The sequence below is a fragment of the Elgaria multicarinata genome, chromosome 4, assembly GCF_023053635.1.
Source record: "Elgaria multicarinata webbii isolate HBS135686 ecotype San Diego chromosome 4, rElgMul1.1.pri, whole genome shotgun sequence".
Lineage (NCBI taxonomy): Eukaryota > Metazoa > Chordata > Lepidosauria > Squamata > Anguidae > Elgaria > Elgaria multicarinata.
The window spans coordinates 134,076,588-134,364,945 of record NC_086174.1 but is presented as its reverse complement, the minus strand read 5'-3'; positions in this window follow the sequence as shown (position 1 = coordinate 134,364,945).

The window sequence follows — 288,358 nt, the reverse complement described above, 5'->3', positions numbered from 1 at the left end:
ATTGGTAGATAATACTTTTGCTGCCTGCATTACATTCTTCTTCATTCACAAAAATAGGACAGCAGTAGTTTATAGGGGTGTGCACTCCCCACCGAAAATTTGGGAGTCCAACAGGCCTCCGACAGACCTCTGAAATCACGGTGCAGTTAGGGAGCGGTTTTAAAACTGTTGGAAACCCGCGGTGCAGTTAGAAGATCGTTCGGAGCCCCGAATGGATCCGTAGGTATCCAAAGGGTTTTTTGGTGTGACGTGAGGGCTCATCGTTTCATGTTGGATGGCTAACTGAATGCACTTCCATACTAGGAAGACACCAAGGTGTGAAGGAGGGGAGTTTTGAGATTGACATCTGTGGCTAACCAATAGCCATAGTCTCCTCCCTGTCCCCCCCACTCCAATCACAGTGCTTAGAGGGAGGGAATGCAAATGATAAAACCCATTTTTCCCCGCCCTGGAACTCATTTGTTTGCTAGGTCATGGAGTGAGAAACAGTCCAAGTTCCACTCGCCATATGCACTTCATCTTCTCTTAAGAGCGCTTGCAGAACTTCCAAAAACGAACCTCCTACAAAAATCAAAGTCCCCCCATGTGTGTCAACTCGGTACCACATGTTTAAATTATGAGAGCTGTGTCTGAACTAGAATGAAACTACGACCAATTTTCTTCACTTCTTGAAAAAATTGATGTTTGCTGAGAGGAAGGATTTAGGGGAAATGGCTCAGATTATGAAAATAATGAAAACCATTCCATGTAAATGAGCTGTCCCAGGAAGTGACGATGACTTTCAGGCAGCGCAGATCCATACAGTCTCACAAGCCAATATTAGGATACGGAAAAGAATCTTGTGCCAAAGGCTGATCTGTGTACTACAAGCATGGATGCAACTCGGCTGGGCTTAATGTCAAGAAAAGAAGAGGCAGTGAGAGAAAAGTTTGCCAGTACTAGTATATCTCTTGTGTTGAAGACAGGACTCAAGTTTATATGCTTTGAGATAGATATATATATATATATATATATATATATATATATATATATATATACACATATATATAATATTTATGTTTGTTCTTGTCTGACCTCTCAAAAGGAGAGCACCCTCCCATTTCACTTCATTAGGGCAAACGGTCAGGGAACAGATCTTTATTTTTATAAACTGAAGATGCACAACTGTGCATCAGGAAAGTAAAGGATAAAAGGTCCTGCACAGTTGTGTGTGTATGTATTTGGGGGGGGGGGGTTGGAGGAGGATTTTAAAAAACAAATTCCTAAAAATCATGGGATGAAGGGATCTACGTTAAACTTGGCATGGCTAAAGCCCTACTTAAGAGCTACCAGGGTGCCAAGTTTCATCGCTTTATCTTTAAAAATGACAGAGATGTATGCATTTTGGTTAATACCCATTGCCAAAACCAGCACGGTTCTCTGAAATGGAGTGGTTTTCTGACAAGTTATCTGGTGATGTGGGGAAACAGAGCCACCCTGAAAATCAGGGTGGGAAATAGCCTCATTGAAGTTCCACCCCGAATTTCGAGGAGGAGCAGATCTGCTTTGCACACCTCGAGTAGTTTATATTGCTTGTTTCATTAAAAAGTAAACTAAATCCCATTGATTCTTGGAAGAAGCCAGCACTTTTTTTGGACAACATTTTAATTTGCTAACACAAAGAGACTTTGGTCTGGTGCCTGTAATTCTCCTACTCACAGTGGTTGCTTTTTTATTTTTTAATGCCAGCTCATGGTGAATAAGTTGTCTGACTTGTTTACCATTTGTAAAAACTGAAATGGCAAATTGTTCAACTGGCGTCAGTGAACCAGGAAGAAGTTCTCAGGGGCATGGTGAATAGCTCAATGCAGGAGCTATACTAGAGTGACCAGATTTAAAAGAGGGCAGGGCTCCTGCAGCTTTAACTGTTGTGATGAAGAGGAAATTTCCCCAGGTTCTCCATATATAAAAATGACACCTGCTGAAATTCCCTTTTCAATACAACTGTTAAAGATACAGGATCCCTGTTCTCCTTTTCATATGGTCACCCTAGATTACATTACCATTTAGATTACTGAAATGTGTGCTACATGGGCCTGCCCTTGGAAGGTGTTTAGACACTGTAACTGGTGCAAAATGCAGCAACTAGGGGCCTTGCTAGACCTAACTTAAAATCCGGGCATGTGGAGGGGCCAGCCCACCCTAGAAGTAGCACAGGCTGTCACTCCTATCCACACGTCGATGCGATGGGGTAAAGTAGGGTGACCCTATGAAAAAGAGACAGGGCTCCTGTATCTTTAACAGTTGTATTGAAAAGGGAATTTCAGCAGGTGTCATTTGTATATTTATTTATTTATTTATTTATTTTATTACATTTATATACCGCCCCACAGCCGAAGCTCTCTGGGCGGTTTACAACAATTAAAAATAGTAAACATTAAAAGTATAAAAAAATTTAAAAAACATAAAAACAGTATAAAAACAACAGTATCCATTTAAAAACAACAATTCTGGGGTCCATTAAAGACAAACTTAATGTTGTTAAATGCCGTTCAATGCCTGGGAGAAGAGAAAAGTCTTGACCTGGCGCCTGTACAGCTTGTACTTGGAGGCAAAGGCCTTGCCGCAGTGCAGTTGCGGGCAGCAGTAAGGCCTCTGCTCCGGGTTTGCTCTCAGCTTATCCACGCTGGAGAAGGAAGCTCCTGATATATGGAGAACCTGGTGAAATTCCCTCTTCATCACAACAGTTAAAGCTGCAGGAGCTATACAAGAGTGACCAGATTTAAAAGGGGCAGGGCACCTGCAGCTTTAACTGTTGTGATGAAGAGGAAATTTCACCAGGTTCCCCATATATACAAATTGTTACGGAAAAACTGGAGCCCACACGGAGAAACCGGAGTCCACACCAAAGTTCTTGTCCAAACAGATAGCTTTATTCGCTAGCGAAACAGCAGCCCGGGATGAGTCCACGGGCAGCTGCCCTGGGGACTGGGAGGAGGGGCCTTTTATACACGCCCCTCATGCAGAGGAAACGCCCACACTTTTACACAAAGGAATTGCGTGCGCATCTTGGCAGCATAGCACAACCGGTTCAAACCGGTTCGGTAGGAATGTCTGCCTCGGACTTCAGGCATGCGCAAAGAACACGGCCTTCATTAAGGTCATAACCGGAAATGACAGCCAGTTCCCTCACATTCCCCCCTTTGATACACTCTTAGCGAAGGCACAGAGTGCTATCATTATCCTAGATTGTCATCATTGACAGGGACTGGCCTGTAATCCTGCAAGGCCATTAGATGCACTGCAGTACGTTTATCTGCAATTTGCTCTATCATGTCCTTCAAACTTTGTATAATCATTGGCATAAGACAGGGTAACAGCAAGCATAACATAATTCTTATAACAACAATACTGATCATCTCTTTTAGCCCACCAAACTAATTGAACCATGAGCCTAAGCCCTGGCCTGAAGTGAGCTTGGCCATGGGCGATTAGGAGGTATGACGGTTTGATTTGGTCAATAGGACAAGATAGTTTGGTTCAGCGTGGTAATGGTCTGACACGGGGTTTCTCCGATCTTGGGAGCCCCGGAAGATATTCTTTGGATGCACCACCTTCCAATTAGGGTGTTTGTCAGCATTTACTGACCATGGGGATTGGGGTCAGTGGTCTCATTATACGGCTGGCTGACATTGTATTCTTGGGCTTCCTAAGGCCATTGGTGTCCTAGGTTGGTTCCTCCACATACATAACAATTAGATACATTCAGAGTCGCAGCGACAGTTTCTGCAAAAGTGACAAAAAGGTTGCGCGCTATCTCTGGCACTTCAAAAGGCTGTTCGACTTCTTTCTAAAGTCTTGGAAGAAGTGCTCTTGTATGGTGTGGCCTGTTTCTACAAACTGGGTGAGCTTCAGATAAATCCGCCCCAGGGGATCTGCTCCCCGTCCATGAATGCGGAGCCCGAATTGGTTCCCAAAAGTGGTCACGAACTGTTGTGGGTTAAAAACGGTAAAATTCACTAAGTTGCACTGTTGTGCTTTGCAGTTACTGAGGACTGGCACTTTGGTTAAAGAGGCGTGGATTTTACTAAAGGGGGGGTGTTGTTGGATAAGTGGCCCACCATACACAGTTCTAATAAGGACAGCTGTTATCACAATTGGCTTGTTTGGGGATGGTAGTCTGCATCGGGTCTGTGGAGGGGCATATATATTTGTCTTTGTGCATGTATGTTTTCTCCCAACTGAGATCCCCACACTGATCTGGCCAGTGGGAGATCTTACAAGGGTCTATGATCACAGAAGCTGGAGAATTTGGGGTTCTAAGGGGTATTTTCTACAATAGTGTACCTTGCTGGTTAGCATCTCTGACCTCTAGGTGCCATTTAACAGGATTTTCTCTGGGATCAAAACATGTGACTTTGTCATTCAGAGAACATGCTGAGAAAGAAACATTACGGAAAGTGCAAGACGTTTTGGTCTCAGTACACTGCAATTTACTCTGATATATAATAGTCTGTTTGATTTGGTTATGCAGTTTCACTGTTTGTATACAAGAGGAGCAGAGATCAAGTTTTGACTTCTGGGATGATATGCTCAGGGTCAGCAGGAAGAGCAAAATAGGCAAAACGTGCTTCGGGCGGTGTCCACCTCTTCTTTCCAGGTTGAGAGGGGATGCAGCGCCCCCAGTTATTTCGCTCCCTCGGTTGCCGGTCCCGAGGAGTCTTCTCCCGTCGCGTCCAGCGGTGAGGGCTGTTTCCTCAGGGTGAGCTTTAGGCCCGCGGCTTTTGTGGCCTGCCATCTCTCGGGTGCGGCTAATTTTGCTCGGCTCCAATGAATCCAACTGGAATTCCCTTGGACCTTTAAAGCAGTAGGCGTAGTTGGTCATCCACTTTGGTCCGTGGGTTTCCAGCAGGGCTTTCATGGAGTGCGAGGCAGTGATTTCTATGTGCTGTCCATAGGTAAGTTTAATGGCTTCAGTTAAGGGCAGGCATGCGGCAGCGATACATCGGAGACATCCTGGCCAACCTCTGCTCACATGATCAGTATTCTTGCTTAGGTATGCTACAGGCCGATTCCACGAACCCACTCTCTGGGTCAGAACGCCCACGGCTGTGCCCTTCTTTTCGTCTACATAGAGGTGGAAGGGCTTGCTGATATCAGGTAGTCCTAGAGCGGGTGGACTGGTAAGGGCTGATTTAAGATTCCGGAGGCTCTCTTTTGCTTTAGATGTCCAGTCTAGGGTCCCGGATTCAGGGACTTTCTGTTTCAAGAGTTCATAGAGGGACTGTGTCAGGGCGGCGTAGTTCAGGATCCAGATCTGGCAGTACCCTGCCATGCCCAGGAAAACTCATAATTCTTTTTGTTCCGGGGCTGGGGTATACAATTGATTGCCTGGGTCCTGCTGGCAGCTAAAAGTCGAGTGTTCTTCTTGATGATAAAGCCCAGATATGTCACTTCTTGTTTGCAGATTTGGGCTTTGGCTTGACTAGCACGGTAACCTGCAGTCTCCAGATGTCTGAGCAGGGCGATGGTGTTCTGGATTCTTAAAAAAAAAAGATAACAAGTCCATGTCTGCAGGGGCTTTTCTTTTGATGCATTTACAAATGAAGCCAGTAAAAACAATTCACTGAGCATTTATATTCCTTGGCTGATCATGGTTCTCAAAAAAGTCTTTCAGTCATTCAAGAGTCTGATCAATGTCCATCTTGTGAGGTCTTTAAACACCTGGTCTTTAAACAGGGAGGTCATGATGATTCTTGGCACATCAGGGGTAACAAATCCCATCTTTCTGGGTTCTTGAAAACTTTGAGTTATTGTGCTAATTCCAAGTCTTCTTTTGCATAAGGTGGATTCAAATACTGAGAAATGGGCTAGCTCCAATTATGGCAGCTGTTTGTAGACAAATTAGCCAATTCTTTTGGCAACATCAGGGCTTCTAACAGATCAACTGTTAATTCTCCATGGGTCACTGCTCTATAGGCAGTCACAAATCTTCTTTCTTTCCAAATCTATCCATGTGATATTTTGAATCAGTAAATACAGTCTTTTGCCTGAAACAAGCATCAGGGCTTCTGTGCATGCTACAAGTTCAGCTGCTTGTTGTACAATTGTAGCTGGATCCATCAGTAAACAACTTGAGGTCATCATATAGGTCTGGGCGAGGTTTGGTGCCAAGTTGCAAGACTTCAAGGCATTCATGCTCTGGAACTTCTTTGTAGTTCAGGTATCAACGTGGCAGGATTCAATGAGGCAGCCTTGGGTCCACAAGGAGGTTGATCTCATATCTGGACTGGCAGGCAGGGTTCAGGTGTAAGCTTCTTCTACTGTACTCCACTGGTCTGTGCCACGTTTTTGGCACAGCACACTTGAGGCTGGTATTGCAAACACAGTAATGCAAGCTGGAGTTTTTAATTGCTTTAATCATTTCACAAGTCCATTTTTAAAAAGCAATAGCTGTGTTCTTCTTCTGGCTTCTAATTTCAAAGGATACTGATGCAAGAACACAGGGGTGCTTTTAGATTTCAATTGTAGTTGCATTTAGGACTCAGGCTCAGGGCTCAAAGCATTTCAAAAGTTCTATTAGGCCAAAGTTAGAATATCTCTGCCCCCCCCCCCCAAAAAAAAGAGCCACTGGGCAATTTTCAGAACACAACGTTCAAAACACACACAAAAATATAGCAATTCAGTATTTCCAATCTTCGTCAGCAGAGGACGCAAGATTGTCCATTCACTAACTTTTTCAAGGCAGGGCTTCTTCACCCCCCTTTTCCTTCTGGTCAAAAACCATGCCACGTACACTAACCTTCAAACACTTTCTTTTTTTTTTTCTTCTCTTTTTCTTCCTCCCCTATGTTTCAACTTCTTATCTTTCTTTACGTCTTGTATTCACATACTTTTACATACTTCTGGCATTTAGCAACATACTTTTTCTTTCTCCCATCTTGGCACAATGGTTGGCAAAACTATTTGTGCTTACAAGGAGCTTTTTAACTCAGGCAGTGAATCTTCAAAGCTATGGAAGACATTTCTTCCGTGAAATGGGGTTCTACATTTCTAATTATCTGAGGTTAGTGAAAGACAAAATACACAAAGTCTTCAAAATCTTTGGACTACTTCCACTGAGAACAAAACTTTTACTGAAACAAAACTGCTTATCTCTAGCTGCTAAGCATAGAGAAGCAAAAAAAAACCACTAGGGAGGAGGCGAAGGGGGATCCGTAGGAGGGAAACAAAAAAAGTTCTCTTTTCACTTGGGCCGGGTGGAAAACATAAACTGACAATTTTTTTTTTTTCACTTTAACACAACACCAACTTTTTTGTAGTAGCGGAACTGAACAGTGGGCATTGTTGGTGGGGGCCTCATCTGGGGCACCGTAGGCGAAACATAAGGCGGCGGCAGTTCTTCCTGAGGACAAGGTATGATTGGTTTGTCCTTTGAAGCAGTGTAAGTGAGCTGCTTCAGGCGGTGGAGTTGGATTCTTTTATCTTTCTTCGCCTGGTTCATCATTATTAGGGCTGCCTTTTCAACCATCTTTTTCGCCTATGGTGGGGGGAGCTTAGCCACTTTCAGCCACCCTTCAATGTATGGGATATCTTCTGGAGTCAGAGGCCCCCCTTCTACTATAGCTAAATTATATATTCTGGTAATATAGGATTCAGAAAAGGTGCCTTGTGGCGGCCAGGCCACAAGGGGGCCTTGGCTCGGCCAAGTCCAATGGCACTTATAAGTCATGGTTTGAACATTACACTGCGAAGTATCAAGAACTTGTGCAAAATGCTCTACCATGAGATCTAATGGAGTGGAAGAACCTCCCCCCATCCTAACTTTCTAAATTCACCAGACAGACAGACAAATCAGGTGGGTAGACGGGGAACCAACTGGCTATCGGTAGTGGGGGAGTCAGTTGGTGAAACAATAGGTTCACAATCACACGCTGCCAGCCCACGTTGCCGGAATTTCCAGGCACCAAATGGCACCAGAGGACTGATGGATCCAACGGCCAACTATGGAAATCAGGCTGCCATTCACACACCAATTACACAGACAACACCCTCTTTCCCAAATCCAGCCCAGCAGAGAAACAGAAAACAGAGAAACCTTCCGGCTTCTGAGGGGTTGATCCAGCCCCTCCTTCAGCTCCTGGGAGCCGGCTGAACAGAACAGAAACAGATTACAGAGAGAAACATTCCGGCTTCTGAGGGGTTGATCCAGCCCCTCCTTCAGCTCCTGGGAGCTGGCTGAACAGAACAGAAACAGATTACAGAGAGAAACATTCCGGCTTCTGAGGGGTTGATCCAGCCCCTCCTTCAGCTCCTGGGAGCTGGCTGAACAGAACAGAAACAGATTACAGAGAGCTCATTGTTACTTGCCTGTTTGAAGTTCCGGCGCCGGTTAGAAAGGTATCTGTAGCAAAACTTCCACAGAGGTTCAGCTGCGTCCACGCCGCCCCCTCAGGTCGGTCCGTCCCCACATCACCAGGCATCAGCGAAGCCGAAGGCAAGCTGACGGCGCGCTCCCAATGAGTGTCGACGTACGCCTGCGGGGGGGTTGCAAGGAGGCAAGCTGGTGGGGGAAATCTCCCTGGCAGGCTGTCCAGTACTCCGTGAGGTTTCCTTGTTGAAGGAAGCGGCCCCACGTTGGGCGCCAGGAATGTTACGGAAAAACTGGAGCCCACACGGAGAAACCGGAGTCCACACCAAAGTTCTTGTCCAAACAGATAGCTTTATTCGCTAGCGAAACAGCAGCCCGGGATGAGTCCATGGGCAGCTGCCCTGGGGACTGGGAGGAGGGGCCTTTTATACACGCCCCTCATGCAGAGGAAACGCCCACACTTTTACACAAAGGAATTGCGTGCGCATCTTGGCAGCATAGCACAACCGGTTCAAACCGGTTCGGTAGGAATGTCTGCCTCGGACTTCAGGCATGCGCAAAGAACACGGCCTTCATTAAGGTCATAACCGGAAATGACAGCCAGTTCCCTCACAAAATGACACCTGCTGAAATCCCTTTTTCTATGCAACTGTTAAAGATACAGGAGCCCTGTCCTCCTTTCCACAGGGCCACCCTAGCATTCCTTACACTGAACCAACTACTGGAAAAGCTCAGATTCTCATGTCTCTCTCCTCAGCCCCTACCAATTTCGGTCCAAGCAAGATGGTGTTGCATGACCACATGGCCACTACATCCCCTAATATGTAAGCCAGGGAAACAAGATAAGATAGGCCCCAAATTTCCCAGCAGGCTTTGTGATCTGGTTTGTTTGTGTTTTTTATTTTATTTTTGTAGCATTCCTCCTTTTGGGGGAGGGGGTTATTTTGCTGTTGTTTTTAAGATCAGCGTTGCTGCTTCACAAACAGCTCCAAGGCGTCGCCATCTGAGGAGTCATTTGTGCTCCTCAATTGCTCACCCCCACCCCCGAGTACATTCACTTAATTTTTAAAATAACATTTCTTTTAAGCCTGGGTCCTGGTTGAAAACCTGCTGCCTCTTCTAAATGCCGTTGAAACAAAGTTGGAACTTTTGGTGACGGCATGAAGTGAACCGCGGCTGTCTGGGGCACACTTGTCCTGGCTTGTTCCGTCTTTGGAAGAAAGCTGTCATTACGGTGTTTTAGCTTTGGTTATGGCTGCTAATCTAGATGGTGCTTTAAGATTCCCCTAACTTTCCTTTGCATTCTGGCATGGCCTTGGTCTCAGAGGCTTAGCTAGTTTTCATAAAAACATCCCAAACCACATGCTCTCAGAATGACTGCCTAGTGCAGGAGCAGGCAACCTTGTTGGCCCTGTGGGCAAATTTAACTTTTTGAAATTGCAGTCTTGAGAGTGGGGATGGTCAATCGCAAAATGGGGGAGCGCTGTGGGGGGTCATAGCCCCCCCCTCTGGATTCTGATCTTTATTGCCACCTCTTCTTAATTGTAACATTTCTTGCCCCCCGACCTGGATTCTCATAGAAGGGGCCTACAAGGCCATCGAGTCCAACCCCCTTCTCAATGCAGGATCCATCTTAAAGCATCCCTGACAGATGCTTGTCCAGCTGCCTCTTGAAGGCCTCTAGTGTGGGAGAGCCCACGACCTCCCTAGATAATTGGTTCCATTGTCATACTGCTCTAACAGTCAGGATTTTTCCACTGATGTCCAGCCGGAATCTGACTTCCTGTAACTTGAGCCCATTATTCCATGTCCTGCACTCTGGGAGGATCGAGAAGAGATCCTGGCCCTCCTCTGTGTGACAACCTTTGAAGTACTTGAAGAGTGCTATCATGCCTCCCCCACAGTCTTCTCTTCTGTTCACACTTTCTCTCCTGCCAAACGTTTTTAATCTTTTGGCAGGGGTCTCAAAATAATGGCAGGAGAGGGGGAACTCACACCCCTCACCCAGGACTCTGTTGCCCCAAACATCCTTGCTGAGAGGTTGGGTTACCTTCTCCCTCAAACCTTTTTCTAGCAGGGGACCTTTTTTGGCTGCTGTTTTTTGGCAGGGAATATTGCTGTGAATGGAGCACAATGCAAGGGGTCTGGCATTTGGGGGTCTTGGCAGCCACTGGGGTCCACAGGCACCACCTTGCTGACCCCTGGTCTAATGGATCTTTGGATTGGTGTGATAATCTTTTGTGTTTACTAATATTTTGGTTTGACGTCCTTGAGTTGGTCCTGCAAAACCACTGCTAATTCCAGGGGCAGGAGGCAATAAGCAACATTTTATTGTGTATCTAATTATTTGTGTAAGAACCTCTAATCCCCAGATCCATTACGGCTCTTGTGTTAGCACGTTGTTTTGCATCTCTTTTGAATGAGATGATTCCCCTCCCCCCCCCGCTTTGTTTTATTTAGTTTTAAACCTCTTGTCTTGCCAAGCCAGACTGCAAGAACATCTGATTTGATTAGGAAGCTGGTATACTTTTGGGGGTGGGTGAGCCAATTACCCAGATCGTTCTGAAATGTGGTATTAAGCAAGAAAAGAACTGTACTGAAAACAAAGCCTTAACCTTGAGTACCTTGATATATTTTCCCTCCTCTGCCATTGTTTCCCACGGGATTTTGTACGTAGCAAAGGTTACTGAATGTGGGCATTGGCAGCTATTGTAACTAAATGACTAAACCAAGTCGGGGTTGTTTAAGAAACAACAACAAACCACTGAGTCAGAATAATACTGACACACATTTTAGAGAGCTTATTTCTCTTCAGTGAAAGTTATGAAGGTAGGTTGGCCATTACTTGGGACAAGGCTACCTAGCAGACAGCTTTCTCTTCTACATACCAAGGCAACCTTTAAGATCAGCAGAGGAGATCTTGCTTGTCATTCCAAAACAGATGGAATGCCGTCATGAAGTACCCAGATGGTAGGGCCTTCTCTGTAGCAGCACCCACCCGCTGAAAAACCCTCCCTCATGTAGTCCAGGAGGCAAAAAAATGTAGCATCGTTCAAACTAGGGGTGTGCACGGACCCCCCGCTCCACTTCACTACCAGATCCGCGATTTTTGGATCGGCCCACTTCACTCCGCCCCCACTCCGCCCACTCCACCCATGTCCGCCCATGTCCGCTCCACTCCGCTGCGGAGCTCCGGATCCGGATTAGAGCTCCGTTTTTCCCCCCCATAGGCTTGCATTAAGCTAAAAAAGTATGTAACTTTTTTTCTGTGAAAGTTAGAAACCTCAAGTTTGGCACCATGACACCTCATGGAGGTATACACACGCACGCCAAGTTTCAAGCCAATCCCATCATCCCCTGATTTTTGGGGAATTTGTGAAAATCGGGCACCCCATTCACACCCCTTTCCATAGCTCCGTCAATTTGCACGTTAAAAATCTCAAACTCGTCACCGTGAGAGCTTATCCAGGGATACAGATGCACGCCAAGACTCAAGGCAGTCCCATCATCCCCTGATTTTTGGGGAATTTATGAAAATCCAACACCCCATTCACACCCCTTTTGATAGCTCCGTCAATTTGCACGTTAGAAACCTCAAACTCGCCACCATGATAGCTTATCCAGGGACACACACACACGCCCAGATTCAAGGCAGTCCCATCATCCCCTGTTTTTTGGCGGGGCTTAAACCTGCAGACATCTCAATGGGGCCATTTCAAAGGAAATCCCAACATGCCATGAATTGGGGAGTAGAGATCATCAACCTAATATGAATCTTCTTCCACACTTGAAAAATGGATTTGGAACTTCCAAAACTCCAAGTGAGCGCAGGAAGGACTTCTCCCCTGAGTCAAAGCCAGACACACACAACATCCCTGCGAGGCGGGCAGGGGAGGAGAGAGGGAAGGCAGGCAGGCAGCAGACATTTCTGGGGGCATAAGGAAGTGAGCCAAGGATAAGCCAGTAATGCATATAAAATGGAATAAATAAATAAATAAACAAAGGAGGGGTGGAATTAAAAGCAGCAGTGTTGCTGAATAAACAACAAGAAGAACTTTTTAAAAAAGGTTATATATGTCTTTTACCAGCAATAGGGGGACGTGCCCAGGGGAGGAAAAAGCAGCTGCCAATTTGACTGGTCCTAGTCTTTTAAGAAGCAAGGCTGTCAGTTCAACTCATGAAAGCCATTGCTCCACCACGAGAGCTCTGAGAAATAGAACTCTCACTTCAACTCATGATAGGCATTGCTCCACCGGGTTACTCTCTTTGGAAGGCTATGATGGCCTTCCAAGTACAGGAGAGAGTGGGGGCACATCCACAATGAGATGCCCTAGGGGAGCTCATCCCCTTGCACCACATCTTTTCAGTTGTTCCCCAAAGTTAGGGTGGGTAGCAGTGCTGTGTTTCTATCTCTTATTATTGGCTTAGTATATGATTTCACAGGTTGTGTTTGTGCATTTGGTGGGGCTACTGTTTTAAAAAACACTGGGAAAAGTCCGTTCAGAGTAGAAAGAGAAGTTCCCAGAATCCCAAGTTACCCGTTTTGCCTATCCCCTCCTCCAACTTTGGGATCATGTGATCATGACCGGGAGCTGACTCTGCCCCTCAGCCCTTCGAAAAAGGTATTTCCCACCGGTTTTTAAAAAAATTCTAGCGCGCGACCCGCACCACGCAGAGAGCTGAGAGTAGTCTCAAAATGACCCCCATCCACGACTCTCCAAGCACAAGAATTTTCAGAAAGATAGCTTCAAAAACAACACAGTTATCCCCCTTTCTTTTCCGCAATGCAATCCTATGGGCGAAATGTTTCAAGATGGCGATAGAAGTGGACCGCGGAAACCGGAGCACTCCGAAAATGGGCGCTTCTCTTCGCCTTGCTTCTAGGGGTCCGCAGTCCGCTTCTACTCCGCCTCTGGGCAAGGCGGAGCAGGCCAATTCGCTCCTGCTTCTGCACTTCTAATCGGAGCGGAGCACATGCCTAGTTCAAACGCCTCCTGAAGACATGCTTGTTCACCCAGGCCGTCACTGGGCCATAAATAAACTATGCCACTCCATTTTACATTCCCATTTTACTGCTCTTTTATTGTTGTTAGAAATGTTTTAATACTGTGATTTTATGGTATGTTTTAATATTGCAGTCTAACGTTGCGAACTGCTGAAAAATTCTATTATAATCAGCAGTATAAAAATATTGCAAATAAATAAATATGCGTTGCCAAAAAAGAAGAAATTATTCAACCCCAAAAGGGGTTAAATAAATGTTTATATGTTTATTTATACATATAGATTTAAAATTGATTACTATCACTGAAACAAAACTACAAGACATCTCACCACAGTAGGGAGGGCTGTGGCCAGGTGACCCCTGTTCATCTGCTCAGTCTGTTGTGCAGGTGCTAATAGTTGATTGAAAACATCAAGGGCTTCCTCACTCTCTCTTCTTATGGCTCTTTAACTTTAAACTGGACTTGGACTAGACAGCCCCATAAACAGAGGACAGCTTCAAATAGAGGGCTGTCTTCTGTCAAATAGTACACATGGGCACCCTAAGGCCTTATTGTGGCCTGGAAGGCCAAGATAGCAACAAGATGGTACTGCAGCAGGAGAGGAATGAAAGAAAGGGACAGGTGGCATCCCCGTCCCTATGGTGCCACCAAATCTGGAAGAGGAACTTTTTAAGTGGGTTGCTCTCATTCCTTCACTCTCTAAATCAGGAAAAAATAATACTGAAAAATAAGAACTCCAAGTAAAAACTTCTTCAGCCCTGGCTCTGAAGGATGAAACCACTACTAGTTAGCCAGGATATGGTCTGCAGGGCTGAGTGTCTAATATGAAGTACTACTAGTTGGTCAGGACTAATGGCCCCTAAACCATTAGGGTGAGTGAGTGAGTCGGCTTGGTCAGTAGTGTGGCCACTAATAAATGTCCAAAAAGAGGAAAATGCAAAATAAAAGAAGACTTGGTACTTGTATTCGGGCCAAGGCCAGCTGAATCCTTGGATTCAGGAGTTCAGCCCAAGGCGGTGCACAGCCCTAATGGACAGGTCTACTCAGTTCTATAAGACCTAGACAGTAAAACATTTTATCTCCACGTGCTTCTCTTGCCTAGGATGGCGAGTCACTTCCAGATGATGGCTGCCACAGACTGATAAATCTTCCCTCCCACCCAAGGCTATTGAAACAGAAGAGTGAATGGAGGAATGACTGACAGCTACGGCTGGAATGGAATGGTGGACAGAGTTAGTGGCAGTTGGAGAAAGTCAGCTAGTGGGGGTTGAGTTAGGACTGAGAGTTAGTGATGCCAGTACTACACCTCCTAGCATGCCTTTGGTGGTCCTCAGGTGCCCATGTCCTTTGAGAGGCGCTTTCCTCCTCTGGTGGCTGATGCTGCTCCTTGATTGAGGAGTAGCATCGCCAAGGAGGGGAAGTAAGCGGCTGTCAGTGGATGCACCCAGCTCTATCCAAGTCCTGCTGGGACTGCCTCAGCCCACACTTCTCACCCACAAAGTGTTCCATCAGGAGCCTGTACTGAAGGGCTGGGACTGGGCCAGGCACTTACCCCCCTTCATCAAGCCTGTTTCTGGTCATGCGCAGAGTGCTTCCCTTCCCTCCTTCCCACCCTCTCTCCCTCCCTCTTAAGGTTGAAGGCTGTGCTTGTGCTTCCCTCAGTTTCTGAGAAAATTGATATCACGACAGGGTGCCTTTGAGCATGTCCAGAGTTCGGCCTCTCAAAGACATGCTGTTGTATCAATGACCAGTAAGTCTGGCCTCCCATCCAAGGCATGCTGGGAGTTCTGCCCAAGGCATGCTGGGAATTGTAGGCATAACCTAGTTTTTTTTTTATTAAATTCTTTAAAAATACTTAAACCCCCAAAATTCAAGTTTTTAGATATTTTCCTGATACATGTACATGAAGACCTGTCTGGGTGAACAGCATTAAGGCAGTACTATATGTGGAAGTTGGTAAACATTTCAGGACATACGTGACACACACATACTTTCTGCTTTATAGGTAGAGATAATCAACCAGCCTCAATGGCAGTGAGGAAAAATGGTTTGGGTTTTCTCCCCTGCAAAGCCATTTCAAGAGAGATCTTTAACAATAATTCTGTCTTATGTGGATGAAATTTCTCACATGTTTTAGGGTTTCTATATTTCAACAACAGAATCTCTTTGTGAGGAGGGAGGGGAAGAAGTATCTTGAAAGGGAAAGGTGAAAGAAAGCAGAAAGCTGGATTTTCATTCATTTCCTTTACTTCATTTCTATGTTGCCCAATAGCCTCTGGGCAGGACACTGGGCGGGACACAAAAAATGAAAACCCAAAATACAACATAATAAAAGGAAAGGAAAGGAACCTCTCAAGCAAGCACTGAGTCATTACTGACTCTTGGAGGGACGCCAGCTTTCGCTGATGTTTTCTTGGCAGGCCTTATAGCGGGGTGGTTTACCGTCGCCTTCCCCGGCCGTGATTACCTTTCCCCCAGCTACCTGGGTACTCATTTTACCGACCTCGGGAGGATGGAAGGCTGAGTCGACCCAAGCCGGCTGCCTGAAACCTGCTTCTGCTGGGATCGAACTCAGGCCGTGGGGAGAGTTTCAGCTGCAGAAACTGCTGCTTTACCGCTCTGCGCCACACGAGGCTCAAAACAATAAAGTCTTAACATACATGAATTTTAAACAATTTTAAACAGCTAAAGTCAATTTACAATAAAATACCAGGCCCCAATGAAACAACTGATATTAAAAGCTCCATTGTATGCCATCAAATGCCCAGGAGGAGAGGAAACTCAACTTGATACCAAAAAGATGATAATGTTTTTGCCAGGTGGGTCTCATAGAGGAGAGCATTCCAGAATGGGGGGTGGGGGGAGCTAACATAAAGAAGCCTGTCTTCCTTGTTGCCATCCCTTGAGCTTCTCTCAGAGGAGACACTTGGAGGAGGGCCTCACATATTGATTGTAGTGTATGCTCAGCTTCATATTGGTAAATTATAGTCTATAGGTAGGCTCACATTGGGAGCTGCTCCTTCCAGATTTTGCCCCTGGGCCTGAGCTTCTGCACTTGGGAGCCAGGATACGTCTTGCTGAGGGGAAAGCCCTGAGATGGATCCACAATGGCGGCAGGTCATTTATATGACGCAGCCGCCATTGTGGAGCCATCCCAAAGCATTTGCCCTAAGCTCTGCTTTTAAAAAGTTGGGCACTGACCCTGACTTTTTCCACCGAGCAAGGTGCAGACCTGCGTTTGCTGTTTGTCGCCTTGCTCTGGTGTTACAGCGGAGGTGTGGCCAGGGTGATGACGCCCCCTAATTGGGTGCCATCTTCTGGAGAGGGGGTGGTCCAGCAAATGGAATGGCCTCTGGACCGCTTCTGCACCTCCAGGGACCTTGGGGAGCTTCCCTTCAATCAATCAATCAATCAATCATACAAAAAAATGAAATACAAATGTACCACGGGCTCACCGGGAAAGTGGGGAGGTGGCAGTTCACTCCATGCTGCTCTAGAATTGCGCAATTAAAAACAAATGGTTTAAAAAAACAACCACAATGATCCCAAAACACTGTTAAAAACAACAATGGGGCAAAGAGCTACCTCCCCCCTCCAAAACTCTGTTGTTCTTGGATGCTGGGAGGAGAAGGGAAACAATGGGAGGGTGCAGGAATGGGGCGGGGGTGGGTGGGCGCTAGGGGTGGCAGTGGCCCTGTGAGCCTCCAAAACCCACATTTGCACTCCTTTCTGTGAGTGTTATCCTGGAGGAGCGCAATTGCGGGATGTCGGATAACGAGGCGCCAATGTGACCACGTATAGACATGGCCCCAGTCTTGATTAGCGCTAGCCGTAGTTAGCTCTGATACAGACATAGCAGCAAACTGGGGTTATAAAAAAAACATAGAAGGCAGGGGATCTTGTGCAAGAGGGGAGGAGGATGGATAGGGCAGGAGCAGGCCCCAAACCTGTTCTGTTCTTCAAACCATGATTTGGCGATCGGTGGCATTTGAACTGCGCCATTGAAATCACTGGATTAGAATAACACGGACATAGTTTTAAACAGTACTCAAGCAGTAAGTGCCATTAGTTTCAAAAGAGAATGTTTAATCAATGTACACTTTCAGTTCTGCCAGGTGGGCTATTTGTAATCAGAAGTCATTTTCCCCGATGAGGAACTATGTTGTAAAATTGCATCCAGGTTTGATCCAGGTAGGGCTGAGAAAGCTCCTGACTGAGACCATGGAGAATACTACCAGCTGGTGTCGACAATACTGGACAAAATGGACCAATGGCAGCTTCCTATCTTCCTACCTTCTTAATTTTTTCCTTCAATAGAATGGAGCATTTCATTGGTCCTACACATTGAAAACACTGTCCCACACTTTTAGCATAAAATGTTGTCTCTTGTGCTGGACGTCCGTATGATTATGCCCTCCTAAGATCATCATGCAATCTGTTTGCCCTGAAAATTACATTATCCAAAAAGTGCCACATAATCCCTGAAGGGAGCTTGGTGCTTGAAAAACACATTAAATTAATCAGAAACAAAAAAGGACCCTAGGAGCATAAAACTTCAGTTCAAGAGCCAGAAGTTTCAATTGTCTTCATCTGCAGTGCTCTTACCTATTAACAAATGTCAATACTATTTAGTCACATAGGAAAACATTGGCAGTGAGAAATGTTGACTGAAAATGAGGCATATCTGAAAATGAAGCTTGCTTGTGCAGCCGTATCACAACTGTAAACCTTGCATGGCTGTCTCCTGTGTGTGTGTGTGTGTGTGTGTGTGTGTGTGTGTGTATGCTCTATTAACCCCAAAGTGACTGTGCAGTATTGCTGCATTGTTTAAATGACGCAGCCACCAACTTGCAGCCACATCGGGATTTCTCCCTGAAATTGTGTATTTTCAACATGCTATTTTACTGCAACTTTTACCTTTGCTTGGGTTATCCAGTGGCTGTAGTGAAAAAGCTCCAATTGGCTACTGAAGATGGCAGAGAGGGAGGTCAGAGAGAGGCTGAGTCTTCTGTTGTTGTTGTTGTGTAAGCACAGAAACACAGGTCAGGGACCGGGCTTGACAACAATGGCTGCCAGTGCTGCTTTTTTTCCTGGCTGGACAGCCTGCACTCCCTCCTGCCCCCTCTAGCTTTACCGATTTAGCCTCGCAGCAGTGATGCTGTGGGCATCTGAGCTGATCCTCCTCCAATGCAGTGCTGTATAGACACCCCCCAATCTCTTTTCAGATCCCTGGCATGTGGGTCCTGACTCTGGTCCTTAAAGGGCAATTCAGAGGGCTCTTGCTTTCATTGTACTTCTCCCTTGATCAAAGGGAACAAGCATTTGTGTGTCGGTGTGATCAGTATCCTCTTGACCCTTCTTCACCCTGGTGCCCTATAGATGTGTTGGACTACAACTCCCATCATCTCCATGGCTGGGAGTGATGGGAGTTGTAATCCAACACATCTGGAGGGCACCAGGACAGGACAGGATTGCTCCTGTGTAGTCCCCAAAGGCCCCCTGTTCAATCTGAGAGAGATTGTTTTATTGTGGTTAGTTTGTCAGACCCGGACTAGAGAGACCTGTGTTCAAATCCCCATTCAGGTATTAAGTCTCTGGCCTTAGCTAGACCTAAGGTTTATCCCGGGATCGTCCCAGGGTCATCCCTGCCAGCTCCCGGGATCCCCTCTGTGTCATTTACATGAACAGGGATGACCCCAGGACGATCTTGGGATAAACCTTAGGTCTAGCTAAGGCCTCTGTCTTAGCCTAAGCTAACAGACAGTGGGGTTATGAGGATAAAATAAATGGGGGAAAGAAGGACCATGTATGCTGTCCTGACTCCTTGGAAGAAGGTCAAGTTATAAGTGCAATAAATAATAGGTAATTGGGGAACATCATGTGCTGCATCAATCTTGCTCCCTTGGTATTGCATCAATATCACACCTTACCCCCTGTTATGAACAATGGGGTGCCATTGCATTCACCGTGTGTGTGTGTGTGTGTGTGTGTGTGTGTGTGTGTGTTATCTCCAACCCTTTCCAGAAGTGTTTGCTTCTGTCTCATCACTCGCCCACCCATCCCTGGGTCAGACAGTGCAGGAATAGTCAGTCGCATAAGGGCGGAGTAGGATTTCCCCCCGTCAACCAAATTTGCAAAGGTGGTGGTGGGTGTGGGATCACACTACAGTGCACTGTGTACCTAAGAGGATTTGCACTTAGTTCTGGTAGAGGGTGGATGGGTAGGTTACTGGTAACTGAAAGAAGAAAACAGGTCACAACAGGCAGATCTGTACTGGGAAGTAATTAACAGGTATAGTAATTGGTTAGCCCCCAGAGGCACCAAGACAATGATGTGGTTCACACGTAACATCAACCCATGGTTTATTTAACCCATAGCTAATTGAATTCTGGGTTGTTGTGATGCGTGACCCCAGCCATATTTACAAACCATATTCTGTTAATCATTATCAACCCAGATAGGTTTTATGTTGGGTTGTGATCTCTCAGTTGTTTAAACCATGGGTTGTTGAAATGTGTGAGCAATAGGTTGTTTCACCAGGCTACAGAGACAGTGAGCAACAGTGGCAAAAAACCCTAACAATCAGCTACTCTACTGTTAACCACTATATTAGCTACTCTAATGCCAGTACTACAGTGCTGCAAAGGCAGTTGGGATACCAGGAGGGAGCAGGCAAAGGAAGAAGGAAAAACAACCCAAGGATTGAGAAAACAAGCCATGGTATATTCCATTGTCTGCCAGACAAATTCTGGGTAGGTCAACAAGCTACAGGTTAAATAAATCATGGGTTATCATTTTGTGCAAAACAGAGTGGGGATTCCCTAGGCCTACCAATTCCCAAGGGGAAAAAATGTCCCCACTGGGGAATTCCTGGCTTCACATATCCAGAATCTTGAGGTTTGGGGGTTCAGGAACCAGGAATATCCTCCTTACCAGATGTGGTGTGGCCCAATGGGGTGAATGCTTCCAATTCAAGCCCAGGTCAGGCTTATCCACATTTTAACAGGGAGGTCACAAGGCAGACAAACCTTTTATTGTGAAATCGCCTTGCCTCATTCACTGGATTTTAAAAGCGATCCAGTCATAATCCATTTGTAACTCTCCTGTGTTTTCTCACCACTTCTTCCATCCTTTTTTCTTTCCAGAGAAAAATCTGCAAAGGAGGGAAAGACAGAATAACAGAATTGGTTTTCATTCGTAGGGCTAGAACAGCCTGAAATGTACAGGGATACACCCTATTTCAAATATGAACAAAGAAGAACAAACAAAACAGTTCATGATTTAAAAATAAGTCACAGGTTTATTTTTTTTGTGGAACTTGAGCTTGATGAACTCCAGATTGCATCTTCCATTTCTTTTAGTTCAATTGCTAAGTATGCTAAGATCACAGAGCAACCTGTCAGGCGCCGTTTCTTGTTTATTTTAAACTGAGTAGAACCTGATACGTTGCAGAGGGTATGATTATAGTAGCCCAGATGAAATATAGAAGGTATTAAAAGCGAAAAGCAGAAGTAGTATGTAGAGCATGACTAACAAAGACATGGATGTGTGTGCTTGGCTGGAATCAGGAAGACGTTTTGTTGAATAACCGTGGAAATAGCCAATGCGACAAAATAGCAGGGTTATTTGGCAATTCTTTATCTATGCATAACACGGAAGGCGGCATATTTCCCCCCCCTAAACTGATGGAGATAGAGCGCAATGACAAAAGTAGGAAGCATAAAATAGATACATCAAAGGTCAACATTTCTTCTCAATATATAGAGAAGGTATTACGTGTGGGCGATACGCACTGGAACCTGTTAAAGGACATGGGGCAGAATCTGGGGACGCTCTGGTGTGCATATCTTCCTGCAAACTATACAGTTCATCAATGGCCCAATAGAATGGAAAGGAAGTAATTAGCACTGAAACACAAATACCCCCCCCCCACTTATCCCAGCCCATATCTAAACAAGTGGAAATGGCAATAAAATGTGTCAGTGTCAAGTGCTCTTGTTCAGGATACTCCATTCCATTCCCCACTTCCTAGTTTTCCTCCACCCACCCCTCCATGTCCAGGAGCTGGCCAGCAGGGATAATGATCACAGTAGCCCAGTCTTCTGCCTGCTGTGATATGAAGTCCTAACGTAGGCGAGCACTCAAAAAAATGAGACCCACCCCCTCTGTACTAGCCTGAATTGGCACTGGCCGTCTCACACCCACCACATCCTGCTGCTCTGTGTATACCCAGCATGTGATCATATCGGTGGTTGATTCCAAGCGGTTGCTAAGCAGCTACAAATGCTTCATCACCTGCTTGCAGTGGAACCTGCTTCAGCCAAAGAGCATGTAAGAGAGAGAGAGAGAGAGAGAGAGAGAGAGAGAGAGAGAGAGAGAGAGAGAGAGAGAGAGAGAGAGAGACTTGCATCTGAATGTTGGTGGCTCATGTGACTAGTTGTGGTCTGTGGATCAGGGGTGGGCAGACTTCAGGGTTGCATCATCTGTTTTGTGTGGATTGGGGCACAGTGGCAAGCCGGGGGGTGAGTCCCAGCAGCAGCAAGTACCAGCCCAGAAATGTTAAGGCAGAAGGGCAGTTATGAAGCACTGGGAAGAGTGTGTGTGATCTTGGAGGAAGTAGAGAGCCACAGCAATCAAATATAATTTAAGTATAGATGATACCTTGAACAATGAAGCATAATAGCTTAGTGGGCAATTTTGCTGGTACAGCAGCTTGCCATAAATGAAAAGAGATAACTGGACACTTGCAGTACATTTGGAGTTATTTGAGCTGCCTTTAATTCATGCCTCATCATTTCCATTTGGTGGAGAATGAGCAAAGCAGCATTTTTCACGCTGCCCTCATGCCGAATTGAACGGGTAGCAGGGAAGATAGCCAACCCCGCCATGTCACTTTGGAGGTTTTCAGATCCTTAGCTGAGCATGTAGTTCTGCCCTACTTTTCTTAATCCAGCAGTACTTAATTTTTGAAATGATCATTGCTGGCAGGTAAATGACAAAATAAGAGGCTCTCAACTCCAAGGTTATTTTGGGCAATTCCAAAATCCGTATTAGAGAATTACTTTTATTAGGCCAACCTAAGACTCACGAAATAGTGTTCAAGCTTTCGAGTTCTCCAAGACTCTTCAACAGGCAGGATGGTAGACAAAGAAAAAAGTGTGTGTGTCTGTAAAAACAGCAGCTGATGTTCGAGTCATGGAATCTACATTTAAGTTTAAGATGCAATGCGTTTGGTAATAGATACCTGTCTGTTTTTACCTACCTGGCAAATTGCAGCCTTGGAGGGTTATTTTCACTGGCAAATTGGCACAAGGAAAAAGGTTTCTCCTACCAAAGCATTAAAGTCTCAATTAGGCTGTTACACACACAAGGAAAACCAGTGGGCAACCCAGCCACAGAACTCCAAATGTCACATCCTGTTGCAACTTGAGAAACAGCAGTTTTTGAACAGCAATGAGTGGGAGAGAGTTGGACATATCTAGCTAGGGTTACTGGAAGTGGTTGGGAAGGAATAAAAGAAACTGCACAACTTGCTCTTTGGAGTTGGGCATCCCAATTTGCCAACCTGTGAAACATTCAAGGGTTTCATTTCATTCGGATGAGGGAGCTCTAGAGATTCTTTGTAACATTGGTTTGGATTGCTATCATGTGTTGTGTGTGGGGGGGGGTTGCCCTCGAAGATGACTCAGAAACTGCAGAAACGGATTCAGAAACAAAATACAGCTGCTAAATTACCTGTGCCTAGGAGCTCCGTCTTTTGCTCATTTTTATACCCTGGGGGTTGTCTATACCTGCGGAAAGCCCTATGGTGGCGGTGCATCTGTGCTGCATCAGTTATATGACACAGACACAGCTTCACAGCCACGATGGGGCTTTCCCCGTGAAGTTACACATTGAAAAAGTCAGGGACTTACCCTGACTTTTTCAATGGGAGCAATGTCAGTATGGGTCTTCCGCCATCTGCCATCGGCTTCGGGGCCAATCTGGGGGAGGTCCCTGGTGGTAGCCGACCGACGATTCATCACTTTCCACCAAGAAGAGGGAGGGCAGGGGGGTGCGTGGGTGGGTTTCGGGTACCTGGATGGCTGCCGGAAACCCCGCGCTCCCTCCTCGGCATCAGGTAATCCCCAGGAGAGAAAAACCATGGGGATTTGGAGGGAGGTGGCATCAACCCAGCACCTTGAAAACAGTCCCCTAGAGTAAGTGGAGGGAGCTCAATCTAGATCTTAAAAGCCCCCCTGCTCACACAAAAGAGTCCAAGTCCAAATAGAGCCTCTGTGCCTACTCTAGAGTAAAAATCTAAAGAGGATGTAGCTGCTAGACATAGACTTAAAGTAACGTCTGTTTTCGCACTAAGTAGTGTCTTTCCAGTTTTAACACAACTATACTGGCTCCTAATCCTTTTATGGGCTCAATTCAAGTCTTAGCTTTTAAAACTAGTTAAAACTTTCAAGTTTTAAACCCCTAAATGGCTTGGAACCGGAATACTTCAATGATCACTTTCTTCCACATGAACCTCCCTGGTTGCTAAGTTTATTCATTTAGTTGCTCACTACATTTTTATACTGCTCAAATAGCCAAAGTTCTTCAGGAAGTTTACAAAATAGAGATTAAAACCATAAGCCCCAGGAACGTAATGACAAAACACAATTCAAAATCTAAAACAAATTAACACAGCCACAGAATAAAACCAAAGTAAAACTAGGAGCAGAGGTCAACAGCAGTGAAAGGAACTCAAAAGAACTAATAATTTAAAAGAGGAAAAAAAAGAAGGACTAAAAAGGAAATGTCTAAATATAAAATTAGGGATGTTTAGGACTACTTGTGAGGCACAATCTTTACTGAACAGATTTTTAATCCTATCTAGAGTATGGCCTCCTTCTTTTAGGTCTGCTTCCATACACTGCTTTTCCTACATAGCAGAAAGCAACCCTGATGGTTCTTGTGACAAACTGTAACAAATGGTTTCCTTCAGCAGTGAAATCCTTTCAGCTGCTTCATGGTAGAAAAAAGGTTGAGTGGCAAACAGCTGCTCAGTCTCATTACTGTTTTTTTTTAATTATCCCATTTACAAAAGCAGAGAGAGAGAGAGAATAATGTTATAAAATCAACCAAGGCCTTTAACTCTTATTTAGGCCATATAGTAAACCAAAAGGCATTAGATGATTTGTCCCGTTGTATTTTGCACAACCTACTATTTCTGAAGTCACGGATGTTCTACTGACAATAATTTTAGGCTGGTCATGTGTCCTACTTTACAGAGGAAAGTCCTTTATTTGAAGGTTGGTCCTACTCCAATTTAAAAGTAGAGAATCCTAGGAAGTGAGGGTTGAAGTTGCCCATCAACAGTTAGCACCTGGACATCAGCCTGAGTGGCAGGCACGTAGCTCACCTGGGCCATGTCTACACCAGCCATTTATTCCAGAATAATGTCACAGTCTTCCCTACCGGTGGGCCACATGATGTTCACCTCAGTGATCTCAGGACGACTGCTCAGTTTTCCCGGGATATTGCTGACTGGATTTGTAGCTGCTTTTCTGGCTCTGGATCCTGAAGTCCGCGGCTGGTGTGCCCCCCTGCTTTGGGAAGCTATTGCTCTTTGGTGTGAGCTCCTGGCACAGCGAGCTGCTAATCTGGTGTCAGGGGAGTGTGCATGGGCATTGGTGTGTTTCATTGCTGAGTGTCTTTGTTTTGTTTTGTTTTTTACACAAACATATCGATGTGCAGGAGTGTGTCTGTGACACCTATCCAGGGCTGGTGCCAGACTATTTTGCGCCATAGGCAAGGCAAGCTACTTGCACACACACACACACACACACACACACACACACACACACACACACAATTTTTTTTTGCCAACTTTGACTCAGCTGTTCAAGAAGAGTTTCTGAAATATTAGATTTTCCTTTTATTCTGTTTTTCTTAAAACGGCTAATAATGTGAGGCAGAAGGGATATACAAGTCCAGAGTAATTTATATAAATACACAGCTATGAACTCCCTTTCTTTAAATGGCATCACTTCCCTAATCCGTGCTGCTTTTGCAGCGAACCTAGCCAGGTTTAGCATGATGGGTTTGGCTGTATTTGAGAGTAAATATTTTATTTTTTTCCATATCGGTGAGATTAGCAGGCGGAGCTAAGCATCTCATTAGGTGTTAAATCTCTTTAATTGTTCAATCCTATCCAGTCATATTTTAGGTTGCCGCCCGTGTCTGCTCAGAAGTAAGCCCCACTGAATACAGTCTGTATCTCCCACATGAAGAAACACACGTAATTTGTTCAGCACCTATTCACTGTCTAAGAACACATACACAATTAATGTACTAGTAGCCTGAATAAGTAGTCCATGTTTCAGAAATGGAAAAAGGATGTGTGAGAGCTCTGAACATTAATTATATCCCGTGGAATGTGCGAGACAGATGCAACAAACTTTTAATTTCATCTTCACTTTTTGGGGAAAGCAGGTGGGAAAGCAAACAATGCTCTTGAATGTAATGAATACACAACTGAGGCCGCAGTAAGAAGCAAGGCAACCTCTCTCTTACAACTGATGTTTACAGTGGCAGCCACTTGTGGCTGAAAACAATTTCCTACCAATTCCCCAGACCTCGAGGCTATGAGAAGTGGAATAACTGTCTGAATGAATCAGGGATATCAGCCTGATGCTGCACTGCAGCATTGAGGTTGCCCAGCTCCAGGGACATGGTACTGTGGTGTATAGTCACTTTAATGTAATGGTGCTTCATGCATGTGTCACACTCAATATGCCTTTAAGAGGGCAGCCTTTCCATTTCAAATTCTACAGCTGCGCTGCCTATTGTTGCTGTATTGCAGCATGAAAGGGAAGTGGTTGGTTATTATCTCTGGAACACGCACGCACAAACATACACACAATTGTTGGCTGGGCATTCATTTAAAGCAGGGATTGCTTGTCCCCTCCATTTTTTTCAGGTGGGTGGGCATTGTAAAATGTATGGCAGCATTGCCAAATGCTGCAGAAAAAATGTTGCTTTGGGTTTTTGTTTTTTTTGCCGGGGCGGGGTTGACCAAATTTGGTGTGTGGTGGGAACACTGGGATCCAGTGCAGGCAATGTGGCCCACTGAGCTTTGGAAATTTCCCAGCCCTGATTTAAGGGCTTACTACAGTATTGTTTTACTCTCTTCCTTTTTCCAGGTTGTGAGAAGTTCTCGGCAGCCTTTACTTAGAGCTGCTTCCTTAGACAGAGAGAACACTGGAGATATTATGGCACAGAGAAGAGAGCACAAATAGACTGCAAATGAAACATACCTCCTGAGACGCACAAAACAAATACTTCTATCTCACTCAGGCCATGTGGAAAGCGGCCAATCATAATCCCGCAAGGAATCTGGAAGCAGAAACCTCAATAAAATTGCGGGAATTTAGGCTGGTGTAGAAATGCTCAGTGACTGTGTAAAACAGGGGCTTTGCTTTTGTGGGTTCATAGACAGGACTGGGGGAAATCACACCCATGAAAATTCCCTTATTGTCAGGAGCCAATGGGCTAGAATTGGAATGGCTCTGCTCTATACGTAACCTTCTCATGTAATGAGCCACCAGAACTGCAAACTAGAGCATCTTTTTTGTCACTGAAGTAGTCTATTATTATTATTATTATTATTATTATTATTATTATTATTATTATTATTATTATTAATTTATTTATATAGCACCATCAGTGTACATGGTGCTGTACAGAGTAAAACAGTAAATAGCAAGACCCTGCCGCATAGGCTTACAATCTAATAAAATCATAGTAAAACAATCTGCCTAGCAAAGAAATACTGTAGCTAACCAACAGTGATGGTTTTGTCCAGTTTCTGTACTTTGGGCTTTTTATAGAGCACACTGAATGGATAACATAGACAATCTCAGTGCTACTTGAAAGTGATCTGATTCCAATTGTAAGTAATGTCTTGTATGAGTGAAAGAAGCATCATAGCTGATACCACAGACAAAGCTTTCATCTCACTTATTAAATGTCTTCTCGCAACGGGCTGGTTCCAGACTTAGGTATGCTTGGAGTACACAGTAGATCTATTGAAATCTGTAGGACTTAAGTGACTAACTTAAATCCCATTGATTTCAATTAGTCTACTCTATGGGTGTTTCTAGTTGTGTTTTTTAACCAGCCACTCTACTGCTGCTGCTGCTTCTGGAGTCCATTGTAGGATTAAGATTGGATATCTACACTCTGCTTTTTTTCAAACAGTTTCTTTCTCTGCCTTTTGTGAACTTTCTGCTACATAACCTCTAGATGGTGCTGTGGTACAGAGGAATTGCATAACTACGTTAGCATTTCATTCCATCATTCCCCAAATACCAGATTTTCCCCAGTCAACACCACCACCACCACCCTGATAATACTTATAAAGCACAGGAGAAGCCCTGGAAGATTGCAACATCATCTAATGAACCTGCAAACTACCAAGAGCGAGGAAAAGCAAGCACACAATAAAATTATCATCTAGAAATGCTCTAAGCTTGGGTAAGTCTAGACCCAACCCATCATGTTTTTTAATGGTTTTTTTGTGTTGGAGTATACTTAAGATATATTAAGTATATACCTATTTCAAATGTGAATACAACCAACACAAGTTGGTTTCAAACCCATGTATCACATGCCAGGAATTTGGATGGGCTGCAACTTCTCATTCTATTTATGTTCACTGCCAGATCTTGGTTTCCTGCTGTGTAATGTATGGAGTGGTCCTTAAATACAAACAAGTGATGTGAATATGTATGAACTATCCCTTCATTGGGGGCGTTCAGATGCTTTGCGCTCTAAAACCAGCTAAATTGCACAGTTGTTTATATTCACTCCACAAGAAGTTAGCCTCCCACACTTGAAAAGTTTGCCTCTGTCTGGTTGTGTTGTGACTTTTAAAAAGCTGCCTTCTGCTTGGCTAGAACGTTCTATTCTGCAGCCTCTATGCAGCAATGTTCCATCCTGCTCTGCCACCCATCTGGGCTGTTGAAAGAAACATTCTGCACTCACAGGTTTAGTGTAACGGCAGATTCTGAATCTGAAATACAAAGTGGCTGCAAAAGAGAATTTCCTTCCTCATCCTTGTACCGGAGTTGCCAGCTTTTTTTTTTTAATTATTATTATTATTATTATTATTATTATTATTATTATTATTATTATTATTATCGTTATCATCATCATTATTATTAATAAGGAAGTGGCAGAGGTAGAATGTTGTGAAGCTTTAGTCCAACCTTCCCCGATCTGGTGCCCTCCAAATGTTTTGGACTTTGACTCACATCAGCCCCAGCCAGCATGGCCAATGGTTAGGGATTCTGTGAGTTGCAGTCCAAAACATCTGGAGGGCATCAGGTTGGAAAAGGCTGCATTAGCCTCTCTTTTAGAGAGATAGTTGGACCTACAACCTTGCTAAAGCTTTTTTTAAACCACAATAATCCTTCCTCAACCTGATGTCCCCCAGATGTATTAGGCTACAATTCCATTAACCCCAGCCAGCATAGCTGGGGATGATGGGTTTTTTAGTCCAACACGTCTGGGAGGGCATGCTGTGTTGTGGAAGACTGTTCTAAACACAATGAGGGTTGTGGTCACCTCTAGAAAAGTTCCTTATTATAACCAGGTATTCTGAAACATTGAGACCAAAGTCCTGTTGGGTCTCATTCTAGAGAGTCCTTGGGCTATCTTCCTTCCTTCTGGCCCACCTTTAAACCAATTCATCATACCTTGCATATCTCAACAAGTAAGTCCAACACCAACATACTGCCTCCTTGGACAAATGCCAGGGCCCAGGGGCAAGTCATTCACTTTCTTGACTGAAACAGATGACCCTATTCGGTTGCAATTCTATACTCATTAAGCCCCACTGAAATTAATAGAGCTTACTTCTGAGTAAGTATGCATGGGGGTCACTTAGGGACCTTCCAACTCTATAATTCATTGTATAATCGTCGCATCCGTGTTAGTTAATTTAACCTGATTATTTAGTAGTGTGATTAGCTCACATGATCCTTAGGTTCCCGGTCGATAGCTGGTTGGCTACTACTGCATGAACAGAATGCTAGACCAGGTGGACGCTTGGTCTGATCCAACATGGCTCTCCTTATGTTCTTAAATTGGGTAAATGGTCAGTTGCTTACACTGTATGCCAATACTCAGTTCCACAAATGGTGTTTGGCACATGTTGGTCCCAATTTGTAGCTGAAATAGAACACCCAAACGACGCTGCTTTCTTTGGTATTATCCAACTGAACAGCTGAGCAATTGCTGCTAACTTCATTCCTTCATTTCCTGCAAGATACACTAATCTCTGGAGTTTTTAATTTATTTTACATGCGAACGAACAAAAAGAGCTGGTAGGTTTAGCACAGCAGTGTCTCTTTTGTCTTGCTGTTCTTCATTTCTATTACATTAATGTAGGTATGTGCATACCCAGGTGCCATCTAATATGTCAACACAGAGACAGCCTTTAGATCATACTGTCTGGAGGTTTTCTTCACCTCATTGCTTCATTTCTTCAGAAATTCACTGGGACAGGCATCCGATCAAAGGTATCATGACGCATCTGGATAAAATGTGCCCTAGGGGTGTGTTGTCTCAAAGTGAAAAGGGGAAAATGCATGAAAAATAAAAGTGGTGCGGACATTTGCTTCAAGTGCTTTGCTGCCAGATAAATCCTGTCTCCAGAGGGCCTGCCGTTGACTTTCCAATTTTGCATGCCTTTCAGCATTCAGAAGGTTATTAATCACTGACTTGCACTACAGGAGACTTTGAACCAATCAAGGTGGCTGTTTTTGCATTGGTAAAAAACTTATGTTTCCTTTGCCTCCAGTCCTTATGGGAAACAAAGGAATGTATCTAATGTTAGCCTTACTTCATAATTAGTCCCATTCATTTCAATGGGTCTACTCTAAGTAGGACTAACTTTGGATACAACCCAAGTCCATTCTAAAGGGAACAACAAGATAAGAAACAAAATAGTCAACTTCATTTTTTAAAAAAGTAGCCTATAGTTCCTGCCAGAGGGTATGCATAGAAAGGAGCTAAACTTCCCAGGACTTTATTAACTGCCAATTCTGTTTCCTTTCCTGCTGCTCTGTCATAGATTGCCCCCCCACCCCGCAAAAAAACCAATCTCCTCGCAAATCTGTAAGTCTTTTGCCTAAGTCATTCTCCAGGGGTTTGAATGGCAAAATCCAGTACCTTGTGCTTATGGAAGGGAATAGATATATTGCAAACCAGCCCAGCAGGAGATTCCATTATAACATTTATCCAGAATGATAATAATGATGATTATATTACTGGTTGATGTTGCTCCTCCCACATACTGTGAATTAGAAAATACTCATGCTTGAGAATTTGTTCCTTAAGCAGAGAATTAATGAATTAAAGCAATTAGCTTTTACGGTCAATTAAAAATGTACTTTTGATAAATATCCCTTGGCTAAGAAATTACCCAGGACTTAAAATGGAATTGGTGTCATCTGTTTGTTGCTAATGAGTCAGGTGTGTGTGTGTGTGTGTGTGTGTGTGTGTGTGTGTATAAAATCAGTATTATTTTTTCTGTGTATAATGAAATCATTTTACCAGTTCCTTTATTAAGTTTTCTATGGTGTCATTTCATAGTGGAATATCTGCTTGGTGTAGACGGTCCCTCTGATTATGTTTTACCAGACTGGATTGTAGTTGTGTGTGGTTGGTTTTCCCCTAGGCTGGTGTTTGTTGTTTTTTAGGATGTTTGCTGCTGTCGCAATTTTTACTGTTTTTATTACCGCATTGGTTTTTGTTATGTGAGTTTTATTGTTCTGCTGTCTTTATTGCCCCCCCCCTTATTGGCTTTTATTATGAGAGTTTTATTGTTGTATGCCACCCTTGGAGGACTCCTGCCTTAAAAGACAGCCAAGAAATATTTTAAATAATAATCTTTGGGAATAGGTCTTACGAACTGGCTGTTGTTGCAAGGGAACATACAAAACTCCACAGTATAAATTCAAAAGCTCAATCTCATTTTCTGTTAAATCAGAAACACAGACTGTGAATTAGGCAAGGTTCCTCTGTTAATGATGCGTATTATTTTTCGGTCTCCCCCAGTGATTTGATTGTGAAACATTATTTGTATTCTACATTATAATGAATTTATTAAGCCATAACAGAATTAATTGTGTTAAAAGCAAAGGCTCCGTACTGTCGGGCAGCCATGGCTGCTTCGTCCTGCTGGCAATGACAGGCACTTGCCCAAAGTTCTACATTTCACAAATCACATCCCTCCCGGTACATGCCACCCCCACTATGCGGTACATACCAATCAGCAAATTGGGGGTTGAACTATAAGCAGACCTCTTAGGGAGAAAGAACTGCCACATTTCAGAAGGGCTGCTGCCCAAAGATTGTGTTTCCAGGCCTCCTGGAATGTAGTCAAATTCATGAAGCCTGGAAGGGCTCATCTACACCAAGCAGGATATTCCACTATGAAAGCAGTATGAAAGCGGTCTATAAAAGACAGGAGCCACACCACTGCTTTATAGCGGTATTGAAATGCACTGCAAGATCTCCACTACTTCTTTATAGTGGTACTGAAGTGCACTGACAACAATTGGGGCCCATGACACACATGACCAAGCAGGATATAACACTATGAAAGTGTTATGAAAGCGGTATGTGGTATGTGTCATGGGCCCCAACAGTTGTCAGTGCACTTCAATACAACTATAAAGCAGTGGTGTGGCTCCTGTCTTTTATATACCGCTTTCATACTGCTTGGTGTAGATGAGCCCGAAGAAGGATTGGAGGATGAAGGGGCAGAATGACAGATATACAGAATAGAAAAGAATATGACAGACATACAGAATAGAGGTGGGTGGAGACTGGTAGCAGGGCCGACCCAAGACTTTTTGCTGCCTGAGTTGAATGACACAATAGTCTCACCACATGCACACATTCCAGACAGACAGTTGAATCCTACTTCAGTGCTCTTTCCCGGGGTAGCTTAGGGGGCAGCGGACACACTGTGAACATTTCTACAACAGGAAAAGTCCCTCAACTTTACAGCAGCTTTCTGGCTTCCGTTTTTGTCCCGCAATCATGACGTGCTCCCTTTACATACATTTCCCTTCTACCTCCCCTTTCCCCCCTTTAACCAGAACTTCTATAGGTTTCATTTATACAGCCACAAGATGGCGCTGTCATCTGTCTCTTTTTATTGAGCGTTTCCTCTTTTCATGGTGAAATGTGACGCTTCTCCTCACCTCCACTTCTGTTGCACAATACTTCCTCTTTCCTCGAAGAAAGAGGAAGTAAACAATAACAATGTAGCTCATTCAATGGGCATTTTTTATCGCACCACTTTTCCTGCACACAGCAGGTGATCGCGGCAAATTTCATTTCTAAAAATAAGTCAGACTTACCGGGGGCTTATTTTGTGATGGAAAGAAGGCCAGAAGGAGTGGGAGACGCATGGGAGGCGGACAGCGTCATCAAAAGAACCTGTGAAAAACTGGGACTGGGCAGTAACAAGCATGCAATAAAACTCTCATTTGATAATGCTCTTTGTTACATTTTTTTTTCATTTGCAATTAAAACACAGAAAGAATGAGAGAGGCACTGGAGATATGCAGCATCGTATAATTGATCAGGCAACTTCTGTGGCTGGTCAGAATGTGCTATAAACAGCTTGTTTAGAGGAGACCTGTGTAGCCCCGATACAGCTCTGTCTTCCAACACCTTGACTTGCCCACCCCTGCAGAATCTGCACACAGGCACACGCTCAAACATTTCTTGGTAAAAGAGATAGAAGTGGAGATCCAATCATTTCCCAACTGCTGCTTCTGTTTATTCCACTGACAGCCAGTATAACCATATCCATGCTTACTTAGAAGTAAGTCCCACTGTGTTCAATAGAGCTTGCTCCCTAGTGCCGGGGTGGCCACAGTGTACATTGGACTACATGATTAATGTGGTCAGGGATAATGAGAGTTGTTGCCTTTATCAAATGTTTGTTTGCTTTGGGTGATGGGGAGCTCTTCTGCTGGTTGGATTAAAAAGTGACCATTTTTATCATTTGGGACAGGGGCATTTGTCTCTGCTTATTTGCTGTTGCTTCTAGATTAGGTCCAGGATCCCAGAGAGCCTCCAGACAGCTTCTAAATGGTAAAGAGCATTGAGGCATTTTGCGAACATAGATCTAAAGCAACGACCTAAAGGTAAAGGAACTTGAATCCCATTTCAAGTCTCCCCTGCTGACAATTATGCCTCCTTTTGGTTTTGTGATCCTGAAGGACTTCATTAGCAGGCAGTATTCCAGAGAAGGGAAGCCAGTAAACAATTTGCTTCATTCTTTGCAGACTAGTGTAAAGCCCATGTTGCCAGGGGCGTTAGTAGCCCTGTTCCTTTCCTGCTTTTTTGCCCTGTGGTCCCCTCATCACAGAGGGGCTCAATATAATGCAAATGTGGCTCATGCATAGTGAATCCGCCCCTCCGAAACTTGCATGCAGCATGGCCCTTCTCCCTTGCTCACGTTCCCTGATTGGCTGCCTCCATCCCCTCCCCCCTCCATGCTGGCGGCAACAGCCTGACTCCATGGCTGTGCCCAGGGTCCGCCTTCGTGCCACACTGATTGGCTGAGCAGGGCTGTCCGTCATCCTGCTGGTGGAGGGGCTGCCATGCCTGTTTGATGCAGAGGAAATTAATTGCTATTAAAGCTCAAGCTTTGAACGTTTCTGAACTTTCAAAACTTTCTGCACATCTACACTGCTTAAGCTTCAGTTTGAAACAAAAATGAGCAACATCGGTCTAGTAAACCTTGAGTAATAAGGCTTACACTACCGTATTGTTATAAACCACTTGGATTTGCCTTGATTTCAACTCCAACATTGGGGCAGGTCACGTGGATGTCCAGCTGGTTTGGATTCTTTCCGTTTTGTGGATCTCAAGAACATGGACAAAGTGGAGAGGTGACAGCTATCACCTGTTTTGCTTGACTGTTGCCCATTCTGGCTGATTAAATCAGCCAGGATGGGGCTAGCCACGTGACTAAGGGAAGTGATGAATGCCTCCCTGAGGAAGGGACATCTCTCTCTCAATAGAAAGAAGCAGGAATAAGATGTTTATTAAAGAAACCCAAAAGATCTAGGATGGTAGAGGCCAGTCTGAAATATTCCATTCTAGACCCATTTCAATTGGCAGTATAGAAATGGAATAAATGAACGTATATATGTATGAATGAATGAATAAACGCCCCCATGGCATTGGCCCCTCATTATTGTTGATGGTTGGTTTGGAGTACTCCTCTAATGACCTCCTTTTGCAAAGTAGTCTTTTCAACCACATTCGCTGTTGCAGCTTTATCACTTTGCTGCAGCATTCTAACTAAGTGATCCAGCTGTAGTATCATCAATGTTAATCAATGGTTCTTGAAATGCCAGCAAGACTTGCGGCCTGTCAAATACATGATCACAGTGTGTAAAACCACATCAGCATTAGCTGTCAACCCGCTGGGAGAGAAAATGGCTTCCTAACATTCCCTCCTCCTTCTCCTTCAAAAAAGGAATAAAAATAAAGCTCCTAGATTTAAAATAATACGGTGTCTTTCTGGTGCTAATGTGCAGCCAATGTGATTCCTGCATCTGCAGTGGATTCATTTTGTGTATAGTCATGCATTGTGCGGGGGATGTGGGGGGGGGGCAGGGGCTGAGGATCAGCCAATGTGAAACAGCAGTAACCTAAGCAGAAGTAGTCTCATGCTATCTCATCATTTACATTATTACTAATGAGAGGAAGCAGTGGAGGCTGGTGGCTTTGATTTTGGTGGGACTGTGAATCCATTCTAGGGGGCTGTCTATACAACACTGCTTTGCCCACTCATTTCCCCCAAACCCTGCAACATCGCTGTTGCAAAGCGGCAGTAATAGGGTTATATGGCAGGAGTGAGCGTGCACTATCCAGCCAGGAAAAATCGCAGCACCGTTATCAGGCAGCAAGTATCAAGGGGCTGAAAACAGCAAAAAGATTTGTTTTGTTTTGTTTTCTGGCAATTTTGCGAAACCTCGAAAGCATTAAATTTATGCATTATTCATCATAACTGCCCTTACTTTCATTCCCCAGACTTTAATATTGCCATGGAGACCTTCACTAGGCTTGTCAAGACCGCCCCCTGCTCTGCATTCCTGTGCCTACCCTGCACTGGGATCCGCCCCTAACTATGCCCACTCTCTTAATCCAAAGTAAAGCCACCACTGACATACAACAAGCAACCGTGGTGATATTGGAACAATGTATAAAAAGTCACGGTAAAAAAACATATTGAAAAAGCACAGTTCTGCAGGGAATAGCGTGTTGTGGCTGCGAATTGGTGGTTGTGTCATATAAACAACGGGGCACAACTGTGCAGTCACAATAGGATATACAGAGTGTATAGACAAGCCCTGGGTTTCAGTCGTACCTAGACAGAATTCTAAAGCAGCTGTCCAAGGTGCTGAACCTATTCTGGGGCGAGAGTTCAGCACCTTGGATATTGTTTGAGTCCTGGCTGGTTCTGACTGAGAATGGATTCACAGCCCCACTGAAGTTGGAGGACTGAAGTTGGAGGACTACTAGCTCAGTGCTGGAGCATATGCCTTACTTACAAAACCTCCCAGGTTCAATCCTTAGCATCCCCCGCTTAAAACCAAAAGGATCAGGTATGGGAAAACCTCTGCCTGAGACCCCGGAAAGCAGCTGCCAGCCAAATACTGAACTAAACAGACAAATAGTTTGACACTGAAGTAGCTCTGGTTCTTCATTCATCCACTCTCTGAATGTGGCTATGAGTTCCCAGGCAACTCTCCAGGACTTTTGGCTAACAACTCTGGGCTGCAGGTGTCAAGTCAGCATGAGCTATTGGACACCCCCATCCTACTGTCTGAAGTAAGATGCAAGTCAGGTGATCCATGCTCTGGGAATGTCCTGGTTGAATTGCTGCAATGCGAAATCACTGGGTAGCCACCTATGAGCGATGGTTGGGGGAAGAGGTCTTCTATCACTTTGGTGCTTCAAGAGCTCCATTGGCTGCCGGTATTATTATTTATTTATTTATTTATTTATTTATTTATATAGCACCATCAGCGTAAAACAATAAAATAGCAAAACCCTGCCGCATAGGCTTCTAGGGTGCGCTACAAGGTCTTGTTGACCATGTATAAAGCCCTGCATTGCTTGGGTCCTGGATACCTGACCACTCGCCTTTCTCCTGTGTCTCACCATTGGCAGACTCGCTCTCAGGAGCAGGGTGCCCTGATGGTCCCCCGCTACAAATTGGAATGTGCGGGGGCTGGGGCTTTTTCAGTGGCTGGCCCCCGGTTATGGAATAATGTGCCCCTGGAGATTAGACAGGCTCCCACTCTCAATTGCTTCAAACGCCTTTGTAAGGCATTTTTATTTTCACGAGTTTGGGGAGGGGGTGGTTTAAATTGGGGTTGAGGGCTTTTAATGGTTTGAGGGTGAGGGTTTTAATGGAATTGTCTTAATGTGGCTTGAGGGTTTTAATGGAACTGTTTTATATGTTATTGTAAAGCACCTCGATGCCAGAAAATGCTTTAAATAAATAAAAATGCTTTAAATAAATATAAAAATGCTTTAAATAAATAAAAATGCTATAAAAATGCTTTAAATAAATAAAAATAAAAAATAAATAAGAGGGTATGTTCTGGGAAAGTAGTATGGTCATCAGGGGAACCTCGCAAAGATGGATTGGGATCCCAGGAAGGCTGAATTTGACACCTGGGCCTACATTTCCCACCTCTGGGTTAGTGTGTTGACTTGTTCTAGAGAGACACAGGTTCAAGTCCCTACCCACCCATGAAGCTCAGTAGGTGTCTTTGGGTGTGTCAGTCTAAACTACCTCATAGGGTTGTTGTGAGGACAAAATTGAGGGGGGGAGAACCCCTTATTGCTCCTCTGAGCTCCTCTGGGGTAGAATATAAATAACCCAAACCCACACACCATTTCAAGTGTTGACAAACTTTGCATGGATGCCATTCAGTGGTGAACTTTGCATGCCCCCCCCTCTCTCTCTCTCAAATCATAGCAGATATGTGAACAATTATGTGGGGGGGAAGCCAATTTGCAAAGGCGATGCAAGAAATGTGCAAAAGGTTCAAAGATCTGCTCTTGCATTTATTCAAAAGTATTCAGTGTGGTTTGGTTTAGATCCCATAATAATTGTAGTAAGGTCATGCACACAGTAGTCACTCATACACAACTTTTTTAAAAAAATCAAAAGGTTTTGTGCCTTTGGTAGGTAAACTTTCTCCATTAGTACATGTGGTGTAGTGGTTAGTGTTGGATTGGTGCTCGGAAGACCTGGGTTTGAATCTCCACCTCGCCATAAAGCTCAGAGGGTAACTGTGGGCCAGTCACTGACTCTCGGCCTAACCTACCTCACAGGGATGTTGTGAAGATAAAATGGAATAGAGGAGGATCATGTATGCAGTGATGGGCTCCTTGGGTGAACAAGTAAACATTGTATAACAACAAATAAGTCAATTTCTATCATTTTGACAGAAGAGTCCCTCAGTGTGGAGAAACAGTTCATCGGCTACAAACAGGGGTGCTTCATGAATAATCATATTTGGTGTGAAACGCAAAGTGGGTTCAACTGCCTCCCCCTCCCCATACATGTCATGCTGGAGCAATAGGGATGGAGGGCACTTTTTCTTATTCCATGATCCGGAAGAGCACTATCAACTTGTGCAAAATTAGCCAATGAACAGCCAAATCTCAAGAGGCCGGCAGAGCTATGCCAACTTACACCAGGGAAGAATCGGATCCACTGGCTTCAGCCAAAGTGCAAGTGTGTACCCTGAAGAAGACTCCAACTTGCTACAGGGACATAACAGTATGTCCAACATCCCCAGGGATTTTAAACGCCTGCCTTTCAGAAGCCACGTGTTAGCTGGGAAATGTGTTGCTGAGAAAGCAGAACAGCAATTGTGCGATTTTGTTTGTGTACTGAAGTGTAAGGAAGCAATTATAGCAGCCGGGCTTCGTGTTCTGCTCAGTTGAGCCTCACAGCTGACAACGTGCATCATGGCTACCGAAATTACCTCACTGCGCTCTTTTTAGTTTGTGTCGCTCCGTTCCAAGCTGCCCAAATCGGTGATGACACATCTGATTTCCTTTCTAAAATGCAGGAAGGAACATCCCACCCCCACATCTAGCGATTACTCATACAGGATAGATAATTTCTGTGTGCTTTATTCCCCTTCCTCAAAATCTAGCCAGCGGAATTTGGTGGGGGTGGAGAGAGGATGTTTAAATAAGCAGATGATCTCATCAGGGCTGTCTGCTGGGGGAACCCCTCATCGACTGTGCAGAGTGTTAGCTTATTCTTTGTTGGGTCAAGGATTCTAAGCTTCAGTTCCATTTGCTGCAGACCTTGAGTTAATTGGAGTCAAAGTTGGAATTGTTAAGAGGTTCTTCATAACAGGCAGCTGAGGAGGGGGCGGTGTGTGAGGGGTTGGGGTTGGGGCTGGGGGGGGGAAGAAAAGATTTCCTACAGCAGCAGGAAGATTCTTTCTACATAGTGTCCTTGCTGCATGAGTTTCAGAACATATGATTTGGCTGTTGAATGTCAGTGTTGGATGCATAATAGGGAATTGCTTGCTTGAAAACACCCCCCTCCTATGTCAAAAATTTCAATATCAGGAAGAAGGATATCTCTTCTTTTGTGAGTTAAAGGGATCACCTGCAAGGGAACTTCAACATGCAAAAAGCAACTTTCCCCTATACATGTTCTGAGACGGTACAGTTGTGTGCAGGACTCTGCCATATGCACAGCTGAACACTGAATCAGGTTTCAGGTTTTTGCAAGGTGAGAGTTGCCTTGGTATTTGATGGCACAGAAAAAAATGTCCTACAACTCCCAGCATTCCCCAACCAGTTGGGGAATGCTGGGAGTTGTAGGATTTGTTTTCGTCTAAACAGGCATAGAGTTGCACCTTTGTTGTTTAAAAGGCTTGCAAGCGTCCTCAAAAGCCACTGCTAGAATTCAAGAGGAATGAAAATCTGCCATGTCAGAAAGTCAACAGCCAAGTAAACAAACTTCAGAATTGGTTGCAGAATTTTATTTATTATATTTACCGCCTACCTTTCTTCTACAAGGGAACTCAAGGTGGTACGCATTGGATTCCCAGGAAGTCACCCATCCAGGCACTCACCAGACCCACAACAGCTTAGCTTCAGCAAGGTTGCTGTATTTATTCCCCAACCTGATGCTCTCCTGATGTATTGCACTACAACTCCCATCTTCTCTGGCCACCATGACCACAAGAGTGAAGATGGCATCATCTCATCATTGTGAATCTACCCACTTCTTCCATTTAGCCAAAACAGACATTATTTTTAATATATGACTAGCAGCCATATCTTTTTTGTTGTTGTTGTTTTCATTTTTACTCAACGAACCGTGATCTAGGTTGAGACCCTAATGTGGAGTTCAGGATGGGGTTTTACAATCTGGATTGGGCTCCTTCTACTGCTCCAGAGTAAAAAAAAAATTAAAAGCCATGGCTGTTAGACACAAATTTTAAATAATGTCTGCTTTGGCCCTGAGCAGCCGGGGTTGGGCTAGGTTTGCTTTGTATGCTCTGAGACCTTGAGCAGAGCAAAGTGGTGGTAACAATACACCATGGTAAATTACCTCTCGGTAAAGGGCTGTCTGTTTGTGGCTGGCTCTACCATTAGGCAGAGTAAGGCAGCTGCCTCAGGTGGTAAATGCTTGAGGAGAGGTGGCAGACCTGTGGGTGACACATGGCTTGCCCTGCACCTTCAAAACCAGACATCTGCCCTTAGGTGTGGTGGAGGAGGCTATGCTGAAGCAAGGTTCAATTACCAGTCTGGTTGGGTGGCCAAGGATTCACCACCCCAAAAAGAGGGCAAAAGGAACACAGGTTTTCATAACATTTGCATATGCAGCTTTATATAGAGGTATGCAAATTTAGAAATAATTACTATGATTTAAATAGAAACACAATACACCTAACCATAGCAAGGAAGACTGTGGCCCTATGAATTCTGTACCTGCTCAGTCTGCTGTCCAGGCACTGTTGACAGGCAGCTTTAAATAAAGAACTGTCCTCTGTAAAACAGGTCACTTGGCCATCCCGGTTGGCTTTTGTACATGAAATATTTGGAAATTGTGGTGGTGGTGGTGGTGGTGGTGAAACAGTGCTATTTTGTCCTTAGCTTCAGGTAGCTTCAGGTTATTTGAAGGAATGCCTCCTTCCATATGTACCTGCCCGGACCTTGATAATCTACGGCCCTTCTCCGTGAGCCCCTTCCAAAGGAAGTGAGGCAGGTGGCTACTAGGAGGAGGGCTTTCTCTGCTGTGGCACCCCTATTGTGGAATGAGCTCCCCAGAGAGGTCCACCTGACGCCTACACTGTACTCCTTTCGTCACCAGCTGAAGACCTTTTTATTCTCTCAATATTTTAACACTTAATTTTAACTTAAATTTAAATTTTACTGTTCCAACTCTGTACTTTAATCTTATATCAATTTTGCTGCGTGGTTTTATCCTGGTTGTGCTTTTTATACTGTATTTTGTATTTGTGTTTTTAACCTGTTGGTTGTTTTATTATGGTTTTAATTTTTGTGAACCGCCCAGAGATCTTCGGCTATTGGGCGGTATAAACATGTAATAAATAAATAAATAAATAAATAAATAGCAAAATGTATGGCCTTGGACTCCATATTTACATGCATAGTTAAGTAATTAAAAAAAGGCTTGTTTTAGCATGTGGTATGTTTTCCCTGCCACCCCTGCCCCAAACAAGGTGTGTGTGTGTGTGTGTGTGTGTGTGTGTGTGTGTATGATTAAAGATTGCTCACCTGCAAAACAAATCAGTTTAAACAATTCTAGCATGCTGACATTTCCGTTGGAATGTTATTGTTTTTACACACAGACGAAGAGGAAAGAACAGTTAATATCCTCATGGCCTCTGGAGTGACTGTTCAGGGGACGGACCCAAAGACAAACACGTCTGGAAGGAGCAGGCAGAATTCCAAAACAGCAGATGGTCCAACTTGATAAATTCACAATGCTGTTCTCCAGGTGCTAACTGCATGCTGATAGGAATGAGTGTGGTTTTGCTAGGTCCAGGAAGGCAGCGTCCAACAAAAGAGGTATTTTCTTGACTAGGGTCCAGGCCAAACCATTTTGCATCTGGAGATCCTGTAAATCATATAGACTTACTTTCTTTGTTTTCTTTTCATAGATCTATTTGACAGAAGACACAGAACCTGCTGTAACAGGCAGGGCAGCAGCAATCAAGAGACATGAAATGATGAAGCCTTGAGGCCTCTGTACATTTTTATGCAGCAGACTTAACTATCGGCTTACGGCGCACCTTCTCTTCTATAAAACCCTGGGATTATAGTTTGTGGAGAGGAAAAAAGAATCTTTTATACAGAGAAGTCTTAGCACCTCCCCAAACACAGTTTGTAGGATCCTTTGGGTAGAAACCATGACAGTGAAAGTGCTAATAAACTAATATACACTTCTAATTTTGTAGATCAGTGAATTGGCCAGAAATACAGGAATAATCACAGGTGATCTGAAAGCTTTTCTACAAGAGGCTGTAAGAAGTATTTACTTTTGGTTTTATGGGAGAACTGAGATCCGAACACTACAGAAGAACAGTTCATTTCCTGCTGTTCCACTACATAACGTCTAGGTGGCACTGTGGCATAGCAGAATATCACAAGTACACAAGTAAAGAAAAAGCATTTTCTTTTGCTTTTACTAATAAATACCACATTTTCTCTGTTCCAAAAAAAGACACCAAAAGTACTTTGTTTAGAAAAGCTCTGAAAGGGGGAAATGGGTACTACCATTCTGCACTCCCTAAATGGTGTGTCTACATTCATTTGATATTCATCTCCACTTTCTGCAGCCTGCTCTACTGACCTAAAATTCTGTACACAACTTGCACCCAGAGGTTGCACAATGGGAGGGGATTCTTTATTTGCACGGGAGCACAGATGTACACACAGAACATCCCTGTTGGTTTCTAATTTGTAATCAAGAGAGGGCATTCAGTGTAGAGTCTACAGAGATTTGAATTGGACCTTTGTGTCTGCATTGATAGTAAAACAAATCTGCAGTCAGCTCCAAAGCACACATACAACTGGCATGCATGGTGTGTCCTTTGTCATGGCTTGGTTGGGTATTTCCACAGCCAATTGACTGACTGATTGAATAGATTTATATACTGCTTATCATAGTTAAAAACTATCTCTAAGTGGTTTACAAGGAAATTTAAATGCATTAAAATACATTCTGATATACATTAAAATACAACACTTTGATAAAAATATTAAAATCAATACAGCACTGTAATTAACAACAAGAACAACAACAACAAGATCAAAGTTAGCTTGTTTGCAAGGTAACATTGACCCTTCTATTGCTCTATTGCAGCTATGAAGGGATAAAAGGGTTAAATCATGTAGCTTGGAATCAAGTTTAATGTGACCCTTGTAGCGCTTAGTAGCACTATGGAGTGGTTTGCTCCAATTTATGACAGCAAGCCACCATTTCCCCTCAATTTGGGAGGAGGTGCCCTAGCAAGGAGCAAAACTGTCCCCTGCGTCTCCCAAAGTTGCCCGCCCCATCCTATCCAGCTTTTTCTCCCAACCTTCCACAGGATGAATGTAACACTGTATGTATGAATGACCCCTATAAAATGTCACCTCTCTCTCTCTCCCTCTCTCTCTCTCTCTCACATGGTTGCTGTTGTTGTTCTGAATATCTAATCCTGGTAAAAGCTAAAAGCCTTTCTTCTAACATTCTAAATACTTTCCCAAATATAGTGATCTTCTCCTTGCTCACTTTCTCAGCCTGTGGGACTAGAACAGCTGTTGTGATTTGTACTGCTTTGAACCTAGTAATGCACTGTGAACCTAGTAATATAACCCACCCACCCCCAATGGTTTCATAAATATGCAAGGGACTAGCATCAACTTTTCCTCCTTAAAGTGGCCACACACACATTCGTGTGTAATGTGTTTTTTGGGCCTGAGTCTCCGCTATCTGCAAATTTGGGTATGGTCACAAAGATTACCAGAGTACATTCCGATTTCACCCACCCTCCTTTCCCCGATACACAATTAACCAAAACACTAACATGGAGTTATTGTTATTCCTTATTATTCCTGTTTTCAAACTGTCGGAGGAGCATGGTAACCATGTGAGGGCAATTGCAAGGCTATAGTTAGGACAAATTAAACTCAGGAACATAGGAAACTGCCTTACACCGAGTCAGACAATTGGTCCATCTATCCCAGTATTGTTGAAAATGGCCCTCCAGGGCTACAGGTAGGAGTTTTTCTACCATACCTGGATGAAACCTGTGCTCTATCCTCTGAGCTTGGCCCCCTCCCTATGTATCTCATATTGAGTCTAGATGTTGCCCAAGAATTTCCTCCCGCTTCAACATTTACTAATAGACTCACACCAATCACAAGCTAGCATGCATCTTAGAATCTTTGTTTATGAGATTTATATATTCGGCCAAATACCCCAAAATTCTCTGGGTAGTGCAGTGTTTTGCATACAAAGCTTAAATCTGTTTTTATTTACATTGGGTTAGAAGCAAACCTAGTCATACCTAGAATATACCCACTGAAATCAATGGGACTTAAGCTAATCATGACTAATTTAACTTATGTCCTATATATTCCTATGGGTCTACTTGAAGTGGACCTAAGTCAGAATCCAACCTATAGGTTTGCAACTCAGAGAAGGCCTGTATTGGACAGAATGTACATTGGATTTCAAAAGACTTCTGCTTTGTCTTCACACATGACACAGATAGACCGAGGGATGCTCAAGGGCCCATTGTGTGAACATGGCCTTGTATTTCAGTGCAGATACGCTGATTTTGCATTCTGGTATAAATGAATTCTTGGGTGTCACATTATGATTTACTTCATATTTCCAACACCTGTAGAAATATTTTTGCAGGCGTATGTCACCAAGGTTGCTGTCAGAAAAAATCTGCCTTCCAGGTAAACAGTAAATGCCACTATGTCTCCATCTGTCAAGTGTAAGTACTTGCCAGAGCCAGACTATCAGAAAGATATTCCACAGAAGAGGAATGCTTCCCTTGTAAAGATGTTTTCTTCAAGGTGTCATTCTACCTGTTTCGGGGTTGGTTGGTTGGTTGGTTTGGTATATTTGTGTAAATAGATTGTCTATTCATTTTCCTCACATTTCTAAAATGGCGCCATGGGCACCCATTCAAACCAATAAAGCCTATAAGGATGAAGACAGTCACAACATCCTTAGCAGCAGTGACAGCAGGCTCTTTATTTGCCCCCCACTCCACACCACACCTTAGAAAGGAAAGGAACCTCCCATGCAAGCACTGAGTCATTACTGACTCTTGGAGGGACGCCAGCTTTCGCTGACGTTTTCTTGGCAGGCCTTATAGCGGGGTGGTTTGCCGTTGCCTTCCCTGGCCGTTATTGCCTTTCCCCCAGCTAACTGGGTACTCATTTTACCGACCTCGGGAGGATGGAAGGCTGAGTTGACCTGAGCCGGCTGCCTGAGAACCAGCTTCCGCTGGGATCGAACTCAGGCCGTGGGGAGAGTTTCAGCTGCAGAAACTGCTGCTTTACCACTCTGCGCCACACGAGGCTCATTACACCACACCTTACACATGTGCATATATGCGCATTGAACACAGTATCAGTCCTGCCCACGCTCATTTCCTCAAGCTTCAGGCACTGTGTTCTCTCTTCGGTGGGGACCTTCTTCCAGAGAGCTTTGGCTATTGGGCAGTATAAAAGTGTAATAAATAAATAAATAAATAAATTGCAGAGTTGAATTCAATTTTAAGTGGGGCCAAAAATACCCCAAAATGCCAGTACATTTTAGCTGAAAGGTCTTATCACCTGTAATTGAGCCATAGGGGAGGCATAACAATGTTTTAGAAAAACTGCACAAAAGCAGGAAACCATCAAACGAGAGGTGGTTGGGAGGAAAGTAGTGGAGCAAGAGGAAGAACCATGTGGGGAATCCTAGAGGGCCAGAATGAAATCCCAAGGAGGCTGGATTTGGGCATATATGTTTTATAGCATATATGCATATTTGTGTTCTTTTGTCACTTTACTAGAGGGATGGGGAAACAGTGGTCCTCCAAATGTTGTTGGACTCCAACTCCCATCATACCCAACCAGCATGCCCCATGGTCAGGGATGATGGGAGTTGTAGTCCAACAACTACTGGAGGGCCATTGGTTTCCCATCCCTGATTCACCATACGCTTTAAAACTTCACACATCTTTTAGAAACGGTTGCAAAACAGCTGCACAGATAAGGGCTGAAAGGAAGATCCTGTTGATGATGTCAAGGGCATTCCCTGACACGAGCCCATCACAAAATTCATGTATTAGGAGAAATGTACATAAAACTGCTTATGAATTTTCATGCAAAGTTTTTTTTTTTTTTTTTTTTTTTAAATACTCTCAATGTCCTGGAAGATCCGAACTTAAAAGTAGAGAAATTTTCAAAGTTTGAGACAAACTGAATTTAAGATTGGAAAAATGAGACATTGAGAGAAACCGACATTGACAGATTTGTCCATCTGTACTTGTGCACAGTGTCCGAAATGACAGAGAAAATGAGAAGTTATAACTAGACTACATTACGTCTGCTTGAAAAGAAGGAGGGTGGTGAAAGGTCCACCCGAAAAGAAGTGGACATCAGGCAGTGCTTATACATCAAATGACAAAATACAGTAGGTGTATCTAAGCAGAAACCAGAGCAGATTCATAGACTAGCTCAAACCTTGACCATGCAACGTAACTCTCATTTTCTTTCAAGATTGCAGGAACTGTCAGCAAATCTGACTGTCCTGTATCCAAGCAGAGTGATTTATTTCATAGGGATTCTGTAGCCTGTGATCTGCATGGAACTGATGTCACCGCTGCGGCTTATAAATATGCAGATCTGCTCTCCAAATGTATCACCAAGACACTTCTCAATGCATCCATTTCCAAGAGGTCTTAAAAAGGATTTTCTCTTGGACCCATCTTTATTGAAAGTCATTTGCATAGATTGATACGATTGCAAGAGCGGGGGAAGAAAGTGATGGAAAGTCGGTCAGATAACACAAATGCTAGCAGGCAGAGTGATGAAAGGGTAGAGGGAGGAGGGGGCACTTCATGGTGCGGGGTGGGCGAGGAGTGGGGTGCGCAGCTATTCAGAAATGAAAAGCTTAGGCTGGCTGGCTGCTGTGAAATGAAGGCTCAAAAGGCCATTTCAAAACAGAACAAGCCATTTGCACCTGACAATATCAACCCTGGTATTTTGTTTTGTTTTTAGGGTGTTGGGAATGAACAAGTGAATTGGTGCACACTGCCTGATTGCTAAACAACCCAGGGACACCCTGGCCCTGGATCTATTTATTTATTTTATAGCCTGCTCAGTGCTGGCTGTAGGTTTTTATTTTATTTATTTATTATTGCATTTGTATCCCATCTTTTTTCCACCAAGGAACCCAAGGCAGCGTACATAATCCTCCACCTCTCCATTTTATCCTCACAACAACCCTGTGAGGCGGGTTGCGCTGAGAGTCTGTGACTGGCCCAAAGTCACCCAGTGGGTTTCCATGGCAAGTGGGGACTAGAACCCGGATCTCCCAACTCCCATTCCAACACTTTAGCCGCTACACCACACTGGCTTTTGAGGGCTCTTTGGGCAAGACACCCGCAATGGCTCCCTCAGTGAGTTTCTTCTCATTGCCATTGTCACCGGCTGCTGTTGCTCCTCCTCCTCCTCTTCCTCCTCCTCCTCCTCGTCCTCCTCGTCCTCCTCCTCCTCCTCCTCGTCCTCCTCCTTCTCCTCCTCCTCCTCCTCCTCCTCGTCCTCCTCCTTCTCCTCCTCCTCCTCGTCCTCCTCCTCGTCCTCCTCATCCTCGTCCTCCTCCTTCTCCTCCTCCTCCTCCTCCTCCTCATCCTCCTCCTCCTCCTCCTCGTCCTCCTCCTTCTCCTCCTCCTCCTCCTCCTCCTTCTCGTCGTCCTCCTCCTCGTCCTCCTCCTCCTCCTCCTCCTCCTCCTCCTCCTCCTCCTCCTCCTCCTTGTCCTCCTCCTTCTCCTCCTCCTCCTCCTCCTCCTTCTCGTCCTCCTCCTCCTCCTCCTCCCTCCCATTGCAGCTGCAGGCCTACCCAGATGAATTTTAAACCGCAGAATTTTAAGATGTTGCGATTATTGTTTTACTATTGTGTCTGTTTTATATGCTCTTTTAACAAGTTTTACATATTGTATTGTTGTATTTAATGTTGTTCCCTGACCCTACCATCTACCACTCCTCCTTCTTGCCACCACTGTTGAGAGGCAGGTGAACAGTGGTGAAGTTGAGGAGCAGCCCAGGGGGTTCATGGGGCCCCTCAGCAGGTGTCCAGCCATGCTTAACCTTGACACTTGTCCTGGTCAAACCTTTCCACTTAAAAAATGGCACTCAAGGCAAATAACATAGCATCACGATTACAAACAGAAACTTAATTTAAACATAACATGAAAACATTTTAAATACAACCCTAAAAGAACTAAATAGCAGCAACCAATTAAAAGCCCCTTCAGCAACAGACTAGGGACTTGTCTATACGGATTGTTTACCCCAACCTAAATGCGCATATTCACGTTTCAGGACACATGACGCAGCCGTCCATTCGCAGTAGCACTGTTTTTTTAACACGATAACACGCATATTCGCATTCGCACTTTATTGCGACTTTTAGATCATGTCCGAGTTTGCACCGCATTATGGTTATGTGTCTTTTGGGGAGTTAAATCACATTTTGACATGTGGGCAGAGCTTTGAAGGTAGGACAACGTGATTGGCTGATTTCCCGATTTCCCACCTATTGGCTGCCTCGTTAGTTGGCGTGCTGTTTTTAGTTTGAATTCTCTGATTCTGCTCGCTCCCCTCGTTTCTCCCCCCCCTCACTCCCGGTTTGTCTGTATATGAATCTGCGGAGCTCTGCATATAAAATGTATAGCTTCCATCGTCTCTCTGCCGTAGCATCTTACCATCGTATATGTGTATGTGCGCATGTGCGCATTTATAACTGCACTATAAAAAAATCTGTTGCTGCTGCACTATGTCACTCTTTAGCTAGATTTGAATCAATGAAAATTTGGCATTATATTTAATGAGGAGCAATTCCATTGTAGTATAGATGTACAATCCCACTGCAGTATATACAATCCCATTGTAGTAGTGTAGGCTAACTTATGTGCTAAAGGCTTGCCAGGTGCATAGTGCACAGTGGTGGCAAATTGTTTTAACAAGTGGAGGCATAGTGCACAGTGGTGACAAATTGTTCTAACAAGTGGAGGCAGCGCAGGTTTTCCGCGGCCATTAGGCTCACCAGTCCTGCCCCACCCACCCCGGGGGCTTCTGGCGACCAAGAGGAAGTCCCTTTTCACCTGGGAACATCCCTGGAGTGGCTCCGAGTGAGGACAGACCTGCGGAAGAGCCAGGCTGCCCTTGCTCTGGCTGAAAAAATCAGTGTAAGTCCCCAACTTTTCAGCCATGCAATTTGCGGCTGCATCATATAATTGATGTCAAGACTGTCCCCAGTTTGTTTGTTGTGAAATGTGAACCAGAAACTCAGGCTTGTTTTTCCCCTGACAAGCCAGAGAGATAACACAAGGCCTGTGTGAACCAGGGCTTTGTTGCCTGAAGGAAAAATAAAAAATAAAAAATAAAACCCATGGCCAAGATCCACTCCTATTCCTCCCCATAGGTCTCTGTGTTGCTGTGATAATGAACACAAATATAAAGAGCAAAGCCCTGAGACCATGATGATTGCACCTACAGTTTTCATTTCTTCCAGCTCATCATGTAACTGGGACTCGTCAAACCTGCAAACAGAGGGCAAGTCAGAAACCCGGATGCTTTTGAATCGATTCCAAAGCCAAACAATACAAATCTGGGAGCATGGCTGGTGTGCTTTAGTGATGGGTACCCGTCTCTCACCTTGATTCAAATGAGCTGGTTCAATAATAGCAAGCTTTCTTGGACATTTGTAGGGAGGAAATACTGATCAGTTTTCTGACCAGTCTCTCCTAGCTCATAATGTTTCGGCTAATTTGGAAGTATAGAAACATAATAAATAAAATAAATGTTGGCAGATACCTGATAATGGTGTTATGCGCAAGCAACTTGTTACCTGGAAATGGTCAGTCCCAGCACTAGCCATGGCCGAGAGCTGCTTGGGAAATTCAGCCCCCATCCCTCTGAAAGCAAGCATACTGGAGTACAAAAGAGAGTTATAGATCTGGAGGAGGATATAGCAGCCACATAAAACGTTTGTAAGAAACGATCAAGATTATTGACTCAAATAGAGCAAAACCAAACAAACATCCGATTAGTTGGGTGGTCACTTAGTTCACAGCAATCAATGAGAACTTCACTGAGAGAAAACGGCAAAACATGAAAGAACTTTGTAGTTTTACAAAGCCATAGACTTTGTAGTTCACATAGTTTCACAGCAATCAAAGAGAGTTTCAGTATGAGTAAGGGGTTTCACGTTAAAGAACTTTTCACATGCAGCTGGCTGGCTGTGTAGTTCACAACAACAAGAGTTTTTAGCTAGAATAAGAGTTTTACATTAAAGGAATTTTGCACATGACCTAAAAAGCAGCTAGCTGTTGCAGCAGCCAGGTCTGATGACCACACATACAGACTTGCAAGATATTACTTCGCTTTCCAAACTGGAGAAGAACATTTATGGAGAAATGGCACTCGATTCGTAATACAGATGAGATATTTTGAGTCAGACCATTTTCCGTTCTAAACCAAGTAAATATGAATTTCAGCTACATCACACACAGAGAGCTGCATAAACACTCAGCCAGGCCAGAGCTACTTTTGAAGTCAGTTAAAACTCAACATATGCTGTTGAATGCCTGGGAGAAAAGGAAAGTCTTAACCTGGCACCAAAACATAACAATGTTGTCACCAGGCAGGCCTCTTCAGGTAGATCGTTCCATAATTGGGGGGGGGGGGGCGCCACAGAAAAAGCCCTCTCCCTTGTTGCCATCCTCCGAGCTTCCCTCGGAGTAGGCACCCGGAGGAGGACCTTAGATGTTGAGCATAGTGTATGGGTAGGTTCATGTCAGAAAAGGCGTTCCGTCAGATATTGTGCTTAATGTTCTTACTGCCAGTAACTAAACACTGGGAACTTTTTAGACTGGGGGGGGGGGGGGCAGGGAAACGTGCAAAAGGTGGAAAACTACCAAATGATCAGTGGTTGGGGGAAAGGGGTGAGTCCGGGGGAAGGCGCATGGTCATTGAGGGAAACCCAGTACTCCAGGTTGGGAGCCTCGCAGGGCCAGATTTGGCCCATGGGTCTGAGGTTTTCCACCCCTGGTCTAAACCAACGGATTCATGGGAGTTATACTCTTTCATCCAAAAGAAACCAAGGTCCTGTCTACAGATGGGGAAAGCACCACGGTGGCTGTGGATCTGCACCCTATTGCCTAGGCGATGCAGGCGATGCTTCACAGCCACCGCTGGGCTTCCCCGTGAGCCTGCGTTTTGAAAAAGTCGGGGATTTACCCCAACTTTTTCAAAGGGAATGGCGTCAACACGGCAATTCCACTGTGTAACATCACTCTGCGGCCAATCTGGGGCCATCCCAGGGGCAGAGCCTGGTGGAAGGTGACCAGCGATTGGTCACCTTCCACCAGGAAGAGGGGTGGTGGCTCTGGGACCCGGATGGCCACCCAGAAACCCCACACTTCCTCCTCAGCATTGGGATTACCTACACCACCTCAGGAGGGGGAAAGTGTGGGGTTGAGGAGGGAGGCAGCACCAACCTGATGCCATGAAGACAACCCCCAAGCCTGGGTAGTGCTGTCTCTGGCACTTCTCACCACTCAAGGAATTGGGGTATTGAGAAACTGAGGTAGCGCTTTTCAGGAGATAAATGGTGACAATCCCCAGCCATTATGACTTTGCCGTATCATTTTTCAGGCTCACTTTATGCAGGGTATTGGAATTTTCCTCTCAGTCATCGGTGACAGATTTATGTTTTCTACCCCAAACTCTCAAAGACAAATGCAAGATGTAAGCACGATAAAGTGCACAATTTATTATCGAAAGGACCAGAGCACCATGATACATGAGATGTTCTTTGAATATCATTTGACCGACTGTTGACATCAGTGTCCAAATTGCCAGCACTTTGTCAACATTTCACAGTCTTAGCATTGGTCACACTTACAAGGTGAGAAGCTGGCAATTTCACCTTAATTTTCTTCCCCTTGCTAAGGTGCAGTCAGTAAATCAGAAATGCTGCCTGTCTTAACTTCATTATGTGAGGGGGTTTTTTTGGGTGGGGGAAGAGCTGTGAGCAGGTGGTCTCTCAAGATTCTCCACTCTATTTTTGGATAGAGAAATTGTGTGTGTGTGTCGGGGGGACAATTCCACTGCATTTCTCCTGGGGGACAAGAAATTCTCCAACAATTCTCACAGGTAGGCATTTCCATTGGCAAGTGTTGTACAACAGCTTCTTTCTATCTATCTTTCTTTCTTTCTTTCTTTCTTTCTTTCTTTCTTTCTTTCTTTCTTTCTTTCTTTCTTTCTTCCCCTAAGGTTTTTTTGCACTGCCAAAAACTGGACATGTTGGTGGGCACACCCCCTTGGGGCAGCCATGTTGTCCTCCTTTTTGGTTTCTAAAATATGGTCACCCTACCTTTACATTGCCCAAGCATTGCTTTGCACTACTGCAGTGTTGTAAATTGCACATCTCAGCAGTTCTGTTACGATTTTTGTCATGTTTCTGTATGATGATTTCTGTTGCTGTTAATCACACTGTCTCTGGGCCTTGCTAGACCTGCCGGCTTACGCCGTCGGGGAGGCGGGGCCGAGGCGCGCTAACGTTAGCACGCCTCCCCCAGGCTACCACACGGCGGACGCGTAGGGACGTCGCGTCCCTGCAGCGTCCGCCACTTTTTTATTATTTTAAAGGGGCCGGGTGCGGCCCGAAGACGGCGGACAAGGTAAGTGTTTATTTTATTTATTTTTTTATGGGGGGGGGTGAAGGCTGGGAGGGTGGGTGGCAGGGTGGGTGGCACAAGGGGAGGGCGGGTGCGATCGCACCCGCCCTCCCCCTGTGCCACCCACCTTGCCACCCACCCTCCCAGCCTTCGCCCCCCCGCCGATGGGCACAGCGCTCCACCCTTAAGAATGTCTCCCTTGTTCCTATAGTAACAACTCAAGAATGTTCTTTGTTTCCTCCAGTTTCAGCATGCGGCCTAGTAGAATAGGCAACCCTGATTGGTCAAACACACATCACATGCTAAGCAAACTTGTAATCCTATATGTATTGCTACCAGCTATGTTCTTACTTACTCTCGGGCCTTGCTTTTCAAGCCTGGGTCTTCTTGCGCACAAGAATAAAATATTTATGTCTTTTATCCCAGCTGAGGTCAATTATTGGACTTTGCATCTCGGTTGACTCACGAACCAGAAGAGGCTTTTCTCTTTCACAACAGCAGTGTCATTAGTGCTAACAACTTGTGCACCATTGGACACCCCCCAAAATGGTTATGTAAGGGAACATGCAGGAAAGCCATAGAGCACAGATGCAAAACCGCAGGCGAAGGGGACAAATCTGGCCCTCTGAGGATCTCAGCCTGACCCTCTGGGCGTCCCCACATGACCATGCCCCCTTCCCCCTACGATTGAATAAAAACTGTTTGATAAAATATAGTGCCCTCCCCCACCCCAAAACTAGAACCTGGGGTCATCCCATGAAGCTGATGGGTGGGAGATCCAGGACAAATAAGAGGAAGTACTTCTTCACACAGCACATAGTTAAATTATGGAACTCACTACCACAAGATGTAGTGATAGCCACCAATTTGGATGGCTTTAAAAGGGGTTGGATAAATTCCTGGAGGTGAAGGCTATCAATGGCTACTAGTCCTGATGGTTGTGTGCTATCTCCAGTATTTGAGGCAGTAAGCCTGTGTGCACCAGTTGCTGGGGAACATGGGGGTGGTGGTGCTGTTGCACCATGTCCTGCTTGTTCATCCCTGGCCGATGGCTGGTTGGCCACTGTGTGAACAGAGTGCTGGACTAGATGGACCCTTGGTCTGATGCAGCATGGCTCTTCTTATGTTCTTATGACTATCTACAACCAAATACTACATATCTGGAATTTGGATGGGACTTGGGAGTGGGTCTTATAAGTCAATGAGTACAGCTTTTAGGCAGGGCTGTGCTTCAGCATCTTTCACTTAATACATTAAGCATCCCCATTATGTGAATAGTTCACAAGAATTAGTAGCACATTCTTTGATGGCTGTTGATAGATGGTGCAAAGAAAATAGCAAGCTTTACTGGAACTATTTCCCAGATCATCTTCAATTGCTGAAATTGTTTCAATAAATTGTCAAGCAGTAAGTGGATTCCAGACTTTAAAGCCTCTCCACCCCACTTTTAACCAAAACATTGTTATCCCGGTATATGTTAAATTATAAATAGCAATGCACAATTTATTTTTCCTTAACAGTTACATGATGAAGCCATTTGTAAGAAAGAAATAGATTAACGAGGTGATGTCAGATTTCTAAAATGTATATTTAACCTCCTGGATAGAGGTTCTGGTGGCTGGGAAATGTATGATTTGTCAATTTATGTCTTCATTTCCTTTGCTGAAAGCCCCCTCATTCCTACTGGACTTCTCAGCTCTTCCTAAAACCTTAAATCTGCCAAGTCGTTTCTTACTGGAGTGTTATAATTCATTCAAGTGGGCAGCAGCAGTTGCTTTAGGTTGACTTTATTTTGTATTTCGTTTGTCATCTGCAATTTTTGCTAAAGGCCTATGTTTTCCAAGGGACAAGGCAATTCATTCTAGCCAAGCGGTTACCAGGGCCGGCCCTTCCATTAGATAGAGTGAAGCAACTGCCTCAGGCAGAAGATGCTGGAGGGCTGGGGTGGGTTGGTGGGCACCAATGGTCATTCCTCATGAGCCACCCAGCCATTTCCTTCTGTTGGAGGGCAAAGCTGTGTGAGCCATACAGCCTGTCTGGTGCCCCCTAAACAAGCCTTCTCCCTCAGGTGAAGTGGAATACATGATCTAGTTGCCAGTGTTGACGTAAAACGCAACAGCTGGTCCAGTTTGCTTGTGTACATGGGGAATGAGGAGTGGGGCAGCCACATCACCTTGTCCTTTGTCTCAGGCAGGAAAATGTTTTGGTACAGCCCTGGTAGCTGCGTTTGTATGTACCATGAGTGAACATTTTGTGGCCATCCAGATAGTAAGGGATAATGAGATTTGGTAAGGGATAATGAGATTTGTAGGCTAAACCATCTGGAGGTCCAATGGACAAGGATGATGGGGTTGTAGTCCAATAACATCTGGAGTGCCACAGGTTTCCCACCCCTGCCTAATAGTCTCAGCTTCAGTGCCCTACATGCAATGATGGGGGTGGAGGAAACTTTCAAACTGTTGAGAGAATTACTCAGTCAATTATATGAAGTACTTTACACACATGGAATATGTTAGATATGGCAGTATCATTCCTACAATGTTTTTTGAGTACAATATAGATAAGTCAGCAAAAAGAATCTGTACTGAGACACCTGACTAAAGGTGCAAACCTGTACCCACTTACCTGGCAGTAAGTGACAGTGACCTCTGAGTAGACATGTATAGGCTTGCACTATAAAGCAAATAGGCCTCTTCAGTTTAGATGCTAATAAAGAATATTATATTGGCATAGAATATTATATAAATGATCTGGAGATAATAGAATAAAGTTTTTTTTTCTTACAAAAGACGAATCCTTCTGCTGCATTGTATGATGCTGCTTCACTTAAATGTGTGAGTTCAAATGCAAAACAGCTTCCCATATTCTTTCCAGTACTAAACATTAATTTAATCTGCAATCCTATGCACACTTACAGGGCAGTATGTCCCACTGAACTCAATGGGAGATACTTCTGGGTTGATAAGAGTAGAATTGTGCTGTAAGTGTTGTTTTAAGATCCATTCGCCTTGCCTGAGAACTCATTGCAAAAACAGTTTCATTTTGCTTTTTAAATTCACTACCCTTGGCTATTCATTTCAGCAGAGCCATTTCAGAGCGGTCTGTGGGACATCTGCAGTGGCTGTGTGAGTGGTATTTATCAACATTAATAAATTACCAATTCGGTTGTGTAGTTTAGTCACGCTCATCCTTGGAATCAGTGCCATGTTCTTTGATTGTTTGCATTTCATAGCATACCACCAACACGTTATTTTTAATACAGGAAAAAGGGGGCGGGGTGCACGTGCAAGTCCGCCTGAGCGTTCAACACTTCATAACTAGCGCCTCTAGAATTCCCCATGCTTAATGGTAATGAGCCAATTATCCCCAAACAGACCCTGCAGCAGAATTGCTATTGAAACACATGTCTGGATCCCAGTGAGATAGGCTTCAAAATTTTGCATGGAGTTGACACACATGGCAAGGAATTGATATTGTTGAGAATTTATCGTAGGTGAAGCTAGAGAAAGAAGTCTCTGGAGAGACTAGAATCCCCTTTCTTCCTGTTCTTTCCTTATTCCACTCAGAACAATAGGGATTTATGCTGTGTGAGCTTATAAAAAACTCTCCAGTTTACCGAGAGCTTAATGTCCCAGCTGTCAGGTTTTCACTTGTTTGCCTTGGAGCCTAGCTTGAGGAATATGATAACAGATATAATTGGAACAAGCAGGCTGCCAGCTAGTAAACACATGCACGCACCACAAAGACAATGTAACAGAAGGAAGTTCTACATTGTAAAGTGTAATTATATGCAAAAATGCTTCTGCCCCGGCCCCCAAATCCCCACTTAGCACTGGGACAGGGTTAAGATTCTTTTCCCAGCCTGCATTGCAGGTAGGCAGATAGATCACAAGCAGTCTTCAGAATCCTTAGAATATGAGAGGGTTTGTTCTCCCCTCCCCAGTTCTTGAATTTTTATTTGTGCTGAAAGGAAAGCTATATTTCATATGACAAGGTATGATCCCAGAGTGAAAACAAATTCAGATCCACCAGGCAATCTCTCTCTCTCTCTCTCTCTCACACACACACACGCACGCACGCACACACACACACACACACAGTTTCAGAACTCTCCAAACTTGTTTTTCCCCCAGTGTGCTAAAGATACTAGGCTAGGGCAATAAATATTGTCTGTGGAAAGACACTAAAAGGAGCAGGCCTGTCCAACTCAGAGGAGAGATGCAAAAATGGAATATGACTGAAGCATTGTGGATGCTTTGGAAACAGCAAATAGGAAGAAGCCACTGTTTCCCACTTCAGAGAAGAAGAACCGGGGCCAGCCCTGCCATTAGGCAGAGTACAGTGGCTCACTTTAGGTGTCAGACAATGGTTTTCAACCAAAAGAAATGGTTCTCAAACCAAATGGTCAGACCTCCTTAATGGCTTTGAATGTCTGGGGCAGAATAGGATTTTGAGGCAGGTGGAGTTCCTTTCTCTCCCACAGCAATCAGGACCTGGAGGGTGAGAGTTGAATGTCCCCTTGCAGAGATCCCTGCACTGATTCACGGTAGATTTGTAGGGGTAATTGTACCCCTTACCGCCCCTCCCATCTCTATCCAATTTGCAAAAAAGGAGGCAGTACAGCAGAAGCATCTGTTTTATTCCAAGGAAAGCTCCGTATTTGTGTGTGTGTGTGTGTGTGTGTGTGTGTGTGTGTGTGCGTGCATCAGTCAGAGATCACCTACTCTATTCGTTTTCTAATGGCAATATTGGAGTAGTGCTAGTGCTGTGCTGAAAATTTCTTCCACATTTCTTTTACCATTCTTATTCAATTAACCATACCATACTTCTTTATTGCGACCCATAGATCCATGAGAAAACAAGAATCAAACATGAAATCATACAGTTAGAGCTGTTATCAACTTTCATCTAATACAATTTGGTAGAATAGAAATTACTTTCAAAAAGGAATTCAAAGGAGAAGAAAATTTCAGAGTGATGCAAAATGAAGGCTCACCTGCCAACACAGTTGATACTGGCCTTTGCTAGACCTACCTGGGAATCCATGCAGGAGGAGGGGTGAGCCCGCGGTACAAATAGTGCTGGCCATCGCTCCAATCCAGATGTCAGATGCGACGGGCTGCAGGAAAGCCCCGTCGCATCCACCATTTTTGTTTGTTTGTTTGTTTAAAGGGGCCGCTGCGCAGGATCACTTGAGCGGCAATGGTAAGTACTTTTTTTTTAAAAAAAAAATGTCTCCGCTCCCCCCTGCCCCGATCTCCCCCCCTGCCCCAATGGGCACAGCTCTCCTGAGGAGCACTGCGCCCCATCTGCCGCTTTCCCTGGCTACTCGCGAGTAATTGCGGTAGCCAGGAAAAGCGGCAGAATGGTCTACACGCTCGCCGTCTCGGGCTCAGGCCAAGGCCATGGAAAATACCGGGCTACAACTGGAGCCCGTTACCTCGGGGCAAGGGAGGATTGACCCCTGCCTGAGCCTGGGATCCCCTGTGCATCATCTGGATGCACAGGGGCGAGCCCGAGGTTCACCCCGGGCTAACCTGTGGTCTAGCAAAGGCCACTGTTGCCACTTGCAGTGGTAGCACAAAAACAAAACAAACAAAAATCATAGGGAAAAAGATAGAAGCTGTGCTACCACCCCTGCCAATGGCAAGCCCTACCCATGAGAAACTCCTGAGAATTTCTCCTCCCTGTGGAGGTCACTATAAAACCACCACAACAGCCCTGCAAGGTGACCCAAGAGCAAATCCTTTGCCCAGGAACCCCTCAAACCCTGGAGCTGAATTTTAACATCAGCTAATATAAAGTCAAATACTTTTCAAGGAACACCACTGCCACATTCATCTGAGAGTCAGATAGGACTAGTTTGCATATGCATGTCTTAGCAATCTCAAATGGCCATTTGTGCATAGCTTGAAATAGTTCTCCATTCCTTTTTTAAATTCCTTTTTTTATTATTTTCACAGAACATAACAAGAAAAAGGAAAAGAAAAGAAGAGACGCTTACGTCATTGCCAACTTAACATAAGGACTCAAACCATCCATGTATTTAGAATTCCAATACATTACAATAAGTCATCTGTTCTGAATCAACTTGTTTACAGAGCATTGTTCTTCATACTTTATTAAAGAAGTCAGTTTTTTTTTCCATATGAATCATGTCCCAGACCTACTGGAACCAATCTTCATTAGTTGGGATCTTGATCTTCTCCCAGAAAGAAGATATCAATATTTTACTAACTGTTACCAGATTAACAATAAGCTCTAAATCACAGGTTAAATTTAAGTCTCGAACATAGCCAAATAAAACATACAATGGATCCATTGGTATCATATATCCTGTCATTTCATAAATATTTTGCAAAACGATTTCCCAATATTTTTACTATTAGGACAAGACAAAATCAGCTTTCATCCATTCTAAGATCATTGCATGCAGGAACAGGAACAGCTGTGCATAAGAATCTCCACACATCCAACAGTGGAACAGATTATTGGTGTTGAACTAGGAGTGGGCAGTTGGAAGGGGAAGACAAGGTGGAGGAAGTCCAAAAGTTAGAGCGAAGTTCAAAGGATTAGAGAAATATTGCATTAATGGTCTCTTCTTTAATTTATTTTTGCCACCATCAGGAGATGACATTCAGATGTTTGCCTACAGTGACAACAGCAGACACAGTTGCTGCCAAAGAAATCATGGAAAACATAGGAGTTGAGCCTGTCTTCAAGGGAAGTTGTATTCAGTGGAAGATGCAATAGTTTGGTCATGAGGGGAGAGATGAGGGAGGTTTTCTGCATGCTCACCTGATCCTAGCCATGAAGGAGGGGGTTGGAAAAATGTCGCACCACAGAAACTAATGACCGTAGGGAACTGCGAGTGGACAGAAAGACATTCTTGAACAACTGTACATAACTTTGCTACAATAATCTAGACCTCTGTTTTTAAATTGGACGACATTTTGTCACATTTTGCCAAGCAACAAGAGTTATCCCCTCCAAATTCTCTACTTCATTAATGACACAGAGCTGAAGGACACTTTTCTTTGTGAGCATCTATCACTAAGAATCCAGGCAATGCTGACAGTCAATGTGCGAGTAGTAAGTACAGGTTTTCAAAGCTTGGCCTCATTTAAATGTACCTCTGATCTATGATGACTGATATTGACTGAAAATCCCATTGGCCAATCTGGATCTCACTGAAGCTGTGCTTCCATTCGCAAGGGCAGAGGTGGGAAAAATGACTTTTTGAACAAATGTACTGTTGGGATCTGTAATGAATATGTGATGGCTCTTTCACACATACAGGTCACCACGATGTTGCTGTCATCAAGTTCTAAGACATGCATATGCAAACAAGTCCTATCCGACTCTCAGTTGAATGTGGCAATGGTGTTCATTGAAAAGTATTTGATTTATATTAGCTGATGTTAAAATTCAGCTCCAGGGTTTGATGGGCTCCTGAGCAAAGCATTTACTCTTGGGTCACCTCGCAGGGCTGTTGTGGTGGTTTTATAGTGACCTCCAAACAGCGCAGGACAGTGTGGGTGGCGCTGGTAACTTCGAGGCTTGACTACTGCAATGCACTGTACGTAGGGCTACCTTTGTACCTAGTTTGGAAACTTCAACTAGTTCAAAATATGGCAGCCATGTTGGTCAACGGCACACCTAGACCATATTACACCAATGTTAAAATCACTCCGCTGGCTGCCAATTAGTTTCCAGGTGAAGTATAATGTGTTGGTTATCACCTTTAAAGCCCTACATGGTTTGGGTTCAGGTTACCTGGGGGATCGCCTTCCCGCCGAACAATCTGTCCCACACACTCAGGTCCTCTGGGAAGAATTTACTCCAGTCAGCCCAAACTAGGCTGACAACTGTTACCCAGAGGACCTTCTCTTCTGCCGCTCCCAGACTGTGGAATGGCCTGCCAGGAGAGATTCATCAACTTAATAGTCTTTCCAAATTTAAGAAAGCCATGAAGACTGATCTCTTCTGGCAGGCCTACCCAGATGAATTTTAAGATGTCCAATTGTTATTTTAATATTGTCAGTTTTATATGTTTTTTAATCAGTTTTATGCAATTTATGGTATTTTTGTATTTAACTTTGTTCCCCACCTCGATCCAGAGAGAGTGGCAGGTAATAAATACATACATTTATTATTATTATTATTATTATTATTATTATTATTATTCAGGATCAGGCAGATAATAATAATATCCCTGGTGTGGATTCCGAATTGGACTCAGAGCCTGAAGAAGAAGTAGACCAGCCAAGACAAGAAGTGGGGGAGGAAATTCCCCAAGACTCGAGTCAAGGAGGAATCTTCCCAGGAGCTTATCAAACAGGAGGGCCAGGTTCAGAGATCATCTTCCCTCTCCCTGGGAGCTCAGTGTTTGTTGGAGGGGGAGGTAGCATCAGAATTGAAGATCCCAGAGTCCACCGCAGGGTCAAGCAGGTGGAGTTGAGAAGAGGTGGGAGGTGGTCTGCTAGGCTAGCCATATGCCAGAAGTTACAGCTTGAAGACCTAACCTGAAGGAGGGGTCCGGTAAAAGCCTGTGGGGCACAGCGGCAAACTGTCCATTCAGTTGATAGGCAACTGCCTTGCTTTGTTAGGCTAATTGAGTTTAGAGGACAGCTCCTAGCATTCACACTCCCTTCAGGTGTGAAGAGATGTCTACTATATAAAGCTTTGAGGATTGCATGGCAGACCTCTTTATCGTCTCACATCTCAGCACTACCTACTCACACTTTAAATTTCCCACACTGCCTCAGAATGATGACAGGCTAAGGCCTAAATCCAGTCACCTGTTACTGCTTACTCCGGTCAAGGAAGCTCGTAGCCTTGGCTTTATCTTCGACTCCTCACTCTCCTTTATTCCTCATATTGAGGCAGTAGCTAAATCTTGTCGATTTTTCCTGTATAATATTGCCAGGATTCGATCATTTTTGTCTGTCTCTTCTGCCAAGACGCTTGTTCATGCACTGGTTATTTCACGGTTGGACTACTGCAACCTTCTTCTCTCTGGCCTTCCTTCTTCTCACATCAGCCCGTTGGTTTCTGTTCACCACTCTGCCGCAAAGATCATCTTCTTAGCACGCCGCTCCGACCATGTTACTCCGCTTCTGAAATCTCTTCATTGGCTTCCAATTCACTTCAGAATCCAATATAAACTTCTCCTGTTAACCTTCAAAGCTTTTCACGGTCTAGCTCCTTCCTATCTCTCCTCTCTCATCTCACACTATTGCCCCGCTCGTGCTCTTCGCTCCTCTGATGCCATGTTTCTCGCCTGCCCAAGGGCCTCTACTTCCCTTGCTCGGCTTCGTCCATTTTCGTCTGCTGCCCCTTATGCCTGGAACGCTCTTCCAGAACATTTGAGAACTACAAGTTCAACCACAGCTTTTAAAGCTCAACTAAAAACTTTTCTTTTTCCTAAAGCTTTTAAAACTTGATGTTGTGCAGACTTCTACTGTTACTTTCTACTGTTAGTTTTTCCCTACCCTGTGCCTGTTTACCCTTCCCTGTACCTGTTGGCATTCTCTTCCCCTCCTTATTGTTTTACTATGATTTTATTAGATTGTAAGCCTATGCGGCAGAGTCTTGCTATTTACTGTTTTACTCTGTACAGCACCATGTACATTGATGGTGCTATATAAATAAATAATAATAATAATAATAATAATGCTTGGAGTCCTGGGCAAAGGGGTGGGGCATAGTGGGGGTGGGAGCTGAGCAAGCATCAGCAGTGGAGCCTGTCAGCTGCCCTAACCATTATGATTGATGGCTCATTCACACAACTGAGTCACTGTTTAGTGCTACAGACAATTAGTGTATGTCTGAACTGGCCCTTAGAAACCTCTTCGTCCAGAATATGCCTTCCCCAAGTCCTATTAATGTAGTACAGCGAGAGATGTTTTAAACAAAACATAGATTTTAACCAGTGCAGGCTTCTCAGGCAAGGAAAAATGCAAAGCAATTAAGTGGCTCTTAGGAAAAACCTTTGACTAAACATTCAGGAGGAAACGAAGTCTTTACAGGAATAGTTGACTGATACCATTTCTGTTTCCTAGCACAGGAAAACAAAAACAATGTTGTTATCAACCAGCAACTATAAACTTACTGTTGTTTTGTGCTTCTGTTATTTGCTAGATAATTTGTAACTTCTTTCTCCCCCTGTGCAGTATTTCTTACGCATGCTCTCCACCAAATTTATGCTGTTTGCTTGCAGTAGACTATAGCTATTTCTATGTACATCTCATATACACAACTTACCCTATTTCTTCTATTCTAAGACACACTTTTCCCCCCATATAAACATCTCTAAAAATGGGGTGCGTCTTAGAATTGCGGGTGTGTCTTAGGGTTTTTTTTTTCTGTTAGTGGTACTGAAATTAGTGTGTGTCTTACAATTGATGGCGTCTTACAATTGAAGAAATACGGTAGTATACATTTGACCACATATATTTAATCAGAATTTGTATAGGAAATGCATTTAAAAAGCCTGCAGACACAACACCTCTGAATAACCATGCAATGAGATTCATAATCCAGAGGTTTTGCTTTCATTATAGGGATTTTCTTTCCCTTTGAAAGAGTCACAGATGAGATTCTCTGTAACCAGAAGAAATCGAAATGGAACAATTTGCTTCATACACTCTTGATTTCAATTTATTACCAGGACATGCACCAACTTAAGCTATCACTCTGTGAATAAACCTTGTCAGACACATTGGGAATACTCACTGTCTGAAAATGGCATCCTATTTGTAAGTCTTGGCAGGATGAAAATGTTCTTTTCTAAAAGCAAATCAATCCTATGGATTTGCCTTGCAAAAACCATTGTCCAAACAGGGCTTAGAATACAACAGTGTGAACCTCTGAGGTACTGATGCCCCCCACCCCCACCCCCGTTCTATTTGGCTTTGATGCATTGTTGCAGGGTTTGGAGCCTGACCACATTTCCAGCACAGACCATTCATGCATCTCAGAGAAAAATCCATTGTCTCATCTTGTGGATTATCTGGTAAGTGTGTCTCACTGAGAAGCTGGTGGATTAGAGTGGGAGGAGTGGAGGTGGTAGTGGTTAGAGAACCCCCTGAAGTTAGCAAAGGGGAGACATTTGAACAGAGGTGGAATACCCGTTGTACAATGGACTAGCCAAGTCAACTGGGGTCATGATGTTAGAAAGATGGATTCCATTCTCAATTGTCAGTGCATTGTAGGGGCAGTCTTCACAGGACCAAGTTGGAGCTGCTCCCCCGCCAAACCCCAGAATTGCTGGTGTGGGGTAGCGGCAAGTTATGTACATAGAGTAGGGTGACCATATAGAAAGGGGGACAGGGCTCCTGTATCTTTAACAGTTATACAAAAAAGGGAAATTCAGCAGGTATTATTTGATGCATGTATCACCTGGTGAAATCCTTTCTTCAACACAACAGTTAAAGCTGCAGGAGCTATACTAGAGTGTCCAGATACAAAAGATGGCAGGGCTCCTGTAGCTATAACTGTGGTGACGAAGAGGGAATTTCACCGGGTGCTGTATGCATACGAATGACCCCTGCTGAAATTCCTTTTTCTGTACAACTGTTAAAGATACAGGAGCCCTGTCCTCCTTTTCATATGGTCACCCTAATAGACAGCCCCATAGGTGCTTGTTTACCCCATGTATTTGGGGAACACATTATTGTTGTAGTGCTTCTAAATTTTATTAAATATAAGACACCCACAAACAATAAGCCAGTATGTAGTGCACGCATCCATTCCAAGAATGTTTAGTGAAAGGTGTCCTGATTAATGAAATCTCTGCCTACTTTTGTTAAGCACTCTTTTCAACTCATTTTCCTTTAAAGGGATAGTAATATTAGTTTTCACTGAGTGGTGTGTGTGTGTTTTGGTTTGGTGTTGGGAATAAGGATTCCTTCCCCACCACCACCACACACACACACACACACACACCATTCCAGCTTGAGTATCACAAATATTTCTCCCCCTCTTCATGGTTTTAATTAAACCCTGTCTCAGCTTAAAAGTTTAAGTACAGGCTACTTAGCACTGAGATCAATTATAAAAATGATATAATTGGAAGTAATAGCAGGAGAGATTTCTCGCTCTCTTTTAAGTCAAATGGAAAGAGAGTGTTAATGATGAAAATCTCCTTTATTGGGGAGAGTCCAAAGATCTGGTTAAATTCATTTGACTGACTATTTTTTTTAAGGTCCCAGAATTCTCATTCTAAGCTGTGTGTGTGTGTGTGTGTGTGTGTGTGTGTGTGATTTCTTTATGTGCTGCATCTTCCTCTAGCAGCAAGAGGACGCTGCCACACCTTGTTCACTGGTCAGGTCTTGTCAAGAAGTGTTGTGGAGCCTAAGTTTCTTTTTTAACGGCTTTTCTATACAAGGCATTTATTGTGCATTTGTTTTTTTCTACTCATGGTTGTTTACGGGTTCTTTAGAGGACAACATGACCCACCACTTTAGCTTCTGTGTTAAGCCAACATTTTTGGCAAGATTTTTCAGAGCAGGGAAAATGCAGCATTTAATTGTGAAAGCGAAAAAAAGCACAATTTCCCTGTGTATTTGTGCAATTCTGCCATACCACAGTGCCACCTAGAGAACGCTCCTCATGTCGTGCTCAAACCTCAATTCTGTGATGGAACGGAAAGCAGAGACAACAGATTAACAGCCTCATGTAGGAAAAGCAGTAAGAATTTCACTGCTACTTTTCTTATACACCATTTAGAATGTTAATTCTTTTTCTGGGCAGAAGTTACTTTGGAGATGACGTTGTGACAGTTCTATTTACCACGGCGCTCCAGGAGGTGGGTTAAACATTCCCCTCACATTTCCTGCCAACCCCCCAACCCCACCCTGGTGGGAGGTTTAAAAGAAGAAGAAAAAGTCTCTATTAGAGTCAGTGGGTGCTTTTCTTTTCTTCTTTTAAGACAATCCTATCCCCTGTTGGAGTGTCATAGTCCCAATCCAAATAAGAATTGCACATGCTTCCACGAAGCATGCACAACATCAATGGCTACTAGTTCTGATGGCTATATGCCCCCTCCAATATCAGAGGCAGCATGCCTTTGTACACCAGTGCTGGGGAACATGGGTGGGAGGTTGCTGCTTGTGGGTTTCTCAGCTGGCTGGCCTCTATGTGAACAGCATGCCTGACTAGGTGGACCCTTGGTCTGACCCAGCAGTGCTCTTCTTGGGTTCTTATTTTACAAAGGTTAATGCAACTATCATGCATAGCACCACTATGGGCTTGTCTATAGGGCTTGTTTGCACTGACCTAAATGTGCATATTCATGTTTTAGGTTACATGACGCAGCCATCCATTCGCTGCTGCACCGGGTTTTTAACCCGATAACGCGCATCTTCGCATTCGCGATTTACAGCGACTTTTAGATCACGTCCGAGTTTGCACCGCATTATGGCTATATGTCTTTGGGGGAGTTAAATCGGATTTCGATATGTGGGTGGAGCTTTGAGGGTAGGACAACGTGATTGGCCGATTTCGCACCAATTGGCTGCCGCGTTCATTCACGCCGATTTTAGTTTGAAGTCTCTCTGTAGAGCGCAGAGAAAGCTTCTTAAAACAAATTCATTTATGTATTTATATATTTATTGCATTTCTGTACCGCCCAATATGCGAAGCTCTCTGAGCGGTTCACAAAAACAAAGAGGGGGAAACGGGCAGCCAGACGAAGGAGACGTGTTCTGCTGCCTCGTTCCTTTCCCTCTGCTGCCTCGTTCCTCCCCCCACCCTGCTTCTGGTTTGTCTGCCCCCATTTATATATGAATCTGCAGAGCTCCGCATATGACATTTATAGCTTTGCTCCTCTCTCCTCCGTAGCTTTGTATATGGGATAATGCGCTTGTGCGCATTTATAACTCACTATAAAAATAAATAAACTCAGGAAATAAATTGGTGTTGCTGCTGCTGCAGTGTGACACTCTTTACCTACATTCAAATCAACAAAAATTCAGGTTTATATTTATTGAGGAGCAATCCCCTTGTCAGAAGTGACTGAACGAATAAACACACATGTATGATTGACCAAACATTTGGTTTGGCTCTAAGTTTCTCACAAAATAATACTTAAAAACTCCAGCAATGTTTAAACAATAGCTGCACGCAGCATTGCCAAAGAAAGGAAGACATGTTTTTCTGCTTCATAAAATGCTGCCACAACAGACTGAAGAGTGGAACAAACAAGCTTCATTTAACTCAGCGCAATTCTTACTAGAGCTGGATTCTTAGTGACTGCTGTTTTGGGTTTCAGTTCCCTGAAGGCAGATCCAGAATCAGCACATGGCATACTGGGGAACTGCTAGTGCCCTGGAGGGCCCACCACAGTTAAAGCTAGCGTCCCCCACTTTTACATTTGATTTTAAAATGTTGTAAAAACACCTCCAATGCCCTTGAGCCCAGATGCCATCATAACATCCTTCTGTGATGCTATGCTAAGGCCTGGAGGCATTCTAGGGAAATGAAGATCATGGCAGCAACCTCCGTGACCTGGCCTGGTGCTGGGCTAAGCAACTCCCGATGACTATAGCTATTGCTCCTTCCAGAATCTGTCACTCAAAATATTAAATACTTTATGATATATGATATAAATAAGAAACGTTATGGAAATGTGTTTGGTTTGCATAATATTTGTTTTCATTTGTTTTCAATAGCTTTTGGTATTTTAACTTGATTTACTGTTCTGAATACTATGATTCCTGCATTGAGCAGGGGGTTGGACTAGATGGCCTTGTAGGCCCCTTCCAACTCTGCTATTCTGTGATTCTATGATTATTCTCTTATTTCTGCTTTGTGAACCCCTTTCTCCCCTTCATATGTTTTAATGTGATTTTAGATTGTAAGCCTCTAGGCAGGGTATCGCTGTTTTATTTGTATATTTTGTACAGCACCAAGTACATTGTTGGTGCTAAATAAATAAATAAATAAATAATATTGTATAGGTTGCAGAATCCGGTTTTTCTGGGCATAGAATTTAGACTGCCGTCGAAGTTTGGCCCTCTTTCGGAATTCACTTCCAATGTGTGAAAGGGCCTCCAAGAATGCATGGGGCCAGCTCTGCCCCCTCAATGATGCTGCCAGTTCCCACAATGCTCAGGAGCAGACTGTGATAGCTGAGCCTGAAGGGGGCGCCTTCATCACGCATATAGTTTCTGACAGGTGGGTGGGAAACCTGATTGGTCAGGATCAGCGAGCAGCTGCATCAAGGGGATGGAACGACCTCACACGTTCATAGAGGAAGTGAACCCTTGAAGATAGCGTCTGTCTATGTCACAACGCTCTCTACTGCTTTGTTATGGCTTTGTGTGCCACCAGTATGGGATGTTTAAGGATGCTGGCTGGTGTTGGCTCATGCTGCAGGACAAACCTGGTATTTATTTATTTTTATCATGATGTCTCCAAAAATATTCCAGGAACAAAGATACATTAGTCATCTCATCCCTTGCCCTTGATTATGTCTCTATTTAAGATTTTGTTCTATAGATAAAGAGCTCCTAACTTTCTCTCAGTTTTCATAAAATGTCTGGATAAATGCCATGAGGAACATTATGCATTCCCCCTTATTGAATGCGTGGAGGAGAACATCTGAAGACCCCTGATGCTCTCAACAATTTGTGCAACAGCCCTGTAAGGTAGACCAATCATGAACATTACACTAATTGTAAATTCATTCTCCAAGTGCTGATAGTTATATAGCCAAAACAACACAATCCACACACAAACCTGCTCAGGAGAACCCAAAGGTTTGGAGAAGTACAAAACATTTTTTTGGGGGGGGGAACTAATAGGGTAACCCCCACCCTACCCAACCCCCCAGCTCAATGAAAACTAAGCATTCTCAGTGGCCATAACACTCATAGGCCTAATCTACACCAAACAGGATATTGCACTATGTAAGTGATATATAAACGTCAAGAGCCACACTGCTGCTTTATAGCGGTGTTGAAGTGCACTGACAACTGTTGGGGCCCATTGACACATACCATATACCGCTTTCATAGAGCTATATCCTGCTTGATGTGGCCCTGCCTTTTATATACCACTTTCATAGTGCAATATCCTGCTTGGTGAAGATTGCGCCTGAGTCTCTGTTGCAGGGTTAAAAATGGAAACCCCAATGGGTGAAGGAAATAGGGAACTGAGAGGCAGTGTTGTGGAAGAGAGCAGAGCTGCTTGGCTGGAACCCTGAGCAGGAGCACCTCCACAGAAGGTGGCCATGTGTCCCATTTTATAGAGGACAGTCCTCTATTTGAAGCACTGTCTGAGGATTGTCCTCTATTTTGAATGCGTCCTCTCTGGGAAGGGTTGTCCAATCCAAGTCTAGTTTAAAGATAAAATACTATCAGAACGTACAGCGGAGAACTTGAACTTGCCCATCACTATTTAGCACCTGGACAGCAGACTGAGCAGGCACCTGGCCACAGTCTTCCCTATTACAATGAGATGTGTTGTATTATTATTTAAATTACAACAATTATTTCTAAATCTGCATCTCTCTATATAAATTAGCACAAGCAAATCTCTGTCCTTTTTTGGCTTCTCTTTTGGTGATGCATTTCCACTTCTTTTGGCAATGTGTAAGAGGCCGCCTGACTTCACAGGGCAACATTTTCTCATTGGTTCCACTGCTCCTTTAATAGTTACTAAATATCCCATGTAACGCCGAACATGGCTCTTAAAGCATGTTGTTGTTGTTGTTTATTCGTTCAGTCGCTTCCGACTCTTCGTGACTTCATGGACCAGCCCACGCCAGAGCTTTCTGTCGGCCGTTGCCACCCCTAGCTCCCCCAAGGTCAAGTCTGTCACCTCCAGAATATCATCCATCCATCTTGCCCTTGGTCGGCCCCTCTTCCTTTTGCCTTCCACTTTCCCTAGCATCAGCCTCTTCTCCAGGGTATCCTGTCTTCTCATTATGTGGCCAAAGTACTTCAGTTTTGCCTTTAATACCATTCCCTCAAGTGAGCAGTCTGGCTTTATTTCCTGGAGTATAGACTGGTTTGATCTTCTTGCAGTCCAAGGCACTCTCAGAATTTTCCTCCAACACCACAGTTCAAAAGCATCTATCTTCCTTCGCTCAGCCTTCCTTATGGTCCAGCTCTCGCAGCCATAGGTTACTACGGGGAATACCATTGCTTTAACTATGCGGACCTTTGTTGTCAGTGTGGTGTCTCTGCTCTTAACTATTTTATCAAGATTTGTCATTGCTCTCCTCCCAAGAAGTAAACGTCTTCTGATTTCCTGGCTGCAGTCAGCGTCTGCAGTAATCTTTGCGCCCAGAAATACAAAGTCTGTCACTGCCTCCACGTTTTCTCCCTCTATTTGCCAGTTATCAATAGTCAGAACAGAATGAAGGCATCCAGCCCGCTTCTGTGGCTGTATTGAATCATACCCCCTCTGCAAGAGGAGGCCAGTGCCAGGAGGGAGATCACACCCTGTGCTGGGCTCGGACCCATTTGATGAAATACCGTCAAGGAGCTGGGCGCTTTTACAACACACCAGTAAACTACTGCAAAACAAAGTTGACTGGTGATTTGCAATCGACTTTCTTTTTGTTTGCCTTCTGGGGTTGGAAATATAAGCATGCTGCAAATTTTTCTGGAATGGCTGGAAGCTGCTGACAGCAAGCAATAGATCTTTGTTGAACCATCATAAAACACCCTCATTGCCACCACCACCACCTTTCTGTGAGTCGCTGTAGAAATCTGGTGTCAGAAATGCAGCAAGATGTAGCAGTGTCTCTTCCAGTTTGACTTCCTGGTACTTCCTGGCTTGTTAGTTAGTTTGTCTGGGCTACCTAGCATATTCAGGTAGCATCCTAACACTTTCAGCTTCCTGGTGAGTAATAGAATCCTATACCACAACCATCAGAGTTCACTGCCTTTCAAGCTAGGATGCTCATTCCATATAATTTCATCCACTTTTAAGGTGTTAGGGATAACTCTCCAGGGTATATGTGCAGATCACTTCAGGGCTGGTGTCACTATCCAGGGACTGCTCTTGGGCAGTGGTGTAGAGGTAATTTTTTAAATCCAGGCACTCATGATCATCGTCCCCACCCCATAGCTAGGCTCCCAAGTGGTGTTCAAAAATTGTTCAGCTGTGTTGATCTATCCATCTATCTTGCTGGGAAAATCCCCACCCCCACCCCCAGTTACTGTGAAGTTTGAACTAAGCTTAGAGGAAGTAGGGAAGTTTGAGGAGGCTGACAGGCAGGGCTGGTAGCAGAGTAGGTATGGTTGAGGCCACACCCCAGCAGGGCCCACTGACAAGAGTTACTGCTCCTGTTCACCACGGCAGCCTGCTTGTTCACCTGCCTCTATCTCTGGCCCAGACAATAACAGTGTTGAGAAGGAGCAGCCATAGACTCCATGGCCTAGTTCCTCACTGTTTCTCTGCCTGTTAAACCAGCAAGGGGTCAAAATGATGACCAAAGTCCTCCTCCGGGTGCCTACTCCGAGGGAAGCTCAGAGGATGGCAACAAGAGAGAGGGCCTTTTCGGTGGTGGCCCCCCAATTGTGGAGCAATCTCCCTGATGAGGCCCGCCTGGCGGCGGACATTGTTATTTTTTCGGCGCAAGGTCAAGACCTTCCTCTTCTCCCAGGCATTTAGCAATAGGTAATTAGCCTGGGTTTGGTTTTGTATGTTTTTGTGATTTTTAAATTTTTCTTTATTGTTTTTAAGTATTTTTATCCTATGTAAACCGACCAGAGAGCCTCGGCTATGGGGCGGTCCACTTAGAGAAGGAGCCCATTGTGGGTGTCTTGCCCAAGGGCCCTTCCAAAACCTGGAGCTGCTACTAGTGGCAGGCGACATCACTGTCCCTGTTAATCAAAAATCACAGCACTTCAACCCTGCGAGCCCTGGTTCTGCTCTTGGGGTCTCAGTTCCCAACTAAGCCCACCACAGACAGTTATCTTAGGCCCCCTGTTCAACTTTTTCTGGTGGTCCAATCAGTGCCAGGCAGCTGAATCTAGCTTCCATTTTAATTCCTTACTATGCTTTAGAGCAACACTATATGGGAGCATTGTGAGAAGTTAAGCAAGGCGAGAAACTCTGTGCAGCCTGGAGCTGCTCCCAGGTAAGCCTGCCTGCACCCATCAATGGATGAGAGGGAATGCCCAGAGGGTGCCTTGCCCAGAGTCCCCTCAAATGTGCAGCCATCTCTTGGGCCTTAGCTAGACCTAAGGTTTATCCCGGGATCGTCCCTGCCTACTCCCGGGATATCCTGTGTGTCATTTACATGAACAGGGATGACCTCGGGACGATCCCGGGATAAACCTTAGGTCTAGCTAAGGCCTTGCTCTCTTACTGGGGCTCGCAAAAACCTCGAGCAAGCCTTATTTCTGGAAGGCCAAGCAGTTATGGACACCTTTCTCCCCCCCCTTTCCATTCTTTCCTAGATCCTCCCTAGTATGAAGTAATTTTCTTTGCATTGATTGAGAGACCTATTTTTGAGAGAAGTGCTTGGCAAATCACAAGGACCATTTATATAAATGATCTCCACTTATCATGGAATGGAGCACCAGCCATTTTCCTGTGCTTTGCTTCCTTTTTTAAAAAAATCCCAGACTACTTTATGTAATCACCGTTGCAAGTTTACAATGTCATAATCCTTTGTGGAATTTACTGGCCTTCAGAACAGAGACAAACGTGGAGGGAGGAAAAAAAGGAATGCAGAGAGACTAAAAAGGAATAGCTATTGCTATCAACATCACAGAAAATGCCATAACATCAGCCATAGGAAACAAATTATCTGTTACCACAAATAGAATCCAGTCCTTTAAAACAGAACATAGTTTGCAATGGCACTTAAATAAAATCATTTGTAGCAGAATTGACAAAGCACACATGAAGGGACATCGGCTATTGTTGCACCTGCCAGTGACATCAGAGACAAGTGCTGCACTTTCATTGGCTAATCCACTCACCAACAGGGACCGCAGCTGCAGTACGTTGAGGGAGACGGAGGTGGAGCCAAAGGATGTGAATGGGCCATTTAAATGGCCCCAGCCAAAGAAAAGAGTGGAGAAGAGTTGGGATTGTGGGCAATACATGGAAGGTTCTAAAAGGCAGGCTGGAGAGTTGGAGAAGGAAGTGATGGAGGCTGCTGAAACATCTGCTGGGTGAGGCTTCAGTCCTGGCTAAGAGTCCAGGATTCTAGAACACTTGAAGTAAGGTGGCCAAAGAAGAGGAAATACTTCACCCCAAAAAGAGGTTGCATAACATTTGCATGTATTAATTAATATGCAGAGATGCACATTATTATTATTATTATTATTATTATTATTATTAAAATTCGAAATAGATATGCAGTACATTTCACCATAGTGTGGAAGGTTGTGACCAGGTGGCCTGTATGCTTGCTCAGTCAACAGGTGCTGCAGGTGGGCAGCTTCCTTCTGATGGATCTTGATTGTTAAACTGGACACGGACTGGACAATTCTTCAAATAGAAGATGCCTTCCCACTAGAGGACAGTTGTCTGATGGCCCTTCAAACAGAGGACTGTTTTCTGTAAAAGAGGACATAACGTAGGGTGACCATATGAAAAGGAGGACAGGGCTCCTGTATCTTTAACAGTGGTATTGAAAAGGGAATTTCAGCAGGGGCAGATCCACACACAGGCTTTGGGACGCCCTGAAGGCGCTTTAGGGTGCCCCGAAATCAATGATGTAGACCCTACTTTAATCGTTCCAAGAAGAGGAGGAGGAGGAGGAGGAGGAGGCCCCGCATCGCCCCTCGCGGGGATGGGATGAAGAGTTGCTGCGCCCGGCGGCTTCGCCGGGGAATCAGCTGCCGCCCACCTACCCGCCGGCCTTCTTTTGCCAGCGAAAGAGCCACCCGGGCCCACCCGGGTCGAAGAGCTCAGCGGAAAAAGCTGCCACCGGCTTCTTCTGCCGAGCTCTCCGACCCGGGTGGGCCTGGGTGGCTCTTTCGCCAGCAAAAGGAGGCCGGCGAGTAGGTGGGCGGGAGCTGATTCCTCGGCGAAGCCGCAGGGCGCAGCAACTCTTCATCCCGTCCCCGCGAGGGGCGATACGGGGTCTCCTCCTCCTCCGCCTCTTCTTGGAACGATTAAGGTAGGGTCTACATCATCGATTTCGGGGCGCCCTAAAGCGCCTTCAGGGTGTCCCAAAGCCTGTGTGTGGATCTGCCCCCGGTGTCATTTGTATATATGGGGAACCTGGTGAAATTTCCTCTTCATCACAACAGTTAAAGCTGCAGGTGCCCTGCCCTCTTTTAAATCTGGTCACTCTAGTATAGCTCCTGCAGCTTTAATTGTTGTGATGAAGAGGGAATTTCAGCAGGTTCTCCATATATAGAAATGACACCTGCTGAAATCCCCTTTTCTATGCAACTGTTAAAGATACAGGAGCCCTGCCCTCCTTTTCATATGGTCGCCCTACATAATGGCCACCTCAGATCAGATACTTCATTTTTGGGGCAGAGTTCTATCTGGAGGTGTGTCTCCTTCTACCTCACCAACTGATCCTTGAGTAAGAAGAACACCCTAGATCTTGAAGTGCCTGGCAAAACATGGGAGGGCACTCTGTTTTACCCTCTGGAGAATAGTTGTCTAGGGAGCTAATTGATTACCTGTTAATCCTAGATACCTTTGGGGGGGGGGAAACTGTGGGAGGTGGGGTATCTGAACCTTAGCTCAAAGAACCTTCATTAGCCTGAGGGATGAATTCTATTTCAGAGAAGCACTCAGGAGCTGCATTCCAATGGTGTGTGGGTCAAAGGCAAATACCAGCATACATTAGCCTAAAGCTCATACTGCCAGTAACTATGCATTAGGAGAGACTTTTCAGCATTTTAGAATTGGGAAACCACCAAACAACTAATGGTAGGAGAAAAGGTGCTTTACACCAGGCACCCTGGTGTGAAGTTCTGCACCCTAGTGTAAAGGATGGCGCAGGGAAGTAACTGGTGTTATAATGATATAATGAATATATTGAACATTTCCCTGAGTTCAACCAGTGTTTTTGTTTTCAAGATGGAGGATTTGACATGCCGCTCATGGTAGAGGGTGCAGCACCTACAGAGAGGAAGAATGCAAGCTGAAATTCTGTAGGTCTTGTTACGAGCTTGGCTGAATTGAAAAGCATGGATGGACCCAATGGAGTCTGGTGGCTCCAATGTTAGTGGGACAGTGAATTCGCTCCAGGTTTCAGTCAGAGCCAGTCAAACCTCTAAAGGAGCTACACAAGGTATTCCTTTAGAGTTCTGGTTGACTTTGACTGAATCCCGGACCAGATTCACTGCTCCACTAACATTGGAGCCAGTAGCCTCCACTGGATGGCCCTATCGAATAAGTCTTATCCTATGGTTTTGACTGACGCCCCCACCCCCCCACCACGGCTGCTTCCAGTCTAGCTAGAAAGTGGCTCAAATGAGACTCCAGGGCATTAATGACTTTAAAGCCTTTTTGTTAGTCAAAGCCATAGGGCAGGGTCTAACCAATAGGTCCATTGATGCTTATCAAGGCAGCCAAACTCATAACAAGACATACTGAACCTCAGCTTGTGTACTTGCTCTCTCCTATGATGACTCAGTTCAAGGTTTGACACGTAGTTTTCTAACTCAAGATGCAGCATTTCCATGTCTAGGCATTCTTGGGTATTCCCTACAAATGTAGTTCCATGAGTGCCAAATAGTATTTAGGAGTTGGAAGAAAGTGTTTTTTTATGTCTTCTTCCTCAAACTGGTGGCCTCCAGATGTTTTGATGATAATTCCCAGCATTCCTGATCATTGACCATGCTGGTTGGGGCTGGTGGGAGTTGAAGTGCAAAATATTTGGAGGGCACCAGGTTAGGGAAGGTGGTTATGAGCCCTATTCAGGTGTTCTACATCTGTTCTACCTGAGTAGAAATGACTCCGTGCTTCATAAGTAACCTTTTTAACTCCTGGAAGGCAACGGGGACAGTGATGGCAGGCACATGCAAATCTAGCCTGCTCGTTCTCCCCACCTAAAATGTTGATTATTCATAGAGTAGAATGCCTGTCTAGGGCTACAGTGAAAAGAAGGGGGAAAGCCATATTCCACCAGTGATTTTAACAGAATAAAATAAAATGGGAATTTAGCACAGGTCCAAAGATCTCACACTGTTTTGATATTTAAACCGTTTGGAGGACAGGTTGGGATTTTTAAGACAGTGCAGGGATTTGCTTTTTTCCCTTCTTTTTTTGGTGCGTGTGTATGTATGTTTCTTTTTTTCTGGGAAAGGAAAGGTCAAGTGGTCTGGGAAGTATCAAAGGTTCCTGTATGACAGACAGCTTTTATGGCTTGGAGAAAAATCCACTCACTCACTCCTCCCCCCTCCCTTTTCGGGGGGATGAGCTCTGCTGCCAAGAATGCTGTTTATTGCTAAAGTAAAACATCGTAAAGGGACTCGCTGCTGAGCAATCTGCCCATGGATCATCCTAATGGACAAGGTTGCAAATTATTCTGATGACCCCGTATACATCCCGTTGTGTGTGTCAAGGCACTGAGGGTTTCTGAAAGTACAGAGTGTAATAGCAAATAACTTGCACTCCTCTCAGATGCGCTCATGATTCCTGGGAGTGCTTCGGGATGAAGGCCAGGCCGTTTCCTAGAATTCCAACGCAGAATAGGGAATCTCTTTCCTGTTCCACAGGATCCCTACAGAGGGGGTGCTCTGGCATTCTGGTATTTCCATGGAGAGTTGAAAGGAATAAGAGCTCAATTTTGCTTTCGGCCTCTCTACCCCCCCCCCAAGTACCCCATTATAGATTATTTTGGATTAGGGGTGGCCTGCACAATTTATGACCCACCCAGCATGCTGAGCAGAACCCACCAGCCTGGTGTTGGGCTTCCCGGGTGTTTGACAATAGTAGGGTGACCAACTGTCAGGATTTCCCCGGATTTGTCCTGGTTTTTGTTCTTTCCATGGTGTCAGGGGGGATTTTCTATAATTTTCAATAATGTCCTGGAATGACACACCTTCCCCTTTAAGGCTGCCATTAGCATGGCAGGAGGGAATGACATGCTTTCTTGAGGCACATCATTCCCCCACCCCGAGCTCCAATTGAGGTCTTAAAGAGGAAAGTGGGTCATTCGTGGACATTATAGAAAAGGCCCCAATTGGCGTGGATGGTGGTGGTGCAGAATGAAATCCTTTCCCCTCCTCCACTCCAATCGGGTTCTTTAAGGTGGCGGGGGAATAACGTACTTTCTGCAGGACTCAGAAAGCTGCTTCCACACACACACACTAGGTGTCCTCTTTTTTGGTTTCCCAAATATGGTCACCCTAGACAATAGCCCTGCTTCAAAGGTTCCAGGGAGGCAACAAAAATATATGGCTGGATTGGTTTTGGTGGATCTTATTGTGTTAAGGCCTGATTTAGGGTTTTTAGTGTGGTGCATGAGTGGAAAGCAGCGTGCATAATGGAACTTTCCTACCTCCCACCTGCCCCCCACCCTGCCAGTCCTCTGTATCCTCAAAGAGCCTCTCCAGAAATTCCCTACTGAATAGATTGCAGGGCTGAGGTGAGAGAGGGGAACTGCCAACATCAGGGACCTTGCACTAGTGGTGCAAGATTCTTCGATCTGATTTTGGGCAATCCTCCCCTTCCATGGCAGCCCTATAAGACACATTTCACAGTATTTGGGAGGTGTCCCTGAGCTTCTGGAGAGGTGGTAAAGGGGGGCAGAAGGTGGAGTAGGGGCAGATCTGTAGCGCAACATACCTTCCGCTTGTGCAACATTGAATATTGCCTAATTTTCCAATATTCTGAATCTTCTTATTGCTGAAATTCTCTTGAAAATTGATCAACAAAGCTTAAGGCTTAGGGTTGTTGTAATGTTTGATTCTTTTTTCAATTATATCTTAGTGCTGAATTTCAAATGTGGAATGGGAGCATTTTGGGAATGTAAATGTTTGAATTTGAAACTTTTATGAAATGGCACATTTGTCTGACATTTCATTTCTAGTCTGTTTCCTGAATAACAGGTTCAGCTGTAGTACTTTGACAGAGTACTCTGCATCTAAACTCTAAATCCAAATCTGTACCTCCAGTCTATCAGTGTAGGAATACACTGATTATCTGTGTGCTTTTGTTGGGATGGTACTTTTCAATTTAAGAAAAGAATACACACCAATCCCCCGTGGTTACAAAGATATGTTTGATAACATGATTGCAAATAGCAACACAACAATAATAACTTTTTACAAATTCTCAAGGAAGAAGCGAAAGCAAAAGTGTTTATTTGTCACCCTTTGGGTGCTACATCATCACATAGGAGGAAATCGCATTTGCTGACCGTCACTTCTCTGCCCGTGCGTTTGTGCCTCATTACTTCCTCTTTTGAAAGAGGAAATAAATAACTTGCAGGGGGCCCATTCATTGGGCCATTTTGATCCCACTGCTCCTCCTGCAGGAGAAAGCAGCAATTTACTGGGGTGTATTTTGTGGTGCGAAGAAGGCTAGAAGAGGTGAAAGGTGTGTGGGAGGCAAACGTGCGTACGTACGATGTCGTGAGAGGGACCCGTGAAAATCCGTGAGTGCCCAGTAATGAGCGTGCAATAAAACTTTCGTTGGATGGAGCTCAGTGATGCAAAATATTAGTCTTACCACAGTAATTTGTCCATAACCAGTTAAGATCAGGAGTCTACACAGAATATTCTGAATAATATCCATCTCTCCAGTAGAAACTTGTTCATGCCAATGAGAAAACAAATGGATACTTCTGGATTTTTGTGTAAATGCTGCGTAAACATACAGTTCTATTTATTTGTTTGTTTCATTTCTATATTCCCCTATAGCTGAAGCTCTCTTAGTGGTTCACAAAACAAGCTCCTTCTTTCCATTTTTTTTTGTTAAAGCAATATCTATTATTATTATTATTATTATTATTATTATTATTATCATTATTATTATTATTATTTATATAGCACCATCAATGTACATGGTGCTGTACAGATTACACAGTAAATAGCAAGACCCTGCCGCATAGGCTTACAATCTAATAAAGTTGTAGTAAACAATAAGGAGGGAAAGAGAATGCAAACAGGCACCGGGTGGGGTGAAGCTGCCAGTATAGGGTCAGAACAAACTCAATATTTAAAAGCTATAGGGAAAAGAAGAAATGGTTAAGTCTTGCTTACAAATATTGGTCCTATAAACTCAAGATGGGCAGTAATCCAAAGAGCCCATTTAAGCACCTAGGAGTGCTTGCATGAGAGCACCCTTTTTCTGTTATTTTCCCAGCAGAATGTACTGCAGCTCTATATATTGGCTTCTTTCACGATACGTTGTTGTTGTTGTTACCACCTTCTGTTCTCTTGAGACTTAAGACAGATTTTTGGAGAGTTGCGGGTGGTATGAAGAGTTTTCATTGCCTCGATGCACAAATGTTCCACCTCTCCTGCATAATTATTTATTACATTTATATCCCATATTTTCCTCCAAGGAACCCAAGGCGGCGTACTTGATCCTCCTCCTCACCATTTTAACCTCCCAACTTCCCTGTGAGTGTCAGCAACTGGCCCGAAGTCACCCAGTGAGCTTCATGGCCACATGGGGACTTGAATCTGGATGTCTCCAGTCCTAGTCCAGCACTCGAACCACTACACCACAATGGGTCCAGTTCACACAATTGCAGTGAGGGAAATAACCACCATTGCCTCAGTTCCGCAGCCACATATGCTGGCCAGATTTCCCTAGTTACCCTTGCTGGCACACCTGAATCCAGGCAGCATGGCTTAGTGGGGAAGGTGGGCAGCAACCCTCAAACAACCCAACAGCCCATGGTGCCTGGATTCAGATGATTTGCCAGCAAGGTTAATTAGAAAAATCCAGCCAGCATGCAATTGGCACTGTGGCTTGTTAAGCACAATGAGATTGTGGTCCCTGGCTCTCATCTAGTGTAACAGATTGCATCACTCCATTAAATTGTATAGGATTGAGGGAAACGGCTGCAATTCTGATCAACAGCCATATCCTCCGGGACTCCTTCCTCCAGTACATCTGTATAATGATCAAGTTCTGGATTGGGACTAGTGCCAGGCCACTATTAAAGGGGAAGTCAGCTCTTCGGTCTTCAGGAATGGTTGCCTTTCCACAGTCTAAATATTCTCAATAGGATCTCATTAAGAGATATTTCTGTGGTTCTAGGGTGACCATATGAAAAGGAGGACAGGGCTCCTGTATCTTTAACAGTAATGTAGGAAAGGGAATTTCAGCAGGTGTCAATTGAAGAGGGTGAAATGCCCTCTTCATCACAACAGTTAAAGCTACACTAGCTATAGTAGAGTGGCCAGATACAAAAGAGGGCAGGGCTGCTGCAGCTTTAACTGTTGTGATGAAGAGGGAATTTCACCCTCTTCAATTGACACCTGCTGAAATTCCCTTTCCTACATGGCTGTTAAAGATACAGGAGCCCTGTCCTCCTTTTCATATGGTCACCCTATGTGGTTCCTTCTGTGGCAAAACACATCCATTTATCTCATTAACCTTGAAATTCTTTAAACATCTGTGCATAACGAGGAACGCAGTGGAAGAATTTTGCCATGTTTTTATTTGTGCTTTTATTGGGGGCGGTACTTGATTAGTTTTTTTTAATGTTTTAATTATAATTTTGTTTTATTTGTAGTTTCAGCTATTGGATGATATAGAAATAAATAAATAAATCTGTTGTTAACCACCTTGAGCACTATTTTTAGTGGAAAGGTGAGATATACATTTAAAGAAACAAATAAAATACATGTCCTTCCTTTCTTCTAAGGAAAGGTGTACATGTTTCTAGCTCACCCTGATCTTATCCTCACAACAACCCTGTGGGGGAGACTAGGCTAAAAGACTGATTAAGCTGAGGAACAGAAGCCTAGAGCCTTGGGTCAAGGCCTTGAACTTTGGGTCTGATAGGGAAATTGGACTCAGGCCTCCCTCAGCCAAACCAAGCATTCTTTCCAAGGCATGCAGCACCACGATGGTCCTGGGCAGCCAGGGATGAAATGTCAGACATTCCTGCAGTGTTTCTGTTGCCTGGCTGCACTCCCTAGACGTGAAAGCCCTCTAACCTAGATGTGCAGAAGGAAGTAAAGAGTCTGAAAAACAGAAAGGGAGCTCTGCCTCCACCTTAGTTCTTCCTCTTGTGGAAAGGGAGAATGCATTACAACATAGCCTTCCATGCTAAACAATTGCCTTGTCACCTGCCTGTGAATGTGCCTTGAATCGGAGTCATCATTTGGCAGTGTGCGCGATGTGGCTTTAAATTCTGGGTTGCTTTGCTTGGCTGCCGTGGTGGCAATGCAGTTTTTGCAAGGCTCGGAAACCTGAGAAAGGATTCAGCACAACCTAGGGTGACCCTATGAAAAGGAGGACAGGGCTCCTGTATCTTTAACAGTTGCATAGAGAAGGGAATTTCAGAAGGTGTCATTTGTATATATGGAGAACCTGGTGAAATTCCCTCTTCATCACAACAGTTAAAGCTGCAGGAGCTATACTAGAGTGACCAGATTTAAAAGAGGGCAGGGCACCTGCAGCTTTAACTGGTGTGATGAAGAGGGAATTTCACCAGGTTCTCCATATATACAAATGGCACCTGCTGAAATTCCCTTTTCTATGCAGCTGTTAAAGATACAGGAACCCTGTCCTCCTTTTCATAGGGTCACCCTAGCACAATCCTATACATGCCTACTCAGAAGTAAATCTCATTGGGTTAAATTAGTCTGTTCCTTATTGACTGTGTTTTGTCTGCTGGCTTTTGCTATTTTATTTTGATTTATTTGTTATATTATTTTGATTGGTTATATTTTATCTTTTGGTTAGCCAGTCTAACAAAAAGTTTGCGTGTTGAAGGTTGTGCGATACACATCTCATAGCAATCTTTTAAAAAGCAAATGAAGTTCAGTTCTTTTCAGGGCCCGCCCTACCATTATATAGGATGGGGCAACTGCCTCAGGTGACACATGTTTGGGGGCAAAGAGTGGTGGCAAGTTGTTGGAGAACAGAGTTGTGGTTGCCATGCGTTGGTCTGTCCTGAACATCCTACGCTAGCGTGCTGCCCTCAGGTGTCATGGCGCTGCTGTCCTGTCAGTCAGTATTGAAGTAAGATTAAGCTGCCAATCCATTCGTCTTCCATACAAGGAATGTGGACAGGTGGCATCTTATGTGTTGCCGCAGGCAGCGAAATATCTCAGTCCAACTCAGAAACTGGTAATAGAACTCCTAGCCGATAAGCATCTATTTATCACATACTCACTAATTTAACTTAAATTTAAACTCTGCTGTTTTAATTTCATATTTTAACCTCTATCAATTTTTGCTGTGTGGTTTTATCCTGGTCGTGCTTTTTATACTGTATTTTGTATTTGTGTTTTTAAATTGTTGGTTGCTTTATTATGCTCTTCATGGTTTTAATTTTTGTGAACCGCCCAGAGAGCTTCGGCTATTGGGCGGTATAGAGATGAAATAAATAAAATAATAAAATAAAATAAATAATAAATACTCGGTAGCCAAGAAGCTGTTGTCCTGCCACAACAAGAAATGTGATGTACTAAAACTTATCTTTTTTGTTTGGTTTGAATGGTCAACCTTCGAAGCAGATGGCAAACATGGTTTATTCTTAACAGCTTTGTTGAGTTTGTCATTTTTATTTAAATTAAAGTTTTGTATTGGGAAAGGTCTCTTTTTAATTTTTTTATGTGTTGTAAAGGCATATGGCCATATACAATAAAGAATGTGATAGTATTTATATACCGCTTTATATAATAAAAACTCCTGCTGTGGTTCTATAGCATGCCTTAATGGTGGTAGGAAATTTAAGCTCATTGAGGACCTATCGTTATCAGTTTCTTTTAATTGTCATCATGGCTTCTAATATTATTCTAGGGGCAATGCTGGCAGATTGTAGTCCTCTGTAGTTTGTGGCATAATATAAGAAGGAAGCCTTTGACAACCCTATCCCCCTTACAGAAGTACAATTCCCAGGCCATAGCTAGACCTAAGGTTTATCCCTGTATCATCCAGGGGTCAGACCTGTTCATCTAGGTGACACACAGGGGATCCAGTGCTTAGGCAGGGGCGAACCCTGGATGATCCCACGATAAACCTTAGGTCTAGCTGTGGCCCCAGTCTTCCCCGAGAAGAGGAAATACACTAAATTAGCTCAAGCCCATTGTGTTGATACACCAGGGCCTCATCTACACCAAGCAGGATATTGCAGTATGAAAGTGATATATAAAAGGCAGGAGCCACACCAAGCAGGATATAGCGGGATGAAAGCGGTACATGGTCTGTGTCAATGGCCCCCAAACAGTTCTCAGTGCACTTCAATACTGCTATAAAGCAGTAGTGTTGCTCCTGCCTTTTATATACCGCTTTCATACTGCAATATCCTGCTTGGTGTAGATGAGGCCTTGGAGTGATTCTCTGGGCATGTCTCCATAGCAGCAGCCTGTGTTGCTAGCTGAGTATTCTAAGACACAGCCCAAAGTGTGGAAAGGCAAACCCTGGGAAAAGTCAAGTCGGTTTCCCCTGAAGGAGGACTGCACATTGACAACAGGAAGCTGGTCATGCAGATCACCTCAGTCTCACTGGCTTCCTGTCAGCCATGTAGCCAGTATAATTGCATGAGAACTGCAACGTTCAGACATGTTGCATGTAGTACTGTCTTCATTCAGGAATCACAACAGTGAACCCACAAAGGATATCCCCTGCCTGCTTTGTTTGTGCATCCTTAATGCTTGTTGATTGGGGGGATCCTCAACCATTCCTTGATTCACTGTGCATGATAGGGAGCTGTACTGGTTCAGGTTTTTGAGGAACCTGAGGTAAGACACCCTCAATGGGCCTCCTCCCTCAGTGAGTCTCACTGCCATTGTCACCAGCTTTTCTTGCTCCTCATCCTCTTTCTTGTCATTGCTACCACTTGCTTACTTGACAGGCAGAGAGCCATTGAGCCCATAGGTAGTGGCATCTGCCCCTCCTCCTTCTCACCACCACTGTTGTCTGGCCAGAATAAGAGGCAGATGAACAAGCAGGTGACAGTGGTGAAGAGAAGCAAGTCCAGGGCGCTCTTATCGTTGGGCCCCTGCTGGGATGTGGGCTCCTGGCAGGTGCCCAACCATGCCTACACTTGACCCTGTCCTCTCAGAACAAGACCACTGGACAACACTTTGCTGATACAATGGTGGCAGAGAAATACAGTGTCTTCATGTGGGCCTTAACATGGCTTTTAATCCAGATCTTCAGAACTTTTGGACTCGCAGCATTTCTGACCATTGGCCATGCTAGCAGGAGCTTCAGGTAGTTGAAATCCAAAACAACTGGAAATCTACCCTCTGCCCACCCCTGCTTTAACCCAGGTTTGACTGGATGCATCCCAAGTCTACCTCCACCACCATGCTTGATGTCTACCCAAGATGATTCATTGTCCTCAGCTTCTCAGAAAGCCCAGGAGCCCAGGCTCTATACAGGAGCAATTGTATCAACCAGCTGGGTTATCTCCCTATTTCTCTGATCAACCAGGGCTTCAACAGGCTTGCTGATCTCGTTCAGTATTCTCTTTCCCACAGTGTTTCCATCCAGATGCCAATGGGAAGCTTGAAAGCAAGACAACAGAAGACTCCTGACATTGCTCTCAGCAACTGGTATTCAGTGGCAAACAACTTCTGAACCTGGAGATTACAAACTTGCATAGAGCCATCATGGCTAGTAGCCATTGATAAACTTGTCCGCCATGAATTTGTCTAATCATCCTTTAAAGACATCTAATCAGCGAGTTAGAAGGGACCTTGGAAATCATCTAGTCCAATCTTAAGGTCATCACTGCAGGTTCTGCAATGCTGGATGCAGCTACAGCATCCCTGACAAATGGTCATCCAGCCTCTGTTTAAATACCTTCAGCAAAGGAGCTCCCACCACCAGCTGTGTATGTGTATACACATACTGTGTATGTGTTTATGTTCTGTATTTTAGAGTTTTAAATTTTGTACACTTGTTTTTACCTCAATTTTAGAATTTCTGTAAACCGCCCAGAGAGTCCTGGCTATGGGAGCGGTATATAAGTTTAATAAATAAATAAATAAATAAAGCAGCCTTTTCCACTCTTGCACAGCTGTTGTTAGGATTTTCTCCTGATGTTGTTTAGAAAAAAGAATTGCTTCCCTCTAATTTCCACCTGTTGGTTCCTAGTCCTGCCCTCTGCAGCAAGAATCTCTCCTTAATTTTTTCTTCTCCAGGCTAAATATACTCAGCTCTTTCACTATAGAGGCAATGATGACCATACTTTGTGGCAATGAACTCCACCAGTTAATTATGCATTGTGTATCTGTCTTGAATCTCCTGCCAATCCAATTCACACTGGGCACTCCCAGGGGGAGTGCACTTTTCCTGCCTAAAATCTCCTAGTGTCACTAAAAAGCAAAAGAGCTCCAATCTAAAGTGGGGGAGGGAATATCTAAGACAGGCAACCCAGCATTCACACACATTATTATGCATGAAACCTGAGAAAGAGCTGTGTTTGTTTTTTTCTTTTTCTGGAGAAATTACTTGTTTCTCTTTGATCACTCATGCAATGAGCAGAAGCAGCATTACAAATGTAAGAGATTCCTGGCCTGGCTTGATAGGAACAAGAGCAGAATCAAGGCTTAGTTCGGCGGCATCTACTAGAATCATCTGGAAACAGCAGTTACACTAGATTTTAAGCAGCAATTCTTTGTGTAATGTCAGGTAAGGTTCAGTCAGTTGTGGAGATGAACAGAAGTTTATTGACCAATTCTAGGACTGCAACGTTGCAGAGGACATCAGTGACGTCTGCTGTGAGTCACTGCAGTCACACAGCAAATAAGGTTGCTTTGACCTGCACCTAAGTAACCAGCTGGACGTTGTCTAAACAAGGCAATTGTATGGGAACCCCACAGAGAGCGACAGCCTGAGCAAAAAATAATAATTAAGAAAGACTGCGGACTTGAAGCAAATTGGCAATCTTTCTATTTTGTCATCTCTGATTCATTCACATTTAACTTTCTCTCCAACTAAATCCACTACCAATGATTTTTAAAAAACCACCTCTGTCAATTTAAGACCAGAGTTAAGGCTATGCCATGTTGACTAGGGTGACCATATTTGGGAAACCAAAAAAGAGGACACCTAGTGTGTGTGTGGGGAAGCAGCTTTCTGAGTCCTGCAGAAAGTACGTTATTCTCCCGCCACCTTAAAGAACCCGATTGGAGTGGAGGAGGGGAAAGGATTTCATTCTGTACCACCACCATCCACTCCAATTGGGGCCTTTTCTATAATGTCCACGAATGACCCACTTTCCTCTTTAAGACCTCAATTGGAGCTCGGGGTGGGGGAATGATGTGCCTCAAGAAAGCATGTCATTCCCTCCTGCCATGCTAATGGCAGCCTTAAAGGGGAAGGTGTGTCATTCCAGGACATTATTGAAAATTATAGAAAATCCCCCCTGACACCATGGAAAGAACAAAAACCAGGACAAATCCGGGGAAATCCTGACAGTTGGTCACCCTAATGTTGACTCAAGCTCTGCAAAGCCAGCAAAGTGGAAGACCTTATCAAATGTGCCCCCATGATCATGGACGATGTTGGACAAGGTCACAAATTGTGCTTGCTTACAACTTACACTCTGTGCACCCACACTTTTCCAGGGTCGTTTAGGCCCAAATGTAGATGGGGAGGATGGAGTGCTTGGGACCAGAAAAGGTGACCCACATAGTCTTGGTCCTCTATTGCCTTAAGAAACACCTGGGCCTTACTGTATTACTGTGAGTTGACCCAGGTCAATTTGTTGCTTACATCAGTAGCTGGCAGGATGGGTTAAACAGTGACAGGGAGCCCTCTTCTAGCAGTAAGCTGCTCCCCCACCCCCGCCTCTCCTTGCTGGGAGACGCATGAATTTGTCTAACTTCACAGTTCACTTTTGGTCTGACAGTCATGCTACAGTGATCAGTTCCAGATCTGCTAGAGCCATGCAGTTGGTGAGGGAGCTTGTTTTGCAACACATTTTGATATTCTTTTAAGTTTCTGGTCTGAATAATGGCATAGCCAATATCCCCGCCCTCGCCCTCCCTCTCTGTGTATGTGTATTTCTAGTGGAGCATTTTCAAATTTGCTAGCTCTCTCAGTAAGGGCCATACTAGAAGACAGGCCAATTGCACTGTAGAAATATGGAGGAGGGAGGCTTGTGATGTCATAAACAGCTTTAGTCCCACTCTGGCATATATGAGCAGTTGTTGATGTCTGGCCTATTCCTTAACATCTTGTGCAGTAAGGGACAGACCTCCCTCAGCCCATGTGTAAGCTGTGGGAGCCCAGGGCAGAACTGGCAACTGCTTTGGGGCTCTGAACTGGGGCAGTGTGTGTGTGTCCCTAGATATGAGAATAAGGAGAGCAGAGACTAATAGCTTCATCACACCAGCGTTATACTGTGCAATCACTGCGAATTGCGTGCAAAGGACCCTGACGTTTTCCAGCTTATAATCTTCTTTGACAGTGAAGTACTCCCATGCACCCTGCTTTAATTGTGCTTCTTAGCCAAAAGAATCGACCTATTTTGCTACCTCTTTAGGAGTGAATCTTTTGTTGTTCTCCGAGTGGCCACTGGGGGTGCAGGAGGAGGATTTGATATCTTTAAAGTACAAGTTAAACAAATGCTTACGTCTGCGTAAGTTTTAAAGATAAAGACATCAAAATTGGCACAGTAATATATATTAAGGAGGGCTTTAAGTATACCAAATTTGAATTGGATTGGGTCATCTGTTGATTTTTTAATGATTTTTTTTACATTTCTTACCCTTAAACCCTTTTCTGGGTATGCAAAGGATCTTAGGAGCGCCACCGCCCAGGGTGTGATTTAGCTAACAACAACAACAACAATAGCTTTACGCTATGGGGATAATTCGAGGGAAATGGGTATGAGGGTTGAAGCTATAAGTCACTGCTTTCTCATTAACCTGGTTCACACATAATGCAACCCCATGGTGTGTGTAACCCATGGTTCATTGCCCTACTCAAGGTTTATCTGACAGATGATCGAATAAACCATGGTTTGTTTTCACAATCCCTGTGATGTATGCTTCCCTTCCCTTTCATGTGCCACCTCTCTTGATCCCAAATGCCTTTGTGGTGTTGTGGTACTGGCCTTTAGAGTGAATGGTTTGTTTACTTGCTTGCTTACTGCTCTTGTACTCTTTAGCCTAGTGAAACAACCCAAAAAGAACACCACACAACAACCCATGGGTTAAACAACCCAAAGTTCACAACCCAATAACAAACCATGGATTCTCTTCTACACTTGTTCATAGTTAACAAACCATAGTTTGTTAGTGTGGCTGGATTTGCACACCATGACTGCCCAAAATACAACAAATAAACCATGGGTTAGTAATAGGTGTTAACCAGTTCTAAAATTGGGGTGAGAAAGTGAAACAAAGATTTAGCTCACCGCAGATCCTTTAACAATTAAAAAGGCTGTGGCCCTTGATTTTATCCACCGACTCAAAACTCGTCTCTTCATTCCTGTGCCAACAAAGAGAAGTTCTTCTAAATGATCTGCTGTAGGAACTTGTAAATAACTCAGCATCCTGATGAAACTGTGTTAATAACTTCAGTGTTTATACAAAATCTATAGCTGAAATGAATGGAGATGAAAAGAGGAGGGGGGCTGTGATTCTTCAAGCAAAGACGCTGCTGCCAACAACTTGTCATTGAAAAGTGAAGACTGAGGTGCTGAAACGTTCTTTCCCTCCTTTATTTATTCCATGTTCAGTTTCCAAAAGGAACATCTACTGTAGACCACCCAGGTTGTGGCGCTTCAAAGAGAAAGGTCTCCAGATGCTTGAGATCTAGGGAAGATGAACTCTTTTTTGCCTATTGATCTGTTCAAATGAGGTAGACAGTATTCAGACATAAATTAAGCAAGGGTTCGGGTGACTGAGCTCTTCAAATCCCATCCAAGCACTATGGACAGCCGCATATTCAAGGCAGAGCAGCACCTGCCCCCTGCTTCAAATACAACTTGGTGAGGGGTGGATCCCAAACGTTATGTCATGCTATCTCTATATTAAAATTATGTAGTGCTTCCACTTCCATTTAGAATATTAAGATGGTACATGAAACACCAGATCACAGCCTCCCGTGGTGGGGGTTTAGTGAGGGCAAGCCACAAGGCTGAGGGGCACTATAAAAGGCTTTGTGCTTGTAGCCTACCACATGGCCAAACAGACATTACTTGGAATGTGTGCCTAGTAGCACTGCCTTCTTTCCATTTTTTGTTCTAGACTAGGTGCAGGTGCCCTGGTCCAGATCTTAACCGCACCCCCCCGCACCCCCGTTTCCCATGTTTGGGTCATGATCCACATTTGGTGGTGGAGGGCTGCGCCTACTCTAGGTAAAAATGGTAAAAAAAGGAAAGGGGAAAAAAGACAGAGCTGCTCAACACACCTTTATGTCTGTTTTGGCCCTAAGCAGAGTACCTCCAGCCAATGACTACTGCTGGCAGGTAGTGAGATAATTGGAGGCATCAGTTTCTGGCAGCTACTGGTGGTTGTAGATGAGATGCCACCGTTGTTTGACTCCCTGTTTGTTTGTTTTGTGGCATTGCAGCAAGCAGTAGGATGAGTCTATCTGAGCCATGAGACCTTGGAATTCCAGCAGCGTTGGCTTTTATGTACTTAACCATTCTTAGGCCCTTTCTACATTATTGTTTTTCCCCGGGGTCATCCCTGTGTGTCCAAATAATGCACGGGGGATCCCGTGGTTAACCAGGGATGACCCCTGGGAAATCCTGGGAAACTGGAAAGCAGGGATTTCCTGGGTTTTCTGCGGTCCTGGGACCATCCCGGGACTGCGGGAGATGTGTGGGCACCTACCCAATTCATTCCACTTCCTTGCATGTAAATGCAAGGAGGCATGAAACAGGGATGGGGCATGGAGCTCTTTGGGTGCTCCGTGCCCATCAGGGGTGGGGTGGGAGTGGGGTCGGGTTTGTTTGTTTTTTGTTTTTGTTTTTAAAAACACATTTTTGGTGTGCAATTGCACTCATCTCCCCTATTTATTTATTTTTTAAAAAGTGGGTGGGCAAGACATCCCTCCTTGCTCCTGAGATGTCACATGTGCGAATGGATCCAGGGGAAGGATCTCATGAGCAGAATATTGCAAGATCCTCCTCCCTTCCTTCTGGAAGTAGAAAGTCCCAGGTCTCCAGAAAGAAAAAGATGCTCTTTACATTGATGGGAGCATTTCCTGCCTTCTCTTCCCTTCCTTTTCCTTGAGGTAAGGTGGTTGTATTTGCCTTGGGAAGGGAGGCCAAGGGTGGGGTGAAACCAGATTCAAACCAGGGTGTCTGCTCCTGGATTCTGCTCAAAGTCATTCAAGCTAGGGTACTTGCACCAGGGCTGCCCCTTCGATGAAGCAGAATGGAGCAGCCACCTCAGGTGGCAGTTACTGGAGTATGTGCAGGGGGCAGTGGTGGTAGGGATGCTGAAGAAATCTGAATTTCTATGAATTCAACCTGCAGAATCCGCTGCGGACCAGCCTCCTTAGGCCATGTGGAGTTCGTGGAGTTCCGGATTTTCTTCTTCTTTTTAACTTTCCTGAAATTTACAAAAAAATATGTATAGGGAAATATGCCCATTTCTGCTGGGACATAGGCCATGCTGAAAAATATACGCAGGGAAAAGTTGAATGGAATGGGGAACAATATGCTAAATGTCTCATACAAACACAAATTATGTAAATTTTTGTAAACCCTTTAACAGATTTTTTTCTGTATTTTTCCGGGGTGGGGTGGGGCTGCGGGAGAAATCAAATCCACCTGCGAACCGATGCTGGAACAAACAACACTGCACAATCCACAAAAACCACCCAGGATGGATTTCACAAAATCCGGACATCCCTAGGCCAGCCCCCTGACTATTCTTCCTGAGCCCCCTGGTTCTCCCCCTTTGTTAGAGGGAAGAGCTTCCTGCCTCTATGGCTGACTAGGTTTCTTTTGTCTTGTGCTACTTAACCCTAAACCAACCTGCTGCACTCAGGTGCATTTGAGAATGCTGCCCCATCACTAGCATTGAAGTAAGATTCAACCACCAATCCTGTTAGCCTCTGTATGTGGAATTGAGTGGTGGTGGTAGGGAAAGCAGGCAGCCAAATGCCTTGAACTGGCCCTGGCTTGCATGTTTGAGCATGCCTGCTTCAAATGCCCGCTCCATCCCTACCTGTGCTGAAGACCTCAAGCATTCCCTTTGAATGTGAACAGAATGCCCAACGTCATGCCCACCTTTGCTCACTAAATCCCGGTGTTTGTTGATTTGTGTGGGCAATGCTTAGGTGAAGGGATGTGAAGAGAGTAGACACACAGGCATAGCTGAATAATAAATTGACCACCATTTTATTGATTCACTGGAATAGGTTTGGCGGTGGCATAGGACACGGATCCTGTAATTGGCCAGCCTGCCTGCTGACTGATTCCTCTACCCGGCCAAGATCTCAAGGCCAGATTCCTAGGTTGCTTTTGGCTTGTTTGTCCTGGTCACCCTTTGCTATGAACGTCTGATATGGTTGCAACGCAGACAGCACTGAATTCCATCTCAAGCTGATGGAAGTCACACAGTGACACACAGATAGATGCGCTGTCTGATGGCTGTGGCCAGGATTGGCAAGAAGAACATTTTGCCGCCTCCGTTGGCTTGTACAAAGCACCATTTAATGGCCTCATTCCGTGTTCACATTATTTATCAAAAGAAAGGGAAACAGGAAGATAGCAAGGGGCAGTCTGTGATCAGAAAATCCGTAGCAGCAGCAGCAGCAGCAGCGCTGAAACTTCAAAGGAGCAGGAGACAGACAGGGCTTCCAAGGGAGTGAGGGGGTGGAGAATAAAATACTCCCAGGGCCTGTGCCTTGACCTGCGGTTTTGCGGCCTCTTTGATCTCGGCAGAGGACTCTCAGAAGCTTTGCAAGCATGGCTTAACGTCATTTGCACAGAACCTCCTGGCTCTTTCAGGGAAGATCCCTGTCTGAGTTGATGTGGAGCGTTATTTGTAATTGACCAGCAGCCCAGACTTAAGCCTTTCTGCATCAGCAGAAAGTTTTCCTATGGCAGACACAGTCTTCCCCAACCTTGTATTCTCCAGATATTTTGGTCTGCAACTCCCAGAATTCCGGACCCTTGGGGATTAGGGGATCTATAGTCCAACACATCTGGTGGGCAACCAGGTTGAGGTAGGCTAACATACACTGATAACTGTGACAGTGTCACATCAGAAATGTATTGTCTCTGCAGCTCTTCCCATTCTGTATAGGATGCCTGTAAGCCTCCATGTTCAGAAGCTTATGGGTATCTCCAAAGGATTGTGCCCTAAAATAAATGTGGCCACTTGAGTCCTCATTGGGCCTAGAGGGTCAGATCATGTTAGACCAGTTCTTTAGCAGCTGCTCTGGTTGCTAGTACATTTCTGGGCCCAATCCAAAGTCTTATTTATTTATTTATACTTTGAAACTCAGTGGCCTTATAGGCCCCTTTCAACTCTATTATTCTATGAAATGGTTTGGGTCCAGGCTATTTGAAGGACCGTTATAGCCATGTTTGAAGATCCGCTTCTGAGGCACTGCTCCCTGGACCACCACCAAGATGAAAGATGAAAGGTTGGCTACCACTAATGATAGGACCTTCTCAGTGGGTGACCCCTACCCTATGGAATTCCCCATTGGGAGACATGCTACTGGCTTATTGTGGCTACTTTTAAAGGGTTTTTAAAAAAATGCATCTGTTCTCCCTGGGTTTTAATTGCAAGTTTTAATTGTATTTCCTGCTGATGGGTATTTTAATATTTTATTGATTTGGTAGCAGCATTTACATTTTTTTCCTTGTAAAAGTATTTATGCAGTGCATTCCACAAGTGGATATAATTGCATAATGCAAAATCCCATAATAGTCAGAAAAAGAGGTATGTCAACTTTATGTTTATATGCAGGGAGGGAATACAGAGAAATTAAGAACTACCTGCCATGTGGGAAACTGGAGATATAAATAGCACACCTTTGCTCAGACTCCAACTTTAATGCTTAAGATATTCAGAATGCTAATGACACTTTTATTTTGCACAAAAGAAGACACCGAATACTTGGGGAAAAATATGCTACTTGTTGGTTTGTTAGGTTTGGCTTTTGTTGTTAGCACTGGTATTTTGGAGGTGGGATTCAGCCCTGGAATGTGTAAAACAATTTTAAAGAAGCATGCTTCTGAGCATGTGCAAAGTGCCTTTGACTCTTCACTCCAACCCAAGAACTATGCATCTGCGCTTGGGGTGTAAGGCTTCCAGGTCAGGAACGTGCAGCTTTAAACTAACACCCCCCTGCAATTAACACCTCTTCTAGAAAATGAATCCATTGAATAACAGGCGTTTTTCCCCTCTGTATTTATTATGCCCAGAAAGAGAGGCAGAGATAAACAGGAAGTGTTGTAACCTTCTAATGACAACCTCACAGTGAACAGTTTGTCCTGTTAGCAAGACCTTACTCCTCAGAATGCTTATTTGCGTCTGGATAATGCACAATACATCCAGACCCCCACGAACTGCTCCAGGAAAGGCAGCAGGTACATTGGCTCCAAGAAACAAGTTCCCTTGCTACTCGTACACTGAGAACAACACTGCAAACAGTTCAGCTGGAAGCTGCTTGCCATTTGACAGGTGTTGAAACAAAGCCACGGAATGGAATCCTGTTTATAGAGAGACCTGGTGGGCTAAACAGGAAAGTCGGAAAGGCATGACGCCGCAGGGCTAAATCGGTCTCAGAAAATCCCAGCACAGGATGGAAGGAGAATAATGCTGGCTGTGTTTGTGTTGTGTTGCAAATTCTTTTATTATCCATCCATGCTTGCATTTCCCCTGCATTCCTGCATCATTTCTGCCCATGAAGTATGTGTGTGTGGGGGGGAAGTACCCTCAATGAGTGACCCCAGCAACTGAGTTCAATGGGGATACTGTTCATGAATGCATAGCCCTGTATTACCTAAACCAGAGGTAGGCAACCTGGTGCTCTCCAGATGTTTTGGACTACAGCCTCCCATCAGCATGGGCAAAGGTCAAGGACTGTGGAGGTTGTAATCCAAATCCTCTGGAGGACACCAGGTTGCCTACACCTGATAAACACCTGCAGAGCTGCCTTTGCATCAGACAATTGATTCTATATTGTTTCCAACCTTTCTGGGCTGGTGGGCACCTTTGGGATTTTGAGAGGGTGTTATGGGTGCTCTCGCAAAATGTCTGCCGCAGAGCAGGCTTGCCCATTCATAAAATGGCTACCATGGTGTGCCTGAATGGTCACAAAACACTCATTTCCCAGAAGGCAAACTGGTGAGACTAGAAGAAGAGTAAACTACCCATGAACCTAAGTGCAAGGCAATGGCGGGGTCTGAGCTCCAAAACCCCAAACCACTCTTTTGAACCCACATAAAGATAATCCTGGAGGGCAATACTTGCCTTTGTAACATGCCAACCTCACTGATTTTTTTTTTAAATGTAAGAAATAAAATAAAAATCAGGCCGGAGCAGGGAGCCTGTGAGGAACCCAGTGCACCACATTGAAGACTCGAGTGCTACATTTACATTAGTGCTTTTTCTCAATATTGGAGTACACTGATAACTGTCGGGGCACATCAGGCCTTCTGTATACCTCTTTTCTAGCATTATTTCCCACTTTTTATTCCATATTATCCCAAATAATATACCTGAGAGAGCGCCTTCTCCCCTACCAATCTGCCCAGTCACTGAGGTCATCCGAGGGTCTGCTCCAGGTGGTTCCACCTAGATCCATCCTCCGACTGGAGTCCACCAGGGGAAGAGCCTTCAGCATGGTGGCTCCCCTCCTATGGAATTCCCTGCCTCTGGAAGTCAGGCAGGTTCCAACCTTGTACTCTGTTCGGCGCCTCCTGAAAACATCTTTATTCCAGGAAGCCTTTCCTTAATATGCAGCCTTGAGTCTCTGTATTTGCTTCTTTTAAAATTTGTTTTAAGTGGTTTATTCTGTTTTTTTATTTTCATTTTATCTTGTACACCGCTCCGAAATTTTTCAATGGGGAGCGGTATATAAATATTCTAAATAATAAATAAATAAATGCCTCAACAGATGTCATTGTGTGTCCTACAAGGTATAAATGGGCAGGTGGGGTATACCACCACCATGATGGGGTCGTATTGCTATGACACGAGGTGTAGATCTGGCTGAGGTCTAGTATGTCTGGTAGGTGGTAGCAGCTCTCTAGGGCCTCAAGAAGGAAACAGCTTTCTCATCATCTGCAACTCTCTGGCACAGGGAAATCCGGCTCTCTTGGGGCGCGTTGGATTTCCCCGGAGCCTGTGGCTTGGCTTGTGTTCATGAGCTGAGCGACGGGCTCCCTCCTGGAACACACAAACGTCCAGCTGCGATGGCTCACTGTGCGCAAGCCTCTCCTTCTCTCACCCAGGAAGGAGGAGAAACATGCGCAGAGCTTCTGGCAATGGTGACAGCGGAAGTGGCAGTCCGCAAGTTGGCCTGACCCACCCTGTGTTGAGTCGGGTCAGCTCACAGACAAGGGAGCCAGAATCCTTGGGGGCCAAGCTGCCAAAATCCTTGATGGACCTGATCCCTACATGTATTCCTCTATCATCCCTATTGCTGCTTCATCCTTTGAACTGGAGGCATCAGGGATTGAGCCCAGGACATTCTGTAACCACATGCAAAGCTTGAGCTATGGGCCTTCCCTGAACATGATCAACAGTCTCACGTGAGCAGGCTGGGATAATCTCACACAGAAAAAAAACAGAATGCATTGCATGTTTGAATTCTCTCTACACTCCCAGGTTTGCCGTTCTTAATGTGTGAGATGAGTAGATGGTGAGATACCCACACACACCTCCCCAGCACACCTGTCAGTCTAGTTTTTGTGTGTGCTTTTGTGGCTTTACCCCACAATTGAGTATCTTGTATATGTCTAGATTAATATGTGTGGTAAGTATGGAATGTTAGAACTAAGTGGGTGTGGTCTATGATGTGATAGGTGGGGGGAAAGGAGTATATAAGGAGAGTGTTGAGAGGTTTTATTGTGTGAGTTTGAGTGCATGTGAGGAGAGTAAGAAAAGTTGGGTTTCTGGGGATTTAGGATTGGTGTGAAGAGAGTGAGGTGGTTGGTGTGTGGAGAGTTTAGATCAGGCAGAATTGACAGTATTATATTTTGATTTAAAGCTTTTAAATAACAATAAACTTATTATTTTGTTAGCTACCAAATCCCACGTGTCAGCTTGGCATTATTTACAAGCCTTACAGGTATTAAACGCCCACAGTATATTTTGAGAGATCCTATATTAAACTTGTTACCCTCATGGCTAGGGGAAAGGTTTTATTTAATCTTCCCTCAGGTTTTCAGGTAGTGGTGCTTGGCCTGAGAAGGGTATATGCGAAGGGCCTAGTGTAAGGGTCTGTTACGTCACATATTTGACCTGAGAACCAGCGATAGCCCTTCCCCTCTGAATTAATGCTGCTTGAGCACTTTTGTGAGAGCCAGGGCTCATCAAAGCTTAACTCCAGAGGCCATCAGTGGCTGAGATAATGCAGTAGAGACTCCATCCCGAAGTAGGGGTGGTGTGGGGGAATTGGTACTATTGTATAGGATCAGCAATCCCACATGGACTGTATGACTTCAAAATGCGAGCTTGGTAATGTATATAAAAGCGCAAAGGTCTAAGTACTGATGTACTCCATTGAAAAGTATTGTTCTGAACTTTTAGAGGACCTTTAGAGAACTTTTTGAGGACCTCTAGAGAACTTTTAGAGGCTTTCACACGCTATGGAAACGAGGGCGGATAATTCAAGGGTAAACCAGGGCAAATGTGCAGGTGTGTGAGAGAGAACTGGTTATGCTTGGGAATTTCTATAGTTTTGATGCTGACGCTGTCCCTGACCTGTACTCAGTTTGTTATGGCCTTAAGCAAGTTATTTGTATGTCAACTTGCTTTCTGAAGGGTGGATGTTATAGCAACAAATATGTGGTCCAAGATTTGATGTTTGAGATCTAGAGCTTCTCTACACACAGGAAAAATCCTGCAGCCTTACTGGTCATCGTAGTATTTCCACAATCGCAACATGCTCCTTTACATGTGACCACGTGATTTTGAATTGAAAACTTCCCTTCTCAGAAAGACCCCACTGTGTTTAATGAGACAGTGCCTTCTAGCGGCAGAGAGAGCCCGTGATATCCTAGATAATACCACACTATCTTTGTTTTTTTAAAAGACAGATTCCCTGGGGATAGCGTGGGAGATGTCATAGATATGGATGATGAAACTTTCCATGAGTGGCCAATCACAAGTGTGCAATAAATCGCTCGATTAGAGAAGCTCTCAGAACCTGGCTCTGCCTTATGCTTTTTGTAGTGTGGGCAATTTTCTTCTCTCTCTCTCTCTAGTTTCCAATAGTGGCTAGCCAATTGCCCCAGGGAAGAATATAAGCATGTCAACAGTATCCCCTCTTTGCAGTCCCTGGTATTCAGAGTTCCATGGCTCTCAGTATACAGGTCCCCCTTAGCTATCATGACTCATGGAAAGGGCTTCCATGGGCAGAGCTGGCTGAGGGTGGTCATGCCTCTGGAGTTCTGGGTGTTTGGAGCATCCAACAGTCTGCTTTCTGATATGACCTCATATTGAATCTGTGTCATTACTGACTTAAGTACCTAGAACTGACTTCCTTGGCAACCATCTAGTTGTTTGTCTCACTTCCCTGTTCTAGTTTATACTGTTCCCCTTACTCTCTTGACTTCTATGTTATCATTTGCTTCCTTCCTCTGTATCTGAGAACTGACTTTAAGAACTGACCTTGTTCCTTTGCGAGTAAAATGGCCCAAGAGGCTTTTAAATATTAAACCGCAATGGGAACAAAACGTCCATTTGGAAAGTCTACATTTATCGTAGCTGAACTTCTGTCTAGTCTCTCTCTCCCTCCATTAGCGGAACAGCAGAAGGGTAAAAACTTTGGCCTTCTTAGCATAATTTGGATGTTGTCGTCAGCTCAAACTCAGATATTGAATGCTCTTCTATTTGACCTTTGGAAAGACACTACACAAACATATAGTGACAAAGGGCATTTATCACAGATGTTTTTCTCTACTACTCTTTCTTTCCGCCTTTTTGGTAGGAAACTCTCTGTGAGGAGGAGGAGGAGGAGCCATGGCAGAAGATATATGATCAGTCTCAGAACTAGTACAAAGGCCGGTGGGAGGGAAGCTTCTTGTCTCGCTTAGGCACTGGAAGAACAGACCATGTCCTGCAATAGTAGTCAGAAGCACTGTGGAAAACGTACAAAAGGTTCATAAGTACAGTTATGTAATGGGGCCAGCAAGGGTGAGAGTTGCATGGTCATATTTAGATGTGGTCAGGAGCTGCAGTAAGGATATGTGCAAATCCCCTGTCCCCACCTAGCCATTTAGAGACCAATAAGTACCTCACAGGGTTGTTGTGAGGAATAAAATGTCTGTGTGGGAGGGGGGCGATAATGTGCACTGGTAGGATATTAAATATAATCATTAAACAAAAAACCTACCATTTACAAAACAATGTTAAGGCTCTACAGTTTTCAACCAAGCACCAAAAAGCAGGGAAATTGGGAGTTAAGGCTCACAAACCTTAACACCACATCCTACTGGCTTGTCGTTTGAGGCGATGGTGCTTCAGAGAGTCAGGGGGTTGCTCAGCCTCCCCTGCAGAGTAAGAGTCCCCCCCCCTGTTAGGGAAGGCCCTGAAGCCATCTCCCCTAAAAGCCCAGGCTCTTCCTGGTATGGTACCAGTACTTGATGTTTCTCCCTGTTTTCTGGGAGCTCTGCTTTCTCCTCTGAGGGGGATTCCTCTAGCAGGGGCGTGACACACAAATGTTAATTATAGGATTATTGTACTGGAAAGGAGAGGAAATTCTCAGTAACATCTCTCACTCTCCACCTTCCAAGGTTCTAGGCAGTCCCTTACACACTTGACCATTATACTCAATTGGAACTTACTTCGGAGAAGACACTGATGATTCCACTAAGGAAACGTCTGTGCTAGGTGGCCATTTTATTTTCAACGTTCTAATCTATTTGAGGCAGGAGAGAGGGGGAGAGCAACACTATGGTTGAAGAAGGCCTCTGTATTACCTCTAATAGGATGAATAAATATTAATTAAAAATCAACCGAAGCGATTTTTTTAAAAAAGAAAAGCTATTCCACCAACTAGAAGGAAGGAGGAAGAAGACACCACCACTGGATTAATGAGTAAGGGGTTCAATACTCCAAATTTCATGTATTAAAAATGCCAATGGAAGATATCAGAACCATTTTGATGCAGAGAGGGTCCCCCCCCTTTGTATTTTAAACTACCCTCGTTCCCCAATCTTTCACCAATCTTCTTGAAATTTTCAGGATATGTAAAACTAACAATTTTTTCTGGCACATTTAAATTTCATGAAGATTGGTGAAACATTTTTGATTTTATGAACATTAGAATGACCACCTCCAATTACCCTTTTATAATGGCAGAGTGCTTTATCTACTCTCCGACCTTAACTACAGGAACACTGCCATCTCCCTGTAAATAAATAAAATATATAACATTAAGCCAGACCTCTGGATCTTGGGTATCGTTGTCATTAGAACAAAATAAACTTGGCCAGGTCTACTGATATAGCAGGAAGGAATGATGGAACCCTGAGGTGATAGAGTGGACTGTAAAACTTCAGATTCCATGATACAGGTGCTATTTTTGAATGAACTAGTATACTAGGGAGAAAGGTAATAAGACTAGCTGACTCCTTGGTGGGATAGTTTTCTACTTGCAAACAGGTTTTTAAAATAAATAAATAAATACTGAGAATAATGAAAAATGAGATCCCGCCATCTGCAGCCTGAAGTGTTAAAGTCCATTCTGCCATCTCACAATCCTATCACTTCGTCCCCTCTTAGGCTAGATCTACACTACTGCTTTATGGAAGTTTTGAAGTGCACTGTTAAACTTTCGAGGCACAATCCACATGGTTTTAATCCTGGTTGTGCTTTTTATATTGTATTTTGTATTCATGTTTTTAAATTGTTGGTTGTTTTTATGCTTTTCATGGTTTTAATTTTTGTGAACCACCCAGAGAGCTTAGGCTATTGGGCGGTATAAATATGTAATAAATAAATAAATAAATAAATAAACAAACAGATAAACAAACAAACAAAACACGTTCATAGTGTTGTATTTCCTGCTTTTTATTCCACATTTGTAATGATTTGACACAAGGTGTAGATCTGGCCTTAGTCTGCTACAAGTGTAGATCAAGTTAGGGATATCTAGGGATTATGATAAAGTGCAGAGCAATTCCAACATTAGAGGGCAGTGGTCCACACATGCATGGTGATGGATCCACCATAGGATAATCCATAAAGGCTCTGCTATGAGTCAAAGGCCTATTGACACACACACAAACACCCCGAGACACAGCTATTTACATGCCATAGTTCATTATCACAACTCAGGGAGATAAAAACTTCTAGCAAGTTAAATTCTGCTAATATCAACTGAGTGTCACAGCTGCAGTTCAATATCTGACTGAACTTCTTCTTTGTCTTGCACTTTGAAATGATAATACACAGGCATCATCAGCAAGCAAGCTTCCCTTCTTCTGATTGCAACATTGATGTGGAATTTTAACACACACATACACACACCTGAAATGGATAGCAAACACTCTAGGGCTTTAAAGGTTAAAACCAGCACTTTAAAATGGGCCCAGAAATGGACCAGGAGCCAATGCTGCTGACAAAGTACAGGCATGATGAAGTCAAACCAGCCAGTTCCAGTTAGCAATCTAGCAGCCCTATTTTGAAACAAGTGCAGTTTCTGAACCATTTTCAAAGACCTCTCTGGGTAAACAGCATTAAGGCAGTACCATATGTGGAAGTGGGTGAACATTTTGGGACATACGTGACCCACACGTACTTTCCGCTTTATAGGTAGAGATAATAAAGTAAGGGCACAATCCTTTGCAAGTTTAGACTGAAGAAAGTTCTAAAACTCCCAGCATCCCTTCTGTCAGCCATGCTGGAAATTGTAGGACTTTCTTTTTCCTGTCTAAACATGCATAAGATTGTGCCCTAAATATGTGATCATTTGTTGTGTTTTAATGATACTGCACAGTCAGCCAGTGTAACTCCCATGAACTGGTTCATTTAGCCCAGTAGGGGAGGGATCATCATTCAGGAGACAGCAAGGAGGAAAACAGCCAGCTTAATGTGCAGGGGATCTATATAAAAATTATGGACTCTTGTCACTTTGTATAAGGTAAATCGAAAGGATATATGTTAATGTATGACGTGCAAGGGGATGGGAAATCAATGTTTGTTATATTTGCATTGTTACTGCACGCCTTCATGCTGCAATTTGTGATATCATTTCCTGTTGTGCTGTTGCTTTGGGATTAAAACTATCTGCACAAGAGAATTCGAAGTGTCCAGCACCTTGGTGAATCTAGTCAAACTGGCGAAATCCACTCTTTCTACATTATGAAGTACCACTTGCATTTATGTAATGCAGGAAGATGGCAACATGCAGCCCCCAACACTCCCAAAATTCATGGCAATCTCCCTTTGAATTTCAGTGGGAAATCAGTACAGAGGCTTCCAAAATACTAGATTTAGCTTAAAATCTACTGAATTTGGCCTTTTAAAGCCTCCATAGCAATTTGCCACCAAAACATGGCAGCAAAGCACTGATTGTTTGCCATCACCACACCACCAAATTTGGCAGCAACTTGCGGTAGTGGGTTGTTGGCCCCCAGAGCCCCTGAAATTGTCCACCCCATGTCTAATGCACGTATTTGCTTGAAAGACCCCTAAATATCACAGTAAGCAGATAAATTAGTTTAAGGTACATATGCCTGGCAAAACCGTATTCTAGCTGGGAATGAAACCAGGACATTTTTTGCTAGCAGACAGCTGTCAAGTTAAGGTGTTTTCCTCCCAGCTCATTGTTTCTCTTGGCCACAGAAGGCTCTAACTTTAGAAGTGTCTGAAAGCCTCCTCTAAATCATTGGTTCAAAATAGACTTTTTTGTGTGAGCCTGACAAATTAATATTCCCAAATGGATGTTCCAGAGCTGTTTTTCCGAGTATTGTCCAACTCAATCGCCTGCCTGTATAACAGCAAATTCTTATTTGAAGTTGCTGTAAAATAAATAAAGAAAAAGAGTTTCTGCTCTGCTCTTGATTCAAAGGTTAAGGACAATCTTTGAATGACCTCTCTGAGCACCGTGAACCAGAGATGAGCTTCATTTGTAGCATGAATGGGAAACTTTGCACACCTATCTGGAAGAAAGAGGCAAAACATGGGTGTTGGAGTAAATTAGGGCCACATTTTTATTTAACTGTTTACAAGGAAAATGGTCTGCAGCAAAGTCTACAAACTATGCAGAAATAGTGGAAGGGAGGTGTCCCTTAAGGACCTCCTCCTGCATCCTGATAATGGGTGAGCCACCTGAGCCCTGTATGCAAGCCATAATTTACATCCTGTGTCCAGCTGGCTACCTCCTATTAAGAAAAGCCCTTCTATTCCACAGTTCCCCAAGCTGAGTGTGTTACTGCCAGGCCTCAAAGGTTGTTCCCCTCCCATCCCCAAGCCCTACAACCCAAAGGACAAACCTGGGAAACAACCACTCACCATAAAGGTGCCTCTGGGTGCTCACAAGAGATTTCCGATTGAACTTTTCCTGCACAACCCTATAACGTGACTGGTCTATTTAAACTGGCCTAAGGCCCAAGCCAATTGCTCAATATCCCAACATGACAGTACAAGGTAGGCGGGAAAAACCTGCCTCCAGAGCCAATCAGCGGGCAGGAGAAAGAATCCTATTTGACTCATACACAACCAGCATTAAGCCAGTACTGACAGGTGGGCACTGAGCAGGATGGAAAGAGGCTGATTGAGGGGGGAGGGAAGAAGAGCCTGCCTATAGAAGGCAAAACTCTGCCCCCCATAGGTCAATGCATAGCATAACAACACCATGCATGCACACTTGGTCCCAATTCCCTTCCAGAGGATGTGCAAAACACTCTCCTAGCTGGCAATCTGCCTGTCACACACAGCTGGGGGTAAGCAGCGTTGTCAGCAATGAAGGTTCATGGTGGATAATGCATGTTCATCTAAATCTGCAAGCCCACATATACACACTTCGGATCATCCCTCTGATTTATTCTTAAGTAAACAAGGACAGCATAAGGTTGCACATACTACTACATTTATAGCAGAGCCCTATGCATGTCTACCCACACAAGTCCCCATTGCCTAGCAGGTGTGTTCTGAACTAACTGTACTTTCCAAACAGTCTCCAATGGCAGCCCCACATATAACACATTAAAGTAGTCTAATCTGGAAATTACATGAATAACTGTGGCTATCCCTGTCCAGAAGGGGTCAGAGTTGGTATCCCAGTCTCAACTCACCCTCTGTTGTGCCATGGAGACCACATGGGCCTCCAGTGACAATAGTGGATCCTAGGAGCACCCTATTCCTTTAAGGGGAGTGGACATCCCTGTCCAAACCACCTCACCTTCCCCAGCAGAAGAACCAGCCACCCACTTTGCCATCACGTTGTCTGGATTCATGGCTATTGCTGGATTGTAAGTTGTGCAGCACTTTGGAATGGGCTTTTGGCTTGTGTTTCTCTAACAGCAGCAACTGCCTTCTCCCTTTTGCAACCAAAGAGTTTCCAAAGCAATTTGTAATGCAGGCGGGCGGTCTCTTCTAGAAAGAAATGTTCAAAACACAACACAACACCGACAGCCTACAATCCCTCAAGCACACCAACGCAAGCTCTTTGGATCTCAGGGATTACGTTGATGTCCCTCCGACACTGGTTCCAATGACCTTTTGCTTGACAAACTAAATGCAGCAAAGCAGCAAGCTGAAGTTGAACCAGCGTAGCATTTAACATTTTGGAAATGGCAACGTGACCCATCTCTCCTGCTGAGGCATCTTAATAAGACGAGGCGATCACGAATCCTGATCTGAATAAATCCAAATATTTAAATTGCAATCGTCATTTTTAAATATGGAGTTTGAGAAACAAGACTTTAAAGACACTCAGTTATTCCCCAAAGTGGGCCAAATAAATGTCTGGTGAATAGGCCAGACTTGGCTTGTAGGGTCGCCATAAGCTATGCAGGGCCTTCCATAGCCCTTTACCTGAACAGAAGACTGGCCCCAGGAGTTTTTAAAAAAGAGAGATTAATTATGACTAATAAGGGCCAAACTAACTAGATAATAGGTGAAATGTGTGGTTGCATTTTCTGCATCTCTCTCTCTCTCCCCACCCCCTCCCCATTAAGTAGCAACAGGAGGGATTAGGACTGCAGCATGTGGGGAGGTGGCCGAGGTAACCCTTTCCCACATGCCATAGTCCCAACCAAAATCCTCCCCAGCAGCTATCTGTCTCAAGCGTGAAACTGCTATCGGTCCCAGTAGCTGCATTCTTCCTAGGGTGGCCACTTCTGAATCGCCAAAAGAACTAAGAAGAGACACACATGTGCATAGAATTTGCATATATATATATATATATATATATATATATATATATATGCAAATTCAAAAATAATTATTATAATTTAAATAAAGATACAGTATTTCTCACTGGAAGTCTGTGACCAGTGTACTTTGCTCAGTCTGCCATCCAAGTGTTAACCATTGATGGGCAATTTGAAGGCCCAGCTCTTCCTCCAGACGGTTCCTTACACCGGACTGGGACTGAGCAGCCCTCCCAACAGACGATACCTTCAGAACAGAGGCTGTCCTTTGGCAGCCTTCAAACAGAGGACAGTCCTCGGTCACCCTCACTCCTTCCAGGCCAAATACCAGTTTGGGGCTGGGCTGGCGGGAGATTTTGATAGGACTGCAGCACAAAGGAAAATGTTACCCCACCCTAGGGTGACCATATTTGGGAAACCAAAAAAGAGGACACCTAGTGTGTGTGTGGGGAAGCAGCTTTCTGAGTCCTGCAGAAAGTACGTTATTCCCTTAAAGAACCCGATTGGAGTGTAGGAGGGGAAAGGATTTCATTCTGCACCACCACCATCCACTCCAACTGGGGCCTTTTCTATAATGTCCACGAATGACCCACTTTCCCCTTTAAGACCTCAATTGGAGCTCGGGGTGGGGGAATGACGTGCCTCAAGAAAGCATGTCACTCTCTCCTGCCATGCTAATGGCAGCCTTAAAGAGGAAGGTGTGTTATTCCAGGACATTATTGAACATTATAGAAAATCCCCCCTGACACCATGGAAAGAACAAAATCCAGGACAAATCCGGGGAAATCCTGACAGTTGGTCACCCTACCCCACCCCCTTTCCTGGGTACCATATTCTAATTCCTGATAGCTTTTTATCTCACTCTGCAGCTCCTCTTTAAGAAGGGAAGAAACACATATGTAAAATGCAACCATGCATTTCACCTGTCACCTAGTTTGACCTTTGAGTAATCCATTTGAATTTGTTTAGGGCAGAACAATTCACAATTCCACAGCTGAGCATTTTTAATAACACAACCCTTTGCATGCTTACTTAGAAGTAAATCCCATCAAGTTCAGTGCAGCTTACTCCTAGGTAAACGTGCATACAATTGGAGCAGATGCTATAACGATTGCAATGAGAGAGTGAATATGTTCCCTTGAAGTTAACTTAACAATGGTTAATAGCACAGTCCTATACATGTCTACTCAAAAGTAAGTCTCATTGAATTCATTGGAATGTTCTGTCTGGTAAAGAGGAAATCATGCTTCCTTTCACTTTCACAATTAAGTGTTGCATTTTCCCTGCTTTAAAAAAGCTCGCTGAAAATGCTGGTTAGACACAGAAGCGAAAGTGGAGGGTAACAACATCATCTAAACAACTGTGAGTAGGGAATAATGAGCACACAACAAATGTTTCAGGTTGAAATGCCCTTAGGCAACATTTACAACCCAAACACACTTACCCAGGAGTACGCTCCTTTGAAGTAGACATATATACATTGGAGTATAGTGTTAAGCATTCTTTATGGGATTGAGAAGATTATGGGGCTCATGGTGTTCTATTAAATTTAGCCCTGTTTACAAGTTAACCCTTCATGTGCTAAAGAATGTGTGTGGTGCAGGTGGGTGGGTGGATGGGATCAGGGCCACATGAGCATTGAGCAGCAGGTCCGAAGGGGGGAAGTACATATATTTGACTGAACACCCACAGGCCACATTGCAAGGTCCTGATCACCACTCCCTCCACACATGTGTGGAGGAATAATTTCTGAATTTTCCTTTGTGCTGCAGTATTGTGTCCATTTTAAGGAAGTCACTTTTTGGAGCTTAAAAATATATTGCAACCTTTGTGATTTCAATGTGCATTTTATGACCATCCTCTGTTTTCCAGTGCTGCAGGGCATAGAATTATTTGCAATACGAAAAATGATTAAAAGCTCATGTGGCAGCAGGGCTGTTATTTAATCTGAAGACAACAGAATTGTGGCGCTTAACATTCCAGTTCCCTTATGGGAGTTGTTTGTTATATAATCATTCCTCCCAAGTGAGTCCCTCAGCACCAGGCTCAGTGCCAAATACGGCAATGCTTGGTTTTGAAACTTTATCTTCATCCTGTGTAAAGAAGTTTGCTTTAACTAGCAGCCATTAAAATAGAACCAGCCTTTTTCCCCAAGATGACATTCATAACTTTTATTTCTAAAACATTAAAGATTAAACCCTCTTCCACTCAGGTGGAGATATAAAGGTATCTCAAGCAGACTTTACATTGCAGAATTTACACAGAAGTAGACCTACAACATAGTTCTCCCATAACATTCTATCACATGCACGATGTTTCCAAATTTCAGCCTCTTATTGTTTTTTTTCTGGGAGCGTCATCACATGGGGGAAAATTGTGTTTCCTTACCGTTGCTTCTCCACATGTGCTTTTGTCCCTTCCTCTTTTGAAAGAGGAAGTAAACACTGTGCACGTGGCCCATTCACTGGGCTGTTTTGATCGTGCTGCTTCTCCTGCACACAGCAGGAGATAGCTGCAAGTTCCATCTCAAAAATAATTCAGATTTACCAGGGTCTTTTTTTGTCGTGTGGTGAAGGCCAGAAGGGGTGGGAGGCACGTGGGATGCAGACGACACCATGAATAGGACCTGCAAAAATCTGTGAGTGCCCAGTAATGAGCATGTAATAAAATGCTCATCTGATGATACCCTGGGAGGAAAAAAAACATGTGGGACATAATATCTCCAGACTCTATTCATCTTGCTTTTTGGATGTCTGTGTAAGTGCGGAAATCTAGACTAGTGTCGCACCATTAGGAGCAAAGGGGAAATTCAAAGAACGATTGGGGGTTCAGCTCATAATGGCTTGGGTGATTTCTGGACTGGAGGAGTTTGTTTCTGAACACACACAGCCATTTCTGAAATTCTTCTCCGTTCCTGCTCAGAACTGCTAGTGATTTGCTCGTTTGTACACACAGGTTATCACTTTTCCAATTAGAGAAGTGGAAAAGGAGATCAGTTAGAAAGTATAGCCAAAGGAGATTAATTAGAAAATGCAGGCTCTGATGTGCACTCACCATTTTGCTGAATGGAAAGCTAGCTAGCAGAGTGCAGTCCAGAAGTATCTCAGTGGCGGAACCTCAGTGACAGCTGACTTCCATGCAGTTGCTCTCAAAGATGGTATGAGGGGAAGAGTGATGCAAGACAGACCGGGTGGCTACTGCAGCTTTGCCCGGCCTTTTGTGCTACTGAACCTTCGTCTGTGGCCTTTGACACACCAGCAGTTGCTGCAGCTGAGACATGTCAAGCAGGGATCCAGATTGTTTGCTGCCATTCAACTCTGACCAAAGCAGGGTGGTAACAAATCAAACTGACAAAGACACTTCATGGACAGCAGTAGGCCAGAGAAGGTCATGTGCTAAGACCAAGTACCTAAAGATCATCCAGGGCAAGCTTGCCTTCTGGTCCGAGCATTCAGGGTGTGCCTACCTTGCGTTACTGCACTTGGGATTCTCTTCTTTGCACGGCTGATGTCAACTGACCTGCGATCTGCAAAGAAGGGTCCCGATGAACCTCTGATGGAAGTTTATTCCAGAGTTGTGAAGCTGCCGCTCAGAAGGCCTTCTCCTTTGCACTAACCAGCCTAACTGCTCTTGGTGGCGGGCAAATGTTGATAACCTCTGAGTGCAGGCAGGCTGGTATGGGAGGAGTGATCATGAAGTTGCTTCAACGCTTAAAATACAGCAAATTATGAATGGTACACAAGAAGCAAACAGTGCTCCTCACACTGGCTAAATTCCACTGGGAATCTTAAACCTGTATTTGATGAATCTTAAAAACTGAAAAGGCAAAAATCCCTGTTGAAGATTCTCAAACGGAATAGTACTGAACCGTTTCAGAAGACCAAAACTACTGAACTGTTTCATCTCACTGAATATCAGGCTTTGTAAAATCCTAATTATTCATACTCTGCAAATAACGTAAGCTGAAATAACCTAAATGCTTGTGTTAACTAATTAGCTTTTGAATATTAGGGAAGGTTGTCAAGACAATATTAAGTGGAATTCTCAAAAGTTCTTTAAAGCAGCAATAGAGAGGAGTTGTCTTTTGAAGCCCCTTTGCATGGCCATAAGACAAAAACATCCCTGTTTAAAGGATTAGAGAAAGTTTTGTGTTTTTTAAATGTCTTTGTGATTGGAAAGAGGTGATGGGGATGAGACTTTTCTTAATGCTACATGAATGAATTAAGGCTATTGTTTGAAAAGGGGGAGTGAAGGAATTCTTAGATCTTTCTTCAACAGTGCATTGATTTTGCATGCGGGGTCTTTCACTATTCCTCCTTAGCCCACACATCATCAAAGAGCATCTTTCATGTCATTTTGATGTTTCCAGCTGGCTTTGGATTTTTTTTTTAATGGCTGCAGTGTGTGTGTGTGTGCATGTGTGTTCAGCCATTAGATATTTCTGAGTCAAGTACTCCAAGGCAATGTGATGGATGCGAAAGACCATTTTTCTGAGATTAGGACTTGCTCAAAATGGATGTCCGTATCTCCATTTGGAAGATATAAATGGAGATTTTTAATCTACCCAAAATACCCTGATAAAGGTTAAAACATGTTGGATTTCATGGAATATGTTTTCAACTGAAGAACTGTTTCCTGTACTTATATGAACAGCCTTCTGCTATATTTGTAGTAAATAATAGTGTCAATAAGTTAAACATTTCCATCAGGGTACATTTTTTAAAAAAAATTCCAGTGAGTTGAGAAGAGATTTCAGAACAAATTCGCAAGATGTTGGTACACCCCATTGTGACCACTGATACGTAACAAAAGTGTTAGGGTCAAATTTTTAGAAATATCATGCACATCTGAAGGGAGCAGTTAGAAATATCATGCATATCTGAAGGGAGTGTGTATGTCCTACGGATTTCAAGTGAGTTCAGCACTAGCTTCAAGATGAAAGCTACTTATATTATGTTGTAAAGGTCCTTGACCTTTTGTCTCTGCCAGGAAAAATTCTTTCAGAGCATGAAATAAATTAATGCCACCAGAATGACCCAGTTTGCATGACTATGTTGGCTCACTATGGCTTGTTTAAGCCACAGTAGGCTGTGGCGCATGCCAGGGCATGCTGGTGGCCATTATGAATATTTAATCTGGGTCCATGGCATGTCCTGTCATCTGAACCTGGGCGGCAGGGCTTGTTTGAGGGTTAAACAAGTCTCACATAACCCATGGCCTGTTCTAGGGTTATGTGAGGGTTGTTTAACCCTTGCACAACGCCTGCCACTTGGGTTCAGATACATGACAAACTATGGCTTGAATATTCAGCCATAGCACAGACCATGGTGGGTTATTTGATCATGCAAACTGGCCCAGTCTGTGGACCCAGCAGTTCCATAGTAATTGGTTTTCTCTCTCACACTCTCTTTTTTAACCCTCCCCATTCCTCCCCACACTTTGGGGGGGGTCTACACTACTGCTTTAAAGCGCTTTATAACAGTTTTGACAACTTTTGAGGCCCAGGACACACTGAATAAACAGTTTTCAAAATGTTTTCAAAATGTTTTCAAAGTGCTTTAAAGTGCTTTAAAGCGCTTTAAAAGCAGTAGTGTAGATCCCCCCTTGGTCAATTACATCAAATCACAGCACTAAATATGCAAAATAGAAGTATCTCATTAATTATGACAAGTCCGATAAAGTATTTCAAGAAGATTGTTGATTAACTGGTCTTTTATGAGTCCCACAGACTTCTATAGGCTTCTGCCAAAGTTGTTCTGCTTGATTCCTTTTTCATGTAGTCTATATATTTCTGCCAATCCGTCCTGAAAGTATCTCTTTTCTTTAACCCTCTATGTGTTCGTAAGTTCTGTTACAACTTTTCATTTATTGCTATGTCCCAGATTTCCTTTCTCCACAGTGATATTGTCAGCATCCAAGCTGTCTTCCAATTGCCTGCTATTAATTGGTTCATGGCAGTTAACATAAATCCAATTAATATTTTTTCTTTTATCTCTCTATTTTCTTTAACATACATATTCAATAAAGCTAGTTCTGGTGTTTTACAATCCACTTGTTCAGAAATCTCTATTTCCCGAAATTGTTTTATGATTTATTTGAATTCTAAGCGGATCTCTCCTCCATACCACTGCAGTTCCACATTATTATTATTTTGATGATGATGATGATGATGATGAGTAAACACGTATAAAGCCCCTAAAATTGTAAGTACTGTACAGATATTGAAAGATAAGACAGTCCCATAGCTCTCAACCTAACAGACACAATACAAAAGGAAAAATGAATGGGGAGGGAAGAAAAAAGCAGGCACTGGGGTGTCAGCAACCTCTCTGGCCATGGATGGGGCCAGGTTGGTCTCCCACTTGCTGTGATCTTTTCCTTGGGAGGCGGGAGTGTAGGGTGACCATACGAAAAGGAGGACAGGGCTCCTGTATCTTTAACAGTTGTATTGAAAAGGAAATTTCAGCAGGTGTCATTGATATATATAGGGAACATGGTGAAATTTCCTCTTCATCACAACAGTTAAAGTTGCAGGTGTCCTGCCCTCTTTTGAATCTGGTCACTCTAGTATAGCTCCTGCAGCTTTAACTGTTGTGATGAAGAGGAAATTTCACCATGTTCCCTATATATATCAATGACACCTGCTGAAATTTCCTTTTCTATGCAACTGTTAAAGATACAGGAGCCCTGTCCTCCTTTTCATATGGTCACCCTACGGGAGTGCAGCGTCCCAAGGAAAGGGGAGGCCACACTCCCGCCTCCCAAGGAAAACATCATTGCCCCTCCTCCCTCCCCAAAGTCTCCTTGCCAAAGGATGAGGCCAAAGAATGCTTTAAAATAGTACACTTGATAAAATAATCTCCTAGCTAGGGGGATGGGGAAGGTGTGGCCCTCCAGATGTTGAACAGATTGAAATGTTCTATAAATGTACTAATATATAATTAATAACCATATGTATCAAAATATTGCAATACATAAATGTTTTCATAATCGATTTTAAATATTTTAATCCTGAATCTTGATTCTGTTTTGATTCTGATTTACTTACTATAAATCTTGTAAGTAAATAAATAAATTAACAATGACATTTTTTCTCTGTTCAAGTAATTTGTGGCAAAGCTCTTATAATGATATATTTAAAGGGTTGTTGTCATTGTTGTTTATCACATTGTCCTGTAGATTTATATATTTTTCTAAATTGACTTACCATCAAAAGCAGGATATTAAATATCCAGGCTATTTTTAACAGAATATTTTAAGGATTTCTTTAATGCCAGAAGGGCTAGCATTTCCAAAGTAAAGCAGGGCCATTTAGCATGTCAGAACAAGACATTGCAAAAATGACCTTTTAAATTGACTTTTTCCCCCCATGGTGACTTTCTTAAGCAGAGACTAGAAAATGTCAGGAACATTAAAATTTTAAATTATGTTTTTCACTGGGGAGAGAAAGATACACAACATCTGAGATTGTGCTAATAAATATCCAATACATGTGTAGTCTGATCCTAAGCATGTTTATTCAGAAGCAACTACCACTGTATTCAATTCAGCTACTCCTCAGTAAATATACATAGGCATCTTCACAATTTTTATTGAATTTTTATACTCACAGCTCTCTTTATTGTTATATTTATAATAGTTGTATTTTCATCTGGTGCAGTTTGACTGTCAAGTGAATCAGTCGCTGATTTGCCTGACAGTTTGGGGCTGTGTGTTTTTTAATGCTGTGGCAAATTATACGTACTTTGAAAGCTATAAATATTTGTAGGGAACATCAAGAATGCACCGAAGATAATTCCCATATGCATGATATACACATTACTGTTTAACCGATTTTTGTACATACTAGTAGTACATAAAGTGGCCTGCCTATTTTGCAGGTCACTAACATAGCTAACTGCGATATACCCAGGGGAAACTATTCTCGGCAAGATGAATTGCGCTCTATATCTAGGGTGACCATATTTGGGAAACCAAAAAAGAGGACACCTAGTGTATGTGTGGGGAAGCAGCTTTCTGAGTCCTGCAGAAAGTACGTTATTCTCCCGCCACCTTAAAGAACCCGATTGGAGTGGAGGAGGGGAAAAGATTTCATTCTGTACCACCACCATCCACTCCAATTGGGGCCTTTTCTATAATGTCCACGAATGACCCACTTTCCTCTTTAAGACCTCAATTGGAGCTCGGGGTGGGGGAATGATGTGCCTCAAGAAAGCATGTCATTCCCTCCTGCCATGCTAATGGCAGCCTTAAAGGGGAAGGTGTGTCATTCCAGGACATTATTGAAAATTATAGAAAATCCCCCCTGACACCATGGAAAGAACAAAAACCAGGACAAATCCGGGGAAATCCTGACAGTTGGTCACCCTACTATATCATTGTGACAGACAGATCCTATTAACATGTCTGTGGAACCCAGGGATCTTTTTATAGGAAGTAGACCGAAATAAATAAATAAATAAATAAATAACCTCATTAAATCTTATATACTAGACTTGTAGAAAAGAAACCCTTGAATATGCAAACATCTGCTTCTCATACCATGGTTGCCAGCAGCAGCAGCAGCTATAAAATGCTCACTGCAATTGGGCTTTGAATGCTAAATATAAGATCAATGTTTCTTTTTCCCAGACAGATTGCATGTCTCAGAATGGGGGCTGTAGTGGGATCCATTGATCAACTACAGTGTAGAGAGAATAGTTTGTATGCTCCTTCTTTCTATGTGGCATCTGTGTCTGGGACAGTGCATGCATCCTACGTTAGATCCCCTGGCCATATTCTTAAGCAGCCTTGGTTACCTCCATCATTCCACATTGGTTGGGAATTGTGGGAGTTGCAATTCAACACATCTGAAGGACAGCAATTTGGAATAGGCTGTTCTCAACCAAAGAGAAGGGGCTCTCTGCTCCTTCTGAAGATGAGATTGCCTGACATTATTGTTCCCATTGGACGTATGAGTAAGATCCAGTGGAGGCTGGTGGCTTTGACTTCAGTGGAGCTGTTAATCTGTTCTGGGTTTCAGTCAGAACCATACAGAACTCTAAAGGAGCACTCCAATGTGCTGAACCCTATCCCCAAAATAGGTTCAGAACCTTGATAGTGTCTTTAGAGTTCTAGCTGGTTCTGACTGGATTCACAGCCCCACCAAAACCAAAGCCACCAGCTTCCACTGGTAAGGCCATAAAGTAAAATCACATTAGAAGGAATCTGTTTTTTTCAACACTCTTACCAATGCTAGACATTTTTTAGGCCGGGTGTCACCATGTCCAACCAAGTTTTATCATGTAACATAGGCTGTTTTGGTTTGTTGGTTTGTTTGCTGGGAGGCTGACTGCCCATTATTTTAATTTACCACAATGCCACCAATGTCACTCTGGGCATTGTGGGAAATTTAAATGGTGGCTGCCTGGTGCCAATCAGCGGGGCAATGCTGCTGGGGGTGGGGTGGGGGTGGGGGCTCTGGCACAGAGGGATCCATGAGTAGGGTGACCATATGAAAAGGAGGACAGGGCTCCTGTATCTTTAACTGTAATGTAGAAAAGGGAATTTCAGCAGGTGTCAATTGAAGAGGGTGAAATTATCTCTTCATCAACACAGTTAAAGCTGCAGAAGCCCTGCCCTCTTTTGTATCTCGCCACTCTACTATAGCTAGTGTAGCTTTAACTGTTGTGATGAAGAGGCAATTTCACCCACTTCAATTGACACCTGCTGCAATCCCCTTTTCTACATTACTGTTAAAGATACAGGAGCCCTGTCCTCCTTTTCATATGGTCACCCTAATGGTCCATGAGAGAAGGGGGGATAAACAGGCCTTGCCCAAGTCCCACAAGGTGTAGCAGAAGCCTCGTGAGACTTTAACACAGAGCGAATACTTACACATCATCCAAAAGAGGACCAAAGAGGACATATATTTACCTTCAGTTTGCATGTGCTCATTTATATAGGCACATTTAGAAACCACTTCATCTCATTATAGTGGGGAACAGTGTGACCTGATGGTGTACCTCCTCAGTCAGCTGTCGTGGTTCTAAGTGCTGGTGGGCAACATCAAGGCCCCTCCCTGCTTTCCCCTCTCACGGTTCTTTATCTTTACTTGGACCTGGACCGGAACAGCCCTTCAGGTTGAATACAGCTTCAAAACAGAGGACTGTGCTCTGTAAAGCAGGACACCTAGCCACCCTACAGGCTTAGCAAAACCTCACAGAACTTGGGTTAGCTTTTCTGTGGTGCTGGCAGTCATGGCACAGAGCAAAGGGGGGAGCAACAGCTCCCCATGGCTTTGCCTCAGGTAACAAAATGGCTTGGGTCAACTCTGAAAACTTCTCTCCCCCCTCACTCACTGTCACCCAACTACACCTGCCCTTCTGCACTTCACTTGTGGAGGAGTGGGGTGTCATCCTCTTCACACTCTGGTTGGGTATCTCATTCATTCATTCAGACAGACAGACAGACAGAGAGAGAGAGAGAGAGAGAGAGAGACTCTCAACTATTTCCTACATATTAGCTTCCTTTAGCTGACCATTGTGTCTTATTAGCCAACAAAAGACAATCTAACAACAGGAATTGTTGGCTAGTAGCCAAACCAAATAACAACATGTTTGGAATCCCCAGAACCCTACCACTATTATTTTTTACATTTGTGGACAGTTAACTTGCAAACAGACTCACTGTTTTAAAAATACTTTGGGTAATAAGGCCACATTTTAGAACATTTTTTTTTTTTTTGGTATGGCATACTAGAGGAATTCGGGTTTAAGTCCCATTGATTTCTGCTGAAGAAAGAGTTCCAGCGTTATAGTTAATGTCAGTTGGATTGAGCCCAAAGTTTCTTTTTTGTACAGTAAGATTTGTTTTAAGCTGTTTACGGAAACAACTTTTTAATATCTCAAGGCCTGCTGACCCTTGATAAGGATAATTTAGTTGTGATTTTCCAGGAAGTTCTCAGTGCTTATACAGCAACAGAATTGTTCAAAGTACTGTGCTCCCAGGGGGCAATGTGTCAACTAAAGCCTATGGGTGATTTAGTTCAGATAAATTACGAATATCTCGAGATAAATTATATTCTTATTGCTACCGAAGGCAATTGCTACTTAAGGCAAATGTTAGACACATGCATAGAATTATACAAAGCTTTTAACATGCACTTTATAAAGCTATTTGTGCACTTAGAAGAGGAAAAGAACAACTCGTCATTCTTTTTTTAAAGCAGTTTTTGAACAATGTTCAAAAGAAAAACACCCCCAATCTAGCAAGGAAGATGTATCCGTGGACAGCAGCCACTTCTGTGCAAAGAAATCCTTGCTGGATTAGAAACCAGGCAGGCAGATGAGACTAAAATGAAAGTTATGTTGCACATTTGCATCAGTATGTTCATTCTGTTGCAGGTTATGCAATACGGCCACCTATCAGGCTGTTTTGAAGGGTCCCCCAAATCCTATGGAGCAGATAGGAGGGGACACTGGATCTGTAAAGTGAAAGAGGAATCACCAAAATTGTCTTCCTTCTCATTCGGCTGATGGAAGCCTCTACTGGATCAAAGAGCCTGCTGTGAGCAGAGGCTCAATCCAACCAAAATTAACTATAACACTGTTGCACTATGTCCTGCTTTGTTGGTCCCTGGCCGATGGCTGGTTGGCCACTGTGTGAACAGAGTGCTGGACTAGATGGACCCTTGGTCTGATCCAGCATCTGGGCACTTCTTAAGTTCTTATGGTTTTATGACACCAATTAGATACAACCCTATATCTGTATTGAGGCCAACGTCATCTCGTTTTGTTTTCCATTGGGCTTCCTAAACTTTTTAAAAATTCTATTAACCTCTCCTCCCGATCCTCCTACATATGTACACTCATCATTGCATTGGATTGCATTTCAGTATTTATGGTTTACTTTTACTTTTTATAAAATACCTAAAGAGGCTAACAACAACCAAACACAAAACAATAGTATCAAAAAAGCAATACTCACAGGGTTGAATCCAGACGTAGGCCTAATCTACACCTACAGCCCTTTCGCAAGGGAGGAGGAGGTGATAGCGACTTTTCCCGCTTCTGCGATTGGTACTCATGGGGCACGCGCCAGAGAAGTTTCGCACAATGACAGGCGTGTCATTGTGGGAGCATGTGTGCCCCGTTACAGCAGTTCTGCATGTTTATCGGCAGAAGTGTGTGGGGCTAGGCAGATGGCTACGGGGCACAGGATTTTTTTTTAAAAAAAAATACTCGTAAATGATGAGCACCAGTGCAGATACACAGCAACACATGGGGGGGACAGGAATTCTGACAAATATGCACTCCTGTGCAGAGATATGTTTAAAAGAACAAAAAAAAAAACCCTTGGTAGTGAAACTTGTCGATACCCATGCACACACCCCTCACAGCTAACTGGCTGTTCGCTGTTCCCAGAATTCATAGCAAACAGCAACAACCTCGCAAAGGGGGGAGGGACCCCGCACACATTCCTCGCAAGGGACGCGAGAGAGCTGACAAAACCATGACAAAAGCAGTCAGGGATATTCCAGGAAAACTGAGAGGTGGAACTGAGATTACCGTGAGAGCAGGTGAATGTCATATGGCCCGTCAGTGATGACTATGATACAATCCCATAATAAACGGCTGGTGAAGACTCCTTGTTAGTCATTTTTAGAGCAGTTGCTCTGAGGTCTCAATTATTTAAATGCATCTGCTTTAAGTAAGACTTAATTCTGGATCCAACCAACAGTTCATAAACCTACCAAATTCATATTCAATCACTCTAAAAAATAATAAAAGCCCACCTTAAGAGTATTAACTTACCAAAACCATTAAATAAAGTCACAACCAAAACCATTAAATAAAGTCACAGTATTTCAACACCATAACGATTGACTAACAAAGTAACAACATAATACTACCAAATCCAAAAATATTTCATTATAAAGCCTCCCGTGTTTCAATAGAGCTTTAAGTGTCCTTTTGGTTTTCAAAAATAGAAATATTTTAATTTCGTGTAGAAGCAAAGAGATACTACCATGGTAATCTTGGTTCCACTTCTCAGTTTTCCTGGAATATCCCTGACTCCTGAAACAAAACCAAAACAAAAACAAAAAAACCCAGACTAAAATTCCAGACTTTCAGGTGCCTTTAAAAAAAATATTAATATTTTAAATAAAGCCAAATTTTTGGCGAAAAGCACTGTTATTTGAAAATAAAATGTGCTAAATGTTGGCAAAATATAAAAGCATGCTTCTTCTGCACACCCTCACATTTATTTGTATTTATTTACTGCTATAGCTATAACTAGACCGATCCCTGATGCACTGCTAACGTGCAATATCTGCTCCTCTGTGCAATGCATTGCCTTCTGCAGTGGGCAGAATTAGGGTTGGGGGAATTATTTTGTTGAAACTTCATCAGCCTACTCATCGCCCTACAACTAGGATTTAATCAACTACTGTTGCTGTTGCTTCGAGGGCTGGATGGATCAGTTTATTTCTAGTCCATATCCCTTTCGCATGTGCCGACCTTTAGACCCCTTCTGTCTTGTTTCCATGTTAATCTGCACATTTGTTGTCAACGTGAAAATTCACATTTAAATACAAACTTAAATATGTATTATTACATGTAGTTTCTCTCAAAATGCACATTTCTACGGGTATAATCTATGCATGTGTGGCCAGAAAGGGTTTGTAGGACTTTTTTTCCTGTCTAACCATGCATAGCATTGTACCCTAGACCTATCTTCTCCCTAAAATATCCATTTCTAAATGTATTTTCTCTCAAATACCTACTTCTAGATTATCTATTTTTTTATAATCTACCTATTTCTGGATTATCTGTTTTCATTTTTGTTTTGAGCCAAGAACTGGGCTGAAATATCCGGGAAATGTGGAAGTCACGGGATAGCTCGCCTTAGCCCTGATGCTCTAGTAATTGCACAATGCATAGTCTGAGTGAGGATGCACTGGGGAAATGGACATCATTCCAGGTCCAGGAGGTGGAGATCAAGTCAATTTGTATCAGGATTCACAGAGACGAAGTATTCACCTGCCCTTTAAGGAAAAACAAAAACAGTAAACATCAAACTTCGCCTGCAGCCACACCGCACAGGTGACTCAACACAACAGCCTCAGCTCCATGGAAGTGTGTGGGATGGGGCTGAGTTTGATGTTGCTTTTAAATATATATATATTTAAAGGCAGGTGCATATTTCAGTTATAGTGAGAAGCAATGCAGATTATTCTCTCTCTCCCTTTCTGGCCCCGTTCAGAAGATACCTTAAACAATGGCTTTAACCATGGTGAATAAAGCAAAAAGATTATTCTCTCTCTCATACACATACACACACACAAACACAAACACACATACACAGGGCCAGTGCACACAACCACGACAGAAATAAACCACTGGGGCTTATTTCTCCCACTATGTATGCCGGGGGGGGGGGATTTGCATAGTTTCACCAACGCATCTGGCTACGTCATGAGAACCTGGCAAGGGTGGCTTGTTGCCATGGTTACCAAGCTACCTCAGAACCCTGCAACAGCCCATGGGTTCTGAGTGGCTTGTTAACCACAGCAACAAGCCACCCTGGCCAGGTTTGCATGACAGGGCAAGCCGCACCAGCAAGAATAATTATGCAAGTCCCCTTGGCATGTGAATAGCACATGCAGTGGCAGAAATAAGGCACTGTGGATTATTCCTCCCTGCTGGGATTGTATGAACTGAGCCGTTCTCTTCAAATACACACACACACACACACACACACACAGAGAGAGAGAGAGAGAGAGAGAGAACAGAATAACCAGGTGGCACTTAAGACTCAGAGAGCTTCAGCTATGGGGCGGTATATGAATTTATTCATATAAATGCAAATGCAAAGCCAGTGTGGTATAGTGGCTAAAGTGTTGGACTGGGAGTCAGGAGATCCGGGTTCTAGTCCCCACTTGGCCATGGAAACCCACTGGGTGACTCTGGGCCAGTCACAGACTCTCAGCCCAACCTACCTCACAGGGTTGTTGTTGTGAGGATAAAATGGAGAGGAGGAGGATTATGTATGCCACCTTGGGTTCCTTGGAGGAAAAAAGGTGGGATGTAGACAATATGTAGACATACTTAAGGTAATGGAACCAGAAATACGACACATCTTCTCATAGTGGGGAAGGCTGCAGCCAGGTGAGCTGTTTAGTGGCTCAGTCTGCTGTCCAGGTGACAACTGTTGATGGGCAATGTCAAGGCCCAGTTGTCCCTTCTTGTGTGTTTTTAAAGGGGACATGGGCTGGACAGCCCTTCAAAGAGAGCGTGCCGTCCAGCAGAGGACTGTCCTCTGAGAGTCCTTCCAAAAGATGGGAGTCAAACACTATCTGGTGACCCATGTTAGGGAAACGCTGGAGGAGACAATGCTGGACAAGCTGTCCTACCTGGTACAGCGCAGCTTCCTCTCTACCAAGAACTATCCCCTGTTGTTCGTCTTCAGCATCTGACATTTAGAAGTATTTATTATTTATTGCATTTGTTATATCTGTATGCTGCCCTGTAACATCAACTCCTCTGGGTGACTTACAAAAAGCAAACATAAAAAAAACAAAAACAAATACAACCCCCCCCCCCATAAAGTCATAAAATCAAAAGCATAAAAGCCACAACCAAACAGGATTTGCCCCACCCCAAAATCAAACACATGAACTAAGAGCACAGGGATGGTGCCAGTCCAGGGGAATCTCTCTGGGAAGGTTATTCCATGAATGGGATGCCTCTGCTGAAAAGACCCTCTGCCTGCTTCATTTCATGCAGTGCGTGCACTCAGAGCAGAGCCTCTGAAGAAGATCTTAAGGTTCAGGTAATTACACACTGGCGTATACTGTAGATGTGTACTGCTTCTCTAAATGTGGTGGGTGATTCAATTTAGCATTCATGAGCAACATACTTGAACCAACTTTGACTGTGACTCTGTTCAGACGATATGCTAAGTCACAGTGGTTAAGCATTTTGAGCTAAATGTTAGTGGTATGCACTCCATCCTGGAATTACCTGGGGCTTGTCTAGATTATGGGTTTGGCCCAAGGTGGATTCACAGTTGCAGCAGGTCATCTACATGACACAGACACAATTGCGAAGCCATCCAGGGGCAAACTCCAGAAACTCTGCTGAAAAAAAGTTGGGAACTTATGTTGACTTTTTTTTTTGTCTGCTTAGGCGTGTCACAGACAATGGCACCCCCTGATTGGTTGCCATTGCCTGGACAGGGAAAGAGGAGGACCTCCAGGAACTCAGGAGAGCCCCCTGGTAAAAAATAAATAAAAAATAAAAAGGGGGAGGAGAGGGACAGGCCCTGTTCCTCTCCTCCCCCCATTTATTTATTTTATCTGCATCTGCGCTCTGTCCAATAGATCTGGAGGGCAACAGAAGGTTGGAGAAGGCTGGAATGAGGATTTTTTTAAAAAAAAAATCCTAAAAAATCAAGGCATGAATGCATCTGATTCAAACTTGGCATGGCTAAAGCCCTCCTTAAGAGCTATCGCCATGCCATGTTTTATCTCATTATCTATAAAAAAATAAATAAATACGCAGATGTAAGCATTTCTGTTAATTCCCATTTTAAAAATTCCTAAAAATCAAAGTATGAACTGATCTGATTCAAACTTGGCAGAGCTAAAGCCCTCCTTAAGAGCTATCACTGTGCCAAGTTTTATCTTTTTATCTTTAAAAATAAGGGAGCTGTAAGCATTTGATTAATTTCCATTGATTAGAGCAGTTATCCGAAAAGACAGGGTGGAGTAAGGTGAGCTGCTCCAAAATTGGGCCAGAGAATCATCTCAACAGAGCTCTGGCTTGAATTTCGAGGTGGAGAAGTCCCACTTTGCACACCCCTACTAAAAATTATGGCTTAGCGTGTCGTGTGAACCATGACTTACCACGTTGTGTGAATCGTTCCTAACCATGGTGGCTACATAATCACAGTATAGACATGTTCACTAACCATCTCCTGCAAAAGGGTTAGTGGCCTAACCATGGCTTAGCATGTTGTTTGAACTGGCCTTGTGTGACACACACACACATACACACACACAATCTTAGGCCATAGCTAGACGGGGCTTTATCCTGGGGTGATCCCCAGGATCATCCCTGTGCATTCACATGATGCAGAGGGGATCCTGGGATCAGGGAGGGATGATCCCTCCCTTGCCCTGGGATATGGCCTTACAATTTAGGCCTGCTTTTTCTACAGTCTCGGGATCATCCCGAGACTGCGGAAAGCGTGGCCCAACATCACGGTTTGTACCAGCTCCTCGTAGTTACTTGCGAGGAGCTGGGACCCCCGCACAGGGCGCAGAGTTCCTCAGAAGCTCTGCACCCATGTGGGGCGGGGGGACTGCGAACATTTTTTTAAAAAAACACCTTTTGCACACGAGCTCTCGTGTGCTGCTTCCTCTTTTTTAAAAAAACCAGTGGGCATGATGTCCTCTCCCTCTGAGGTCATCGCTCGCCACGTGTAAACACAGGAGGAGATCTTGCGATAAAAATATCGCAAGATCTTCACCCCACCAACGTGCTAGACCGGTAGGTCTAGCTGAGGCCTTAGATTCCTGTAACTGGGCAAAAAGACCCAACAGTAAGGAATCCAGAACATCACCATCAACAAGGCCAGGCTAGTGTGTTCCTTCTGTCTTTAGGGACCAGGTCGAAAGCAAGCTGCCAAAGAAAAATATCATTTTTCTGCAGTCAATTCTACATTGGTAGAAGAAGTGGTTCTGACTGCCCAGGATTCATTTGTTTCCCTGAGTAACAACCAGCTGTAGGACCTTTATCAATTCTTTCTCAGGAGGATTACACTGGGGAAAATGCTATTCCTGTTCCCAGAGAAATGGCGTTGGTGTGAGGCGCCATTTATTCCAGTCACAAAGAGGTGATTATTTTGTGCCAGCTTTTCCAGCCAGCTCAGAATGCGTGGAACAGAATTGAAAGGATGGGAGGTGGTTTCCACAGTTGCCATGTATTGCTCGAGATAAGAAATAATGAATTATGCTTCTCCTCTGAAGCATTGTGGTTACGCAGAAAATACACCTATCTCAAACTGCTGAAATATGTTCTTTGGAAAAAGCCCAAGTGCACCAAACATCTTTTTAAAAAATACCCCAAATGAGTCATGCGGAAAAAATGCAGCATTTCATTGTTATTGCTCAAAGAAAAGCATATACTGGGAGATAATCATAATATTATGATTTCGTTTCTTATTTTAAAACTCTGAAGACCTTTCGATACTGTGGTTTTATTACATAGCATGTGCACAGTTGTTACTTATTTGCTCCGTAGAATCCAGGAAATGACCTCCCTCAAGGTAGTACTTCTGCTGCAGGGTATACATAGTATTTTTGGTCCAGCATTTAAATAGCAGTCTTTCCCCCCCCCCCCCTGGTAAAATCAGATCTTTCTCTCAGCTAGTATGTAAGAAGGTTGCCTATTGGACAGTGCCCATCACTACTGAGGAGTAGTATGGTTCTTCCTAACGTGCCTGTGCTTGCTTGTGACTTTAATAAAAAGAAACTATTTAATTTTTTCTACTCCTTAAGAGGCTGAACAGTCTGATGGTCTACCTTCAAAGTCCAGAGTTGCTCACCTATTTTTAAAAGTGGAAAACCTCTGCAAAGCTGTTGGTGCCCTCACCATTTTGTGGGTATATTTTGCTCGTTGCTCTTGTCACCACATTTCACCCTAACTTCCCTTGCTATTGTGAAGGCAAAATGAGGAACAGCTACCATGAGCTCCTCAGAAGAAGGTGAAATACAAATATGGCCAATTAAAACTTGCAGTTTTAACTTGCAGAGCAATCTGAAGATAGACAGAAAGAGGGAAAGATGGGGTTCACACAGCCCATCTTCAGTCATTGAGTGTGGGTTGTGGTTGAATCATGGATTATTTGTTCACTTGTGGGTTAGCCTGTTGCCCTCCAGATATGTTAGAAGCCAGGACATTTTCCACAGGGTATCTTATTAACCAGGCAGTATGGCTTATTTTTCTTGAACAAGCCACCTTGAGAACCCATGATTTGTTATTAGGTTGTTCAGGGTGATTAACAAACCACATTGCATGGTTAACAAGCCATCCTGTGGAAAATGTCCTGGGTTCAGACAACATGAAAATGTCCTGGGTTCGGTCAACAAACAATCCACGGTTCAACAACAACTCACACTCAACTACTGAGTGTGGGTTAGCGTGCTCTAATAACCCAGCCAAAGATGGGGTTCACATGATCACTGAAACCCACCATGGCTTATTTAAGCTATAGTGGGTTGTGGTAGTGGCCAGGTGACTTTTGCATATTCAAGCTGGGACTGCAGCTTGTTGTGTCATGCAAAACCAGCAAGGGTGTCTTGTTTTTGTGGGTAACAACCCATTCACAACCCTAAAACTGCCCATAGGTTGTGGATAGTTTGTTAACCATGCTAAAAAAAAACACCCTCGCTGGGTTTGGATGGCCGGTAGCGAGAGTTCTTCCTCCTGAAGCAAGGCCGAAGCCTGTAGCCTGTGCATTGGATCTTATAGGCTCCTGTGCTCAGGAGCTGACAGGCTGCATCCCTCCCCACTCTCAGAAGAAACTGGGGGGCTCCCTCTCACACAGGATCCCAAAGCATTCAAGCTGGGAAACCTAATTGCCTTCCTTGGTACCTTATTAGGCATGAAAACCTCCCAGCTCATTTTGAGATAAGACTCTATGAGAAAAGGGTGACATAACTATGAGTGGCCCGTCCAGGGAATGAGACCTGCTCTTGTCAGCTAAACCCATTTCCCCATTTCACAGTCCCGATGAAAAATATTCCACCTGAAGTTGCGCTTTGCCCTGGGAGGGAAGCACCCAGTGGCACCAATGCACATCTGCCTTGGTTTTTAAAAATGGTAATGACAGTATCCTCATTCTACTACATGATGGGATACCATGTTGTTTTTTTTGAATCAATCTAAGGGCCTTGCTAGACCTGCTGGATAAGCCGGCAGGGGGGGGGGGGGAGACGGCGCGCTAGAGCTAGCGTGCGCCGTCGCTGGCTTCTAGACGCATGACGCGACGGGGCAACGGGAAACCCTGTAGCGTCGGCCATTTTTTTAAAATGGAGAAGGTAAGTGATTTTTAAAAAAACCAATAAAGACCCCCCCACTCCCCCTGCCCCTGATTCCCCCCAATGCCCGATGACCCCCTCCCCCTCGCTCGCCCGTCCTCCTCCCATTCCCGATGGCCGATGCCCGGCCTTCTCCCCCCCACCATCCCCGATGCCCGGCCTTCTCCCCCCGCGCCATCCCCAATGCCTGGCCTTCTCCCCCCCCAACGTCCCTGATGCCCGGCCTTCTCCTCACGCGCCATCCCCGATGCCCGGCCTTCTCCCCCCCAACTTCCCCGATGCCCAGCCTTCTCCCCCCCCCATCCCCGATGCCTGGCCTTCTCCCCCCGCGCCATCCCCGATGCCTGGCCTTCTCCCCCCGCGCCATCCCCGATGCCCGGCCTTCTCCCCCCCAACATCCCCGATGCCCGGCCTTCTCCCCCTGCGCCATCCCCGATGCCCTGTCCCCGTCTCTCCTTCCCTCGCCCCGACAGTTTAGCGCTGTAGGGATAATTTGAGGGAAACAGGTACGTGGGATGAAGCTCAAAGTGTCTCTTAAAAGTATAGGAGCCTTTTCAAGATCTGTACCTCAGAATCCTACCTATTTTATTTATTTTATTTATTTATTACATGTACCGCCCCATAGCTGAAACTCTCTGGGCGGTTTACAGAGATTAAAACAGTGAACATTAAAAACAAATATACAAAATCTAAACCATAAAAAGCATAAAAACAGACAATATCCATTTAAAACAACTATTCAGGGGTCAGTTAAAAACAGTAGCCATGGCCAAAACTGAACAGTAGCCATGGCCCAAACCAAAGCAGCACTTCTTGCTTCTGAATCATATGCCCGAAATGTCTTTGGTGCACGTTATGAATGGAAATCACACATAAAACACCAAGGAATGCTGCTGCACACTCAGCAATTCTGATCTGCAGGAATATTGATTTACTATTTTTTAAACAGCTTTGCCCTGTCTTTACTTTGCTCTGGGGGCAGAGTCCTAAATACGATTTAAAATGCTAAGGGTGCAATCCTAGGCATGTTTAGACAGTAAAAAAAATGCTATAACTCTCAGCATTCCCCAGCCAGCAGGTCTGGATAAAGAACGCTGCGAGTTTTAAGACCCCTTTCTGTCTAAACATGCATAGGATTGTGTCCCAAATGTATTTTATCCCTTCTTTCAAACTTGGCAGAAATGTGAACATCTCAATAATAACTGTCTTTGTTGAACTGGGAATTCCACATGACAAATGCCCATATTGTGGGCACTCCAAAGACTACTTACTGAGGCTGTGTGCATTGTACCGTGTGTATTGTACTATAAGACTGCTTATAGTGCACTGTGTGTACTTCACTCACAATGCTGTGCTATCCAGAGTTCATCAGTTGTTTGCAGTGATCCATATTTAACATGTTCATGCTTAAAGAACGCCTCTTCAAAACCAGGTTAAGGATAGTTGCTTGTTGTTAGCCAGACCACAATATAAAACCTAGGGCGGATCCACACGTCATTCCGAAATCGCTTGCTTGTGTCTGGAGTGCGCCCCGAAGCTCATCGGTGCACACAGGCGTACTTTCAAAGCGCCTTTTCCCGGCTTTTGGGCGCTGTTATTTAGTCCGTCTTAGGTCAGTTTAAGGCGTCCCTTCTTCCAAGGTGTGAAACAATTAGTTGCTCTTTCCTCCCCGCCCCGCCCCGCCCACCAGACTTACTTTGTTGCCTTTTGACTTCCTCTCCTCTTCCGATAACATTTCCTGTCCAAACAACACCATCCATCTTTAATCTGTAATCATCCACTTTTCCGCGTGCGAGGACAGGTGAGGTCGGTTCCATTTACCTCAGTCGTTTCTGCTTTTGGCTTTCTCATTTCTAATTTTTTTTTATTTGTCCTGATCTATGCGCATCAATGCATATTCGTTTAAAAGGCTCTTTACAGAGCGCCGGCTAGTATAGGCAAAGCCCCAAATCCGGCACAAAAAGCCTCCATTTTTCCTATTCACCTTTCGAGGGAGGGGGAGGCGGCAGGTATCCATTACCCTCAGTCGCCATTCCCAGTTGTAATGCCTTTTTTCAAGGGTTCTGACCTATGCGCATAAGTGCATATACGTTTAATATTCTCCATACAGAGCGCAGCGGAGTCTGTGTATCGTGTATATACACTTCCTGTACTATACCTCGTGTGTACTTTGTGTATAGTACAATATGGCCCCCAGGAGAGTTGCTTTTTGGCAATTCCACGAAGTAGAGTTGCTGCTTGAGGACCTGCAAAAATCAGGCCATGCAGAGCGCCTAATGCGGAGCTCTAATTTAAAAACCATACCTATTTTTAAAAAAGCAGCCCAAACTCTGACCGGCGAGGGATACCCGCAGAGCGCCATCCAAGCCCACACAAAATTCAAAACTATTAAAGCAAAATTCTTTGAGGCCATGGAGAAACACCAAGGGCAACCCCCAAGGCGCCATAGACCCCCTCATTTTGAAGCTCTTTTTAGGCTGTGGAAGGAGGCAGGGGAGCCAAGCTGGTTTGAAAGGAGACCTGCTAGTAAGTTTATATTCTTATGTAATATAATGCAATTTTTATTTTTAAAGATTACATAGTTTTTTCATATGCTGCTTCATTACAATTTCAGTCCTGTCTAATAACCTGGCTGTATCTGCGGCAGTTTGAGCACTACAAATCATGTTACTGTAACGTTAAGGCAATTACTATTGCTATACTTATGAAGTTGTGTCATTACATAACATATATAGAATGTAAACAACTTAATGAAACAGCAATGTAAATTTGTTAAGTAAAGACAAGAAATGTCAATACATATTGTAATAACAATTTTTCCTTTTCCAGTTAAGAGAGCACATTTTAATTTTTAATTCAATACATCATTATCTTTAACTTTATTTACAAAAATATTTTAATACAATAAAATAGCTATGACTTTATATTGCCAAACGTTAACATTAACAATTGTTCAATACTCTAATGTACTACTTCTTTGTTTACTTTTCAGACATGCAGCCAGCTCACAGCCAGCAGCAATAGCAATCTGAGCCCAAGGAAGGTGAAGAACCACTGCTGTCACCAGCAGTTGCTGAGGACCCAGGTCTATCCCTGATTCCAATAAACTGTAGAATAATTTTACACAGGAAGGTAATGAGTGATGATCCCTTTTTTTCATAACTAAAAGTCCATGCTTCCCCTTTCAGGGACATCAACCCTCCATCCTCCTGCAGCTGAGCGGTCAGGGGAACAAGCAGTGACCCAGTGTTAAAAGCTGTCCTTCGGCTGGAGGGTTCGTTTAAAAGAACAAGTAAATATGATTTTTTTAAAAAGATCTTAAACTGTGAATTGTGAATAACCTCTTTCCTGCATGGAATATTAACGGTCATACTTACTCTATTCATAGTGCGTCGCTTGGAAAGGAGAGTCTCCTTATTAGAGAAGGATAATCGGGAGCTAAAACGCACCATCGGGCTCCAGGTGCTCCAAGAGGGTCCACCAGCACAAGCCCCTCCAAAATGATCAGTGATTAAAAACTCTTTTGTAATTTTTTTTTATTTTTTTTAAAAAACTTTATAATGTTGTATTAAAGAAATGAAAGACATGTTCAGTATAAAAAAGTATATTACCATGCACTTAAAAATAGTTGTTGCAAAGAAAACATAAACGTGTTCTCTCCTTTATTGTAGTTATAATACTTACAATGCAGTAAAGCAGAAGTTTTACAGAGTAACAGTAACACTTTTGACTTCTAGGCCTTAAAACCCTAACTTAATTTTTTTTAAAACAAAATTAGAACTATTACAGTAGAACCACAGTTTAAACAAAGCATTTACCAACTCCATAAACATTTAACACGTTTAAAGTGGTTAGATGACTAATATTAAAGTGATGGTGAAAACACAATAGGAGGTGTAATAAGCCTTCTTGGACTTACAGCATCTCCTAAAGCTCCATTAAATTACTAAAGGTAAACGTGCTAAATACTAAAAAAAAACATTACAAGTACAGCAACCCTTTAACAACATCATAAACCAGATAACTGTAGTTCAATGAACTTCCAGATGAGCTGCTGCTGCCTGATGAATGCATGGTCCTTCTAATTTCTAAACTTGATACTACACGCTTAGGTCTCATTGTAGCATCACCCCTGAGAATGCTGTGTAGCTGTGAGAAGTAGGGACATGTGGTTGCATTGTTACCAGACTTTGCATTGTGCATGATTACTGTTTTACTCTGTACAGCACCATGTACATTGATGGTGCTATATAAATAAATAATAATAATAATAATAATCACTCTACGATAGTCTAGTCTCAAAGCTTTGGTTTTCCTCCTGCACTCTACAGCTGTTCGGTTGTGCCCCCTCTTCAAATGAATCAATGTTCCGATGGGTTGCCCTCAGTTGCTCCTGAAGTTTTTCTTTCCCCCATACGTCAAGCAAATCGAGAATTTCTGGGTGACGCCATGAGGTGCCTCGGCCCTTACTGCCACTTGCCATTCTCAGATCTAAGGATTATGAAGAATAAAAATATTTATAATATTAATTAAGAAAGATATCGCTTGCTTAAATTCGTTAACTCCTTGATTTGGTTTAATGTTAGGTCAATGATCACTTAGCAGAATTGCTAACAGAATGTAGTTTTTTAATATGTCACAAAACATAAAGCAACTTTTAAAAGTATTGCACTTGGAATAACTCTCCTCATAAAACCGTTACCTGAAATATGAAGAACTATACAAAAGTAGGTAAAGTTCCTGAACTGAAATATCAGTTCTAAGAGATACATGTAAACTTCAGCAGCAAAAAAGGAACACTGTGATTTTCCGAAAAAGGCATGCAAAAGCTTTATAAGCAAACATTTCATTCCACATTAGAGAGCAATAATCTACGTAGGGGTGGGGTGGGTTTGTGTGTGGAGGGGAGAAACTTAACATTAATTACATTTCAACATCTAGACATTAAAACAGCATCATTTTCTTCTAAAGAAACAAGTAACATTACAAATGAGAAAGCCAAAAGAGTGAACGACTGAGGATAATGTTTACCTGGCCCCTCCCCCCTCCCTCGCTGGAAAGCTGAAGAGGAAAAATGGAGGCTGCTTCTTGTGCCGGATTTAGGGCTTGCCTATACTAGCCGGCGCTCTGTAAAGAAGGAAAAGGTGGGATATAAATAAATGAAAATAGAATTACAACTGGGAATAGCGACTGAGGATAATGGATACCTGCCGCCTCCCCCTCCCTCGCTCGAAAGGTGAATAGGAAAAATGGAGGCTTTTCGCGCCAGAATTGAGCCTTGCCCATAGAGTTCAAAGCACCCTTGTGTGTGCTCTGCACCTATACACGATACACAGACTCCGCTGCGCTCTGTATGGAGAATATTAAACGTATATGCACTTATGCGCATAGGTCAGAACCCTTGAAAAAAAACATTACAACTGGGAATGGCGACTGAGGGTAATGGATACCTGCCGCCTCCCCCTCCCTCGCTCGAAAGGTGAATAGGAAAAATGGAGGCTTTTCGCGCCAGAATTGAGCCTTGCCCATAGAGTTCAAAGCACCCTTGTGTGTGCTCTGCACCTATACACGATACACAGACTCCGCTGCGCTCTGTATGGAGAATATTAAACGTATATGCACTTATGCGCATAGGTCAGAACCCTTGAAAAAAAACATTACAACTGGGAATGGCGACTGAGGGTAATGGATACCTGCCGCCTCCCCCTCCCTCGCTCGAAAGGTGAATAGGAAAAATGGAGGCTTTTCGCGCCAGATTTGGGGCTTTGCCTATACTAGCCGGCGCTCTGTAAAGAGCCTTTTAAACGAATATGCATTGATGCGCATAGATCAGAACAAATAAAAAAAAATTAGAAATGAGAAAGCCAAAAGCGGAAACGACTGAGGTAAATGGAACCGACCTCACCTGTCCTCGCACGCGGAAAAGTTGATGATTAAAGATTAAAGATGGATGGTGTTGTTGCAGACGTGACATCACCCACAGGGCTTTGAAACCAGTCTCAGGGCTTGTGCTGAGATTCCTTTGAAATTGCAATGGTGCGGGGAAGGGAAGGGAGCTGGAACTGCATTTGCAAGAGCATCGTCCAGAAAGAAGATAGTTTGGCTCAATTCAAAGTGGGACATGAAGTCCCCTCCCTAGTCAAGTCTGAACTGAATCAATCCACATCCCATCCCATGGAGGCCCAAACTCACAGGTGAGCGGAGGCGGGCAGCAGCAGCTCAGCCAGGACCAGACAAAAACGGTCGGCAGTGAGTCTGTCTACCCCTACACACAAGTCACCTGGTCACAGTCTTCCACACGATGTTGAGATGTACTGTATTTAGGGTGACCGTATGAAAAGGAGGACAGGGCTCCTGTATCTTTAACAGTTGTGTAGAAAAGGGAATTTCAGTAGGTGTCATTTGTAGGCATGCAGCCCCTGGTGAAATTCCCTGTTAATCACTACAGTGAAAGCTGCAGGAGCCCTGCCCTCTTTTGTATCTGGTCACTTTAGCAATACTCCTGCAGCTTTAACAGTTGTGATGAAGATGGTATTTCACCAGGAGCAGTATGCACAGAACTGACACTGCTGAAGTTCCTTTTTCTATACAGCTGTTAAAGATACAGGATCCCTGTCCTCCTTTTCAGATGGTCACCCTACTGTATTTCTATTTAAATGATATATGTCTTATGTGTCTTCTTCTTTTTCTTTGTAATTCAAATGGCAGTCCCCCCCCCTTCTCCCCCTTTACTGTTGTGAGCCGCTTTGGGAGACAATCTGTGACCCAGTTCACACAACAAACCATGATGGCGTGTTTCAACCACAGCGCGTGCCATTTGCCTAATTACCCACCTAGTGATGGCTTGTCATCCGAACCATAGAATCATAGAATAGCAGAGTTGGAAGGGGCCTACAAGGCCATCGAGTCCAACCCCCTGCTCAGTGCAGGAATCCACCATAAAGCATCCCTGACAGATGCTTGTCCAGCTGCCTCTTGAAGGCCTCTAGTGTGGGAGAGCCCACAACCTCCCTAGGTAACTGATTCCATTGTCATACTGCTCTGACAGTCAGGAAGTTTTCCTGATGTCCAGCTGGAATCTGGCTTCCTTTAACTTGAGCCCATTATTCTGTGTCCTGCACTCTGGGAGGATCAAGACAAGATCCTGGCCCTCCTCTGTGTGACAACCTTTTAAGTATTTGAAGAGTGCTAGCATGTCTCCCCACAATCTTCTCTTCTCCAGGCTAAACATTAGGGGTGTGCACAGACCCCCCGCTCCGCTTCATTTCCAGATCCGCGATTTGCGGATCGGGCTGCTCCGCCCCGCCCCCGCTCCGCCTATGTCCACTCCGCTCCGCTTGGAGCTCCGTTTCCCCCCCCCATAGGCTTGCATTAAGCTAAAAAAGTATACAACTTTTTTTCTGTTAAAGCTAGAAACCTCAAGTTTAGCACCATGACACCTCATGGAGGTATACACATGCACACCAAGACTCAAGGCAATCCCATCATCCCCTGATTTTTGGGGAATTTATGAAAACCGGGCACCCCATTCATACCCTTTTCCATAGCTCCGTCAATTTGCACGTTAAAAATCTCAAACTCGCCACCATGAAAGCTTATCCAGGGGTGCACACGCACGCCAAGACTCAAGGCAGTCCCATCATCCCCTGATATTTGGGGAATTTATGAAAATCCAACACCCTATTCACACCCCTTTCCATAGCTCCGTCAATTTGCACGTTAAAAATCTCAAACTCGCCACCATGATAGCTTGTCCAGGGATACATATGCACGCCAAGACTCAAGGCAGTCCCATCATCCCCTGATTTTTGGGGAATTTATGAAAACCGGGCACCCCATTCACACCCCTTTCCATAGCTCCGTCAATTTGCACTTTAGAAACTTCAAACTCACCACCATGATAGCTTATCCAGGGATACATACGCACGCCAAGACTCAAGGCAGTCCCAGCGGCAGAGCCCGGTAAAGGACCAAGAGAGAGGGGGACCTTACCTGCCTCCGTCCGTGGTCCGTCGCCGTCTTCAATTGAGCCCAGGCTTCCTGGTGGAACCGCGGGCTCAATTGAAGACGCCGACGGATCACGGACGGAGGCAGGTAAGGCCCCCCTCTCCCTTGGTCCCTTACCGGGCTCTGCCGCCGTCGCCACATGGGCGACAGAGACAGCGGCAGGGCCCGGTAAACCCCACTTACCTTTCCGGCGGAGCTCCGGATCGAGGCGAAGGATCCGCCTTCACCTCGATCCTCTTCGCCACGTTCCGCCGGCCCCCCAATCCTCTTCGCCTCCGCCTTAGGGCAGGCGAAGCCCCCCGCTCCGCTCCTGCTTCTCCGGTCTGATTAGAAGCGGAGCACATCCCTACTAAACATGCCCAGTTTTTTCAGTCTCTCTTCATAGGGCTTTGTTTCCAGACCCCTGATCATCCTGGTTGCTCTCCTCTGAACACGCTCCAGCTTGTCTGCGTCCTTCTTGTATTGTGGAGCCCAGAACTGGACGCAATACTCTAGATGAGGCCTAACCAGGGCCAAATAGAGAGGAACCAGTACCTCACGTGATTTGGAAGCTATACCAATTTGGTATGGCTTGTTTGAGGGGGGAAGAATTAGATTGTAAGCCTATGCGGCAGGGTCTTGTTATTTACTGTGTTATCTGTACAGCACCATGTACATTGATGGTGCTATATAAATAAATAATAATAATAATAATAATAATAATAACGCTGCCACAACTGAACAACAGGCCATACAGACCAGGCCACTGTCTGAAAAGCGGGATGAAGAAGTGGGATAATGAATAAACAAGACTCCCGCCTGAGAACCTTAAAAGAAAGGTGGGATCAAAATTTAAAGAAATAAACGTTGCCTTCACCCAATGCAATGGAGCCATGTTTGCTCACATTCCTCCCTCCCTTTTGGCAGCACATTAACCACAGGAAGTTTTGAGAAGCCATGACGGCAAGCCAGTTCAAACACGCACTTGTGAAATAAGGCTAGCTGGCAATGTGATGTTGAAATTCTGCTGGAGACAGTGACAGATGAAAAGCAACGTGAGGCTCAGAGCACCCTGTCTGCAGTGCGGCCTAATTTATACGAAGAGAGTCGGGCTTGCGTTGCGCTTGCGCGGCCCACACTGGGTAACCTGGCTCCAATTATAATCTTGGCTGAAGGAACAATAGAGGTGCAAGATGCCAAGCACAGCGAAAAAGACATGGGTGATAATTGAAAGTCAGCTTTGATATTCACTATTTAAAAAGAAAGAAAAAGAAAGCCCATCCCGTAATAAGAAGAAACAGTTCTCTCAAACGCTCAGCATGACGTCCCTCAGAAACATAGGAATATAATGAACATGTGAGTCATGCTCAGACGCTCTGTGCCGGGTGGAAACGAACTGTAATTTGGCTGGTTACTTGCTTTTGTTTGGCGGTTGTTTGGAAAGGTGGGGAGAGGTTGGAGAGATTGCTCTTTTTCCTGTCTGACAGGGCCTGTGGCAGCGGACTTGAACAGGCAGTCTAGGTTTAGAAAATCTGGCAAGATGAAATATATCCTTTCAACAACAAGCGTCGAGCTCTGATCAAAGCCAAAACAGCAGCCTACCCTGCAGTAGCAGCGTATATCTGCCACATCCCCGCTCCTTCAGGTTCTCAAAGAGATGAGAGGATTCTGTCTCTCAGTTCACAGAAGGGGGAAGGAAAAAGGCATTGTGATAGATTTTTCCTCTTCAGTTCTGTTGTAGCCTTGGGACTCATAGGAAACTTGAATGTCGCTAGCAATTAGCCAGGTAGGTATCCACCACAGTAACAGTGCTGGATTTTCCCTTTGATTTGATTTGTTTTCCCCCACAAGTGTCTTTTCAGACATTCCATGTGGCATATTTTTTTATTCCTTTTTAATATTTCTAAGCCAAATTCAGGGCAAAAAGCCCCCTCTAACTAAAAATATAAAACTATAATATGCAATGTTGATAAAATACCAGTGTTTAAAGAAGGAGTTGGAAAGATCAGGTCCAACTAAGCAATCCACAAAAATAATTAAGCAATTAAAACTCTAATTAAAACCAGCCATAAAATAGCCACTCAAGAGTCCAAAAACCAGCCCAAGTTCTTAAAGAAAGGACATCCCAACTAAAAGCAATTTGAAGCAAATGGTATTTACAGTGAGAACTAAAAAGGCCAAGTGCATCCCTATGCACTAGAGTGGCCATGTGTCCTATTTTAAAGAGGACAGTCCTCTCTTTGAAGGGCTGTCTGAGGACTATCCTCTGGTTTGAGGCATCTTCTCTTTGAAGGGCTGTCTGAGGACTATCCTCTGGTTTGAGGCATCTTCTCTTTGAAGGGCTGTCTGAGGACTATCCTCTGGTTTGAGGCATCTTCTCTTTGAAGGGCTGTCTGAGGACTATCCTCTGGTTTGAGGCATCTTCTCTTTGAAGGGCTGTCTGAGGACTATCCTCTGGTTTGAGGCATCTTCTCTTTGAAGGGCTGTCCTGTCCAAGCTCAGTTTAATGATGAAGGACAATCAGAAGTAATGCTATCAATACACCTGGACAGCAGACTGAGCAAGGCAGACAGGCCGCCTTGGTCACAGTTTTCCACACTATGGTGAGATGTACTGTATTTCTATTTGAATTATTTGAATTATTTATAAGTTTGCATCTCAACATATGAATTAGCATGTATAAATTTTATGCAAATCAATGACCTCTTTTTCTCCTCTTTTTTAGGAGATTCATAAGTCATCACTCTTCCTGGGTCTGGATCAACTTAACTCTCTCTCTGAGTTTAAGACAGCTATAAAGACTAGCCTCTTCCGCCAGGCCTACCCTGATGAATTTTAAACCAAGAATTTTAAGACGTCTTGATTGTTTTTTGATATTCTATTGGTTTTATATGCTCTTTTAATTAATGTTATGTCTTTAATTTATATTGTATCGTACTAATGTTGTTCCCTGCCTCAATCTGAAGGGAGAGGCAGGTATGTATGTATGTATGTATTATTATTCCCAACATCTCTCACCTTTGGCTATGCTGGCTATGGCTGATGGAAATTAAAGGCCAAAACATCTGGAGGGCCACCAGTTGCTCACCCCTGCAAGGCAAAGGAGAGGCATGATTCCCATTCACTTTGCAAGGCGGATGGGAAAATCCGTCCCTAGCTGCATTCTGCCTTACATCTGGATGTGCACCCATATCTGTTCTGAGTTTGTTTTTGGCTACTGATCCAACAAGAAAACCAAATGCTGAAGACTGCATCTGCATGGGCATCTTTCTCGTGGGATTAGGGCATACCAATTTATTCACAGCCCAAAAAAAGCATGATTTTTAAACTCATGTCATTGTGTGCATTTTGAATATACAACCCCTGATCGGGAATTGCAGCATGACATGGTAAGCTGGCCATCATCAGTTATTTGAGGATTAAACAACCCTTGCATAACCCTACTACTAATCTAGAGTTGAACTCACATTGTTTTGACTCACATTGAGCCAAAAGCAAACCAGGCACCAATCTTCACCAGCAGTTTAGTGCACTTCAGTGTTGCTTGTGATGCAGGATGTTGTGGCCAATCCCACGCAGTTCCTCCACAGTGTGCCCCATTTCTCGCTTTAAATGCTGGGTGTGCCTATTTCTGTGATGGGACTGTGACCTGGAAGTGGCCTGGTCAAGAGGTGGGAACACCCTCTCCCCCCATTCCCTATTTTTGGACACATTTTTTTCACTTAGAAATACTTTACATTCTGAAGCATCTACCCATTGAGAATCTGTAGTGTTTTTCCCACTGAGAAAATCGGAACTGTGCGTTTTCAAGCCTTAAGAATAGTGTATTTCCAGCTTTTTCACATTGAGAAAACCAGAGCTGAGCTGTTTCGTCCCAGTAGGGCTGCTTTCCCACTCACGGAATGCAGCCCCATCTAATCGGGAAGGAGGGAGGGGCTTAACTCATTCACAGAATGCAGCCTATTTTCTCCTTTCTTAAAGGTGCAATTTCGCTACCCCGATTGGTCAGGATAGCAGCTTGATTCATCCATAGAATGTAGCTTGTTTTCTCCATTAATAAAAGTGCAGTTTTAATCTTTAAACTTTCACAATATCCCAATGGTGGGTGAGAGGGGGGAGGTGTGGAGTCAAACTAGGTGTGGGGGCTTAATTAAGCACTTCCCTGAGCAGGGGAGTGTCGACAGGGGCAGGGAACAAGCCTCTCTGTATCACTGAGCAGCACGTCTGGGTTGATGACTTTCAGTTCTACTCCACCCATCCTACCCCAAAGCATGGGGGTTTCAAATGCTGTATGGCCCATGAAAATCATTTTATAGTAGGTATGGTCCACTCTGCTTTTCGTGCTCCATGTGTCCCTGCCCGCTGCCGGACCAAAGCTGGTTTCATGAAAATCTGAATAATATCAGCATTCACTTCTCATTCCGTTGTCATGTAGATGACCCCCAGGTCTCTGCCTTCAGAGGCAGATTGCAGCTTCTGCAGCTGCATTTTATATTTTTTTAAAAATGATCTTAAAATCTCTGGGAAAAACTGCACACGACTCAAGACTCATGTGTAATTTGGCTCAAGACACGAAAACTTGTCAGACTGGACAATCTATTCATAGTGGTGGGAAACTTCTCAGTGTTCAGCCTCTTAAACCTTCAGAGATTCACCTCCCGAGGCATTTTGTGAAAACAGTAGCTTTCATCTTCAGTCAGGAAAGTGACCGCCAGAACAGTGTGGCATCAGATTGAAGAGGGAAGTGAGGCAGACGTGGGTGGTTAGGATTCCCAGGTCAGAATTTCAGTGATAAACTCAGGGAGGCAAATCACTGTCGTCTGGAGCTTACAGAACAGACAAACTAGTTTAGTAGTCATAAACTTTCCTCAAAAGTTTGGGGAGGCCAAGGGCTTATCACCTAGGCCTTTCCAACACTATTCTCAGCAATCTCTCTAAACCACAGTTCTCAAGATTTTTTAGAAGACAAGAGAAGTTCAAGTAGCAAAGGACAATATAATGTCATAAGGTAGGTATGTATATTGCCTCACCATCACCACCACCACACGTTTATAGAATTATAGATTGGCCGAGTTGGAAGGGGCCTACAAGGCCATCGAGTCCAACCCCCTGCTCAGTGCAGGAATTCACCCTAAAGCATCCCTGACAGATGCTTGTCCAGCTGCCTCTTGAACGCCTATAGTGTGGGAGAGCCCACAACCTCCCTAGGTAACTGGTTCCATTGTCGTACTGCTCTAACAGTCAGTAAGTTTTTCCTGATGTCCAGCTGGAATCTGGCTTCCTTTAACTTGAGCCTGTTATTCCATGTCCTGCACTCTGGGAGGATCGGGAAGAGATCCTGGCCCTCCTCTGTGTGACAACCTTTTAAGTATTTGAAGAGTGCTATCATGTCTCTCCTCAATCTTCTCTTCTCCAGGCTAAACATGCCCAGTTCTTTCAGTCTTTCTTCATCCTGGTTGCCCTCCTCTGAACACGCTCCAGCTTGTTTGCGTCCTTCTTGAATTGTGGAGCCCAGAACTGGACGCAATACTCTAGATGAGGCCTAACCAGGGCCGAATAGAGAGGAACCAGAACCTCACATAATTTGGAAGCTATACTTCTATTAATGCAGCCCAAAATAGCATTTGCCTTTCTTGCAGCCATATCGCACTGTTGGCTCATATTCAGCTTGTGATTAGAGTGAGCGCAGACAGAATACTTGCCAGTGCCAAAGTTGTACCCACTTCAGCACTCTTAAATATTTCATTTCAGCATTTTTCCTCATTGCCTTGTAGTGTGTGTGTGTTTTCCTGACAAATTCTCTCTACTCAGCATGTTGCCTTACCAAATGAAGAATCTGAGAGCTTCCAGTCATGCATCCTCCTTCATGGATTTTATTCTGTTTGCTAAAAAACGTAAACAAATAAATAGGGGGAATCTTGAGATAGAAGAATGTTGTAGCTGGCCTTTTGGTAGGTGGATTTTGTTTTGTTTGTTTTTAAAGGAACAAACGAAAATAAATAATGGATGCATTTGGACAACACTGGTAAACCATGGTTATCATGGCAGGAATGAGCCTAATATCTTGCTGGGCTCACATGCTCTCCCCCTTTTCTTTCATTCTCTGGCACAGCCATGAGGAGTTTGTAAGCCTTTGCTTCTATTTTAGATTACCTTCATTCAGCTTGTCATGTTGTCTGAATCTGACAAACTGGTTTGTTTGAAACATGGCTTGTTTCATGGTAACTATGCTTTGCTTGAAACAAGCCAACTTCTACCCATGGGTTATGAATCTGGCTTGCTTGAAACAAACCATAGTAAAGATTAACTACCATTTAAGTTTTTCATGAGATGCTAAACTGCTATTAATCTAAAATGGAAACAGAAGCTTATGTGTTTAGGCGAAAGGGTATAAAGATGAAAATAATCTGTTTATTAAAAGGAAGAGGGAGAAATACGATAATGCAGCAGAAGTAGTGTGGCCATGCCCAAGAAATTCAAGAGTGTGAGCACCCAGCTAGACATTAGTTCATGAAAGCTTTTCTCAGCATAAATTTGTACGCCTTTAAGGTACCGCAAGATATTCTGAGTCATGGATTGCCCAATGAAAAGATTGATGTCCCTCCAAATAAAAGATGCCATGAGTAGCCACTGTGGGTCTTTGTCAATCTCTGGTGACGTCACAGTGAATTGCTTGCTTTTACCCTGTGGTTTACGGTGCTTCACAGCCTCCAATGAAGACAGAAAGAGAGAGGTGGCAAATACACAGCTGGCCTGAGTGGGGAATGAGCTGCAGGCCAAGACACAGCAGAGGTGTGTTAATGACCCATGAATACGTTGCAATACACTGGACAGGGAGGGAAATGGCTTTCAAATCCATCTGCTCCTTTGCCGGCCAATGCAAATGTTTCTAATATGCATGAGGCCTTCCACTGCTGAGGCTTTGGCCCTCCATTCATCTTCCTCCCTGTCCACAGAGACGATAACTTCATGCAGCTGCCCTAACAGGACTGTCTGAACAAATCACAGAATCTTGGTGTTGAATGAGCGGAGGGCTGACAACCCTTGGCGATACGATTAACGGGGTTGAGATGCCAGAGTTTAGAGATGGCCTGTTTAACGCAAGGACAGGAAAAGCCCTGCTGGAAGGAGCCCAGTCAAAAAGTGGGGGAGGGGAGATGAGGCTTGGCAGCCTCCATTTGCAAGATTCATCACTTGCCCGTCTACAAGCCCATTAAGATAATGAGCAGGGAATGACTAGGGAGGGGAGGGGGGATGACTAAAGGAAGACAAATGGCAGCTGGCAGGCAATGCTATCCCTGCACTGATAACGGCACTTTCCTCATTGTGTCTAATTCAGGCAGCCTGCATTTTGATGAGATTGCTTGACAGTGGAGGTTGGTGGCTCCAATGTCTGTGGGGCTGTGAATCCACTCTAGGGTTCAATCACAATGAGCTAGGACTCTAAAGGTGTTATCCAAGGATCTGGGGTTAAGCAACTTGGGCCATTTCTACAACAGCCTTTTTTCCCGGGGTTGTCCCTGGGTGTCCAAATGATGCACAGGGACTCCCGCAGGCATGGGTTTTCCCAGGGATAAAGAAACCCTGGGAAAAACCGATTCTTCCAGTGGTCCCTGGACCATCCATCCCAAGACTGTGGGAGGTGTGGGGGCCCATCCCGCCTGGTGCCATGCTTACTTGTGAGTAAGTGAGGCACCAGAAATGGGCCTGGAGCAGCATGGAGCAGCTCTGTGCCCATCAGGGGAGGGGTGGCAGCAATTTCACCACCCATGGGATGGCAGGGAGGGCGTTTGGGGGGGGGCGGTTTCCAATGAACTTCTTTTTTTTTACTAAAAAAAAATACAATTGTACAGAAGTTAAAACATACACGTCACATAAAGAACAAATTCAGATTGTTAAAACCTATATAGAAAGGAATATTTTACCTTTCGTAGATGGGTTTCAGATTTGAGGAAATTGTTCTTATGTGAAGTGTATGTTTTAAGTTCTGTACAATTGTATTTTTTTTAGTAAAAAAAAAGAAGTCTAAGACATTTTTAAAAATTAAACTACGAGCTCCATCAGACGGTGAGAAATCACGCTTCCTGACTGTCGCTTCTCTGCCCTCGCTTTTATTGCTCAATACTTCTTCTTCCTCAGGCAGAGGAAAGAGGAAGTAAACAATGTGCACGTGGGCCATTCAGTGGGCTGTTTTGATCGCACTTCTTCCCCTGCACACAGCAGGAGATAGCAGCAAGTTCCGTCTCTAAAAATACGTTGGACTTATTGGAGTTTTATTATTATTATTATTGCAGGAAGAAGGCTAGAAGAGGTGGGAGACGCACAGGAGGCAAATGTTGTGAATAGGAGTGAAAATCCATGAGTACCCAGTAAAGAGTGTGCAAAAAAATGCTCGTCTGATGACGCTCTACTTCTCTAAATGAGTTAAATCATCTTGACATCAGCCCACTAATGTTAGGTAAGTGCCTTTGGTGGCGCCATTCAACAATATAAAAAGCTACATACAAGCTACGCTACAGCAGCCTTCTGGGTGGAGTCCATCACAGATATAGGGCCAGGTTGGGAAAGGCTGTTTGCTGGAACAGAGACAGGGAAAAGGTTTCAATATTGGGGCATGGAAGCTAGTTGCATTTTTGTCCTTGCCCCAAGAGAAATTTGCAGTGGTGTCAAATGAGCTCAGATTTCTATGAATCTGACTGTCAGATTCTGCAGCAGTCTGCCTTTTTCTGAATTGCACAGATTCCAAAGACCTACAGACCAGTTTTTTGTATTTTGTTTACTTTTGGGGAGGGATTTACACAATTTCACTCTTGCAGTCTGGACCATTAGCCCAACTGATCATATATTTGGAAGAGACATGTGCACCTTGCGGTTCTAAAATAACCCCGGTAGTGAGCAGAAATGTTTATTTACGATCAGGACGGCTCAGTGGAGTTCCCTTCTGCAACACGCTTGATACAACATGCATCAAGCAGACAAGTCTCTCCATAGGTTGGTAAAGGATATGAAGCAGATGCCTCGGACACTCCTGTCCCCACTGAAATCTCACTCCAGCTCTCTGCCTGTGGCATCCTTTCAATCCGTAACTGGAAAAAAGAAGAGCAACTGGTGAGCAGACAACCAGCTGGTGTCTTAGACAAGGGGAGAACATCAGCAATGAAGATGTCCACGGCTCCTTACTCAACCCCATTCTAGCTCAAAGCTCTGCAGATCTAGGGCCTACAATATCTTACCTGGGGCAAGAAGGAGTGGCACTTCACCAGACGTCAGGCTACTGTCAATCTGGTGAGACAGCAACAGGAAAACTGGCCTCGGCAGCTCCTGTCCCCGCTGAAATCTCACTCCAACTCCCTGCATGTGGCATGCTTGCTCTCCAAGACTATAAAAAAGCAGAGCAACTGGTCAGCAGATGACCAGCTAGTTTCTTAGTCTAAGGGAGAACATCAGCAATGAAGATGTCCACGGCTCCTTACTCAACCCCATTCTAGCTCAAAGCTCTGCTGATCTAGGGCCCACAATATCTTACCTGGGGCAAGAAGGAGTGGCACTTCACCAGACGTCCGGCTACTGTCAATCTGGTGAGACAGCCACAGGAAAACTGGCCTCGACAGCTCCTGTCCCCGCTGAAATCTCACTCCAACTCCCTGCCTGTGGCATCCTTGCCCTCCATAACTATAAAAAAAAGAGCAACTGGTCAGCAGATGACCAGCTGGTGTCTTAGACTAGGGGAGAACATCAGCAATGAAGATGTCCACGGCTCCTTACTCAACCCCATTCTAGCTCAAAGCTCTGCAGATCTAGGGCCCACAATATCTTACCTGGGGCAAGAAGGAGTGGCACTTCACCAGACGTCAGGCTACTGTCAATCTGGTGAGACAGCAACAGGAAAACTGGCCTCGGCAGCTCCTGTCCCCGCTGAAATCTCACTCCAACTCCCTGCCTGTGGCATCCTTGCCCTCCAAGACTATAAAAAAGCAGAGCAACTGGTCAGCAGATGTCCAGCTCGTGTGTTAGACCAGGGGAGAACATCAGCAATGAAGATGTCCACGGCTCCATACTCAACCCCATTCTAGCTCGAACCTCTGCAGATCTAGGGCCCACAATATCTTACCTGGGGCAAGAAGGAGTGGCACTTCACCAGACGTCAGGCTACTGTCAATCTGGTGAGACAGCCACAGGAAAACTGGCCTCGGCAGCTCCTGTCCCCGCTGAAATCTCACTCCAACTCCCTGCCTGTGGCATCCTTGCCCTCCAAGACTATAAAAAAGCAGTGCAACTGGTCAGCAGATGACTGCTAGTTTCTTAGTCTAAGGGAGAACATCAGCAATGAAGATGTCCACGGCTCCATACTCAACCCCATTCTAGCTCGAAGCTATGCAGATCTAGGGCCTACAATATCTTACCTGGGGCAAGAAGGAGTGGCACTTCACCAGACGTCCGGCTACCGTCAATCTGGTGAGACAGCCACAGGAAAACTGGCCTCGGCAGCTCCTGTACCCGCTGAAATCTCACTCCAACTCCCTGCCTGTGGCATCCTTGCCCTCCAAGACTAAAAAAAGCAGAGCAACTGGTAAGCAGATGACCAGCTAGTTTCTTAGTCTAAGGGAGAACATCAGCAATGAAGATGTCCACGGCTCCATACTCAAACCCATTCTAGCTCGAAGCTATGCAGATCTAGGGCACACAATATCTTACCTGGGGCAAGAAGGAGTGGCACTTCACCAGACGTCCGGCTACTGTCAATCTGGTGAGACAGCCACAGGAAAAATGCAGGTTGCTTACCTGTAACTGTAGTTCTTCGAGTGGTCATCTATGCATTCACACATATGGGCTTTGCGCCTGCGCAGAGACCAGACCGGAACCTACTATAGCTGAGTGGAACGTTTTTGGCGGGAACCCCTCCCCCCACGCTACCGCGCATGTCCATGGGGTTCCCGCCCTTACCTCAGTTTACAGGAGTCCGACGTTGTGCCCCCATAAACATGAGTGTAAATAAGTAAAGTACATTCCACAATAAAACAGTGTCATTTATAAGTCTCACACCACCAAGTGGGGATGGTGGGTGGGTTGTGTGAATGCATAGATGACCACTCGAAGAACTACAGTTACAGGTAAGCAACCTGCATTTCTTCTTCGTGGTCTCTATGCATCACACATATGGGCGAGTAGCAAGCTGACATACCTTTGGAGGTGGGTTGGTGCATCATCTGAAGATCTCTGAAAGCACTGTCCTCCCAAATGAGCAGTCCTGCCTCGCACGGGTGTCCAAACTGTAGTGCTTGACAAACGTGGATGGAGTGGACCACGTTGCGGCTCTACAGACGTCTGCCAAGGGAACACCTCTGGTGAAGGCCACCGATGTTGAAACAGCTCTGGTGGAATGAGCCGTCACAGGTTTCACTAACTCTAATTTAGAAATAGAGTAGGCCAATTCTATTGTCTCCACTATCCAGCGTGATAGTCGTTGGCAGGAGACAGGGAGTCCCTTAGAAGGCTCACCATAACAAATAAACAGTTGCTTTGTTTTTCTAAATGTCTCTGTCCTGTCTTTATAAAAAGCAAGAGCCCTTCTCACATCGAGAGTATGCAAGGAAGACTCAAGAGGTGAAGTTGGATTAGGAAAGAAAGCAGGCAAAGTAATATGCTGAGACAGATGAAAAGTTGACACTACCTTAGGTAGGAAGGCTGGGTCTGTGCGTAGCACAACCTTGTCCTTATGAAAGATAGTGTATGGAACATCTATCCTAAGAGCTTTAAGCTCACTTGCCCGTCTTGCCGATGTAATGGCTACTAGAAAGACAGTCTTTAAAGTAAGTAGCCTAAGGTCTGTCGACGCCATGGGCTCAAAGGGCTTGCGTGTCAGTGCTTGCAGCACAACTGACAGGCTCCATGGCGGCACGATACTTTTCACAGTCGGTATCGTGTTCTTCAGACCTCTTAGAAATTTCTTCGTTGTTGGATGGGTAAAAGGTGTAAAACCATCCACACCCCGGTGAAAAGATGTAATCGCAGCAAGGTGAACCCTGATGGATGCGAGCTTAAGTCCCTGCTGGAAAAGTGTCAATAAATAATTAAGGATGAAGGGTAAGTGGCAAGATTCTGGTGTTTGATCTTGTACTGAAGCAAAGTTCCGAAATCTTTGCCACTTTGCTGCATAAGTTTTCCTAGTGGAAGGCTTTAGTGCTGCCAATATAATGTGATCCACAGTCAAAGTTCTAGTTGCAGAGGAGGAGTTGTTGTTATCCTCCATGCAGTCATCTTGAGGGTCGACAGATCTGCGTGTCGAACCCTGCCCTGGTGTCGAGACAGTAGCTTCGGTGTCGACGGGAGCCTGATGTAATCCCCTCTCGATAACCGAAGAGCGTGTGAGAACCACGTCTGTCGAGGCCACCACGGCGTGATCAGGATGCAATCGGAGTTGTCCATCTGGATCTTGGCTATCACTCTTGTCAACAGTGGAAAGGGAGGAAACATGTACAGGAGATTTCCTCTCCAAGTTCTGGTGAAAGCGTCTCCTAGAGAGCGCTTTCCTCTTCCTGCCCTGCTGCAAAACTTGGCGCAGACTGCGTTGTCCTCGGTAGCGAAGACATCGACAACAGGGCGGCCCCAGTACCGAAAAAGGCTTTCCCGCACTTCGACGTCGAGCTCCCACTCGTGGTCGACATGGAAGGATCTGCTGAGAGAGTCCGCAAAGACGTTCTCCTTGCCGGCTACATGGATCGCCGTCAGGTAAGTCCTTCTCTTTATGCACCAGTTCCATATCCTGAGTGCAGACCGGTTCAGAGGGTGTGATCTTGTTCCACCCTGCCTGTTGATGTATGCCACCACGGTAGTATTGTCCGTCGCGATCAAGACATTCTTGCCCTCGATCAACTGTGCAAATGCTCTTATTGCATTTTCTACAGCCATGAGTTCGAGATGATTGATGTGCTGTTCTCTCTGGGCTCGAGGCCAACGACCTTGAGCAGTAAGGGAGTTGCAATGAGCTCCCCATCCTTCTAAAGATGCATCCGTCGTGATCGTTACCGAAGGCGCCTGTTGTTGGAATGGAACGCCTTCGAGAAGAGTCGACATCGAGAACCACCATTTCAGCGATGCCCTGACTTGCTTCGGTAACGAAAGGTAAGTTCGTCGAGCATTGAGCCTGAGATCGAAAGTCCTTAAGAACCAGGCCTGCAATACCCTCATTCTGAGTCTTGCAAACCTGATGACTGCCGTAGTGGCTGCCATCAGGCCTAATAGTCTCTGGACTGTCCAAGCCGATACCTTCCGGCGGCTCTCGGTGTCGATGGCTAACTGCTGCAAAGTGTTCGCCCTGGTTGAAGGTAAGTATGCTCTTCCGTCTCGAGAGGATAGGGTTACTCCTATGAAGTCCAACCTCTGCTGTGGGGTCAAAATGGACTTTTCGTGATTCACCCAAAGCCCCAACGAGTCCAATAGGTTGAGGGTGGTTAGTATGTCCGTTTGAAGCGTCTCGCTGTTGTCTGCTACTAGGAGCCAATCGTCCAGGTATGGATAAACGTAAATGCCTTTCTGCCTTAGGTGGGCGCACACCACCGCCATGACTTTGGTGAAGACCCTCGGCGCCGTGGCCAACCCGAACGGAAGAACGGTGAATTGGTACTGGGATGTACCGATCGAAAACCGAAGGTAAGCTTGATGCGACTTCCTGATGGAGATATGGAAGTACGCATCCTTCAGATCCACCACTGCGAACCAAACTCCTTTTTGTAGAAGCTGTAGAATTGAAGCAACCGTTGTCATACGGAACTTCCTCGGGGTGATGAACTTGTTCAGTTGTCTTAAGTCCATGATCGGTCGAAGACCTCCATCTTTCTTCGGGACCGTGAAGTAACGAGAGAAAAATCCCTGATTGAGTTCCTCTGCGGGTACGGGAGAGATGGCTCCCTTCGATAGCAAGGTCTGTACCTCGAGCAGCAGAGGAGGGGATGGAGTCGTTACTTTCACGCCGGAAAAAGGAGGAAGGGCATCGAGCTCGATGGCATAGCCCGAGTTGATGATAGTGAGCACCCAGGAGTCTGTTGTAATTGACTCCCATAGATGGTAATGGGGTGCTAGGCGGTTCGCAAAAGGGGGTGGATCTGGGGCCGAAGAGTCAAACACGCTGCTTTTTAGAAAAGTCAGGTTGCCTCTTATCTTGTTGATATCGGCCCTGGTATGGCCTCTTCCTTTGCAACTGCTGCTGTTGCTGCCGAAGTTGAGGCTGGTACTGAGGCCGGTATTGCTGGTGCTGTTGCATTGGCGGTCTCATCCATCTCTTTGGCCTGTACTGCGGTGGAGGAGCAGTGAATCCCATCTTTTTAGCCGTTGTTCTGGCTTTGTAGATGGAATCCAGTGTTTCATCGGTGTTAGAGTGAAAAAGTCCCTCGCCATCGAATGGCATACTTTCTATCCTCCACTTGGTCTCATGGCTCAAATTAGCCGATCTGAGCCACGCGTGTCTCCTTAAAGATATTGCGCCCATCATGGACTTCGAGTGGCAGTCCACTTGGTGTCGAGCCGTGGATAACTGCTGCCTGGCGATGGCTGAAGCCTCATTTTGAAATACCCTCGCCAGTTCCTTCTTGTCCTCCGGGAGGTGTTCGCATAATGAACCCATCTTTTCCCATAGGAAAAGCTGGTACCTCGCCATCGTCGCTTCGTATGATGACGCTCTAATGCCTAAGGAAGAAGAGGAGTAAATCCTTCTGCCAGTCTGGTCTAATTTCCTCCCTTCCCTATCCACCGGTGCCGAATGTGCCTTTTGAGATTGTCCTTGGGCTGACTCAACCACTATGGAGTTAGGCTTTGGATGTTGAACCAAAAATTTTGCGCCTTCCTCCTGGACTCGATAAAGAGTCTCTAATCTTTTAGATGTAGCCTGAGTCACAGCAGGTGTCTTCCAAGACTCTTGAGCAGTTTGCTTCAATGCATGTGGAATGGGGATAGCCAGTCTTTGATTGGTAGTAGTTTGGAACACATCATAAATGGGATCCACAACCGATTCATCCGTTTGTTGGATATCTAGTCCCAATGCCTGTGACATCCTAAGCATATGGTCAGAGAACCTGACCATATCGTCCGACGGAGAGGAAGGGTCGTTATCGTGGACCTCATCCTCCGGCGAGGGCATCGTTGGAGTTGCAGACACCCTCGATTCCGAGTCTGACGGGTAGTCTTGCTCAGGAGAAGACATCGTAACCACTTGCAACTGAAGTTGGTCTGTTGGTACCGTGGGAACTGCCTCGGTCGATGCCGAAGGTTGCATACGGTGTCGAGGAGTAGACACCCTCGATGCCTGATGGTCAGGCGATGCAGGTGGTAATCGGCACATCCTTGTTACAGGTGGCGGTTGGGCGTAGTAGCCTTCCCGGGGACTCTCTCGATCCGGAAGGTAGTGTTGGGGACGGTATCGCTCCCATTCGTAGTCTTCGTATCCCAAGTGAGGATCGGAGTATCTGGAAGCTCCATCCCATTCACGGCGAGATGTAAGTCTTGGCGACGGTTGTATTGGGATTAATCCCTGCAACGTCTGAGGTCTTGTAGGCTGTTGGAAAGAGGCCGCTGACGCAGAATCTCTTATTTCGCCCTCCGAAAGGCTGAGCGAGCGCGTCGGTACCGTGGCCATCGGCACCGACTGAGATCTCGATGCCGAGGGAGGCCTCGACATCGAAGCGATCGGAGCAATGGGAGGAGTAGAATGACTCCTAACCGCCTCAGGCGCTCGAGGAGACGCTAGGGTGGATCTCTCAGCGTCCCTCTTTTTCTTCTTCTTCTTCTTCTTCTCCAGCTCAGAAGAAGGCTTAGGAGTTCTGGCTTTCTTTGAAATCTTCTTTGCCATAGAACTCGTCAAAGACCGGCCAGGTGTGAGGGGTATCTGTGCCCTATGAACTCTGGCTTGCACCTCAGTGCTGCGGTCTGCTGGTTTGTCGGTAACGGACTTACGAATTGCCGTTTTTTCAGTAACGGACTTACCAACTGCCGTTTTTTCCATACTGGGAGCCTCAGTAGCCTTGAGAGCTTTTTCCCACAATATAGAGCGAAGTCTGTCGGCTCTATGCTTCCTAGTTTGTTTTGTAAACGACATACAGTGGTGGCAGGCTTCCACCACGTGTCCTTCTCCCAAACAAACGAGACAAAGGGAGTGCCCGTCCGTCGGAGGAAGTTTCGCTCCACACCGTACACACTTCCTAAACGGGGCTTTCGCTGCCATACGGGCCTCAGGCGACCGAAGTCGCTGAGAGAAAACTATCTACAATTAAATTTTTTTTTTTTTTTTTTTTTTTTTTTTATAGATAAGAAAGAAGTAAGAAGAATTAGGAAAGATTGAAGAATGAACAGGTTTAAAGAAAGATTAAGTAAGTTAACTAGAAGAACGCTAGAGGTTCGGTTAGCTGGTCTATGCACAACGGCGGACGACGAAGAACTGAGGTAAGGGCGGGAACCCCATGGACATGCGCGGTAGCGTGGGGGGAGGGGTTCCCGCCAAAAACGTTCCACTCAGCTATAGTAGGTTCCGGTCTGGTCTCTGCGCAGGCGCAAAGCCCATATGTGTGATGCATAGAGACCACGAAGAAGAACTGGCCTCGGCAGCTCCTGTCCCCGCTGAAATCTCACTCCAACTCCCTGCCTGTGGCATGCTTGCCCTCCATAACTATAAAAAAAAGAGCAACTGGTCAGCAGATGACTGCTAGTTTCTTAGTCTAAGGGAGAACATCAGCAATGAAGATGTCCACGGCTCCTTACTCAACCCCATTCTAACTCCAAACTATGCAGATCTAGGGCCCACAATATCTTACCTGGGGCAAGAAGGAGTGGCACTTCACCAGACGTCCGGCCACTGTCAATCTGTTGAGACAGCCACAGGAAAACTGGCCTCGGCAGCTCCTGTCCCCGCTGAAATCTCACTCCAACTCCCTGCCTGTGGCATCCTTGCCCTCCATAACTATAAAAAAAAGAGCAACTGGTCAGCAGATGACCAGTTGGTGTCTTAGACTAGGGGAGAACATCAGCAATGAAGATGTCCACGGCTCCTTACTCAACCCCATTTTAGCTCAAAACTCTGCAGATCTAGGGCCTAAAATATCTTACCTGGGGCAAGAAGGAGTGGCACTTCACCAGACGTCCGGCTACTGTCAATCTGGTGAGACAGCCACAGAAAAACTGGCCTCGGGAGCTCCTGTCCCCGCTGAAATCTCACTCCAACTCCCTGCCTGAGGCATCCTTGCCCTCCAAGACTATAAAAAAGCAGAGCAACTGGTCAGCAGATGACCAGCTAGTTCCTTAGTCTAAGGGAGAACATCAGCAATGAAGATGTCCACGGCTCCTTACTCAACCCCATTCTAGCTCAAAGCTCTGCAGATCTAGGGCCCACAATATTACCTGGGGCAAGAAGGAGTGGCACTTCACCAGACGTCCGGCTACTGTTAATCTGCTGAGACAGCCACAGGAAAACTGGCCTCGGCAGCTCCTGTCCCCGCTGAAATCTCACTCCAACTCCCTGCCTGTGGCATCCTTGCCCTCAAAGACTATAAAAAAGCAGAGCAACTGGTCAGCAGATGTCCAGCTGGTGTGTTAGACTAGGGGAGAACATCAGCAATGAAGATGTCCACGGCTCCTTACTCAACCCCATTGTAGCCCAAAGCTCTGCAGATCTAGGGCCTACAATATCTTACCTGCGGCAAGAAGGAGTGGCACTTCACCAGACGTCAGGCTACTGTCAAACTGGTGAGACAGACACAGGAAAACTGGCCTTGGCAGCTCCTGTCCCCGCTGAAATGTCACTCCAACTCCATGCCTGTGGCATCCTTGCCCTCCAAGACTATAAAAAAGCAGAGCAACTGGTCAGCAGATGACCAGCTAGTTTCTTAGTCTAAGGGAGAACATAAGCAATGAAGATGTACACGGCTCCATACTCAACCCCATTCTAGCTCGAAGCAATGCAGATCTAGGGCACACAATATCTTACCTGGGGCAAGAAGGAGTGGCACTTCACCAGACGTCCGGCTACTGTCAATCTGGTGAGACAGCCACAGGAAAACTGGCCTCGACAGCTCCTGTCCCCGCTGAAATCTCACTCCAACTCCCTGCCTGTGGCATCCTTGCCCTCCATAACTATAAAAAAAAGAGCAACTGGTCAGCAGATGACCAGCTGGTGTCTTAGACTAGGGGAGAACATCAGCAATGAAGATGTCCACGGCTCCTTACTCAACCCCATTCTAGCTCAAAGCTCTGCAGATCTAGGGCCCACAATATCTTACCTGGGGCAAGAAGGAGTGGCACTTCACCAGACGTCAGGCTACTGTCAATCTGGTGAGACAGCAACAGGAAAACTGGCCTCGGGAGCTCCTGTCCCCGCTGAAATCTCACTCCAACTCCCTGCCTGAGGCATCCTTGCCCTCCAAGACTATAAAAAAGCAGAGCAACTGGTCAGCAGATGACCAGCTAGTTCCTTAGTCTAAGGGAGAACATCAGCAATGAAGATGTCCACGGCTCCTTACTCAACCCCATTCTAGCTCAAAGCTCTGCAGATCTAGGGCCCACAATATTACCTGGGGCAAGAAGGAGTGGCACTTCACCAGACGTCCGGCTACTGTTAATCTGGTGAGACAGCCACAGGAAAACTGGCCTCGGCAGCTCCTGTCCCCGCTGAAATCTCACTCCAACTCCCTGCCTGTGGCATCCTTGCCCTCCAAGACTATAAAAAAGCAGAGCAACTGGTCAGCAGATGTCCAGCTGGTGTGTTAGACTAGGGGAGAACATCAGCAATGAAGATGTCCACGGCTCCTTACTCAACCCCATTGTAGCCCAAAGCTCTGCAGATCTAGGGCCTACAATATCTTACCTGGGGCAAGAAGGAGTGGCACTTCACCAGACGTCAGGCTACTGTCAAACTGGTGAGACAGACACAGGAAAACTGGCCTTGGCAGCTCCTGTCCCCGCTGAAATGTCACTCCAATTCCATGCCTGTGGCATCCTTGCCCTCCAAGACTATAAAAAAGCAGAGCAACTGGTCAGCAGATGACCAGCTAGTTTGTTAGTCTAAGGGAGAACATAAGCAATGAAGATGTCCACGGCTCCATACTCAACCCCATTCTAGCTCGAAGCAATGCAGATCTAGGGCACACAATATCTTACCTGGGGCAAGAAGGAGTGGCACTTCACCAGACGTCCGGCTACTGTCAATCTGGTGAGACAGCCACAGGAAAACTGGCCTCGACAGCTCCTGTCCCCGCTGAAATCTCACTCCAACTCCCTGCCTGTGGCATCCTTGCCCTCCATAACTATAAAAAAAAGAGCAACTGGTCAGCAGATGACCAGCTGGTGTCTTAGACTAGGGGAGAACATCAGCAATGAAGATGTCCACGGCTCCTTACTCAACCCCATTCTAGCTCAAAGCTCTGCAGATCTAGGGCCCACAATATCTTACCTGGGGCAAGAAGGAGTGGCACTTCACCAGACGTCAGGCTACTGTCAATCTGGTGAGACAGCAACAGGAAAACTGGCCTCGGGAGCTCCTGTCCCCGCTGAAATCTCACTCCAACTCCCTGCCTGAGGCATCCTTGCCCTCCAAGACTATAAAAAAGCAGAGCAACTGGTCAGCAGATGACCAGCTAGTTCCTTAGTCTAAGGGAGAACATCAGCAATGAAGATGTCCACGGCTCCTTACTCAACCCCATTCTAGCTCAAAGCTCTGCAGATCTAGGGCCCACAATATTACCTGGGGCAAGAAGGAGTGGCACTTCACCAGACGTCCGGCTACTGTTAATCTGGTGAGACAGCCACAGGAAAACTGGCCTCGGCAGCTCCTGTCCCCGCTGAAATCTCACTCCAACTCCCTGCCTGTGGCATCCTTGCCCTCCAAGACTATAAAAAAGCAGAGCAAATGGTCAGCAGATGTCCAGCTGGTGTGTTAGACTAGGGGAGAACATCAGCAATGAAGATGTCCACGGCTCCTTACTCAACCCCATTGTAGCCCAAAGCTCTGCAGATCTAGGGCCTACAATATCTTACCTGGGGCAAGAAGGAGTGGCACTTCACCAGACGTCAGGCTACTGTCAAACTGGTGAGACAGACACAGGAAAACTGGCCTTGGCAGCTCCTGTCCCCGCTGAAATGTCACTCCAATTCCATGCCTGTGGCATCCTTGCCCTCCAAGACTATAAAAAAGCAGAGCAACTGGTCAGCAGATGACCAGCTAGTTTGTTAGTCTAAGGGAGAACATAAGCAATGAAGATGTCCACGGCTCCATACTCAACCCCATTCTAGCTCGAAGCAATGCAGATCTAGGGCACACAATATCTTACCTGGGGCAAGAAGGAGTGGCACTTCACCAGACGTCCGGCTACTGTCAATCTGGTGAGACAGCCACAGGAAAACTGGCCTCGGCAGCTCCTGTCCCTGCTGAAATCTCACTCCAACTCCCTGCCTGTGGCATCCTTGCCCTCCATAACTATAAAAAAAAGAGCAACTGGTCAGCAGATGACCAGCTGGTGTCTTAGACTAGGGGAGAACATCAGCAATGAAGATGTCCATTGCTCCTTATTCAACCCCATGCTAGCTCAAAGCTCTGCAGATCTAGAGCCCACAATATCTTACCTGTGACAAGAAGGAGTGTCACTTCACCAGACGTCCGGCAACTGTCAGTCTGGTGAGACAGCCACAGGAAAAGTGGCCTCGGCAGCTCCTGTCCCCGCTGAAATCTCACTCCAACTCCCTGCCTGTGGCATGCTTGTCCTCCAAAAATATAAAAAAGCAAAGCAACTGGTCAGCAGATGACCAGCTAGTTTCTTAGTCTAAGGGAGAACATCAGCAATGAAGATGTCTACGGCTCCTACTCAACCCCATTCTAGCTCGAAGCTCTGCAAATCTAGGGCCCACAATATCTTACCTGGGGCAAGAAGGAGTGGCACTTCACCAGACGTCAGGATACTGTCAATCTGGTGAGACAGCCACAGGAAAACTGGCCTCGGCAGCTCCTGTCCCCGCTGAAATCTCACTCCAACTCCCTGCCTGTGGCATCCTTGCCCTCCATAACTATAAAAAAAAGAGCAACTGGTCAGCAGAACCAGCTGGTGTCTTAGACTAGGGGAGAACATCAGCAATGAAGATGTCCACGGCTCCTTACTCAACTCCATTCTAGCTCAAACCTCTGCAGATCTAGGGCCTAAAATATCTTACCTGGGGCAAGAAGGAGTGTCACTTCACCAGACGTCCGGCTACTGTCAATCTGGTGAGACAGCCACAGGAAAACTGGCCTCGGCAGCTCCTGTCCCCGCTGAAATCTCACTCCAACTCCCTGCCTGTGGCATCCTTGCCCTCCATAACTATAAAAAAAAGAGCAACTGGTCAGCAGATGACCAGCTGGTGTCTTAGACTAGGGGAGAATATCAGCAGTGAAGATGTCCACGGCTCCTTATTCAACCCCATTTTAGCTCAAAGCTCTGCAGATCTAGAGTCCACAATATCTTACCTGTGGCAAGAAGGAGTGTCACTTCACCAGACGTCCGGCAACTGTCAGTCTGGTGAGACAGCCACAGGAAAACTGGCCTCGGCAGCTCCTGTCCCCGCTGAAATCTCACTCCAACTCCCTGCCTGCGGCATCCTTGCCCTCCATAACTATAAAAAAAAGAGCAACAGGTCAGCAGAACCAGCTGGTGTCTTAGACTAGGGGAGAACATCAGCAATGAAGATGTCCACGGCTCCTTACTCAACTCCATTCTAGCTCAAACCTCTGCAGATCTAGGGCCTAAAATATCTTACCTGGGGCAAGAAGGAGTGGCACTTCACCAGACGTCCGGCTACTGTCAATCTGGTGAGACAGCCACAGGAAAACTGGCCTCGGCAGCTCCTGTCCCCGCTGAAATCTCACTCCAACTCCCTGCCTGAGGCATCCTTGCCCTCCAAGACTATAAAAAAGCAGAGCAACAGGTCAGCAGATGACCAGCTGGTGTCTTAGACTAGGGGAGGACATCAGCAATGAAGATGTCCACGGCTCCTTACTCAACCCCATTCTAGCTCAAACCTCGGCAGATCTAGGGCCTACAATATCTTACCTGGGGCAAGAAGGAGTGGCACTTCACCAGACGTCCGGCTACTGTCAATCTGGTGAGACAGCCACAGGAAAACTGGCCTCGGCAGCTCCTGTCCCCGCTGAAATCTCACTCCAACTCCATGCCTGTGGCATCCTTGCCCTTCAAGACAATAAAAAAGCAGAGCAACTGGTCAGCAGATGACCAGGTAGTTTCTTAGTCTAAGGGAGAACATAAGCAATGAAGATGTCCACGGCTCCATACTCAACCCCATTCTAGCCCAAAGCTCTGCAGATCTAGGGCCTACAATATCTTACCTGGGGCAAGAAGGAGTGGAACTTCACCAGACGTCCGGCTACTATCAATCTGGTGAGACAGCCACAGGAAAACTGGCCTTGGCAGCTCCTGTCCCCGCTGAAATCTCACTCCAACTCCATGCCTGTGTCATCCTTGCCCTTCAAGACAATAAAAAAGCAGAGCAACTGGTCAGCAGATGACCAGGTAGTTTCTTAGTCTAAGGGAGAACATAAGCAATGAAGATGTCCACGGCTCCATACTCAACCCCATTCTAGCCCAAAGCTCTGCAGATCTAGGGCCTACAATATCTTACCTGGGGCAAGAAGGAGTGGCACTTCACCAGACGTCCGGCTACTATCAATCTGGTGAGACAGCCACAGGAAAACTGGCCTTGGCAGCTCCTGTCCCCGCTGAAATCTCACTCCAACTCCCTGCCTGTGGCATGCTTGCCCTCCATAACTATAAAAAAAAGAGCAACTGGTCAGCAGATGACCAGCTGGTGTCTTAGACTAGGGGAGAACATCAGCAATGAAGATGGTTTCAGTGGTTGCCCCCTGACTGTGGAATGATCTCCCCGATGAGGCTCGCCTGGCGCCAACATTGTTATCTTTTCGGCGCCAGGTCAAGATTTTCTCTTCTCCCAGGCATTTTTAACAGCATTTTAACAGCATTTTAACAGCATTTAACAACGTTAAGTTTGTTTTTAATGGACCCCACAATTGTTTTTAAATGGATACTGTTGTTTTTATACTGTTTTTTATGTGTGTGTTTTAAATTGTATACTTTTTAATTGTTTACTATTTTTAAATGTTGTAAACCGCCCAGAGAGCTTCGGCTGTGGGGCGGTATATAAATGTAATTAATTAAATTAAATTAAATTAACCCCATTCTAGCTCAAAGCTCTACAGATCTAGGGCCCACAATATCTTACCTGGGGCAAGAAGGAGTGGCACTTCACCAGACGTCCGGCTACTATCAATCTGGTGAGACAGCCACAGGAAAACTGGCCTCGGCAGCTCCTGTCCCCGCTGAAATCTCACTCCAACTCCCTGCCTGCGGCATCCTTGCCCTCCATAACTGTAAAAAAAGAGCAACTGGTCAGCAGAACCAGCTGGTGTCTTAGACTAGGGGAGAACATCAGCAATGAAGATGTCCACGGCTCCTTACTCAACTCCATTCTAGCTCAAACCTCTGCAGATCTAGGGCCTAAAATATCTTACCTGGGGCAAGAAGGAGTGGCACTTCACCAGACGTCCGGCTACTGTCAATCTGGTGAGACAGCCACAGGAAAACTGGCCTCGGCAGCTCCTGTCCCCGCTGAAATCTCACTCCAACTCCCTGCCTGAGGCATCCTTGCCCTCCAAGACTATAAAAAAGCAGAGCAACAGGTCAGCTGATGACCAGCTAGTTTCTTAGTCTAAGGGAGAACGTCAGCAATAAAGATGTCCACGGCTCCTTACTCAACCCCATTCTAGCTCGAAGCTTTGCAGATCTAGGGCCCACAATATCTTACCTGGGGCAAGAAGGAGTTGCACTTCACCAGACGTCCGGCTACTGTCAATCTGGTGAGACAGCCACAGGAAAACTGGCCTCGGCAGCTCCTGTCCCCGCTGAAATCTCACTCCAACTCCCTGCCTGTGGCATCCTTGCCCTCCATAACTATAAAAAAAGAGCAACTGGTCAGCAGAACCAGCTGGTGTCTTAGACTAGGGGAGAACATCAGCAATGAAGATGTCCACGGCTCCTTACTCAACTCCATTCTAGCTCAAACCTCTGCAGATCTAGGGCCTAAAATATCTTACCTGGGGCAAGAAGGAGTGGCACTTCACCAGACGTCCGGCTACTGTCAATCTGGTGAGACAGCCACAGGAAAACTGGCCTCGGCAGCTCCTGTCCCCGCTGAAATCTCACTCCAACTCCCTGCCTGTGGCATCCCTGCCCTCCATAACTGTTAAAAAAGAGCAACTGGTCAGCAGAACAAGCTGGTGTCTTAGACTAGGGGAGAACATCAGCAATGAAGATGTCCACGGCTCCTTACTCCATTCTAGCTAAAACCTCTGCAGATCTAGGGCCTAAAATATCTTACCTGGGGCAAGAAGGAGTGGCACTTCACCAGACGTCCGGCTACTGTCAATCTGGTGAGACAGCCACAGGAAAACTGGCCTCGGCAGCTCCTGTACCCGCTGAAATCTCACTCCAACTCCCTGCCTGTGGCATCCTTGCCCTCCATAACTATAAAAAAAGAGCAACTGGTCAGCAGAACCAGCTGGTGTCTTAGACTAGGGGAGAACATCAGCAATGAAGATGTCCACGGCTCCTTACTCAACTCCATTCTAGCTCAAACCTCTGCAGATCTAGGGCCTAAAATATCTTACCTGGGGCAAGAAGGAGTGGCACTTCACCAGACGTCCGGCTACTGTCAATCTGGTGAGACAGCCACAGGAAAACTGGCCTCGGCAGCTCCTGTCCCCGCTGAAATCTCACTCCAACTCCCTGCCTGCGGCATCCTTGCCCTCCATAACTGTAAAAAAAGAGCAACTGGTCAGCAGAACCAGCTGGTGTCTTAGACTAGGGGAGAACATCAGCAATGAAGATGTCCACGGCTCCTTACTCAACTCCATTCTAGCTCAAACCTCTGCAGATCTAGGGCCTAAAATATCTTACCTGGGGCAAGAAGGAGTGGCACTTCACCAGACGTCCGGCTACTGTCAATCTGGTGAGACAGCCACAGGAAAACTGGCCTCGGCAGCTCCTGTCCCCGCTGAAATCTCACTCCAACTCCCTGCCTGTGGCATCCTTGCCCTCCATAACTATAAAAAAAGAGCAACTGGTCAGCAGAACCAGCTGGTGTCTTAGACTAGGGGAGAACATCAGCAATGAAGATGTCCACGGCTCCTTACTCAACTCCATTCTAGCTCAAACCTCTGCAGATCTAGGGCGTAAAATATCTTACCTGGGGCAAGAAGGAGTGGCACTTCACCAGACGTCCGGCTACTGTCAATCTGGTGAGACAGCCACAGGAAAACTGGCCTCGGCAGCTCCTGTCCCCGCTGAAATCTCACTCCAACTCCCTGCCTGCGGCATCCTTGCCCTCCATAACTGTAAAAAAAGAGCAACTGGTCAGCAGAACCAGCTGGTGTCTTAGACTAGGGGAGAACATCAGCAATGAAGATGTCCACGGCTCCTTACTCAACTCCATTCTAGCTCAAACCTCTGCAGATCTAGGGCCTAAAATATCTTACCTGGGGCAAGAAGGAGTGGCACTTCACCAGACGTCCGGCTACTGTCAATCTGGTGAGACAGCCACAGGAAAACTGGCCTCGGCAGCTCCTGTCCCCGCTGAAATCTCACTCCAACTCCCTGCCTGAGGCATCCTTGCCCTCCAAGACTATAAAAAAGCAGAGCAACAGGTCAGCTGATGACCAGCTAGTTTCTTAGTCTAAGGGAGAACGTCAGCAATAAAGATGTCCACGGCTCCTTACTCAACCCCATTCTAGCTCGAAGCTTTGCAGATCTAGGGCCCACAATATCTTACCTGGGGCAAGAAGGAGTTGCACTTCACCAGACGTCCGGCTACTGTCAATCTGGTGAGACAGCCACAGGAAAACTGGCCTCGGCAGCTCCTGTCCCCGCTGAAATCTCACTCCAACTCCCTGCCTGTGGCATCCTTGCCCTCCATAACTATAAAAAAAAGAGCAACTGGTCAGCAGATGACCAGCTGGTGTCTTAGACTAGGGGAGGACATCAGCAATGAAGATGTCCACGGCTCCTTACTCAACCCCATTCTAGCTCAAACCTTGGCAGATCTAGGGCCTACAATATCTTACCTGGGGCAAGAAGGAGTGGCACTTCACCAAACGTCCGGCTACTGTCAATCTGGTGAGACAGCCACAGGAAAACTGGCCTCGGCAGCTCCTGTCCCCGCTGAAATCTCACTCCAACTCCCTGCCTGTGGCATCCTTGCCCTCCATAACTATATAAAAAAAGAGCAACTAGTCAGCAGATGACCAGCTGGTGTCTTAGACTAGGGGAGGACATCAGCAATGAAGATGTCCACGGCTCCTTACTTAACCCCATTCTAGCTCAAACCTCGGCAGATCTAGGGCCTACAATATCTTACCTGGGGCAAGAAGGAGTGGCACTTCACCAGACGTCCGGCTACTGTCAATCTGGTGAGACAGCCACAGGAAAACTGGCCTCGGCAGCTCCTGTCCCCGCTGAAATCTCACTCCAACTCCCTGCCTGTGGAATCCTTGCCCTCCAAGACTATAAAAAAGCAGAGCAACTGGTCAGCAGATGACCAGCTAGTTTCTTAGTCTAAGGGAGAACATCAGCAATGAAGATGTCCACGGCTCCTTACTCAACCCCATTCTAGCCCAAAGCTCTGCAGATCTAGGGCCTACAATATCTTACCTGGGGCAAGAAGGAGTGGCACTTCACCAGACGTCCAGCTACTATCAATCTGGTGAGACAGCCACAGGAAAACTGGCCTCGGCAGCTCCTGTCCCCGCTGAAATCTCACTCCAACTCCATGCCTGTGGCAACCTTGCCCTCCAAGACAATAAAAAAGCAGAGCAACTGGTCAGCAGATGACCAGGTAGTTTCCTAGTCTAAGGGAGAACATAAGCAATGAAGATGTCCACGGCTCCATACTCAACCCCATTCTAGCCCAAAGCTCTGCAGATCTAGGGCCTACAATATCTTACCTGGGGCAAGAAGGAGTGGCACTTCACCAGACGTCCGGCTACTATCAATCTGGTGAGACAGCCACAGGAAAACTGGCCTTGGCAGCTCCTGTCCCCGCTGAAATCTCACTCCAACTCCATGCCTGTGGCATCCTTGCCCTTCAAGACAATAAAAAAGCAGAGCAACTGGTCAGCAGATGACCAGGTAGTTTCTTAGTCTAAGGGAGAACATAAGCAATGAAGATGTCCACGGCTCCATACTCAACCACATTCTAGCTAAAAGCTCTGCAGATCTAGGGCCTACAATATCTTACCTGGGGCAAGAAGGAGTGGCACTTCACCAGACGTCCGGCTACTATCAATCTGGTGAGACAGCCACAGGAAAACTGGCCTTGGCAGCTCCTGTCCCCGCTGAAATCTCACTCCAACTCCCTGCCTGTGGCATGCTTGCCCTCCATAACTATAAAAAAAAGAGCAACTGGTCAGCAGATGACCAGCTGGTGTCTTAGACTAGGGGAGAACATCAGCAATGAAGATGGTTTCAGTGGTTGCCCCCCGACTGTGAAATGATCTCCCCGATGAGGCTCGCCTGGCGCCAACATTGTTATCTTTTCGGCGCCAGGTCAAGATTTTCTCTTCTCCCAGGCATTTTTAACAGCATTTTAACAGCATTTTAACAGCATTTAACAACGTTAAGTTTGTTTTTAATGGACCCCACAATTGTTTTTAAATGGATACTGTTGTTTTTATACTGTTTTTTATGTGTGTGTTTTAAATTGTATACTTTTTAATTGTTTACTATTTTTAAATGTTGTAAACCGCCCAGAGAGCTTCGGCTGTGGGGCGGTATATAAATGTAATTAATTAAATTAAATTAAATTAAATTAACCCCATTCTAGCTCAAAGCTCTACAGATCTAGGGCCCACAATATCTTACCTGGGGCAAGAAGGAGTGGCACTTCACCAGACGTCCGGCTACTGTCAATCTGGTGAGACAGCCACAGGAAAACTGGCCTCGGCAGCTCCTGTCCCCGCTGAAATCTCACTCCAACTCCCTGCCTGTGGCATCCTTGCCCTCTGTAACTATAAAAAAAACAGAGCAACAGGTCAGCAGATGACCAGCTGGTGTCTTAGACTAGGGGAGAACATCAGCAATGAAGATGTCCACAGCTCTTCACTCAACCCCATTCTAGCTCAAAGCTCTGCAGATCTAGGGCCCACAATTTCTTAACTGGGGTAAGAAGGAGTGGCATTTCACCAGACGTCCGGCTACTGTCAATCTGGTGAGACAGCCAGAGGAAAACTGGCCTCGGCAGCTCCTGTCCTCGCTGAAATCTCACTCCAACTCCCTGCCTGTGGCATCCTTGCCCTCTGTAACTATAAAAAAAAAACAGAGCAACAGGTCAGCAGATGACCAGCTGGTGTCTTAGACTAGGGGAGAATATCAGCAATGAAGATGTCCACGGCTCCTTACTCAACCCCATTCTAGCTCGAAGCTCTGCAGATTTAGGGCCCACAATATCTTACCTGGGGCAAGAAGGAGTGGCACTTCACCAGACGTCCAGCTACTGTCAATCTGGTGAGACAGCCACAGGAAAACTGGCCTCGGCAGCTCCTGTCCCCGCTGAAATCTCACACCAACTCCCTGCCTGTGGCATCCTTGCCCTCTGTAACTATAAAAAAAACAGAGCAACAGGTCAGCAGATGACCAGCTGGTGTCTTAGACTAGGGGAGAACATCAGCAATGAAGATGTCCACAGCTCTTCACTCAACCCCATTCTAGCTCAAAGCTCTGCAGATCTTGGGCCCACAATATCTTACCTGGGGCAAGAAGGAGTGGCACTTCACCAGACGTCCGGCTACTGTCAATCTGGTGAGACAGCCACAGGAAAACTGGCATCGGCAGCTCCTGTCCCCGCTGAAATCTCACTCCAACTCCCTGCCTGTGGCATCCTTGCCCTCCATAACTATAAAAAAGCAGAGCAAATGGTCAGCAGATGACCAGCTGGTGTCATAGACTAGGGGAGAACATCAGCAATGAAGATGTCTACGGCTCCTTACTCAACCCCATTCTAGCTTGAAGCTCTGCAGATTTAGGGCCACAATATCTTACCTGGGGCAAGAAGTAGTGGCACTTCACCAGACGTCCGGCTACTGTCAATCTGGTGAGACAGCCACAGGAAAACTGGCCTCGGCAGCTCCTGTCCGCGCTGAAATCTCACTCCAAGTCCGTGCCTGTGGCATCCTTGCCCTCTGTAACTATAAAAAAACAGAGCAAAAGGTCAGCAGATGACCAGCTGGTGTCTTAGACTAGGGGAGAACATCAGCAATGAAGATGTCCACAGCTCTTCACTCAACCCCATTCTAGCTAAAAGCTCTGCAGATCTAGGGCCCACAATATCTTACCTGGGGCAAGAAGGAGTGGAACTTCACCAAACGTCTGGCTACTGTCAATCTGGTGAGACAGCCACAGTAAAACTGGCCTCGGCAGCACCTGTCCCCGCTGAAATCTCACTCCAACTCCCTGCCTGTGGCATCCTTGCCCTCCATAACTATAAAAAAGCCGAGCAAATGGTCAGCAGATGACCAGCTGGTGTCTTAGACTAGTGGAGAACATCAGCAATGAATATGTCCACAGCTCTTCACTCAACCCCATTCTAGCTAAAACTCTGCAGATCTAGGGCCCACAATATATTACCTGGGGCAAGAAGGAGTGGCACTTCACCAGACGTCCGGCTACTGTCAATCTGGTGAGACAGCCACAGGAAAACTGGCCTCGGCAGCTCCTGTCCCCGCTGAAATCTCACTCCAACTCCCTGCCTGTGGCATCCTTGCCCTCTGTAACTATAAAAAAAACAGAGCAAATGGTCAGCAGATGACCAGCTGGTGTCTTAGACTAGGGGAGAACATCAGCAATGAAGATGTCCACGGCTGCTTACTAAACCCCATTCTAGCTTGAAGCTCTGCAGATTTAGGGCCACAATATTTTACCTGGGGCAAGAAGGAGTGGCACTTCACCAGACGTCCGGCTACTGTCAATCTGGTGAGACAGCCACAGGAAAACTGGCCTCGGCAGCTCCTGTCCGCGCTGGAATCTCACTCCAACTCCCTGCCTGTGGCATCCTTGCCCTCTGTAACTATAAAAAAAACAGAGCAACAGGTCAACAGATGACCGGCTGGTGTCTTAGACTAGGGGAGAACATCAGCAATGAATATGTCCACAGCTCTTCACTCAACCCCATTCTAGCTAAAAGCTCTGCAGATCTAGGGCCCACAATATCTTACCTGGGGCAAGAAGGAGTGGCACTTCACCAGACGTCCGGCTACTGTCAATCTTGTGAGACAGCCACAGGAAAACTGGCCTCGACAGCTCCTGTCCCCGCTGAAATCTCACTCCAACTCCCTGCCTGTGGCATCCTTGCCCTCCATAACTATAAAAAAGCAGAGCAAATGGTCAGCAGATGACCAGCTGGTGTCTTAGACTAGGGGAGAACATCAGCAATGAAGATGTCCACGGCTCCTTACTCAACCCCATTCTAGCTCGAAGCTCTGCAGATCTAGGGCCCACAATATCTTACCTAGGGCAAGAAGGAGTGGCACTTCACCAGACGTCCGGCTACTGTCAATCTGGTGAGACAGCCAGAGGAAAACTGGCCTCGGCAGCTCCTGTCCCCGCTGAAATCTCACTCCAACTCCCTGCCTGTGGCATCCTTGCCCTCTGTAACTATAAAAAAAACAGAGCAAATGGTCAGCAGATGACCAGCTGGTGTCTTAGACTAGGGGAGAACATCAGCAATGAAGATGTCCACGGCTCCTTACTAAACCCCATTCTAGCTTGAAGCTCTGCAGATTTAGGGCCACAATATCTTACCTGGGGCAAGAAGGAGTGGCACTTCACCAGACGTCCGGCTACTGTCAATCTGGTGAGACAGCCACAGGAAAACTGGCCTCGGCAGCTCCTGTCCGCGCTGAAATCTCACTCCAACTCCCTGCCTGTGGCATCCTTGCCCTCTGTAACTATAAAAAAAACAGAGCAACAGGTCAGCAGAAGACCGGCTGGTGTCTTAGACTAGGGGAGAACATCAGCAATGAAGATGTCCACAGCTCTTCACTCAACCCCATTCTAGCTCAAAGCTCTGCAGATCTAGGGCCCACAATATCTTACCATTCCCTCAAGTGAGCAGTCTGGCTTTATTTCCTGGAGTATGGACTGGTTTGATCTTCTTGCAGTCCACGGCACTCTCAGAATTTTCCTCCAACACCACAGTTCAAAAGCATCTATCTTCCTTCGCTCAGCTTTCCTTATGGTCCAGCTCTCGCAGCCATAGGTTACTAAGGGGAATACCATTGCTTTAACTATGCGGACCTTTGTTGTCAGTGTGGTGTCTCTGCTCTTAACTATTTTCTCAAGATTTGTCATTGCTCTCCTCCCAAGAAGTAAACGTCTTCTGATTTCCTGGCTGCAGTCAGCGTCTGCAGTAATCTTTGCGCCCAGAAATACAAAGTCTGTCACTGCCTCCACGTTTTCTCCCTCTATTTGCCAGTTATCAATCAAGCTGGTTGCCATAATCTTGGTTTTTTTGAGGTTTAACTGCAACCCAGCTTTTGCACTTTCTTCTTTCACCTTCGGCATAAGGCTCCTCAGCTCCTCCTCGCTTTCAGCCATCAAAGTGGTGTCATCTGCAAATCTGAGATTGTTAATGTTTCTTCCTGCGATTTTAACTCCAGCCTTGGATTTGTCAAGCCCAGCACTTTGCATGATGTGTTCTGCATACAAGTTGAATAGGTAAGGTGAGAGTATGCAACCCTGCCGTACTCCTTTCCCAATCTTAAACCAGTCCCTTGTTCCGTGGTCTGTTCTTACCATTGCTACTTGTTTGTTATACAGATTCCTCAGGAGGCAGACAAGATGACTTGGTATCCCCATACCACCAAGAACTTGCCACAATTTGTTATGATCCACACAGTCAAAGGCTTTAGAATAGTCAATAAAACAGAAATAGATGTTTTTCTGGAACTCCCTGGCTTTCTCCATTATCCAGCGGATATTGGCAATTTGGTCTCTAGTTCCTCTACCTTTTCTAAACCCAGCTTGTACATCTGGCAATTCTCGCTCCATGAATTGCTGGAGTCTACCTTGCAGGATCTTGAGCATTACCTTACTGGCATGTGAAATAAGTGCCACTGTCCGATAGTTGGAACATTCTTTAGGGATATAAGTTGATTTTTTCCAGTCTGATGGCCATTCTTGTGTTTTCCAAATTTGCTGGCATATGGCATGCATCACCTTGACAGCATCATCTTGCAATATTTTAAACAGTTCAGCTGGGATACCGTCGTCTCCTGCTGTCTTGTTATTAGCAATGCTTCTTAAGGCCCATTCAACCTCACTCTTCAGGATGTCTGGCTCTAACTCACTGACCACAGCGTCTGACCTATCCCCAATATTATTATCCCTCCTATACAGATCTTCCGTATATTCTTGCCACCTTTTCTTGATCTCTTCTGTTTCTGTTAGGTTCTTGCCATCTTTGTTTTTGATCATACCCATTTTTGCCTGGAATTTACCTCTGATGTTTCTAATTTTCTGGAAGAGGTCTCTTGTCCTTCCTATTCTATTGTCTTCTTCCACTTCCGCGCATTGCTTGTTTAAAAATAATTCCTTATCTCTTCTGGCTAACCTCTGGAATTTTGCATTTAATTGGGCATATCTCCCCCTATCACTGTTGCCTTTTGCTTTCCTTCTTTCTTGGGCTACTTCCAGCTTCTCAGCAGACAGCCATCTTGCTTTCTTGGTTTTCTTTTTCTTTGGGACTTTTTTTGTTGCCACCTCTTGGACAATGTCCATAGTTCTTCCAGGACCCTATCTACTAAATCTAGTCCCTTAAATCTATTCTTCACTTCCACTGCATATTCATTAGGAATATTAGTGAGCTCATCTCTAACTGATCTGTGGGTTTTCCCTATTCTCTTTAGTTTGATTCTAAATTGTACAATAAGAAGTTTGTGATCTGAACTACAGTCAACTCCAGGTCTTGTTTTTACCGTCTGTATAGATGTCTGCCACCTTTGGCTGCAAAGGATGTAGTCAATCTGATTTCGGTGTCGGCCATCTGGTGAAGTCCATGTATAAAGCCATCTTTTAGGTTGTTGGAAGAGTGTTTGTTATGAACAGTGAGTTGTCCTGGCAAAATTCTATCAGCCTATGTCCCGCTTCATTTTGTTCTCCTAGACCATGCTTACCTGTAATTCCAGATGTCATTTGACTACCCACCTTAGCATTCCAGTCTCCTGCAACGAAAATAACATCTCTTTTTGGTGTATTATCCAGTAGGTGCTGCAGATCCTCATAGAACTGATCTACTTCTGCTTCTTCCGCATCTTCCACATATATTTGGATCACTGTGATGTTAAATGGCTTACCTTGAATTCGAATTGAGATCATTCTATCATTTTTTGGATTGTATCCAAGCACTGCTTTAGCCACTTTATTATTAATTATGAAGGCTACTCCATTTCTTCTGTGATCCTCTTGTCCACAGTAGTAGATCTGGTGGTGATCTGATGTTAAGTGACCCATTCCAGTCCATTTCAGTTCACTGACACCCAATATATCTATATATACATTCAGATAAGACAGAATCCAGTCCAGGAAGGGAAAAGGCTACAACATTAATTTAACTAATTCAAAATTGAAGCATTCTCTCTCTCTCTCTCTCTCTCTCTCTCTCACACACACACACACACACTCTCATCATCCTTGAGGCTGTTAGTACTTTTAAAAATTTATTACTGTGATTTAGAGTGGTTGTAAAGATTTAATTTTGCACAGTACAGAGACCACGGTAAATCAGTATATTCATGCCTTTTTAAAATCCAGTTTTCCAACTTGCTATTCTGTACATTTGCAAGCCATCTTTTAGGAGATGGTACAGATTTCTTATAAAACAAGCACTCTTTCAAAACACCACTAATATTCTGAAACGTGGATCCCTTATTTTGTCTTCTTAGTGGTAAATAAGGATATGTTTTGTCACCTTTGAGTTAGGTTTTCATTTTCAGCTATTGGTGATTGAAATTCGTTTTTCCCATGAATAGGGGCATCTGAAACAAATTACCAGACAGGCCTCCTATTGGGACTTACTTCTTGGAGCACTTTTTGTGTCTACAGGAGACTTAGAATGTTTCAATCTTGAATTAGTTAATGAAGGCTGCAGCCTTCTTTTCTTCTTGGATTGGATTTAGCCATATCTGAATGCTTAGTTGCACAAGAAAACACAAGGACTTCTTGAATGTTTCTCAAGTTTTATGTTTCTTTACAAATCTATAGGATTTTTGTGTTTAATTTATTGATCGCTGCAGGGAATTTGCTCCCAACTCTACAACCTTGTATGGAGAATTTAATCCTCATGCTACCACCATCTGTGGGAGGAAGCTCACCCTTCACTTCACATGGGTATCCCAGTGGGGAAACGATCCCACCTATGGGGCTGCTTCTTCTTCTTCTTCTTTTAGCAATGTTTATATTTCAGGGCCTAAGGAACTCCCTGCCACTGTAACTTAAGAGGTCCACAAGCTGACCCTTTTCTGCTGCCACCAATTTGCTCAGAATCCTTTAAAACCTCCTGGCAACTTGGTAAAAGAGGCCTTGCCGTGAGATGAGAACCAACACATTTAAACTTGAATAGAGTGTTATTCCAATTATAGGATGGGAATGCTTAAACCGACTTAAACTAAATAGCATTGGCTACAATACTAAATAAGAGAGTCTTCCCTGCTCATAAGCTCTCAGTATCTCCCCCCTCAACAACCCAGTTTCCCCTAAATTCCATCCCAGCCAATGTCTCATAACTAGGAATGGATACAGTACTGCAGCCTTCCTCTGCCTTCAGTCCTTCCTGTTCTCTCTGGCTTTTGGTATGATGATACAGTATCAGCGATCACTTGCTGAAACTCCCTCTGGTCAAGCCTTTGACTTCTGATGCTGGGCTCTGCTGCAGTCCTGAAAGATCAGCCCTTCACAACCCAACATCCTACTCTTCACAGCCACCAGCTCCTGATCCCACGTCTCCCTCCAGAGGAGTCCTCTCAGTCTGGCTTTCCCTTTCCCCCAGCTCCAAGCACTGGTCCCTCCACCTGCAACCCCAACCCACTCTGTGATCCACACAGAACTGTTTCTTAACTGGCTCTCCCTGACCTTGTGTTTTTTTTAAGCTCCTGGCCAATCATATGCCTCACAGAACTCCCAACTGACAGTGATCTTTGTTGACTCACCTGACCAATCAAATCAAAGGTAACTTCTCACCCGCAACATTTTAAACAGCCTAAAGCTTCCATTCATAAACCACCATAACCAAGGCAACCACAACTGTTTAAGGTTCCATACACAGTAACTAAAGTATAATAGGGTGAGCCTATGGAAAGGAGGGCAGGGCTCCTGTATCTTTAACAGTGGTATTGAAAAGGGAATTTCAGCAGGTGTCGTTTGTAGATATGGAGAACCTGGTGAAATTCCCTCTTCATCACAACAGTTAAAGCTGCAGGTGCCTTGCCCTCTTTTAAATCTGGTCACTCTAGCATAGCTCCTGCACCTTTAACTGTTGTGATGAAGAGGGAATTTCACCAGGTGCTTCATGCATACAAATGACACCTGTTGAAATTCCCTTTTCTATGCAACTGTTAAAGATAAAGGAGCCCTGTCCTCCTTTTCATATGGTCACCCTAACTATAATGAATATTAATAGGCCTCTGGCCTATTAATACGTAGTATAGAAGCAAAAACATTTGGAAGGGTGTTCCTCGATTTCAGTATTTCTTTCTCTGAATTGTATTATAACCTCAGTTTACATACTTCAGTTTACCAAGTACAAAAGCTAGTACAGCTTGCCTCCATGGGAGCACGCCCCCAGTGCTTAACTCCTCCCACACCCACCATTTCTCCCCTGCAAAGGCCTGTCTATTTAGCTTTCCAGTATTGGAGCACAGCTGGAGCAAAAAGAAAACTCCCTGCCTGAGGCATCCTTGCCCTCCATAACTATAAAAAAGCAGAGCAACTGGTCAGCAGATGACCAGCTGGTGTCTTATACTAGGGGAGAACATCAGCAATGAAGATATCCACGGCTCCTTACTCAACCCCATTCTACCTCAAAGCTCTGCAGATTTAGGGCCCACAATATCTAACCTGGGGCAAGAAGGAGTGGCACTTCACCAGACGTCCGGCTACTGTCAATCTGGTGAGACAGCCACAGGAAAACTGGCCTCGGCAGCTCCTGTCCCCGCTGTAATCTCACTCCAACTCCGTGCCTGCGGCATCCTTGCCCTCCGTAAGTATAAAAAAGCAGAGCAACTGGTCAGCAGATGACCAGCTGTTGTCTTAGACTGGGGGAGAACATCAGCAATGAAGATGTCCACGGCTCCTTACTCAACCCCATTCTAGCTCAATGCTCTGCAGATCTAGGGCCCACAATTTCTTACCTGGGGCAAGAAGGAGTGGCACTTCACAAGACGTCCGGCTACTGTCAATCTTGTGAGACAGCCGCAGGAAAACTGGCCTCGGCAGCTTCTGTCCCCGCTGAAATCTCACTCAAACTCCGTGCCTGTGGCATCCTTGCCCTCCGTAACTATAAAAAAGCAGAGCAACTGGTCAGCAGATGTCCAGCTGGTGTCTTACACTAGGGGAGAACATCAGCAATGAAGATGTCCACGGCTCCTTACTCAACTCCATTCTAGCTCAAAGCTCTGCAGATCTAGGGCCCACAATATCTTACCTGGGGCAAGAAGGAGTGGCACTTCACCAGACGTCTGGCTACTGTCAATCTGGTGAGACAGCCACAGGAAAACTGGTCTCGGCAGCTCCTGTCCCCGCTGAAATCTCACACCAACTCCCTGCCTGTGGCATCCTTGCCCTCCGTAACTATAAAAAAGCACAGCAACTAGTCAGCAGATGACCAGCTGGTTTCTTAGACTAGGGGAGAACATCAGCAATGAATATGTCCACAGCTCTTCACTCAACCCCATTCTAGCTAAAAGCTCTGCAGATCTAGGGCCCACAATATCTTACCTGGGGCAAGAAGGAGTGGCACTTCACCAGACGTCCGGCTACTGTCAATCTGGGGAGACAGCCACAGGAAAACTGGCCTCGGCAGCAACTGTCCCCACTGAAATCTCACTCCAACTCCGTGCCTGCAGCATCCTTGCCCTCCATAACTATAAAAAAGCAGAGGAACTGGTCAGCAGATGACCAGCTGCTGTCTTAGACTAGGGGAGAACATCAGCAATGAAGATGTCCATGGATCCTTACTCAACCCCATTATAGCTCAATACTATGCAGGTCTAGGGCCCAAAATTTCTTACCTGAGGCAAGAAGGAGTGGCACTTCACCAGACGTCCGGCTACTGTCAATCAGGTGAGACAGCCACAGGAAAACTGGCCTCGGCAGCTCCTGTCCCCGCTGAAATCTCACACCAACTCCCTGCCTGTGGCATGCTTGCCCTCCATAACTATAAAAAAGCAGAGCAACTGGTCAGCAGATGACCAGCTGGTGTCTTAAACTAGGGGGAACATCAGCAAAAAAGATGTCCAAGGTTCCATACTCAACCCCATTCTAGCTCAAAGCTCTGCAGATCTAGTTTCCACAATTCCTTACCTGGGGCAAGAAGGAGTCAAACTTCACCAGACGTCCGGCTACTGTCAATCAGGTGAGACAGCCACAGGAAAACTGGCCTCGGCAGCTCCTGTCCCCGCTGAAATCTCACACCAACACCTTGCCTGTGGCATCCTTGCCCTCCATAACTATAAAAAAGCAGAGCAACTGGTCAGTATATGACCAGCTTCTGTCTTAGACTAGGGGAGAACATCAGCAATGAATATGTCCACAGTTCTTCACTCAACCCCATTCTAGCTAAAAGCTCTGCAGATCTAGGGCCCACAATATCTTACCTGGGGCAAGAAGGAGTGGCACTTCACCAGACGTCCGGCTACTGTCAATCTGGTGAGACAGCCACAGGAAAACTGGCCTCGGCAGCTCCTGTCCCCGCTGAAATCTCACTCCAACTCCCTGCCTGTGGCATCCTTGCCCTCCAAGACTATAAAAAAGCAGAGCAACTGGTCAGCAGATGTCCAGCTGGTGTGTTAGACTAGGGGAGAACATCAGCAATGAAGATGTCCACGGCTCCTTACTCAACCCCATTGTAGCCCAAAGCTCTGCAGATCTAGGGCCTACAATATCTTACCTGGGGCAAGAAGGAGTGGCACTTCACCAGACGTCAGGCTACTGTCAAACTGGTGAGACAGACACAGGAAAACTGGCCTTGGCAGCTCCTGTCCCCGCTGAAATGTCACTCCAATTCCATGCCTGTGGCATCCTTGCCCTCCATAACTATAAAAAAGCAGAGGAACTGGTCAGCAGATGACCAGCTGCTGTCTTAGACTAGGGGAGAACATCAGCAATGAAGATGTCCATGGATCCTTACTCAACCCCATTATAGCTCAATACTATGCAGGTCTAGGGCCCAAAATTTCTTACCTGAGGCAAGAAGGAGTGGCACTTCACCAGACGTCCGGCTACTGTCAATCAGGTGAGACAGCCACAGGAAAACTGGCCTCGGCAGCTCCTGTCCCCGCTGAAATCTCACACCAACTCCCTGCCTGTGGCATGCTTGCCCTCCATAACTATAAAAAAGCAGAGCAACTGGTCAGCAGATGACCAGCTGGTGTCTTAAACTAGGGGAGAACATCAGCAAAAAAGATGTCCAAGGTTCCATACTCAACCCCATTCTAGCTCAAAGCTCTGCAGATCTAGTTTCCACAATTCCTTACCTGGGGCAAGAAGGAGTCAAACTTCACCAGACGTCCGGCTACTGTCAATCAGGTGAGACAGCCACAGGAAAACTGGCCTCGGCAGCTCCTGTCCCCGCTGAAATCTCACACCAACACCTTGCCTGTGGCATCCTTGCCCTCCATAACTATAAAAAAGCAGAGCAACTGGTCAGTATATGACCAGCTTCTGTCTTAGACTAGGGGAGAACATCAGCAATGAATATGTCCACAGTTCTTCACTCAACCCCATTCTAGCTAAAAGCTCTGCAGATCTAGGGCCCACAATATCTTACCTGGGGCAAGAAGGAGTGGCACTTCACCAGACGTCCGGCTACTGTCAATCTGGTGAGACAGCCACAGGAAAACTGGCCTCGGCAGCTCCTGTCCCTGCTGAAATCTCACTCCAACTCCGTGCCTGCGGCATCCTTGCCCTCCAAAAATATAAAAAAGCAGAGCAACTGGTCAGCAGATGACCAGCTGCTGTCTTAGACTAGAGGAGAACATCAGCAATGAAGATGTCCACGGCTCCTTACTCAACCCCATTCTACCTCAAAGCTCTGCAGATCTAGGGCCCACAATTTCTTACCTGGGACAAGAAGGAGTGGCACTTCACAAGACGTCCGGCTACTGTCAATCTGGTGAGACAGCCACAGGAAAACTGGCCTCGGCAGCTCCTCTCCCCGCTGAAATCTCACTCCAACTCCCTGTCAGAAGCATCCTTGCACTCCATAACTATAAAAAAGCAGAGCAACAGGTCAGCAGATGACCAGCTGCTCTCTTAGACTAGGGGAGAACATCAGCAATGAAGATGTCCATGGATCCTTACTCAACCCCATTATAGCTCAATACTATGCAGGTCTAGGGCCCAAAATTTCTTACCTGAGGCAAGAAGGAGTGGCAATTCACCAGACGTCCGGCTACTGTCAATCAGGTGAGACAGCCACAGGAAAACTGGCCTCGGCAGCTCCTGTCCCCGCTGAAATCTGACACCAACTCCCTGCCTGTGGCATCCTTGCCCTCCATAACTATAAAAAAGCAGAGCAACTGGTCAGCAGATGACCAGCTGGTGTCTTAAACTAGGGGAAAAAATCAGCAAAAAAGATGTCCAAGGTTCCATACTCAACCCCATTCTAGCTCAAAGCTCTGCAGATCTAGTTTCCACAATTTCTTACCTGGGGCAAGAAGGAGTCAAACTTCACCAGACGTCCGGCTACTGTCAATCAGGTGAGACAGCCACAGGAAAACTGGCCTCGGCAGCTCCTGTACCCGCTGAAATCTCACACCAACACCTTGCCTGTGGCATCTTTGCCCTCCATAAATATAAAAAAGCAGAGCAACTGGTCAGCATATGACCAGCTTCTGTCTTAGACTAGGGGAGAACATGAGCAATGAATATGTCCACAGTTCTTCACTCAACCCCATTCTAGCTAAAAGCTCTGCAGATCTAGGGCCCACAATATCTTACCTGGGGCAAGAAGGAGTGGCACTTCACCAGACGTCCGGCTACTGTCAATCTGGTGAGACAGCCACAGGAAAACTGGTCTCGGCAGCTCCTGTCCCCGCTGAAATCTCACTCCAACTCCGTGCCTGTGGCATCCTTGCCCTCCATAACTCTAAAAAAGCAGAGCAACTAGTCAGCAGATGACCAGCTGGTGTCTTAGACTAGGGGAGAACATCAGCAATAAATATGTCCACAGCTCTTCACTCAACCCCATTCTAGCTAAAAGCTCTGCAGATCTAGGGCCCACAATATCTTACCTGGTGCAAGAAGGAGTGGCACTTCACCAGACGTCCGGCTACTGTCAATCTGGTGAGACAGCCACAGGAAAACTGGCCTCGGCAGCTCCTGTCCCCGCTGAAATCTCACACCAACACCTTGCCTGTGGCATCCTTGCCCTCCATAACTATAAAAAAGCAGAGCAACTGGTCAGCATATGACCAGCTTCTGTCTTAGACTAGGGGAGAACATCAGCAATGAAGATGTCCAAGGCTCCTTACTCAACTCCATTCTAGCTCAAAGCTCTGCAGATCTAGGGCCCACAATATCTTACCTGGGGCAAGAAGGAGTGGCACTTCACCAGACGTCCGGCTACTGTCAATCTGGTGAGACAGCCACAGGAAAACTGGTCTCGGCAGCTCCTGTCCCGGCTGAAATCTCACTCCAACTCCGTGCCTGTGGCATCCTTGCCCTCCATAACTATAAAAAAGCAGAGCAACTAGTCAGCAGATGACCAGCTGGTGTCTTAGACTAGGGGAGAACATCAGCAATGAATATGTCCACAGCTCTTCACTCAACCCCATTCTAGCTAAAAGCTCTGCAGATCTAGGGCCCACAATTTCTTACCTGGGACAAGAAGGAGTGGCACTTCACAAGACGTCCGGCTACTGTCAATCTGGTGAGACAGCCACAGGAAAACTGGCCTCGGCAGCTCCTCTCCCCGCTGAAATCTCACTCCAACTCCCTGTCAGAAGCATCCTTGCACTCCATAACTATAAAAAAGCAGAGCAACAGGTCAGCAGATAACCAGCTTCTCTCTTAGACTAGGGGAGAACATCAGCAATGAAGATATCCACGACTCCTTACTTAACCCCATTCTAGCTCAAAGCTCTGCAGACGTAGGGGCCACAATTCCTTACCTGGGGCAAGAAGGAGTGGCACTTCACCAGACGTCCGGCTACTGTCAATCAGGTGAGACAGCCACAGCAAAACTGGCCTCGGAAGCTCCTGTCCCCGCTGAAATCTCACACCAACTCCCTGCCTGTGGCATCCTTGCCCTCCATAACTATAAAAAAGCAGAGCAACTGGTCAGCAGATGACCAGCTGGTGTCTTAAACTAGGGGAGAACATCAGCAAAAAAGATGTCCAAGGCTCCATACTCAACCCCATTCTAGCTCAAAGCTCTGCAGATCTAGGGCCCACAATATCTTACCTGGGGCAAGAAGGAGTCACACTTCACCAGACGTCCGGCTACTGTCAATCAGGTGAGACAGCCACAGGAAAACTGGCCTCGGCAGCTCCTGTCCCCGCTGAAATCTCACACCAACTCCCTGCCTGTGGCATCCTTGCCCTCCATAACTATAAAAAAGCAGAGCAACAAGTCAGCAGATGTCTAGCTGTTGTCTTAGACTAGGGTAGAACATCGGCAAAGAAGATGTCCACGGCTCATTACTCAACCCCATTCTAGCTCGAAGCTCTGCAGATCTTGGGCACACAATTTCTTACCTGGGGCAAGAAGGAGTGGCACTTCACCAGACGTCCGGCTACTGTCAATCAGGTGAGACAGCCACAGTAAAACTGGCCTCGGCAGCTCCTGTCCCTGCTGAAATCTCACTCCAACTCCATGCCTGTGGCATCCTTGCCCTCCATAACTATAAAAAAACAGAGCAACTGGTCAGCAGATGACCAACTGGTGTCTTAGACTAGGGGAGAACATCAGCAATGAAGATGTCCACGGCTCATTACTCAACCCCATTCTAGCTCGAAGCTCTGCAGATCTTGGGCACACAATTTCTTACCTGGGGCAAGAAGGAGTGGCACTTCACCAGATGTCCAGCTACTGTCAATCAGGTGAGACAGCCACAGGAAAACTGGCCTCGGCAGCTCCTGTCCCCGCTGAAATCTCACTCCAACTCTGTGCCTGTGGCATCCTTGCCCTCCATAACTATAAAAAAGCCGAGCAACTGGTTAGCAGATGACCAGCTTGTGTCTTACACTAGGGGAGAACATCAGCAATGAATATGTCCACAGCTCTTCACTCAACCCCATTCTAGCTCAAAGCTCTGCAGATCTAGGGCCCACAATATCTTACCTGGGGCAAGGAGGAGTGGCACTTCACCAGACGTCCGGCTACTGTCAATCTCGTGAGACAGCCACAGGAAAACTGGCCTCGGCAGCTCCTGTCCCCGCTGAAATCTCACTCAAACTCCCTGCCTGTGGCATCCTTGCCCTCCGTAACTATAAAAAAGCAGAGCAACTGGTCAGCATATGACCAGCTGTTGTCTTAGACTACGGTAGAACATCGGCAAAGAAGATGTCCACAGCTCTTTATTCAACACCATTCTAGCTCGAAGCTCTGCAGATCTTGGGCACACAATTTCTTACCTGGGGCAAGAAGGAGTGGCACTTCACCAGACGTCCGGCTACTGTCAATCAGGTGAGACAGCCACAGTAAAACTGGCCTCGGCAGCTCCTGTCCCTGCTGAAATCTCACTCCAACTCCATGCCTGTGGCATCCTTGCCCTCCATAACTATAAAAAAACAGAGCAACTGGTCAGCAGATGACCAGCTGTTTTCTTAGACTAGGGGAGAACATCAGCAATGCGGATGTCCACGGCTCATTACTCAACCCCATTCTAGCTCGAAGCTCTGCAGATCTAGGGCCCACAATTTCTTACTTGGGGCAAGGAGGAGTGGCACTTCACCAGACGTCCAGCTACTGTCAATCTGGTGAGACAGCCACAGGAAAACTGGCCTCGGCAGCTCCTGTCCCCGCTGAAATCTCACTCCAACTCCGTGCCTGTGGCGTCCTTGCCCTCCTTAACTATAAAAAAGCAGAGCAACTGGTCAGCAGATGACCAGCTGGTTTCTTAGACTAGGGGAGAACATCAGCAATGAATATGTCGACAGCTCTTCACTCAACCCCATTCTAGCTAAAAGCTCTGCAGATCTAGGGCCCACAATATCTTACCTGGGGCAAGAAGGAGTGGCACTTCACCAGACGTCCGGCTACTGTCAATCTGGTGAGACAGCCCCAGGAAAACTGGCCTCGGCAGCTCCTGTCCCCGCTGAAATCTCACTCCAACTCCCTGCTTGTGGCATCCTTGCCCTCCGTAACTATAAAAAAGCAGAGCAACTGGTCAGCAGATGACCAGCTGGTGTCTTAAACTAGGGGAGAACATCAGCAAAAAAGATGTAAAAGGCTCCATACTCAACCCTATTCTAGCTCAAAGCTCTGCAGATCTAGTTTCCACAATTTCTTACCTGGGGCAAGAAGGAGTCACACTTCACCAGACGTCCGGCTACTGTCAATCAGGTGAGACAGCCACAGGAAAACTGGCCTCGGCAGCTCCTGTCCCCGCTGAAATCTCACACCAACTCCCTGCCTGTGGCATCCTTGCCCTCCATAACTATAAAAAAGCAGAGCAACTGGTCAGCATATGACCAGCTTGTGTCTTAGACAAGGGGATAACAACAGCAATGAATATGTCCACAGCTCTTCACTCAACCCCATTTTAGCTAAAAGCTCTGCATATCTAGGGCCCACAATATCTTACCTGGGGCAAGAAGGAGTGGCACTTCACCAGACGTCCGGCTACTGTCAATCTGGTGAGATAGCCACAGGAAAACTGGCCTCGGCAGCTCGAGTCCCCGCTGAAATCTCACTCCAACTCCGTGCCTGCGGCATCATTGCCCTCCATAACTATAAAAAAGCAGAGCAACTGGTCAGCAGATGTCCAGCTGGTGTCTTAGACTAGGGGAGAACATCAGCAATGAAGATGTCCAAGGCTCCTTACTCAACTCCATTCTAGCTCAAAGCTCTGCAGATCTAGGGCCCACAATATCTTACCTGGGGCAAGAAGGAGTGGCACTTCACCAGACGTCCGGCTACTGTCAATCTGGTGAGACAGCCACAGGAAAACTGGTCTCGGCAGCTCCTGTCCCCGCTGAAATCTCACTTCAACTCCGTGCCTGTGGCATTCTTGCCCTCCATAACTATAAAAAAGCAGAGCAACTAGTCAGCAGATGACCAGCTGCTGTCTAACACTAGGGGAGAACATCAGCAATGAAGATGTCCACAGCTCCTTACTCAACCCCATTCTAGCTCAAAGCTATGCAGATCTAGGGCCCACAATATCTTACCTGGGGCAAGAAGGAGTGGCACTTAACAAGACGTCCGGCTACTGTCAATCTGGTGAGACAGCCACAGGAAAACTGGCATCGGCAGCTCCTGTCCCCGCTGAAATCTCACTCCAACTCCGTGCCTGTGGCATCCTTGCCCTCCATAACTATAAAAAAGCCGAGCAACTGGTCAGCAGATGACCAGCTTGTGTCTTACACTAGGGGAGAACATCAGCAATGAATATGTCCACAGCTCTTCACTCAACCCCATTCTAGCTAAAAGCTCTGCAGATCTAGGGCCCACAATATCTTACATGTGGCAAGAAGGAGTGGCACTTTACCAGACGTCCGGCTACTGTCAATCTGGTGAGACAGCCACAGGAAAACTGGCCTCGGCAGCTCCTGTCCCCGCTGAAATCTCACTCAAACTCCCTGCCTGTGGCATCCTTGCCCTCCGTAACTATAAAAAAGCAGAGCAACTGGTCAACAGATGACCAGCTGTTGTCTTAGACTATGGTAGAACATCGGCAAAGAAGATTTCCACAGCTCTTCATTCAACACCATTCTAGCTCGAAGCTCTGCAGATCTTGGGCTCACAATTTCTTACCTGGGGCAAGAAGGAGTGGCACTTCACCAGACGCCCGGCTACTGTCAATCTGGTGAGACAGCCACAAGAAAACTGGCATTGGCAGCTCCTGTCAACGCTGAAATCTCACTCCAACTCCGTGCCTGTGGCATCCTTGCCCTCCGTGACTATAACAAAGCAGAGCAACTGGTCAGCAGATGACCAGCTGTTGTCTTAGACTAGGGGAGAACATCAACAATGAAGTTGTCCACGGCTCCTTACTCAACCCCATTCTATCTCGACGCTCTGCAGATCTAGGGCCCACAATTTGTTACCTGGGGCAAGAAGGAGTGGCACTTCACCAGACGTCCGGCTACTGTCAATCTGGTGAGACAGCCACAGGAAAACTGGCCTCGGCAGCTCCTGTCCCCGCTGAAATCTCACTCCAACTCTGTGCCTGTGGCATCCTTGCCCTCCATAACTATAAAAAAGCAGAGCAACTGGTCAGCAGATGACCAGCTGTTGTCTTAGACTAGGGGAGAACATCAGCAATGAAGATGTCCACGGCTCATTACTCAACCCCATTCTAGCTAAAAGCTCTGCAGATCTAGGGCCCACAATTTCTTACCTGGGGCAAGAAGGAGTGGCACTTCACCAGACGTCTGGCTACTGTCAATCTGGTGAGACAGCCACAGGAAAACTGGCCTCGGCAGTTCCTGTCCCCGCTGAAATCTCACTCCAACTCCGTGCCTGTGGCATCCTTGCCCTCCATAACTATAAAAAAGAAGAGCAACTGGTCAGCAGATGACCAGCTGGTGTCTTAGACTAGGGGAGAACATCAGCAATGAATATGTCCACAGCTCTTCACTCAACCCCATTCTAGCTAAAAGCTCTGCAGATCTAGGGCCCACAATATCTTACCTGGGGCAAGAAGGAGTGGCACTTCACCAGACGTCCGGCTACTGTCAATCTGGTGAGACAGCCACAGGAAAACTGGTCTCGGCAGCTCCTGTCCCTGCTGAAATCTCACTCCAACTCCCTGTCAGAAGCATCCTTGCACTCCAAAAATATAAAAAAGCAGAGCAACTGGTCCGCAGATGACCAGCTGCTGTCTTAGACTAGGGGAGAACATCAGCAATGAAGATGTCCACGGCTCCTTACTCAACCCCATTCTAGCTCAAAGCTCTGCAGATCTAGGGCCCACAATTTCTTACCTGCGGCAAGAAGGAGAGGTACTTCACCAGACGTCCGGCTACTGTCAATGTGGTTAGACAGCCACAGGAAAACTGGCCTCGGCAGTTCCTGTCCCCGCTGAAATCTCACACCAACTCCCTGCCTGTGGCATCCTTGCCCTCCATAACTATAAAAAAGCAGAGCAACTGGTCAGCAGATGACCAGCTGGTGTCTTAAACTAGGGGAGAACATCTGCAAAAAAGATGTCCAAGGCTCCATACTCAACCCCATTCTAGCTCAAAGCTCTGCAGATCTAGTTTCCACAATTTCTTACCTGGGGCAAGAAGGAGTCACACTTCACCAGACGTCCGGCTACTGTCAATCAGGTGAGACAGCCACAGGAAAACTGGCCTCGGCAGCTCCTGTCCCCGCTGAAATCTCACACCAACTCCCTGCCTGTGGCATCCTTGCCCTCCATAACTATAAAAAAGCAGAGCAACTGGTCAGCAGATGACCAGCTGGTGTCTTAGACTAGGGGAGAACATCAGCAATGACTATGTCCACAGCTCTTCACGTCACCCCATTCTAGCTAAATGCTCTGCAGATCTAGGGCCCACGACATCTTACCTGGGGCAAGAAGGAGTGGCACTTCACCAGACGTCCGGCTACTGTCAATCTGGTGAGACAGCCACAGAAAAACTGGCCTCGGCAGCTCCTGTCCCCGCTGTAATCTCACTCCAACTCCGTGACTGCGGCATCCTTGCCCTCCAAAAATATAAAAAAGCAGAGCAACTGGTCAGCAGATGACCAGCTGTTGTCTTAGACTGGGGGAGAACATCAGCAATGAAGATGTCCACGGCTCCTTACTCAACCCCATTCTAGCTCAATGCTCTGCAGATCTAGGGCCCACAATTTCTTACCTGGGGCAAGAAGGAGTGGCACTACACAAGACGTCCGGCTACTGTCAATCTGGTGAGACAGCCACAGGAAAACTGGCCTCGGCAGCTCCTCTCCCCGCTGAAATCTAACTCCAACTCCCTGCCTGTGGAATCCTTGCACTCCATAACTATAAAAAAGCAGAGCAACAGGTCAGCAGATGACCAGCTGCTCTCTTAGACTAGGGGAGAACATCAGCAATGAAGATATCCACGACTCCTTACTTAACCCCATTCTAGCTCAAAGCTCTGAAGATCTAGGACCAACAATATCTTACCTGGGGCAAGAAGGAGTGGCACTTCACCAGACGTCCGGCTACTGTCAATCTGGTGAGACAGCCACAGGAAAACTGGCATCGGCAGCTCCTGTCCCCGCTGAAATCTCACTCCAACTCTGTGCCTGTGGCATCCTTGCCCTCCGTAACTATAAAAAAGCACAGCAACTGGTCAGCAGATGTCCAGCTGGTGTCTTAGACTAGGGGAGAACATCAGCAATGAAGATGTCCACGGCTCCTTACTCAACTCCATTCTAGCTCAAAGCTCTGCAGATCTAGGGCCCACAATTTCTTACCTGGGGCAAGAAGGAGTGGCACTTCACCAGACGTCCGGCTACTGTCAATCTGGTGAGACAGCCACAGGAAAACTTGTCTCGGCAGCTCCTGTCCCCGCTGAAATCTCACTCCAACTCACTGCCTGTGGCATCCTTGCCCTCGGTAACTATAAAAAAGCAGAGCAACTGGTCAGCAGATGACCAGCTGGTTTCTTAGACTAGGGGAGAACATCAGCAATGAATATGTCGACAGCTCTTCACTCAACCCCATTCTAGCTAAAAGCTCTGCAGATCTAGGGCCCACAATATCTTACCTGGGGCAAGAAGGAGTGGCACTTCACCAGACGTCCGGCTACTGTCAATCTGGTGAGACAGCCACAGGAAAACTGGCCTCGGCAGCTCCTGTCCCCGCTGAAATCTCACTCCAACTCCCTGCTTGTGGCATCCTTGCCCTCCGTAACTATAAAAAAGCAGAGCAACTGGTCAGCAGATGACCAGCTGGTGTCTTAAACTAGGGGAGAACATCAGCAAAAAAGATGTAAAAGGCTCCATACTCAACCCTATTCTAGCTCAAAGCTCTGCAGATCTAGTTTCCACAATTTCTTACCTGGGGCAAGAAGGAGTCACACTTCACCAGACGTCCGGCTACTGTCAATCAGGTGAGACAGCCACAGGAAAACTGGCCTCGGCAGCTCCTGTCCCCGCTGAAATCTCACACCAACTCCCTGCCTGTGGCATCCTTGCCCTCCATAACTATAAAAAAGCAGAGCAACTGGTCAGCATATGACCAGCTTGTGTCTTAGACAAGGGGATAACAACAGCAATGAATATGTCCACAGCTCTTCACTCAACCCCATTTTAGCTAAAAGCTCTGCATATCTAGGGCCCACAATATCTTACCTGGGGCAAGAAGGAGTGGCACTTCACCAGACGTCCGGCTACTGTCAATCTGGTGAGATAGCCACAGGAAAACTGGCCTCGGCAGCTCGAGTCCCCGCTGAAATCTCACTCCAACTCCGTGCCTGCGGCATCATTGCCCTCCATAACTATAAAAAAGCAGAGCAACTGGTCAGCAGATGTCCAGCTGGTGTCTTAGACTAGGGGAGAACATCAGCAATGAAGATGTCCAAGGCTCCTTACTCAACTCCATTCTAGCTCAAAGCTCTGCAGATCTAGGGCCCACAATATCTTACCTGGGGCAAGAAGGAGTGGCACTTCACCAGACGTCCGGCTACTGTCAATCTGGTGAGACAGCCACAGGAAAACTGGTCTCGGCAGCTCCTGTCCCCGCTGAAATCTCACTTCAACTCCGTGCCTGTGGCATTCTTGCCCTCCATAACTATAAAAAAGCAGAGCAACTAGTCAGCAGATGACCAGCTGCTGTCTAACACTAGGGGAGAACATCAGCAATGAAGATGTCCACAGCTCCTTACTCAACCCCATTCTAGCTCAAAGCTATGCAGATCTAGGGCCCACAATATCTTACCTGGGGCAAGAAGGAGTGGCACTTAACAAGACGTCCGGCTACTGTCAATCTGGTGAGACAGCCACAGGAAAACTGGCATCGGCAGCTCCTGTCCCCGCTGAAATCTCACTCCAACTCCGTGCCTGTGGCATCCTTGCCCTCCATAACTATAAAAAAGCCGAGCAACTGGTCAGCAGATGACCAGCTTGTGTCTTACACTAGGGGAGAACATCAGCAATGAATATGTCCACAGCTCTTCACTCAACCCCATTCTAGCTAAAAGCTCTGCAGATCTAGGGCCCACAATATCTTACATGTGGCAAGAAGGAGTGGCACTTTACCAGACGTCCGGCTACTGTCAATCTGGTGAGACAGCCACAGGAAAACTGGCCTCGGCAGCTCCTGTCCCCGCTGAAATCTCACTCAAACTCCCTGCCTGTGGCATCCTTGCCCTCCGTAACTATAAAAAAGCAGAGCAACTGGTCAACAGATGACCAGCTGTTGTCTTAGACTATGGTAGAACATCGGCAAAGAAGATTTCCACAGCTCTTTATTCAACACCATTCTAGCTCGAAGCTCTGCAGATCTTGGGCTCACAATTTCTTACCTGGGGCAAGAAGGAGTGGCACTTCACCAGACGCCCGGCTACTGTCAATCTGGTGAGACAGCCACAAGAAAACTGGCCTTGGCAGCTCCTGTCAACGCTGAAATCTCACTCCAACTCCGTGCCTGTGGCATCCTTGCCCTCCGTGACTATAACAAAGCAGAGCAACTGGTCAGCAGATGACCAGCTGTTGTCTTAGACTAGGGGAGAACATCAACAATGAAGTTGTCCACGGCTCCTTACTCAACCCCATTCTATCTCGACGCTCTGCAGATCTAGGGCCCACAATTTGTTACCTGGGGCAAGAAGGAGTGGCACTTCACTAGACGTCCGGCTACTGTCAATCTGGTGAGACAGCCACAGGAAAACTGGCCTCGGCAGCTCCTGTCCCCGCTGAAATCTCATTCCAACTCTGTGCCTGTGGCATCCTTGCCCTCCATAACTATAAAAAAGCAGAGCAACTGGTCAGCAGATGACCAGCTGTTGTCTTAGACTAGGGGAGAACATCAGCAATGAAGATGTCCACGGCTCATTACTCAACCCCATTCTAGCTAAAAGCTCTGCAGATCTAGGGCCCACAATTTCTTACCTGGGGCAAGAAGGAGTGGCACTTCACCAGACGTCTGGCTACTGTCAATCTGGTGAGACAGCCACAGGAAAACTGGCCTCGGCAGTTCCTGTCCCCGCTGAAATCTCACTCCAACTCCGTGCCTGTGGCATCCTTGCCCTCCATAACTATAAAAAAGAAGAGCAACTGGTCAGCAGATGACCAGCTATTGTCTTAGACTAGGGGAGAACATTAGCAATGAAGATGTCCACGGCTCATTACTCAAACCCATTCTAGCTCGACGCTCTGCAGATCTAGGGCCCACAATTTCTTACCTGGGGCAAGAAGGAGTGGCACTTCACCAGACGTCCGGCTACTGTCAATCTGGTGAGACAGCCACAGGAAAACTGGCCTCGGCAGCTCCTGTCCCCGCTGAAATCTCACTCCAACTCCCTGCCTGTGGCATCCTTGCCCTCCGTAACTATAAAAAAGCAGAGCAACTGGTCAGCAGATGACCAGCTGGTGTCTTAGACTAGGGGAGAACATTAGCAATGAATATGTCCACAGCTCTTCACTCAACCCAATTCTAACTAAAAGCTCTGCAGATCTAGGGCCCACAATATCTTACCTGGGGCAAGAAGGAGTGACACTTCACCAGACGTCCGGCTACTGTCAATCAGGTGAGACAGCCACAAGAAAACTGGCCTCGGCAGCTCCTGTTCCCGCTGAAATCTCACACCAACTCCCTGCCTGTGGCATCCTTGCCCTCCGTAACTATAAAAAAGCAGAGCAACTGGTCAGCAGATGACCAGCTGTTGTCTTAGACTATGGTAGAACATCGGCAAAGAAGATGTCCACGGCTCATTACTCAACCCCATTCTAGCTCGACGCTCTGCAGATCTAGGGCCCACAATTTCTTACCTGGGGCAAGAAGGAGTGGCACTTCACCAGACGTCCGGCTACTGTCAATCTCGTGAGACAGCCACAGGAAAACTGGCCTCGGCAGCTCCTGTCCCCGCTGAAATCTCACTCAAACTCCCTGCCTGTGGCATCCTTGCCCTCCGTAACTATAAAAAAGCAGAGCAACTGGTCAGCAGATGACCAGCTGGTGTCTTAAACTAGGGGAGAACATCAGCAATGAAGATGTCCATGGCACCTTACTCAACCCCATTCTAGCTCGACGCTCTGCAGATCTAGGGCCCACAATTTCTTACCTGGGGCAAGAAGGAGTGGCACTTCACCAGACTTCCGGCTTCTGTCAATCTGGTGAGACAGCCACAGGAAAACTGGCCTCGGCAGCTCCTGTCCCCGCTGAAATCTCACTCAAACTCCCTGCCTGTGGCATCCTTGCCCTCCGTAACTATTAAAAAGCAGAGCAACTGGTCAGCAGATGACCAGCTGTTGTCTTAGACTAGGGGAGAACATCAGCAATGAAGATGTCCACGGCTCATTACTCAACCCCATTCTAGCTCGAAGCTCTGCAGATCTAGGGCCCACAATTTCTTACCTGGGGCAAGAAGGAGTGGCACTTCACCAGACGTCCGGCTACTGTCAATCTCGTGAGACAGCCACAGGAAAACTGGCCTCGGCAGCTCCTGTCCCCGCTGAAATCTCACTCCAACTCCGTGCCTGTGGCATCCTTGCCCTCCATAACTATAAAAAAGCCGAGCAACTGGTCAGCAGATGACCAGCTTGTGTCTTACACTAGGGGAGAACATCAGCAATGAATATGTCCACAGCTCTTCACTCAACCCCATTCTAGCTAAAAGCTCTGCAGATCTAGGGCCCACAATATCTTACCTGGGGCAAGAAGGAGTGGCACTTCACCAGACGTCCGGCTACTGTCAATCTGGTGAGACAGCCACAGGAAAACTTTTCTCTGCAGCTCCTGTCCCCGCTGAAATCTCACTCAAACTCCCTGCCTGTGGCATCCTTGCCCTCCGTAACTATAAAAAAGCAGAGCAACTGGTCAGCAGATGACCAGCTGTTGTCTTAGACTATGGTAGAACATCGGCAAAGAAGATTTCCACAGCTCTTTATTCAACACCATTCTAGCTCGAAGCTCTGCAGATCTTGGGCACACAATCTCTTACCTGGGGCAAGAAGGAGTGGTACTTCACCAGACGCCCGGCTACTGTCAATCTGGTGAGACAGCCACAAGAAAACTGGCCTCGGCAGCTCCTGTCCCCGCTGAAATCTCACTCCAACTCCGTGCCTGTGGCATCCTTGCCCTCCGTGACTATAAAAAAGCAGAGCAACTTGTCAGCAGATGACCAGTTGTTGTCTTAGACTAGGGGAGAACATCAACAATGAAGTTGTCCACGGCTCCTTACTCAACCCCATTCTATCTCGACGCTCTGCAGATCTAGGGCCCACAATTTCTTACCTGGGGCAAGAAGGAGTGGCACTTCACCAGACGTCCGGCTACTGTCAATCTGGTGAGACAGCCACAGGAAAACTGGCCTCGGCAGATCGTGTCCCCGCTGAAATCTCACTCCAACTCTGTGCCTGTGGCATCCTTGCCCTCCATAACTATAAAAAAGCAGAGCAACTGGTCAGCAGATGACCAGCTGTTGTCTTAGACTAGGGGAGAACATCAGCAATGAAGATGTCCACGGCTCATTACTCAACCCCATTCTAGCTCGACGCTCTGCAGATCTAGGGCCCACAATTTCTTACCTGGGGCAAGAAGGAGTGGCACTTCACCAGACGTCCGGCTACTGTCAATCTGGTGAGACAGCCACAGGAAAACTGGCCTCGGCAGCTCCTGTCCCCGCTGAAATCTCACTCAAACTCCCTGCCTGTGGCATCCTTGCCCTCCGTGACTATAAAAAAACAGAGCAACTGGTCAGCAGATGACCAACTGGTGTCTTAGACTAGGGGAGAACATCAGCAATGAAGATGTCCACGGCTCCTTACTCAACCCCATTCTAGCTCAAAGCTCTGCAGATCTAGGGCCCACAATTTCATACCTGCGGCAAGAAGGAGAGGTACTTCACCAGACGTCCGGCTACTGTCAATGTGGTGAGACAGCCACAGGAAAACTGGCCTCGGCAGCTCCTGTCCCCGCTGAAATCTCACTCCAACTCCGTGCCTGTGGCATCCTTGCCCTCCATAACTATAAAAAAGAAGAGCAACTGGTCAGCAGATGACCAGCTATTGTCTTAGACTAGGGGAGAACATCAGCAATGAAGATGTCCACGGCTCATTACTCAACCCCATTCTAGCTCGACGCTCTGCAGATCTAGGGCCCACAATTTCTTACCTGGGGCAAGAAGGAGTGGCACTTCACCAGACTTCCGGCTTCTGTCAATCTGGTGAGACAGCCACAGGAAAACTGGCCTCGGCAGCTCCTGTCCCCGCTGAAATCTCACTCAAACTCCCTGCCTGTGGCATCCTTGCCCTCCGTAACTATTAAAAAGCAGAGCAACTGGTCAGCAGATGACCAGCTGTTGTCTTAGACTAGGGGAGAACATCAGCAATGAAGATGTCCACGGCTCATTACTCAACCCCATTCTAGCTCGAAGCTCTGCAGATCTAGGGCCCACAATTTCTTACCTGGGGCAAGAAGGAGTGGCACTTCACCAGACGTCCGGCTACTGTCAATCTCGTGAGACAGCCACAGGAAAACTGGCCTCGGCAGCTCCTGTTCCCGCTGAAATCTCACTCCAACTCCGTGCCTGTGGCATCCTTGCCCTCCATAACTATTAAAAAGCCGAGCAACTGGTCAGCAGATGACCAGCTTGTGTCTTACACTAGGGGAGAACATCAGCAATGAATATGTCCACAGCTCTTCACTCAACCCCATTCTAGTTAAAAGCTCTGCAGATCTAGGGCCCACAATATCTTACCTGGGGCAAGAAGGAGTGGCACTTCACCAGACGTCCGGCCACTGTCAATCTGGTGAGACAGCCACAGGAAAACTTTTCTCGGCAGCTCCTGTCCCCGCTGAAATCTCACTCAAACTCCCTGCCTGTGGCATCCTTGCCCTCCGTAACTATAAAAAAGCAGAGCAACTGGTCAGCAGATGACCAGCTGTTGTCTTAGACTATGGTAGAACATCGGCCAAGAAGATTTCCACAGCTCTTTATTCAACACCATTCTAGCTCGAAGCTCTGCAGATCTTGGGCACACAATTTCTTACCTGGGGCAAGAAGGAGTGGCACTTCACCAGACGCCCGGCTACTGTCAATCTGGTGAGACAGCCACAAGAAAACTGGCCTTGGCAGCTCCTGTCCCCGCTGAAATCTCACTCCAACTCCGTGCCTGTGGCATCCTTGCCCTCCGTGACTATAAAAAAGCAGAGCAACTGGTCAGCAGATGACCAGCTGTTGTCTTAGACTAGGGGAGAACATCAGCAATGAAGATGTCCACGGCTCATTACTCAACCCCATTCTAGCTCGACGCTCTGCAGATCTAGGGCCCACAATTTCTTACCTGGGGCATGAAGGAGTGGCACTTCACCAGACGTCCGGCTACTGTCAATCTGGTGAGACAGCCACAGGAAAACTGGCCTCGGCAGCTCCTGTCCCCGCTGAAATCTCACTCAAACTCCCTGCCTGTGGCATCCTTGCCCTCCGTAACTATTAAAAAGCAGAGCAACTGGTCAGCAGATGACCAGCTGTTGTCTTAGACTAGGGGAGAACATCAGCAATGAAGATGTCCACGGCTCATTACTCAACCCCATTCTAGCTCGAAGCTCTGCAGATCTAGGGCCCACAATTTCTTACCTGGGGCAAGAAGGAGTGGCACTTCACCAGACGTCCGGCTACTGTCAATCTCGTGAGACAGCCACAGGAAAACTGGCCTCGGCAGCTCCTGTTCCCGCTGAAATCTCACTCCAACTCCGTGCCTGTGGCATCCTTGCCCTCCATAACTATAAAAAAGCCGAGCAACTGGTCAGCAGATGACCAGCTTGTGTCTTACACTAGGGGAGAACATCAGCAATGAATATGTCCACAGCTCTTCACTCAACCCCATTCTAGTTAAAAGCTCTGCAGATCTAGGGCCCACAATATCTTACCTGGGGCAAGAAGGAGTGGCACTTCACCAGACGTCCGGCCACTGTCAATCTGGTGAGACAGCCACAGGAAAACTTTTCTCGGCAGCTCCTGTCCCCGCTGAAATCTCACTCAAACTCCCTGCCTGTGGCATCCTTGCCCTCCGTAACTATAAAAAAGCAGAGCAACTGGTCAGCAGATGACCAGCTGTTGTCTTAGACTATGGTAGAACATCGGCCAAGAAGATTTCCACAGCTCTTTATTCAACACCATTCTAGCTCGAAGCTCTGCAGATCTTGGGCACACAATTTCTTACCTGGGGCAAGAAGGAGTGGCACTTCACCAGACGCCCGGCTACTGTCAATCTGGTGAGACAGCCACAAGAAAACTGGCCTTGGCAGCTCCTGTCCCCGCTGAAATCTCACTCCAACTCCGTGCCTGTGGCATCCTTGCCCTCCGTGACTATAAAAAAGCAGAGCAACTGGTCAGCAGATGACCAGCTGTTGTCTTAGACTAGGGGAGAACATCAGCTATGAAGATGTCCACGGCTCATTACTCAACCCCATTCTAGCTCGACGCTCTGCAGATCTAGGGCCCACAATTTCTTACCTGGGGCAAGAAGGAGTGGCACTTCACCAGACGTCCGGCTACTGTCAATCTGGTGAGACAGCCACAGGAAAACTGGCCTCGGCAGCTCCTGTCCCCGCTGAAATCTCACTCAAACTCCCTGCCTGTGGCATCCTTGCCCTCCGTGACTATAAAAAAACAGAGCAACTGGACAGCAGATGACCAGCTGGTGTCTTAGACTAGGGGAGAACATTAGCAATGAATATGTCCACAGCTCTTCACTCAACCCAATTCTATCTAAAAGCTCTGCAGATCTAGGGCCCACAATATCTTACCTGGGGCAAGAAGGAGTGACACTTCACCAGACGTCCGGCTACTGTCAATCAGGTGAGACAGCCACAGGAAAACTGGCCTCGGCAGCTCCTGTTCCCGCTGAAATCTCACACCAACTCCCTGCCTGTGGCATCCTTGCCCTCCGTAACTATAAAAAAGCAGAGCAACTGGTCAGCAGATGACCAGCTTGTGTCTTACACTAGGGGAGAACATCAGCAATGAATATGTCCACAGCTCTTCACTCAACCCCATTCTAGCTAAAAGCTCTGCAGATCTAGGGCCCACAATATCTTACCTGGGGCAAGAAGGAGTGGCACTTCACCAGACGTCCGGCCACTGTCAATCTGGTGAGACAGCCACAGGAAAACTTTTCTCGGCAGCTCCTGTCCCCGCTGAAATCTCACTCAAACTCCCTGCCTGTGGCATCCTTGCCCTCCGTAACTATAAAAAAGCAGAGCAACTGGTCAGCAGATGACCAGCTGTTGTCTTAGACTATGGTAGAACATCGGCCAAGAAGATTTCCACAGCTCTTTATTCAACACCATTCTAGCTCGAAGCTCTGCAGATCTTGGGCACACAATTTCTTACCTGGGGCAAGAAGGAGTGGCACTTCACCAGACGCCCGGCTACTGTCAATCTGGTGAGACAGCCACAAGAAAACTGGCCTTGGCAGCTCCTGTCCCCGCTGAAATCTCACTCCAACTCCGTGCCTGTGGCATCCTTGCCCTCCGTGACTATAAAAAAGCAGAGCAACTGGTCAGCAGATGACCAGCTGTTGTCTTAGACTAGGGGAGAACATCAGCAATGAAGATGTCCACGGCTCATTACTCAACCCCATTCTAGCTCGACGCTCTGCAGATCTAGGGCCCACAATTTCTTACCTGGGGCAAGAAGGAGTGGCACTTCACCAGACGTCCGGCTACTGTCAATCTGGTGAGACAGCCACAGGAAAACTGGCCTCGGCAGCTCCTGTCCCCGCTGAAATCTCACTCAAACTCCCTGCCTGTGGCATCCTTGCCCTCCGTGACTATAAAAAAACAGAGCAACTGGACAGCAGATGACCAGCTGGTGTCTTAGACTAGGGGAGAACATTAGCAATGAATATGTCCACAGCTCTTCACTCAACCCAATTCTATCTAAAAGCTCTGCAGATCTAGGGCCCACAATATCTTACCTGGGGCAAGAAGGAGTGACACTTCACCAGACGTCCGGCTACTGTCAATCAGGTGAGACAGCCACAGGAAAACTGGCCTCGGCAGCTCCTGTTCCCGCTGAAATCTCACACCAACTCCCTGCCTGTGGCATCCTTGCCCTCCGTAACTATAAAAAAGCAGAGCAACTGGTCAGCAGATGACCAGCTGGTGTCTTAAACTAGGGGAGAACATCAGCAATGAAGATGTCCACGGCTCATTACTCAACCCCATTCTAGCTCGACGCTCTGCAGATCTAGGGCCCACAATTTCTTACCTGGGGCAAGAAGGAGTGGCACTTCACCAGACTTCCGGCTACTGTCAATCTGGTGAGACAGCCACAGGAAAACTGGCCTCGGCAGCTCCTGTCCCCGCTGAAATCTCACTCAAACTCCCTGCCTGTGGCATCCTTGCCCTCCGTGACTATAAAAAAACAGAGCAACTGGTCAGCAGATGACCAACTGGTGTCTTAGACTAGGGGAGAACATCAGCAATGAAGATGTCCACGGCTCCTTACTCAACCCCATTCTAGCTCAAAGCTCTGCAGATCTAGGGCCCACAATTTCTTACCTGCGGCAAGAAGGAGAGGTACTTCACCAGACGTCCGGCTACTGTCAATGTGGTGAGACAGCCACAGGAAAACTGGCCTCGGCAGCTCCTGTCCCCGCTGAAATCTCACTCCAACTCCGTGCCTGTGGCATCCTTGCCCTCCATAACTATAAAAAAGAAGAGCAACTGGTCAGCAGATGACCAGCTATTGTCTTAGACTAGGGGAGAACATTAGCAATGAAGATGTTCACGGCTCATTACTCAACCCCATTCTAGCTCGACGCTCTGCAGATCTAGGGCCCACAATTTCTTACCTGGGGCAAGAAGGAGTGGCACTTCACCAGACGTCCGGCTACTGTCAATCTGGTGAGACAGCCACAGGAAAACTGCCTCGGCAGCTCCTGTCCCCGCTGAAATCTCACTCCAACTCCGTGCCTGTGGCATCCTTGCCCTCCGTAACTATAAAAAAGCAGAGCAACTGGTCAGCAGATGACCAGCTGGTGTCTTAGACTAGGGGAGAACATTAGCAATGAATATGTCCACAGCTCTTCACTCAACCCAATTCTATCTAAAAGCTCTGCAGATCTAGGGCCCACAATATCTTACCTGGGGCAAGAAGGAGTGACACTTCACCAGACGTCCGGCTACTGTCAATCAGGTGAGACAGCCACAGGAAAACTGGCCTCGGCAGCTCCTGTTCCCGCTGAAATCTCACACCAACTCCCTGCCTGTGGCATCCTTGCCCTCCGTAACTATAAAAAAGCAGAGCAACTGGTCAGCAGATGACCAGCTGTTGTCTTAGACGAGGGGAGAACATCAGCAATGAAGATGTCCACGGCTCATTACTCAACCCCATTCTAGCTCGACGCTCTGCAGATCTAGGGCCCACAATTTCTTACCTGGGGCAAGAAGGAGTGGCACTTCACCAGACGTCCGGCTACTGTCAATCTGGTGAGACAGCCACAGGAAAACTGGCCTCGGCAGCTCCTGTCCCCGCTGAAATCTCACTCAAACTCCCTGCCTGTGGCATCCTTGCCCTCCGTGACTATAAAAAAACAGAGCAACTGGTCAGCAGATGACCAACTGGTGTCTTAGACTAGGGGAGAACATCAGCAATGAAGATGTCCACGGCTCCTTACTCAACCCCATTCTAACTCAAACCTCTGCAGATCTAGGGCCCACAATTTCTTACCTGCGGCAAGAAGGAGAGGTACTTCACCAGACGTCCGGCTACTGTCAATGTGGTGAGACAGCCACAGGAAAACTGGCCTCGGCAGCTCCTGTCCCCGCTGAAATCTCACTCCAACTCCGTGCCTGTGGCATCCTTGCCCTCCATAACTATAAAAAAGAAGAGCAACTGGTCAGCAGATGACCAGCTATTGTCTTAGACTAGGGGAGAACATTAGCAATGAAGATGTTCACGGCTCATTACTCAACCCCATTCTAGCTCGACGCTCTGCAGATCTAGGGCCCACAATTTCTTACCTGGGGCAAGAAGGAGTGGCACTTCACCAGACGTCCGGCTACTGTCAATCTGGTGAGACAGCCACAGGAAAACTGCCTCGGCAGCTCCTGTCCCCGCTGAAATCTCACTCCAACTCCGTGCCTGTGGCATCCTTGCCCTCCGTAACTATAAAAAAGCAAAGCAACTGGTCAGCAGATGACCAGCTGGTGTCTTAGACTAGGGGAGAACATTAGCAATGAATATGTCCACAGCTCTTCACTCAACCCAATTCTATCTAAAAGCTCTGCAGATCTAGGGCCCACAATATCTTACCTGGGGCAAGAAGGAGTGACACTTCACCAGACGTCCGGCTACTGTCAATCAGGTGAGACAGCCACAGGAAAACTGGCCTCGGCAGCTCCTGTTCCCGCTGAAATCTCACACCAACTCCCTGCCTGTGGCATCCTTGCCCTCCGTAACTATAAAAAAGCAGAGCAACTGGTCAGCAGATGACCAGCTGGTGTCTTAAACTAGGGGAGAACATCAGCAATGAAGATGTCCACGGCTCATTACTCAACCCCATTCTAGCTCGACGCTCTGCAGATCTAGGGCCCACAATTTCTTACCTGTGGCAAGAAGGAGTGGCACTTCACCAGACTTCCGGCTACTGTCAATCTCGTGAGACAGCCACAGGAAAACTGGCCTCGCCAGCTCCTGTCCCCGCTGAAATCTCACTCAAACTCCCTGCCTGTGGCATCCTTGCCCTCCATAACTATAAAAAAGCAGAGCAACTGGTCAGCAGATGACCAGCTGGTGTCTTAGACTAGGGGAGAACATCAGCAATGAAGATGTCCACGGCTCATTACTCAACCCCATTCTAGCTCGACGCTCTGCAGATCTAGGGCCCACAATTTCTTACCTGGGGCAAGAAGGAGTGGCACTTCACCAGACGTCCGGCTACTGTCAATCTGGTGAGACAGCCACAGGAAAACTGGCCTCAGCAGCTCCTGTCCCCGCTGAAATCTCACTCCATCTCCGTGCCTGTGGCATCCTTGCCCTCCATAACGATAAAAAAACAGAGCAACTGGTCAGCAGATGACCAGCTGGTGTCTTAGACTAGGGGAGAACATCAGAAATGAAGATGTCCACGGCTCCTTACTCAACCCCATTCTAGCTCAAAGCTCTGCAGATCTAGGGCCCACAATTTCTTACCTGCGGCAAGAAGGAGAGGTACTTCACCAGACGTCCGGCTACTGTCAATCTCGTGAGACAGCCACAGGAAAAATGGCCTCGGCAGCTCCTGTCCCCGCTGAAATCTCACTCAAACTCCCTGCCTGTGGCATCCTTGCCATCCATAACTATAAAAAAGCAGAGCAACTGGTCAGCAGATGACCAGCTGGTGTCTTAGACTAGGGGAGAACATCAGCAATGAAGATGTCCACGGCTCATTACTCAACCCCATTCTAGCTCGACGCTCTGCAGATCTAGGGCCCACAATTTCTTACCTGGGGCAAGAAGGAGTGGCACTTCACCAGACGTCCGGCTACTGTCAATGTGGTGAGACAGCCACAGGAAAACTGGCCTCGGCAGCTCCTGTCCCCGCTGAAATCTCACTCCAACTCCGTGCCTGTGGCATCCTTGCCCTCCGTGACTATAAAAAAGCAGAGCAACTGGTCAGCAGATGACCAGCTGTTGTCTTAGACTAGGGGAGAACATCAACAATGAAGTTGTCCACGGCTCCTTACTCAACCCCATACTATTTCGACGCTCTGCAGATCTAGGGCCCACAATTTCTTACCTGGGGCAAGAAGGAGTGGCACTTCACCAGACATCCGGCTACTGTCAATCTGGTGAGACAGCCACAGGAAAACTGGCCTCGGCAGCTCCTGTCCCCGCTGAAATCTCACTCCAACTCTGTGCCTGTGGCATCCTTGCCCTCCATAACTATAAAAAAGCAGAGCAACTGGTCAGCAGATGACCAGCTGTTGTCTTAGACTAGGGGAGAACATCAGCAATGAAGATGTCCACGGCTCATTACTCAACCCCATTCTAGCTCGACGCTCTGCAGATCTAGGGCCCACAATTTCTTACCTGGGGCAAGAAGGAGTGGCACTTCACCAGACGTCCGGCTACTGTCAATCTGGTGAGACAGCCACAGGAAAACTGGCCTCGGCAGCTCCTGTCCCCGCTGAAATCTCACTCAAACTCCCTGCCTGTGGCATCCTTGCCCTCCGTGACTATAAAAAAACAGAGCAACTGGTCAGCAGATGACCAACTGGTGTCTTAGACTAGGGGAGAACATCAGCAATGAAGATGTCCACGGCTCCTTACTCAACCCCATTCTAGCTCAAAGCTCTGCAGATCTAGGGCCCACAATTTCTTACCTGCGGCAAGAAGGAGAGGTACTTCACCAGACGTCCGGCTACTGTCAATCTGGTGAGACAGCCACAGGAAAACTGGCCTCGGCAGTTCCTGTCCCCGCTGAAATCTCACTCCAACTCCGTGCCTGTGGCATCCTTGCCCTCCGTAACTATAAAAAAGCAGAGCAACTGGTAAGCAGATGACCAGGTGGTGTCTTAAACTAGGGGAGAACATCAGCAATGAAGATGTCCACGGCTCATTACTCAACCCCATTCTAGCTCGACGCTCTGCAGATCTAGGGCCCACAATTTCTTACCTGGGGCAAGAAGGAGTGGCACTTCACCAGACGTCCGGCTACTGTCAATCTGGTGAGACAGCCACAGGAAAACTGCCTCGGCAGCTCCTGTCCCCGCTAAAATCTCACTCCAACTCCCTGCATGTGGCATCCTTGCCCTCCGTAACTATAAAAAAGCAGAGCAACTGGTCAGCAGATGACCAGCTGGTGTCTTAGACTAGGGGAGAACATTAGCAATGAATATGTCCACAGCTCTTCACTCAACCCAATTCTAACTAAAATCTCTGCAGATCTAGGGCCCACAATATCTTACCTGGGGCAAGAAGGAGTGACACTTCACCAGACGTCCGGCTACTGTCAATCTCGTGAGACAGCCACAGGAAAAATGGCCTCGGCAGCTCCTCTCCCCGCTGAAATCTCACTCAAACTCCCTGCCTGTGGCATCCTTGCCCTCCATAACTATAAAAAAGCAGAGCAACTGGTCAGCAGATGACCAGCTGGTGTCTTAGACTAGGGGAGAACATCAGCAATGAAGATGTCCACGGCTCATTACTCAACCCCATTCTAGCTCGACGCTCTGCAGATCTAGGGCCCACAATTTCTTACCTGGGGCAAGAAGGAGTGGCACTTCACCAGACGTCCGGCTACTGTCAATCTGGTGAGACAGCCACAGGAAAACTGGCCTCGCCAGCTCCTGTCCCCGCTGAAATCTCACTCCAACTCCCTGCCTGTGGCATCCTTGCCCTCCGTGACTATAAAAAAACAGAGCAACTGGTCAGCAGATGACCAACTGGTGTCTTAGACTAGGGGAGAACATCAGCAATGAAGATGTCCACGGCTCCTTACTCAACCCCATTCTAGCTCAAAGCTCTGCAGATCTAGGGCCCACAATTTCTTACCTGCGGCAAGAAGGAGAGGTACTTCACCAGACGTCCGGCTACTGTCAATGTGGTGAGACAGCCACAGGAAAACTGGCCTCGGCAGCTCCTGTCCCCGCTGAAATCTCACTCCATCTCCGTGCCTGTGGCATCCTTGCCCTCCATAACGATAAAAAAACAGAGCAACTGGTCAGCAGATGACCAACTGGTGTCTTAGACTAGGGGAGAACATCAGCAATGAAGATGTCCACGGCTCCTTACTCAACCCCATTCTAGCTCAAAGCTCTGCAGATCTAGGGCCCACAATTTCTTACCTGCGGCAAGAAGGAGAGGTACTTCACCAGACGTCCGGCTACTGTCAATGTGGTGAGACAGCCACAGGAAAACTGGCCTCGGCAGCTCCTGTCCCCGCTGAAATCTCACTCCAACTCCGTGCCTGTGGCATCCTTGCCCTCCATAACTATAAAAAAGAAGAGCAACTGGTCAGCAGATGACCAGCTATTGTCTTAGACTATGGTAGAACATCGGCAAAGAAGATGTCCACAGCTCTTTATTCAACACCATTCTAGCTCGAAGCTCTGCAGATCTTGGGCACACAATTTCTTACCTGGGGCAAGAAGGAGTGGCACTTCACCAGACGCCCGGCTACTGTCAATCAGGTGAGACAGCCACAAGAAAACTGGCCTCGGCAGCTCCTGTCCCCGCTGAAATCTCACTCCAACTCCGTGCCTGTGGCATCCTTGCCCTCCGTGACTATAAAAAAGCAGAGCAACTGGTCAGCAGATGACCAGCTGTTGTCTTAGACTAGGGGAGAACATCAACAATGAAGTTGTCCACGGCTCCTTACTCAACCCCATTCTATTTCGACGCTCTGCAGATCTAGGGCCCACAATTTCTTACCTGGGGCAAGAAGGAGTGGCACTTCACCAGACATCCGGCTACTGTCAATCTGGTGAGACAGCCACAGGAAAACTGGCCTCGGCAGCTCCTGTCCCCGCTGAAATCTCACTCCAACTCTGTGCCTGTGGCATACTTGCCCTCCATAACTATAAAAAAGCAGAGCAACTGGTCAGCAGATGACCAGCTGTTGTCTTAGACTAGGGGAGAACATCAGCAATGAAGATGTCCACGGCTCATTACTCAACCCCATTCTAGCTCGACGCTCTGCAGATCTAGGGCCCACAATTTCTTACCTGGGGCAAGAAGGAGTGGCACTTCACCAGACGGCCGGCTACTGTCAATCTGGTGAGACAGCCACAGGAAAACTGGCCTCGGCAGTTCCTGTCCCCGCTGAAATCTCACTCAAACTCCCTGCCTGTGGCATCCTTGCCCTCCGTGACTATAAAAAAACAGAGCAACTGGTCAGCAGATGACCAGCTGGTGTCTTAGACTAGGGGAGAACATCAACAATGAAGTTGTCCACGGCTCCTTACTCAACCCCATTCTATTTCGACGCTCTGCAGATCTTGGGCACACAATTTCTTACCAGGGGCAAGAAGGAGTGGCACTTCACCAGACGCCCGGCTACTGTCAATCTGGTGAGACAGCCACAGGAAAACTGGCCTCGGCAGCTCCTGTCCCCGCTGAAATCTCACTCCAACTCTGTGCCTGTGGCATACTTGCCCTCCATAACTATAAAAAAGCAGAGCAACTGGTCAGCAGATGACCAGCTGTTGTCTTAGACTAGGGGAGAACATCAGCAATGAAGATGTCCACGGCTCATTACTCAACCCCATTCTAGCTCGACGCTCTGCAGATCTAGGGCCCACAATTTCTTACCTGGGGCAAGAAGGAGTGGCACTTCACCAGACGGCCGGCTACTGTCAATCTGGTGAGACAGCCACAGGAAAACTGGCCTCGGCAGTTCCTGTCCCCGCTGAAATCTCACTCAAACTCCCTGCCTGTGGCATCCTTGCCCTCCGTGACTATAAAAAAACAGAGCAACTGGTCAGCAGATGACCAACTGGTGTCTTAGACTAGTGGAGAACATCAGCAATGAAGATGTCCACGGCTCCTTACTCAACCCCATTCTAGCTCAAAGCTCTGCAGATCTAGGGCCCACAATTTCTTACCTGCGGCAAGAAGGAGAGGTACTTCACCAGACGTCCGGCTACTGTCAATCTGGTGAGACAGCCACAGGAAAACTGGCCTCGGCAGTTCCTGTCCCCGCTGAAATCTCACTCCAACTCCGTGCCTGTGGCATCCTTGCCCTCCGTAACTATAAAAAAGCAGAGCAACTGGTAAGCAGATGACCAGCTGGTGTCTTAGACTAGTGGAGAACATTAGCAATTAATATGTCCACAGCTCTTCACTCAACCCAATTCTAACTAAAATCTCTGCAGATCTAGGGCCCACAATATCTTACCTGGGGCAAGAAGGAGTGGCACTTCACCAGACGTCCGGCTACTGTCAATCAGGTGAGACAGCCACAAGAAAACTGGCCTCGGCAGCTCCTGTTCCCGCTGAAATCTCACACCAACTCCCTGCCTGTGGCATCCTTGCCCTCCGTAACTATAAAAAAGCAGAGCAACTGGTCAGCAGATGACCAGCTGGTGTCTTAAACTAGGGGAGAACATCAGCAAAAAAGATGTCCAAGGCTCCATACTCAACCCCATTCTAGCTCAATGCTCTGCAGATCAAGGGCCCACAGTATCTTACCTGGGGCAAGAAGGAGTGGAACTTCACCAGACGTCCGGCTACTGTCAATCTGGTGAGACAGCCACAGGAAAACTGGCCTCGGCAGCTTCTGTCCCCGTTGAAATCTCACTCAAACTCCGTGCCTGTGGCATCCTTGCCCTCCGTAACTATAAAAAAGCACAGCAACTGGTCAGCATATGACCAGCTGGTTTCTTAGTCTAGGGGAGAACATCAGCAATGAAGATGTCCACGGCTCCTTACTCAACCCCATTCTAGCTCAAAGCTCTGCAGATCTAGGGCCCACAATTTCTTACCTGTGGCAAGAAGGAGTGGCACTTCACAAGACGTCCGGCTACTGTCAATCTGGTGAGACAGCCACAGGAAAACCGGCCTCGGCAGCTCCTATCCCCGCTGAAATCTCACTCCAACTCCCTGTCAGAGGCATCCTTGCACTAAATAACAATAAAAAAGCAGAGCAACAGGTCAGCATATGACCAGCTGCTCTCTTAGACTAGGGGAGAACATCAGCAATGAAGATATCCACGACTCCTTACTTAACCCCATTCTACCTCAAAGCTCTGCAGACGTAGGGGCCACAATTCCTTACCTGGGGCAAGAAGGAGTGGCACTTCACCAGACGTCCGGCTACTGTCAATCTGGTGAGACAGCCACAGGAAAACTGGCCTCGGCAGCTCCTGTCCCCGCTGAAATCTCACTCCAACTCCCTGCCTGTGGCATCCTTGCCCTCCGTAACTATAAAAAAGCAGAGCAACTGGTCAGCAGATGACCAGCTGTTGTCTTAGACTAGGGGAGAACATCAGCAATGAAGATGTCCACGGCTCCTTACTCAACCCCATTCTAGCTCGACGCTCTGCAGATCTAGGGCCCACAATTTCTTACCTGGGGCAAGAAGGAGTGGCACTTCACCAGACGTCCGGCTACTGTCAATCAGGTGAGACAGCCACAGGAAAACTGGCCACGGCAGCTCCTGTCCCCGCTGAAATCTCACTCCAACTCCGTGCCTGTGGCATCCTTGCCCTCCATAACTATAAAAAAGCAGAGCAAATGGTCAGCAGATGAACAGCTGTTGTCTTATACTAGGGGAGAACATCAACAATGAAGATGTCCACGGCTCCTTACTCAACCCCACTCTATCTCGACGCTCTGCAGATCTAGGGCCCACAATTTCTTACCTGGGGCAAGAAGGAGTGGCACTTCACCAGACGTCCGGCTACTGTCAATCTGGTGAGACAGCCACAGGAAAACTGGCCTCGGCAGCTCCTGTCCCCGCTGAAATCTCACTCAAACTCCCTGCTTGTGGCATCCTTGCCCTCCATAACTATAAAAAAGCAGAGCAACTGGTCAGCAGATGACCAGCTGGTGACTTAGACTAGGGGAGAAAATCAGTAATAAAGATGTCCACGGCTCCTTACTCAACCCCATTCTAGCTCAAAGCTCTGAAGATCTAGGACCAACAATATCTTACCTGGGGCAAGAAGGAGTGGCACTTCACCAGACGTCCGGCTACTGTCAATCTGGTGAGACAGCCACAGGAAACTGGCCTCGGCAGCTTCTGTCCCCGCTGAAATCTCACTCAAACTCCCTGCCTGTGGCATCCTTGCCCTCCGTGACTATAAAAAAGCAGAGCAACTGGTCAGCAGATGACCAGCTGTTGTCTTAGACTAGGGTAGAACATCGGCAAAGAAGATGTCCACAGCTCTTTATTCAACACAATTCTAGCTCGACGCTCTGCAGATCTAGGGCCCACAATTTCTTACCTGGGGCAAGAAGGAGTGGCACTTCACCAGACGTCCAGCTACTGTCAATCTGGTGAGACAGCCACAGGAAAACTGGCCTCGGCAGCTCCTGTCCCCGCTGAAATCTCACTCAAACTCCCTGCCTGTGGCATCCTTGCCCTCCGTGACTATAAAAAAACAGAGCAACTGGTCAGCAGATGACCAGCTGTTGTCTTAGACTAGGGGAGAACATCAGCAATGAAGATGTCCACGGCTCCTTACTCAACCCCATTCTAGCTCGACGCTCTGCAGATCTAGGGCCCACAATTTCTTACCTGGGGCAAGAAAGAGTGGCACTTCACCAGACGTCCGGCTACTGTCAATCTGGTGAGACAGCCACAGGAAAACTGGCCTCGGCAGCTCCTGTCCCCGCTGAAATCTCACTCCAACTCCCTGCCTGTGGCATCCTTGCCCTCCGTAACTATAAAAAAGCAGAGCAACTAGACAGCAGATGACCAGCTGGTGTCTTAGACTAGGCGAGAACATTAGCAATGAATATGTCCACAGCTCTTCACTCAACCCAATTCTAACTAAAAGCTCTGCAGATCTAGGGCCCACAATATCTTACCTGGGGCAAGAAGGAGTGGCACTTCACCAGACGTCCGGCTACTGTCAATCTGGTGAGACAGCCACAGGAAAACTGGCCTCGGCAGCTCCTGTCCCCGATGAAATCTCACTCAAACTCCCTGCCTGTGGCATCCTTGCCGTCCGTAACTATAAAAAAACAGAGCAACTGGTCAGCAGATGACCAACTGGTGTCTTAGACTAGGGGAGAACATCAGCAATGAAGATGTCCACGGCTCCTTACTCAACCCCATTCTAGCTCAAAGTTCTGCAGATCTAGGGCCCACAATTTCTTACCTGCGGCAAGAAGGAGAGGTACTTCACCAGACGTCCGGCTACTGTCAATGTGGTGAGACAGCCACAGGAAAACTGGCCTCGGCAGCTCCTGTCCCCGCTGAAATCTCACTCCAACTCCGTGCCTGTGGCATCCTTGCCCTCCATAACTTTAAAAAAACAGAGCAACTGGTCAGCAGATGACCAACTGGTGTCTTAGACTAGGGGAGAACATCAGTAATGAAGATGTCCACGGCTCCTTACTCAACCCCATTCTAGCTCAAAGCTCTGCAGATCTAGGGCCAACAAATTTCTTACCTGCGGCAAGAAGGAGAGGTACTTCACCAGACGTCCGGCTACTGTCAATGTGGTGAGACAGCCACAGGAAAACTGGCCTCGGCAGCTCCTGTCCCCGCTGAAATCTCACTCCAACTCCGTGCCTGTGGCATCCTTGCCCTCCATAACTATAAAAAAGAAGAGCAACTGGTCAGCAGATGACCAGCTTTTGTCTTAGACTAGGGGAGAACATTAGCAATGAAGATGTCCACGGCTCATTACTCAACCCCATTCTAGCTCGACGCTCTGCAGATCTAGGGCCCACAATTTCTTACCTGGGGCAAGAAGGAGTGGCACTTCACCAGACGTCCGGCTACTGTCAATGTGGTGAGACAGCCACAGGAAAACTGGCCTCGGCAGCTCCTGTCCCCGCTGAAATCTCACTCCAACTCCGTGCCTGTGGCATCCTTGCCCTCCATAACTATAAAAAAGCAGAGCAACTGGTCAGCAGATGACCAGCTGGTGTCTTAGACTAGGGGAGAACATTAGCAATGAATATGTCCACAGCTCTTCACTCAACCCAATTCTAACTAAAAGCTCTGCAGATCTAGGGCCCACAATATCTTACCTGGGGCAAGAAGGAGTGACACTTCACCAGACGTCCGGCTACTGTCAATCAGGTGAGACAGCCACAGGAAAACTGGCCTCGGCAGCTCCTGCTCCCGTTGAAATCTCACACCAACTCCCTGCCTGTGGCATCCTTGCCCTCCGTAACTATAAAAAAGCAGAGCAACTGGTCAGCAGATGACCAGCTATTGTCTTAGACTAGGGGAGAACATTAGCAATGAAGATGTCCACGGCTCATTACACAACCCCATTCTAGCTCGACGCTCTGCAGATCTAAGGCCCACAATTTCTTACCTGGGGCAAGAAGGAGTGGCACTTCACCAGACGTCCGGCTACTGTCAATCTGGTGAGACAGCCACAGGAAAACTGGCCTCGGCTGCTCCTGTCCCCGCTGAAATCTCACTCCAACTCCCTGCCTGTGGCATCCTTGCCCTCCATAACTATAAAAAAGCAGAGCAACTGGTCAGCAGATGACCAGCTGGTGTCTTAGACTAGGGGAGAATATAAGCAATGAATATGTCCACAGCTCTTCACTCAACCCAATTCTAACTAAAAGCTCTGCAGATCTAGGGCCCACAATATCTTACCTGGGGCAAGAAGGAGTGACACTTCACCAGACGTCCGGCTACTGTCAATCAGGTGAGACAGCCACAGGAAAACTGGCCTCGGCAGCTCCTGTTCCCGCTGAAATCTCACACCAACTCCCTGCCTGTGGCATCCTTGCCCTCCATAACTATAAAAAAGCAGAGCAACTGGTCAGCAGATGACCAGCTGGTGTCTTAAACTAGGGGAGAACATTAGCAATGAAGATGTCCACGGCTCATTACTCAACCCCATTCTAGCTCGACGCTCTGCAGATCTAGGGCCCACAATTTCTTACCTGGGGCAAGAAGGAGTGGCACTTCACCAGACGTCCGGCTACTGTCAATGTGGTGAGACAGCCACAGGAAAACTGGCCTCGGCAGCTTCTGTCCCCGCTGAAATCTCACTCCAACTCCGTGCCTGTGGCATCCTTGCCCTCCATAACTATAAAAAAGCAGAGCAACTGGTCAGCAGATGACCAGCTGGTGTCTTAGACTAGGGGAGAACATTAGCAATGAATATGTCCACAGCTCTTCACTCAACCCAATTCTAACTAAAAGCTCTGCAGATCTAGGGCCCACAATATCTTACCTGGGGCAAGAAGGAGTGACACTTCACCAGACGTCCGGCTACTGTCAATCAGGTGAGACAGCCACAGGAAAACTGGCCTCGGCAGCTCCTGCTCCCGTTGAAATCTCACACCAACTCCCTGCCTGTGGCATCCTTGCCCTCCGTAACTATAAAAAAGCAGAGCAACTGGTCAGCAGATGACCAGCTATTGTCTTAGACTAGGGGAGAACATTAGCAATGAAGATGTCCACGGCTCATTACACAACCCCATTCTAGCTCGACGCTGTGCAGATCTAAGGCCCACAATTTCTTACCTGGGGCAAGAAGGAGTGGCACTTCACCAGACGTCCGGCTACTGTCAATCTGGTGAGACAGCCACAGGAAAACTGGCCTCGGCTGCTCCAGTCCCCGCTGATATCTCACTCCAACTCCCTGCCTGTGGCATCCTTGCCCTCCATAACTATAAAAAAGCAGAGCAACTGGTCAGCAGATGACCAGCTGGTGTCTTAGACTAGGGGAGAATATAAGCAATGAATATGTCCACAGCTCTTCACTCAACCCAATTCTAACTAAAAGCTCTGCAGATCTAGGGCCCACAATATCTTACCTGGGGCAAGAAGGAGTGACACTTCACCAGACGTCCGGCTACTGTCAATCAGGTGAGACAGCCACAGGAAAACTGGCCTCGGCAGCTCCTGTTCCCGCTGAAATCTCACACCAACTCCCTGCCTGTGGCATCCTTGCCCTCCATAACTATAAAAAAGCAGAGCAACTGGTCAGCAGATGACCAGCTGGTGTCTTAAACTAGGGGAGAACATCAGCAAAAAAGATGTCCAAGGCTCCATACTCAACCCCATTCTAGCTCAATGCTCTGCAGATCAAGGGCCCACAGTATCTTACCTGGGGCAAGAAGGAGTGGCACTTCACCAGACGTCCGGCTACTGTCAATCTGGTGAGACAGCCGCAGGAAAACTGGCCTCGGCAGCTTCTGTCCCCGTTGAAATCTCACTCAAACTCCGTGCCTGTGGCATCCTTGCCCTCCGTAACTATAAAAAAGCACAGCAACTGGTCAGCATATGACCAGCTGGTTTCTTAGACTAGGGGAGAACATCAGCAATGAAGATGTCCACGGCTCCTTACTCAACCCCATTCTAGCTCAAAGCTCTGCAGATATAGGGCCCACAATTTCTTACCTGTGGCAAGAAGGAGTGGCACTTCACAAGACGTCCGGCTACTGTCAATCTGGTGAGACAGCCACAGGAAAACCGGCCTCGGCAGCTCCTATCCCCGCTGAAATCTCACTCCAACTCCCTGTCAGAGGCATCCTTGCACTAAATAACTATAAAAAAGCAGAGCAACAGGTCAGCAGATGACCAGCTGGTGACTTAGACTAGGGGAGAACATCAGTAATAAAGATGTCCACGGCTCCTTACTCAACCCTATTCTAGCTCAAAGCTCTGAAGAACAAGGACCAACAATATCTTACCTGGGGCAAGAAGGAGTGGCACTTCACCAGACGTCCGGCTACTGTCAATCTGGTGAGACAGCCACAGGAAACTGGCCTCGGCAGCTCCTATCCCCGCTGAAATCTCACTCAAACTCCCTGCCTGTGGCATCCTTGCCCTCCGTAACTATAAAAAAGCAGAGCAACTGGTCAGCATATGACCAGCTGTTGTCTTAGACTAGGGTAGAACATCGGCAAAGAAGATGTCCACAGCTCTTTATTCAACACCATTCTAGCTCGAAGCTCTGCAGATCTTGGGCACACAATTTCATACCTGGGTCAAGAAGGAGTGGCACTTCACCAGACGCCCGGCTACTGTCAATCAGGTGAGACAGCCACAGGAAAACTGGCCACGGCAGCTCCTGTCCCCGCTGAAATCTCACTCCAACTCCGTGCCTGTGGCATCCTTGCCCTCCTTAACTATAAAAAAGCAGAGCAACTGGTCAGCAGATGAACAGCTGTTGTCTTATACTAGGGGAGAACATCAACAATGAAGATGTCCACGGCTCCTTACTCAACCCCACTCTATCTCGACGCTCTGCAGATCTAGGGCCCACAATTTCTTACCTGGGGCAAGAAGGAGTGGCACTTCACCAGACGTCCGGCTACTGTCAATCAGGTGAGACAGCCACAGGAAAACTGGCCACGGCAGCTCCTGTCCCCGCTGAAATCTCACTCCAACTCCGTTCCTGTGGCGTCCTTGCCCTCCTTAACTATAAAAAAGCAGAGCAACTGGTCAGCAGATGAACAGCTGTTGTCTTATACTAGGGGAGAACATCAACAATGAAGATGTCCACGGCTCCTTACTCAACCCCATTCTATCTCGACGCTCTGCAGATCTAGGGCCCACAATTTCTTACCTGGGGCAAGAAGGAGTGGCACTTCACCAGACGTCCGGCTACTGTCAATCTGGTGAGACAGCCACAGGAAAACTGGCCTCGGCAGCTCCCGTCCCCGCTGAAATCTCACACCAACTCCCTGCCTGTGGCATCCTTGCCCTCCGTAGCTATAAAAAAGCAGAGCAACTGGTCAGCAGATGACCAGCTGTTGTCTTAGACTAGGGGAGAACATCAGCAATGAAGATGTCCACGGCTCATTACTCAACCCCATTGTAGCTCGAAGCTCTGCAGATCTAGGGCCCACAATGTCTTACCCGGGGCAAGAAGGAGTGGCACTTCACCAGACGTCCGGCTACTGTCAATCAGGTGAGACAGCCACAGGAAAACTGGCCTCGGCAGCTCCTGTTCCCGCTGAAATCTCACACCAACTCCCTGCCTGTGGCATCCTTGCCCTCCGTAGCTATAAAAAAGCAGAGCAACTGGTCAGCAGATGACCAGCTGGTGTCTTAAACTAGGGGAGAACATCAGCAATGAAGATGTCCACGGCTCATTACTCAACCCCATTCTAGCTCGACGCTCTGCAGATCTAGGGCCCACAATTTCTTACCTGGGGCAAGAAGGAGTGGCACTTCACCAGACGTCCGGCTACTGTCAATCTGGTGAGACAGCCACAGGAAAACTGGCCTCGGCAGCTCCTGTCCCCGCTGAAAATTCACTCCAACTCCCTGCCTGTGGCATCCTTGCCCTCCATAACTATAAAAAAGCAGAGCAACTGGTCAGCAGATGACCAGCTGATGTCTTAGACTAGGGGAGAATATAAGCAATGAATATGTCCACAGCTCTTCACTCAACCCAATTCTAACTAAAAGCTCTGCAGATCTAGGGCCCACAATATCTTACCTGGGGCAAGAAGGAGTGACACTTCACCAGACGTCCGGCTACTGTCAATCAGGTGAGACAGCCACAGGAAAACTGGTCTCGGCAGCTCCTGTCCCCGCTGAAATCTCACTCCAACTCCCTGCCTGTGGCATCCTTGCCCTCCTTAACTTTAAAAAAGCACAGCAACTGGTCAGCATATGACCAGCTGGTTTCTTAGACTAGGGGAGAACATCAGCAATGAAGATGTCCACGGCTCCTTACTCAACCCCATTCTAGCTCAAAGCTCTGCAGATCTAGGGCCCACAATTTCTTACCTGGGGCAAGAAGGAGTGGCACTTCACAAGACGTCCGGCTACTGTCAATCTGGTGAGACAGCCACAGGAAAACCGGCCTCGGCAGCTCCTCTCCCCGCTGAAATCTCACTCCAACTCCCTGTCAGAGGCATCCTTGCACTAAATAACTATAAAAAAGCAGAGCAACAGGTCAGCAGATGAACAGCTGGTGTCTTAGACTAGGGGAGAACATCAGCAAAAAAGATGTCCAAGGCTCCATACTTAACCCCATTCTAGCTCAAAGCTCTGCAGATCTAGGGCCCACAATACCTTACCTGGGGCAAGAAGGAGTGAAACTTCACCAGACGTCCGGCTACTGTCAATCAGGTGAGACAGCCACAGGAAAACTGGCCTCGGCAGCTCCTGTTCCCGCTGAAATCTCACACCAACTCCCTGCCTGTGGCATCCTTGCCCTCCGTAACTATAAAAAAGCAGAGCAACTGGTCAGCAGATGACCAGCTGGTGTCTTAAACCAGGAGAGAACATCAGCAAAAAAGATGTTCAAGGCTCCATACTCAACCCCATTCTAGCTCAAAGCTCTGCAGATCTAGGGCCCACAGTATCTTACCTGGGGCAAGAAGGAGTGGCACTTCACCAGACGTCCGGCTACTGTCAATCTGGTGAGACAGCCGCAGGAAAACTGGCCTCGGCAGCTTCTGTCCCCGTTGAAATCTCACTCAAACTCCGTGCCTGTGGCATCCTTGCCCTCCGTAACTAAAAAAAAGCAGAGCAACTGGTCAGCAGATGTCCAGCTGGTGTCTTAGACTAGGGGAGAACATCAGCAATGAAGATGTCCAAGGCTCCTTACTTAACTCCATTCTAGCTCAAAGCTCTGCAGATCTAGGGCCCACAATTTCTTACCTGGGGCAAGAAGGAGTGGCACTTCACAAGACGTCCGGCTACTGTCAATCTGGTGAGACAGCCACAGGAAAACCGGCCTCGGCAGCTCCTCTCCCCGCTGAAATCTCACTCCAACTCCCTGTCAGAGGCATCCTTGCACTCCATAACTATAAAAAAGCAGAGCAACAGGTCAGCAGATGACCAGCTGCTCTCTTAGACTAGGGGAGAACATCAGCAATGAAGATATCCACGACTCCTTACTTAACCCCATTCTACCTCAAAGCTCTGCAGACGTAGGGGCCACAATTCCTTACCTGGGGAAAGAAGGAGTGGAACTTCACCAGACGTCCGGCTACTGTCAATCAGGTGAGACAGCCACAGGAAAACTGGCCTTGGCAGCTCCTGTCCCCGCTGAAATCTCACTCCAACTCCCTGCTTGTGGCATCCTTGCCCTCCAAAACTATAAAAAAGCAGAGCAACTGGTCAGCAGATGACCAGCTGGTGACTTAGACTAGGGGAGAACATCAGTAATAAAGATGTCCACGGCTCCTTACTCAACCCCATTCTAGCTCAAAGCTCTGAAGATCTAGGACCAACAATATCTTACCTGGGGCAAGAAGGAGTGGCACTTCACCAGACGTCCGGCTACTGTCAATCTGGTGAGACAGCCACAGGAAACTGGCCTCGGCAGCTCCTATCCCCGCTGAAATCTCACTCAAACTCCCTGCCTGTGGCATCATTGCCCTCCATAACTATAAAAAAGCAGAGCAACTGGTCAGCAGATGACCAGCTGGTGACTTAGACTAGGGGAGAACATCAGTAATAAAGATGTCCACGGCTCCTTTCTCAACCCCATTCTAGCTCAAAGCTCTGCAGATCTAGGGCCCACAATGTCTTACCTGGGGCAAGAAGGAGTGGCACTTCACCAGACGTCCGGCTACTGTCAATCAGGTGAGACAGCCACAGGAAAACTGGCCTTGGCAGCTCCTGTTCCCGCTGAAATCTCACACCAACTCCCTGCCTGTGGCATCCTTGCCCTCCGTAACTATAAAAAAGCAGAGCAACTGGTCAGCAGATGACCAGCTGGTGTCTTAAACTAGGGGAGAACATCAGCAATGAAGATGTCCACGGCTCATTACTCAACCCCATTCTATCTCGACGCTCTGCAGATCTAGGGCCCACAATTTCTTACCTGGGGCAAGAAGGAGTGGCACTTCACCAGACGTCCGGCTACTGTCAATCTGGTGAGACAGCCACAGGAAAACTGGCCTCGGCAGCTCCCGTCCCCGCTGAAATCTCACTCCAACTCCCTGCCTGTGGCATCCTTGCCCTCCGTAACTATAAAAAAGCAGAGCAACTGGTCAGCAGATGACCAGCTGTTGTCTTAAACTAGGGGAGAACATCAGCAATGAAGATGTCCACGGCTCATTACTCAACCCCATTCTAGCTCGAAGCTTTGCAGATCTAGGGCCCACAATGTCTTACCTGGGGCAAGAAGGAGTGGCACTTCACCAGACGTCCGGCTACTGTCAATCAGGTGAGAAAGCCACAGGAAAACTGGCCTCGGCAGCTCCTGTTCCCGCTGAAATCTCACACCAACTCACTGCCTGTGGCATCCTTGCCCTCCGTAACTATAAAAAAGCAGAGCAACTGGTCAGCAGATGACCAGCTGGTGTCTTAAACTAGGGGAGAACATCAGCAATGAAGATGTCCACGGCTCCTTACTCAACCCCATTCTAGCTCAAAGCTCTGCAGATCTAGGGCCCACAATTTCTTACCTGCGGCAAGAAGGAGAGGTACTTCACCAGACGTCCGGCTACTGTCAATGTGGTGAGACAGCCACAGGAAAACTGGCCTCGGCAGCTCCTGTCCCCGCTGAAATCTCACTCCAACTCCGTGCCTGTGGCATTCTTGCCCTCCATAACTATAAAAAAACAGAGCAACTGGTCAGCAGATGACCAACTGGTGTCTTAGACTAGGGGAGAACATCAGCAATGAAGATGTCCACGGCTCCTTACTCAACCCCATTCTAGCTCAAAGCTCTGCAGATCTAGGGCCCACAATTTCTTACCTGCGGCAAGAAGGAGAGGTACTTCACCAGACGTCCGGCTACTGTCAATGTGGTGAGACAGCCACAGGAAAACTGGCCTCGGCAGCTCCTGTCCCCGCTGAAATCTCACTCCAACTCCGTGCCTGTGGCATCCTTGCCCTCCATAACTATAAAAAAGCCGAGCAACTGGTCAGCAGATGACCAGCTGTTGTCTTAGACTAGGGGAGAACATCAGCAATGAAGATGTCCACGGCTCATTACTCAACCCCATTCTAGCTCGAAGCTCTGCAGATCTAGGGCCCACAATTTCTTACCTGGGGCAAGAAGGTGTGGCACTTCACCAGACGTCCGGCTACTGTCAATCTCGTGAGACAGCCACAGGAAAACTGGCATCGGCAGCTCCTGTCCCCGCTGAAATCTTACTCAAACACCCTGCCTGTGGCATCCTTGCCCTCCATAACTATAAAAAAGCAGAGCAACTGGTCAGCAGATGAACAGCTGGTGTCTTAGACTAGGGGAGAACATCAGCAATGAAGATGTCCACGGCTCCTTAGTCAACCCCATTCTAGCTCGACGCTCTGAAGATCGAGGGCCCACAATTTCTTACCTGGGTCAAGAAGGAGTGGCACTTCACCAGACGTCCGGCTACTGTCAATCAGGTGAGACAGCCACAGGAAAACTGGCCACGGCAGCTCCTGTCCCCGCTGAAATCTCACTCCAACTCCGTGCCTGTGGCGTCCTTGCCCTCCTTAACTATAAAAAAGCAGAGCAACTGGTCAGCAGATGAACAGCTGTTGTCTTATACTAGGGGAGAACATCAACAATGATGATGTCCACGGCTCCTTACTCAACCCTACTCTATCTCGACGCTCTGCAGATCTAGGGCCCACAATTTCTTACCTGGGGCAAGAAGGAGTGGCACTTCACCAGACGTCCGGCTACTGTCAATCAGGTGAGACAGCCACAGGAAAACTGGCCACGGCAGCTCCTGTCCCCGCTGAAATCTCACTCCAACTCCGTGCCTGTGGCGTCCTTGCCCTCCTTAACTATAAAAAAGCAGAGCAACTGGTCAGCAGATGAACAGCTGTTGTCTTATACTAGGGGAGAACATCAGCAATGAAGATGTCCACGGCTCATTACTCAACCCCATTCTAGCTCGAAGCTCTGCAGATCTAGGGCCCACAATGTCTTACCTGGGGCAAGAAGGAGTGGCACTTCACCAGACGTCCGGCTACTGTCAATCAGGTGAGAAAGCCACAGGAAAACTGGCCTCGGCAGCTCCTGTTCCCGCTGAAATCTCACACCAACTCACTGCCTGTGGCATCCTTGCCCTCCGTAACTATAAAAAAGCAGAGCAACTGGTCAGCAGATGACCAGCTGGTGTCTTAAACTAGGGGAGAACATCAGCAATGAAGATGTCCACGGCTCCTTACTCAACCCCATTCTAGCTCAAAGCTCTGCAGATCTAGGGCCCACAATTTCTTACCTGCGGCAAGAAGGAGAGGTACTTCACCAGACGTCCGGCTACTGTCAATGTGGTGAGACAGCCACAGGAAAACTGGCCTCGGCAGCTCCTGTCCCCGCTGAAATCTCACTCCAACTCCGTTCCTGTGGCATCCTTGCCCTCCATAACTATAAAAAAGCCGAGCAACTGGTCAGCAGATGACCAGCTTGTGTCTTACACTAGGGGAGAACATCAGCAATGAATATGTCCACAGCTCTTCACTCAACCCCATTCTAGCTAAAAGCTCTGCAGATCTAGGGCCCACAATATCTTACCTGGGGCAAGAAGGAGTGGCACTTCACCAGACGTCCGGCTACTGTCAATCTGGTGAGACAGCCACAGGAAAACTGGCCTCGGCAGCTCCTGTCCCCGCTGAAATCTCACTCAAACTCCCTGCCTGTGGCATCCTTGCCCTCCGTAACTATAAAAAAGCAGAGCAACTGGTCAGCAGATGACCAGCTGTTGTCTTAGACTATGGTAGAACATCGGCAAAGAAGATGTCCACAGCGCTTTATTCAACACCATTCTAGCTCGAAGCTCTGCAGATCATGGGCACACAATTTCTTACCTGGGGCAAGAAGGAGTGGCACTTCACCAGACGCCCGGCTACTGTCAATCTGGTGAGACAGCCACAAGAAAACTGGCCTCGGCAGCTCCTGTCCCCGCTGAAATCTCACTCCAACTCCGTGCCTGTGGCATCCTTGCCCTCCGTGACTATAAAAAAGCAGAGCAACAGGTCAGCAGATGACCAGCTGTTGTCTTAGACTAGGGGAGAACATCAACAATGAAGTTCTCCACGGCTCCTTACTCAACCACATTCTAGCTCGACGCTCTGCAGATCTAGGGCCCACAATTTCTTACCTGGGACAAGAAGGAGTGGCACTTCACCAGACGTCGGGCTACTGTCAATCTGGTGAGACAGCCACAGGAAAACTGGCCTCGGCAGCTCCTGTTCCCGCTGAAATCTCACTCAAACTCCCTGCCTGTGGCATCCTTGCCCTCCGTAACTATAAAAAAGCAGAGCAACTGGTCAGCAGATGACCAGCTGGTGTCTTAAACTAGGGGAGAACATCAGCAATGAAGATGTCCATGGCACCTTACTCAACCCCATTCTAGCTCGACGCTCTGCAGATCTAGGGCCCACAATTTCTTACCTGGGGCAAGAAGGAGTGGCACTTCACCAGACTTCCGGCTACTGTCAATCTGGTGAGACAGCCACAGGAAAACTGGCCTTGGCAGCTCCTGTCCCCGCTGAAATCTCACTCAAACTCCCTGCCTGTGGCATCCTTGCCCTCCGTAACTATAAAAAAGCAGAGCAACTGGTCAGCAGATGACCAGCTGTTGTCTTAGACTAGGGAAGAACATCAGCAATGAAGATGTCCACGGCTCATTACTCAACCCCATTCTAGCTCGAAGCTCTGCAGATCTAGGGCCCACAATTTCTTACCTGGGGCAAGAAGGTGTGGCACTTCACCAGACGTCCGGCTACTGTCAATCTCGTGAGACAGCCACAGGAAAACTGGCATCGGCAGCTCCTGTCCCCGCTGAAATCTCACTCAAACTCCCTGCCTGTGGCATCCTTGCCCTCCATAACTATAAAAAAGCAGAGCAACTGGTCAGCAGATGAACAGCTGGTGTCTTAGACTAGGGGAGAACATCAGAAATGAAGATGTCCACGGCTCCTTAGTCAACCCCATTCTAGCTCGACGCTCTGAAGATCGAGGGCCCACAATTTCTTACCTGGGTCAAGAAGGAGTGGCACTTCACCAGACGTCCGGCTACTGTCAATCAGGTGAGACAGCCACAGGAAAACTGGCCACGGCAGCTCCTGTCCCCGCTGAAATCTCACTCCAACTCCGTGCCTGTGGCATCCTTGCCCTCCTTAACTATAAAAAAGCAGAGCAACTGGTCAGCAGATGAACAGCTGTTGTCTTATACTAGGGGAGAACATCAACAATGAAGATGTCCACGGCTCCTTACTCAACCCCACTCTATCTCGACGCTCTGCAGATCTAGGGCCCACAATTTCTTACCTGGGGCAAGAAGGAGTGGCACTTCACCAGACGTCCGGCTACTGTCAATCAGGTGAGACAGCCACAGGAAAACTGGCCACGGCAGCTCCTGTCCCCGCTGAAATCTCACTCCAACTCCGTGCCTGTGGCGTCCTTGCCCTCCTTAACTATAAAAAAGCAGAGCAACTGGTCAGCAGATGAACAGCTGTTGTCTTATACTAGGGGAGAACATCAGCAATGAAGATGTCCACGGCTCATTACTCAACCCCATTCTAGCTCGAAGCTCTGCAGATCTAGGGCCCACAATGTCTTACCTGGGGCAAGAAGGAGTGGCACTTCACCAGACGTCCGGCTACTGTCAATCAGGTGAGATAGCCACAGGAAAACTGGCCTCGGCAGCTCCTGTTCCCGCTGAAATCTCACACCAACTCCCTGCCTGTGGCATCCTTGCCCTCCGTAACTATAAAAAAGCAGAGCAACTGGTCAGCAGATGACCAGCTGGTGTCTTAAACTAGGGGAGAACATCAGCAATGAAAATGTCCACGGCTCATTACTCAACCCCATTCTAGCTCGACGCTCTGCAGAACTAGGGCCCACAATTTCTTACCTGGGGCAAGAAGGAGTGGCACTTCACCAGACTTCCGGCTACTGTCAATCTGGTGAGACAGCCACAGGAAAACTGGCCTCGGCAGCTCCTGTCCCCGCTGAAATCTCACTCCAACTCCCTGCCTGTGGCATCCTTGCCCTCCGTAACTATAAAAAAGCAGAGCAACTGGTCAGCAGATGACCAGCTGTTGTCTTAGACTAGGGGAGAACATCAGCAATGAAGATGTCCACGGCTCATTACTCAACCCCATTCTAGCTCGAAGCTCTGCAGATCTAGGGCCCACAATTTCTTACCTGGGGCAAGAAGGAGTGGCACTTCACCAGACGTCCGGCTACTGTCAATCTCGTGAGACAGCCACAGGAAAACTGGCATCGGCAGCTCCTGTCCCCGCTGAAATCTCACTCAAACTTCCTGCCTGTGGCATCCTTGCCGTCCATAACTATAAAAAAGCGGAGCAACTGGTCAGCAGATGACCAGCTGGTGTCTTAGACTAGGGGAGAACATCAGCAATGAAGATGTCCACGGCTCCTTAGTCAACCCCATTCTAGCTCGACGCTCTGAAGATCGAGGGCCCACAATATCTTACCTGGGGCAAGAAGGAGTGGCACTTCACCAGACGTCCGGCTACTGTCAATCTGGTGAGACAGCCACAGGAAAACTGGCCTCGGCAGCTCCTGTCCCCCCTGAAATCTCAAACAAACTCCCTGCCTGTGGCATCCTTGCCCTCCATAACTATAAAAAAGAAGAGCAACTGGTCAGCAGATGACCAGCTATTGTCTTAGACTATGGGAGAACATTAGCAATGAAGATGTCCACGGCTCATTACTCAACCCCATTCTAGCTCGACGCTCTGCAGATCTAAGGCCCACAATTTCTTACCTGGGGCAAGAAGGAGTGGCACTTCACCAGACGTCCGGCTACTGTCAATCTGGTGAGACAGCCACAGGAAAACTGGCCTCGGCAGCTCCTGTCCCCGCTGAAATCTCACTCCAACTCCCTGCCTGTGGCATCCTTGCCCTCCATAACTATAAAAAAGCAGAGCAACTGGTCAGCAGATGACCAGCTGGTGTCTTAGACTAGGGGAGAATATAAGCAAAAAAGATGTCCACAGCTCTTCACTCAACCCAATTCTAACTAAAAGCTCTGCAGATCTAGGGCCCACAATATCTTACCTGGGGCAAGAAGGAGTGACACTTCACCAGACGTCCAGCTACTGTCAATCAGGTGAGACAGCCACAGGAAAACTGGCCTCGGCAGCTCCTGTTCCCGCTGAAATCTCACACCAACTCCCTGCCTGTGGCATCCCTGCCCTCCGTAACTATAAAAAAGCAGAGCAACTGGTCAGCAGATGACCAGCTGGTGTCTTAAACTAGGGGAGAACATCAGCAAAAAAGATGTCCAAGGCTCCTTAAAGGGCCTACCTTTAAGTTTTCTGCTGAGTCTTCAGATTCCTCCAGCTCCTCAGCAATTAGTAAATCCATGGAAACATAACTAGAATACTAATCCAGGATTCCAACACTGTCCCCGCTGAAATCTCACTCCAACTCCATACCTGTGACATCCTTTCCCTCCGTAACTATAAAAAAACAGAGGAACTGGTCAGCAGATGTTCAGCTGGTGTCTTAGACTAGGGGAGAACATCAGCAATGAAGATGTCCACGGCTCCTTACTCAACCCCATTCTAGCTCAAAGCTCTGCAGATCGAGGGCCCACAATTTCTTACCTGGGGCAAGAAGGAGTGGCACTTCACCAGATGTCCGGCTACTGTCAATCTGTTGAGACAGCCACAGGAAAACTGGCCTCGGCAGCTCCTGTCCTCGCTGAAATCTCACTCCAACTCCCTGCCTGTGGCATCCTTGCCCCCCGAAACTATAAAAAAGCAGAGCACCTGGTCAGCAGATGACCAGCTGTTGTCTTAGACTAGGGGAGAACATCAGCAATAAAGATGTCCATGGCTCCTTACTCAACCCCATTCTAGTTCAAAACTCTGCAGATCTAGGACACACAATTTCTTACCTGCGGCAAGAAGGAGTGGCACTTCACCAGACGTCCGGCTACTGTCAATCTAGTGAGACAGCCACAGGATAACTGGCCTCGGCAGCTCCTGTCCCCGCTGAAATCTCACTGCAACACCCTGCCTGTGGCATCCTTGCCCTCCATAACTATAAAATAGCAGTGCAACTGGTCAGCAGATGACCAACTGGTGTCTTAGACTAGGAGAGAACATCAGCAATAAAGATGTCCATGGCTCCTTACTAAACCCCATTCTAGCTGAAAGCTCTGCAGATCTAGTACCCACAATTTCCAACCTGGCGCAAGTAGGAGTGGCACCTCACCAGACGTCCGGCTACTGTCTAGCTCCCTGCCTGTGGCATCTTTGTCCTCCATAACTATAAAATAGCAGAGCAACTGGTCAGCAGATGTCCAGCTGGTTTCTTAGACTAGGGGAGAACATCAGCAATGAAGATGTCCACGGCTCCTTACTCAACCCCATTCTAGCTCAATGCTCTGCAGATCTAGGGCCCACAATTTCTTACCTGGGGCAAGAAGGAGTGGCACTTCACCAGACGTCCGGCTACTGTCAATCTTGTGATATAGCCGCAGGAAAACTGGCCTCGGCAGCTTCTGTCCCCGCTGAAATCTCACTCAAACTCCGTGCCTGTGGCATCCTTGCCCTCCGTAACTATAAAAAAGCAGAGCAACTGGTCAGCAGATGTCCAGCTGGTGTCTTAGACTAGGGGAGAACATCAGCAATGAAGATGTCCACGGCTCCTAACTCAACTCCATTCTAGCTCAAAGCTCTGCAGATCTAGGGCCCACAATATCTTACCTGGGGCAAGAAGGAGTGGCACTTCACCAGACGTCCGGCTACTGTCAATCTGGTGAGACAGCCACAGGAAAACTGGTCTCGGCAGCTCCTGTCCCCGCTGAAATCTCACACCAACTCCCTGCCTGTGGCATCCTTGCCCTCCATAACTATAAAAAAGCAGAGCAACTGGTCAGCATATGACCAGCTTGTGTCTTAGACTAGCGGATAACATCAGCAATGAATATGACCACAGCTCTTCACTCAACCCCATTCTAGCTAAAAGCTCTGCAGATCTAGGGCCCACAATATCTTACCTGGGGCAAGAAGGAGTGGCACTTCACCAGACGTCCGGCTACTGTCAATCTGGTGAGACAGCCACAGGAAAACTGGCCTCGGCAGCTCCTGTCCCCCCTGAAATCTCAAACAAACTCCCTGCCTGTGGCATCCTTGCCCTCCATAACTATAAAAAAGAAGAGCAACTGGTCAGCAGATGACCAGCTATTGTCTTAGACTATGGGAGAACATTAGCAATGAAGATGTCCACGGCTCATTACTCAACCCCATTCTAGCTCGACGCTCTGCAGATCTAAGGCCCACAATTTCTTACCTGGGGCAAGAAGGAGTGGCACTTCACCAGACGTCCGGCTACTGTCAATCTGGTGAGACAGCCACAGGAAAACTGGCCTCGGCAGCTCCTGTCCCCGCTGAAATCTCACTCCAACTCCCTGCCTGTGGCATCCTTGCCCTCCATAACTATAAAAAAGCAGAGCAACTGGTCAGCAGATGACCAGCTGGTGTCTTAGACTAGGGGAGAATATAAGCAATGAATATGTCCACAGCTCTTCACTCAACCCAATTCTAACTAAAAGCTCTGCAGATCTAGGGCCCACAATATCTTACCTGGGGCAAGAAGGAGTGACACTTCACCAGACGTCCGGCTACTGTCAATCAGGTGAGACAGCCACAGGAAAACTGGCCTCGGCAGCTCCTGTTCCCGCTGAAATCTCACACCAACTCCCTGCCTGTGGCATCCCTGCCCTCCGTAACTATAAAAAAGCAGAGCAACTGGTCAGCAGATGACCAGCTGGTGTCTTAGACTAGGGGAGAATATAAGCAATGAATATGTCCACAGCTCTTCACTCAACCCCATTCTAGCTAAAAGCTCTGCAGATCTAGGGCCCACAGTATCTTACCTGGGGCAAGAAGGAGAGGCACTTCACAAGACGTCCGGCTACTGTCAATCTGGTGAGACAGCCACAGGAAAACCGGCCTCGGCAGCTCCTCTCCCCGCTGAAATCTCACTCCAACTCCCTGTCAGAGGCATCCTTGCACTCCATAACTATAAAAAAGCAGAGCAACAGGTCAGCAGATGACCAGCTGCTCTCTTAGACTAGGGGAGAACATCAGCAATGAAGATGTCCAAGGCTCCTTACTTAACTCCATTCTAGCTCAAAGCTCTGCAGATCTAGGGCCCACAATATCTTACCTGGGGCAAGAAGGAGTGGCACTTCACCAGACGTCCGGCTACTGTCAATCAGGTGAGAGAGCCACAGGAAAACTGGCCACGGCAGCTCCTGTCCCCGCTGAAATCTCACTCCAACTCCGTGCCTGTGGCGTCCTTGCCCTCCTTAACTATAAAAAAGCAGAGCAACTGGTCAGCAGATGAACAGCTGTTGTCTTATACAAGGGGAGAACATCAACAATGAAGATGTCCACGGCTCCTTACTCAACCCCATTCTATCTCGACGCTCTGCAGATCTAGGGCCCACAATTTCTTACCTGGGGCAAGAAGGAGTGGCACTTCACCAGACGTTCGGCTACTGTCAATCAGGTGAGACAGCCAAAGGAAAACTTGTCTCGGCAGCTCGTGTCCGCGCTGAAATCTCACACCATCTCCCTGCCTGTGGCATCCTTGCCCTCCAAAAATATAAAAAAGCAGAGCAACTGGTCAACAGATGCCCAGCTGGTGTCTTAGACTAGGGGAGAACATCAGCAATGAAGATGTCCAAGGCTCCTTACTCAACTCCATTCTAGCTCAAAGCTCTGCAGATCTAGGGCCCACAATATCTTACCTGGGGCAAGAAGGAGTGGCACTTCACCAGACGTCCGGCTACTGTCAATCTGGTGAGACAGCCACAGGAAAACTTGTCTCGGCAGCTCCTGTCCCCGCTGAAATCTCACTCCAACTGCCTGCCTGTGGCATCCTTTCTCTCCATAAATATAAAAAAGCAGAGCAACTGGTCAGCAGATGACCAGCTGGTGTCTTAGACTAGGGGAGAACATTAGCAATGAATATGTCCACAGCTCTTCACTCAACCCCATTCTATCTAAAAGCTCTGCAGATCTAGGGCCCACAATATCTTACCTGGGGCAAGAAGGAGTGACACTTCACCAGACGTCCGGCTACTGTCAATCAGGTGAGACAGCCACAGGAAAACTGGCCTCGGCAGCTCCTGTTCCCGCTGAAATCTCACACCAACTCCCTGCCTGTGGCATCCCTGCCCTCCGTAACTATAAAAAAGCAGAGCAACTGGTCAGCAGATGACCAGCTGGTGTCTTAAACTAGGGGAGAACATCAGCAAAAAAGATGTCCAAGGCTCCATACTCAACCCCATTCTAGCTAAAAGCTCTGCAGATCTAGGGCCCACAGTATCTTACCTGGGGCAAGAAGGAGAGGCACTTCACAAGACGTCCGGCTACTGTCAATCTGGTGAGACATCCGCAGGAAAACTGGCATCGGCAGCTTCTGTCCCCGTTGAAATCTCACTCAAACTCCGTGCCTGTGGCATCCTTGCCCTCCGTTACTAAAAAAAAGCAGAGCAACTGGTCAGCAGATGTCCAGCTGGTGTCTTAGACTAGGGGAGAACATCAGCAATGAAGATGTCCAAGGCTCCTTACTTAACTCCATTCTAGCTCAAAGCTCTGCAGATCTAGGGCCCACAATATCTTACCTGGGGCAAGAAGGAGTGGCACTTCACCAGACGTCCGGCTACTGTCAATCTGGTGAGACAGCCACAGGAAAACCGGCCTCGGCAGCTCCTCTCCCCGCTGAAATCTCACTCCAACTCCCTGTCAGAGGCATCCTTGCACTCCATAACTATAAAAAAGCAGAGCAACAGGTCAGCAGATGACCAGCTGCTCTCTTAGACTAGGGGAGAACATCAGCAATGAAGATGTCCAAGGCTCCTTACTTAACTCCATTCTAGCTCAAAGCTCTGCAGATCTAGGGCCCACAATATCTTACCTGGGGCAAGAAGGAGTGGCACTTCACCAGACGTCCGGCTACTGTCAATCAGGTGAGAGAGCCACAGGAAAACTGGCCACGGCAGCTCCTGTCCCCGCTGAAATCTCACTCCAACTCCGTGCCTGTGGCGTCCTTGCCCTCCTTAACTATAAAAAAGCAGAGCAACTGGTCAGCAGATGAACAGCTGTTGTCTTATACAAGGGGAGAACATCAACAATGAAGATGTCCACGGCTCCTTACTCAACCCCATTCTATCTCGACGCTCTGCAGATCTAGGGCCCACAATTTCTTACCTGGGGCAAGAAGGAGTGGCACTTCACCAGACGTTCGGCTACTGTCAATCAGGTGAGACAGCCAAAGGAAAACTTGTCTCGGCAGCTCGTGTCCGCGCTGAAATCTCACACCATCTCCCTGCCTGTGGCATCCTTGCCCTCCAAAAATATAAAAAAGCAGAGCAACTGGTCAACAGATGCCCAGCTGGTGTCTTAGACTAGGGGAGAACATCAGCAATGAAGATGTCCAAGGCTCCTTACTCAACTCCATTCTAGCTCAAAGCTCTGCAGATCTAGGGCCCACAATATCTTACCTGGGGCAAGAAGGAGTGGCACTTCACCAGACGTCCGGCTACTGTCAATCTGGTGAGACAGCCACAGGAAAACTTGTCTCGGCAGCTCCTGTCCCCGCTGAAATCTCACTCCAACTGCCTGCCTGTGGCATCCTTTCTCTCCATAAATATAAAAAAGCAGAGCAACTGGTCAGCAGATGACCAGCTGGTGTCTTAGACTAGGGGAGAACATTAGCAATGAATATGTCCACAGCTCTTCACTCAACCCCATTCTATCTAAAAGCTCTGCAGATCTAGGGCCCACAATATATTACCTGGGGCAAGATGGAGTGGCACTTCACCAGACATCCGGCTACTGTCAATCTGGTGAGACAGCCACAGGAAAACTGGCCTCGGCAGCTCTTGTCCCCGCTGAAATCTCACTCCAACTCCGTGCCTGCGGCATCCTTGCCCTCCAAAAATATAAAAAAGTAGAGCAACTGGTCAGCAGATGACCAGCTGCTGTCTTAGACTAGGGGAGAACATCAGCAATGAAGATGTCCACGGCTGCTTACTCAACCCCATTCTATCTCGACGCTCTGCAGATCTAGGGCCCACAATTTCTTACCTGGGGCAAGAAGGAGTGGCACTTCACCAGACGTTCGGCTACTGTCAATCAGGTGAGACAGCCAAAGGAAAACTTGTCTCGGCAGCTCGTGTCCGCGCTGAAATCTCACACCATCTCCCTGCCTGTGGCATCCTTGCCCTCCAAAAATATAAAAAAGCAGAGCAACTGGTCAACAGATGCCCAGCTGGTGTCTTAGACTAGGGGAGAACATCAGCAATGAAGATGTCCAAGGCTCCTTACTCAACTCCATTCTAGCTCAAAGCTCTGCAGATCTAGGGCCCACAATATCTTACCTGGGGCAAGAAGGAGTGGCACTTCACCAGACGTCCGGCTACTGTCAATCTGGTGAGACAGCCACAGGAAAACTTGTCTCGGCAGCTCCTGTCCCCGCTGAAATCTTACTCCAACTGCCTGCCTGTGGCATCCTTTCTCTCCATAAATATAAAAAAGCAGAGCAACTGGTCAGCAGATGACCAGCTGGTGTCTTAGACTAGGGGAGAACATTAGCAATGAATATGTCCACAGCTCTTCACTCAACCCCATTCTATCTAAAAGCTCTGCAGATCTAGGGCCCACAATATATTACCTGGGGCAAGATGGAGTGGCACTTCACCAGACATCCGGCTACTGTCAATCTGGTGAGACAGCCACAGGAAAACTGGCCTCGGCAGCTCTTGTCCCCGCTGAAATCTCACTCCAACTCCGTGCCTGCGGCATCCTTGCCCTCCAAAAATATAAAAAAGTAGAGCAACTGGTCAGCAGATGACCAGCTGCTGTCTTAGACTAGGGGAGAACATCAGCAATGAAGATGTCCACGGCTGCTTACTCAACCCCATTCTAGCTCAAAGCTCTGAAGATCTAGGGCCCACAATTTCTTACCTGGGGCAAGAAGGAGTGGCACTTCACAAGACGTCCGGCTACTGTCAATCTGGTGAGACAGCCACAGGAAAACTGGCCTCGGCAGCTCCTGTCCCCGCTGAAATCTCACTCCAACTCCGTGCCTGCGGCATCCTTGCCCTCAAAAAATATAAAAAAGCAGAGCAACTGGTCAGCAGATGTCCAGCTGGTTTCTTAGACTAGGGGAGAACATCAGCAATGAAGATGTCCACGGCTCCTTACTCAACCCCATTCTAGCTCGACGCTCTGAAGATCGAGGGCCCACAATTTCTTACCTGGGGCAAGAAGGAGTGGCACTTCACCAGACGTCCGGCTACTGTCAATCAGGTGAAAGAGCCACAGGAAATCTGGCCTCGGCAGCTCCTGTCTATTGAGTTATGGTGGTTATATACAACCTTATTTAGTTTTTTAAAGACTGGGCTTCTGGCCAATAACCGTATAGCAGAGTATTTGCAACGGTTTCCAGCAAAGTCAGCAAAGACACAGATGAAGACTTAGATTCTGAATTGGTTAAAACAAACCTTTACTGGCATTTAAAAATATAATTTAGTTATGGCAATCAAAAATACGAATACTTACATACAGTCAGTCAATACAACTCTCATACATCTCTGAGTGGTTCATTTTGAGTGATACATGTACATGGGAATACATTTGCTTTTATAGACTAACTGTACAGTGATGCAACTGCTTGCCACCCTTAATTGAAACAATCAATTTACCAATTATTCAATTATGACATCAATGTCCAGGTGCAAAGTTGACCTTTAAGTTTTCTGCTGAGTCTTCAGATTCCTCCAGCTCCTCAGCAATTAGTAAATCCATGGAAACATAACTAGAATACTAATCCAGGATTCCAACACTGTCCCCGCTGAAATCTCACTCCAACTCCATACCTGTGACATCCTTTCCCTCCGTAACTATAAAAAAACAGAGGAACTGGTCAGCAGATGTTCAGCTGGTGTCTTAGACTAGGGGAGAACATCAGCAATGAAGATGTCCACGGCTCCTTACTCAACCCCATTCTAGCTCAAAGCTCTGCAGATCGAGGGCCCACAATTTCTTACCTGGGGCAAGAAGGAGTGGCACTTCACCAGATGTCCGGCTACTGTCAATCTGTTGAGACAGCCACAGGAAAACTGGCCTCGGCAGCTCCTGTCCTCGCTGAAATCTCACTCCAACTCCCTGCCTGTGGCATCCTTGCCCCCCGAAACTATAAAAAAGCAGAGCACCTGGTCAGCAGATGACCAGCTGTTGTCTTAGACTAGGGGAGAACATCAGCAATAAAGATGTCCATGGCTCCTTACTCAACCCCATTCTAGTTCAAAACTCTGCAGATCTAGGACACACAATTTCTTACCTGCGGCAAGAAGGAGTGGCACTTCACCAGACGTCCGGCTACTGTCAATCTAGTGAGACAGCCACAGGATAACTGGCCTCGGCAGCTCCTGTCCCCGCTGAAATCTCACTGCAACACCCTGCCTGTGGCATCCTTGCCCTCCATAACTATAAAATAGCAGTGCAACTGGTCAGCAGATGACCAACTGGTGTCTTAGACTAGGAGAGAACATCAGCAATAAAGATGTCCATGGCTCCTTACTAAACCCCATTCTAGCTGAAAGCTCTGCAGATCTAGTACCCACAATTTCCAACCTGGCGCAAGTAGGAGTGGCACCTCACCAGACGTCCGGCTACTGTCTAGCTCCCTGCCTGTGGCATCTTTGTCCTCCATAACTATAAAATAGCAGAGCAACTGGTCAGCAGATGTCCAGCTGGTTTCTTAGACTAGGGGAGAACATCAGCAATGAAGATGTCCACGGCTCCTTACTCAACCCCATTCTAGCTCAAAGCTCTGCAGATCTAGGGCCCACAATATCTTACCTGGGGCAAGAAGGAGTGGCACTTCACCAGACGTCCGGCTACTGTCAATCTTGTGATATAGCCGCAGGAAAACTGGCCTCGGCAGCTTCTGTCCCCGCTGAAATCTCACTCAAACTCCGTGCCTGTGGCATCCTTGCCCTCCGTAACTATAAAAAAGCAGAGCAACTGGTCAGCAGATGTCCAGCTGGTGTCTTAGACTAGGGGAGAACATCAGCAATGAAGATGTCCACGGCTCCTAACTCAACTCCATTCTAGCTCAAAGCTCTGCAGATCTAGGGCCCACAATATCTTACCTGGGGCAAGAAGGAGTGGCACTTCACCAGACGTCCGGCTACTGTCAATCTGGTGAGACAGCCACAGGAAAACTGGTCTCGGCAGCTCCTGTCCCCGCTGAAATCTCACACCAACTCCCTGCCTGTGGCATCCTTGCCCTCCATAACTATAAAAAAGCAGAGCAACTGGTCAGCATATGACCAGCTTGTGTCTTAGACTAGCGGATAACATCAGCAATGAATATGACCACAGCTCTTCACTCAACCCCATTCTAGCTAAAAGCTCTGCAGATCTAGGGCCCACAATATCTTACCTGGGGCAAGAAGGAGTGGCACTTCACCAGACGTCCGGCTACTGTCAATCTGGTGAGACAGCCACAGGAAAACTGGCCTCGGCAGCTCCTGTCCCCCCTGAAATCTCAAACAAACTCCCTGCCTGTGGCATCCTTGCCCTCCGTAACTATAAAAAAGCAGAGCAACTGGTCAGCAGATGACCAACTGGTGTCTTAGACTAGGGGAGAACATCAACAATGAAGATGTCCATGGATCCTTACTCAACCCCATTCTAGCTCAAAGCTCTGCAGATCTAGGGCCCAATATTTCTTACCTAAGGCAAGAAGGAGTGGCACTTCACAAGACGTCCGGCTACTGTCAATCTGGTGAGACAGCCACAGGAAAACTGGCCTCGGCAGCTCCTCTCCCCGCTGAAATCTCACTCCAACTCCCTGTCAGAGGCATCTTTGCACTCCATAACTATAAAAAAGCAGAGCAACAGGTCAGCAGATGACCAGCTGCTCTCTTAGACTAGGGGAGAACATCAGCAATGAAGATATCCACGGCTCATTACTCAACCCCATTCTAGCTCAAAGCTCTGCAGACGTAGGGGCCACAATTCCTTACCTGGGGCAAGAAGGAGTGGCACTTCACCAGACGTCCGGCTACTGTAAATCACGTGAGACAGCCACAGGAAAACTGGCCTCGGCTGCTCCTGTCCCCGCTGAAATCACACTCAAACTCCCTGCTTGTGGCATCCTTGCCCTCCATAACTATAAAAAAGAAGAGAAACTGGTCAGCAGATGACCAGCTGGTGACTTAGACTAGGGGAGAACATCAGTAATAAAGATGTCCACGGCTCCTTACTCAACCCCATTCTAGCTCAAAGCTCTGAAGATGTAGGACCAACAATATCTTACCTGGGGCAAGAAGGAGTGGCACTTCACCAGACGTCCGGCTACTGTCAATCTGGTGAGACAGCCACAGGAAAACTGGCCTCGGCAGCTCCTGTCCCCGCTGAAATCACACTCCAACTCCGTGCCTGTGGCATCCTTGCCCTCCATAACTATAAAAAAGCCGAGCAACTGGTCAGCAGATGACCAGCTTCTGTCTTACACTAGGTGAGAACATCAGCAATGAATATGTCCACAGCTCTTCACTCAACCCCATTCTAGCTAAAAGCGCTGAAGATCTAGGGCCCACAATATCTTACCTGGGGCAAGAAGGAGTGGCACTTCACCAGACGTCCGGCTACTGTCAATCTGGTGAGACAGCCACAGGAAAATTGGCCTCGGCAGCTATTGTCCCCGCTGAAATCTCACTCAAACTCCCTGCCTGTGGCATCCTTGCCCTCCGTAACTATAAAAAAGCAGAGCAACTGGTCAGCATATGACCAGCTGCTCTCTTAGACTAGGGTAGAACATCGGCAAAAAAGATGTCCACAGCTCTTTATTCAACACCATTCTAGCTCGAAGCTCTGCAGATCTTGGGCACACAATTTCTTACCTGGGGCAAGAAGGAGTGGCACTTCACCAGACGCCCGGCTACTGTCAATCTGGTGAGACAGCCACAAGAAAACTGGCCTCGGCAGCTCCTGTCCCCGCTGAAATCTCACTCCAACTCCGTGCCTGTGGCATCCTTGCCCTCCGTGACTATAAAAAAGCAGAGCAACTGGTCAGCAGAAGACCAGCTGGTGTCTTAGACTAGGGGAGAACATCAGCAATGAAGATGTCCACGGCTCCTTACTCAACCCCATTCTAGCTCAAAGCTCTGCTGATCTAGGGCCCACAATTTCTTACCTGGGGCAAGAAGGAGTGGCACTTCACCAGACGTCCGGCTACTGTCAATCTGTTGAGACAGCCACAGGAAAACTGGCCTCGGCAGCTCCTGTCCCCGCTGAAATCTCACTCCAACTCCGTGCCTGTTGCATCCTTGCCCTCCAAAACTATAAAAAAGCCGAGCAACTGGTCAGCAGATGACCAGCTTCTGTCTTACAGTAGGGGAGAACATCAGCAATGGATATGTCCACAGCTCTTTATTCAACACCATTCTAGCTCGAAGCTCTGCAGATCTAGGGCACACAATTTCTTACCTGGGGAAAGAAGGAGTGGCACTTCACCAGACTTCCGGCTACTGTCAATCTGGTGAGACAGCCACAGGAAAACTGGCCTCGGCAGCTCCTGTCCCCGCTGAAATCTCACTCAAACTCCCTGCCTGTGGCATCCTTGCCCTCCGTGACTATAAAAAAGCAGAGCAACTGGTCAGCAGATGACCAGCTGTTGTCTTACACTAGGGGAGAACATCAACAATGAAGATGTCCACGGCTCATTACTCAACCCCATTCTCGCTCGACACTCTGCAGATCTAGGGCCCACAATTTCTTACCTGGGGCAAGAAGGAGTGGCACTTCACCAGACGTCCGGCTACTGTCAATCTCGTGAGACAGCCACAGGAAAACTGGCCTCGGCAGCTCCTGTCCCCGCTGAAATCTCACTCAAACTCCCTGCCTGTGGCATCCTTGCCCTCCGTGACTATAAAAAAGCAGAGCAACTGGTCAGCAGATGACCAGCTGTTGTCTTAGACTAGGGGAGAACATCAACAATGAATATGTCGACAGCTCATTACTCAACCCCATTCTAGCTCGACGCTCTGCAGATCTTGGGCCCACAATTTCTTACCTGGGGCAAGAAGGAGTGGCACTTCACCAGACGTCCGGCTACTGTCAATCTGGTGAGACAGCCACAGGAAAACTGGCCTCGGCAGCTCCTGTCCCCGCTGAAATCTCACTCAAACTCCCTGCCTGTGGCATCCTTGCCCTCCGTAACTATAAAAAAGTAGAGCAACTGGTCAGCAGATGACCAGCTTGTGTCTTACACTAGGGGAGAACATCAGCAATGAATATGTCGACAGCTCTTCACTCAACCCCATTCTAGCTAAAAGCGCTGCAGATCTAGGGCCCACAATATCTTACCTGGGGCAAGAAGGAGTGGCACTTCACCAGACGCCCGGCTACTGTCAATCTGGTGAGACAGCCACAAGAAAACTGGCCTCGGCAGCTCCTGTCCCCGCTGAAATCTCACTCCAACTCCGTGCCTGTGGCATCCTTGCCCTCCGTGACTATAAAAAAGCAGAGCAACTGGTCAGCAGAAGACCAGCTGGTGTCTTAGACTAGGGGAGAACATCAGCAATGAAGATGTCCACGGCTCCTTACTCAACCCCATTCTAGCTCAAAGCTCTGCTGATCTAGGGCCCACAATTTCTTACCTGGGGCAAGATGGAGAGGCACTTCACCAGACGTCCGGCTACTGTCAATCTCGTGAGACAGCCACAGGAAAACTGGCCTCGGCAGCTCCTGTCCCTGCTAAAATTTCACTCCAACTCCGTACCTGCGGCATCCTTGCCCTCCAAAAATATATAAAAGCAGAGCAACTGGTCAGCAGATGACCAGCTGGTGTCTTAGACTAGGGGAGAACATCAGCAATGAAGATGTCCACGGCTCCTTACTCAACCCCATTTAAGCTCAAAGCTCTGCAGATCTAGGGCCCACAATTTCTTACCTGGGGCAAGAAGGAGTGGCACTTCAGAAGACGTCCGGCTACTGTCAATCTGGTGAGACAGCCACAGGAAAACTGGCCTCGGCAGCTCCTCTCCCCGCTGAAATCTCACTCCAACTCCGTGCCTGCGGCATCCTTGCCCTCCAAAAATATAAAAAAGCAGAGCAACTGGTCAGCAGATGACCAGCTGTTGTCTTAGACTGGGGGAGAACATCAGCAATGAAGATGTCCACGGCTCCTTACTCAACCCCATTCTAGCTCAATGCTCTGCAGATCTAGGGCCCACAATTTCTTACCTGGGGCAAGAAGGAGTGGCACTTCAGCAGACGTCCGGCTACTGTCAATCTTGTGATACAGCCGCAGGAAAACTGGCCTCGGCAGCTTCTGTCCCCGCTGAAATCTCACTCAAACTCCGTGCCTGTGGCATCCTTGCCCTCCGTAACTATAAAAAAGCAGAGCAACTGGTTAGCAGATGTCCAGCTGGTGTCTTAGACTAGGGGAGAACATCAGCAATGAAGATGTCCACGGCTCCTTAATCAACTCCATTCTAGCTACAAGCTCTGCAGATCTTGGGCCCACAATATCTTACCTGGGGCAAGAAGGAGTGGCACTTCACCAGACGTCCGGCTACTGTCAATCTGGTGAGACAGCCACAGGAAAACTGGTCTCAGCAGCTCCTGTCCCCGCTGAAATCTCACACCAACTCCCTGCCTGTGGCATCCTTGCCCTCCATACCTATAAAAAAGCAGAGCAACTGGTCAGCATATGACCAGCTTGTGTCTTAGACTAGGGGATAACATCAGCAATGAATATGACCACAGCTCTTCACTCAACCCCATTCTAGCTAAAAGCTCTGCAGATCTAGGGCCCACAATATCTTACCTGGGGCAAGAAGGAGTGGCACTTCACCAGACGTCCGGCTACTGTCAATTTGGTGAGACAGCCACAGGAAAACTGGCCTCGGCAGCTCCTGTCCCCGCTGAAATCTCACTCCAACTCCGTGCCTGTGGCATCCTTGCCCTCCGTGACTATAAAAAAGCAGAGCAACTGGTCAGCAGATGACCAGCTGTTATCTTAGACTAGGGGAGAACATCAACAATGAAGATGTCCACGGCTCATTACTCAACCCCATTCTAGCTCGACGCTCTGCAGATCTAGGGCCCACAATTTCTTACCTGGGGCAAGAAGGAGTGGCACTTCACCAGACGTCCGGCTACTGTCAATCTGGTGAGACAGCAACAGGAAAACTGGCCTTGGCAGCTCCTGTCCCCGCTGAAATCTCACTCAAACTCCCTGCCTGTGGCATCCTTGCCCTCCGTGACTATAAAAAAACAGAGCAACTGGTCAGCAGATGACCAGCTGTTGTCTTAGACTAGGGGAGAACATCAACAATGAAGATGTCCACGGCTCATTACTCAACCCCATTCTAGCTCGACGCTCTGCAGATCTAGGGCCCACAATTTCTTACCTGGGGCAAGAAGGAGTGGCACTTCACCAGACGTCCGGCTACTGTCAATCTCGTGAGACAGCCACAGGAAAACTGTCCTCGGCAGCTCCTGTCCCCGCTGAAATCTCACTCAAACTCCCTGCCTGTGGCATCCTTGCCCTCCGTAACTATAAAAAAGTAGAGCAACTGGTCAGCAGATGACCAGCTGGTGTCTTAGACTAGGGGAGAACATCAGCAATGAAGATGTCCACGGCTCCTTACTCAACCCCATTCTAGCTCAATGCTCTGCAGATCTAGGGCCCACAATTTCTTACCTGGGACAAGAAGGAGTGGCACTTCACCAGACGTCCGGCTACTGTCAATCTCGTGAGACAGCCACAGGAAAACTGGCCTCGGCAGCTCCTGTCCCTGCTGAAATCTCACTCCAACTCCGTGCCTGCGGCATCCTTGCCCTCCAAAAATATAAAAAAGCAGAGCAACTGGTCAGCAGATGACCAGCTGCTGTCTTAGACTAGGGGAGAACATCAGCAATGAAGATGTCCACGGCTCCTTACTCTACCCCATTCTAGCTCGACGCTCTGCAGATCTAAGGCACACAATTTCTTACCTGGGGCAAGAAGGAGTGGCACTTCACAAGACGTCCGGCTACTGTCAATCTTGAGAGACAGCCACAGGAAAACTGGCCTCGGCAGCACCTGTCCCCGCTGAAATCTCACTCCAACTCCGTGCCTGTGGCATCCTTGCCCTCCGTGACTATAAAAAAGCAGAGCAACTGGTCAGCAGATGACCAGCTGTTGTCTTAGACTAGGGGAGAACATCAGCAATGAAGATGTCCACGGCTCATTACTCAACCCCATTCTAGCTCGACGCTCTGCAGATCTAGGGCCCACAATTTCTTACCTGGGGCAAGAAGGAGTGGCACTTCACCAGACGTCCGGCTACTGTCAATCTGGTGAGACAGCCACAGGAAAACTGGCCTCGGCAGCTCCTGTCCCCGCTGAAATCTCACTCCAACTCCGTGCCTGTGGCATCCTTGCCCTCCATAACTATAAAAAAGCCGAGCAACTGGTCAGCAGATGACCAGCTTCTGTCTTACACTAGGGGAGAACATCAGCAATGGATATGTCCACAGCTCTTTATTCAACACCATTCTAGCTCGAAGCTCTGCAGATCATGGGCACACAATTTCTTACCTGGGGCAAGAAGGAGTGGCACTTCACCAGACGTCCGGCTACTGTCAATCTCGTGAGACAGCCACAGGAAAACTGGCCTCGGCAGCTCCTGTCCCTGCTGAAATCTCACTCCAACTCCGTGCCTGCCGCATCCTTGCCCTCCAAAAATATAAAAAAGCAGAGCAACTGGTCAGCAGATGACCAGCTGCTGCCTTAGACTAGGGGAGAACATCAGCAATGAAGATGTCCACGGCTCCTTACTCAACCCCATTCTAGCTCAAAGCTCTGCAGATCTAGGGCCCACAATATCTTACCTGGGGCAAGAAGGAGTGGCACTTCACCAGACGTCCGGCTACTGTCAATCTGGTGAGACAGCCACAGGAAAACTGGTCTCGGCAGCTCCTGTCCCCGCTGAAATCTCACACCAACTCCCTGCCTGTTGCATCCTTGCCCTCCATAACTATAAAAAAGCAGAGCAACTGGTCAGCATATGACCAGCTTTTGTCTTAGACTAGGGGATAACATCAGCAATGAATATGACCACAGCACTTCACTCAACCCCATTCTAGCTAAAAGCTCTGCAGATCTAGGGCCCACAATATCTTACCTGGGACAAGAAGGAGTGGCACTTCACCAGACGTCCGGCTACTGTCAATCTGGTGAGACAGCCACAGGAAAACTGGCCTCGGCAGCTCCTGTCCCCGCTGAAATCTCACTCCAACTCCGTGCCTGTGGCATCCTTGCCCTCCATAACTATAAAAAAGCCGAGCAACTGGTCAGCAGATGACCAGCTTCTGTCTTACACTAGGGGAGAACATCAGCAATGGATATGTCCACAGCTCTTTATTCAACACCATTCTAGCTCGAAGCTCTGCAGATCTTGGGCACACAATTTCTTACCTGGGGCAAGAAGGAGTGGCACTTCACCAGACGCCCGGCTACTGTCAATCTGGTGAGACAGCCACAGGAAAACTGGCCTCGGCAGCACCTGTCCCCGCTGAAATCTCACTCCAACTCCGTGCCTGTGGCATCCTTGACCTCCGTGACTATAAAAAAGCAGAGCAACTGGTCAGCAGTTGACCAGCTGTTGTCTTAGACTAGGGGAGAACATCAGCAATAAAGATGTCCATGGCTCCTTACTCAACCCCATTCTAGCTCGACGCTCTGCAGATCTAGGGCCCACAATTTCTTACCTGGGGCAAGAAGGAGTGGCACTTCACCAGACGTCCGGCTACTGTCATTCTCGTGAGACAGCCGCAGGAAAACTGGCCTCGGCAGCTCCTGTCCCCGCTGAAATCTCACTCAAACTCCCTGCCTGTGGCATCCTTGCCCTCCGTAACTATAAAAAAGTAGAGCAACTGGTCAGCAGATGACCAGCTGGTGTCTTAGACTAGGGGAGAACATCAGCAATGAAGATGTCCACGGCTCCTTACTCAACCCCATTCTAGCTCGACGCTCTGCAGATCTAGGGCCCACAATTTCTTACCTGGGGCAAGAAGGAGTGGCACTTCACCAGACGTCCGGCTACTGTCAATCTGGTGAGACAGCCACAGGAAAACTGGCCTCAGCAGCTCCTGTCCCCGCTGAAATCTCACTCCAACTCCGTGCCTGTGGCATCCTTGCCCTCCATAACTATAAAAAAGCCGAGCAACTGGTCAGCAGATGACCAGCTTCTGTCTTACACTAGGGGAGAACATCAGCAATGGATATGTCCACAGCTCTTTATTCAACACCATTCTAGCTCGAAGCTCTGCAGATCATGGGCACACAATTTCTTACCTGGGGCAAGAAGGAGTGGCACTTCACCAGACGCCCGGCTACTGTCAATCTGGTGAGACAGACACAAGAAAACTGGCCTCGGCAGCTCCTGTCCCCGCTGAAATCTCACTCCAACTCCGTGCCTGTGGCATCCTTGACCACCGTGACTATAAAAAAGCAGAGCAACTGGTCAGCAGATGACCAGCTGGTGTCTTAGACTAGGGGAGAACATCAGCAATGAAGATGTCAACGGCTCCTTACTCAACCCCATTCTAGCTCAAAGCTCTGCAGATCTAGGGCCCACAATATCTTACCTGGGGCAAGAAGGAGTGGCACTTCACCAGACGTCCGGCTACTGTCAATCTGGTGAGACAGCCACAGGAAAACTGGTCTCGGCAGCTCCTGTCCCCGCTGAAATCTCACACCAACTCCCTGCCTGTTGCATCCTTGCCCTCCATAACTATAAAAAAGCAGAGCAACTGGTCAGCATATGACCAGCTTGTGTCTTAGACTAGGGGATAACATCAGCAATGAATATGACCACAGCTCTTCACTCAACCCCATTCTAGCTAAAAGCTCTGCAGATCTAGGGCCCACAATATCTTACCTGGGACAAGAAGGAGTGGCACTTCACCAGACGTCCGGCTACTGTCAATTTGGTGAGACAGCCACAGGAAAACTGGCCTCGGCAGCTCCTGTCCCCGCTGAAATCTCACTCCAACTCCGTGCCTGTGGCATCCTTGCCCTCCATAACTATAAAAAAGCCGAGCAACTGGTCAGCAGATGACCAGCTTCTGTCTTACACTAGGGGAGAACATCAGCAATGGATATGTCCACAGCTCTTTATTCAACACCATTCTAGCTCGAAGCTCTGCAGATCTTGGGCACACAATTTCTTACCTAGGGCAAGAAGGAGTGGCACTTCACCAGACGCCCGGCTACTGTCAATCTGGTGAGACAGCCACAGGAAAACTGGCCTCGGCAGCACCTGTCCCCGCTGAAATCTCACTCCAACTCCGTGCCTGTGGCATCCTTGCCCTCCGTGACTATAAAAAAGCAGAGCAACTGGTCAGCAGATGACCAGCTGCTGTCTTAGACTAGGGGAGAACATCAGCAATGAAGATTTCCACGGCTCCTTACTCTACCCCATTCTAGCTCGACGCTCTGCAGATCTAGGGCCCACAATTTCTTACCTGGGACAAGAAGGAGTGGCACTTCACCAGACGTCCGGCTACTGTCAATCTGGTGAGACAGCCACAGGAAAACTGGCCTCGGCAGCTCCTCTCCCCGCTGAAATCTCACTCCAACTCCGTGCCTGCGGCATCCTTGCCCTCCAAAAATATAAAAAAGCAGAGCAACTGGTCAGCAGATGTCCAGCTGGTGTCTTAGACTAGGGGAGAACATCAGCAATGAAGATGTCCACGGCTCCTTACTCAACTCCATTCTAGCTCAAAGCTCTGCAGATCTAGGGCCCACAATATCTTACCTGGGGCAAGAAGGAGTGGCACTTCACCAGACGCCCGGCTACTGTCAATCTGGTGAGACAGCCACTAGAAAACTGGCCTCGGCAGCACCTGTCCCCGCTGAAATCTAACTCCAACTCCGTGCCTGTGGCATCCTTGCCCTCCGTGACTATAAAAAAGCAGAGCAACTGGTCAGCAGATGACCAGCTGTTGTCTTAGACTAGGGGAGAACATCAACAATGAAGATGTCCACAGCTCATTACTCAACCCCATTCTAGCTCGACGCTCTGCAGATCTAGGGCCCACAATTTCTTACCTGGGGCAAGAAGGAGTGGCACTTCACCAGACGTCCGGCTACTGTCAATCTGGTGAGACAGCCACAGGAAAACTGGTCTCGGCAGCTCCTGTCCCCGCTGAAATCTCACACCAACTCCCTGCCTGTTGCATCCTTGCCCTCCATAACTATAAAAAAGCAGAGCAACTGGTCAGCATATGACCAGCTTGTGTCTTAGACTAGGGGATAACATCAGCAATGAATATGACCACAGCTCTTCACTCAACCCCATTCTAGCTAAAAGCTCTGCAGATCTAGGGCCCACAATATCTTACCTGGGACAAGAAGGAGTGGCACTTCACCAGACGTCCGGCTACTGTCAATCTGGTGAGACAGCCACAGGAAAACTGGCCTCGGCAGCTCCTGTCCCCGCTGAAATCTCACTCCAACTCCGTGCCTGTGGCATCCTTGCCCTCCATAACTATAAAAAAGCCGAGCAACTGGTCAGCAGATGACCAGCTTCTGTCTTACACTAGGGGAGAACATCAGCAATGGATATGTCCACAGCTCTTTATTCAACACCATTATAGCTCGAAGCTCTGCAGATCTTGGGCACACAATTTCTTACCTGGGGCAAGAAGGAGTGGCACTTCACCAGACGCCCGGCTACTGTCAATCTGGTGAGACAGCCACAGGAAAACTGGCCTCGGCAGCACCTGTCCCCGCTGAAATCTCACTCCAACTCCGTGCCTGTGGCATCCTTGCCCTCCGTGACTATAAAAAAGCAGAGCAACTGGTCAGCAGATGACCAGCTGTTGTCTTAGACTAGGGGAGAACATCAACAATGAAGATGTCCACGGCTCATTACTCAACCCCATTCTAGCTCGACGCTCTGCAGATCTAGGGCCCACAATTTCTTACCTGGGGCAAGAAGGAGTGGCACTTCACCAGACGTCCGGCTACTGTCAATCTGGTGAGACAGCCACAGGAAAACTGGCCTCGGCAGCTCCTGTCCCCGCTGAAATCTCACTCCAACTCCGTGCCTGTGGCATCCTTGCCCTCCATAACTATAAAAAAGCAGAGCAACTGGTCAGCAGATGACCAGCTTCTGTCTTACACTAGGGGAGAACATCAGCAATGGATATGTCCACAGCTCTTTATTCAACACCATTCTAGCTCGAAGCTCTGCAGATCATGGGCACACAATTTCTTACCTGGGGCAAGAAGGAGTGGCACTTCACCAGACGTCCGGCTACTGTCAATCTGGTGAGACAGCCACAGGAAAACTGGTCTCGGCAGCTCCTGTCCCCGCTGAAATCTCACACCAACTCCCTGCCTGTGGCATCCTTGCCCTCCATAACTATAAAAAAGCAGAGCAACTGGTCAGCATATGACCAGCTTGTGTCTTAGACTAGGGGGTAACATCAGCAATGAATATGACCACAGCTCTTCACTCAACCCCATTCTAGATAAAAGCTCTGCAGATCTAGGGCCCACAATATCTTACCTGTGGCAAGAAGGAGTGGCACTTCACCAGACGTCCGGCTACTGTCAATCTGGTGAGACAGCCACAGGAAAACTGGCCTCGGCAGCTCCTGTCCCCGCTGAAATCTCACTCCAACTCCGTGCCTGTGGCATCCTTGCCCTCCATAACTATAAAAAAGCCGAGCAACTGGTAAGCAGATGACCAGCTTCTGTCTTACACTAGGGGAGAACATCAGCAATGGATATGTCCACAGCTCTTTATTCAACACCATTCTAGCTCGAAGCTCTGCAGATCTTGGGCACACAATTTCTTACCTGGGGCAAGAAGGAGTGGCACTTCACCAGACGCCCGGCTACTGTCAATCTGGTGAGACAGCCACAAGAAAACTGGCCTCGGCAGCACCTGTCCCCGCTGAAATCTCACTCCAACTCCGTGCCTGTGGCATCCTTGCCCTCCGTGACTATAAAAAAGCAGAGCAACTGGTCAGCAGATGACCAGCTGTTGTCTTAGACAAGGGGAGAACATCAACAATGAAGATGTCCACGGCTCATTACTCAACCCCATTCTAGCTCGACGCTCTGCAAATCTAGGGCCCACAATTTCTTACCTGGGGCAAGAAGGAGTGGCACTTCACCAGACGTCCGGCTACTGTCAATCTCGTGAGACAGCCACAGGAAAACTGGCCTCGGCAGCTCCTGTCCCCGCTGAAATCTCACTCAAACTCCCTGCCTGTGGCATCCTTGCCCTCCGTAACTATAAAAAAGTAGAGCAACTGGTCAGCAGATGACCAGCTGGTGTCTTAGACTAGGGGAGAACATCAGCAATGAAGATGTCCATGGCTCCTTAATCAACCCCATTCTAGCTCAAAGCTCTGCAGATCTAGGGCCCACAATTTCTTACCTGGGGCAAGAAGGAGTGGCACTTCACCAGACGCCCGGCTACTGTCAATCTCGTGAGACAGCCACAGGAAAACTGGCCTCGGCAGCTCCTGTCCCTGCTGAAATCTCACTCCAACTCCGTGCCTGTGGCATCCTTGCCCTCCAAAAATATAAAAAAGCAGAGCAACTGGTCAGCAGATGAGCAGCTTTTGTCTTAGACTAGGGGATAACATCAGCAATGAATATGACCACAGCTCTTCACTCAACCCCATTCTAGCTAAAAGCTCTGCAGATCTAGGGCCCACAATATCTTACCTGGGGCAAGAAGGAGTGGCACTTCACCAGACGTCCGGCTACTGTCAATCTGGTGAGACAGCCACAGGAAAACTGGCCTCGGCAGCTCCTGTCCCCGCTGAAATCTCACTCCAACTCCGTGCCTGTGGCATCCTTGCCCTCCATAACTATAAAAAAGCCGAGCAACTGGTCAGCAGATGACCAGCTTCTGTCTTACACTAGGGGAGAACATCAACAATGAAGATGTCCACGGCTCATTACTCAACCCCATTCTAGCTCGACGCTCTGCAGATCTAGGTCCCACAATTTCTTACCTGGGGCAAGAAGGAGTGGCACTTCACCAGACGTCCGGCTACTGTCAATCTCGTGAGACAGCCACAGGAAAACTGGCCTCGGCAGCTCCTGTCCCCGCTGAAATCTCACTCAAACTCTCTGCCTGTGGCATCCTTGCCCTCCGTGACTATAAAAAAGCAGAGCAACTGGTCAGCAGATGACCAGCTGTTGTCTTAGACTAGGGGAGAACATCAACAATGAAGATGTCCACGGCTCATTACTCAACCCCATTCTAGCTCGACGCTCTGCAGATCTAGGGCCCACAATTTCTTACCTGGGGCAAGAAGGAGTGGCACTTCACCAGACGTCCGGCTACTGTCAATCTCGTGAGACAGCCACAGGAAAACTGGCCTCGGCAGCTCCTGTCCCCGATGAAATCTCACTCAAACTCCCTGCCTGTGGCATCCTTGCCCTCCGTAACTATAAAAAAGTAGAGCAACTGGTCAGCAGATGACCAGCTGGTGTCTTAGACTAGGGGAGAACATCAGCAATGAAGATGTCCACGGCTCCTTACTCAACCCCATTCTAGCTCAAAGCTCTGCTGATCTAGGGCCCACAATTTCTTACCTGGGGCAAGAAGGAGTGGCACTTCACCAGACGTCCGGCTACTGTCAACCTGGTGAGACAGCCACAGGAAAACTGGTCTCGGCAGCTCCTGTCCCCGCTGAAATCTCACTCCAACTCCCTGCCTGTGGCATCCTTGACCTCCATAACTATAAAATAGCAGAGCAACTAGTCAGCAGATGACCAGCTGGTGTCTTAGACTGGGGGAGAACATCAGCAATGAATATGTCCACAGCTCTTCACTCAACCCCATTCTAGCAAAAAGCTCTGCAGATCTAGGGCCCACAATATCTTACTTGGGGCAAGAAGGAGTTGCATTTCACCAGACGTCCGGCTACTGTCAATCTGGTGAGACAGCCACAGGAAAACTGGCCTCGGCAGCTCCTGTCCCCGCTGAAATCTCACTCCAACTCCGTGCCTGCGGCATCCTTGCCCTCCAAAAATATAAAAAAGCAGAGCAACTGGTGAGCAGATGACCAGCTGCTGTCTTAGACTAGGGGAGAATATCAGCAATGAAGATGTCCACGGCTCCTTACTCAACCCCATTCTAGCTAAAAGCTCTGCAGCTCTAGGGCCCACAATATCTTACCTGGGGCAAGAAGGAGTGGCACTTCACCAGACGTCCGGCTACTGTCAATCTGGTGAGACAGCCACAGGAAAACTGGCCTCGGCAGCTCCTGTCCCCGCTGAAATCTCACTCAAACTCCCTGCCTGTGGCATCCTTGCCCTCCGTAACTATAAAAAAGCAGAGCAACTGGTCAGCATATGACCAGCTGTTGTCTTAGACTAGGGGAGAACATCGGCAAAGAAGATGTCCACAGCTCTTTATTCAACACCATTCTAGCTCGAAGCTCTGCAGATCTTGGGCACACAATTTCTTACCTGGGGCAAGAAGGAGTGGCACTTCACCAGACTCCCGGCTACTGTCAATCTAGTGAGACAGCCACAAGAAAACTGGCCTCGGCAGCTCCTGTCCCCGCTGAAATCTCACTCCAACTCCGTGCCTGTGGCATCCTTGCCCTCCGTGACTATAAAAAAGCAGAGCAACTGGTCAGCAGATGACCAGCTGTTGTCTTAGACTAGGGGAGAACATCAACAATGAAGATGTCCACGGCTCCTTACTCAACCCCATTCTATCTCGACGCTCTGCAGATCTTGGGCCCACAATATCTTACCTGGGGCAAGAAGGAGTGGCACTTCACCAGACGTCCGGCAAATGTCAATCTGGTGAGACAGCCACAGGAAAACTGGCCTCGGCAGCTCCTGTCCCCGCTGAAATCTCACTCCAACTCTGTGCCTGTGGCATCCTTGCCCTCCATAATTATAAAAAAGCAGAGCAACTGGTCAGCAGATGACCAGCTGGTGTCTAAAACTAGAGGAGAACATCAGCAAAAAAGATGTCCAAGGCTCCATACTCAACCCCATTCTAGCTCAAAGCTCTGCAGATCTAGTTTCCACAATTTCTTACCTGGGGCAAGAAGGAGTGGCACGTCACCAGACGTCCGGCTACAGTCAATCTGGTGAGACAGCCACAGGAAAACTCTCCTCGGCAACTCCTGTCCCCGCTGAAATCTCACACCAACTCTGTGCTTGCGGCATCGTTGCCCTCCAAAAATGTAAAAAAGCAGAGCAACTGGTCAGCAAATGACCAGCTGGTGACTTAGACTAGGGGAGAACATCAGTAATAAAGATGTCCACGGCTCCTTACTCAACCCCATTCTAGCTCAAAGCTCTGAAGATCTAGGACCAAAAATATCTTACCTGGGGCAAGAAGGAGTGGCACTTCACCAGACGTCCGGCTACTGTCAATCTGGTGAGACAGCCACAGGAAAACTGGCCTCGGCAGCTCCTGTCCCCGCTGAAATCTCACTCCAACTCCGTCCCTGTGGCATCCTTGCCCTCCATAACTATAAAAAAGCCGAGCAACTGGTCAGCAGATGACCAGCTTGTGTCTTACACTAGGGGAGAACATCAGCAATGAATATGTCCACAGCTCTTCACTCAACCCCATTCTAGCTCGACGCTCTGCAGATCTAGGGCACACAATTTCTTACCTGGGGCAAGAAGGAGTGGCACTTCACCAGACGTCCAGCTACTGTCAATCTCGTGAGACAGCCACAGTAAAACTGGCCTTGGCAGCTCCTGTCCCCGCTGAAATCTCACTCCAACTCCCTGCCTGTGGCATCCTTGCCCTCCGTAACTATAAAAAAGCAGAGCAAATGGTCAGCAGATGACCAGCTGTTGTCTTAGACTAGGGGAGAACATCAGCAATGAAGATGTCCATGGATCCTTACTCAACCCCATTCTAGCTCAATACTCTGCAGGTCTAGGGCCCAATATTTCTTACCTGAGGCAAGAAGGAGTGGTACTTCACCAGACGTCCGGCTACTGTCAATCAGGTGAGACAGCCACAGGAAAACTGGCCTCGGCAGCTCCTGTCCCCGCTGAAATCTCACTCCAACTCCGTGCCTGCGGCATCCTTGCCATCCACAACTATAAAAAAGCAGAGCAACTGGTCAGCATATGACCAGCTTGTGTCTTAGACTAGGGGAGAACATTAGCAATGAATATGTCCACAGCTCTTCACTCAACCCCATTCTAGCTAAAAGCTCTGCAGATCTAGGGCCCACAATGTCTTACCTGGGGCAAGAAGGAGTGGCACTTCACCAGACGTCCGGCTACTGTCAATCTGGTGAGACAGCCACAGGAAAACTGGCCTCGGCAGCTCCTGTCCCCGCTGAAATCTCACTCCAACTCCGTGCCTGCGGCATCCTTGCCCTCCGTAACTATAAATAAGCAGAGCAACTGGTCAGCAGATGTCCAGCTGGTGTCTTAGACTAGGGGAGAACATCAGCAATGAAGATGTCCAAGGCTCCTTACTCAACTCCATTCTAGCTCAAAGCTCTGCAGATCTAGCGCCACAATATCTTACCTGGGGCAAGAAGGAGTGGCACTTCACCAGACGTACGGCTACTGTCAATCTGGTGAGACAGCCGCAGGAAAACTGGCCTCGGCAGCTTCTGTCCCCGCTGAAATCTCACTCAAACTCCGTGCCTGTGGCATCCTTGCCCTCCGTAACTATAAATAAGCAGAGCAACTGGTCAGCAGATGTCCAGCTGGTGTCTTAGACTAGGGGAGAACATCAGCAATGAATATGTCCACAGCTCCTCACTCAACCCCATTCTAGCTAAAAGCTCTGCAGATCTAGGGCCCCCAATTTCTTACCTGGGGCAAGAAGGAGTGGCACTTCACCAGACGTCCGGCTACTGTCAATCTGGTGAGACAGCCACAGGAAAACTGGACTCGGCAGCTCCTGTCCCCGCTGAAATCTCACTCCAACTCCGTGCCTGCGGCATCCTTGCCCTCCGTAACTATAAAAAAGCAGAGCAACTGGTCAGCAGATGACCAGCTGTTGTCTTAGACTAGGGGAGAACATCAGCAATGAAGATGTCCACGGCTCATTACTCAACCCCATTCTAGCTCGACGCTCTGCAGATCTAGGGCCCACAATTTCTTACCTGGGGCAAGAAGGAGTGGCACTTCACCAGACGTCCGGCTACTGTCAATCTCGTGAGACAGCCACAGGAAAACTGGCCTCGGCAGCTCCTGTCCCCGCTGAAATCTCACTCAAACTCCCTGCCTGTGGCATCCTTGCCCTCCGTAACTATAAAAAAGTAGAGCAACTGGTCAGCAGATGACCAGCTGGTGTCTTAGACTAGGGGAGAACATCAGCAATGAAGATGTCCACGGCTCCTTAGTCAACCCCATTCTAGCTCGAAGCTCTGCAGATCTTGGGCCCACAATTTCTTACCTGGGGCAACAAGGAGTGGCACTTCACCAGACGTCCGGCTACTGTCAATCTGGTGAGACAGCCACAGGAAAACTGGCCTCGGCAGCTCCAGTCCCCGCTGCAATCTCACTCAAACTCCCTGCCTGTGGCATCCTTGCCCTGCGTAACTATAAAAAAACAGAGCAACTGGTCAGCAGATGACCAACTGTTGTCTTAGACTAGGGGAGAACATCAGCAATGAGATGTCCACGGCTCATTACTCAACTCCATTCTAGCTTGACGCTCTGAAGATCGAGGGCCCACAATTTCTTACCTGGGGCAAGAAGGAGTGGCACTTCACCAGACGTCCGGCTACTGTCAATCTGGGGAGACAGCCACAGGAAAACTGGCCTCGGCAGCTCCTGTCCCCGCTGAAATCTCACTCAAACTCCCTGCCTGTGGCATCCTTGCCCTCCGTGACTATAAAAAAACAGAGCAACTGGTCAGCAGATGACCAGCTATTGTCTTAGACTAGGGGAGAACATTAGCAATGAAGATGTCCACGGCTCATTACTCAACCCCATTCTAGCTCAAAGCTCTGCAGATCTAGGGCCCACAATTTCTTACCTGCGGCAAGAAGGAGAGGTACTTCACCAGACGTCCGGCTACTGTCAATGTGGTGAGACAGCCACAGGAAAACTGGCCTCGGCAGCTCCTGTCCCCGCTGAAATCTCACTCCAACTCCATGCCTGTGGCATCCTTGCCCTCCATAACTATAAAAAAGCAGAGCAACTGGTCAGCAGATGACCAGCTATTGTCTTAGACTAGGGGAGAACATTAGCAATGAAGATGTCCACGGCTCCTTAGTCAACCCCATTCTAGCTCGAAGCTCTGCAGATCTTGGGCCCACAATTTCTTACCTGGGGCAAGAAGGAGTGGCACTTCACCAGACGTCCGGCTACTGTCAATCTGGTGAGACAGCCACAGGAAAACTGGACTCGGCAGCTCCTGTCCCCGCTGAAATCTCACTCCAACTCCCTGCCTGTGGCATCCTTGCCCTCCGTAACTATAAAAAAGCACAGCAACTGGTCAGCAGATGACCAGCTGGTTTCTTAGACTAGGGGAGAACATCAGCAATGAAGATGTCCATGGATCCTTACTCAACCCCATTCTAGCTCAATACTCTGCAGGTCTAGGGCCCAATATTTCTTACCTGAGGCAAGAAGGAGTGGTACTTCACCAGACGTCCGGCTATTGTCAATCTGGTGAGACAGCCACAGGAAAACTGGACTCGGCAGCTCCTGTCCCCGCTGAAATCTCACTCCAACTCCGTGCCTGCGGCATCCTTGCCCTCCGTAACTATAAAAAAGCAGAGCAACTGGTCAGCAGATGACCAGCTGTTGTCTTAGACTAGGGGAGAACATCAGCAATGAAGATGTCCACGGCTCATTACTCAACCCCATTCTAGCTCGACGCTCTGCAGATCTAGGGCCCACAATTTCTTACCTGGGGCAAGAAGGAGTGGTACTTCACCAGACGTCCGGCTACTGTCAATCTCGTGAGACAGCCACAGGAAAACTGGCCTCGGCAGCTCCTGTCCCCGCTGAAATCTCACTCAAACTCCCTGCCTGTGGCATCCTTGCCCTCCGTAACTATAAAAAAGTAGAGCAACTGGTCAGCAGATGACAAGCTGGTGTCTTAGACTAGGGGAGAACATCAGCAATGAAGATGTCCACGGCTCCTTATTCAACCCCATTCTAGCTCAAAGCTCTGCAGATCTTGGGCCCACAATTTCTTACCTGGGGCAAGAAGGAGTGGCACTTCACCAGACGTCCGGCTACTGTCAATCTGGTGAGACAGCCACAGGAAAACTGGCCTCGGCAGCTCCTGTCCCCGCTGCAATCTCACTCAAACTCCCTGCCTGTGGCATCCTTGCCCTGCGTAACTATAAAAAAACAGAGCAACTGGTAAGCAGATGACCAACTGTTGTCTTAGACTAGGGGAGAACATCAGCAATGAGATGTCCACGGCTCATTACTCAACTCCATTCTAGCTCGACGCTCTGAAGATCGAGGGCCCACAATTTCTTACCTGGGGCAAGAAGGAGTGGCACTTCACCAGACGTCCGGCTACTGTCAATCTGGTGAGACAGCCACAGGAAAACTGGCCTCGGCAGCTCCTGTCCCCGCTGAAATCTCACTCAAGCTCCCTGCCTGTGGCATCCTTGCCCTCCGTGACTATAAAAAAACAGAGCAACTGGTCAGCAGATGACCAACTGGTGTCTTAGACTAGGGGAGAACATCAGCAATGAAGATGTCCACAGCTCCTTACTCAACTCCATTCTAGCTCAAAGCTCTGCAGATCTAGGGCCCACAATTTCTTACCTGCGGCAAGAAGGAGAGGTACTTCACCAGACGTCCGGCTACTGTCAATGTGGTGATACAGCCACAGGAAAACTGGCCTCGGCAGCTCCTGTCCCCGCTGAAATCTCACTCCAACTCCCTGCCTGCGGCATCCATAACTATAAAAAAGCAGAGCAACTGGTCAGCAGATGACCAGCTTGTGTCTTAGACTAGGGGAGAACATCAGCAATGAAGATGTCCACGGCTCCTTACTCAACCCCATTCTAGCTCAAAGCTCTGCAGATCTAGGGCCCACAATTTCTTACCTGGGGCAAGAAGGAGTGGCACTTCACCAGACGTCCGGCTACTGTCAATCTGGTGAGACAGCCACAGTTAAACTGGCCTCGGCAGCTCTTGTCCCCGCTGAAATCTCACTCCAACTCCGTGCCTGCGGCATCTTTGCCCTCCGAAACTATAAAAAAGCATTGCAACTGGTCAGCAGATGACCAGCTGGTGTCTTAGACTAGGGGAGAACATCAGCAATGAAGATGTCTACGGCTCCTTACTCATCCCGTTCTAGCTCAAAGCTCTGCAGATCTAGGGCCCACAATATCTTACTGGGGCAAGAAGGAGTGGCACTTCACCAGACATCCGGCTACTGTCAATCTGGTGAGACAGCCACAGGAAAACTGGCCTCGGCAGCTCCTGTCCCCGCTGAAATCTCACTCCAACTCCGTGCCTGTGGCATCCATAACTATAAAAAAGCAGAGCAACTGGTCAGCAGATGACCATCTGGTGTCTTAATCTAGGGGAGAATATCAGCAATGCAGGTGTCCACAGCCCTTTGCCCAACCCCATGCTAGCTTTAAGCTCTGCACAATTCAGGTATTGAGACTCTCCTCTCGAATGCAGATGACGAAGCTACAGCTCTTGTTGAGTGTGCCTTGATAGATTCAGCGGTTTCTAGGCCCGATATCTCATACGCCAATATTATTGTTTGAACTATCCATGACAATAGTCTCTGCTTTGATACGGGAAAACCATTTCTAGTCCTGCCATTACAGATAAATAGGTGTTGAGACTGCTGAATAGATTCTGTGCGGGACTTGTAGAATTTGAGGGCTCGGCGTACGTCCAGTATGTGTAAAGGGCGTTCGACATCAGATGTAGGAGATTGAAAAAAGCCTGGGAGGACAATGTCCTGATTGACAAGAAATTCAGATACAACTTTGGGGAGGAACTGGATGTCTGGCGGAAGAACTGCCTTATCATGATGAAATGCTAGGTAAGGTTCATCTCTCCTGAGTGCGGAGAGCTAGCTCACTGGCTCTTCTGGCTGTGGTGATCGCAATCAGAAAAACAACTTTGAATGTTAATAGCCATAAATCAGTTGCAGCTAGGGGTTCAAATGGTTTAGATAATAGTGCCTGGAGTACAACAGACAAACTCCAAGAGGGAACGGGAGACCTTGCAGGAGGATCCAGGTTAAGGTAAACCTTTAAATTTTTTCGGATGATAGGATGAGAGAAGGTTGAAGTTCCATCTATTTTATTGTGGTACGCAGATATTGCAGCTAAATAAACCTTGAGGGATGAATATTTCCAACCCTTGTCTATTAAACTCAACAAGAACAATAAAGTTGTGTTAACCAAACAAGTAACTGGGTCTGAGTCCTTTTTTATAGCAAATTGTGTAAAAAGATCCCATTTCTTTTTGTACGATGTCTTGCTTGACGGTTTTAGAGCTGCATCCAGAAATGTCTGAATCTCAGGTAAGTAAGAGTTCTGATTCAGACCGGTAACAGCCTCCACACCATCAGATGTAGTGAGTTGAGGTCTAGGTAGTGAATCCATCCTTGCCTTGGTACAGAAGGTCCGACCTCCCCACAAGGCAATGAAATTTCCCTTGAGATCTGTCCAGAAGGGGGGTGGACCAGGTTTGCTTGGGCCACCATGGAGTCAGAAGAATGCAGTTGGTGTTGTCTCTTATGACCTTTGTCAGGATTCTCATGAGAAGAGGAAACGGTGGGACTAGGTAGACAAAATCCACACTCCAGTTGCATAGGAAGGCATCTTCCAGTGAGGTTCCTTTTATCCCCGCTCTGCTGCAGAAATGTCTGCAAACCGTTTTGTGCATCATGGCAAACAAATCGATGGATGGGGTTCCTCGTTCCACCAAGATATTGTCAATCACCTGTGGATGTATTTGCCACTCATGAGCAGTAGTCATAGTCCTGCTCAATTGGTCTGCCAGCTGGTTGTGTTCCCCTGCTATGTGGACTGCAGCTATGGTGGTTCATCTGGGGATGCTCCATTCTAAGTTCTGGATAGTCAAGTGTACCAGGGGTAAAGACTTGATTCCCCCTTGATTGTTCAGATGGCACACAGATGACATAGTATTGTCTGATGTAATTTGGATGTGGTGACCACACAGATGGGTCTGGAATGCCCTGAGCACCTTTTGAACAGCAATCAGCTTTAGGACATTGATGTGTTTGCACCTATCCTTCTGCGACCAGAGGCCCTATACTCTTAATTTTTTGTAGTGGTTCCCCATCCCATTGTGGATGCATCAGTAGTGATGATCCCTGTAGGTGCAGTTGGGAGGAAAGAAATTCCTACCCATAAATTTCGAGGCATAGTCCACCAGCAAAGTGATTGCACCACTTCTATTGGTTTGTTGTTGTTTATTCGTTCAGTCGCTTCCGACTCTTTGTGACTTCATGGACCAGCCCACGCCAGAGCTTTCTGTCGGCTGTCGCCACCCCTAGCTCCCCCAAGGTCAAGTCTGTCACCTCCAGAATATCATCCATCCATCTTGCCCTTGGTCGGCTCCTCTTCCTTTTGCCTTCCTCTTTCCCTAGCATCAGCCTCTTCTCCAGGGTATCCTGTCTACTCATTATGTGGCCAAACTACTTCAGTTTTGCCTTTAATACCATTCCCTCAAGTGAGCAGTCTGGCTTTATTTCCAGGAGTATGGACTGGTTTGATCTTCTTGCAGTCCAAGGCACTCTCAGAATTTTCCTCCAACACCACATTTCAAAAGCATCTATCTTCCTTCGCTCTGCTTTCCTTGTGGTCCAGCTCTCACAGCCATAGGTTACTACGGGGAATACCATTGCTTTAACTATGCGGACCTTTGTTGTCAGTGTGGTGTCTCTGCTCTTAACTATTTTCTCAAGATTTGTCATTGCTCTCCTCCCAAGAAGTAAACGTCTTCTGATTTCCTGGCTGCAGTCAGCGTCTGCAGTAATCTTTGCGCCCAGAAATACAAAGTCTGTCACTGCCTCCATGTTTTCTCCCTCTATTTGCCAGTTATCAATCAAGCTGGTTGCCATAATCTTGTTTTTTTTGAGGTTTAACTGCAACCCAGCTTTTGCACTTTCTTCTTTCACCTTCGTCATAAGGCTCCTCAGCTCCTCCTCGCTTTCAGCCATCAAAGTGGTGTCATCTGCATATCTGAGATTGTTAATGTTTCTTCCTGCGATTTTAACTCCAGCCTTGGATTTGTCAAGCCCAGCACTTTGCATGATGTGTTCTGCATACAAGTTGAATAGGTAAGGTGAGAGTATGCAACCCTGCCGTACTCCTTTCCCAATCTTAAACCAGTCCCTTGTTCCGTGGTCTGTTCTTACCATTGCTACTTGTTTGTTATACAGATTCCTCAGGAGGCAGACAAGATGACTTGGTATCCCCATACCACCAAGAACTTGCCACAGTTTGTTATGATCCACACAGTCAAAGGCTTTAGAATAGTCAATAAAACAGAAATAGATGTTTTTCTGAAACTCCCTGGCTTTCTCCATTATCCAGCGGATATTGGCAATTTGGTCTCTAGTTCCTCTGCCTTTTCTAAACCCAGCTTGTACATCTGGCAATTCTCGCTCCATGAATTGCTGGAGTCTACCTTGCAGGATCTTGAGCATTACCTTACTGGCATGTGAAATAAGTGCCACTGTCCGATAGTTGGAACATTCTTTAGGGATATAAGTTGATTTTTTCCAGTCTGATGGCCATTCTCGTGTTTTCCAAATTTGCTGGCATATGGCATGCATCACCTTGACAGCATCATCTTGCAAGATTTTAAACAGTTCAGCTGGGATACCGTCGTCTCCTGCTGTCTTGTTATTAGCAATGCTTCTTAAGGCCCATTCAACCTCACTCTTCAGGATGTCTGGCTCTAACTCACTGACCACAGCGTCTGACCTATCCCCAATATTATTATCCCTCCTATACAGATCTTCCGTATATTCTTGCCACCTTTTCTTGATCTCTTCTGTTTCTGTTAGGTTCTTGCCATCTTTGTTTTTGATCATACCCATTTTTGCCTGGAATTTACCTCCGATGTTTCTAATTTTCTGGAAGAGGTCTCTTGTCCTTCCTATTCTATTGTCTTCTTCCACTTCCGCGCATTGCTTGTTTAAAAATAATTCCTTATCTCTTCTGGCTAACCTCTGGAATTTTGCATTTAATTGGGCATATCTCCCCCTATCACTGTTGCCTTTTGCTTTCCTTCTTTCTTGGGCTACTTCCAGCTTCTCAGCAGACAGCCATCTTGCTTTCTTGGTTTTCTTTTTCTTTGGGACTTTTTTTGTTGCCACCTCTTGGACAATGTCCATAGTTCTTCCAGGACCCTATCTACTAAATCTAGTCCCTTAAATCTATTCTTCACTTCCACTGCATATTCATTAGGAATATTAGTGAGCTCATCTCTAACTGATCTGTGGGTTTTCCCTATTCTCTTTAGTTTGATTCTAAATTGTACAATAAGAAGTTTGTGATCTGAACTACAGTCAACTCCAGGTCTTGTTTTTACCGTCTGTATAGATGTCTGCCACCTTTGGCTGCAAAGGATGTAGTCAATCTGATTTCGGTGTCGGCCATCTGGTGAAGTCCATGTATAAAGCCATCTTTTAGGTTGTTGGAAGAGTGTTTGTTATGAACAGTGAGTTGTCCTGGCAAAATTCTATCAGCCTATGTCCCGCTTCATTTTGTTCTCCTAGACCATGCTTACCTGTAATTCCAGATGTCATTTGACTACCCACCTTAGCATTCCAGTCTCCTGCAACGAAAATAACATCTCTTTTTGGTGTATTATCCAGTAGGTGCTGCAGATCCTCATAGAACTGATCTACTTCTGCTTCTTCCGCATCTTCCACATATATTTGGATCACTGTGATGTTAAATGGCTTACCTTGAATTCGAATTGAGATCATTCTATCATTTTTTGGATTGTATCCAAGCACTGCTTTAGCCACTTTATTATTAATTATGAAGGCTACTCCATTTCTTCTGTGATCCTCTTGTCCACAGTAGTAGATCTGGTGGTGATCTGATGTTAAGTGACCCATTCCAGTCCATTTCAGTTCACTGACACCCAATATATCTATATTTAATCTTGACATCTCACCAATAACCACATCCAATTTGCCCTGGCTCATAGATCTTACATTCCAGGTTCCTATGGTGTGTTGATCCTTAGAACATAGGATTCGTCGTTCACCAGGTAAACCCATCTGGCGTTGCTTATTGGATTGAAAACTCTTGTGAACCATTGTTGAAGTCTCTGCATTTTCAACCGGGCAAATGGCACAACCCTTGTCGTAGCTGCCATGAGGCCTAGCATTTTCTGTATGGTGATTGTTTTCATCTTGTTGCAGAGCATGATTCTGCGCGCTAAGGTTATGATAGTATTTACCCTCTCCGTGGGTAAGAAAGTCTTGGCTTGATTCATATCAAGGATGGCTCCTATAAATTTTATGGATTTTTCTGGTGCTAGGCAAGATTTTTCGCTGTTTATATATAGGTCTAGATCCTGTAAGAGGTTCTGAATGGTATCTAGGTTCCTGAATAGTGATTGGCGGGAGTTTCCTACTATGAGAATATATTTGAGTTCAGGATATATTTGAATTTTCTGCTGTCTTAGGAAGGCGCAAATGATGGCCATGCACTTGGTGAACATGCGTGGGGCTGTTGATAGCCCAAAAGGAAGGACTCTGGACTGGAATGCATGGTTGCCCGTGGAGAATTGGAGATATTGTTGACTTTGATCGTGTATGTCGATGTGAAAATAGGCATCTTTCAAATCGATCGATGCAAACCATGCTTGTTCTGTTAGCAATGGTAGAATTGTGGAGGGATATATCATTCGAAATTTTGGGGGGATTATGAAGGTGTTTACCTTGCTGAGGTCTAAAACGGGTTGGAGACCGCTGCCCTTCTTTGGTATAGTGAAATACCGGGAGTAAAACCCTTGATGTCATTTGGATATTAGTCTTCGACTGATAGCACCCTTCACTAGGAGGGCAAGGACTTCTGCCCTCAAGGGTATCAACATTGGTGTTGATCGATCAATGCCTGAAGGTGGAAGTGTGTCAAATTCTATTTGGTACCCTTGAGAAATAATGGTAAGGACCAATGTATCCGATGTTATGTGGTTCCATGTTGAGAAGAATTTTTACAGGCGGTGACCTAACAGTTTGGTGGAGTTGATGTGATCGAGTCTTCAGTCAAAGGCGCCACTTTTCCTTGAAGTTGTTCTTCCATCTCTGGTATCGAGGCTGAGAAGATGGGAATTGGCCCTTGCTTTGATGCTGCTGTTGATGGGACGCTCGGTTCTGCTAGAATCTTGGGCGGTCATTTTGGTATTGTGGGTACTGAGTTTGTGGTTGACGGTACCAACGCCTTGCTTTGAAATGTTGGGGTGGGAGTCCAAGACGCATCTTTTTGCTGTGGTTTTGGGTTTTGAACGTTATCCATTGCCTCATTGGTTTTGGAGTTGAATAAACCCGCTCCATCAAAGGGCAAATCCTCGATGCGAGTCCTCGCTTCCTGTGACAAGCCCGCTGATCTTAACCAAGCGTGGCATTGTAGCGCTACTGCTCCGGCCATCACCTTGGCTTCACAACCTGCCTGATGCTTATCTGTGCTTATCTGTTACTTAGCAAGCTTTATCTCCTCATCAGAAAAAATTCCGGAGAGTTCTCTTTGGTCATCAGTACAGTCATCACAGAGCGACACAATCTTCTCTAATGGAAACATTTGGTTTCTGGCCATAGTGGCTTGGTAATTGGATAACTTTAAACTCAAGGATGCTGAAGAGTAAAATCTTCTGCCCACAAGATCCAGCCACCTGCCCTCCTTATCAACTGGTGCTGAAAAGACACGCTGTGATCTGCCTTGGGCAGATTTGACAATTACCGAGATAGGTTGCATCCTATACTCCGCATCCTTTTCAAGGACCCTATACATGTTGTCTAATTGTTTAGAAGTTGGGGGCATGGATGCTGGTAGTTTCCATGACTGTTGCACCGTTTGCAACAGTGTAGGTAAGAATGGTAGAGCAGCTTCGGTATGTAAAATATCAAAGATGGGATCTGACACCATTTGTACAGGCTGAGAGTTTTGTATCCCCAGTGATGGAGCAATCCTCTGTATCTGTTCAGAGAAATGGGCAAGATCCTCAAATGGTTAAATGGGTTCCTGTGATCCTGTGGCTGCTTCTGGAGAGGGAGTCGATGGGGCAATCGAAGATAGCGAAGCAATGTCAGATTGATAATCATCAGTTGCTGAGGCTGGAGACAAATGGTGAATTGCAGTTTCCGGTTCTGCTGTTAAACCTGAATCTGGCTGAAGAGGTCTGTCGTGAGTTATTACAGGAGGAGCCAAAGGTCTAGTTTGTGTCTGCGGTGTCGAGGCGGTGGCTTGCCTCTGTCTCAATGCCGAATGCTGTGGTGTTGGTGGCTGTGGGGAAATGAAGGCATGTTCCTGTGCGTGATGTGGTGCTGATGTAGGCTCCAATGGGAGTCGCGGAGGCAGTGGGCATTGGTAATCATGGTTGTATGATTCTCGATAGCGATACCAATCTCCCCAATAGTGTGAGAGTCCGGGCGGTACCAACCAATCAGATTGCCTGTCCTAATCAGACATTGGGGATCATGAACGGTGTCGAGAGCAATGGGTTTGGGCATAGCCTCAATCCCTTGGGTCTGCCCTAGAGTATTTAGACTCTGGGGAACCTCTTTGGTAACGTCTCTCCTCTCAATCTTGTGGTATTGGTGTGGTTGACCCAGGTGATCTCGGTACCGTGGTCACTCTGGGGCTTATGCATGCACTCTCTTGATTTGGGGAGGAATCCCTCATTTCCCCTTCCAATGCCGAAGACAGTGGTATGGCATTGATCCTTGGTAGCAAGAATTCCCTTTGCTCAATGCAGGTGGTACGGTATCGATCTTTGGTAGCAAGGATTCCCGTCTGTTCGTTAACGACTGTGTCATGTCTCTCGCCATCGAAGGCGGTGAGTTACATGTGGAGCACCCTTCTTGAGGGGACTGTTCTCAATGAACCTTCTCCTCCTCCTCCTCCTCCTCCTCCTCCTCCTCCTCCTCCTCCTCCTCCTCCTTCTTCTTCTTCTTCACCTCCTGAGCTTTCGTTGCACAGGCTTTTTTCGCTAAGTTCTTTGCTAGCGATGAGACCAGTCCCTTCCCAGATGCGAGGGGTGTCTCTCTCAACACCGAAGATGATTGAGGCAGAGTACGACACGTGACCATGGCTGCCACCTCTTGTGTCTCTGAGGTAGCCATTGAGGCCGTCGCTGTTCTAGGAGAGTGAACAGCTTCTAGTGCTCGTGTCCACAGCTCTGCTTTTAGTCTATTGGCTCATTTTTTCCTCTTTTGCCTTGAACACTTGGCAATTTCGGCAGGAGTCAATCTTCTGTCCCTCTCCAAGGCACAATAAGCAGAGAGTATGCCCATATGAAGGTGGCAACTTGCTACCACATCAGGTACATTTTTGAAAAGGAGCCCTCAGGGCCATACAATCCAGTCAGGTAGTGCAATCACTGATCGCGGACAGAAAATGGAACACCTATTCTAGATATATAGATATAGATATAGATATAGATAACTTTTGTAAACTGCCCAGAGAACTTTGGCTTTGATGCAGTATATAAATGTAATAAATAAAATAAATATATAAGAAAAAGGAAAGCTAAGAATAAACACGAACAAGGTAAGTATAAAAGATAGGAAAAAGACTCAGCTCAAGTAGAAAAACCTCTATTGACTCGAGGAAATTTCCGATGATGTAGCCGTGAGGCGGTCGAAGGAGAACTGAGGAGTTGGGCGGGAACCCTCCCAGACAGGCACACTGGGGAGTGGGGGAGGGTTCCTGCCAATTGAATCTCAGCTATAGAAGTTTCCCGACGGTAGCTCTGCACAGGTGCAGAGCCCATATGTGTGATGCACAGAGACCACGAAGAAGAACAATAAAGTATAAAATTTGGTCATCAAGACATCCCCTAGCAACGACTAACATGTTAACATGACAGCTGAAGAACTAACCAATAAGGAAGAAGTGGACAATTCCACCTGTCCCATAGGAACACTTTCTCCCAGCCCCCACATATACAGCAGAAGTAGAAGCCCTAAAATCATCTGCCCCCTCAACCCAACACTGGAGTAAAAGCATGGTCACATGTCCTCCAAGAGTCCTGGAAACAGATATTCATGGTAAGAATTTCGTTTTTCCCCAGGACCCACAGAGGGTATTTTCATATTCTCATCTTTTGGGATGTACAAGAGCAAATTCCATTACTGGGCAGGAGCCCACTTGTCTGACCTCATAACTGAACCACCTGTTGCAAAACTCTCTCCCAAATGCTCCATCAAGAGATGCATATTTGTCAATTTTTTAATGCCCAGATGTAGTATGTAGAGAAGCCCAAGTGGTGGCCCTACAGATATCCTCAATAGAGGACCTACTCCACAAGGCTGCAGAGGTGTCCCCTCCCATAACTTAAATGAGCAGTCACCCCCTGAGGAACCTGCTTTTCAAGACTAGCACATGCCACCTGAATACAATCCTTGAGCCATTGGGAACTAGTAGATCCAAACACCATTTTACCCAAAGTTGATTCTATGGAGGACACAAACAAAGATTCAGATTTCCCATGTGCCACTGTTCTATCAAGATAAAAACGGAGAGCCCTCTGCACGTCTGGTTTATGCCAATCCTTTTCCTGTTGGTGTTTAGAATTAAGGCAGAAAGATGGAAGAACCACCTCCTGGGATCTGTGGAAAATAGAATTCACTTTGGTAATGAACGATGGATCAGGGCAAAGCACCAATTTGTCAGAATAAAAAACACAATCTATTTTCGGTTGTATTTTGCCAATATTCACAATTAGGAATAAGAAGAGTAAAAAAAAAACCCACATGGTGGAAAACAAAACTCCCAACTCTGGCCCCCTGTGAGTAGATGTAATAGCCACTAAATATGCTGTTTTTAATGTTAGAACTCTGAGGCTACTTTTCCTATTTAAATGACAGATGAATTTAATGTATCACATTATTTCATCAAAATACATTGAGTCTTTGGGGAAGTTGTTTTGTTAAATGTAAAGACATATGGTTTGCAGGACAAGAAACTTAAGTTAATGGGTGGGATATGTATCTTCTCATACTACAGGGCTGCAAAGATTTTTACCTTAATTTTTATTGATGTACACATACATTCAGATAAGACAGAATCCAGTCCAGGAAGGGAAAAGGCTACAACATTAATTTAACTAATTCAAAATTGAAGCATTCTCTCTCTCTCTCTCTCTCTCTCTCTCACACACACACACACACACACACTCATCATCCTTGAGGCTGTTAGTACTTTTAAAAATTTATTACTGTGATTTAGAGTGGTTGTAAAGATTTAATTTTGCACAGTACAGAGACCACGGTAAATCAGTATATTCATGCCTTTTTAAAATCCAGTTTTCCAACTTGCTATTCTGTACATTTGCAAGCCATCTTTTAGGAGATGGTACAGATTTCTTATAAAACAAGCACTCTTTCAAAACACCACTAATATTCTGAAACGTGGATCCCTTATTTTGTCTTCTTAGTGGTAAATAAGGCTATGTTTTGTCACCTTTGAGTTAGGTTTTCATTTTCAGCTATTGGTGATTGAAATTCGTTTTTCCCATAAATAGGGGCATCTGAAACAAATTACCAGACAGGCCTCCTATTGGGACTTACTTCTTGGAGCACTTTTTGTGTCTACAGGAGACTTAGAATGTTTCAATCTTGAATTAGTTAATGAAGGCTGCAGCCTTCTTTTCTTCTTGGATTTAGCCATATCTGAATGCTTAGTTGCACAAGAAAACACAAGGACTTCTTGAATGTTTCTCAAGTTTTATGTTTCTTTACAAATCTATAGGATTTTTGTGTTTAATTTATTGATCGCTGCAGGCAATTTGCTCCCAACTCTACAACCTTGTATGGAGAATTTAATCCTCATGCTACCACCATCTGTGGGAGGAAGCTCACCCTTCACTTCACATGGGTATCCCAGTGGGGAAACGATCCCACCTATGGGGCTTCTTCTTCTTCTTCTTTTAGCAATGTTTATATTTCAGGGCCTAAGGAACTCCCTGCCACTGTAACTTAAGAGGTCCACAAGCTGACCCTTTTCTGCTGCCACCAATTTGCTCAGAATCCTTTAAAACCTCCTGGCAACTTGGTAAAAGAGGCCTTGCCATGAGATGAGAACCAACACATTTAAACTTGAATAGAGTGTTATTCCAATTATAGGATGGGAATGCTTAAACCGACTTAAACTAAATAGCATTGGCTACAATACTAAATAAGAGAGTCTTCCCTGCTCAGAAGCTCTCAGTATCTCCCCCCTCAACAACCCAGTTTCCCCTAAATTCCATCCCAGCCAATGTCTCATAACTAGGAATGGATACAGTACTGCAGCCTTCCTCTGCCTTCAGTCCTTCCTGTTCTCTCTGGCTTTTGGTATGATGATACAGTATCAGCGATCACTTGCTGAAACTCCCTCTGGTCAAGCCTTTGACTTCTGATGCTGGGCTCTGCTGCAGTCCTGAAAGATCAGCCCTTCACAACCCAACATCCTACTCTTCACAGCCACCAGCTCCTGATCCCACGTCTCCCTCCAGAGGAGTCCTCTCAGTCTGGCTTTCCCTTTCCCCCAGCTCCAAGCACTGGTCCCTCCACCTGCAACCCCAACCCACTCTGTGATCCACACAGAACTGTTTCTTAACTGGCTCTCCCTGACCTTGTGTTTTTTTTAAGCTCCTGGCCAATCATATGCCTCACAGAACTCCCAACTGACAGTGATCTTTGTTGACTCACCTGACCAATCAAATCAAAGGTAACTTCTCACCCGCAACATTTTAAACAGCCTAAAGCTTCCATTCATAAACCACCATAACCAAGGCAACCACAACTGTTTAAGGTTCCATACACAGTAACTAAAGTATAATAGGGTGAGCCTATGGAAAGGAGGGCAGGGCTCCTGTATCTTTAACAGTGGTATTGAAAAGGGAATTTCAGCAGGTGTCGTTTGTAGATATGGAGAACCTGGTGAAATTCCCTCTTCATCACAACAGTTAAAGCTGCAGGTGCCTTGCCCTCTTTTAAATCTGGTCACTCTAGCATAGCTCCTGCACCTTTAACTGTTGTGATGAAGAGGGAATTTCACCAGGTGCTTCATGCATACAAATGACACCTGTTGAAATTCCCTTTTCTATGCAACTGTTAAAGATAAAGGAGCCCTGTCCTCCTTTTCATATGGTCACCCTAACTATAATGAATATTAATAGGCCTCTGGCCTATTAATACGTAGTATAGAAGCAAAAACATTTGGAAGGGTGTTCCTCGATTTCAGTATTTCTTTCTCTGAATTGTATTATAACCTCAGTTTACATACTTCAGTTTACCAAGTACAAAAGCTAGTACAGCTTGCCTCCATGGGAGCACGCCCCCAGTGCTTAACTCCTCCCACACCCACCATTTCTCCCCTGCAAAGGCCTGTCTATTTAGCTTTCCAGTATTGGAGCACAGCTGGAGCAAAAAGAAAACTCCCTGCCTGAGGCATCCTTGCCCTCCATAACTATAAAAAAGCAGAGCAACTGGTCAGCATATGACCAGCTTGTTTCTTAGACTAGGGGAGAACATCAGCAATGAAGATGTCCACGGCTCATTACTCAACCCCATTCTAGCTAAAAGCTCTGCAGATCTAGGGCCCACAATATCTAACCTGGGGCAAGAAGGAGTGGCACTTCACCAGACGTCCGGCTACTGTCAATCTGGTGAGACAGCCACAGGAAAACTGGCCTCGGCAGCTCCTGTCCCCGCTGTAATCTCACTCCAACTCCGTGCCTGCGGCATCCTTGCCCTCCGTAAGTATAAAAAAGCAGAGCAACTGGTCAGCAGATGACCAGCTGTTGTCTTAGACTGGGGGAGAACATCAGCAATGAAGATGTCCACGGCTCCTTACTCAACCCCATTCTAGCTCAATGCTCTGCAGATCTAGGGCCCACAATTTCTTACCTGGGGCAAGAAGGAGTGGCACTTCACAAGACGTCCGGCTACTGTCAATCTTGTGAGACAGCCGCAGGAAAACTGGCCTCGGCAGCTTCTGTCCCCGCTGAAATCTCACTCAAACTACGTGCCTGTGGCATCCTTGCCCTCCGTAACTATAAAAAAGCAGAGCAACTGGTCAGCAGATGTCCAGCTGGTGTCTTACACTAGGGGAGAACATCAGCAATGAAGATGTCCACGGCTCCTTACTCAACTCCATTCTAGCTCAAAGCTCTGCAGATCTAGGGCCCACAATATCTTACCTGGGGCAAGAAGGAGTGGCACTTCACCAGACGTCTGGCTACTGTCAATCTGGTGAGACAGCCACAGGAAAACTGGTCTCGGCAGCTCCTGTCCCCGCTGAAATCTCACACCAACTCCCTGCCTGTGGCATCCTTGCCCTCCGTAACTATAAAAAAGCACAGCAACTGGTCAGCAGATGACCAGCTGGTTTCTTAGACTAGGGGAGAACATCAGCAATGAATATGTCCACAGCTCTTCACTCAACCCCATTCTAGCTAAAAGCTCTGCAGGTCTAGGGCCCAAAATTTCTTACCTGAGGCAAGAAGGAGTGGCACTTCACCAGACGTCCGGCTACTGTCAATCAGGTGAGACAGCCACAGGAAAACTGGCCTCGGCAGCTCCTGTCCCCGCTGAAATCTCACACCAACTCCCTGCCTGTGGCATGCTTGCCCTCCATAACTATAAAAAAGCAGAGCAACTGGTCAGCAGATGACCAGCTGGTGTCTTAAACTAGGGGAGAACATCAGCAAAAAAGATGTCCAAGGTTCCATACTCAACCCCATTCTAGCTCAAAGCTCTGCAGATCTAGTTTCCACAATTCCTTACCTGGGGCAAGAAGGAGTCAAACTTCACCAGACGTCCGGCTACTGTCAATCAGGTGAGACAGCCACAGGAAAACTGGCCTCGGCAGCTCCTGTCCCCGCTGAAATCTCACACCAACACCTTGCCTGTGGCATCCTTGCCCTCCAAAAATATAAAAAAGCAGAGCAACTGGTCAGCAGATGACCAGCTGCTGTCTTAGACTAGAGGAGAACATCAGCAATGAAGATGTCCACGGCTCCTTACTCAACCCCATTCTAGCTCAAAGCTCTGCAGATCTAGGGCCCACAATTTCTTACCTGGGACAAGAAGGAGTGGCACTTCACAAGACGTCCGGCTACTGTCAATCTGGTGAGACAGCCACAGGAAAACTGGCCTCGGCAGCTCCTGTCCCCGCTGAAATCTCACTCCAACTCCCTGTCAGAAGCATCCTTGCACTCCATAACTATAAAAAAGCAGAGCAACAGGTCAGCAGATGACCAGCTGCTCTCTTAGACTAGGGGAGAACATCAGCAATGAAGATGTCCATGGATCCTTACTCAACCCCATTATAGCTCAATACTATGCAGGTCTAGGGCCCAAAATTTCTTACCTGAGGCAAGAAGGAGTGGCACTTCACCAGACGTCCGGCTACTGTCAATCAGGTGAGACAGCCACAGGAAAACTGGCCTCGGCAGCTCCTGTCCCCGCTGAAATCTCACACCAACACCTTGCCTGTGGCATCCTTGCCCTCCATAAATATAAAAAAGCAGAGCAACTGGTCAGCATATGACCAGCTTCTGTCTTAGACTAGGGGAGAACATCAGCAATGAATATGTCCACAGTTCTTCACTCAACCCCATTCTAGCTCAAAGCTCTGCAGATCTAGGGCCCACAATATCTTACCTGGGGCAAGAAGGAGTCAAACTTCACCAGACGTCCGGCTACTGTCAATCAGGTGAGACAGCCACAGGAAAACTGGCCTCGGCAGCTCCTGTCCCCGCTGAAATCTCACACCAACACATTGCCTGTGGCATCCTTGCCCTCCATAACTATAAAAAAGCAGAGCAACTGGTCAGCATATGACCAGCTTCTGTCTTAGACTAGGGGAGAACATCAGCAATGAAGATGTCCAAGGCTCCTTACTCAACTCTATTCTAGCTCAAAGCTCTGCAGATCTAGGGCCCACAATATCTTACCTGGGGCAAGAAGGAGTGGCACTTCACAAGACGTCCGGCTACTGTCAATCTGGTGAGACAGCCACAGGAAAACTGGTCTCGGCAGCTCCTGTCCCCGCTGAAATCTCACTCCAACTCCGTGCCTGTGGCATCCTTGCCCTCCATAACTATAAAAAAGCAGAGCAACTAGTCAGCAGATGACCAGCTGGTGTCTTAGACTAGGGGAGAACATCAGCAATGAATATGTCCACAGCTCTTCACTCAACCCCATTCTAGCTAAAAGCTCTGCAGATCTAGGGCCCACAATATCTTACCTGGTGCAAGAAGGAGTGGCACTTCACCAGACGTCCGGCTACTGTCAATCTGGTGAGACAGCCACAGGAAAACTGGCCTCGGCAGCTCCTGTCCCCGCTGAAATCTCACTCCAACTCCGTGCCTGCGGCATCCTTGCCCTCCAAAAATATAAAAAAGCAGAGCAACTGGTCAGCAGATGACCAGCTGCTGTCTTAGACTAGAGGAGAACATCAGCAATGAAGATGTCCACGGCTCCTTACTCAACCCCATTCTAGCTCAAAGCTCTGCAGATCTAGGGCCCACAATTTCTTACCTGGGACAAGAAGGAGTGGCACTTCACCAGACGTCCGGCTACTGTCAATCAGGTGAGACAGCCACAGGAAAACTGGCCTCGGCAGCTCGTGTCCCCGCTGAAATCTCACACCAACTCCCTGCCTGTGGCATCCTTGCCCTCCATAACTATAAAAAAGCAGAGCAACTGGTCAGCAGATGACCAGCTGGTGTCTTAAACTAGGGGAAAAAATCAGCAAAAAAGATGTCCAAGGTTCCATACTCAACCCCATTCTAGCTCAAAGCTCTGCAGATCTAGTTTCCACAATTTCTTACCTGGGGCAAGAAGGAGTCAAACTTCACCAGACGTCCGGCTACTGTCAATCAGGTGAGACAGCCACAGGAAAACTGGCCTCGGCAGCTCCTGTCCCGGCTGAAATCTCACACCAACACCTTGCCTGTGGCATCCTTGCCCTCCATAACTATAAAAAAGCAGAGCAACTGGTCAGCATATGACCAGCTTCTGTCTTAGACTAGGGGAGAACATCAGCAATGAAGATGTCCAAGGCTCCTTACTCAACTCCATTCTAGCTCAAAGCTCTGCAGATCTAGGGCCCACAATATCTTACCTGGGGCAAGAAGGAGTGGCACTTCACCAGACGTCCGGCTACTGTCAATCTGGTGAGACAGCCACAGGAAAACTGGTCTCGGCAGCTCCTGTCCCGGCTGAAATCTCACTCCAACTCCGTGCCTGTGGCATCCTTGCCCTCCATAACTATAAAAAAGCAGAGCAACTAGTCAGCAGATGACCAGCTGGTGTCTTAGACTAGGGGAGAACATCAGCAATGAATATGTCCACAGCTCTTCACTCAACCCCATTCTAGCTCAAAGCTCTGCAGATCTAGGGCCCACAATATCTTACCTGGTGCAAGAAGGAGTGGCACTTCACCAGACGTCCGGCTACTGTCAATCTGGTGAGACAGCCACAGGAAAACTGGCCTCGCCAGCTCCTGTCCCCGCTGAAATCTCACTCCAACTCCGTGCCTGCGGCATCCTTGCCCTCCAAAAATATAAAAAAGCAGAGCAACTGGTCAGCAGATGACCAGCTGCTGTCTTAGACTAGAGGAGAACATCAGCAATGAAGATGTCCACGGCTCCTTACTCAACCCCATTCTAGCTCAAAGCTCTGCAGATCTAGGGCCCACAATTTCTTACCTGGGACAAGAAGGAGTGGCACTTCACAAGACGTCCGGCTACTGTCAATCTGGTGAGACAGCCACAGGAAAACTGGCCTCGGCAGCTCCTCTCCCCGCTGAAATCTCACTCCAACTCCCTGTCAGAAGCATCCTTGCACTCCATAACTATAAAAAAGCAGAGCAACAGGTCAGCAGATGACCAGCTTCTCTCTTAGACTAGGGGAGAACATCAGCAATGAAGATATCCACGACTCCTTACTTAACCCCATTCTAGCTCAAAGCTCTGCAGACGTAGGGGCCACAATTCCTTACCTGGGGCAAGAAGGAGTGGCACTTCACCAGACGTCCGGCTACTGTCAATCAGGTGAGACAGCCACAGCAAAACTGGCCTCGGAAGCTCCTGTCCCCGCTGAAATCTCACACCAACTCCCTGCCTGTGGCATCCTTGCCCTCCATAACTATAAAAAAGCAGAGCAACTGGTCAGCAGATGACCAGCTGGTGTCTTAAACTAGGGGAGAACATCAGCAAAAAAGATGTCCAAGGCTCCATACTCAACCCCATTCTAGCTCAAAGCTCTGCAGATCTAGGGCCCACAATATCTTACCTGGGGCAAGAAGGAGTCACACTTCACCAGACGTCCGGCTACTGTCAATCAGGTGAGACAGCCACAGGAAAACTGGCCTCGGCAGCTCCTGTCCCCGCTGAAATCTCACACCAACTCCCTGCCTGTGGCATCCTTGCCCTCCATAACTATAAAAAAGCAGAGCAACAAGTCAGCAGATGACCAGCTGCTGTCTAAGACTAGGGGAGAACATCAGCAATCAATATGTCCAAGGCTCCTTACTCAACTCCTTTCTAGCTCAAAGCTCTGCAGATCTAGGGCCCACAATATCTTACCTGGAGCAAGAAGGAGTGGCACTTCACCAGACGTCCGGCTACTGTCAATCTGGTGAGACAGCCACAGGAAAACTGGCCTCGGCAGCTCCTCTCCCCGCTGAAATCTCACTCAAACTCCCTGTCAGAAGCATCCTTGCCCTCCAAAAATATAAAAAAGCAGAGCAACTGGTCAGCAGATGACCAGCTGCTGTCTAAGACTAGGGGAGAACATCAGCAATGAAGATGTCCACGGCTCCTTACTTAACCCCATTCTAGCTCAAAGCTCTGCAGATCTAGGGCCCACAATTTCTTACCTGGGGCAAGAAGGAGTGGCACTTCACAAGAAGTCCGGCTACTGTCAATCTGGTGAGACAGCCACAGGAAAACTGGCCTCGGCAGCTCCTCTCCCCGCTGAAATCTCACTCCAACACCCTGTCAGAGGCATCCTTGCACTCCATAACTATAAAAAAGCAGAGCAACTGGTCAGCATATGACCAGCTTCTGTCTTAGACTAGGGGAGAACATCAGCAATGAAGATGTCCAAGGCTCCTTACTCAACTCCATTCTAGCTCAAAGCTCTGCAGATCTAGGGCCCACAATATCTTACCTGGGGCAAGAAGGAGTGGCACTTCACCAGACGTCCGGCTACTGTCAATCTGGTGAGACAGCCACAGGAAAACTGGTCTCGGCAGCTCCTGTCCCGGCTGAAATCTCACTCCAACTCCGTGCCTGTGGCATCCTTGCCCTCCATAACTATAAAAAAGCAGAGCAACTAGTCAGCAGATGACCAGCTGGTGTCTTAGACTAGGGGAGAACATCAGCAATGAATATGTCCACAGCTCTTCACTCAACCCCATTCTAGCTCAAAGCTCTGCAGATCTAGGGCCCACAATATCTTACCTGGTGCAAGAAGGAGTGGCACTTCACCAGACGTCCGGCTACTGTCAATCTGGTGAGACAGCCACAGGAAAACTGGCCTCGCCAGCTCCTGTCCCCGCTGAAATCTCACTCCAACTCCGTGCCTGCGGCATCCTTGCCCTCCAAAAATATAAAAAAGCAGAGCAACTGGTCAGCAGATGACCAGCTGCTGTCTTAGACTAGAGGAGAACATCAGCAATGAAGATGTCCACGGCTCCTTACTCAACCCCATTCTAGCTCAAAGCTCTGCAGATCTAGGGCCCACAATTTCTTACCTGGGACAAGAAGGAGTGGCACTTCACAAGACGTCCGGCTACTGTCAATCTGGTGAGACAGCCACAGGAAAACTGGCCTCGGCAGCTCCTCTCCCCGCTGAAATCTCACTCCAACTCCCTGTCAGAAGCATCCTTGCACTCCATAACTATAAAAAAGCAGAGCAACAGGTCAGCAGATGACCAGCTTCTCTCTTAGACTAGGGGAGAACATCAGCAATGAAGATATCCACGACTCCTTACTTAACCCCATTCTAGCTCAAAGCTCTGAAGACGTAGGGGCCACAATTCCTTACCTGGGGCAAGAAGGAGTGGCACTTCACCAGACGTCCGGCTACTGTCAATCAGGTGAGACAGCCACAGCAAAACTGGCCTCGGAAGCTCCTGTCCCCGCTGAAATCTCACACCAACTCCCTGCCTGTGGCATCCTTGCCCTCCATAACTATAAAAAAGCAGAGCAACTGGTCAGCAGATGACCAGCTGGTGTCTTAAACTAGGGGAGAACATCAGCAAAAAAGATGTCCAAGGCTCCATACTCAACCCCATTCTAGCTCAAAGCTCTGCAGATCTAGGGCCCACAATATCTTACCTGGGGCAAGAAGGAGTCACACTTCACCAGACGTCCGGCTACTGTCAATCAGGTGAGACAGCCACAGGAAAACTGGCCTCGGCAGCTCCTGTCCCCGCTGAAATCTCACACCAACTCCCTGCCTGTGGCATCCTTGCCCTCCATAACTATAAAAAAGCAGAGCAACAAGTCAGCAGATGACCAGCTGCTGTCTAAGACTAGGGGAGAACATCAGCAATCAATATGTCCAAGGCTCCTTACTCAACTCCTTTCTAGCTCAAAGCTCTGCAGATCTAGGGCCCACAATATCTTACCTGGAGCAAGAAGGAGTGGCACTTCACCAGACGTCCGGCTACTGTCAATCTGGTGAGACAGCCACAGGAAAACTGGCCTCGGCAGCTCCTCTCCCCGCTGAAATCTCACTCAAACTCCCTGTCAGAAGCATCCTTGCCCTCCAAAAATATAAAAAAGCAGAGCAACTGGTCAGCAGATGACCAGCTGCTGTCTAAGACTAGGGGAGAACATCAGCAATGAAGATGTCCACGGCTCCTTACTTAACCCCATTCTAGCTCAAAGCTCTGCAGATCTAGGGCCCACAATTTCTTACCTGGGGCAAGAAGGAGTGGCACTTCACAAGAAGTCCGGCTACTGTCAATCTGGTGAGACAGCCACAGGAAAACTGGCCTCGGCAGCTCCTCTCCCCGCTGAAATCTCACTCCAACACCCTGTCAGAGGCATCCTTGCACTCCATAACTATAAAAAAGAAGAGCAATAGGTCAGCAGATGACCACCTGGTGACTTTGACTAGGGGAGAACATCAGCAATGAAGATATCCATGACTCCTTACTTAACCCCATTCTAGCTCAAAGCTCTGCAGACGTAGGGGCCACAATTCCTTACCTGGGGCAAGAAGGAGTTGTACTTCACCAGACGTCCGGCTACTGTCAATCAGGTGAGACAGCCACAGGAAAACTGGCCTCGGCAGCTCCTGTCCCCGCTTAAATCTCACTCCAACTCCCTGCTTGTGGCATCCTTGCCCTCCATAACTATAAAAAAGCAGAGCAACTGGTCAGCAGATGACCACCTGGTGACTTAGACTAGGGGAGAACATCAGTAATAAAGATGTCCACGGCTCCTTACTCAACCCCACTCTAGCTCAAAGCTCTGAAGATCTAGGACCAACAATATCTTACCTGGGGCAAGAAGGAGTGGCACTTCAGAAGACGTCCGGCTACTGTCAATCTGGTGAGACAGCCACAGGAAAACTGGCCTCGGCAGCTCCTCTCCCCGCTGAAATCTCACTCCAACTCCGTGCCTGTGGCATCCTTGCCCTCCATAACTATAAAAAAGCCGAGCAACTGGTTAGCAGATGACCAGCTTGTGTCTTACACTAGGGGAGAACATCAGCAATGAATATGTCCACAGCTCTTCACTCAACCCCATTCTAGCTCAAAGCTCTGCAGATCTAGGGCCCACAATATCTTACCTGGGGCAAGGAGGAGTGGCACTTCACCAGACGTCCGGCTACTGTCAATCTCGTGAGACAGCCACAGGAAAACTGGCCTCGGCAGCTCCTGTCCCCGCTGAAATCTCACTCAAACTCCCTGCCTGTGGCATCCTTGCCCTCCATAACTATAAAAAAGCAGAGCAACTGGTCAGCATATGACCAGCTGTTGTCTTAGACTAGGGTAGAACATCGGCAAAGAAGATGTCCACAGCTCTTTATTCAACACCATTCTAGCTCGAAGCTCTGCAGATCTTGGGCACACAATTTCTTACCTGGGGCAAGAAGGAGTGGCACTTCACCAGACGCCCGGCTACTGTCAATCAGGAGAGACAGCCACAATAAAACTGGCCTCGGCAGCTCCTGTCCCTGCTGAAATCTCACTCAAACTCCCTGCCTGTGGCATCCTTGCCCTCCATAACTATAAAAAAACAGAGCAACTGGTCAGCAGATGACCAGCTGTTTTCTTAGACTAGGGGAGAACATCAGCAATGCGGATGTCCACGGCTCATTACTCAACCCCATTCTAGCTCGAAGCTCTGCAGATCTAGGGCCCACAATTTCTTACTTGGGGCAAGGAGGAGTGGCACTTCACCAGACGTCCAGCTACTGTCAATCTGGTGAGACAGCCACAGGAAAACTGGCCTCGGCAGCTCCTGTCCCCGCTGAAATCTCACTCCAACTCCGTGCCTGTGGCGTCCTTGCCCTCCTTAACTATAAAAAAGCAGAGCAACTGTCAGCAGATGACCAGCTGTTGTCTTAGACTAGGGGAGAACTTCAGCAAAGAAGAGGTCCACAACTCTTTACTCAACCCCATTCTAGCTCGAAGCTCTGCAGATCTTGGGCACACAATTTCTTACCTGGGGCAAGAAGGAGTGGCACTTCACCAGACGCCCGGCTACACTCAATCTGGTGAGAATACCACAAGAAAACTGGCCTCGGCAGCTCCTGTCCCCGCTGAAATCTCACTCCAACTCCGTGCCTGTGGCATCCTTGCCCTCCGCAACAATAAAAAAAAAGAGCAACTGGTCAGCAGATGACCAACTGGTGTCTTAGACTAGGGGAGAACATCAGCAATGAAGATGTCCACGGCTCATTACTCAACCCCATTCTAGCTCGAAGCTCTGCAGATCTTGGGCACACAATTTCTTACCTGGGGCAAGAAGGAGTGGCACTTCACCAGATGTCCAGCTACTGTCAATCAGGTGAGACAGCCACAGGAAAACTGGCCTCGGCAGCTCCTGTCCCCGCTGAAATCTCACTCCAACTCTGTGCCTGTGGCATCCTTGCCCTCCATAACTATAAAAAAGCCGAGCAACTGGTTAGCAGATGACCAGCTTGTGTCTTACACTAGGGGAGAACATCAGCAATGAATATGTCCACAGCTCTTCACTCAACCCCATTCTAGCTCAAAGCTCTGCAGATCTAGGGCCCACAATATCTTACCTGGGGCAAGGAGGAGTGGCACTTCACCAGACGTCCGGCTACTGTCAATCTCGTGAGACAGCCACAGGAAAACTGGCCTCGGCAGCTCCTGTCCCCGCTGAAATCTCACTCCAACTCCGTGCCTGTGGCGTCCTTGCCCTCCTTAACTATAAAAAAGCAGAGCAACTGTCAGCAGATGACCAGCTGTTGTCTTAGACTAGGGGAGAACTTCAGCAAAGAAGAGGTCCACAACTCTTTACTCAACCCCATTCTAGCTCGAAGCTCTGCAGATCTTGGGCACACAATTTCTTACCTGGGGCAAGAAGGAGTGGCACTTCACCAGACGCCCGGCTACACTCAATCTGGTGAGAATGCCACAAGAAAACTGGCCTCGGCAGCTCCTGTCCCCGCTGAAATCTCACTCCAACTCCGTGCCTGTGGCATCCTTGCCCTCCGCAACTATAAAAAAAAAGAGCAACTGGTCAGCAGATGACCAACTGGTGTCTTAGACTAGGGGAGAACATCAGCAATGAAGATGTCCACGGCTCATTACTCAACCCCATTCTAGCTCGAAGCTCTGCAGATCTTGGGCACACAATTTCTTACCTGGGGCAAGAAGGAGTGGCACTTCACCAGACGTCCGGCTACTGTCAATCAGGTGAGACAGCCACAGGAAATCTGGCCTCGGCAGCTCCTGTCTATTGAGTTATGGTGGTTATATACAACCTTATTTAGTTTTTTAAAGACTGGGCTTCTGGCCAATAACCTTATAGCATAGTATTTGCAACGGTTTCCAGCAAAGTCAGCAAAGACACAGATGAAGACTGAGATTTTGAATTGGTTAAAACAAACTTTTACTGGCATTTAAAAATATAATTTAGTTATGGCAATCAAAAATACAAATACTTACATACAGTCTGTCAATACAACTCTCATACATCTCTGAGTGGTTCATTTTGAGTGATACATGTACATGGGAATACATTTGCTTTTATAGACTAACTGTACAGTGATGCAACTGCTTGCCACCCTTAATTGAAACAATCAATTTACCAATTATTCAATTATGACATCAATGTCCAGGTGCAAAGTTGACCTTTAAGTTTTCTGCTGAGTCTTCAGATTCCTCCAGCTCCTCAGCAATTAGTAAATCCATGGAAACATAACAAGAATACTAATCCAGGATTCCAACACTGTCCCCGCTGAAATCTCACTCCAACTCCATACCCGTGACATCCTTTCCCTCCGTAACTATAAAAAAACAGAGGAACTGGTCAGCAGATGACCAGTTGGTGTCTTAGACTAGGGGAGAACATCAGCAATGAAGATGTCCACGGCTCCTTACTCAACCCAATTCTAGCTCAAAGCTCTGCAGATCTAGGGCCCACAATATCTTACCTGGGGCAAGAAGGAGTGGCACTTCACCAGACGTCCGGCTACTGTCAATCTGGTGAGACAGCCACAGGAAAACTGGCCTCGGCAGCTCCTGTCCCCGCTGAAATCTCACTCCAACTCCCTGCCTGTGGCATCCTTGCCCCCCGAAACTATAAAAAAGCAGAGCACCTGGTCAGCAGACGACCAGCTGTTGTCTTAGACTAGGGGAGAACATCAGCAATAAAGATGTCCATGGCTCCTTACTCAACCCCATTCTAGTTCAAAACTCTGCAGATCTAGGACCCACAATTTCTTACCTGGGGCAAGAAGGAGTGGCACCTCACCAGACGTCCGGCTACTGTCTAGCTCCTTGCCTGTGGCATTCTTGCCCTCCGAAACTAAAAAAAAGCAGAGCAACTGGTCAGCAGATGACCAGCTGGTGTCTTAAACTAGGGGAGAACATCAGCAAAAAAGATGTCCAAGGCTCCATACTCAACCCCATTCTAGCTCAAAGCTCTGCAGATCTAGTTTCCACAATTTCTTACCTGGGGCAAGAAGGAGTCACACTTCACCAGACGTCCGGCTACTGTCAATCAGGTGAGACAGCCACAGGAAAACTGGCCTCGGCAGCTCCTGTCCCCGCTGAAATCTCACACCAACTCCCTACCTGTGGCATCCTTGCCCTCCATAACTATAAAAAAGCAGAGCAACTGGTCAGCATATGACCAGCTTCTGTCTTAGACTAGGGGAGAACATCAGCAATGAATATGTCCACAGCTCTTCACTCAACCCCATTCTAGCTAAAAGCTCTGCAGATCTAGGGCCCACAATATCTTACCTGGGGCAAGAAGGAGTGGCACTTCACCAGACGTCCGGCTACTGTCAATCTGGTGAGACAGCCACAGGAAAACTGGCCTCGGCAGCTCCTGTCCCCGCTGAAATCTCACTCCAACTCCGTGCCTGCGGCATCCTTGCCCTCCATAACTATAAAAAAGCAGAGCAACTGGTCAGCAGATGTCCAGCTGGTGTCTTAGACTAGGGGAGAACATCAGCAATGAAGATGTCCACGGCTCCTTACTCAACCCCATTCTAGCTCAAAGCTCTGCAGATCTAGGGCCCACAATTTCTTACCTGCGGCAAGAAGGAGAGGTACTTCACCAGACGTCCGGCTACTGTCAATCTGGTGAGACAGCCACAGGAAAACTGGCCTCGGCAGCTCCTGTCCCCGCTGTAATCTCACTCCAACTCCGTGACTGCGGCATCCTTGCCCTCCAAAAATATAAAAAAGCAGAGCAACTGGTCAGCAGATGACCAGCTGGTGTCTTAGAATAGGGGAGAACATCAGCAATGAATATGTCCACAGCTCTTCACTCAAAACCATTCTAGCTCAAAGCTCTGCAGATCTAGGGCCCACAATATCTTACCTGGGGCAAGAAGGAGTGGCACTTCACCAGACGTCCGGCAACTGTCAATCTGGTGAGACAGCCACAGGAAAACTGGCCTCAGCAGCTCCTCTCCCCGCTGAAATCTAACTCCAACTCCCTGTCAGAGGCATCATTGCACTCCATAACTATAAAAAAGCAGAGCAACAGGTCAGCAGATGACCAGCTGCTCTCTTAGACTAGGGGAGAACATCAGCAATGAAGATATCCACGACTCCTTACTTAACCCCATTCTAGCTCAAAGCTCTGAAGACGTAGGGGCCACAATTCCTTACCTGGGGCAAGAAGGAGTGGCACTTCACAAGACGTCCGGCTACTGTCAATCAGGTGAGACAGCCACAGGAAAACTGGCCTCGGCAGCTCCTGTCCCCGCTGAAATCTCACACCAACTCCCTGCCTGTGGCATCCTTGCCCTCCATAACTATAAAAAAGCAGAGCAACTGGTCAGCAGATGACCAGCTGGTGTCTTAAACTAGGGGAGAACATCTGCAAAAAAGATGTCCAAGGCTCCATACTCAACCCCATTCTAGCTCAAAGCTCTGCAGATCTAGTTTCCACAATTTCTTACCTGGGGCAAGAAGGAGTCACACTTCACCAGACGTCCGGCTACTGTCAATCAGGTGAGACAGCCACAAGAAAACTGGCCTCGGCAACTCCTGTCCCCGCTGAAATCTCACACCAACTCCCTGCCTGTGGCATCCTTGCCCTCCATAACTATAAAAAAGCAGAGCAACTGGTCAGCAGATGACCAGCTGTTGTCTTAGACTGGGGGAGAACATCAGCAATGAAGATGTCCACGACTCCTTACTCAACCCCATTCTAGCTCAATGCTCTGCAGATCTAGGGCCCACAATTTCTTACCTGGGGCAAGAAGGAGTGGCACTTCACAGGACGACGGTTACTGTCAATCTTGTGAGACAGCCGCAGGAAAACTGGTCTCGGCAGCTTCTGTCCCCGCTGAAATCTCACTCAAACACCGTGCCTGTGGCATCCTTGCCCTCCGTAACTATAAAAAAGCAGAGCAACTGGTCAGCAGATGTCCAGCTGGTGTCTTAGACTAGGGGAGAACATCAGCAATGAAGATGTCCACGGCTCCTTACTCAACTCCATTCTAGCTCAAAGCTCTGCAGATCTAAGGCCTACAATATCTTACCTGGGGCAAGAAGGAGTGGCACTTCACCAGACGTCCGGCTACTGTCAATCTGGTGAGACAGCCAAAGGAAAACTGGCCTCGCCAGCTCCTGTCCCCGCTGAAATCTCACACCAACTCCCTGCCTGTGGCATCCTTGCCCTCCATAACTATAAAAAAGCAGAGCAACTGGTCAGCATATGACCAGCTGGTGTCTTAGACTAGGGGAGAACATCAGCAATGAAGATGTCCACGGCTCCTTACTCAACCCCATTCTAGCTCAAAGCTCTGCAGATCGAGGGCCCACAATTTCTTACCTGGGGCAAGAAGGAGTGGCACTTCACCAGACGTCCGGCTACTGTCAATCTGGTGAGACAGCCACAGGAAAAATGGCCTCGGCAGCTCCAGTCCCCGCTGAAATCTCACTGCAACACCCTGCCTGTGGCATCCTTGCCCTCCATAACTAGAAAATAGCAGAGCAACTGGTCAGCAGATGACCAACTGGTGTCTTAGACTAGGAGAGAACATCAGCAATAAAGATGTCCATGGCTCCTTACTAAACCCCATCCTAGCTGAAAGCTCTGCAGATCTAGGACCCACAATTTCCTACCTGGGGCAAGAAGGAGTGGCACTTCACCAGACGTCCGGCTACTGTCAATCTGGTGAGACAGCCACAGGAAAACTGGCCTCGGCTGCTCCTGCCCAGCTGTAATCTCAGTCCAACTCCGTGCCTGCGGCATCCTTGCCCTCCAAAAATATAAAAAAGCAGAGGAACTGGTGAGCAGATGACCAGCTGTTGTCTTAGACTGGGGGAGAACATCAGCAATGAAGATGTCCACGGCTCCTTACTCAACCCCATTCTAGCTCAATGCTCTGCAGATCTAGGGCCCACAATTTCTTACCTGGGGCAAGAAGGAGTGGCACTTCACCAGACGGACGGCTACTGTCAATCTTGTGATACAGCCGCAGGAAAACTGGCCTCGGCAGCTTCTGTCCCAGCTGAAATCTCACTCAAACTCCGTACCTGTGGCATCCTTGCCCTCCGTAACTACAAAAAAGCAGAGCAACTGGTCAGCAGATGTCCAGCTGGTGTCTTAGACTAGGGGAGAACATCAGCAATGAAGATGTCCACGGCTCCTAACTCAACTCCATTCTAGCTAAAAGCTCTGCAGATCTAGGCCCACAATATCTTACCTGGGGCAAGAAGGAGTGGCACTACACAAGACGTCCGGCTACTGTCAATCTGGTGAGACAGCCACAGGAAAAATGGCCTCGGCAGCTCCAGTCCCCGCTGAAATCTCACTGCAACACCCTGCCTGTGGCATCCTTGCCCTCCATAACTAGAAAATAGCAGAGCAACTGGTCAGCAGATGACCAACTGGTGTCTTAGACTAGGAGAGAACATCAGCAATAAAGATGTCCATGGCTCCTTACTAAACCCCATCCTAGCTGAAAGCTCTGCAGATCTAGGACCCACAATTTCCTACCTGGGGCAAGAAGGAGTGGCACTTCACCAGACGTCCGGCTACTGTCAATCTGGTGAGACAGCCACAGGAAAACTGGCCTCGGCTGCTCCTGCCCAGCTGTAATCTCAGTCCAACTCCGTGCCTGCGGCATCCTTGCCCTCCAAAAATATAAAAAAGCAGAGGAACTGGTGAGCAGATGACCAGCTGTTGTCTTAGACTGGGGGAGAACATCAGCAATGAAGATGTCCACGGCTCCTTACTCAACCCCATTCTAGCTCAATGCTCTGCAGATCTAGGGCCCACAATTTCTTACCTGGGGCAAGAAGGAGTGGCACTTCACCAGACGGACGGCTACTGTCAATCTTGTGATACAGCCGCAGGAAAACTGGCCTCGGCAGCTTCTGTCCCAGCTGAAATCTCACTCAAACTCCGTACCTGTGGCATCCTTGCCCTCCGTAACTACAAAAAAGCAGAGCAACTGGTCAGCAGATGTCCAGCTGGTGTCTTAGACTAGGGGAGAACATCAGCAATGAAGATGTCCACGGCTCCTAACTCAACTCCATTCTAGCTAAAAGCTCTGCAGATCTAGGCCCACAATATCTTACCTGGGGCAAGAAGGAGTGGCACTACACAAGACGTCCGGCTACTGTCAATCTGGTGAGACAGCCACAGGAAAACTGGCCTCGGCAGCTCCTCTCCCCGCTGAAATCTAACTCCAACTCCCTGTCAGAGGCATCCTTGCACTCCATAACTATAAAAAAGCAGAGCAACAGGTCAGCAGATGACCAGCTGCTCTCTTAGACTAGGGGAGAACATCAGCAATGAAGATATCCACGACTCCTTACTTAACCCCATTCTAGCTCAAAGCTCTGAAGATCTAGGACCAACAATATCTTACCTGGGGCAAGAAGGAGTGGCACTTCACCAGACGTCCGGCTACTGTCAATCTGGTGAGACAGCCAAAGGAAAACTGGCCTCGGCAGCTCCTGTCCCCGCTGAAATCTCACTCCAACTCCGTGCCTGTGGCATCCTTGCCCTCCATAACTATAAAAAAGCCGAGCAACTGGTCAGCAGATGACCAGCTTGTGTCTTACACTAGGGGAGAACATCAGCAATGAATATGTCCACAGCTCTTCACTCAACCCCATTCTAGCTAAAAGCTCTGCAGATCTAGGGCCCACAATATCTTACCTGGGGCAAGAAGGAGTGGCACTTCACCAGACGTCCGGCTACTGTCAATCTGGTGAGACAGCCACAGGAAAACTGGCCTCGACAGCTACTGTCCCCGCTGAAATCTCACTCCAACTCTGTGCCTGTGGCATCCTTGCCCTCCATAACTATAAAAAAGCAGAGCAACTGGTCAGCAGATGACCAGCTGTTGTCTTAGACAAGGGGAGAACATCAGCAATGAAGATGTACACGGCTCATTACTCAACCCCATTCTAGCTCGACGCTCTGCAGATCTAGGGCCCACAATTTCTTACCTGGGGCAAGAAGGAGTGGCACTTCTCCGGACGTCCGGCTACTGTCAATCTCGTGAGACAGCCACAGGAAAACTGGCCTCGGCAGCTCCTGTCCCCGCTGAAATCTCACTCCAACTCCCTGCCTGTGGCATGCTTGCCCTCCGTAACTATAAAAAAGCACAGCAACTGGTCAGCAGATGTCCAGCTGGTGTCTTAGACTAGGGGAGAACATCAGCAATGAAGATGTCCACGGCTCCTTACTCAACTCCATTCTAGCTCAAAGCTCTGCAGATCTAGGGCCCACAATTTCTTACCTGGGGCAAGAAGGAGTGGCACTTCACCAGACGTCCGGCTACTGTCAATCTGGTGAGACAGCCACAGGAAAACTTGTCTCGGCAGCTCCTGTCCCCGCTGAAATCTCACTCCAACTCCCTGCCTGTGGCATGCTTGCCCTCGGTAACTATAAAAAAGCACAGCAACTGGTCAGCAGATGACCAGCTGTTGTCTTAGACAAGGGGAGAACATCAGCAATGAAGATGTACACGGCTCATTACTCAACCCCATTCTAGCTCGACGCTCTGCAGATCTAGGGCCCACAATTTCTTACCTGGGGCAAGAAGGAGTGGCACTTCTCCGGACGTCCGGCTACTGTCAATCTCGTGAGACAGCCACAGGAAAACTGGCCTCGGCAGCTCCTGTCCCCGCTGAAATCTCACTCCAACTCCCTGCCTGTGGCATGCTTGCCCTCCGTAACTATAAAAAAGCACAGCAACTGGTCAGCAGATGTCCAGCTGGTGTCTTAGACTAGGGGAGAACATCAGCAATGAAGATGTCCACGGCTCCTTACTCAACTCCATTCTAGCTCAAAGCTCTGCAGATCTAGGGCCCACAATTTCTTACCTGGGGCAAGAAGGAGTGGCACTTCACCAGACGTCCGGCTACTGTCAATCTGGTGAGACAGCCACAGGAAAACTTGTCTCGGCAGCTCCTGTCCCCGCTGAAATCTCACTCCAACTCCCTGCCTGTGGCATGCTTGCCCTCGGTAACTATAAAAAAGCACAGCAACTGGTCAGCAGATGACCAGCTGGGTTCTTAGACTAGGGGAGAACATCAGCAATGAATATGTCGACAGCTCTTCACTCAACCCCATTCTAGCTAAAAGCTCTGCAGATCTAGGGCCCACAATATCTTACCTGGGGCAAGAAGGAGTGGCACTTCACCAGACGTCCGGCTACTGTCAATCTGGTGAGACAGCCACAGGAAAACTGGCCTCGGCAGCTCCTGTACCCGCTGAAATCTCACTCCAACTCCCTGCTTGTGGCAAACTTGCCCTCCATAACTATAAAAAAGCAGAGCAACTGGTCAGCAGATGACCAGCTGGTGTCTTAAACTAGGGGAGAACATCAGCAAAAAAGATGTAAAAGGCTCCATACTCAACCCTATTCTAGCTCAAAGCTCTGCAGATCTAGTTTCCACAATTTCTTACCTGGGGCAAGAAGGAGTCACACTTCACCAGACGTCCGGCTACTGTCAATCAGGTGAGACAGCCACAGGAAAACTGGCCTCGGCAGCTCCTGTCCCCGCTGAAATCTCACACCAACTCCCTGCCTGTGGCATCCTTGCCCTCCATAACTATAAAAAAGCAGAGCAACTGGTCAGCATATGACCAGCTTGTGTCTTAGACTAGGGGATAACAACAGCAATGAATATGTCCACAGCTCTTCACTCAACCCCATTTTAGCTAAAAGCTCTGCATATCTAGGGCCCACAATATCTTACCTGGGGCAAGAAGGAGTGGCACTTCACCAGACGTCCGGCTACTGTCAATCTGGTGAGATAGCCACAGGAAAACTGGCCTCGGCATCTCGAGTCCCCGCTGAAATCTCACTCCAACTCCGTGCCTGCGGCATCCTTGCCCTCCATAACTATAAAAAAGCAGAGCAACTGGTCAGCAGATGTCCAGCTGGTGTCTTAGACTAGGGGAGAACATCAGCAATGAAGATGTCCAAGGCTCCTTACTCAACTCCATTCTAGCTCAAAGCTATGCAGATGTAGGGCCCACAATATCTTACCTGGGGCAAGAAGGAGTGGCACTTAACAAGACGTCCGGCTACTGTCAATCTGGTGAGACAGCCACAGGAAAACTGGCATCGGCAGCTCCTGTCCCCGCTGAAATCTCACTCCAACTCCGTGCCTGTGGCATCCTTGCCCTCCATAACTATAAAAAAGCCGAGCAACTGGTCAGCAGATGACCAGCTTGTGTCTTACACTAGGGGAGAACATCAGCAATGAATATGTCCACAGCTCTTCACTCAACCCCATTCTAGCTAAAAGCTCTGCAGATCTAGGGCCCACAATATCTTACATGTGGCAAGAAGGAGTGGCACTTCACCAGACGTCCGGCTACTGTCAATCTGGTGAGACAGCCACAGGAAAACTGGCCTCGGCAGCTCCTGTCCCCGCTGAAATCTCACTCAAACTCCCTGCCTGTGGCATCCTTGCCCTCCGTAACTATAAAAAAGCAGAGCAACTGGTCAGCAGATGACCAGCTGGTGTCTTAGACTAGGGGAGAACATCAGCAATGAAGATGTCCAAGGCTCCTTACTCAACTCCATTCTAGCTCAAAGCTATGCAGATGTAGGGCCCACAATATCTTACCTGGGGCAAGAAGGAGTGGCACTTAACAAGACGTCCGGCTACTGTCAATCTGGTGAGACAGCCACAGGAAAACTGGCCTCGGCAGTTCCTGTCCCCGCTGAAATCTCACTCCAACTCCGTGCCTGTGGCATCCTTGCCCTCCATAACTATAAAAAAGAAGAGCAACTGGTCAGCAGATGACCAGCTATTGTCTTAGACTAGGGGAGAACATTAGCAATGAAGATGTCCACGGCTCATTACTCAACCCCATTCTAGCTTGACGCTCTGCAGATCTAGGGCCCACAATTTCTTACCTGGGTCAAGAAGGAGTGGCACTTCACCAGACGTCCGGCTACTGTCAATCTGGTGAGACAGCCACAGGAAAACTGCCTCGGCAGCTCCTGTCCCCGCTGAAATCTCACTCCAACTCCCTGCCTGTGGCATCCTTGCCCTCCGTAACTATAAAAAAGCAGAGCAACTGGTCAGCAGATGACCAGCTGGTGTCTTAGACTAGGGGAGAACATTAGCAATGAATATGTCCACAGCTCTTCACTCAACCCAATTCTAACTAAAAGCTCTGCAGATCTAGGGCCCACAATATCTTACCTGGGGCAAGAAGGAGTGACACTTCACCAGACGTCCGGCTACTGTCAATCAGGTGAGACAGCCACAAGAAAACTGGCCTCGGCAGCTCCTGTTCCCGCTGAAATCTCACACCAACTCCCTGCCTGTGGCATCCTTGCCCTCCGTAACTATAAAAAAGCAGAGCAACTGGTCAGCAGATGACCAACTGGTGTCTTAAACTAGGGGAGAACATCAGCAATGTAGATGTCCACGGCTCATTACTCAACCCCATTCTAGCTCGACGCTCTGCAGATCTAGGGCCCACAATTTCTTACCTGGGGCAAGAAGGAGTGGCACTTCACCAGACTTCCGGCTTCTGTCAATCTGGTGAGACAGCCACAGGAAAACTTGCCTCGGCAGCTCCTGTCCCCGCTGAAATCTCACTCAAACTCCCTGCCTGTGGCATCCTTGCCCTCCGTAACTATTAAAAAGCAGAGCAACTGGTCAGCAGATGACCAGCTGTTGTCTTAGACTAGGGGAGAACATCAGCAATGAAGATGTCCACGGCTCATTACTCAACCCCATTCTAGCTCGAAGCTCTGCAGATCTAGGGCCCACAATTTCTTACCTGGGGCAAGAAGGAGTGGCACTTCACCAGACGTCCGGCTACTGTCAATCTCGTGAGACAGCCACAGGAAAACTGGCCTCGGCAGCTCCTGTCCCCGCTGAAATCTCACTCCAACTCCGTGCCTGTGGCATCCTTGCCCTCCATAACTATAAAAAAGCCGAGCAACTGGTCAGCAGATGACCAGCTTGTGTCTTACACTAGGGGAGAACATCAGCAATGAATATGTCCACAGCTCTTCACTCAACCCCATTCTAGCTAAAAGCTCTGCAGATCTAGGGCCCACAATATCTTACCTGGGGGAAGAAGGAGTGGCACTTCACCAGACGTCCGGCTACTGTCAATCTGGTGAGACAGCCACAGGAAAACTTGTCTCGGCAGCTCCTGTCCCCGCTGAAATCTCACTCAAACTCCCTGCCTGTGGCATCCTTGCCCTCCGTAACTATAAAAAAGCAGAGCAACTGGTCAGCAGATGACCAGCTGTTGTCTTAGACTATGGTAGAACATCGGCAAAGAAGATTTCCACAGCTCTTTATTCAACACCATTCTAGCTCGAAGCTCTGCAGATCTTGGGCACACAATTTCTTACCTGGGGCAAGAAGGAGTGGCACTTCACCAGACGCCCGGCTACTGTCAATCTGGTGAGACAGCCACAAGAAAACTGGCCTCGGCAGCTCCTGTCCCCGCTGAAATCTCACTCCAACTCCGTGCCTGTGGCATCCTTGCCCTCCGTGACTATAACAAAGCAGAGCAACTGGTCAGCAGATGACCAGCTGTTGTCTTAGACTAGGGGAGAACATCAACAATGAAGTTGTCCACGGCTCCTTACTCTACCCCATTCTATCTCGACGCTCTGCAGATCTAGGGCCCACAATTTGTTACCTGGGGCAAGAAGGAGTGGCACTTCACTAGACGTCCGGCTACTGTCAATCTGGTGAGACAGCCACAGGAAAACTGGCCTCGGCAGCTCCTGTCCCCGCTGAAATCTCACTCCAACTCTGTGCCTGTGGCATTCTTGCCCTCCATAACTATAAAAAAGCAGAGCAACTGGTCAGCAGATGACCAGCTGTTGTCTTAGACTAGGGGAGAACATCAGCAATGAAGATGTCCACGGCTCATTACTCAACCCCATTCTAGCTTGACGCTCTGCAGATCTAGGGCCCACAATTTCTTACCTGGGGCAAGAAGGAGTGGCACTTCACCAGACGTCTGGCTACTGTCAATCTGGTGAGACAGCCACAGGAAAACTGGCCTCGGCAGTTCCTGTCCCCGCTGAAATCTCACTCCAACTCCGTGCCTGTGGCATCCTTGCCCTCCATAACTATAAAAAAGAAGAGCAACTGGTCAGCAGATGACCAGCTATGGTCTTAGACTAGGGGAGAACATTAGCAATGAAGATGTCCACGGCTCATTACTCAACCCCATTCTAGCTCGACGCTCTGCAGATCTAGGGCCCACAATTTCTTACCTGCGGCAAGAAGGAGTGGCACTTCACCAGACGTCCGGCTACTGTCAATCTGGTGAGACAGCCACAGGAAAACTGCCTCGGCAGCTCCTGTCCCCGCTGAAATCTCACTCCAACTCCCTGCCTGTGGCATCCTTGCCCTCCGTAACTATAAAAAAGCAGAGCAACTGGTCAGCAGATGACCAGCTGGTGTCTTAGACTAGGGGAGAACATTAGCAATGAATATGTCCACAGCTCTTCACTCAACCCAATTCTAACTAAAAGCTCTGCAGATCTAGGGCCCACAATATCTTACCTGGGGCAAGAAGGAGTGACACTTCACCAGACGTCCGGCTACTGTCAATCTGGTGAGACAGCCACAAGAAAACTGGCCTCGGCAGCTCCTGTTCCCGCTGAAATCTCACACCAACTCCCTGCCTGTGGCATCCTTGCCCTCCGTAACTATAAAAAAGCAGAGCAACTGGTCAGCAGATGACCAGCTGGTGTCTTAAACTAGGGGAGAACATCAGCAATGAAGATGTCCACGGCTCATTACTCAACCCCATTCTAGCTCGACGCTCTGCAGATCTAGGGCCCACAATTTCTTACCTGGGGCAAGAAGGAGTGGCACTTCACCAGACTTCCGGCTTCTGTCAATCTGGTGAGACAGCCACAGGAAAACTGGCCTCGGCATCTCCTGTCCCCGCTGAAATCTCACTCAAACTCCCTGCCTGTGGCATCCTTGCCCTCCGTAACTATTAAAAAGCAGAGCAACTGGTCAGCAGATGACCAGCTGTTGTCTTAGACTAGGGGAGAACATCAGCAATGAAGATGTCCACGGCTCATTACTCAACCCCATTCTAGCTCGAAGCTCTGCAGATCTAGGGCCCACAATTTCTTACCTGGGGCAAGAAGGAGTGGATCTTCACCAGACGTCCGGCTACTGTCAATCTCGTGAGACAGCCACAGGAAAACTGGCCTCGGCAGCTCCTGTCCCCGCTGAAATCTCACTCCAACTCCGTGCCTGTGGCATCCTTGCCCTCCATAACTATAAAAAAGCCGAGCAACTGGTCAGCAGATGACCAGCTTGTGTCTTACACTAGGGGAGAACATCAGCAATGAATATGTCCACAGCTCTTCACTCAACCCCATTCTAGCTAAAAGCTCTGCAGATCTAGGGCCCACAATATCTTACCTGGGGCAAGAAGGAGTGGCACTTCACCAGACGTCCGGCTACTGTCAATCTGGTGAGACAGCCAAAGGAAAACTTGTCTCGGCAGCTCCTGTCCCCGCTGAAATCTCACTCAAACTCCCTGCCTGTGGCATCCTTGCCCTCCGTAACTATAAAAAAGCAGAGCAACTGGTCAGCAGATGACCAGCTGTTCTTAGACTATGGTAGAACATCGGCAAAGAAGATTTCCACAGCTCTTTATTCAACACCATTCTAGCTCGAAGCTCTGCAGATCTTGGGCACACAATTTCTTACCTGGGGCAAGAAGGAGAGGCACTTCACCAGACGCCCAGCTACTGTCAATCTGGTGAGACAGCCACAAGAAAACTGGCCTCGGCAGCTCCTGTCCCCGCTGAAATCTCACTCCAACTCCGTGCCTGTGGCATCCTTGCCCTCCGTGACTATAAAAAAGCAGAGCAACTTGTCAGCAGATGACCAGCTGTTGTCTTAGACTAGGGGAGAACATCAACAATGAAGTTGTCCACGGCTCCTTACTCAACCCCATTCTATCTCGACGCTCTGCAGATCTAGGGCCCGCAATTTCTTACCTGGGGCAAGAAGGAGTGGCACTTCACCAGACGTCCGGCTACTGTCAATCTGGTGAGACAGCCACAGGAAAACTGGCCTCGGCAGATCGTGTCCCCGCTGAAATCTCACTCCAACTCTGTGCCTGTGGCATCCTTGCCCTCCATAACTATAAAAAAGCAGAGCAACTGGTCAGCAGATGACCAGCTGTTGTCTTAGACTAGGGGAGAACATCAGCAATGAAGATGTCCACGGCTCATTACTCAACCCCATTCTAGCTCGACGCTCTGCAGATCTAGGGCCCACAATTTCTTACCTGGGGCAAGAAGGAGTGGCACTTCACCAGACGTCCGGCTACTGTCAATCTGGTGAGACAGCCACAGGAAAACTGGCCTCGGCAGCTCCTGTCCCCGCTGAAATCTCACTCAAACTCCCTGCCTGTGGCATCCTTGCCCTCCGTGACTATAAAAAAGCAGAGCAACTGGTCAGCAGATGACCAACTGGTGTCTTAGACTAGGGGAGAACATCAGCAATGAAGATGTCCACGGCTCCTTACTCAACCCCATTCTAGCTCAAAGCTCTGCAGATCTAGGGCCCACAATTTCTTACCTGCGGCAAGAAGGAGAGGTACTTCACCAGACGTCCGGCTACTGTCAATGTGGTGAGACAGCCACAGGAAAACTGGCCTCGGCAGCTCCTGTCCCCGCTGAAATCTCACTCCAACTCCGTGCCTGTGGCATCCTTGCCCTCCATAACTATAAAAAAGAAGAGCAACTGGTCAGCAGATGACCAGCTATTGTCTTAGACTAGGGGAGAACATTAGCAATGAAGATGTTCACGGCTCATTACTCAACCCCATTCTAGCTCGACGCTCTGCAGATCTAGGGCCCACAATTTCTTACCTGGGGCAAGAAGGAGTGGCACTTCACCAGACGTCCGGCTACTGTCAATCTGGTGAGACAGCCACAGGAAAACTGCCTCGGCAGCTCCTGTCCCCGCTGAAATCTCACTCCAACTCCCTGCCTGTGGCATCCTTGCCCTCCGTAACTATAAAAAAGCAGAGCAACTGGTCAGCAGATGACCAGCTGGTGTCTTAGACTAGGAGAGAACATTAGCAATGAATATGTCCACAGCTCTTCACTCCACCCAATTCTAACTAAAAGCTCTGCAGATCTAGGGCCCACAATATCTTACATGGGGCAAGAAGGAGTGACACTTCACCAGACGTTCGGCTACTGTCAATCAGGTGAGACAGCCACAAGAAAACTGGCCTCGGCAGCTCCTGTTCCCGCTGAAATCTCACACCAACTCCCTGCCTGTGGCATCCTTGCCCTCCGTAACTATAAAAAAGCAGAGCAACTGGTCAGCAGATGACCAACTGGTGTCTTAAACTAGGGGAGAACATCAGCAATGTAGATGTCCACGGCTCATTACTCAACCCCATTCTAGCTCGACGCTCTGCAGATCTAGGGCCCACAATTTCTTACCTGGGGCAAGAAGGAGTGGCACTTCACCAGACTTCCGGCTTCTGTCAATCTGGTGAGACAGCCACAGGAAAACTTGCCTCGGCAGCTCCTGTCCCCGCTGAAATCTCACTCAAACTCCCTGCCTGTGGCATTCTTGCCCTCCGTAACTATTAAAAAGCAGAGCAACTGGTCAGCAGATGACTAGCTGTTGTCTTAGACTAGGGGAGAACATCAGCAATGAAGATGTCCACGGCTCATTACTCAACCCCATTCTAGCTCGAAGCTCTGCAGATCTAGGGCCCACAATTTCTTACCTGGGGCAAGAAGGAGTGGCACTTCACCAGACGTCCGGCTACTGTCAATCTCGTGAGACAGCCACAGGAAAACTGGCCTCGGCAGATCCTGTCCCCGCTGAAATCTCACTCCAACTCCGTGCCTGTGGCATCCTTGCCCTCCATAACTATAAAAAAGCCGAGCAACTGGTCAGCAGATGACCAGCTTGTGTCTTACACTAGGGGAGAACATCAGCAATGAATATGTCCACAGCTCTTCACTCAACCCCATTCTAGCTAAAAGCTCTGCAGATCTAGGGCCCACAATTTCTTACCTGGGGCAAGAAGGAGTGGAACTTCACCAGACGTCCGGCTACTGTCAATCTGGTGAGACAGCCACAGGAAAACTGGCCTCGGCAGCTCCTGTCCCCGCTGAAATCTCACTCAAACTCCCTGCCTGTGGCATCCTTGCCCTCCGTGACTATAAAAAAGCAGAGCAACTGGTCAGCAGATGACCAACTGGTGTCTTAGACTAGGGGAGAACATCAGCAATGAAGATGTCCACGGCTCCTTACTCAACCCCATTCTAGCTCAAAGCTCTGCAGATCTAGGGCCCACAATTTCTTACCTGCGGCAAGAAGGAGAGGTACTTCACCAGACGTCCGGCTACTGTCAATGTGGTGAGACAGCCACAGGAAAACTGGCCTCGGCAGCTCCTGTCCCCGCTGAAATCTCACTCCAACTCCGTGCCTGTGGCATCCTTGCCCTCCATAACTATAAAAAAGAAGAGCAACTGGTCAGCAGATGACCAGCTATTGTCTTAGACTAGGGGAGAACATTAGCAATGAAGATGTTCACGGCTCATTACTCAACCCCATTCTAGCTCGACGCTCTGCAGATCTAGGGCCCACAATTTCTTACCTGGGGCAAGAAGGAGTGGCACTTCACCAGACGTCCGGCTACTGTCAATCTGGTGAGACAGCCACAGGAAAACTGCCTCGGCAGCTCCTGTCCCCGCTGAAATCTCACTCCAACTCCCTGCCTGTGGCATCCTTGCCCTCCGTAACTAGAAAAAAGCAGAGCAACTGGTCAGCAGATGACCAGCTGGTGTCTTAGACTAGGAGAGAACATTAGCAATGAATATGTCCACAGCACTTCACTCAACCCAATTCTAACTAAAAGCTCTGCAGATCTAGGGCCCACAATATCTTACCTGGGGCAAGAAGGAGTGACACTTCACCAGACGTTCGGCTACTGTCAATCAGGTGAGACAGCCACAAGAAAACTGGCCTCGGCAGCTCCTGTTCCCGCTGAAATCTCACACCAACTCCCTGCCTGTGGCATCCTTGCCCTCCGTAACTATAAAAAAGCAGAGCAACTGGTCAGCAGATGACCAACTGGTGTCTTAAACTAGGGGAGAACATCAGCAATGTAGATGTCCACGGCTCATTACTCAACCCCATTCTAGCTCGACGCTCTGCAGATCTAGGGCCCACAATTTCTTACCTGGGGCAAGAAGGAGTGGCACTTCACCAGACTTCCGGCTTCTGTCAATCTGGTGAGACAGCCACAGGAAAACTTGCCTCGGCAGCTCCTGTCCCCGCTGAAATCTCACTCAAACTCCCTGCCTGTGGCATCCTTGCCCTCCGTAACTATTAAAAAGCAGAGCAACTGGTCAGCAGATGACTAGCTGTTGTCTTAGACTAGGGGAGAACATCAGCAATGAAGATGTCCACGGCTCATTACTCAACCCCATTCTAGCTCGAAGCTCTGCAGATCTAGGGCCCACAATTTCTTACCTGGGGCAAGAAGGAGTGGCACTTCACCAGACGTCCGGCTACTGTCAATCTCGTGAGACATCCACAGGAAAACTGGCCTCGGCAGATCCTGTCCCCGCTGAAATCTCACTCCAACTCCGTGCCTGTGGCATCCTTGCCCTCCATAACTATAAAAAAGCCGAGCAACTGGTCAGCAGATGACCAGCTTGTGTCTTACACTAGGGGAGAACATCAGCAATGAATATGTCCACAGCTCTTCACTCAACCCCATTCTAGCTAAAAGCTCTGCAGATCTAGGGCCCACAATTTCTTACCTGGGGCAAGAAGGAGTGGAACTTCACCAGACGTCCGGCTACTGTCAATCTGGTGAGACAGCCACAGGAAAACTTGTCTCGGCAGCTCCTGTCCCCGCTGAAATCTCACTCAAACTCCCTGCCTGTGGCATCCTTGCCCTCCGTAACTATAAAAAAGCAGAGCAACTGGTCAGCAGATGACCAGCTGTTGTCTTAGACTATGGTAGAACATCGGCAAAGAAGATTTCCACAGCTCTTTATTCAACACCATTCTAGCTCGAAGCTCTGCAGATCTTGGGCACACAATTTCTTACCTGGGGCAAGAAGGAGTGGCACTTCACCAGACGCCCGGCTACTGTCAATCTGGTGAGACAGCCACAAGAAAACTGGCCTCGGCAGCTCCTGTCCCCGCTGAAATCTCACTCCAACTCCGTGCCTGTGGTATCCTTGCCCTCCGTGACTATAACAAAGCAGAGCAACTGGTCAGCAGATGACCAGCTGTTGTCTTAGACTAGGGGAGAACATCAACAATGAAGTTGTCCACGGCTCCTTACTCTACCCCATTCTATCTCGACGCTCTGCAGATCTAGGGCCCACAATTTGTTACCTGGGGCAAGAAGGAGTGGCACTTCACTAGACGTCCGGCTACTGTCAATCTGGTGAGACAGCCACAGGAAAACTGGCCTCGGCAGCTCCTGTCCCCGCTGAAATCTCACTCCAACTCTGTGCCTGTGGCATCCTTGCCCTCCATAACTATAAAAAAGCAGAGCAACTGGTCAGCAGATGACCAGCTGTTGTCTTAGACTAGGGGAGAACATCAGCAATGAAGATGTCCACGGCTCATTACTCAACCCCATTCTAGCTCGACGCTCTGCAGATCTAGGGCCCACAATTTCTTACCTGGGGCAAGAAGGAGTGGCACTTCACCAGACGTCTGGCTACTGTCAATCTGGTGAGACAGCCACAGGAAAACTGGCCTCGGCAGTTCCTGTCCCCGCTGAAATCTCACTCCAACTCCGTGCCTGTGGCATCCTTGCCCTCCATAACTATAAAAAAGAAGAGCAACTGGTCAGCAGATGACCAGCTGGTGTCTTAGACTAGGGGAGAACATTAGCAATGAAGATGTCCACAGCTCTTCACTCAACCCAATTCTAACTAAAAGCTCTGCAGATCTAGGGCCCACAATATCTTACCTGGGGCAAGAAGGAGTGACACTTCACCAGACGTCCGGCTACTGTCAATCAGGTGAGACAGCCACAGGAAAACTGGCCTCGGCAGCTCCTGTCCCCGCTGAAATCTCACTCAAACTCCCTGCCTGTGGCATCCTTGCCCTCCGTAACTATTAAAAAGCAGAGCAACTGGTCAGCAGATGACCAGCTGTTGTCTTAGACTAGGGGAGAACATCAGCAATGAAGATGTCCACGGCTCATTACTCAACCCCATTCTAGCTCGAAGCTCTGCAGATCTAAGGCCCACAATTTCTTACCTGGGGCAAGAAGGAGTGGCACTTCACCAGACGTCCGGCTACTGTCAATCTGGTGAGACAGCCACAGGAAAACTTGTCTCGGCAGCTCCTTTCCCCGCTGAAATCTCACTCAAACTCCCTGCCTGTGGCATCCTTGCCCTCCGTAACTATAAAAAAGCAGAGCAACTGGTCAGCAGATGACCAGCTGTTGTCTTAGACTATGGTAGAACATCGGCAAAGAAGATTTCCACAGCTCTTTATTCAACACCATTCTAGCTCGAAGCTCTGCAGATCTTGGGCACACAATTTCTTACCTGGGGCAAGAAGGAGTGGCACTTCACCAGACGCCCGGCTACTGTCAATCTGGTGAGACAGCCACAAGAAAACTGGCCTCGGCAGCTCCTGTCCCCGCTGAAATCTCACTCCAACTCCGTGCCTGTGGTATCCTTGCCCTCCGTGACTATAACAAAGCAGAGCAACTGGTCAGCAGATGACCAGCTGTTGTCTTAGACTAGGGGAGAACATCAACAATGAAGTTGTCCACGGCTCCTTACTCTACCCCATTCTATCTCGACGCTCTGCAGATCTAGGGCCCACAATTTGTTACCTGGGGCAAGAAGGAGTGGCACTTCACTAGACGTCCGGCTACTGTCAATCTGGTGAGACAGCCACAGGAAAACTGGCCTCGGCAGCTCCTGTCCCCGCTGAAATCTCACTCCAACTCTGTGCCTGTGGCATCCTTGCCCTCCATAACTATAAAAAAGCAGAGCAACTGGTCAGCAGATGACCAGCTGTTGTCTTAGACTAGGGGAGAACATCAGCAATGAAGATGTCCACGGCTCATTACTCAACCCCATTCTAGCTTGACGCTCTGCAGATCTAGGGCCCACAATTTCTTACCTGGGGCAAGAAGGAGTGGCACTTCACCAGACGTCTGGCTACTGTCAATCTGGTGAGACAGCCACAGGAAAACTGGCCTCGGCAGTTCCTGTCCCCGCTGAAATCTCACTCCAACTCCGTGCCTGTGGCATCCTTGCCCTCCATAACTATAAAAAAGAAGAGCAACTGGTCAGCAGATGACCAGCTGGTGTCTTAGACTAGGGGAGAACATTAGCAATGAAGATGTCCACAGCTCTTCACTCAACCCAATTCTAACTAAAAGCTCTGCAGATCTAGGGCCCACAATATCTTACCTGGGGCAAGAAGGAGTGACACTTCACCAGACGTCCGGCTACTGTCAATCAGGTGAGACAGCCACAGGAAAACTGGCCTCGGCAGCTCCTGTCCCCGCTGAAATCTCACTCAAACTCCCTGCCTGTGGCATCCTTGCCCTCCGTAACTATTAAAAAGCAGAGCAACTGGTCAGCAGATGACCAGCTGTTGTCTTAGACTAGGGGAGAACATCAGCAATGAAGATGTCCACGGCTCATTACTCAACCCCATTCTAGCTCGAAGCTCTGCAGATCTAAGGCCCACAATTTCTTACCTGGGGCAAGAAGGAGTGGCACTTCACCAGACGTCCGGCTACTGTCAATCTGGTGAGACAGCCACAGGAAAACTTGTCTCGGCAGCTCCTTTCCCCGCTGAAATCTCACTCAAACTCCCTGCCTGTGGCATCCTTGCCCTCCGTAACTATAAAAAAGCAGAGCAACTGGTCAGCAGATGACCAGCTGTTGTCTTAGACTATGGTAGAACATCGGCAAAGAAGATTTCCACAGCTCTTTATTCAACACCATTCTAGCTCGAAGCTCTGCAGATCTTGGGCACACAATTTCTTACCTTGGGCAAGAAGGAGTGGCACTTCACCAGACGCCCGGCTACTGTCAATCTGGTGAGACAGCCACAAGAAAACTGGCCTCGGCAGCTCCTGTCCCCGCTGAAATCTCACTCCAACTCCGTGCCTGTGGCATCCTTGCCCTCCGTGACTATAAAAAAGCAGAGCAACTTGTCAGCAGATGACCAGCTGTTGTCTTAGACTAGGGGAGAACATCAACAATGAAGTTGTCCACGGCTCCTTACTCAACCCCATTCTATCTCGACGCTCTGCAGATCTAGGGCCCACAATTTCTTACCTGGGGCAAGAAGGAGTGGCACTTCACCAGACGTCCGGCTACTGTCAATCTGGTGAGACAGCCACAGGAAAACTGGCCTCGGCAGCTCCTGTCCCCGCTGAAATCTCACTCAAACTCCCTGCCTGTGGCATCCTTGCCCTCCGTAACTATAAAAAAGCAGAGCAACTGGTCAGCAGATGACCAACTGGTGTCTTAGACTAGGGGAGAACATCAGCAATGAAGATGTCCACGGCTCCTTACTCAACCCCATTCTAGCTCAAAGCTCTGCAGATCTAGGGCCCACAATTTCTTACCTGCGGCAAGAAGGAGAGGTACTTCACCAGACGTCCGGCTACTGTCAATGTGGTGAGACAGCCACAGGATAACTGGCCTCGGCAGCTCCTGTCCCCGCTGAAATCTCACTCCAACTCCGTGCCTGTGGCATCCTTGCCCTCCATAACTATAAAAAAGCAGAGCAACTGGTCAGCAGATGACCAGCTGTTGTCTTAGACTAGGGGAGAACATCAGCAATGAAGATGTCCACGGCTCATTACTCAACCCCATTCTAGCTCGACGCTCTGCAGATCTAGGGCCCACAATTTGTTACCTGGGGCAAGAAGGAGTGGCACTTCACCAGACGTCCGGCTACTGTCAATCTGGTGAGACAGCCACAGGAAAACTGGCCTCGGCAGCTCCTGTCCCCGCTGAAATCTCACTCCAACTCCCTGCCTGTGGCATCCTTGCCCTCCGTAACTATAAAAAAGCAGAGCAACTGGTCAGCAGATGACCAGCTGGTGTCTTAGACTAGGGGAGAACATTAGCAATGAAGATGTCCACAGCTCTTCACTCAACCCAATTCTAACTAAAAGCTCTGCAGATCTAGGGCCCACAATATCTTACCTGGGGCAAGAAGGAGTGAAACTTCACCAGACGTCCGGCTACTGTCAATCAGGTGAGACAGCCACAGGAAAACTGGCCTCGGCAGCTCCTGTCCCCGCTGAAATCTCACTCAAACTCCCTGCCTGTGGCATCCTTGCCCTCCGTAACTATTAAAAAGCAGAGCAACTGGTCAGCAGATGACCAGCTGTTGTCTTAGACTAGGGGAGAACATCAGCAATGAAGATGTCCACGGCTCATTACTCAACCCCATTCTAGCTCGAAGCTCTGCAGATCTAGGGCCCACAATTTGTTACCTAGGGCAAGAAGGAGTGGCACTTCACCAGACGTACGGCTACTGTCAATCTCGTGAGACAGCCACAGGAAAACTGGCCTCGGCAGCTCCTGTCCCCGCTGAAATCTCACTCCAACTCCATGCCTGTGGCATCCTTGCCCTCCATAACTATAAAAAAGCCGAGCAACTGGTCAGCAGATGACCAGCTTGTGTCTTACACTAGGGGAGAACATCAGCAATGAATATGTCCACAGCTCTTCACTCAACCCCATTCTAGCTAAAAGCTCTGCAGATCTAGGGCCCACAATATCTTAC